This window comes from Polyodon spathula, chromosome 4, assembly GCF_017654505.1.
Source record: "Polyodon spathula isolate WHYD16114869_AA chromosome 4, ASM1765450v1, whole genome shotgun sequence".
Taxonomy (NCBI): domain Eukaryota; kingdom Metazoa; phylum Chordata; class Actinopteri; order Acipenseriformes; family Polyodontidae; genus Polyodon; species Polyodon spathula.
The window spans coordinates 91,855,110-92,064,913 of NC_054537.1; the positions used below are offsets into that span (position 1 = coordinate 91,855,110).

Below are 209,804 nucleotides of genomic sequence, written 5' to 3' on the forward strand. Positions count from 1 at the left end.
CAAAAAATTGCTAGAAAATACAAAACACAATAAACAAGTTGATATGTTGAGGTATTTTTGTTACATGTTCGACCATTGACAAATATTGATAGAGTTTTTCTAAAAGCAATTAAGCATGAGAGAGAAACAACAACAAAAAAACAATTATACTGCTCATGTCTGTAGTTTTTTTTTTTGTTAAGCAGAATGTCTATTTTCTTCTCCGGCTATTCTAAATCAGAGGTTCTACTCACCCAAGCTGTTAATCTGCAACAATGCACAGCATATCAAGACAGATATGCCTGACGACACAGCAGAGTCATTACTTTTTATACATCTGTTCTGAATATCAGAAGTAATCAATCACTACTAAAAAAAAAAACAATGCCCAAATTGCACAAAAGAAAGGTTTATTTTGGTTTATAAAGGGTTTTTATGAGTTCAATAATCCTCACAACGATATTCAAAGTATCACTTCTTTAGTGCAGTTTGTAGAATAAGATTTATGTACCATACTGTGATGGTATGGGAGCCCCAGGTTGGTAATCACTGTTTCAAAAGACCTCCCTTGTTAGCGTCAGCTGTCTTTTTTTCCTTTCAGCACTTCCAAATCTATAGACGCCCCTGCTAATTATATGGCTCCATCCAAATGATTTAGTTATATACTTATAAATAGCTGCTGCTAATGCAGAACCTTCACAAGACCTGAGTGATGATATGAGCCCTTTATTTAAATCAGAAGGTATGTGACTGGCAGAACAACTCCTATACTACACCATGTTGCACTGCAACCACTTCCCAATCAACATTGACAAGACAGAGGGAAAATAGGACTTGCTAGCAACTTGTGGTACAGATACAGTGTGAACACTAGTTATATGAATGAATGCAGTCTTCTGGTTTTACAATCGTTTTGTTTTACTGCAGTCTAAAGAGACTTGCTATGGATCGGAAATGTATCTAATGTATTATTCTCGCTTCAAATCCCTGTTTATACCTTTTTCTGCTTCGCTCCTCACATCCTGGGGACTGTTTAAATACACAATAATCTATTAATTTTGTAATAGATTATTTTGTATCTCAAAACAAATACGCAGCATTTGTACTGTACCTGCCAAATTCAGTCTGGTTCATAGGCACCAATACTTGTGACTCTATTGTGCACTGCACTCATATCTGCTTAAACTCCAAACCAATTCCAGATTGAAAGTGGATTACATGTAGAGGACTTTGGAAGTTATTCTTCTACATAGGCATCTTGATTGTGATTGTGCCTATAAGTGGGACGCATGCCTAATGAAACTCCCAATTTTCAATACGAGTTAGAGTGGAGATATTTAGATCATCACAATAAACCCCTTAAAGATGATCTAGCTCTGTTCTGTTGGATTAAGGACTCTGCAGGCCATTGAATTGAACAGAAAGAATTGGAAAAGTGAAAAGTGCTCTCCGTTTTAGCCTGAATATTGTGCAATAAATCCTTTGCTGAATGATGGACTGGTATACTGTATGACTCAACCATGACTTCAGCTCCTTCACAATTATTGTTCATCTACATTCTGTCCAATTTGGATTCCAGCTCAAGCAGCCAATATAGCCTTGAAAGATGAGGTATTGTGTAAAAGACTGCACGTGTCACTTTTACTAAAGCTTTAATATGGTCATTTGTATTGGCTGAAAATGTTTAGTTTCCCTTGTTTTCCTTCTCTATAGCATTTCTTGCAAGCATCACTAATTATTAATGGAAAGTCCTCTAGTTCAACAGAACAGTAACAGTACCAAAGGATTCAATAAATGCACATTTTAATTTGCAGTGTCAGGTTGAATGAATTTACATGCACAGTGTTTGTTATAAGCATGGACTTGCAGAACCAGAAACCCCAGAGCACTCTGGGTATCTTCAGTGAAGCCTGTCTAACGTGCCTGAGCATGCTTACATTTTTAGGTATGTATACCAGCGGTGGATTGAGTTTTTAGGTTGACACACAGGGCTTTATTGTTCCATATTTTAGATTTGCAAGCGTTGAGTGTTTTTGACTGTCAAAATCGAAGTGCCAGAGCAGCTTAGGAAAAAGCTGTTCAATTAACAGTAGCTGCAAAGAATGATATAGAGCAATGAGCATGGGTATATACTGTATGTCTGACAAATGTGTCTGAAAAACAAATTCAGTGCATACAGTATCTGATAAGCAACTTTATAAATTGCTCCTGGATCTATGCAGGGACTGTAAAATAAATCTAAACACAAATTATATGGTAGTTTACCACAGTACTTACATACCCTAAGAGCTACAGCAAATATAACAAAAGGATTACAAGAGGATTTCAAAAGGATTCATTGAAAATCTGGAAACGAAACATTATTTTTGGCACTGAAAACATATTAAGAATAATGAAGGCTGCAATTGATTACACCTAATAACTAATACCTGGTACTACACTAGGTTGAAGAAATCTCTATTTGCATTCAGGTTGTCGTCCGTTTCCATAGTCATTTCATATGGGGAGTGAAATTGACCCCAGATGACAACCAGTTGTTCTGCTGTTGACATATTGGCAAGGTGTGTGTGTGTGTGTGTGTGTGTGTGTGTGTACACACATATAAACACAGATGGCTGTTTTATAGTAAGTGTGTGTACACATATCAACATGGATGGCTGTTGTACAGTAAGTCTGTGTGTACACATATCAACACAGATGGCTGTTGTATAGTAGTGCATTGAGTGTTTCAAGAAGGGGTTAACCCCCCTGCTTTTACAGTCTATCAGTGCCAGGTAATGAGTCACACACCTTTAAGAATGTGCACCTTAGGTCTTCACACTTTCCAAAAGCAACAGATAATTTTGGCTGGGTTTCCATTGTGGTTATTAATTTAGTTATTTATTCATTTTATCACGAATGTGGGTTTAAGCTCAGTAACTTAGTGATATCTACTGTTAGGTAGGATTGAGGTGATTTGTGGGCTTTTATTATTACATTTCTTTTATAAACTATATTATATTAACCATTTCTATCCTGGAAAAGGTTGGTTTCTTATATTTTTATGAGTGGGACCTTTGTTATTTGGTACTCTTTAAAAGCTGCTCCCTATTATACACTCCATATTACACCTGGAGTGTCACGGGCCCCCCCAGACGTAAAAAGGAATATCAGTCTACAGGCAAAGAGGATTTTTGATACAGCGTACAGAACCACCACCCTCTTTGTACTATACATCACCATTGTTCTAAAGACGCACTCACACAGACTAAACAGCCAGAATGAGACAGGAAAACACCATAGAGAAGCACAGTTCTTATGAGTCAACATGCAATCACTGCACAGTCCAATTCCTTTATTATATTATATTGTACCCTGAAAATGACCCAAAGGCAGGTATCATAATAATCACTGATGTAAGATTGGTATGCCTGAATGGAATTCTGTAGACTCCACGTTTCTAAAGCTGCACCCCCATACATGAAGATCATCCATAACTTCTGAAAATAGAAGATTACGTTATAGAGACTAACCTGTATTTCAGATAGGAATAATACTGTAATAATAGTGCTTTAGGTCATTAAGTTCACACAGAAACCACCTTAATAAACTAAACCACAATGTTTGTATAACATTCCAACATACATTTATGGAATATGAAAATCAGTGGCGAATAAGTGTTGTAATGCATCAACTTGTCTTCAAAATTGTTTGGCACGTATAGTATACATTGTATTTAGTTGCTGTTGGTGGTAACTTACATTTTAAGGTCCACCAGTGAAACCTTGTGGTGGTTCTTGGAATGGCATCTTTAATTGTCCAAAAAACAGAAGTGGTCCAAAAAAGTGTATTGTGGGCTTGTGACGGTGTGATTCCTGTTGTAACTTTCATGTAATAACACCTAATGTACCCTTCATAAATCATGCCACCAGTACAACAGTTGAAATCCACAGTTTAATATAACTACAAGCAACTCAGTCTAACAGAAATGAGTGACCATATCATGAATTACAATGTTTGTTTAGCTGTACATTATAAGAATTAAAGATGACTTTATCCTGCATCTTATATTGCGTAGCAGTGGTGAAAACACACAATGGTAGTGAAAAATAGAAAGTGACAGAGCAGGTTACACCAGTGACGTAACCAGGATTTTTATTCGAGGGGCGGGGGAGAGGGTATTTTTCCAATCACAACTAGATATGTGTTAGACTGATTTTTTTTTTTTTTTTTAGTTAGTTAGTTTTTGTTTTGTTTTTAAGTTTGCATAGGTGGCCAGCGAAGCAAACAGCTTACGGGTCACAGCTTACATTACTTGGGACAGAGTTTTGCACGGTGTCGCAAGTGGCTGAAAAGTTAATTGAGGAGGGTGATAGTCAACCCGTAAACCAACCCCCTCCCCCCCCCGTATCTACGCCACTGGATTACACATTCTTATAGTTAAGCACCGGTATTTAATATGAAGAATGTCGTTTTCATTTAATTCAACTGAACCAGGCTTGTCACTTTTTTTATTTATTTTTTTTATTTCTGAAAACTTTTTGGGGATTTTGATGTTAAGATCGAGTAATACAAAGCGCTACATTTTAAGAACTGAAAGAATCTGCCAAGCCTCCTCCAGTTCAACAGGTGGCTTTGTGTTTTCTCAGTGCACAGCAAACTCTGTATTGGTTTTGCGGCGCTCAGGCTCTGTTTTGTAAGAGAAACTATTATGCTTCTAACATTAGCTCACAAAAGGCTTGCTCTGATTGGCTGACTGGGGTGACATGTTTTCTAACCCTTGGCAAGAGCCGGCACGTTGGCACGGTGCGAGAGACACGCTTCTTATTACAGGTAGTGTGCACAACCCCACCGCTCAAGCACAATGCTTTGAATCCAAAGACACAACAGGATCTTCACGTTTTCTTCAAGCAATAATGAGAAATGAAAATAGTATTATTCTCCAGCAAGTATTGGGACAGAATAAAGGAAATAATGCCCAAACACTGGAGATGTATTGCCCATAAAACTTCTAATCCAGTGCAATTCCTTAATAGATCCATTTACAACCAATACAGCAAGACTGGGTGAAGGATTTGAACTTCATTCCACCCTCACTAGCATACCCTATGTAACCATTCCCTTAAGCGCATGCTCTGTATAGTTGGGCTCTTTTATGGTGGATTCATTGTGCCCCGGCCCCCTAGTGACATTAAAATTATAAAAAAATATAAAAGTACTAAGAGCAAAAAACATTACATCCGTTGGGTTTAATCTATCCCTGCTACTATGAAGTTTATAAACTTTATATTTGTTTTGCTCTTCAATGAAGAGCAGTACAAGAAGAAGAGAGATAAGACAATGAAATGTAGAATGTCTCGGTCATCTATTCAGAAGCAAGAATAATTATGTTCCAACATTTCGAATACCCCAAGCTTGGTCTCAGGGTAGTTTGTCTCTCCACCCTTCATTTCAGCATTAGACACTTGTAGTGCTTAGTCCATTCCAGTCCAGGACTATTCAACCCAGAACCAGGCTCTGGTCTGAAGAAAAGAGGTGCTGGGCTGGAAAGAATTGAATGAGCCACACTTCAGGACTATTTATTTGTTCTTGGCTAACTTTGCTTGCCAAATGATTTTGTCATAAATATGATTAAAGTACTGTGCAAAAGTTTTAGGCAGGTGTGAAAAAATGCTGTAAAGTAAGAATGCTTTCAAAAATAGACATGTTAATAGATTATATTTATCAATTAACAAAACGCAAAGTGAGTGAACAGAAGAAAAATCTACATCAAATCAATATTTGGTGTGACCACCCTTTGCCTTCAAAACAGCATCAGTTCTTCTAGGTACACTTGCACAAAGTCAGGGATTTTGTAGGCATATAGTCAGGTGTATGATTAAACAATTATACCAAACAGGTGCTAATGATCATCAATTCAATATGTAGGTTGAAACACAATCATTAACTGAAACAGAAACAGCTGAGGAATAAAACTGGGTGAGGAACAGCCAAACTCGGCTAACAAGGTGAGGTTGCTGAAGACAGTTTACTATCAAAAGTCATACACCATGGCAAGACTGAGCACAGCAACAAGACACAAGGTAGTTATATTGCATCAGCAAGGTGTTTCCCAGGCAGAAATTTCAAGGCAGACAAGGGTTTCCAATTGTGCTGTCCAAGCTCTTTTGAAGAAGCACAAAGAAACGGGCAACGTCGAGGACCGTAGACGCAGTGGTCGGCCAAGGAAACTTACTGCAGCAGATGAAAGACACATCATGCTTACTTCCCTTCGCAATCGGAAGATGTCCAGCAATGCCATCAGCTCAGAATTGGCAGAAAACAGTGAGACCCTGGTACACCCATCTACTGTCCGGAGAAGTCTGGTCAGAAGTGGCCTTCATGGAAGATTTGCGGCCAAAAAGCCATACCTCCGACATGGAAACAAGGCCAAGCAACTCAACTGTGCACGAAAACACTGGAACTGGGGTGCAGAAAAATGGCAGCAGGCGCTCTGGACTGATGAGTCAAAATTTGAAATATTTGGCTGTAGCAGAAGGCAGTTTGTTCGCAGAAGGGCTGGAGAGCGATACACGAATGAGTGTCTGCAGGCAACAGTGAAGCATGGTGGAGGTTCCTTGCAAGTTTGGGGCTGCATTTCTGCAAATGGAGTTGGGGATTTGGTCAGAATTAATGGTCTCCTCAATGCTGAGAAGTACAGGCAGATACTTATCCATCATGCAATACCATCAGGGAAGCTTCTGATTGGACACAAATTGATTCTGCTGCATGACAACGACCCCAAACATACAGCAAAAGTCATTAAGAACTATCTTCAGTGTAAAGAAGAACAAGGAGTCCTGGAAGTGATGGTATGACACCCATAGAGCCCTGATCTCTGGGATTACATGAAGAGAGAGAAGCAACTGAGGCTGCCTAAATCCACAGAAGAACTGTAGTTAGTTCTCCAAGATGTTTGGGCCAACCTACCTGCTGAGTTCCTTCAAAAACTGTGTGCAAGTGTACCTAGAAGAATTGATGCTGTTTTGAAGCCAAAGGGTGGTCACACCAAATATTGATTTGATGTGGATGTTTCTTCTGTTCACTCACTTTGCATTTTGTTAATTAATAAATATAATCTCTTAACATGTCTCTTTTTGAAAGCATTCTTACTTTACAGCATTTGTTCACACCTGCCTAAAACTTTTGCACAGTATTGTACATGCACATCTAATAGGAAGATATTGAAATGACTGGTACTATACAACAATGTTTTAGGTACATAGAAGATGTGAGTAATGCTACAGCACATGTGATCAATGAGGAGAGTGCAAACATATCTCAAGTTATGTCCCCTTTGAACAGTCATCCATAAAACCAATCCCAATTGGGAAAGAAACCAGCTTTCCTAAGATCTATGTCATCCCAGCTTACGTCAACTGATCAACCATTCAGCATACTCTCTGGCAATACTTATCTAGTGCCAGGAGATGGCAACCAAGTCATGATCGGTGCCATAACAAGATTAGTTTAATTCCTGTTACTGATTTACTATAAGCAGGGGAAGATATGTGTAGATCGATACATTATGAATAGCTTTTTGATATGTATTGTTTCAAAACACAATTTAGGACTATTGAAGAGTAAGAGATTATCGGTAAATAATATATTAGTCCCTGTTAAAATGTTGTCCATTGAAGGCCAGATGTTTAGCATGGTGGTCTACCAGCCACATGTTAGAAATGCACAGCTTTATTGTAACAAAGCACACAACCCTTAAATGGAAGTAGTTGGTAACTTAATTTCGCTTAGATTTTTAACATCTTAAGCAGATTTCATGCAACATGGTATTTTGAAATTCTAATACTTAAAAAAAAAAAATGTTTTTGATGATGAAATGCACGTTAGTAGAAACTTCAAAATTTCAGATTTTTTATACAATATTAATAATTTATTGTTTTCACAAAATAGCATCAATAAATGAGTTAATCTGCTAGTGTACATTAAAAAATCACAAATATCAGTCAATGGATACAGCTACAGTACCACCAAGTGGTTAATTAAAATGAACTGGCCTAAAATCTCAGTTTATATTTGTATTGTATCTTAATCAAAAACCATATTGTAACTAAATACTGAAGCAATGATAAGGCAGAACAGCAAGCTAGTATTACTTTGACAGTAAAATGCCACAAGATAAAAGTGAAGGTTTGTCTTGCAATTCCTACTGGAAATGTACATGTTTTAATTATTATTATTATTGTTATTATTATTATTATTATTATTATTATTATTATTATTATTATTATTATTATTTATTTCTTATCAGATACCCTTACCCAGGACGACTTACAGTTACAAAAAATACATATCAAGAATTACAGAACAATTATATACAAGATACAAGGTACAATGATTTCAGCCCTAATGAGAGCAAATGCAAAACACAGTATGATTTAATATCGGGGCAGTTCAAAAGCAGACAACAGTGTTGATAGTTACATCAGAGTTAGATATGCGTGCAGGTGAAATAATACAAAATACTACAGATTGGGTTAAGTGCACGATTAAATACAGTAAAATAGGGAGCAGATAAATACAAGTTAAAGTGCATTAAAGGCAGAGTGCTATATTGTCCAGAAAGGAAGAGTTGAGTTTTACAGGTGTTGTCTGATGAGATGTGTCTTGAGGAGACGTAGGAAGGTGGTCAGGGACTGGGCAGCCCTGACATCTGTAGTAAGGTCGTTCCACCACTGTAGGCAAGGGTGAAGAAAGAGCGGGCTCTGGAGGCAGGAGAGTATAGAGGAGGTACGGCCAGTCCTCTAGTGCAGGCAGAGCAGAGAGGTCTGGTGGGGAGCGATAAGGGTCGGGAGGTAGCTGGGTGCAGTTGGGTCAAGGCATTGGTAGGCAAGTACAGAAGTCTTGAACTGGATGTGCGGAGCAGAGGAGTAGCATGGGAGTACACCAGGCGAGCAGCGGAGTTCTGGATGAGCTGGAGCGTACGGGTGGTGGATGCAGAGAGGCCGGCCAGAAGAAAGTTGCAGTAGTCTAGGCTAATTGCAATTTAAATCCAATAAATGTTATTTTAATATAATTTAATGTGTTTTAATGTGTTTTTCTTCAACGTGCATTTCAAATACAAGCTTAAAAATGTGTTTAAAAAATACACCGTTCTCAAGCAATGCCACAACCATGTAAGAAAAAGATATTTGAAATGCATTTAAACATGTGAAAAATGTGTTCAGGATTTGTAAACTGCACCTTTCTTTAAAAGGCCAATATGCGATTAAAGTGTAGCATTCCATGAAACATCCTGGTACTCGTGTACTTATACTTATGAGACGTTTTAAACACTGTTTCCTGAATAAAATACTTCACAATTCACCCAGATGTCATTGAGCATTAGGAGATAATACAACACTGGTGGTACATGAATAGAGTGAACTCCGCTAAACTGGTACGTTTAATATAAACTGTTTATCCATAACTGTAAACAGCAAATCATTAGTAAAAGTACAAGAAAATATTTGATATATATGGTAGTAAGACTTCTACCAAAATATCTGTTGACTAGACTACTTTTCCTAGAGTTTTACCACAGTAAAGTCAAACATTTATAGAAAAACATTCTATTCTATGTAATTGCAGTGCTGTATTTTGTTTGTGAAGAACTAAAAGACAATTACAATGCATACTTTATTGCATGAAGATACCCTGCACACACTATCTGGCGATTCAGTTATAATTGGCCAGCGTGCTTTGGAAAGCAGGACATCACAGAATGATGTTTGCTAACACATTGAAATCTATATAGACCTGTTCTTCCTATGTTTAGTGGAAACAAAATGGATATAGATGTTACCAGAACAAATGGGCATATTAAATAAAGTCCACTAAGAAAATGAGTATTTCTATACTGTCAGCTTGCAGTCAAACATTTCAAATAGTGTTATTTCTAAGGGGTTTGGGGGGGAGTAAATTTAATTTTGACATCCCATGAAACGTGTTCCACTTTATTACACGCACTGGGACAGTTCAATAATCTACAAGTACAGAACTGTATCTGTTCATAGGGTTAATACTGTACAATATAACATAATAGAAGCCCAACAACACGTCACATCTTAAATTTAAACAGTGATTGAGTTGCACAGGGAGGAGAACAGTTTTAGACCCAGATGGGCTTATTTTTGAAGGTTGGTAACTTACTTTCTGTAAACCAGTTAAATCAGCATAAAAAATATTATACACTACTCAAGAGATAAGGATTTTCAACAAAAAGGTTTCATACATTTCAGACTTCAAACATTTATTGAATGGCTGATTGAATTATGCATAATAAAAATAAAGTTAATAAAGAGTCACTGGCTGGGGGCTCCCAAGTGGCCCATCCAGTAAAAGCACTCCACATGGAGTGCAGGATGTGTTCTATAGTCTGGGGATCGCAGGTTCGAGTCCAGGCTATGTCACAGCCGACCGTGACCGGGAGCTCCTCGGGGGTGGCGCACAATTGGCAGAGCGCTGCCCAGGTAGGGAGGGCTTAGGTCAGCAGGGCAATCCACAGCTCACCACACATCAGCCACCCCTGTGGCCGATAGGCTGCCTGTGGTTCTGCAGTGGAGCAGCCTGTGTTGTCCTCCAGTGCTATAGGTCTGGTGGCCTCACTGTGGATCCACAGTGCGAAAAATACCAGATTGGCAGGAGCACATTTCGGAGGACGCATGGTTGTGAGCAGTGAGCCAAGGATACAGATAATAATTGGGCACACTAAACTTTTTGGGGCTGTACCTGAACCCACTATGGCCCCCCAGCCTCCAGTTTCATTGAATTGTAATGTAAATGCCTGTCTCCATGTAAAGCATGTTTTCCCAGTCCTTTGTTTAAAAGCAGTAAGCTCCTTAAGCCCCCTGCAGTTTCTGGCTGGTATGTGTGCACATAAACACCAAAGCAGCATGGTTTTAAATGCACATCTGGTGTGTAATGAAGACAATATAAAAATGACCCACTGACCTGCAACTATTATTTCAGTTATTTAGAGAATTAAACAAATATTTGTACAACGTGTTTGCAGGAATGTTTCATAACATATGGTCAGTTATATCCAGCTGTGGTGAAAAGTTTAGCATCACCTAGAATTTTAGGATTGAGACATAATAAAAAAAAAAAAAAAAAAAACTATATGAACATAATTTAGATATTTTATTTAACATCATGTAATCAAAGAAACTACAAAATGATATTGCGAGAAGCATAAAAGTGCAGTATGTCATATTAGATTTTGAAATGTCACATTTTTTCAAAAAAAACAGTCATTGTGTATGGAATACCTTACAAAGCGGTCGCCATGACTAAATATTTACACGTAACATTATTCAACAGGTTTCATTTGAATTTTTTAAGCAAACTTCGTTTCAATCAATATAGGGTGATGCACAACGTTTTGGCCAAACCGGTATCGACAGTGAATACCTATATATATATATATATATATATATATATATATATATATATATATATATATATATATATATAATTTAATTTCTAGAAATTTCTCGAAAACAAAGAATTTTATGAAAAATCTTTTGTAGCAAAAGTTTTGTTTTGTGGATGAGAAAACAAATTACAAGAAATAGATGTTTACAATTATTTATTTCAGCAATTTTGTTGCAAAACTCAAAAAATGCTAATTCAAAAGTATCATACCTGTGATGCTATAATAGTATTATTGCCTACAAGGTGCTAGAAAAGTCAATATAATAATGCAGAACCTAATTCTAGAAAAGTCTAGAAAATGGTGGATTGTGGGTGAACATTCTTAGAGAGTATAAAAGGGTTAGGCATAGGATGATTGCTTTCATTACCAGTACGTCAATATGGGAAAAAGTAAAGAGCTAGCTGAAGATCTTAGGCAGAAAATGATTTATTGTCATTAAGCTGGAGAAGAATACAGGGAGATTCGTAAGCATTTGAGTATCTCAATTTCAACTATTGTTTCTATTATCCAGAAGTACAAGACCTATGGTACTGTCACAATGCTCCCACAGTCTGGAAGAAAGCAGGTTCGTTCACAGAGAAAAGTAGAAGAATTATGAGGAAGGTTAATAACAATCCTAGTAGAAATATTATAGTCAAACACATGTTGTTGTAATATTTACTTACTATATTGTTACTATATTTTTTCAAAATTTCTAATGGCATTCCAATGGGCATTTGAAAGATAAAAGGCAATTAGATGTGATTTCATGGCCAAGGGCCAACGGGTCAAACAGCTGAGGGCATATGATTGGAGTTCAAGACATTTCAAATGTCCTCTTGAAAGAGAATGGACCAGTTGAAATCATTCGTTTTTACGGCTCTGTCTCTCCAGCATGCTTCTAGCGACTGCTGAACGCAATCACAGCACGCCTCTCCATTCAGATTACTAAGGTCACAATTGCGTTTTATTTTTATAGTTAATACGGTGATTTATAATACATCTGTTACTCATTTTTATAGTGCTCACCCCTCTCAAATAGCCAGCAGGCTCATATTTACTTCTACTCCAAACACCAAAACTGTTAGGAAGATTATTATTTATGGGATCTGGGATTTCATGTGGGATTGTCTAAACTACTCTGGGACTCCATGCATGGAAAGTGTAGTCGGTCTATATCAGAGGCGTGGAATATTACATGACGACAGCACACACTTGTTTGTGTTATTGCTAACGTAAACAGCTTCATTTCCATGTTGCACGGCAGTTATAGTTGGTTGGCAGATGTGGACACTGTCCAGTATAGTGTACTGTTGTTTCACATTGTCAAAAATGAAGATTATGGGCCATGTTGGAGAACAGACTTTTAGGGGTCATATTAAGAACAGATTTCCACCCCCAATTTCCTTGATGCGTTAATCACAGAGGAACTGTTATGTGGTGTCCCTCCAGAAGAGTTGAAACTCATAGAGTGCTTTTTCGTTGACCCTATGCATCATTGAAAATTACATCATAAAGGTTTCACATTTTTTGGAATACCATCTGTAAATGTGATTATATCGTTCACTATGGAAATACAAACTTTTGCACTGAGGTGTAGCGGTTTGCTTTATTGAGAATTGCAAATTCCTCTCCTCACCCTGTTCAAACCCTATTGAAAATAGCAATGTGTTATTGTAAGGAGAAGCTTCTTATGAGGGCCAGATGGAGTCACTGTTATCCTTTGGTTAGAACACAATTATGCAAATTGAGTGAGGACTAAGCTTATCTGCTGCAAAGTAGAGGGCCGCACACCCAGAGATAAGATAGCTGGAGAGAATGGCAGGGCTGTCTGCACTATTACACCAGCATAGATCCTGCTGTGTCCCACCACTAGCCTTTGAGGAAAGTTCCTGAAGAAGAGAATAGCATTAAAGAGCACAGATTAAGGTAACCTCTACTTATTGTAGTAAATCTAAGTAAAAAAAAAACATATTGCAAAATTAAAAATGTCACATAAACTTATAAGAGTGGTCAATGGTGTCAAATTCATCGCTTAAATCTTGTAACGTAAGAAATGAGAGTAAACCCATATCAGAAGATAGCAATACAACTTTCTCATTGATGTTGTATGCTACAAGAAATGTGTTAAGTTGATGAGCGATTACTTTCTCTAAAACTTTGGTTAGGCCTGAAATTATTAAGAACTGTGGGGTTTAGGCCATCTTTTTAAGTAATGGTTTAATAACAACAACCTTGAAGGAGTTAAGAACGAAACCAGATAACAGTAAAGGTAACCCTGTATGGCTGCCACTGTACAGTATGAACAGCTGTGTGGCTGCCATTGTACAGTATATAACCCTGTACGGCTGCTGGTGTACAGTATGAAAGCCAGACTCAGAAATACCAGACTCTGCTTCCCTTCAGTCTGCTCTGTTAACTCCCATTTTATCTGTCAAGTTCGGTCATTATCCCTGAAGTAAACTGCTTAGAAAAAAGGCACCCTTTGTTGGTTATTTCGGTTACAATAACACATTTCTGAGGAATGGAGACCCACAGTGAAACCCTTCTTTGTCTTGAACTGCCCAGTTGATATTAAGCCAGGGGTACAAATTTAGAGTGATGGCACAAGATTCTAGTGCCAGGATACCTCACATAGCATCAGCAATGTTATATTAGGTGCTAGTAGACATGTTTAATTTTGTTATTTATTTATTTATGTATTTATTTTTTTTATATTCCTTAGCAACCATAGGTGATGATAGTTTCCCATTGCGTCTAGACTACTCACATGACCCACCCACACTCATCCACATACACAGGAGAGAAGGTTCTTATCATGTGGGACGTTGTGAAGGGGATGGGCTTGATTAGGGCGGGTTTTGATAATTTAGCTCCAATAGGCCCTCTGTTGTCTGGCTCTAAATTTTGAAAAAAGTTTAGCTCCAATTTTGAAAACGATTTGCAGCCCTGTAAACAATAATGAACTGGTAGGCTTTGAAAGTTAGAAAGTAGTTAGAAAGGTGAGATTTAGGTGCTTATTTGCACAGAGAAATTAAAAAGGGGTGGGGGGATAACAAAATAATTTAAAATTAATAATATGGAACAGTATACTGTATAATGCTAAGTAATAACTCCCTAAAACCATAGGGGTATTTGCACATATGAATAAAACATTACTGTGAAGACATGGTGCAGACCTATTCATTAAAACAGTCCATTTCTATAGGCACCCTATGTTTTATCTGTCTAATACACTATTATGCTGCATGTGTTCTGTATAGTTATATATTGCTGTTTCTGCTTATGTGGTTATTTACGATGGTAAGTAATATATCTTATTAACAACGAGGTCAGTTTCTTAAAGAAAGACCCCTCATTTCTGAAATGGTTATAGAAATGACTACTAGGGTTTTTAACTGTAATTCCCCTCTTAAACTATATTAACTGTCAGTTAGTACATTAAAAACCGCTACACAAAATCACAGTTTTATATGGGATGGAAACATATAGCTGCATTTTTCAAACCACCTTCAGAAATTCATCCTTCGGGGCTGTTTAGGAGATGCAGAAATTGTACTTAGGATTTTAACTGGGATAAGTTAACTGTTAGAAGCATGGTAAATAACCGTGTAGACCGAAAAGACCATAGAGAATAATAGACAGCACACATATAAAAGGATGTTACAGAGGTTAAAAACAGTTAAACAGTTAAAAAAAAAAAAAAAGAAAATTCTGCCAACTAGCAGCACAGTTTATTTCCACAAAACTACAAAACAATATTAACATATTTTTTTTTTTTTTTTTTTTTTTTTTACAAGCTACAAAATTAGTCTCACATGATCAGTTTCAACAGACTCTGATTACCGTGGACTACCTTGTGTTACATTAGATAAGGTAGTGTAGTCCAGATTTGTGCCAGTCAGGTTCTGTGAAACTAGCCCACCAACAAAACTATGTAACTGAAATTCAGAAGTTCAGTGTTTGCTTTAACATAATAGAAATGTCTATTGGTACTGAAAAACTAGTAACAATTTTAATTCACTTTAACAGGGAAAATCACTGAATCAAACAAAGCAAAGAATATTTCAATACAGGTATAAACTCCTACTGTGTTTAGGCTTATAGGCGTATAGTTTGGTAAAAATGCAAATAAAAAAAAACACCATTATAGGAAGAAAAGATAAGTCTGAGGTACAAATACAAAAACAATATACAAGAATAGGTGCTAATGCAATAGTTAAAATAAAACTACACAGATTGAATATATTGTACAAGTGTATGTAAATAAAAAGCACAAGTTAAATAAACACTTCTGAAGACATATTTTCTTCCCCCCTGTGGATCTCTCAATCATGTCTTTCTAAGTACAGCTGCTAGTGGATACAAGATGAAATACTTAAAAGAAATGTGCCATTTCTCACATCCACTGAAGACAGAATTTAGCAGGGCTGTGAGTAGTGATTGCATACTACTTTACCAGCTGTACTTACATTAAAGAAATGTTTGAGAGCTCAGGGGTGATTTTAACTATGAGGCACCAGGATGTGATGACTGCATCGTTTAATGACTTTCAGAGTGATTCTCAGACCTGTACTAAGTTGTCCTTTATGGTGGATCCAAATACCAGCACTCTTTAACTGCAATAAAAATACAACCAAAGTCCACAAAAAGAGATTTATAAATGTTATGGCAACTGTATTAAGATCTGCCAATGTTTACATCATACAGGTTACACTTGGTTACTTGGTGTTGCTTGCAAGCAGGACTGAGTTACAAAGTCTTGTTATATAATCAGAAGCTATATAAATGTCAAATTTTGCTGTTGTGGGCAACAGGAAAAATATGAACATTAGCAGATCCGTTAGCAGACCACAGCAGAAGCAATGGCATAACAATGGATTTAGAACAATTATCGCAGAGGTCCAAACACAGCATGCTGAGTAATTTTGATATGGTACAGGGATAGATTGCCAGTGTGCATTACAACTGCTTCTCATAACATACAATTGTAGGTATTTGTATGCTCCCGTTGTCCCATAGCACAAAGCAATATAATGTCTGTTTTATTATCACTGAAACATTGTTATATCATTTGGTAAAGGAAGGAATCATCAATGGCATGTCTAATGGAAATATAGTTCCAACTTCTAGTGCTGTAATAAAATCATTTTAGGGTATCTGTTTCTTTGTTTTCCTAAAACATATTTAAAAAGTTGCATCCACTTTCTTGCTAGTGTACGTAAAATCCTAAAACTGTGTCATCCTCTCTCTCTCTCTCTCTCTCTCTCTCTCTCTCTCTCTCTCCCCTCCTCTCTTTCATGCTTTCGTGTTGCTTTTGAGAACAAAAAACTATAAGCAAGAAAGGCATATTAATAATCTCAGTGCAGAAGTATCTAAGCCTTACCGTTGTTTATTATAACATAATGTCATGCAAGGACCACACAGAGTCAACTACACTGCCCCAATGTAATATGTGGTGTTGAAGCTGGTCTGCTTCATTTCAGTGGGGCAACAAAAAAGATACATACGTTTTCTGTTAACGGTGGTTTATTTTACTATTTTCACTATTACTGCCCTGCAAAATTATACAATAACCAATCTACACAAAGAAAACAAAAGAGCGTAATACATTTCTAAATAAAACACTCTAGTTACACTGTCTCTAAGTGTGTTTTGAAAATGGATTGAATAAAAAGCATTCCTGTGTTGTTCACAGTTGCAATAAACAAGTAAATGACATTTAGGGGCTGATGTAAGGATGGGCACAGTGCAAACAATTGCGGCTCCAAAATCTAAATTACCTAGCGGCCAGGCAATTATTTTGCACTGTGGCTTATGTAAGCTTAAGAGCAATGCTTTACTCAACACACACAAATAATGAGCCGCAATAATGATAATGAGGGTTACAACGAGTGCCGCCTGTGCATCAGGCTATTTAGCGGCCCCACTTACATTTTAGAGGTGAGGCGAGTTGGGAGGTGGCAGGACCTGGCAGGACCTGCGGCACCTGCAACAGCAAACAAAAGTGAAACTCGCAACACAGCACAGGCTGACACCACTGGTGAGGCAAGCGGAGAGGGCAGTCCATGCCAAACAAGGTGACCCTGGGATTGAATATGTGGGGTCTTCTCTGTCTTGCCCTTCTCCTCGGAAGGTTTCCCCGCCTGTCCTTAACATGAGCCAAGTGTTGCCGTATCAGGAAGTGTATACCACAGCAGCCACCCTGAGGTCAATGAGAGGTCTCTGAAGGTGTGTGGTTTTATACATATCTTAATTCCTCACTTCTACAATGGTTTGCACCTTGTAAGAGGAAGTGCAAAGTTTTTAGAGGGTCAGCAATTACCCTAGTACAAGGCAAAATCCTTACATCATTATTATGTTTGCGACCACATAGTATTCCAGATCCCTGCTCAATTCCATGCTCTTTTCTTCATTTGAATACATTTTAATAACATTTAAATGGATTAATGATAGCAAAGTGCTAATTTGATAGCGGGTGCAGAATGCCAGGTGAAAACCATTCTTTACATAAACTTCATTTTTAGTGACCGCTAAAGTCCCACTTTACGACAACTAAACACGTTTTTTGGCAGCAATATGGGTGTTTTGCAGCCGCATATCACTTTGCACGTATCGTTACATTGGCCCGTAACCGCACTATGAAACAGGGACTGTTTGTATCTACAATGAATAGAAGGTGCGCTGTGGACTAGTCAATAGTATTTAAGAGAAGTCATTATCTTCTTTTTATTTTTGTAATTTGGTGGTAAAATCTTAAAGGGAGAAATCTGAGTTCATGTTTTTTTTATAGTATATGTTTTATGGTACAGTAAATTCTTTCTACTTTTAGGTATACAGATACTGAACTGGTAAGCAATCAAAGAAGGGAATGTAACTGAGATAGTTCTATATATATTGCTTACTGGATTAAACAGTGTATTTTTTTAACTTGTATTTCATGTCATGTCTGTTACAAAACCACAAGCAGTTTTTATTACAAAGCTTTATTAAAAATGTGGAAATGTTCACAACTAGTTCAGGACAACAATTTCAGTAATAAACTTGCTCTACTGAATTAAAACTTGCAGGATTCAACATAGTTGTGTCTCAGAATGACTGCACATCATTGTTATTATTTGGTACAAAGCTAATTGGAATCTGTAAATGCATAGGACAGATTTCCACAGGGGTGGGGGTTCTGTAGTTACTGTAAATACTCCCGCAGCACAGCAGTCTGAGCACTCGAAAGGACTTTTATCATCCACATAGTATACCCTGGAATGGTTTAAAACTGCTACAATGGGAGGTGATGATTTATTTTATTTATTTTTTATTTTGGAATTCCAGTTGGCAGCAAAAAAAATAATAATCTACACTGCAAAATTGTGATACTTGCAGTCCACATTTTGGGTCAAATAAATTACAAGCCTTACAAGATAAGTAGGATTGTTTTTAAAATATTATAATAAAGGTTTAATAATGTGCTTTGGTGCATATGTCATAAGCACAGCAGCTATGTATCAGAACATTGCAGGAAGATCCTTCCTCATAATCCATACTCTATCAATTACAGGTGGGTTTTCTTTATCATAGATTTAAGTCCATTCTTGACAAGTTTTGCTTTGTGAATAATAATCACGATTTGCCAGCAAACATTTTAATTCTATATGCTCCTTACAGTCAGGTGTAGTTCACATTCTTTAAGTTAACAAGCACTTTGTCTCATGGATCAGTCAGGTTTTAGTGAAGCTAATTTCTAAAAGGACAGTATATACCCTATACTGGAGAGCAGGACATCCCAACAGTGGAAGGTACAACATTACATATTGGACAAATATGAAAGGACTCTCATGTCACATGTTCATAAATGAGTAGGACATATATGCAACACAGAAGTGGGCTGCGTGGTATAAATTCTTTAATTTTTTTACCGTATTAAAAACAACCTACTTATTAAAAAAAACAATGGTACCATAGATTTATTAAAAAATAAGAAACAATAACTGCATACATACAATAAAGTTATATTTGAAGTAAATTCAACTTAAGCCTGCCATTGTTTTATAAAACAAAGAAACTAGCCGCAACTGACTTTCTTGTTACACCAGAGACCACATTTTTATGTCTGCTGATTAACAAACTCCCTTGAGGGGCTTAACACTACATACAGTTCTGTAGGGGCAGCAGATTGTAGAGTATCCTTTAAAATCGTCATTTATCACTATCACTCCACGATATCAAGAGATTCACTTGAAAAGGTCAATTAAAAACAATGTCCAGGACTGCTTAAGAAATATTTTAAGAACAGTTTTTTTTTAAAGCACATTTCAATTTAATAAAGTTTTTCAATTTAATAAAGTTTGCTGTTCATTAAACTTTTTTTTCAAAAGCACAGTTTAATCTAAAAAAAAAAAAAAAAAAAAAAAATAGTCCTTAAAAAACTTTAAAAAACAAAACAAAAAAAAAAAAAAAAAAAAAAAAACAGTCCTGAAGGGTTTAAGAATAGGGCCTAATAACATAGAAAAGCCAAACGTAAATATTTGACTGAAGCCTGATTTGGAGTACATCAACAATACTGTTATTCAGACATCAAACAGGACTGAGGAAAGACACAAGCAGGGCCTTTGTCCTGAAGCCTAATTAGAGAATCTTTGCATTGCCTCTTCTCTTCTGATATTGCTGTCAAGAAATCGGTCACAGGGAAACTCAATGAGGTCTGCCTCATCAATGGCACACATTGTATTTCGAGGGCGATTTGACTGGAACCCAGTGAAATCAGAAGACACCCCAGTGCCCAGGGAGCGCAGGGGCCGCCTTGTTGAGTACATTTGTCTGACATGTACCGCAGACTTCCTTCGTTTGAGCCTTTTCCTCAGTAACCTTGATATCCACACTGACAACACCAAAAACACAAGCAGAGCGTTGACGCCCAGCATGATTACAATTAACAGTTGGAAATCAACTGCCCTTTTCTCCACAGGAACAGTCACCACCCCTGTACAGTGGTCCCTGGAGGCAACCTGGCACACCTGCTCTGCAATTACACTCTCAATGCAAACCATGTAGGTGGTGTCCTCTTTCAGCTCCTGCAGAGTGACTGAGTTTGACTGGTCTCGGATGTAAATAAACCGATGAAACCTCTCAGGCTGGCCAAACCTATCAAAAAGGATTCTGAAATGTACTTGTGAATGCTTTGGGCCTTGGTGATCCAAAACCTTCCACCGAATGGTGGCTGCCGTGGACTCCACTTTCTCTGCAGTGATATTAAGGATGAAGTGTCTGTTGAATTCGCATGGGTCTGTCACCACTGGAAGTCTCCTGTGATCTCGCTGAAGTAAGTGGAACTTCTCAGCTTTAGCTTGGACAGGGTGTGATGTTGGTTTGGAAAAGGAAACCAGTGGACCCCCTTCTGTGGTCTTAATGGTCAAGTTTTTACCACCAGAGTTTCCAACTGACCTTGCCCTTTCAGGTATTCCAGCAGCTGCTGCATCCTTCACCGGAGCTGACCCTGTGGTTGTTGGATGACGTGCTCTGTGGTTGACCGCCTCCTTTTTTCTTTTAGTTTTTTCTGCAGTCCCTTTGTCTGCTTCCCCAGGACCTCCTTGGTCTGCTTGTATGTTTTGCTGCTCTGCAGATTTCTGTCTGTCTTTAACACGGGGGGTCAGGCGGTGTATTGACTCTGACTGTGAAAATAAACATGCCTCAGAGTCATTACCTGTTGACTGCAGCTGTGAACTGTTTAAATAGTCCAAATACTTCCCTTTCAGAACAGGAGGATGATGGCACTGGACAAATACTGTCAGGAGTTTGCCATGAGCATGTGCTACATTGATCCATTGTTTAAAACCACGAAGTCTACAGTCACAGGTCCAGTTATTTTTGTTTAAATCCAGGCTATAAAGAACATGGTTAAATGCAAACATCTCACCAGAAAGGGATGTCAGTTCATTATTGCTCAGCTTTACAACTTTTAAAAATTTTAACTCTTTAAATGCATTAGGGCGGACATAAGAGATTAGATTACTACTAAAGTCCAGTTCCTCTATTTTTTCCAGTGGATCAAGCAGTCCCAATGGGATGTCTGTGAGTAGATTTCCGCCTATCAGCAATTCCTTTAAACCAGACAGTCCTTTGAAAGCTTCGGTACCCAGGTGAGATATCTTATTATTGTTCAGGGAAAGTTTAGAGAGCTTTTGAAGGTTTTGAAAGACACGATTTCCAACATGGTAAATTTCATTTTCGGAAAGTATCAAATTGGTTAGCGAGTTTAGTTGACTAAAAGTGAACACATTTCGAAGCGTTGTTTGCTTGTTACCGGAGAGATTCAGAAATCGTAGTTTTCCCAAATTTGCAAAGGCGTGCTTATGAATGTATCTTATTTTATTGGATTCTAATTGGAGGTAAAGTAAATTAGCCAACCCGTTAAAAAGTGCATCCTGCAAGAATTCTATCGAGTTGCTATCTAACCTCAGTTTGATTAGGCTGTCCAGGTTCGCAAACGAGTCCTCGGTTAGTCTCTTTATCTCGTTACTGTTAACATATAAAATTCTTAACTTCTTCAGAGAAATTAAAGTGCCGGAGGAAATGTTAGGTATCAAGTTATTTCCCAAATAAAGCTCCTCCAATCTGTAAAGTTTTTCAAACGTTTTTGGGTGGATTGACTGGATTTGATTGTACTGCAAGTCCAGTCTTATCAACTGGCTGAAGAGGGTGAAATCAAAAGCAGAGATATTACTAATAAAATTACCTCCGAGGCTGTAGATGAGGATTTCTTCGGGATTCTGGATGGTAGCTTTGGGCATTGTCCGCAGCCCCCTGTTTGTGCACAGTAGGTGTTGAGAGTGCTGGCAGTCGCATCGATCGGGGCAAATAGATTTTGCAGAACAGATGAAGGAGACGAGTATACACCAGATTGTCCAAAGGCTTGCCATTCCCAAAAGTAAAAGAAACTAGCTTCAAAAGTTGTCTGCATTCCTTTGTATGCTGTGTTATCTTTCTTTTTCACGATATGGAGATAATCACATTCTCACCAATCGCATTTGAACCGCAGGAGACTGTCAGTTTAATACCTGTCATCTGTTACTGTGGAGTGGAGAGTGTTGCAGTGCTAAACGATGATATGAAAAAAAAAGTTAAATTCACTTTGCAATCTAGCTTCTTTGTGTAAGCCAAAGTCCACACTGGATTCCCCAAGTGGTCGTCTACAGAAACGCACGCATCTGCAGAGTCGTCTCAGTTTACTTGAGAAGCCCCTCCTCCACTGGAATCAATATATATAGTTTTATATATATATATATATATATATATATATATATATATATATATATATATATATATATATAATATATAGTCCGTTAGCTAATAAAATAAAAACAGTTCCACAGATAATAACTATAAATATTACATTACTATGTTGGCAAAACAAAACAAAACTCACTCACACACGCACACGCACACGCACACACACGTACACGTACATTCTAGCTGCTTCCAGCATCAAGCTCAGAGATCTTAGAAAACATCAAGAACACGGGCGGAAACTCGTACTTCCCACACTTCTCAAGAGACTGGACAGATTTTGAATATGTTTTGTTTTGGAAAATACAAACTTTTCCGCTATGCGGGAGGAAAAATCAAGTCCACAGTCAGCCCTGTTCTTTCTTGATTACTGTCAGGGCTTCAGTGAGTTAATAAAGGAGACTTTTAAAAAAATTATTATCATCATTACCGTGCACAAGTAACCACAGTACAGCTTACTTTATACAAGGTGTGTGTGTGTTATATGTACACGTGTGCGTTAGTTATATGTATTAGTACTTACAAAGTCTCACAGGGATGCCCCAGATATTTTATATTTAAGCGTTTTACGTCAGCATAATGGCAATTTCATTAACTAGTTGCAAAACCTTTCAAGGAACCTTCCAGACGTTCTCCACAATTAGCCTAATGTTTGCCCAGTGTATTTATATCCATCCCTTTCAAATACTTCATTAGTTTCATTGTAGATGACAAGCCCCATATGAACACCACTTATTATCGGGGCTCGTTTAAAATGTATTTTGTGATACTGGCCACAAACCACTGATATCCCTTTGTATTAAAGACACCATGGGATTTGATAGGCTATCCACTAATACTAGGATGTTCTTTGTTTACAAAAAAAGCAGTGTGTAATTACACAGGGGTGTAGTGGTAACGTGTAACTAAAACTGTTTTAAAAGTACAATATACAGTAACATGTTACGGAAAAGCAGGGAACTTTGCCTCCTTTCTTTGATAATCTGGCATTTTTCTATTCCTTGTAATGTTTTTTGGTTCCATCATAGTCACCACTCTCCCAACAAGCAAATGGGAATGACTGAATTCAAGATTGCACCCATGTATCCCAGAGGTATTTGTTCTTGAAATGCATGCTTTGGCTGTGATAATTCACAATTTCAAACAACATTCTTATGGGATCCGAGCTGGGTAAATTGAATTGGAGGAAACTGAAGATAAGAAAAACAACAGTGGGAATCTCAGTAGTGTTAAACCCCACATATCGTTATTCATTTTTATTGAGTGTTAATGAACTTGTGTTTTAAGGGATTATGTGATTTGAGAGAATTTTGCATATATAGTCAGTGGTTTTGTCGTTTTTTATATCCTAATCTGGAAAAGGCATAAATACAATTTTTGGCAATGCCATCTTATAAATATCCATTACAAAGAATAGCTAAGGCAGCACCGTAACTGTATCGTGTTCATTGGTTGTTGTACCTATGGAATACAACCTACAATACAAAAAGTCTGTTTTTTATGAATAAAACCTAAAACCAGGATGATATTCATAAAATGGCTAAGTGGTAAAATTGAAGAGAAAAATCTCTCACCCAAGTCTGGCACTATCACAATGGGTTTTTAAATAACAATACAGGAATGTTTGTCTTCCTGTAGCAGCGAACCTCCCTGTCCCCAGCTCGCGGGTCGTCTCTAAGGATGGCACTGGAATCCAGCCCTGCCACGTGTGGTAGTGGGCACGTGTCTATGTCACTGCTGGAGTACACAGCGCTGCTTCCAGAGTGTCCCGTGCTGAAGGCAGCAGTACCCCTGCCAGTGCCACCGCCACGGCTGGAGGAGCTAGCCATGCCACTGTCAGCCTCCACTGCTGGAGGAGCCAGCGTAGCGGCTGCTAACGTTTCCGCTGGCAGCATTCCCCTTTCCAGGATTGGTCATGCCGGAGGAGTCAGCCTGTTCACTGTCAGCACTGCAGATGCCAGTGTGGTCATTGAGGAGGACCTCTCTCCGTGGCCGCTGCCTGTAAACCCAGCGCTGCCTCTGTTCCTAGGCAGCGGCTAAGTGCCTACTTATTAGTTCTTTTGTTTCTGTATCGTTTGTGTTATTGTTTATTAAAGTGCGCGTTTGCACTTTTCACTGCAGTTTGTAAGTCTCCCAGTCTCTGTCCTGCTGCTACCCTGCTACAGGCTATTATTGCTTTTCTCAATTTGTTTATTTTACACATCATATTAAACACAATTTAAATGTATAACTACACGTATTTTATAACACCATCTGATCTTAGTGTTCATTAGTGGTCTGTTTTTGTTATTGCTGTAATCAAAACATCATAACAGGACACCTGTTTCCCTGGGAAAGCTCAGCCAACAAAAACGAATCCAGTGCCAGAGTAAGAGTCAAACTGGCAAGGCAAACTGTAGCGTGCTGTATTAACTGAGATTTCTGGAGATGTATGTAAAAATATGTATTTCACTTGCCCTCAAAGTCTCAAGCTTTATACATGGGTCTTCTATTGATGTATATACTGTATTGTGTACATGGTTTCTGAGACAGGTGCCAGTCATGTGGATAAGAACGTATTTTGACATGTTTGTCAGTTTGTTAAAATGTGTTGATGATAAATGGAATAATTTTAACATCATGAACATCAGTACATGCAACACCCAACTGAGAATTCCAAATCAGAAATAGAGATTTCAAAATTATGGGACCAGTCCACAAAACTTTAAGGACTTTGTTTTGTTAAGAACCTTTTTTTGAAAGACTGTTTTAATTAATTAGCAGTTTAAGAAAGGTTTAGAAGTTTTTCCAAAGCACAGAGTAATCCAAGTTAATCTTTATTAACAAAGTGTGTCCATATACATTCAATAAACGGACGTCTCAGGGTGCCGTGTGTCACGAGGCAAAGTCGAGTCCCTCCAATCCCCCCGAGAAGGGCCTTATTGTATTTATAATCCTGGTCAAAGCAGTGGATTTGAGGAAAAAAAAAAAAAGAAAAAATAAATAATTTTTACGGCAAAACATTTTTTGCTTTTTATTAAATATCCTTACGTCAATAAAGGGACCAGACCATAAAAGTAGTCCCATTAATAACTGAACTACACATTAAGTTAAGCTGTGTATATTCATTTAATTGAAACATGCAAAAGTAAATATGTATTTTCTATATGTGTTGAATTGTACATTGATATCAAACATCCACCAGATCTTACTAAGATTTTGTTAAGATGTGCACTTTCCAGTTAAGACAATTTGTTTCTATTTTTTTTTTTTAGGTATTTATTTCAGTTTTGCCATCTTCCAGTTCATTTAATTGGTCTTCATACAAACTGGCATGTCTTCTTAATAATGTGGGGATTTATTTTATGGTTCAGCATCTTCAGAGACATCCATGTTTTCAGGTAGTTGGTCACTCAGTTTGTTACTGTAACAGTAAACAAGACGGCTACCAGTACAGTAAATTCTGTGAGGCAGCGCAGTGATTTCTATGAGATAAGGCTCCAACTGTATCCATCCTTCCAATATACGGTGAGCTGGAACCTTGCTCGACCAATCACATTCCTTGTTTCACGTCCATTGCCAGCCCTGGATAATGCATGTTAGAAAAGTTGGTTTTTTTTTTTTTTTTTTTTTTTTTTTATAGACCTGTCACATACAGCTTGTGTGGAGATGTCAGACCCAGAAATACAGGCACACAGTATAGTGATTGAAGCGCAAGTTTAATTATGAATAAAAAAGATTTAACACCACAAAACAAAAACGGCATGTTGACCAAAATAAATACAACTGAACTAACCCCACAACTATCGTGCTGGTCCTCCAGCATGAGTAGCAATTGTTATTTATTATTTCACTCTTTCCCGTTTTGTCTCCCTGAACAATCCAACTCCCGAGTGAGAAATGTGTGCTCCTTAAATTCAGCTGTGCTGGGACTGAATTGCTAATCATTCAATCTGGCCCCAGCACAGTCTGCCTGTGAACCAACGGTGGCATCCCTATGCCCCCAATATACACTTGAACTCACCTGTGCTACATAACCCAAACTATACAAAATAAACCAAATACACCCAGGAGCGGGGGGTACCCAGTCCTATAGAAAAATAGAACACAAATCAAAACAGTATTAGTAATGCAGTGGTATTCAATAGGCAAATAAAAATACGAAAATCATCAACATTATACAGTAAGCAATTAAAAAGCTTGACATTATTTAGTGTAGGCATAAACAACAACAAAAACATAGATAAGATAATAATAAAAAGGTAGGTATCACTCAGAGTTCCTTGGAAATGGAAAACAATATTTAGTCAGAGTGCTGTCTGCAATATGTAACTGCTGTGGAACCAGATCCAAAAGAGAACCTTTCTCTGCAACAATGGCAGAAAGGAAACTGGAGCCACAGGGGTATTCTTTGTAAGCAGTAACAGAGGGAAACTATTTTGAAAGTATGAGAGCCTGAAGCTGAAGCATGATGACCTCTTGGGGAAAAATTAAAAATGGTATTTTTACAGAATGAAGAGCATCTGACCACTGTTTTGTTATAAGACAGAAAAGAAAGAAAATGATAAGCATGTTTTTTTTCTTTGAGGAACCAGGAAAGCATATGATAAAGTAAAAAGAGAACTTGAGAGAAAATGGAACCATTGGTCTTGGAAAGACATACATATAAAATACATTCTAAATTGGGGTTTGGAGCAGCAGAATTGGGGGATTCTGTGTGTGTGTGTGTGTGTGTGTGTGTGGGTGGGGGGGGGGGGGGGGGGGGGGGGGGGGGTTTAATCAATCTAAATGATGGTGGATGTTAATACTGCCACTGTTTTAAAAATTTATAAAGGGCCTATATTAGAACACCAAAAATGACATTAAAAATCAGGGAGGTTAATATTTAATTGATTTAAATAACAGCAGTATTTGACTCCACCTCTGTTTAGATCAATTTATTAATAGCCCACTGTCGACAATACTGTCACTGTGATATTTACATTACAGTATCATTGCATCCAGAGCAGTGCTTAACATGTTCTTGGCTCATGGAAATTAAAATGGCTAACACTAACCGTATACCTTTTTACAAACTTAGTCTCACATCTCATTACTAAAGCAAATTCTAACAAGCCCCTTATCATCTTAGCAAAAGTTTCCCAGTCCTTTTTGTTCACTTTACTGCAGCTCAGCTGAAGCCCACTTTTCCAGACACCACAACTGCCACCACAGGTAGCTATTACGCCCATAGCCAGCACTGTTACTCTTTTTTTCTTACCTCTCAAACTAGAGAAATGGATAATGCAATGCTACTTTGTTCGTAAAGTATCTTTCAATCTGGTAATACTTGAACAATTTAATGGACATGGGGGAAATAGTTTTTTTGGAGCTTTTAGGAGTTTGCTGAATGAAATATTCATGGCAATGAATCAACCAACAGAAAGTGTTTTTCCTGTGTGTGTTTGTGTAAAAAATAAAAGGAACACAATGGTAATTCATTTTGTCATGATTTCAGGTAAATCATGGTTAGGCCAGTAAATAATGAGGGATCGTTGTATCCATTCATTCAAATAAAAACGCCACCACAGACTGATTTGATTTGAAGCAGTTTATGCAGCACAATATTTTAAATTTGTTAACTGATACACATCCATTTTGATTTGAAAAATAATTATTAAAACATTGAAGACACTGAAGTTACAAATAAGAACCAGCAAGGAAAGACATCAATCACCCCTCATGAAAACATTCAAAAACTGCAGTGTCACAATGAAGTCTGGTAATACCACCAACTGGATTCCCTGAGAAACAGTTCGTAAGGCTGTACCATCTTTACCATGCTGTTTTTGAAAGAAATCTGTCGATCATATCGAAGGATCTCTCAGGCTGATCATAAGGCAAAATGTGTCCCCCACCTCGGACAATAACCTAAAGAATCAAATAAAAAGGAGTTTCAGCAAGAAGCTCTTTCAGTAGCATAACAAATACGAATTTAAAATCTCACAATTACAAAACACACATTTCTGCAGCACTTATCCAAACTGCAGTGATTTGTGAAAGCAAGAAAAGTATGTCAATCTCCCACCAAAGCTATAGATCTTCATGAGCTACACCCACCCTATGCACATACAAGTGTGACATACAGACAGAGGGACAGACAGAAATAGCTTCAGCAGTGCTTTCACATGCATACCATACTCACCTTACAGTAAAGGTTAACTTTTTTTTTGTAACCTGGAGATTTAAAGACATGTCAGCTAACTACAGAAGTAGCAACTTGAATTAGTCCTGCAGCCAAAAGACAATAAGGTGGTAGAATAATTTTTAGCTGGTTTTCAATTATAAATGACCCAAGCTACCCACCCAACATGCTTATTACTGTGAACCAAGTCAGTTATTGGCCTGTCTGCAGGATGTGGTTCCTGGCTGGAATTGGAAACTCTGATAAAGTACAGTCGGAGTTATTTCCTTGCCTGACAAAAAAAAGATACATATGGTATATACGCTTGGCGCTTTGATGAAGTGTTGTTAAGGGTATGGAAATACTACAAGAAACTTAAATATTATTTAAAGTTCATTTTAGTATTTATATATTGGAGAACTAGTGAGTGTTTAATAGTTATTGATCATTTAAAAGAGCTGTGCAGAAGTTTAATGGCAGACAGTGGTCAATTTTAGACATTCACTTTCCCATGTCTGGGATGATTGATTGTCCTGGAGACTGTCTCAGAGAGATCCTCAGAAGCAGCCAGCTGGCTTATACTGCAGCTTTACTTGAAAATCAATCACTATAAAAGCTATGTTCTTGCTAAGGGTTTTCATCATAACACTGCCTGAAGTCTCTTTTGCCAATCCTAAACATTTTCTTTTTAGGATTTATATAATTTTTCACCTCTATTCAAACAATAACCCTGTTTCATTACCTACAGTATTTGATGTTCTTCCATTCCTTATTGGATGTGTTGTACCAGATTATCTGTAACCCACACAGCCTTGAAAGCAATTTAATTCATGGTTCATAAAAACATTATGTGGGATTTGACTTTTATTTTTAAAACATTATGTGTATGCAGTTTCACATCTATGAAAATCTGCTGCAATGATAGTCTACATAAAATATATAAGTCAGGCAAGAAAAGGTTGTTTCAAGACAGATTTATGGAAGGTTCTGTATATATTATCATCCCTATGATGTTTAAATGTGTGTCAGGTTACTGTTGGAGATCATGCATTCCTTAAGCAAAAACGTTCTGTAGTCTAGTTATGCCCAGTCTCATAAAGGCTATTTCCTGTACATTCCTTAGATATGTTTTTTATAGATTTTTCTATAAATTGCCATGGAACCTGGTACTAACATTACGATATTGAGAACATCAGAATCCGGGGATATATTGTAGGAGGTGTCAGTCTGTCTGATCTTACGTCAGTCTACAGTACATGTCAGGTTTACATTTTTTAATATACACGATCTAAAGAATTGCTTGTCAATTTGTGATTAAACATGTCATTGCTTAATCCAATTCTATACTATTGTGAACATAATGTTGATACATGTCATTGTCATAATTTTCATCGTAGTGACAGCTAAATGTTTTCATTTAAAGCCATGGCAAGGGACACATATTAATGACATATGTTCTTCCCATGTAGTTATAAATTAACAGTAGTTTATACAGGTAGTGGACAAAAAAATGGAAACACCAATGTAAAGTCACTTAACAGGGTGTTGGGCCACCCAGTGCGGCCAGTACGGCCTGTATGCACCATGGCATAGAGTCTACCAGCCTCTGGAATTCTGCAGGAGGGATGCGGCACCATTCTTCCACGAGAAAGTCAATCAACTCACGCCTGGTTGATGGAGGTGGAAAACGCTGTCTCAGGCATTGTTCCAGAATATCCCATAAATGCTCGATTGGGTTCAGATCTAGTGACTGAGAAGGCCATAACATATGGATAACACCAGTGTCATGTTCATCAAACCATTGGGCGACCACACGTGCTCTGTGGATGGGGGCATTGTCATCCTGGAAGACACTCCACCACTGGCAGGAATGAAATGCTGCAACATGGGGTGAAGATGATCACTCAGTACCATTAAGTAGCGATTACCATTGACCTTGCCTTCTAAGGGAATGAGTGCATCCAAACCATGCCAGGAAAATGCGTCTCACAACATTACGGAACCACCAGAATCCTTCACTATTGGAACCAAATACTCAGGGCTGTAGAGTTCTTTAGGTTGGCACCACACGTTCACCATTTGTCAAGAACATAGTGAAGGAAGATTCATCTGACTATATCCACTGCTCGATAGTTGACTGCCTGTGCTCTTTGCACCACTGGACTCGCAAATGTGCATTGCCAGGTGTGATGAGCGGTTTCTGCACTGCAACCCGACTATGGTACCCCGCTCTGTGGAGTTCTCGGCGGACCGTTTTTGATGAAACTGGCTGCTCGCACCCCAGGTTGAAATTTGCAGTCAATTGATCTGTAGTTGCTCGCCTGTTTTGCCTTACGCTTCGAATTAATGCACGGATATCATGATCCTGGAGTATGCACTTCCGCCCACTGTTGCCCTTTGCTGATGATGTCTTTACCTCGGAATTCCATGCCGACAGGGGACAAATGATTTCAGATGTGTTCCAAATAACCCAACGGCTTTGTTTCCAACCACTGTTCACACCCAGACAGTGATGGAGCAATAGCAGGTGCAGCAGCAACACTCAGAGGGCCACGGAGGGGTTTGAAAGTTTTTATTTACTTATTTATTTTTGAACAATGATACTATCCTTTGCCTTTATATTTGCAGATGTTACACATTTGTACCACTGTAGCTGCCGGTGTGTGATGAAAGTGATTCAGATTGTATCTTCCCTCATTTCAACAGGTATCACTAGTATCTTAATTATCCTAACCCCTGTAGTGTAGTATCCTGTAGTGTTGGATGTAAAGATGTATGCAAAACAAAATAAAGTAGGTGAGTAGAAAACGTTCATATTACTTACTGTTTCATACATGCTAATATTCTGATGATTAAATACAGTTCAATATTGAACTCTTGATTTGGTGTGTTTGATGTTTATAAATAAAAGGTAAAATTAATGTTTGGGGAGGGGGGCCCACAATAAGGTCCTGCACCGGGGCCCATTTTCCTCTTCGTCCGCCACTGCACTCAGAGTGTAACTTTATTTTTATAGATTTTTCATGTTATCATACCATCACCGTACTATACTTCTAGATACATGTTCCAAGCATGAAACGCTTTGAGGGTGAAGGTAAGTGCCAGTTTGGTTCAATGGGTCAAAACGTGTCGAATTCCAGGGAAAAACTGAAGAATCATCTTACTGAGACAGCAATGCTCTTCCTTATCTTCTGTAATCCTGCTGCAAATATCGTGTTAAGAAATGCTTCTTGCACAACAGCAGAAAAGTAACGCAAGGGCCAATGAAACTCCATCCAAAAAATAAACAAATACAAAATGATCAACCAGGAAAGGACGCAACTACACAAGTGCTTCCCCCAGTGAAAAGTAGATTCTAAGGAATTTCACAACAGACTTCTCTGAATAACGTCAAAACAGAGTATATCTGTCTATACCATATATTTTATTTTTGACATAACATGCAAAGACTATTTTTATTGTAAACATAGCAAAATGTGCCTTTAACTACTGTGGTATATAACGTATTACCATATTTCTATCATGGGTCATTTATACCAGTCACAGCAGCGAAGAATTAAGAATGACCACTACTTAAATTTGTGGGAACCTTATTTAATGTGCTTTTCAATCCACCATAACTGAAAACCAAAGCATATTACATAGTACTGGATTTACTGCAAAGCAATTTCCATTCGATTAACCTATTAGCCTACTACTTAAAACGTCTTTTGGCTGCTTTTATACCTTACCCACTTTTCAGTGTTCATCAAAACAAAAATGCTTCACACTCGTTCTGTTTGAAGCATGGATTTTTACTGTCCCAGCTCTGAGCCCTGGTACTAAATAGGTGGTAACAAAAAAGGTCACTCTATCAATCAACCATACATACATCGTCATCATCTTTGCCACCTGGTAGATGTTTAATGCATTACACTCCAGTAATTACACTCTAATCCAAAAAGCAGATGACAGGTCCAAGTATCCAAAACATGCAGGTCATTTCTGTTTTGGAAATCTGGAAATATTTAACATCCCACAGTAGATTTACTTGAGGTTTGCGATGGAGAAACCCTACCATAAATGCATATCAAAGTGTTACATAGGGGACCGCAGCTCTTACCTGATAGAACTCGCCCACCTGGCGAACATAGCCGGCAACTTCAGAGTCATCAGGATTGACCTTCCAGAAGAATCTGTCAGCCTTCTTATATTCTTCCACTTTGGACCAAGGGACTGTTGGCAGAAACCTCTCAGTGAGCGGGGCGGCTACTATAACATCAAGCTGTCCGCTGTAAATAAGCACCTGAAAGAGGCAAACAGATCAAATGAACAGGCAGTGTCACCACAAATGAAAGCTTATGTGGCTGGCTATAGCATCTAGTCTGTAATCAACATTTTGCGGTAAGTGGTTGAAAAGCCTACGTGGCATTTTATCAGCATTTTTAGTAGCATCCAGGAATAGAATAGCACAGATCTGAAAAAAGGTATTTAAAAGCTTCGATCTAAAAAAAAAAAAAAAACACAACAACTTTGGTTCATTTTAAAGTAACAATTAAATGAATGGTGACACGTAAACTGGCACCAGCATTTCTAAAACTGCCTCTCGTCACTTCATTTAAAATTGAGCGCACTAGTATACACTAAAACCAGTATAAATAAAATCAAATACATTTTATTCATTTCAAATGCTGTGTCATGGGGACTGGTCCTAAACAAGTGAACTGATTTTAGGGGTAATAGCCAAGTGACAAGTCAGGCAAGGGTTGTAAAGTTACCACACAAGTCATCAACATTAGAGATACAGTGCTCACTCTGCTGCACTTCAGAAAGATGTAGCTCACATGATGCAAGGACAGAGAAGTGTTAATAACTATTCTGACTTCTGCGATATCGGCGACTGACAGAAAACTGATGCGTTTTAATGAACAAGTAGTTACATGGCACTCTAATTTTGAGCAACGTTGTATGTGCCAGATCTAATGAAATAATGCCATCTATCTTACCTGTCATGCACTTCAATTCATTATGCAGATTTCACATGCAAAGTTTATAAAAAAAGAAAAAGAATCCATGCTATATCAAATCTACCATCGAAATGCAAATATAACAGACTAATGTAAAAGGCTGTACCATGCATTTCTTTCAAAACTGCAATTGTGAGTTCTATACAGTTAATGGAAATGCATGACAGGTAGGACTTAAAGAATAGTTGAATTACCTATAAACTACTTTAAAAAGGACACTTTGATCTTCAAATAAATGTGACGTAATGCAGTCAAAACATGTTTAAACAGTGAAAATGAATACACTATAAAGAATTGATTTTGTTTATATGTTATAAGAAAGCACAGCAAACCTATGTCTTTGCTGAACCTCTAAAGCTGTTTTATTGTATAATATGGAAACAATTAAACCATTTGCAATGCTGGGATACAGGACTGAAACACTGAACTATAATACACAACCGTGATTGCGCCTGATTAATCATGATCATAATCTATAACACAAACAATCTCTGTAGGCTTCATTATAGACATAGCTGAGTAATCTACATGTGTAAACTGTTAACCTTTTAATAACCACTAAACTTGCAGTTTATTACTGTCTGATGCGCATATGTATTTCATGCATATGGCATCATATTTATGAAGGTTTTCATGATGTTGAAGTTAAAGCCACCAAGCACAGCATTCCATGATTAATATGCTTATTTAATCTGTATAATTAAAACAATGTGTGCCGGTATTCGAAACCAAGATTCTTGCGTTTCGGGCCACAAAGCACAGACGGCTAACTGTCTTCTACAAAGAAGTGCTGCATGAAACTAGTCTCCGCTCAGTAGGCGTTTGATGTTTCATTTACTTATTTGTCATTTAACGGAAGATGTTTTTAACCTTATCATTTAGACTGTTGGACTTTTTTCCCCGTTGCAGAGAAGTGCAGAGAGCAAGTCCACTTGTTGCTACCGATCTACTTTCCTAAAGGACCAGTGCACCTGCACTAACACAACTGTTTGGACTTGTGATAACCAATAACAACTAACACTAACAGTATTATGGAAAAAAAAAAAAAAAACTGTTTGAAAAAGATAAATCCACTTTTTAATTTGTATCTATAGTGATACGTAGAGCCCCGTGAAATTATTTTTATTTTATAATTTGTTTTTATTTATTTTTCACAAATGTTGCTTTATTATAGATAGACAGTAATAAAACAATTCAAATAGATGTACTGTAGATCAATAATAGTATCGTATACATCAGGCCCTATTTAGCAAATATGTGCGCTGCCGCTATCGCTAGTGCAAAAATGACTGCATTTGTGAAGCGCTGCAATAGCGCATGAAAACGCGATTCAGAAGAAGTAGTCGGGTCTCATGCGTCGGCCAATGAAAGCGTAGTGGGGGGATTAAGGTTACAACCAATAAGTATTCATCATTCCCTTTAAGAGGACCTGTGTGTCTGCGATAGCAAACTGAGGGTATTTTTGGAACCACAAAAAAAAAAGGAAGACAGAAGCGCCTCAAGCAGGCTACTTTTTTTTTTAGCAGTCTGGGGATTGGGCAGTGAATACTTACGAAATAAAAAATAATAAAATCTATGCAGAATTAAGTTACATAATTTTTTTTTGTTTCACTTGCTGAGCGAGCAAGGGGGAGAGAAAAAATTTAGAAAATCAGGAGTTTTCTTTATCAAAACAGCATTTGCTCCAGTGCAAAGTTTGCACTACTTGAAACAAAGCAAAGAATTAGCATACTAATGCAAAACTGTACAAGCAAACAAGCCATATATTCCCCAAAAGCAATAAACAGCTAATGATGCTGAACGACGGTATCTTTCGACTCCCATTCCAGCCGACAGTCTCTTCTCTTCCATCACCACTTTAATTCCCAAACAACTCATTCCAAATTATACATCTGCGCACGTGCTAGTCAGAGCTTCCGTTTCCCTTCAGACCACGTCCATGGCAACGGCAGAGCCTTGACAACTACGATTGGAAGTATTTATTTAAAGTAAATTTCTGTATAAGCCTTATGATTATTCGTGTTATTTCTTTTTATATGTTACATTTTGTATTTGCGAAAAACATGAGGCTCTAGTGATACGGCATTAGCCAAAATATTTAACTTATATTTTTGTATGCAATTTTACATCACTGTGGAACACTGCAGCTTTAGGGAAGAAGGTGAACAGTACATTTAAGTAAATACCCAACACATAAAGATACTGTTCAGTAGCATATAATGTTCACATAGAACTATTTTATTTGTATTTTAAGCAATGTTCGGTATTGTAGGCAGCAGTTCTCTGCCATTTTTGTCATAGGGAAAGTAAAAACTCCTGCCCCATATATATATATATATATATATATATATATATACACATACACACACACATACATAAATAATCTCACTGTACTGCTGCCTATTCTTGTTGGAATTCCTCACAGTGCTCCTTTCCCAGGGAACCAGTGACCCTAATCTTTGACATTCTGCGGTTTCCTGTTTGTGGAAATGGTTGAGCAGCAGCCCTCGCTATTCTAATCCGCCACGCAGGCCCAGCAGACAGACATGACTCGCTGACTTCCCTTTCTCTTAGGGGTGACTGATTACTATCTTTCAGAGAGCTTGACACAGATGCTAAAATAGGTTAGTAAAACATCTGGAAAGAACTACAGCTTATAAAAATATGATCTACCATTACACCTTCACAAATCAGCTTACGACATTCTCTTCATGAAAGTAGGAGTTCTGTGATTTCACCTTGAGGCAATCAGTATGTTTCTACTCCCTCGGATATTCAAACAGTTTTTATTAAAATCAGTTGTGCCAGACCTCCTCGCTTATACATTCAAATTATAGAAGTGCTTTTAAAAAAGATGGTTTATGGTCCACATAGTCCAGATAAGCATGCTTTTTTTTTCTTAAATAACCCCTGTGGCCTTACTAGAGCTTCCAGAATCCTGTCTAAAGTCTGAGTGCTGTATACCAGTGTACCCATTACCTTGGTCTCTACAACACCCTGCCCCTAGTGGATGTAAGAAATAAAACCAGAAAGGAAAACCACAAGTCATATGTCTTAGAATAGGAATATAATGATAGACAGAATTATATTTCTGGGAGAAGAAACAAATGTAAGGTCACACCCATACTAATACTAACCCTAATCCTACTTTGAAATAACTAGCTGCAGGATTATGTTATGGTTCGTGGTATTTTAAAATGTTAGCCATTTAAGAATATGTGCAATATAAATTGAAAACAAACCATTTGGACACACTCCTTTTTGATTTCTGAAGCACAAAACGGAAGAGGAAATTTTGCCGTTGAGATACAAAATTTGGGGCTTCAGCTGTAGATAGGTGCTGCAGTCATTTAAATAGTGACTAAATTAGTGATTCATTAAAACAGGCTACCATGATAATTAGTGTCCTCAAGTTTCAGCTGGTCTGTCTACTAAAAGAGCAAGCCATGGGCCTCTTCCACAATCACAACAGACTCAGCTTTAACTTAATGAGCTGCAGACTGAAAATTAACAGGGACTCCAGCGTTACACATAGCATACCCCCACTGCAAACCACATGGGAGCGATTATCCCTGCAGAGAGCAATACAACCACTTCCTGAGCTCTTGGGTAAAGTAACCTTGGATGTTCAGATTAAACTCCTTTCTACTCCATGAGTGAAACAGGGACGTTCTTGTGCGGTTTATGGAGCAGTAAACTGAAGTGTCATGAATAATTGGTCTATCCGTTGGCCCAGTAAACTGAGTAACTGAGTTAAAACAACTGCAATACACACAGAAAAATATATATATATATATATATATATATATATATATATATATATATATATATATATATATACACACACACACAAACCATTTAATTTAAAGGATTAAATGTTAAAATAAAACCATTTTGAAAAGACAATGAGTAAGGAGGTAATACGAGTCCTCCTCGATGTGCGTCTCGACGGAAATGCATTAGCTGCAAGGGCTCTGAGCATTGTAAAATAAAGAGCTTTCTATAAATTACAGCATATATGTCTATAAACAGGTATTTTACATCGGCTTTTACTCTCCTTAAATGCAACTGATACCTATTAATCCATTCATGTATCTCAAATCAACTGAGAAATGCGTTAACAGTAAAATTGGTTTAATTTACTTTTTTTCTGTGAAACCACTAAACAGCCTTTTAAAACGTAAGCCTTACTTTTTCATTTAAATGCCGTAGTGACTCATCTTTATTCATTTTAATACAGTTACTTGCCATAATGATTGTAATAGTGTGTCCAGCAAAACGCTTTATTTTGCATTATATTATATAACATGAAGGCTTGGCCTATTTAAAAGCCCAGTTTGACAGAAAAAAATAAGCAAATTAAAATAAAATAAATGACTAAATTAAGCCCTATATATAAATAAAATGTATAAAAACAGTGAAGCAATATGAAATAATAATAGCATTGGTGGTACGATAAGGGTCTGTTCTGATTAGAGGGCAAGAGCATTGATTGCATTATTACAGAAATGTTATGCAGTATAATTATTCAAACAGTGCTAGAATCCATATCACTAATTTATTCTACTTACTGTATATGAAAAGAGACAAGAATTAGTTATGTTCACACCAAACTGAATCAATATTGCGTTAGAAGATGATTCTACAAGCATCAGTAAGTTTCGCCCTATTTCCCTATTCAATGTAGAAGGCAAGATTTTCTTCAGCATTATTGCTCAGAGATTGTCAACTTACCTATTAAAGAACTGCTTCATTGACATTTGCGGGCATTCCAGGTTTCCCAGGATGCTTAGAACACATCAGTGTGATCTGGTAACAAATGCAAATCAGCTAAAAAGGAGGGGAAGGAGCTCCATGTAACATTCCTGGATTTGGCAAATTGGTTCAGTGCCACAAACTTTTTTGGGCAGCATCTGATTTTTTCAGTGTACCGATGACAATAACAGATTTAGTGAAAGCCTACTTTAGAAATTTGCAATTTTGTTTTTCAACTCCAGAATTCATCACTACATGGCACTGCCTAGAAGCTAGAATAATGGCAGGATGTACGATTTCTCCACTGGCTTTTACCATGGCAAATGTTCTACATTAATGGTGAGGCAATACCAACAGTGTCTGAGAAGCCACTGAAAAGACTTGGGATAGGGTACGAAGGGGATCTAAAGGACAGAGTTTGGGTGGGAGAAGTTAGACAACAAGCAGTGGAAGGGTTGAACAGCATAGACAGCAGCACTTTACCGGACAAACTGAAACTCTGGTGCTTTTAGTTTGGTCTACTGCCAAAGTTGCTGTGCCCATAGACTGTGTACAAGGTTTCTTTGACAACAGTTTAGAAGCTGGAAGCTTTAACCAGTTCATAAGTCAGGAAATGGTTGGGAGTTCCACATTGCCTGAGCAGAGTGGGACTTTATGGTAAATGAATACTGCAGATACAAGTCTCTGCTCTAACCGAGGAGTTTAAGTGCGCCACGGTCCAACTGGAAATGACATTAGTAGATTCACACGACAAATGCGTAAGGGAGGCAGCATCTGTGAAAACTGGAAGAAAGTAGGCGGCAAAAAAAAACAAAAACAAAAAAAAAAGCAATGGAAGATGCAAAAGCTGCCCTTCAAATCAGTGATATAATGGGGCAAGTTCAGCATGGAAGAGGGGGTCTTGGTCTTAGTTCACCTTCTCCTACATAGCACAAAGCAGCCCCTGCTCAATGGAGGAAGCTGGTAGTCAATGAGGTGCAGAAGCAGGAGGAGGGGATGAGGTGTGTAAAGGCAGTTTTCCAGGCCAAGCAGGGAGAATAGCTGAGATGGGAGTGTGGAACAACGCAAGATCAGCTGGCAAGACCTATGGATAATGGAACACAGCAAGACAAGTTGCCTCATCAGGTCAACATATGATGTTCTCCTATCACCACAGAACCTAAACCTCATGGTAGGAGAGGATCCCTCATGTCCTTTGTGTTTATCACCTGCATCATTAAGGCACATTTTGACAAGATGTAAGGAGGGTCTTAGCCAAGGACGGTTTCCTTGGCGTCATGACCAGGTGCTGTGATGTCTGGCCTTAGCATTGGAAGACAAGAGCAACATGACCAATAAAAGTTACCACCATTTCCATCAAAACATTACACAAAAAAGACAACATTCCTCCGCCCAGGACAGCAATTGCCAAGAAAAGGTGTTAAAACCAGGCCTCGCCCAGGACAACTGGAAGCTGCTAGAGATTGGAAAATGCTGGCAGATGTTGGTCAACTGCTTATTTTTCCACCCGAGATTGCAACCACTAACCTTCGACTAGATATTATATTGTGGTCTGGATCAGCACGCCTTATTCACTTAGCAGAGTTAACAGAGCTGTGGTTGAGATTCTGGTTGGGGATCTCAAGCACAATAGAAAAAATACAACACTGATGTACAGGTGAGTAAGCTGGGTTGAGCAGAGTAGGGGTGATGCTGTGACGCCAGAATCACCATCGAGCCTTCTTGAGGATGGAAGGTGCCTACTTGAAGACCACAGAGATGTCCCCTACTTAGCTCAATCCAGACGGTTGTCATGCTGATGCTCTGGGGAGACCACACTGTGGTTGATCCCTGGAGCCAGCATCGCAGTCATTATGGGTGCTGATGCTCCGAGGAGGAAAAACAAGCTGATCCCTGAAGCCAGCATTACACTTCAGCCATCAACACCAGGCAGAAGGATATCAGCATCATCAGATGGAAGGAAACACAAAATGATATAGATGCAGACAGATCACATTAGTTTACTGTAAAGCTATGTCTTAGTGGCTTATCTTGGCGAGAACAGAGTTCAAATAAGCATGAATTTTAACATTTACTCTCATGTAATGGAAATCATAGTAATAGTTTGTACTTATCTGACTGACAGCAGTAACAAAAATAAAATAATAAATAATAATATTTAATATTCTATTAAATCAGTCGAGTTAGAATAGCAAAAATAAATAAATAAATAAATATCAACACAGCCTTCTGTAATCTGGCTCAACAAAAGACATTAAGGTTGAATCCGGTATCCTCCACAATTGAAATTGGTTGCATGCCATTTGAGATCGTCTCAATAATAAACCATGTTATGTTTTCAGCTCGAATCTTATCGCATTTCCTAACATTTTGCTTGCATGCCTGGGCCCCACCTCTTCCACGCTAGATCCAGCTTCAGAGGAAACAGACTAGTCACTTGACCAAAAGCATGTTGGTCATTGGGAGGTGAATATCTAATGACAATGATGCCACGTGGCAAAGGTAGGAAGTAATACAAAAAAAAAGAAAAAAAAAACACTGAGTAGCCTTTATTTGCAGTCAGCTGAAGAATTATAAACTGGACGTATAAAACTTTTTTTAACAAATTGCTAATACGTTTTAATTTTTCCAAACTGTAAAATGAGATACTATCTGAGAGAGAATATATATATATATATATATATATATATATATATATATATATATATATATATATATATATATATATATATATTTAAAATCCAATGGCTGACAATGGAATGTGAAACAAGCAATTGGTCAAGTAAGGTTCCAGCTGTCCGTATACTGGATGGATAGGAACAGTTGGAGCCCTGTCACATATTATAAATCACTGCGCTGCCTATCATAATTTTAAGTATCGGACGGTAGCCATCTTGCTTTTACAGTTACAGATGTACAGCTGTAATTATGAAACTGAGTGACCAATTACCTGCAAAAAATCCCAAAGCAGCAGACATGCAGATTTGGATGAAGAATAATGAAATTAACTGGAAGACAGCAAACAAACAAACAAATCACAGTTTTTACACTTGGGTCACCCCGACTTTGTCACTTAAAATAATGGATTTTTAGGGGTTTGTAAATGCTACAGAAAAGCACAGAGGCATTTCTGCACATCATCCACCCCTTGCAGGCACATATCTTAATTATTGAAATCCAAGACATTGTTGAATTTATTTTTATTCTTCTCATCTGTTGTGCTCAAACAGTGTGCGTCTGCACTGTCAGTGACAGGGAAAAAAAATATACAACTCTGCACCAACTCAACTCCGCCCCCTGGTATATTTGCTCAAAGGCAATGTCTACAGTATAAAAAATAGATGTACATTCTTTTGCATGTTCCAATAAAATTAATTTACTCAGCTTAACTTAGTGTGTAGTTCAGAGTTATAAATGGAACTACTTTACTGGCTGCTGCTTCTTAGCATGTGCTGTTCTTGCGCAGCCAAGCAACTGCTGAATCAACAGCTGTGTGTAGAGCACGGAGTCCACCCGGGAAACTTGTCAGTGGGCAGTCCTCCACAACGTGAAGCATTGTCTGTTTCTGCCCACATAAGCAGAGTGGGCTGTCTACGTGGCCCCAGTCATAAAGACACACTGCACACCGACCGTGACCAGTACGATAGCGATTGAGTAAAGTCCAATCTTGGCGTGGCAGGTCATGCAATGGTAGTGCCAGGTTATCCTGGACCTCGTTGACGATTTTGACCACTGCTTCCTTGCGCCGAATGTGTGGAGGTGTGATGTTGCTCAGCACCAGTAGCCAGTGGACCGAAGTTGAACGAAAAGTGCCGGAGATGGTCCGCATTGCAGAGTTCAGCCGAGTGTCAATTTTCTTTGCATGCGAACTGCGACACCAGACTGGGGCACAGTACTCAGCTGTTGAATAGCAGAGAACAAGGGCTGTGGACCGGAGGACCGGTGTTCGTGCTCCCCATGATATGCCGGCCAACATACTCAGCAAGTTGTTTCGTGCGCAGACTTTCGCGGCTGTCTTTATCAGGTGGTCGTGGAATGTCAGTGAACGATCCAGGGTAACACCGAGGTAAACTGGCTTTATTGGCGTAAGGCTATTTAACAAACAAAAAAAAACCTAATATTTATTTTGCCCTAAATATCATTTATGCTTTTTTTTTCCACTGAATCCACAGTTTGACCTGGATTATAAATGCAATAAGGCTCTTCAAGGTGCCCGTACTCGTTGAAAATTCAGACTTCTCAGGGGCTGGAGGCACTCTGACTTCATATCGTAATTCACAACGCCCCAAGGCGTCTGTATATTCGACGTACGTGAACGGCCTGTCGGGCCTTATTGCATACATATACACACACACACACACCAATACTAACAATAATAACAGAGGTGCACACAGGACATACCCTTTAGAAAGATCTTAATGCAAGTAAAGAAAACTATTGAACAGGAAATTCGCTCTGGCTCTGCCAAGTAGGAAATGTTTAATGTCTTGGGAAGTTCTGCCCAATTCTGCTGACAATAAATACAATCTCCACATTTCCATAACATGATAGGCAACATGCTGTTTAACTATACATGCTAAATCATACCATAGCTTGCCAAGCCAAAACCCCATATTGAATATACATTATAATATAATATTAATAATAACAATAATAATTAAACTTGGATTGGAGAGCCAGGACCAACAGGTTCTTTCCTTAACACCCTGTGGTAAACCACAATAGCTTTCGATGAAATAGGCAAGTTCAAATAGACTGTTTAGTGATTTGCCAGTGATACCACGATATGTGTTCCTCAAATACGATAATTTGAACAAAGTGATGCAGATTTTACTTATACATGGTATGGCTGCTAAAAAAAGTCTGTCTTTACGGCTTTACGTGGGTTTGGCACACGCAAATCACTTTGCGCTTATCCTTACATCTAACCCTTCATGTAATCTATTTGAGACAAGGTTGAGTAGCTTAGCTTTGAAACACTAAAACAGCTCTCTTAAGGAAAAGCCTTACTTCCTTTGCAGTAATTATGTTTGATGTACCTCAGAGAGGAAATACTTTTTGGTAAACAAGTTGAATATTTTCAAGCCTGGAGAAATTCATTTTCCTGTGCTGCAAGTAGAGCCATGTCAAACTTTTGGAAGGCCACTAGCCAGAGTTAAAAGGTGTGTCTGTGTGTGTATGGAGAGTGTGCACCCAGGGCACAAAACACATGTGAAGACAAACTGGGTGTAATGGGTCAAATTGTAAAGATCAAACATCGATGGCATGCTAAGAAAGCATACATAATTGCACATGTAATACAGTATATTCCTGAGCATTAACAGTTTCCAATTTAAAATATGACCAGAGTACAGTTAAAACAAAACTACATTAAGAATTTATCTTGGTTCAGAGTAGTTCATTTATAACTTTACACAGTTAAATATATCAACTCAAACTCAGAAGCAGAAACTTAATTTCTATCTTATACTTCTAATCATGCATGCATTTATAAAATTACAAAACTGAATGTGAAATGTGTAGAAATTAGTCCAGATGTGCATTTGGTTGCATTTGTCTTGAACAAAACCTGATCTGTTTTACTTACACTTACTGAATTTGTGTTTGCAGCAGCTACTGTCATCATAAATAGAGCGTGGTTTGTTTCCGGCACGTGGAATACCATTAAAGCCAATACGAGTACAGTGGAAACATCTGTGTGTAGTGTCAGCAGCACTTACCCTGTAATTATCCATCAGTACTGCTAACCACGGTTTGATTGTCTTCATCACATCCTCAAGCAAGTGCTTTTCCACTTCAGACCCGTCATGGAAAGTCAGGTTACCCACGTGAATAGACTTCCTCACTTCTGACAGTGATAAAAACTTGCCAAAGTATGACTGATCTACAGGCTCCTGTGAAGAGAGATAAATCAATCAAAAAGTTTCTCAGAAGTTTCCAATCTTTTCTTGCAGGTAAATGTCATGTGGCCACAATTGTTTCAAATTTAAATCCGTCATGACCTGGTAGCGTTTGACCTTTGGGAGAATCAATGGGACCCATTTCTGTTCTTAAATTAGAATATTAAAAAAAAAAAAAAAGAAAGAGTCTAGTTCTAGGGAATTCAAGAAAAAACAGACCCCCCCACACCCCAAAATACCTCCCAGAAACAGAGTTTTTTCTGTTATAGAACATGTTTATAATCTTCTTGCCATTTTATTTATGCCTCTTTTTTTTCATTGCGGAACAATTAAGTATCCAATCAAAACTCACCGAGACACTTTGCTGATTGCCTGAGGTCTCCACCAAGCTTACTGTTCTGGAGGGCATTTCTAATTATCTGTCTGATCTCCTGCACTGTACGAGAGTTAGCTTGGTGTTTGTATGGGTTTTCAGTGAGGAAGCATAGTGCTCAACTCTTGCAGCGACAGAGCAAGCCGATTCCCACCAAACACACAGCTTGGCACTGGGCCTCCAGCCTGCCCTGAAAGGTCTGCTCTCTAGCAGTTGAGAAGGTTCTTCTGTCTCTATGCCATTCCAATACTTGGCCGTCCTGAGCGGCTGCCAACAAAGGGCCCATTTAGAACCAGGGTGTGTGTTGTGCGTTTCCTGATGTGAACACCTGCCCACTAGAAATGTGTTTGCAACCACCAGAGCTCAATTTACAGTAGCCTTAAAACAGCTGCAAAAATGAAATTACTCCCACCCAAGAGCCCTGCTGAAATGGGCAGGAATTGAACCGGTGGTCTAGAAAGGAAAATCAAGTCTGTATAGACTTCATGAAATATGCAATATATGTAAAAACATGACTATGCATATGGAATTTTTCTATTCTATTTAAGTGTTGCTCAATAGAATAAATGTACAAGCTTAGGGTTATGTTTAGCAACATCTACTGTTGCGTTATCATAGTAATTTTATAGTTACTGTCGAGGTAAGCATGCTGGGAAGGCTGGCACGTTGCTGCTCTCAATCATCCCGATTGAAAAGTGGTGGTCAGTATCTTTACAAGGTGCATCACAGCAAAGTCACCATTCATATTTGAACCAGAATACTAGGAGGTTTGGAAACAAACTAATGAAATAAACTTTATTTGAAATAGCATCATGATTTTAAAATGGAAAGATGATAAATCTGCATTTACCTGACACTGAAGAAAATTGAAGTAGTTTGTACAGCCTGTGACATTCTGATAGAAAGAAGGGTATGGAATTGTGTCTCCATTAAGCAAGACGTCAAAAACCTGGAAAACAACAAACAAAAATGAAAGAATTAAAAAGCTACAATTTTACAGAGTGCAATGAAGACAATCAAAACTCGCTTTTGGTTATAGTTGATGGGAAATCTAGGCAGCGGAAGTAACAAACTGGAACCATGTACTGTTTGAAAGCTTTTCCCAATACAACAACCTTCTCATCCCTAACCAGCTGGTGAAACAGCACAATAAGAATTACATAGAAAGTAAATGGAATAAAGGATGCATGTGAAACTTTATGAACCAATACACTTGAAAACTACCCACACTATCTATAACACCTTTGTAAAAGTTTACCTTACCTAAATCATAGAAGTGTAAGATGGTAAAACACACGTTAAAAAAAAAAAAAAAAAAAAACACAACTTGATAAACAGTAAAGCACAGTAAATGCATAATAAAGCATGGATAGAGATTGCAAAGCAGCCATCTATACGTCTGATGATACCTTGTGGCACTGTTGGCATGCACGTACCCGAAAACATATTGTACTGGTCCCCACTATTCTGTGACCGAAATTCAAAATACTGTACGGGGTACTGAGTGTGGGTAGATTAGATTTTGACTTGCCATAAGCATTGCAGAGTAAGCAAAAAATACATACAGCCTGATGGATCCACCTCAAATCATGTGAGGTTGGTTAAACAATTTTTGAAATGTTACTCAAACCTTTTACATGTATGCCCAGTTCATCTAATATTAAATTTTATAAAACCTCAGCTACAAAAATAAAGTACAATCTCTGCTTCAGATGTCATAAATTACAGGTTTCATATAGTTTTTCTGATACAAATTTCAATGACTTTTCAAGAACCAGTCTGACCATTTTCAATGTGGATTACTAATAACCAACTGTACAAATAAAATAAAAGCAGTACAACAATTCAGTGTATTAATCAATGTCAGGAGCATCAGTTCAATAATTATGTATCTCAATTAAAGTTGGGGACAAACTGAAGGACTAACTGCCGAGCAAACCGACAATATGTACTTACTGAGCACACAGTAATTACAAATATATGCAAGTAGCACCAAATGGCACATTCAGGACCAATGACATCTCTACACAATGCTACACCTAGAATTCCCACATGTAGTTTATTAAAGGAACGTGTTAAACAAACAAAGAAAAGCGAGTACTGTTCTTTTGAAGATAAGTATTCCCTAAGCAAGGCAGTTCAAAATACTTGCCATGATAGATAGAGATAGATAGATACAGACAGACAGACAGATAGATAGTTAGATTCTTAAGCAAATGCCAAAACTTGCAGTAAGGACCAGTCAAGAGCCGTTTCTTGTTTTATACCATTAAATTGTGTCTTTGCCTTTGTGCTTGCTTCTAAATATGGTCAAACCAAGTCATTTACTGATAATTTTAAAATATTTATATTTTTTACTTTAAATATTGGGGCAAATTTTGCATTTTTGGATTGTGTACATTATTGTGTATCTTTAACAAGGGATGACAGCGCGCAAAACTACTGGGAGAGTAATATAAATTAAAATATTAGTCGTCCCGACTAAGAGAACACCACTCAGGAAGCAAGTAAAGTGTTCTGTTCTTTTAGCCGAAGTGTGCTTTAAGATGGAGTTGACCACCAGACACAATATGAAATAAATATTTATTACTTGTCATGGACGCACGTGCACAACATAGGAAATGAAAAGAATAAGAGAAAAGCAATAGGCAAGTATCTGTTAATAAACTATAATAATAAACTGTCAAACAAAATTAACACAGCACCCCTACACATGTTAAATAAAGCAGCAGCTCTAGACTAATTATGAATACCTATACAGGAGCAATACTCAAGACATGCACAAAATTATTTAACAGAATGGTGAAGCACCTCACCAGAATGGAAAACACCAAATTGCTCTGCGACTTGTGTCCTGATTCAGGTTTTTTTTCAGGCACTCCAACAACTTTTTGTAGCAAGAGAAACAGCGGCGCATTTTGCCGTTTGCTTAGATGCCATTTTGTAGTGATGACGTGCGCTCGTGGAAATCAGAATACATAACGAGGCAATGATATGATGGCTTTCTGGAAAGATTTAATAAGCCAATCAGTGTGCCTCAAGACACTCTTGCAATGACAAGTCACATTTGAAAAGATTAAACAAAGAATAACCCATTTGAATTTAAGTTTGATGATGAGGAGGAGTTATCGGGTTACAAAACAGTACTGTATCCGTTGTGAAGTAATGGCTAGCAGTGCCAAAAGGTTGTTCTTTTAAGCGATGTTCCTGTTCCTTTAGGCAGAGCATTTACAATGGGAAAAACCTGTTTCACCACAAGGGTGTTTGCTTAGGTGAAGTGTCCTCTCAAGAGGTGTTCCTATACTCAGAGACTAATGTATTACCTTGCGATGTCAGGTACGTACCTGGTAAGTAGAGAATAAAAACAAACTAAACTAATAACTACCTAGCTGATATTTAATTGAATCATGTTTGTAGTCTCCACAAATTGGCCAGCATCTTCTGCTGCAGTCACACTGATGCTAACGGTACCTGTTGTAAATAGTGCAGAGTTGTCTTTGGGTCAAACCATGTTCATGCAGGGTGTGTTTTACTGTGTTTATTTTTATCGATGTTGGACTTCTGGTCGTCTTCTGAATGAATTTCAGTTTTGTTTTCTTTTTTTAATTCCATTTTAAACTATTTGAAAAGGCAAAACCACAACAAAACATTGAATAATTGTGTATATACACAGAGCAAAAAAAAGTAGAGGGGCAAAATACAGTTTACCTCCCCATGTGACCTATGGGTTAGGAGCCTATGGTCTCAATCAAGTTACAGTTAAACAGAAGAAAAACATATATTTAACCCCCCCCCTTCCCCATAAAAAATACCCCCCCCCCCCCCCCCCCCCCCCCCCCCCCCCCCCCCCCCCCCCCCCCCCCCCCCCCCCTGGATTTTTCTATAGACAGAAATCTCTAACCCATGTAATCATCAAAACACAAAAAAAGACATTTGATAAATACAAACAATGTGTTTCTTATCTAGCATCTCCTTTTCAAAGTACAACTGACATATATTACTATCCCCATATAGACTTAGGAAGGATTTGTTCACCAAACTGTTTCTAAAGCTTTTTTCTGTTCTATTCATTGCCTAAGAACCAGCCTTAAACCTTGTGGAAAGCCTCTAAATAAACCATTCCCCTGCCCCCCCTTGGGGGGATGGGGGGGAATTTTCCCCAGGCTGCTCTTTCCTCTACTCAGATGGTTTAGATTTTAAGGCCATGGTAGAGCCCTCTAGTGCATACTTCAAAGGCTTCGACCCATTTCTTCTGCTGGATGTACTTCACTCCCAAATCAGCTTGCTGTTGAACAAACTGTTTCTGCTTCTCATCCACTATGCCACTCTGGTACATGAACTCCGCGTAGCCGCCCAACATCTGCCCAGCATACACATTGAACAAAGAAAAATAAAGTAAAATAGGTTAACCTTCAAAATAAAAAAAAAGTCTCACAATCATGACTTCAAATCAACTTACAAATTTAAAGTTCAGTAACTTGTTGACCGTACCATGTGGTAGACATTAGTAACCAAAAGCCATTAGGAAGATATCCAAGAATGGACTTTATCATGATAGGTCTAGAACATAAAATATGTATTTGACCTATTTAGAAGAAAAAACACCTACCACTTCAGGATCACAGAGGCCGTCTCCAATTGCAACCCCTTTGAAATTGATCTTGATTTTAGAAGAGGGATTGTTCTTGTGGATGTAGTAACCAATCGCAGGAACATACTTCCCAGCATAAGACTAACAAAGAGGAAAAGAAAAGAAAAAGAATTGCTGTAGTCACTGTAACTGGGTCAGGAAAATAAGTTACTCCTTGATGACTGATCGCTAAAAAGTCTACAGCGGTTGATTTATCCACCTTATAACTCGAAATCTGGTTGTTGCAGGCTCTCTGGGGAGGCTATAATGTAACCATTTAAGTTGGCAGTTCAAATAATCAATTTGTTCGTCAAAATTGGTAGATCGATATCGGAAATCAGGTTGATGGAGCCTCTCGCTATAATTAGCTACTGTAAATAAACAGACTTCATTTTATTGCAGGAGGATTCATAAATTTTACAGGTCTACATATGGTATATGACATCAGAAAAGTGTAAACTCCGGCATATTCCTCAACCAAAATGAGAACCGTTTTCTGTTTCACAGAAGTGTTTACTCATTCCTTCTTACAAATCAGTGCATGGATAGATGAACCCTAATTGTAATCAGCTGCAGCAGAGGGTTATAAACAATGCTCAATTATAACTGTGTCTATCCTGTGGTTTCCCGAGCTACAGTTTTCTATGACCAAGTATCCCCAGGACTGCACTAATCTAGAGGAGCACAAACTGTGTGAGAAACCGCAAAACACTTTTTGATCTGCAAAGAAATACTTTAGGATAATTTGCTACAGAAAATTATATTTATTCATTCACTGCCCAATAACAACCCCTGCTTGCTGCAGTACGTTCATTTAGATAGAACAAGAGGCAGTAGATTCCATATAACATTAACATTATAACTGTCTTTTCTGTGGTTAGTTGTTACTCAAATCATATGTTTAAAAAGGAGCTCTTTTTGTTCAATTCTAAATTAGAAAGCGTGTGCGTTCTTGGAATTTGAAACTTTAATCAGTATGGCAGCTTTCTTTGCGCAACATACTCATATTGTAAATTCAGTCATTTAGGAGCAAGAAAACTGAAAAGGCAACTTATTTTAACTATATACACTATAAGTAGAGTCCCATTCCAGCCGACATTTGCAAAATCTGCACAGCATCATTTTGTGATCGTAAGCTGCATACACCCCCTCATGCTCAAATTCTTTGCAGCTTTGTTTAATTGGAATGCACGGTTTAGGCATTTTAGACACAAACATCTCTTCTCTTCTTTGAATTTCCAAACAACTCTCTCCAAACTATACATCGGCGCAAGTGCTAGTCACGAACTTCCGTTTCCCTTCAGACCGTGTCTATGGCAACGGCTGAGCCTTGACAACTATGATTGCAAGTATTTATTTAAAAAGTACTTTTTGTATAACCTCCCAATTTAAAAATGTAATTACAGGTTTGCTTTATAATGATTTTTTGTTTTACATGTTGCATTTAAATTTTATTTTGTGTTATTTCATATTTGCGAAAAACACGGGGCTCCAACGATAAGGCTACAAATATGATGTGTGTGTGCGTGTGTGTGTGTGTGTGTGTATATTATATATTAGTTAATTAAAACAGATAGTCACCTCTCCTGTAGCATAGAATTCATTGTTCTGGTACTCTGAGAATATCTGAAAGAACTGGGTAAGTGCACTGTGGGAACAGAAACACGGCATTAGGGACAGCTTTACATTTACACAGCACACATTATTGCAAGACATCTCTTCTTACAGACAGTATTAAAATGCTTGACACATGAATGCATGTCTAAAACATTGATGGAAATGCGTTTAGTTTCTAACCTGTACAAGTCTCTCCCCACATCGTCCTGATTGCGAGCAAATCCCTTGTCATCATCAGTGAAACTAAATCCAGTGCCAACCTAATGCAGAGTATAACACAAACGTTCACACAAAGTAAGGCATTTGCATCTCAATATAATACTGTACATATTATATTCAAATATTTTATATTAGTTTTATGCACCTCGTTAGTACCCAAAATGATGACTCTCAATGTAAGCCTGCACTATTTTTTTGTTGTTGTTACTGTATTTAGTTAAAAGAGAGTTGTGAGGAACATCTGAGGAAAGCAAACATTTTACACTATGGTATCTGACAGGCTGACCAGTTGAACTTATGGCAGGCAAACTCTCTGGTAGGTCAGTATTTCAGTATATTGAAGGACCCGTTGGCATATATGTTGGCATATGCTTGTGATCAGGTCTAAAGGAAGTACTCCCTAGCATGAAGTATATTATGCACCTTCCATAGGAGGTCAGAGTTCAGGTATATATATTCCCAGTGGGATGCAACACTGACATGTGATGTTAGACATAAACCCACAGAAGTGTATGAGTATGCCCCTTGAGCTAGGTAGGTAGTTAAACAAGGTTAAACTAAAACAGCTGTGACTGCTATAGAAAATATCAATTTAAACAAAATGTCAGACCTAAAAAATATACACCAGTTATTAAAAATAAAGCATCAAGGTAATGTTATTGTTACAGTGCTGTGTTCTGGCAAAATATATCAGCAATTTTTTTAAAAGACACTATATATATATATATATATATATATATATATATATATATATATATATATATATATATATATATATATATATATATATATATAATATATAACTACATTGTTTTCAAAAATGTCAAAAAACCCAAACACATTTTCAAGGTACATTAGAAATAAACACTTACTGTACAATGAACTGTATTATGTATTAATTTCTATTTTGAAAAAATGGAAGCACAGTAATTCTCATTTTGTAGCCCACACCCTCTCCCAATAGTTCTGTGAGAGGTATAAAATCCTCAATCTTATTTTTCATTATACAAGTTCCTCCACCCTACTTCACATGAAATCAGTCTAGTTCAAATGCACTGTAAATCACATTGTTTTAGATGCTCTATATCAAAATACACCAAACACAAACTCTTTAAAAGTGGTTCCTGATCTGTGATTTGTTGTGTGACCTCCTAAATAATCTGATATCTTTGTAAATAATTTGATTAAGTCTTGCAACAAATGCATAATTCAACATTTCTGTAAGCTGCAAAACTTGGGCCAGCACGTAAATAAATAAATAAATAAATAAATAAAGTAACAGACTAGATTTTGTTCAACCGGAAGTCTCGTACGGATTCTGATTTCAGCTGCCCTGACAATGAGGAGAAACGTTCTATGGCCTGCCTACAATGCACAACAGGTAAAGAGACATATCGTTAATCTGCTCCTTGGCATTTGTTTGTCTTACCTAAACAAGACTTGATGTATTAATAACCACAACCATTACAACCTTGCCCCATTCCCATTGTAGATTGTCTTTGTGCAGAAGTTCATCTTAGATAGGGTTAACAGATCAAAAGATCAAAGTGAATGAACTGAACAATATTTTTAAACAGTTCCCATGACTTTGTTTAGCATACTATGTATTTTCATAAGAAGTTAGTCAAAAATCACATACTGGATTATCAATGTACAGCACTGAATATTTTGAGGTCCATGGAAACTTCCTTGCACCCACTGCAAACAAAAATAAAAGAGTTAAACCAAGGTGACACTTTAGATTTAAAAAACGTGAACCCTAAAAAGGCTATGTGGTTACATTATGGACTGAATCATTTGGATCTAAATGTATTTTTCAAGATCCATATGCTTCATGAGCTGCAGAAGTACAGTAAATATAACTTCCAATAGTAATATAGATATGTTTTACTGCAAGTTCTGGGCTGCTGCGCTGGCAATGAGGAGCGGTTGCACATATCCTAGTTGAGAAGTGAATACAGAATTACAACTACGAAAGAGCTTCTCCGAGTTCACTGAAATCTGGGCTCATCTCACAGTATCTTAAATTCCAAGCAATTTAGCCACACACAGAAAGCGAGGTTTGGAGGAGGTTCACAATGTCTTTGTGTCGAAGTAAAATTGACAGGCAACCAGGTGAGATGGCATGGGTCACCGATGCTTTTATTGGCACTGACCACACAGACATCTGCAGAACCTTTTGTTCTGGTTGGTATACCAAAGTCATGCAACATAAGATATAAGGCCATATTCACAAAACATGTACCACTATGCCAAGTTTGCAACTTTTTTTGTAACAGGAAAAACACATTAACATGTTACAGAAACAGCAGGAAACTACAAGGACGTATGGAGGAGATACACATTTTGAAAAAAAAAGCTATGCTACTGTTTTGTTAGGGGAATATACTGCACATATTTTATATTGATGAAGATCCTAACATTTGTTATAATGGAGTTAAATGAAAGAGGACCAAAAAAATAATAAAATAAGGTGAAGAAGCCGCACACTCCTACTACAAATGTCAGTCTTTCTTTAAAGTATATGTTTGAAATGAATACTTACAAGTAAGGTTTTGATACACAACATAAGGTCCATGTTCAACAAACAGTCCAAACATTGAAGTCCCTCCTGGACCGCCCTGCAGCCACAGTAATACTGGTGCGGTCTCGGGTCTCACCTAAACATTGTAACCACATTTAACATTACGCTGTACAACTGAAACTTTACTAAATGAGAAAGCAGATCAGATATAACAAAACAGCATTTAGTTAAATAAGGGTTTTTAAAAAGGCACAAGATGATTCATCAAGAGCTTGCATTTCCCATTAAACAGACCACATACTAATGAACAGTACTGGCAAGGACAGCAATAAGTAGATATGGTAGCTACAAATTAAATCTAAAAGATGAAATACAGTAGCTAAGACATAAATCCAGAGGTAAGGAAGCACATATTGTTAATCTGGCCTGCTGCACACTTCCGCAATAAGCTTGTGATATATTTTAATTGTCATCAAGGTACACCACTAGATGGCAGTGAGTACTTGTTTCAGTGCCTGATATTCAGTCATTTTTAATGAGTTGTGCAACACACAGTACAGTACTGTCATCTCAAAGAAAGTAATTCTACTTTTTTACACAAATTGTACTGTCCTTTAAAAGCTTTTACAGGCGACTTACCACATGCACGTGAATCAAAAGTGCTCTTTATAGTGATGTGGATTAGTACTGAGTAACATACAGTATGTTCTTTACTTACATAATGCTTTACTTTTTCATAAGTGATATTTATTATTCAATATAACTGGCTATGTAGATACGTTCTCAGCCTCAGTTAAGTTTTCTTTTTTGGGGGTAATACAATGAGGGAATACTTGGTATGAAACAACTAATTTGTAGACTTCTACTAATAACTGGTGCCCTCTTGTGGCAGAGAAGAGTTTTCAGGAATTTCTTGATTAATTTGCAACATTACCTGTTTTAGGCAATCCATTAAGCATGCTTTTCAAACTGAATAAACAAGGTCATCAATATTTAGTAAAACTGGATTTAAGCCAATGACAGTGGAACTTTGCTTGTTGCCACTTAAAAATGGTAATGTTAATACATGTTTTAATAAACAAAACCCTCACTGGATTACAACAGAGTTGAAGACTCACCGTATTTAGTTCCAACACTCTTCAGATAATTAAACTAAACCTAGATGAGATTTTTAAAAACATTTTAGACTCAGTTCTTATGTTTCATCCTTTGAAAAGCAAGCGGATTGTTCTGAACTACTGTACATTACAAGTCACAGGTCATCAGCATCTAATGACTCAAGCACATTATTTATTACTGCCCACATTCTCTCTCTTCCTTGACTGACTACAGCTTAGACATGCTGCTATTCAGATCATTGCTCTTCAAATTTAGGTCACCAAAATTCATGTAGGGGTTGTCAAAGTTTCCTTGTGATATTTCCCAGTTCTCAATTTCATTCCAATAGAACCTTAGTAGGACAGAAAGCGCTTACCTGAGAAGGGAAAAACCAAAAGAACAGGTTGCTGTTGTAGGTCTTATTGACTGTGAGATATCCAGAGTAACTCTTCACATTTGCTCCAGGGAGAGGTCCCACCAGACTCAATTCTCTGGCTAAACAAACACAAGAAATATATATAGTTTAATAAAGCTAGAGCGATGTGTAGGGGTGCAGTGTGTGTGTGCGTGTGTGTGTGTCAGACGGCTCTGGAATTTATAAATAAGTAACTTTAATGAATATTTTAGGGGCATCTCCTTGCCTACGGAAAACACGAAGGTGTCTCTTTTCTCTTTTCTGGTAATGAACACAAGCTATGTAGACTTTAAAACAGATCTAACTCTAGAATCCTTAGTAGTGCAACAGAGCTTGAATTCTCAACTATGACTGGTGTAAAAACACTTTGACTAAATACTGTACATTACACACTTTACTGAAGGCTGTACACGTGTGACAGGGCGCCCCCTGTCTCTGTGTGTATCTTATGTTATGTGTTATTTTGTTGTATTGTTTAAATGTACCGTTTTGTGTTAATTTTATGAGAGGTTTTGTTATTGCTGCACGGATGGGCTTAAAATCCCCCAAACTCAAACTCATGCACAACATGGCCATCGCACAATTAATCAAGTAATTACCAATTGGGAGATGGTCAAATATATATATATATATATATATATATATATATATATATATATATATATATATATATATATATATATATATATATATATATATATATAGCGAAGCAGCCACTCTGGGAAGCTGGATGAGAGTGGAGAGAGAATTTGGGGACCCCCTGCCGAGAGTCAAACTGGGGTCATTTTTAATTACTGTACAATAAAGAAGCATATGCCATAGGGTCACTCCACACCAACTCAACCAGAAATGGAACATTTCGTTGCCCATCCATCTCAGATTTTCCTAGAAAAATCCACCAGCAGGTTTGACATGCTGAGTTCAGAAATGACAGCCATTATTTTTGTATTTTTTTTTTTTTTTTTTTTTAAATGTCCCCTTCGACCTGTGACCTTACAATGGTCAACCTAAAGTGAGAAAGGGGCCTTGACCAGAAAAATCACCCTTGTGCAATTTAGATGCTACCATCATGTGTAGCACCTCGTATTACTCGCATCGAACAGGGCTTTTCAGAACAAAACACTAGCAGCACCCAACTCACTTCTGGCATATTGCATTTACCCTGTAGGGGCTGTGGATCCTTGCTGCTAGTATTGCTATAAGACCTTTAGGTACCAGGCTTCCAAATTCTGTGAAAAACCCACCACTGGTTTCAAGTCCCACCACTGGTCATTAAACCGCCTTGAAAATTATAATTTTTGCTATATGTACCAAGGTTAGGCCATAATAACTTGCGTGGGTGGAGACTCACCCAGTAAATCACCCAAAGATATGGTTGCATAGATGATGAGATCTACAAGCACCAAGCAAAACACGTTGGTATCCGGGGATTTGGGATTTTTGAAGTTGCATTTGTCATGCATTCAAGCATTGCTTATGGCCACTTTGGTTAGGCTAAAGTGCCATATAGTTCTATCCAAAACTGGCTATTTCTTTAACTTTGCATTCTCTGAGGATTGATCTAGAGGAAAACGTAACAGTATGTGCTTCCACTGGCACTAGCTTAGAGCTGAGGGGTTATGAACTTGTATATGGGACTTGGGACTTAGTTGTTATGATAACACATTTGAAACTATCAAAACCTTACTTAATTGGGTTTAAAAAACTAAATTCATGGTTTTTCTTTAAAAAAATAAAATAAAAAAAATCTTCCCTGTTTACAGCACTGTTTAAATACACCTGTCTCTGTCATCGAAGACCTAAACCAAAGACTTTCAGTCGTGCCTGAAACTGACTGATTAGCTAGCATGAGAAATGGTTCACAAATGGTTGGTCAGTCAATCAATTATCCTCCTAGGTAGGCACCACAACTTATAAAAACAACACTACTTGTTTATTTTAAATCCAACAAAGTAAGGTTTTGGTAGTTTAAAATGTGTCATCATAACAACGAAGTCCCAAGTCCCATATACAAGTTCATAACCCCTCAGCTCTAAATTAGTGCCATTGGAAGCCCGCATTGTTACTTTTTCCTCTAGATCAATCCTCAGAGAATGTACAATTGAAGAAATAGCCAGTTTGGGTAGAACTATGTGGTACTTGAACCTCACTGAAGTGGCCATAAGCAATGCTCGAATGCATGACCAATAGAACTTCAAAAATCTGCCAAAAATCCCAAATCCCCAGTTACCATAACATTTTGCTTGATGCTTGTAGATCTCATTAACATCTATCCAAACATATCTTTGGGTGATTTTTTTGGAGTCCCCACACACCTAAATTATTACAGCCTAAACTTGGTACAAAGAGTAAAAATTTTAATTTCAATGGGGTTTAATGACCAGTGGTGGGACTTGAAACCAAAAGTGTTTCACATAATTTGGAAGACTGGTTCCTAAGGTTCTTACAGCTATACTTACATTTTAGGAGCCACATCCCCTACATTGTAAAGGGTTAGGCTGAAGTTCGAATAAAACTCGTCAGTTAGCCCTCAGCTGGCAGTTTGCCAGAAGTGAGTAGGGTGCTGCTAGTGTTTTGTTCTGAAAAGCCCTGTTCAATACGAGTAATACGAGGTCCTACATGTGATGGAAGCATCTAAATTGCACCCAGGGTGATTTTTCTGGTCAAGGTCCCTTTCTCACTTTAGGCTGACCTTTGCAAGGTCACAGGTCGAAGGGGAAATTAAAAAAATAAATAAATGTGTATCATTTCTGAACTCAGAGTGTCTGGAAACCCCCAAGTGAATTTTTCTAGGAAAATCTGAGATAGACGGGCAACGGCACTGGTTGAGTTGGCATGGCATGACCCCATATTAGTACTACTGAAAAGAAAAACCTAAAACCTGACATTAATTTATTCTGTTTTTTATCATGAGGTATAATAACAACAATATTGCACTGCCCATTTAAAATGAAAGCGCTTACCTTCGTTAATTTTTCCTGCTTCCAAGAAGGGAGTCAGAAACAGGGGCTTTCCTGGGTCAGGCCCTGATGGTGTTGTAACTTTGATACCTCTGAACATTCGGCAGAGAAAACCAGCGCATCCATAGGAAAGGCAGGGCACATAAAAGCCACCCAGGGCTATCAAACCAAAGAGGATTCTTCTTGTCCACATCCTGAAATGATTTCAGATAGATATACTGCAGTCTAGATTTGTAAAAACAATAAAGATAATCTTAAAAGCCGTCATATTTACTGATTTCTGAGCTACATCTTTTAAGGACAGAGGCCATGCTGTAAGGATTTTGAAACTCATGACTATGTAATGCCCTGACTCTGCAGTGCTGCTGCTTGGCACTTGTTCTTAAATACACTCAGAGTGCAGCTGTGACCTCGGGACAGATGATAGCATCTGCTTAATAAGCCATTTTGAACCTATATACAAACCATAATCAAACTGATTAAAACTGGTTCTAAAACCACTTACTTTTGTTAAAAGTGACACGCACGGAACACGCGATACACTATATAATTGGAACAAGTAGTTTTTTTTCTGATAACCACGCACCTCGTGTGGGGCAATGTACACACTGTTCCAGCTCTTATTGTTTCATCAGCCTTTGTTCCTTTTCATTATACAACCCCGTTATTTACGTTTCCCATTTAGAAACTGTCTGTAAACACTGTGATTTTCCTGTGTTTAATATAAGCTCTGAATCAATGCAGGGCTCATAAACTTTTAAAATGAAGCAGTATATCAGTGGTTTGCAATCACCAGTCTTGTTGTTAAACCTTGTGATGTGTGGGTATAGTGTTTTGTTGCCTGTGAGAATTGAGCAAAACACATAATTGTTCTCAAATGTAACTTTCAATGTGCTTTGTCTCACGCAAGGGAAATAAGACCAAATTTGGTTAATGAAATTACGTAAGCTAGCTGTATATCTGTGCTGTACGAAGTAATTTCTTTGGTCAGGTCAGCTCAGAACCTAACATCTATACTGACTGCGGCTCAGAAACTAACATTTCTGTGCCATGTTGGCACAGAAAAAAGCAAACATCTCTGATGCCATGAAAGCTCAGCTAAGAAACATCTACATGATCCCAGCTCAGAACACCATTGACTGAGGCCTGTGTGTGATATCACTGATGTATCGCTGATTTGCTTTGTTCCTGTTTGTATTTTGATTCCTGAATAAACTATTTTTGATTAACTTTACCTGAAAAAGATTAATTATATTTTAGAAGAAATCTAACCTCTAATAATGCCCTTTGCACAAAAAAAAAAAAAAGTAACGCGCCTTAATCTGTGAATGTTCTCAAAATAGCACAACTGGTACCAAATATGGATGTGCAGAATAATAATAATAATAATAATAATAATAATAATAATAATAATAATAATAATAATAACCAGTGTATAGGGCGGACAGTGTACCGATCCCGCCTGTCACATAACCGCCCTAAACGTTTACCCTCCATGATCAACCTCTTCAGCAGGGATAGTTTATTACTGAACAGAGAAGATTAGTTCAGAGATTGTAGATCCTACCAAAGTTTCCATGTGTTTGTTGTATGTGCTCCGTGCGCTGCCACTACTGGTAGTGTCACGTGAGATGTTCAATGTGTTGATATGTAAATAAATCCTGTTCGCCTGCAGGGGGCGTATCAACTTCGCTCTCCTGCCTGTCACTCAGCAGCGAATGTACGCACCCACAAAGCAGACGGCTACCGTGTCACAAGCATTAATACCCTGTATCTTTCTAATGAAGGGATTTCGATGAGCTTCCTAATAAAAGCTGAATCTCAAAACAATAATTGTGTGAATATATTCATTGTTACAGCTGTGAATAATGGTATTTAAAACAGGATTCATTCATCCAGCTTTACAAATCCACCTGTGGAAGGGTGTGGGTATTCACTTACACAGGAGACAGAAGTGTATTTGCAGTTTTATTTGTTTATTTTTGTTTTCTATTTGCAAGGATTTATTTCCGTCCGCAGAGGGCGCTGTTGTCCGTGGCCTGAATACCACCGATGGTAGACAGGTCCACAGGAATACCAACACAGGTAGACAGTTCAGTGCTGCTGCACTCACAGGTGCTCAAAAAGAATAATGAAAACAAAAAGGTGAAAGAAAAAGGGAAAATAAAACACAGCAATAAAACTACAAAACAAACCCCCACCTCTCTGTCATCATCAGGTGGATCTTACAGGGCTACTGCCCTCGTCCTGCAGCACCACGCATGCGCCAGACAGTCAGTACAAATCTCCCGTTACACAGCCCTTACTCTGGCCCCACCGCAGTCAGGTATGCGATGGATTACTGTAATAATCATAATATGGCCATATGTATTCTCTTCTATTAACAATCACATAAAAAGGGATTGATTACCACCAAAATAATATATATATATATATATATATATATATATATATATATATATATATATATATATATATATATATTATACATCGGAACTACGAATTACCATAACAAAAAAGAGTATGTGGATCAAACCCCAGTGATAATGACATTTGGTCCTGACGTTATTTTAATGTTCAGACAACATGTCTAAAGAAAATAATAATAATAATAATAATAATAATAATAATAATAATAATAATAATATAATTATTGCATAAAAGGTTTTGGACAGATTCCAAAGCTGCTTCATGCTTTATCCAATTAAAGATCTCAAAAGAATATACCAGGGTGTTTCCACATTGCCTTAAACTGTGTCACATTTCATAAAGCTAGTTGCTGGTTTCTCACCAGCCAAATCCTGCTGACATAGAACAAAAAGTTTGAAATCTGCCCTGGGGATTTGACTGCAACACTTCTCACAGAGGAGAAAGTTGCATCATCACTAACGGTTGGTACACATGCCTTCACGTGAAATGTGCAAGGTCAAAAACACACACAGCTGACACTTTGTCAGGATTTTGTGTGTGCAGTCTGACTGTACACCAAACTAGAAGTCTTGGTAAAAGGTATATTTTTTCAATGCTGCTTCATGCTTAATCTAATAACAGATATGAAAGAATTATTCAAAACTGGAATCCAAGAACAACCAGTTTGATACAACACTATACCCATATACACAGAGACACAGAGCTGATATGCTTTATGTTAGGATTTATAGTTTAATAATTCCATAGAAATTGGCAACTGGAATTCCCATGGGTAACCAGCCTTGACATTTCAAGAAAGCATATTGGGTGTGTGTGTGTGTGTGTGTCTGTGAGTTAAACGTTTACCTCAGTGGAATCAATCATTATTTTGTTGAGCTTTGAAGCCACTGGGATTACAAATCAACTTCCATAAGCAATCAAGTATCCTTGTTAATATTCGTTCAATTCTATGCCAAACACATTTAAATGTTGTGATTTCTCTAAGTGACAATAGCGGAAGTGTGGTTTTTATAAGAGGATCTTGCCGGTCTCGTGGGAGGAATGTAACTGGGAATGCACTCTCGTACATAGGACCCTCAGTAGGCCATGGGCATGCATGCCTGTCATCATCCTTCATCGCAGCCACTCTCCAGTGTGTGAGGAATTAATCCGTTTATTTTTCCAAATGCCTGTTTGAAGCCCAATTTGAAAAGACAAGAAGCAGTATTCAATTCTTCACAGGAGCACTACGAAGCAACACTGTTACTGCTTAAATGTGAGCCTAAAGGATTTAACCTTGGACAGAAAATCAGCTTCGATTCAATGGGGTGTGTGGTGCATGAAAATGAATTCATGACATTCCTGTAGGATGCTTGACTGATGATCATTAACATTCTCCTTTAGTCTGGGGCCTTTTGGTGTCTATGGGGAAAATAGGCTCCCTGCTACATTATTAAATGATTTGCTCATAGTTCATCAATTTAATAAAAGCTGTCTACTGTACACCATGTTTCAATTCAGAACTAAACCATCCTGAAGGCATATTTTAAGCTATTTCTGACTATTACAGATAGTATATGTTTTCACCAACATTAGTTTTTGCCTTTCAAAACAGCAATATCATAAAAGGTATAAAAACAAAAAAAGTTTGTACACCTGAATTCCTACAACTACTGATCACAAGCACTTCCAAGTACTGATTTTTTTCCCCATTTTTATAAAATGGCTCAACCATACCCTGTATTTCACCAGGTGTATTGAAGTACAGTAAACAATGACAATATGCATGATTGATATTTCTTTATCAAAATTACACGCATGTTAGAACCCAGGCAGTAAACCGTGCTTTACAAGCATAGCTCACACAGTCAACATCAGTATTCTGATGAACACGAGAGCTATGATGGTAATAACTTGTATTGTTCACATCAGCAGCTTTTGAAAATGTACAATTTACAAGATGGACATGGATGTCTCACTGAAATGCAGACAAAAGGGATATGCATTCCTGTGGAGGATAATAAGTGCTATTAAACTACAGTATGTGACAAGAGGCTTCTCTGCTTGATAACACTTTAGTGGCACATGTCTATCCTTCATGAGGCAATAAACTGGCTCTCCCTATTTCAGTACAGTCACTGATCCCCATCGTTGCCATTCATCTCACAAAAAAAACTAACTGCCCTCTGCCCCATTCATCATGCTACATTGTGCTTTTCTATATAAACGATGCTGAGTAATACTAAGTGCACAGAAATTGTGTAATAGTCTAACGTGTTAACCATCTGTCCTCTCATCCACACAGTAAACACCCTCCTTCCGACATACTCTAAAGGACAAGGCTGTCATGACAGTTTCTTCCAATTGGGAGGCAATCTCAAAATCTTTCTCTGAAGGATCAGTACTCTATTAAATTAGTTCAAGCACATACAGTGTTGTGCACATTGCACTCGCTATGAAGGTCTCATTAATTATACAATCCACTGGTATGGCCATACCTAGTGCGTCCAGTTCTGCTCCCCATATCAGAAGAAAGACATTGAGGCATTGGAGAGACTACAGAGGAGAGCAACACGATTAATTCCAGGACTGAAGGGTATGTCACATCAAGACAGACTGAAAGAGATGAATCTGTGTAGCCTAAAAAGGAGAGCCAGAGGCAACTTAACAGAGGCGTTTCAAATTGTCAAGGGGTTTAACAAAGTGACTGCAGAGAATTATTTTTTAACAGGTCACACAGAACAGAACCAGGGGAAGCTGAAGGGCATATTCAGAACCAAGGGGAGGAGTTTTCAAGAATAGACTGGACGCTGTCATGAACAATACTGCATTCCCCTCTGTGACCATAATAAAGACATGTAGCTAGCCCCTGGAGGAAAGGCGGTCCATTTAGCCAAGGACTCTCACAGTAGAGGAAGAAAACCACCAAGACCAGTTAACTTGGAGCTGCTGGAAACTGTAAAATTCAATACTTTGTGATTTCATTGATTTAGTTTTCTTATAGTACTGGGTATATCAGATGTCAGTATTCAATCCGCTCAACAAAGAGTAAAAATAAATAACAAACGCAGTATTTTTTTCAGTAAAAGGTAATAGTAACAATAGTAGAAGGGTTTATTGAGTGTGTCAGCGTCAAGGTAGCGGAACTCTCTACCCTGATGCCACCAGTCAGAACCATTTGTAGAAGAGACTGTCTGTTGTGTAAATGCCAGAGAGCATTTTATTACCCCAGATAAGCATTAAAAAGAGGTTTTTCAAAAACAACCCGAACAGCTGGTGTAAGGTTTCTGCCAATTGTTTATGTTGTTAATTCAGGGCTTGAATTTCAGCTCTTTAACTAGCTCACAGTCACGCATCCTTATTAATCTCGTGCAGACTCTGGCCGAGGGGTAATAAGATAATTAATTAATAGTTAACTCCTCGGCCAGAATACAAAAGCCTGCAGCTGTCTGCGCTCACGGAGCGTGTCAAAGGAGAGACGCAAGTCTGTGAAATGAGGAATATAACAATTACTAAGCGTGCTGGTTTATATACCAGCACGATACTTCTTTGTTATTTGTTTGGCCAATGCACCTTTTGTTTTGTGAGTTTTCTTTTGTTTAAACTGTTTTGTTTGGATTATCATTTAATAAAACACTGAGCACCGTTGCACTTCAGTTTCACCCTCCAGTCACTGTTTGAAGTCTGTGTTTCTGGTCCGACGTCACCACTGCAAGCCATCCTGTTCACAGCCTTTCACATACATTTATTTTAAAATTTAAATATTAATATCCTACAAATATATATGTGTTGGAGAACATCCTGCAAAGTTAAAAAGAAACAATTTATGTTACTTTTACTGTGTCCCTGTATCGCAGCATTAATATTTAAACATATTGCCGACTTTTAAAAAAAAAAAAAACACAATTGACACATTGTGAGTATAAATCAACTGAGCAATACATTTCTCAACTCCAACCTTCCACTATGAACCGGATACACTGCGATGTTTAGAAGAAAAAAAAAACTCTCTCCTGTCAAATTTTCATAAGTTATAAAATGTATTATTTAATTGTGTGAAGTTGGGATACAACAAAGATAATGTGTTTAGTGTAAACACTGCAGAGGGTTCTGTAACACAGCCATACTATGGTATTACAAGGGAAACAACAGAGAGAGAGAGCGAGAGAGAGAGGGAGGGAGAGAGAGAGAGAGAGGTGTAAGGAAAAAAATGGATAACCTTAATAGTAACGTTACCTTAATCTTTTAAACTTTACTAATGATGTGCTCTGCAGACTAATTAAAAAAACGAACATACAAACAGCAGGCATCTTCAGAAAAGAAAGTGGCAGGCATTGAGTTTCCACTGCATGCTGCAATATGGACAAGTGAGTGATGGGTAGTTTGGTAACTGAAGCCAATGTTGTGTAAGAAAACACAGATGTGTGCACTGAGTCATCACTTTCAACAAGAGAACTTGTGCCTTAATGAAAATACTGCATGCAACACATCTACAGTATGTGTGACTTGCAGGTTTAAAGTTCTTATGTTACTTAAACAAACTAGGTCTACTCTGTCACAATATTTATCATACTTCGTTATAATTGATATCAAGTTGTCCCTTCCATCTAGCTGCATGAATAACTCCTATTAGTAACTACAGACTTGGGTGCGATTGTTTCATGCTTAGAGCGATGGGGTCAGAGAAGATTCACCAGGGGCCTTTTTCAAACTTGCACCTGATCATTTGAATAATAGTTCTTCAGCCCAGGACTGGGTGCAGGTATATAGTTTCAAGCACTGTGCTAATGCCTGAACCCCAAAGTATACTAGTCATTCAACTCAACTCAATAGATATTGCTGACTTTAAAGCCCTGTGCTAATAATCTTTGTGACAACTGGTAAAAGTAAGACGCATTTGCGCGATCAAGAAATTGGATTTGATATACAATCAAAAGTTATGCAAAACAGATTTCATCAGAGGGGATATAGACATGGGATAATTGATAAGGCTTCTAATAAAGCAAAACAATTGAGCAGAACAGATTTGCTGCATAAAAAACAATGACAAGGAATAAATAAGCAAAGAACCTATTTTGTCACTCGATTTAGTACAGAAGCACCAAAATTACGGAGAATTATACAAACAAACTGTGAATTAATAAAGAGTGATCCCACGTTAAGAGACGTCTTCACTGATCTGAGGATTGGAAAATGGATTACCCACTAAAGCGAACCTGTCTTTGTGACTGTTTCAATTGTAAAGTGTTTAAATATAATTCTAATTCCTTTTAAAATGGAAAATAAAATAGTTTGGGAGCCATATTTCGGCAGTTGCAAATCCGTATGAAATGAACACACATCATAACTGCGGCAGTGCTTCTACAGTTTAATTAAATTAAGAAATGATAAGCACTGATACATTGCAAACAAATACTAGGCCTAGTCTGACGTAACAATGTAGTTGTTGTACAGTTTACAACACGTAAGACATCAAGACTGACACCGGTAACAAAGAAAAACACTGTGACATTCTGTGCAAACAACTGTGTGCTGAAAAATATTAGACTATACCTTTCTCTGGCAGGTTTCCAAATTCTTGTCTTTCCTTTAGCGCCCACACACACCTTTCTGCTTTAAAATCTTCCTGCACTCGTCGCAGTCTGTTTTAAATCGAATGAAAGGGTGAAATGGCAACTTCTAAAATCGTCTATTCATCACCATCTATATCAAAAAATTCAACGGTTTGATTATCATCGTCACCTGACTAAAAAATAGTGAACTGGTTAGTTTCTGTTTATTGTATCCAACATCACGAGGTTTTCTTTTTGGGTGATTCATTTACAGTAAATGGGATGATGGGCCTCTCCACTAGAGGTCAGCAATCAGCTAATTTACTAGCGAAGTTTGGTTGGCTCTGTAACACTGGATTTTCAAGACTGCATGTAGAATAATAGATGTGCTTCAGTTAGTTACGGGAAAATAATTCCATCCAGGGTTTATCAGACGTCATATTTTATAAACTCTGTAAAGAACCAATAAACTGGTGTTAAGATTCAAATTGCAAGTGGATTTAATGAATAATAATAATAATAATAATAATAATAATAATAATAATAATAATAATAATAATAATAATAATAACGTAAATTAAGTCAATATTAAAATATCTTAAATATAATTTTCTTTTTGATAATTCACGTACGGTGAATTAAACTTGGTAGATAATGAACTCCAAAAAAAAAACCCTATATTTTTAAGGAAAAGGTGCTTCAGGGGTATGCTTTTTATTTTAAGATTGTTTGTCTCGTTCGCTTGGTTGGTGGTGCCGTTGGTGGAGGATGATAGTAAATTCACAACCTTCACAACCAGATATGTTAAAAGTACATAAAAACCACACATTGTGGGTGTTGTCCAGTGATTTAAAACAAGTCATTTTGTTTGAAAGTGGTCGGGATATGTATATGAGAGGAGGCAGTGTGGTCCAGGGCTTGTCATCGTTTCAAATCCCACCACTACTACTGACTGACTCACTGTGTAACCCTGAGCAAGTCACTTAACCTATTTGTGCTCCATCCTGCGGATGAGATGTTAAATCAATGTCCTATTGGAAGTGACTCTGCATATAATGCACAGTTCACGGTACAACCCCAAACCTGTGTCCCTTTGCCTACGTAACCAGATTTTAGCAGGTGCAAGACATTAACCTAGTTTCCCTACTCAGCAACACGTTAGATTCTATCAGTACCAGGGTGGTTCAGTGCCGACCTCCCATTACACTTCAACCCTCCGAACCCCGTTCATTCAAAACATTCACCATTTCCAAGTTCATTTTAGCATTCAGCCATATCAGGGACATCATTTGTGAGTTCTATCCGGACCGCCAGCGTGAGCTAGATGATCATTTTAGATCTGTCAGTTAGAGGTTCCCATTTTTTTCGAATACCACAAAGCCTCCTCTGCTAAAGCCACTGCCTGTCTCCAACAATGGAACCAAAGCATCTACTGGGGTGCCTTGGACCAAGACATATTCTCTCGTTTTTTGACAGGTCTCCGGCTAGCATGCTCCGTATGCAGTTTCATTGCTCACCCCACCATCTCCTGTTCCCCTATCAACCCTCCACCCCGTTCCCTTATGTTCCTCCCACGCAATCCTCTTCCTTCCTGCCTCCCATGCATTTCCACCCTTCCAGATCAAAAGACAGGGCCTGTGAGTGGGTGTGGGGAATTCACTGGACACAGGAGACAGAAAGATTCTTTGAAACACCTCGGGGTGTACTGTTTTATTTATTACAGTAGAGGGCACTCTTATGCCGTGGCCCCAAATACCGACACCGGTAAATGGGGTCGCACACAATGATTACCAACTATGGTATATTTTCTCATAATCCCGATTGCACTTGCAGGTGCTGAAAATAATAGACAAAAACCAAAAGGCAAAAGCAAAAAGGAAAGTAAAACACAGTAACCAAACTACAAATAAAAGGTGCTGCTTATTTTTGGGGGTCTCTGCCTCACCCAGTTGGCCAGGCAGCCAGCCCTCAAACCATTCAGTGCCCACTTTGTGATGGTGGTAGAGGGCACAGCAAGTTTCTTGTTGTTATTTTATTTATTTTATTTTTATTTAGCACGTTCTTATCTCAAACTCAGTTGTGGGTAAACACAAAATGCAAGACAGGTTGGTTATAATTAGGCTAACTACCTGCCTTTAAAGCAGTAATTAACATCGCTAAACCATCTCAACTTCTTAATTACATCACAGATATCTGACGATGATGAAACAAGTTGAAACATGTTTCTAGTTATACATTCCTTGAACAAAACTGATCACTTCACACTCACTGTAAGGAAGATGTAGTCACTACACTACACAACGCTTATTTCATAAACATTCTACCTGGAGAAGCACATAACAAATTCAGAATTAGCAAGAAACAATAGGGGGGATTCCTTAGGTGTTTGAATTAAAAAGGGCACAGTATAAATCCGGTGATATGGAGCAATGAACCCGCTAGCAGGGGTTTCCAACCCTGCTCGTGGAGGATCGGTGTACCTATTGGTTTTTGTTCCAGCTACCCTAAATTACTTAATTGGACCAGTTAAGAGCTTATTGGAAGCTTAATTGATCCAGTTAAGTAATTTAGGGTGCAGTTAGAACAAAAACCAGGATGGACACCAGCCCTCCAGGACCAGGATTGGAGACCCCTGATCTACACAATTATTAGAGGGCACAGGTTTATGGAAAACGGTGACTAATACAATACAATATGATTTATTTGAAGTTGTTGAAGAGCACTGGTCTCTTAAACCCAGTAGGTCTGAGAAACCCCTACCGGTACGCATGACTACATATTGATAGACATTTCATAAACAAATGTGATGTCCTTTTTTTAAATATCATGTTCCTTCTCAAAAATGTGTTTTAATATTAGCTTTTAATAAAAGAAAAATACTGCTTTAATATATTTTCATGTATTCATTTCAGTGCAATGTAGTTTCTTTATTGTAATTTTTTTTTTTTTTTAACATTTATATATTATTTTTGTTTCTTCATAAAATATAATGTTTTCTGGGAACAGTAAAACAAAAAAATACATTAACTTTGACTCATGTACTAAGGGTTACTCTTGAATTCACAATCCAGTTCTTGTGTACTTTTTTATGATAAACTGAGCATGCATGAATAAAGGGGCGTTCACACCAAAAAAAAAGTGTGAACCCATTGTTTTCAACGAAGGCGGTGGCACTGACTTTCTGCGGTAGCGCAGGGCAATCTCAATTATCTCTTTTTCGTTGCTGCTCATGATTCCAAATTAATTATCTCATTGTCACAGGCGCTTATCTGAGTACCAATGATTACTCATGCTTTTACAGTTTCCCTCACCAACGTTTGACATGATCTTTGCCCATACCCTGCAAACCAGACAAATCTCAAAACTCACAATCAAAGAAAGAAACTATCTCAATTTTTAAAAGCAAAATATATAAAAATATAAAAAAATATATTTCCCATACCACTGGCATTTACTATTTGTTGGTTGGCAACCAAAAGTCACTGTACATGCAGCCTGACGTAGCAACAGACCGCCCGCTGACTTTCCCCGGCCGCGTTTAATATGAACAGTAGTCTTGCGATGCGCAAGGAAGCGGCATGCTCATCACGTTTGGTGTGAACGCGCCTTTAGAAACTTGGCTGTCAGCTGAGCAGAATATCCCAAAAACTGGGCTGAATTTGGAAAAGCAAAGAATTTGGGATGTTATTTGAAAACCAGAGCGGACCAGAATTTTGGACATTATCTGAAAACTAAATAGGCCCAGAATATGGAACATTATAAAAGCAAAGCGACCCAGAACCCTGAGAACCAGCAGTCTATATGCAAAACTATGATTAATCTAATAACAAAACTGTAATAATGAGCAGGATATTTGTAATTAAAATAAATCACGCAAACAATTATAGATATATGCTACACCTACCCCTTGTTATATCACCCCTCGTTATATCGCCCCTCGCTATACTGCGGATTCTGATATATTGTGGTCCTGGAGTTGGCTCCCCATTTTTATAGTCTAACTGCGCATGCCTTAGCTGCAATATACATAGACAATTACACTTAGAATTATTGTTCGTTTTATTTCGTACTGCACACAACAAACAAAAATGCACAAAACAATTAAAAACAAAACATTAATATCGTATTTTTATCATAAACACAAGCATTGCACAATAACACAAAGCAAATTAAACATCTACTTGCTGAAGCAGTTTTTATTTTAGCCAATGAGGTGTTCACGTGTGGCAACAATGCACTAGCAAAAGTCACAGGGCAGTGACGTTAGCTCCCTAGCAGCAAGCCTCCTATGTTGGGAATGGATTGTTTCAGTGCAGTTTGTGCATTTGAGAAGAGAGGAAGAATCGTGAAATTAATTGGTTGTACAGTGTTTATTTGTTAGTCTATTTGTTTTTCTATAAGTCTCTCGCTATATTGCGCTCCTCGACAAATAGCAGATTTATATTGGACCCCGACACCTGTGATATATCAAGTGGGTAGTGTAAATAAAAATAAAAATAAAAAAGTAGATCACCACAGAATGCCAATTATTACATTTGTGCATAACATGACAGTTTATATTAGTACAGCAAAATACCACATTTTATTTTAATTGAAAGTTTCTGGAAATCAGATCTCTCTCTCTCTCTCTCTCTCTCTCTCTCTCTCTCTCTCTCTCTCTCTCTCTCTCTCTCTCCAATCACAATGACTTCAAGCTTTCCCACTCGTGTTGACATCATATTCCTGTGACAGACAAGGACCAATCAAAAGACGAGACTGTTACGCGGTTCCATCCCAAAAACCGGGCCTGTGTCATATCTCAAGATATTTGTCAAATTTAAGTTTAGTTCAGTGGTTCTCAAACTTTTGTTAGCTGCATTAGGCACTGCGGCCCACTATTACCACTTCTTAAGAAAAATTTAAAATTAAAAAAATATGTAAACCTGTAACAATGTAAATAAATTGTTATTTTTTCATTTGAATCTTATTTTTTCTGTATTAGTATGTTAATGTTGCTTTTTGCTATTTTATATATATATATATATATATCCCTGTGACCAGTGTGGCTTGCAGTGGTGACGTCAAACCAGAAATAGAGACTCCAAACATTTAACAAAAATAAACAGTTTAACCAAAAACAAGACACAAACAAAAAGGCGCATTGTCCAAACAAATAAACAAACAAATAATAAACAAGTATTGTGCTGGTTTTCAGCCAGCCTGTCTAGCAATTGTCTACTCTCTTCTATAGACTTACGTCTCTCCTCTGACACACACAACCTCGATTGCAGACAACTGTTATGTTCTGGCCGAGGGTTTAACTAGTTATTAATTAAATTTCCTTGTTACCCCTCGACCACAGTCTGCTCGAGATTAAATAAGAATGAGTGACTGTCAGCTAGTTAAATAATCAGTAGTTGATCAGTCACGCATCCTCACAAGGCTTTCAAAAATAAAAACAATAACCTGGCGGACAGCGTCTTGCTCATCTGGCCAAACAATACATAATAATAATAATAATAATAATAATAATAATAATAATAATAATATTGGACGGCTTTCACCATCGCATTAATATATAAATCTAAACAATAATAAACAAAGGGGCGAGACACTTCACCACACATGCCCCCCCTTGTGCCGGCCCAGGAACAGGGGCAGCAACGGGCCAAAGGTGGCGGCCACGGTGGGAGGTCCTCCTCCCACCCCAACAGTTGTAGCGGCCAGGCCAACTGTACACAGGCCGGCTCCTCCGGCAAAGGCAATCCTGGCTCCTGCCGGCTGTCTGTGGGGGTGGTCTCCTGTCCTTTTACATATCCACCCTTACTCTGGTCCCACGGCAGGTGGATATGTGATGGATTACTGTATATAGAATGTCATTGTTCCTGGTTTGGGAACCTTTGATTTAGATAATCAAGGTTTTACTGGACTTATTTTACTGAACTGCATTACATTGTATTAACCTAAGGCAGGCCTAGAGGCATTTCCTTTTATTGTAGAGATACAAATCATCGCCCTGTTATGTAGGACTAGGAGTGAGGGAGAGAGGGATGGGGCCATTGTGGCAGGGTGAAAGCCCTGCCGGTGCACGGGTGTGTGTTTTTGTGCAGAATATTAGGTTGGCAGGGAGGGGGTTAAATTTCTCCCTGTCAAAACACAGGAATGTGGCTGGAGCTGACAATTAAATAAATGATTAAATGATGAAAAAGTCACAGGTGTATAAAATAGGTGTTCACGGGTGTTAGAATACAGTTAGTAGGATTGATGTTGGTGATAGAGGTGGAGGGCCGTGTTGCGTGTCCCGTGTTTTGCTCTCTGTTTGTTTACATTTCGTGAGTTTTTGTAAAACCTTCTGTCTGTGTTGGCCCTTGTGCCTTTTGTTTTGTCAAGAGGGCTTTTGTTAGTGTTTGTACCGTGTTACTTTAGCACATTTAACTTGTCACTTTCTGTCTCTCAGTCTCTCTCCCTGTCATTACCATCTGGGCTGTGATGCTTCTGTGCTACATGGAGTCAGAGCTTGTATGGCATAACTGTTATGGCCAGAAAGAAATATATTATTTAGCCTCTACTGTTGGAGGAGACACATTTCTGATGTAGACACACTTCATATTAAATTGTGGATGTGTAGATCCAAATAAATAACTGATTACACTATCATGAATAAAAAGATCCTCTGTGCCTGTACAATCAGTGTGACAGGGCTATAATAACACATTGATGTTATTCACTAACGAATCAGCAAACCCAAAAGTACTGAAGGTCTAGTAACCCAATAATAATAATAATAATAATAATAATAATAATAATAATAATAATAATAATAATAGTATGTTTTGTAAATGTTTGATCTAAAAATTGTGTTAATACACTCAATCCAAACAAGAAAAATAAAAATAAATTATTAGTAATGTGGTTGCCACTTTGAAATACAGCACTTGTACTGTGTACATTTCTGTAAATGCATACAGTAAAATATATAAACTGCATTTTTGGGAACACAGAAATTTAAATATACAGTATAATAACTGTGTATTAATACACAAACATTTATCTCAGTTGTTGTGGGAAGGTATATTGGCATCAAATACATTTTGAGAATCTACATATATAAACCAATTTGCTCTGGCATTGATAATAGGTTTATGAAATGGAAAAGTATTCATTTTTTTCAGAGCTGCAGTATAATGCAGGCATAAAGTTTTTCTGACCTTGTATGTCCAGTAGTTCTGAATAATGTTTAGACTTGGTGGGAGATAAAGCTTGATTACTGATCTGTATCTGAAGCTGAAGAAATACACTGATAAGGTAACACTTTTTCTTTGGGTTGTCCTTGCCAAGAATTTATAGTGACTATTTTAGAAATAAAGCTGCCAGGAGACACAGGGATTATACATTATCGTGAGTCATGAAAAACAGAAATATAATTTTCTTTGTTCAATTTCTCCAGTTTCATTTTGTTTATTTGAACCGCATCCTGAGCCAGCACATCATTCTACAAGATATATTTAAATCTACTTTCAACAAACCTAACCGTAGAGGCAAAATGTATCTGTTTAAAATGAAGGAGTCATGTATTAAATTCTGTTGCAGTGCTTTGAATATCAATACCTCGAACCACAGCACTGTATCAAACTCCATTCAATTCAACAGATTTGCTAGTGCTGAAATCCAGAACAATTTAGGAAGATGTAAAAGTATCAGATTATTCTGCACTACAAGATTATTCACAGTGCATTGCCTTTGTTGACGTTTAAATAATCCTATTCAATACTGTCTAATATTTTAGCAGATGCTTTTAGAATATAGTATGTTGACAGTGATTGGGAAGGGAATGTTGTCATTGGACCACTATGCTCTTACTTATAGAGCTGCAGCAGGCTTTTGTGTATTTTACTTTTGTCCTTGAATTTTACATAGATTATATTTTGTTCACAAGGTCTATTGATGAGTAAATTCAATTAAAAAAAATACACATGTGCTGTTATTTCTGTGTTCTATGGAAACATTCATGTACATTTTTCAAAGGCACAGTATTATCTGGTTTTACAGACTCTGATTTAACATTAATCTGAACACAGTACTTCAAAACCAAAATTTACAAATGAGTGGAGGCCATTCAACTCATTTATGCTTGTCCACTTCCTAGTACTTTAGCTGATTGACCTCTATTTTTTTTTTTAAGTTGAAGTATCCCATTAAATCAGCAGCAATAATATGACTAGATAACTCATGTCATGTCCACAAATCCTTCTGGTTATTGTGGTGAACAGAACTGGACACAGTATTATGCATTACACAGTCTCGTCACCCCGAACAATATAAGTAAAAGCTACCTTCATTACAGTGACCTATATGTACTGTAATGAAGAAGTGGCATTGACACTTGGCAGGAAGTGGTTGCTGCAAGTATTGTTTTCTCTCTGTTTCCTGATTGCCTTTCATGTCAGATGGAAATATACCACTTTGGGGCATGGTTACTATTTCAAGAAACACGACAAAATATGCACTAGGGTGAAATATATTAAACAAGCGCAATTTTGTTGGAGACTTTTTAGGGAATGCCTTGCAACAGCAGTTTCTCTTTGAGGTTCAGCCTTAAATGAATAAGTAATTATGGGCGGTCCTGTATATATTTACAAAACGGGGTGGAGCTAATGCAAATGAGGGTTCTGAAATATTATAATGAGATGTACTAAAGCTGCTGGCAATTGTGGCACTTACCATTGCAGAACAATTTCTTGTGCTCAATGCATTTTTGTGGTGAACACTCAAATACCTATTTTTCCCTAAAAGCAGGGTGTACTTACAAACCTTGAAAACAAATGTCTATGTAATTTCTAGTTTCCCCATCGTGTTGAGAGCAATAGGCTCCACACATGTGCTGCTAACCCCTCCAGCTCATTCTGAGCATCTGTATAGGAATAGGAAACACAGCTATTCTATTAATGTGCAGATGGTTTGTGATTCACAGTTACAAATAACACATTTATTAGCCAAGTATCCAAAACACTTGCCTAGGCTCAAAAAACACAGTGTCAGGTAAAATTGGTGTTTAGACGTTATCCTTCGGGCCAGCAAACCACAACTCAACTCCCGCTATTGATTCCAAAAAATATTGCACGGCTTTTGTAATACTAAAGATCTTGCTAAGATGACTCAACAAATATTTAAATATTCTTTCTTAGTACATACAACAAACTGTATGCTTTGCGAATTGTCGCAATGAAAGTGTAAATTGCGGTATGGCCCATCTTAGTACAGCTACCCCCTAGTGTCATGGATGCCTATTTGTTAGAGAAAATATTTTCCATTTCCTCCTCTTGCCACACATAAATTAATTGTTTTAAATTATTTTTTTTCTACCAATATTTACTGATTGAATTCCCTGAAATATTGGTAGGAAAAGTCTGAAATGAGGGTCTAACTGTGTCCAGTGACAGTGCTCCTCAAATTATTCAGTTGCTTGGAAAATTCACTGAAAGATTTCTACAGTTAATATGTGATGTATTTTTTTTTCTTCAGTGATTTTTTTATATACAGATGAAAGAGGTGAAATGCTGGATAGACATGTTTAAAGATAAGCAGTAAAAGATTCATGATACATTGTATGGGTATTAAGGTTAAAAAATTCTTGTTTCAGATTATCTGTGTCAGAAGTCAATACTACAAACTTTAACTAATCTAACTACAAACATACCACAAATCATCTGTTCATTTTCTGATCAATTTACAATAATGTGTCAGAAAATGCTATAGCCCCGTGAACGGATGTCAAAAGAAACTGTGTGTAAGTCTTGGCTCAAAAAATGATCAGAGAAAAAAATGTATGTAGGCGCTTGCTAGTGTGGTCAGTTGTTGAACCACAGGAGCAAGCAAAACACTGAAAAATAAAATGCTGCAGATACTTTGAGTGTTTTGGAGTGAGTTCCGAAATAAGAAAATGAGTGGGAGTTTATATCAGCTTGACAGGGGCTGTGCACTGTCACGCAGCGGAAACCACCCTGCACTCAACCAGTGCAGGGGCAGAGCAGGATAAAGACACAATGCCCACTTTCCAGCACCCACAAACTGAAACTTACCACTGAAGAACACAACATGTACATATATAAAGTGCATATCTATTATGCCAGACTTGGCAAAACATGGCCAAGGCCAGACTGCTCATACTATTGAGAGTTTGTTCTTAACAGGATAACAGGATTTAAAATGTCTAAGTTAGGTTTAGTTTGCAGGCAAAAGAAAAAATAATAATAAACAAAAAAGATCCACATTTACTGACAGAAAGGTACTTGTGCTTACGAATAATCTTACTGGGTAGATTGGAATGATAGTGCCCAAGATGTGGTCATTATAAAGGTCTATTTCTTTGCAATGTTTCATGACAAATGTTCTAATGAAAAATAATTATTTATCCATGGACAATATCCTGTCCCATAACCACTTATCCTAAATGGCAGAACTGGACTTTACTTGTAACATAAGGAGTGAGGGGCATGTGTTGAGGTTCATTAACCTCACTAATGAATCAACGCAATCAACCAAAAGCAAACCCTGCTTCTGTTGTTTTGCCTTGGCTGTTAATGAGAGAGTATTTTTGATATGTACAAAAATTGCAATACAATATATCAGACTTGGAGAGCAGATCTCTACTCCAATACCCTGTGCTAAATGCAATGTATCAAACTTGGACAGCAGATTTCTACTCTAATAATGTGTGTGTGTGTGTGTGTGTGTGTGTGTGTGTGTGTGTGTGTGTGTGTGTGTGTGTGTGTGTGTGTGTGTGTGTTTATTATACTATTTGAATATGTTATTTAAACGGAATGATTGTGGTAGATGTTTTACAAATGTATTGTGGTTTGATTGTTTCTAATTTGTACTCTACAGTGCTTTCAGATACTACTTTATAAAAAGTGCTATAAAAATGCAAATAAACAAATAATAAATACATAAATTAAAACATTGCTATTGTCTTTTGGTAGATCTTCAGCACTATTTTGATAAAAGCAGTAGGTTTTGGAGTAAAGAAAATCTTGTTCTGTTTCAAAATTTTAAAAGCCTTGAAAAGACATTATAAATATCCAATAGCATTCTATTACTGTATTAAATAAGTAACTGTAGATATAAATCAGGGCACTGCGGTTTCCATTGTACTTTACAGTACAATAACCCCCCCATACTGAAATGTGTGGGCGTGAACGAATTGGCAGAGAAATACGGAACATGTCATCTATAGTTTCTTAATTTAAACTGGCTTTCACACCTCTTTTGCGTCCATGTCAACATTGTATTATAATTATCATTATTAAGATGTCACACATGTATAGATACCTGACAGCTTTATTCCAGTACCCTTACATTCACTACACTCCGGTCTTTAACAGCGATATGCTGCCTCTTTAAGGAGGCGGTTCTACGGTGTAGGACTACGGTAGTACGGAGTCCTGAAATGGCACATGGAAACCACAGTAAATCGTTTCAGTTCAACATGGCGAAGTTAATGGTGCCCTTCTCTCACACTTAAACTTGGACTGCTAACTTGTAACATGTGTTGACAGTTTCCCTGAAGCGAATGTAAACTTTTCTTCAAAGACGTAACTCGTTTCTGAAGATATCGCAACTGTCATATCCATGCTGACAAGAAGTGCTGCACAGAAGTGAATGCGATAACCACCAGCGCCGCTAACAAGGGAATCAGACTTGGCAACACTGGAGCGTAGGCTTACAGTAAGCTCCGAATGGTAACAGCGTTACCATGTTAAGACTAACAAAACACTCATAAATCGGGGAGCAAAGAGACAGAGACGGAACATTAATCAATATTTAAGCAAGCCGAGCGTCACTGAGTTGAGCAGGAAGTGAAATGGGCAGGGGAGCTGAATCCAGCAGCAGCAGCAGCATCTGGAGTGATAGCATTTAAACATTTCAACAGAACAACACGGGATCACAGTAGAATGGCAGCCTCGAGCAACTCAAGTTTATCAGGCTCGTCGATAGCCTCTGGTAAGTTAAGACGTATTCATGTTTGTATTAACTGCACCGTGTGGTATGGAGTGGTGTGATGTACTTTACCATTGATGCATGTGCGGTGTGGGCTGAAAATGTATGAATATTGTGACGAGCAGGCTACTTCTACGTTTAGTACTTCAGTACTTTCTTTTTATAGTGACACTAAATACAATAGGTACCACTTAGGAATGCAAAATAAACAAATTAATTAATAATTACAAAGTTGAATTGAAACATTGTAACCGTAACGCTTTTGGTGTGTGTTGTGTGTTTTATACAGCATACCGGTAAATGATGACTACCTGTATATTAATATATTGAAGACAATACGTCTTTACTGAGGCTTCTATCCCAGCTTTACACCATTCTGTTTTATTAGTGCATGATGGAGTAAAAACCGAATTGCCTGGAGCTTTATTTATTCTCCTGATGATTGCTCTGGAATGCATATTATTACGCACGCACAAAAAGGTACCGAAAAAAAGAGATGAAGTCCGCATTTCACCAGCAGTGCAGTAGCAACACACCAGATACATAGTTGTGATAAACAAGCGCTGTCTGCTTAAACGCTGCTTCTGTCAGATTTCTCTAATTGACGTGTAATGAAACTACAGTTCGTAAGATACACAACTGTTATTAAATTATTTTGTTGTAGCCTATCTGTTTCAAAAGAATATGGCTTACCTAATTCAACAACTGCTGAACAGTTTGAAACGTTTTACTACAGTATTGCATCTCTAGCCCTTAGTATTACTATAGATTATTAAAGTTACAGTTGCGCAAACCAACCTTTGAATGATACACAGGGATGAGAACTCTCATCCCAAATGTCCAGCTGTTTTGACTTCCCAAAATGCTAAAATTCAAAACTACATTATGACTTAATAAGAATTTATATTCTCCATACAACATACCACGTGGCTTTTGGGAACTGTGCATAGGTGCCATTTACACACAGTAGTTGCCAGTTGTGGTTTTTGTGAGTTATTACAATGTTTTTAGTCTGAGTGATGGAGGGTATCATTCAGAAATGGTTCCACTGTATCTGAGCAAAGAACATTGAGAATAATGGTGCAAAACCCAGGTGGTTGTGTTGTTGTCTGTTTGTTTTTACATATTAATGGTTTGACCATATTATTGTGCTGTTGATTGTTTTTGAAGTATAGACCTGTTGTTCTTTATATATGTGTGTATCAATTAAAAGTAACAAACTTTTTGTTTTCAAAGTGGAACCAACAAGGATGCCAGTTTATTTATTTATTTATTTATTTATTTATGATATGCAATGCAGGTCAGAGAATCGAAATATACAAAGTATATGATATTACCTATATTACCTATTTATATCTACTGCAAAAAGAGTAGTACATGTTGTCTTACTGAAAACATAACATTTACCTGAATAAATCTTCTTTGAATTTAAACTCTTTTTGTTAGGCAAAACCCTTTCTTGTTTGTCCAGATTTATAAGAAATGAACGTTATAGGGCCTGACCTCTTACTCGACTTTGTGTTCCCACATAGTGTGTGTTTCTAACCCTGGTATTATACATAATTACTGTACTGTGAAATGTGATTTAATATTTGAATAAATAGTGTTAGTAAAATGTACTAATCATGACATGTACTACATTGGCGAGGGTCGCCCCTACAGCATGTGTTCCAATGAACTGGCAAGGTTTTGCATTGTGAGTTTAATTCCCTTTAAAGGAAAGGCTCTGCATGTTATAAATGTGTAGAACTGAAAACACTGCAAGCTTCACATTTTCTTGTGGTCTCTAAACAAGTTTGATGCCTCATCACAGTTCACCACCACTATGTTCTTTTCAGGATGCATCCATTTATTTTTAGTTTTTTTTTTTTTGCTGTGTCATTATCTTTGCCGCTCCATTTTTCAGTGGCACTGAGAAAAATGCAAATCAGCATAGCAAGCAAGTAATAGTACCAGAGATGATGCATTTGTATGTAAAAGTTTGAGAAATATGTATTCTGTGTTCTTAAAGTAATGTAGATTTTCTGAATGCAGTGTCTGACTAACAATAAACGATTGACCAATTACCACAGTTTGGTAAAAACAATTAGTATAGTACAATAACCTTTGCACTTAGAAAGAAAAAAATATTTTTGAAAACAGTTTTTTGATGTAACAAAAAGTGCTCTTTGTTTTTTTTTTTTTTAAAGAATATATAATTATAAACCTGGGTGAGGCCGCAAAACAAAATAGAGGCGTTTGCAAAGTGTTTTTGAAATAATCCTTTTTCTCACAGGGATTACAGAAATATACACAGTCTCAGTAAAGGAATTCTTTCACTGGGTTTGGAACATGTTGGAAAGAAGAAACTTCTTTTCATGCAGATATTACACACTACTTTAACTTCCTCTAATTGTTTTCATTTGAAATCATTGTCAGCTTTAAAGTAGCTTTGTTTGAATACCATTAAGTGCTTTGTTTTAAAGTCCTATTGCCAGTAGTATCTATCCTTGTTTTAAATCTAGTCTTATTTGTTCTTTTAAAAATAGCTTTATATTGATTAGTTATGACCAGTAAATAGCTTTATGTTTAGCACAATCTGTAAAGTCTTCAGACAAGGCCTGCAGAATGTTAGCTTATTGTTTGTTACCCAGCTGGTAAATGTGGTCTGACTCAACAAGTAATATGTCAGTAAGTATTGTGAGCAGTGATCAGTACTGGTGACTGGTGAGTGGTTTGTTTCTAACATGCTTGATTGAAATGCTTCTCTCATGTTTATTCCCAGAGGAGCATGGCAGGCATTGTACCGTCAGGCTACTGTATATATGTTCCCTTCTCCATTGCACATGCCATTATAGTCATGTTTATGATTACTCACTGCTAGTTATAAATACTATCTACTAGAAGGCTGTGTCACTTACAAAAGCACTCTTGTAAAAAAAGAGCAGAGGACCTGAGAAAATAGTTAACTTCCAAACTAAGAGCGTTCTGAAATTAAAAAAAACCACACAGAAGAGTCGTCAGTTTGCAGATCAGCATACTGTATGCAAGGACAAGGGTCTAGGAATGGGAATTTTGGCCCCCCAAAAAAGAAATGTTTACTGTCAAAGTTGTTTTGCCTTTAACGAGCTACCATAGGGTATATTTTCAGAAGTTAACTTGTATATTGCCTATTTCTACCATGTGTATAGAATCCACTTTCAATGATTGCAATGGTTCCTTCTTTGCATGCATTTTGTAATGTGAGAGCCTAAACAACATACTTTAGACTGAAGTTATAATGGTGTTCAAATACGAATGTGACATTTCTGCGAAAGGTAGTTCCGTCAACGTGAAACAACTTCCATACTAAATATTTAAGGTCTGGGTAATTTTTCACATCTTTTAGACACTTGTCTTTTTCACTGAATTCAGCTTCAAGCAACAGTTTTCACAGGGAGCGAGTTTAATAGAACACAATACACACAATGCTGTCGAATGATATACGTGGGCTTCATGTTTAGGTGGACGTTTTTAAATTGAAAGACCGGGAGTCTGGAGTAGCTCAGGTATCACATGAGTGCAGTAAGTAGCCTCCGGCCTGTTTTGGAAAGCAACTCAGTCTTTATTATCTGTAAAGACTACCAGTCAGAAATATATTGTTCTGTTTTCCTTTATGAAGAAGTTGCCACTTGGTAATGGAATCTGGAGGAGCTGGATTGACCACCATACAACATCACCTGCAAAAATCACTGGATGTCAAAGAAAGATAATGCACTGCAGCTGAGATTTAATAAAAGCTAGGAGTAGCTGTGTGTTATCAAGCTTTGTCTATACCTGCTGATGCAACTAAAGGCTTGGCCTCTTTAGCTGAGGCAAAACCTCTTAGTCATTATGAGGCGTGGAATGCTGAGATGTCAGCACATGTGTTACAATCAACTCTTCCCAATGACACCTGTAAGTGCAGCCCTTCGCTTAGGGAAACAAAATTGTAAAAAGTTTACGTGTAAGCAAGTTGCTGTATGTTTCGACAAAATATAGCATTCTGTACACACCATTGCAGTGTGTATAATCACAGCTGTTATGTTTTTAATTGTTGCAATGTGCTGTACATGTTCAGTACAGCATGTGATTTAAAATTATTTTAATTAGCATTTTATTCTAATGAATGCAATACCTGGTACTATATTTCAAGTTCCACTGCAAAACAGGCATTCTTGTGATACGAAGCTGTGTTTTAATGCCTATTTTGCCAGGTTACTGGTGAACAGTCCTTTTGAAGTAATGTTAAGAAAGGGTTTGACTGTGTTGTCACTATTGGTATCTTTGTTGCTATCATTCAGCTTTGGTCTCTTTACAGTGGAAAGGTTCTGTCAATGCTTAATCAGGCCAAAGGCCAGGCACTTGCAGTACATTACTTGCAGATATGCTAGCTTGTTTAAGATTTTTGTATATACATTGTAATGGCATATAGACTGGATAGAAGCTAATTGAATTTGTTATTTACAAAACATCTTTTGAGCGATTCAGAATTCTTTCTCTTGTCTTGTTCTCTTGTTTTTTTTTTCAGTAAATAGCAATCTCCTGTCTCATATGCCTTATCGTTTTTATGCTACAGACAATTCTATTAGTTAGGAAGGAGGAATGCCATTACAGTAACAACACAGAGTAATGCAGTAGAGTTTGAACAGGGCCATTACTAACATCAGATATCTGCCCCAGTGCAGTTGCATTTGCTAATGGACAGCAGCAAAAAGCATCACCAGGTAGTAGGGTATAATAGGGTATGGGTTTTTAATAGCAGTACAAATGCTGAGTTTCTTTTGTGTGAGTATCAACAGTTTTGTTTTATGGACATTAGAAACTTGTGCTTTCACACTGTCAGTAGAGTCTAAAGCCAGGACGACGCAGCTGTAATGTGAAGTCTGCAAACTATTGAAATTGTTCTGGAGGGATATGTGGCCTTCATTAATAAATCACAGGTTTTTATCATGTACTTTTGGTTATGTATCATAATAGACTGTACTGTATGATACTATTAAAACTTGCTCGGTTACAGTGCTAGATCTAATTTATGCATGCAATGCAAACTCTTCAATAAAAATATAAGCAAACTGTTACTGTGAAGCGAATTGAGATAGTCAGCAAATGGTACAATTTGCTTTAAAGTTTTGAATGTGTACCGTGCAATCCTTTTGAAGTATGTTTAATTACATCCAGCTTTGTTGATTCTGACTGGCTGGTTTTAAAGACTGTGTGCCTAACATTTCTGCTACATTATGCTGCATGTATGTAGTAATAGAGTAATGGCATCAGTGGATGCTTACTGGGAAGTAGTTTCATCTCGTCTGGGCTAGTGTTTACTATTCTGGTCATGTGTAAAAGTGTTCCCTGTCTAAACAGGTGTCACTACTTGATTCCTTTGACAAATACAAATATGTTGTCCCCCTTCTAATTAACAAGCACATCCCCAGTTAAATAGAATTTGAAAAAATAATCATGAACTAGCAATTACAGATGCCTTTTTTATTTGTTTAGTTTTTAAATGCATTTTTCCTTGTTAAACAGAACCCACAGTGACAAACTGGGAATGCAGCTGAAACAATTGCAGCAAGAAAATCCATGAGGACAACAGGTTTTGTTGCATGTCAGAACATTATTTTTTCAAATGTATTTATAAAAAAAGAAAACAGTTTTAGTTTTTGAGTTCTATAATTTTAGCTCTTTAGTTATTCATAAGCATGATTCTAATAAAATATTGTCTATAAAATTGTCCTGCACATCTTTTGTTTCCTAGCAGGACTACCACTGTTAGATCAACACACACACAAACTCCAGAGCTTTCACTTCTGTTATTTAAGCATTCTGTCACGTTGGATCAAGTCTGTGCAGAGGGTGTATGTCGACATCTGCTGATTGTCTAATAAGCTGGATGATGATCACCCACACTAAAGAAACATTTTAATTACCAGTATTGAATGCTCCATACAATATAATATCATGACCTCAATTTCAAACCGTCATGTTCACATCTGGTTGGCAGAAACCCATAGTCCATACAGGCTGCTTAAACTTTCCAAGACATTTGACTGAAGCAGATTATGTTGGTTTGGGCTGGTGCTGACTTTGCTGTTTTTAATGTGTTGAGAGGGAAACCAAATGCATTTAATTTCCATGTGTTTTTGTAGCGTCAGTGTAGACTCCAATGTTAAAATCTTCCTAATGGCTTGCAATTAATTGCCAGTTTTTTCTGTTCTATGGTAGCCAACTTTATCAGCAATATTTAAGGGTTAGTGCTGTAACAGGACGATGTTACATACATGGGTTGTCACTGAATAATACTGAATCAGACACAGAGCAGTGGGTGTTGACATGCTGCACAGGCGCACAGATTTAATGTCAACACAGGCCCCGACGCTAGGGCAACAGTGGTAATCCTAGTGTCAGGATTTAATAAATAAAAGTAAATAAATCAAAGCTAAAAATAAAAGTTTGCCAAACAAGGCAAGCACTAGGCCCACTAAAAGGAACATCCCGCTAAAGGAACCTACTACACTACGCAAAAACCTCTCTATACTGTTTGGGATCAACATCCCCTAAACTGACCTACTTCTGGGCTCCCGGAGTCCCGCATCCTTACGGCAACTCTGGCCTTCTCAAACGGCCTTTTCAAGTGGTAGATCTCTCCATGGAGTGGAAGCTCTCCTCCTCCATGTCAACAGAGCAAGCTTTCGCTCAGTGCCCGTCTGTATGGCTATGGTCATGCAGTAGCCTCAAGCTGTGGCACAGACGCCGCTCCCCAGGCAGGCACTCAGCCAATCATAAGCTCCCGATCAACTCAGCACTGGGTGAGGCTATCTGCTCAGTTAATTGCCTAGCAACGTGTATCCTGTTGCATGCCCCAGCTGCTTCTATAAAGGCACACATGCACTCAAGAACCAGCAACAAAATACTCTCACAGTGCCTGTCAATGAAGGCTCAACTGTGGTAGTTGACCGCTACTGTTGTTATTGGTCCCGAGCCATAGTCAGGGCCAACTAACACATGGTAGAGCCTAATTGTAATTAAAGAAGTAACCTTTTATTTGTCAAAATTACTAATCTGAACTGTACCAGATATATGAATGGAGCAATATTATTGAACTGTCCATGTCTCGCTTTGTTGTTGTTGAAAGATGTCGCGCTGACTGGTTGATTTCATCAGTGTAAAGTATTGATTGGCTGGTTTTGGTGGATAATAAAATGCATTCGGGCCAATTGGGTCTTTGTTTAATATTTGCTGTAGAGCTTTTCTTGCAGCAAGTCCAAATGAAAAACCCAGTACTTGAGCAGAGTGGTTTTAAATTTGATTTACTGTTGATGTTGTGATGTAGCTGTGGGATAGAAGCTGATTGGTTGTGATGTAGCTGTGGGATAGAAGCTGATTGGCTGTGATGTAGCTGTGGGATAGAAGCTGATTGGCTGTGATGTAGCTGTGGGATAGAAGCTGATTGGCTGTGATGTAGCTGTGGGATAGAAGCTGATTGGCTGATGGCCATAGTCTTGAAGCCAACGTATTAGATATGGAAGAAAAAACAATGCATAATGTCTAAGAGATACAAATGGCAAAAGCATAGATGAAGAGAAAAAATAGAAAATATATTAAATGATTACTTTTCACAATTTTACAAAGTAGGATACAGACAACATGCCCCACAATGTCAACCTGTTCCTATCCAGTTTTAAATAACTTTAGCATAACAGAGGCAGAAGTGCTAAAGGGACTAGGAGCTCTTAAAATAAACAAATCCCCTGGGTCAGATGAGATCCTCTCAATAGTACTCAAAGAAATGAAAGAAGTTATTTACAAACCTCTAACTAAGATCATGCAACAGTCTCTTGAGACCGGTGTTCTACTGACAAACTGGGGATTTGCAAACATAATACCGATCCACAAAAATGGAGACAATAAGCCTGACTGACAAGCATGAAGCATGACTTCTATTATATGTAAACTTATGGAGACTATAATAAGATCCAAAATGGAAAATTACTTATATGGTAACAGTATCCTGGGAGACAGTCAGCGTGGTTTTAGGGAAGGGAGATCGTGTCTAACTAACCTGCTTGATTTTTTTTTTTTTTTTGAGGATGCAACATTGATAATGGATAATTGCAAAACCTATGGTTTATTTATATATTTTTTAGTTTATTTATGGTTTATTTTGCTGTGTACAGTATATTGTAACTAGCAAAAGTTAATTTCCCAAAGATGGAATTAGAGCAGAATGCACTTTTTAACCAAAGTGTTACCCATACATGCATGACCAGTTTATCAGATAGCACAGCCTTGCCCCTATATGTGGGTGCCACTGTGTACAAATCATTGGAAAGGCTCAGCTCTTGCATTCCAGTTGACTCCTCTTGCCCTCGGTAACCCTGTTGGCAGCACAGCATGTGAGATTCCTGGCAGGGTCCCACAGAGGCGTTTTGTAACATATCTTGACAGGCTGCCTCTTTAAAATTATATATAATATATATAATATATATATATAGATATATATATATATATATATATATATATAATATAACACTGTTTGTCCCAATTATATGTGAACTTGCAGGACCTTTTCACACTTCTAAAAGGAACAGCACTTAGAACCACAGGTAGGCCTGTATATTTATTTATTTATTTACACAAAACAAAATTTAATAAAATCAAACCCTAACTCCTCCAAGCAGTGCTTAAACCGGTTCTAACAACAACGGGACAGCTAAGCCATTTAACAGTAACAAAACCAATAGTTTACAAGTATTAAACACATCCCTTGTCAGGTCTGATCGACACATTTTCCTTCTCAGGCCTTAGGCTGCATCCACACTGGACAGACTGAAGCGATCTATATCTATCTATCTATCTATCTATCTATCTATCTATCTATCTATCTATCTATCTATCTATCTATATCTTATAGATATATATGATATATTAATATATATATATATATATATATATAATATATATAAGTACCATGGTATCAGTATCATAGTCAGAAGACAGCTGGACAATAGTAGTATAGTTGAACTGATATTTTCAACAAAATTATTTTATTGTTATACATTTATATATACAACTTACTGCAGTCTCATTTGTGTTTCTTTACAAAATCCTTCTTTGATCCTTTTTGTTTATTAACTTATTAAGTATTTTTGAAGTGCAACATTATTGTTATTATGTTGTTGTAATACATACATGTACATAATAACAATCTTTATTATTATTATTATTATTATTATTATTATTATTATTATTATTATTATTATTATAATAATGTCTTTCTTCTGGATATCTTTGTAGTCGTTCAATTTGCAATCCTATAATAATGGATACTGCTGCGCCTCATAAATTATCTTTTCATCTTGCCATGAATAACTTGTTTTGAGGCGTGTGTTTGACCTGTGTCAAGGGTATTAACCTTGCATCTGATTGGTCAGTTTCATTCCAGTTGTGCGATGAAATTTTCTCATAGCGATGTGGATACTCCCATCTGACTGCAGTGACTTCTAAATTATTCACTCATGTTGCTCGCATCCAGTGTGGATATGGGTTAGCCTTAACACAGACCAAACATTTTGACCTGCGTAAATACACCTGCCTCGATTACTAGCAGGTGTCGCGAATTAAATTTATACAACAATTCAACAATTAATCAATTAAACCTGAGGCTGTGCATTTTCATATGTATTTGGCAGGGATAGGAATTAACCCCATCCCTGCCAACCCCCACCAACACACATAACCCCAACACTTTATTTACATTAATATATACATACACATATAGATAATATATTTATTTACTGTATAGTTTATTGCCAAGATAACTTCTTATAGTATATAGAAAAAGGCCAGGCCAAATTTTCATGCCCACTGAATTTGAATTAGTGCATATGTCTGAACCAGGCTGTTTGTGTACATTGTGCATATGACAGTCATTGGAAGTGACAGAATGCTCTTTCCCTAGGTACCATATGTTATGGTTGCACATTCTTGGCTGAAATATCATTCCACTAGAATAATTAAGGGGGGCTGTCCAGTTTTATGCCACATTCGGGATTATTTTAGAAAACTATCAGACGTATTATAGTAAATAATCTGCACATTTTATTTTATTTATTAGCATAAGCCTTATTGTGTACATAGTAGGTAAAAGGTGACCTGATTTTTAAGTCCTTAAACTGGGACTGTATGGAAATATTGTGAATAACTTCCAACTTCCAACTTTCAAGCTACAAGGAAGCTCAAGGGTTTTTATTTTTTGACTTTGGCATATAGGAGACAAGCGGGCCCCTCGTGGGCCAGGGCATCGACTCCTAAGGGACTGTCGAGGTCTCTCATCGAGAACCAAAGAGGGCAGTGCGTAGACTCCCTCAAGGCGAAGAGATCTATGTCTGCTCTGCCGAACCACTCCCAGATGCGTTCCACTGCACTGGGATGGAGACGCCATTCTGAGGCCACAGGACCTCCTCTGGAGAGGAGATCCACAGCCTGGTTGAGTTGGCCCAGTAAGTGGACTGCTCGAAGAGAAGCCAGCCGGGGCCGCGACCACAGTAACAGCCAAATCGTCATGTGGCGAAGGCTAGGAGATCTCAGGCCGCCCTGGCTGTTGATATATGGCATGACCGTGGTGTTGTCTGACCGCACCAGCACGTGTTTGTTCCGGACCACCGGAAGAAAGTGCTGTAGGACGAGATCTACTCCCTGAGTTCCAGGACATTGATGTGGGCTGAGGCCCAAGGCCTCGTCCACACTCCCCGAGTCCCCACACCATTCCAGACTGCACCCCAGCCGTGGTTGGAGGCGTCTGTGGTGATTACTTCCCTCCGGAAGATGGGACCCATGGTTATCCCCTGACGAAGGTTGCAGGGTTCTCCAGCAGGACTGGGATATCACCAGCCTGCAATGTCTGTCTCATTGCGGGTGAAGCACAAACGAGTTGAGTCCTAGGTGGAGGCCCAGAAAATCCGATTGCTGGCTTGGCGTGAGGTGGCACTTTTGCAGATTCATCCTGAGACCAAGCCGCTGGAGGTGGTCTGTGACCAATGCTGTATGTGCCTGGGCTTGCTCCTGTGACTGAGTGCAGACGAGCCAGTCGTCTAGATAATTCATCAGTCAAACACCCTGAACCTTTAGGGGAGTCAGAATGGCGTCCATGCACTTGGAAAAGGTGCAAAGAGCAAGGGACAGGCTGAATGGGGTACACAGTACTCGTAGAACCTGCCCTGAAACGCAAAGCGAAGGTATTTCCAGTGCTCGGGCCTGATGGGTATGTGAAAGTACGCATCCTTCAGGTCCACGGTGGTAAACCAATCGCCTGGCCGAATGGCCTGGACGACATGGTGGTGCGTGAGCATCTTGAAACGTAACACCCGAAGGTATTTGTTCAGAAGTCTCAGATCCAAGGTAGGGCGGAACCTGCCGTCCTTCCTGGGCACTAGAAAGTACTTTGACTAGAACCCCTCCCTGCAAGAGGAGGGATCTACGTCGCGAATGGCACACTTCAAGATAAGCTTAACCGAGGAGAACCAGGAGGCCTGGGGCTCCTTGTCTCTGGGTCATTCCACCTGTAGACGTTGAGCCGCTCGCTCAACCAAAGCCTTAAACGCTGGCCCTGGAGATACCTCCGGTTCCTGTTGCAGCTCATCCACTGACAGGCTGGTGGTGATGTTGTACCACCTGAAGGGTGAACAGACTCACAATGAGATCCCCTGCTAGAAGATCCCAGCCCCACTGCCCTGTTGGCTGTAGCCTTTAGGACCCATCTCTGGAACTTCCCTCAGATAGCGCAGAATGCTGTGTCAGACAGAGCCAAAGCAGCATGTTCTGGACCCAGGCATGAAACATAGAATTTATGCGGGTCCTCTGGGGGCATTTTTCAGCTACAAGAGACGCATTCATGGAAACCGGCATAGCGCACAGGTACAAATGTGCCCAGAGCACAGGAGTGGGTATGCGGACGTAGTGCACGATAAGTGCACGGGCACAGAACAGATGTGCATGGGATGCTCGGATGCGTGGGCACACGGGCTCCGACGTGCACGGAGAGCGCACAAGCCACAGGTGCATGGAAAGATGTACTGGCACGGATGTGCACGGGCACGGAGGTGCACAGGTATGCACGGGGTGCACGGATGTGTACTGTATGCATGGGATGCACGGGCACAGGTGTGCCCGGATCACAGGTGTGCATGGGGTGCACGGCACGGATGTGCCTTATATGCCTGGGGTGCACAGGCACGCATGTGCATGGGCACGGGTGTGCGCAGGAGTGCACGGGCACAAGTGTGCACGGGGCACGGGAGTGGTGAAACACACTTGGGGAATAATCCCTCAGAAAACCCGATTAAAATTTAGATCGGGAGATCTAAGCCAACACACAGGGAAAAAACTGTGCAGCTAGTGTCTGGAGCAGGCTATGGTCTAATAAAGGCCGCTGCTGAGTGTCTAGCAGGCTATGATCTAAAAAGATGGCTGATGTAGTTTTCCGTCTGGCCCAGGGCCAACACACACACACACACCTCGTATTTCTCTCTGAAAGAAAGAAAAACACATGTTAGTACAAGTAATAAAATATACAGGTAATAACAATAAGCTCTCAAAGTAATAAATAATAATAGTAAGAGGACAGACTCAAAGAGTCAGCAAGCTGAAAAGAGCGAGAATGCTCAAATAAGCGACTCAGCCGAGTACTTAAGGGGCAGTGCCAGCCGGCACGCCGAATACGAGAGCTAAAGGCGGGCGCCAAATTCAACCGAGCCTGGTGAATTGCGGCCCGCGCTCAGCGAATATAACCAGGTTTTCAGTGAGATAAACCCGGGGAAGGGACAGCCTCCAGCTTCCGGTGCACAATTAAGGCAACGGAGGGTACATACACTGAATTTTATTTTTTATTTTTTAATTTGTAGAACAATAAATAGATTATGCTCAATCCTGATCAGCAGCTGAAAGCAAAAGAGGGTGGGACGCTCTGCATAGTCATTCAGCACCCGAGGGGCGGGGCGCTGACATCAGAGCTCGAAAGTCTAAAGGCAGCTTTTATATTAAGCTCAGCATAATCCTATCACCTGACGGCGATACCCATTAGTTGATGGCTATTTTGGAATTGAAATAGAACATTACATATCTCAATATTTCTATTTATAAATGGCTACTTCATAGAATCTGTTTTTTTCAAAATATTTCTTACCATTTACTATGACATGGTATTTGTTCTGCTGTATATATATATATATATATATATATATATATATATATATATATATATATATATATATATATATATATTTTTTTTATTACAGTTTCTGCTTGGATCATTAGTGTGCTGTGATTAATAGTTACTAGGATTTTTTTTTAGCCACTTTCTACTATTAAACTATTACGATTAAAGGTAATGAATGTGTAATAATGTGTTTAATATCCTATCTTTTGACTGTGCAAATGAAGCCCACTAATCAGCTTTTCTGAGTTTATTTTAGAAGCTGCCCTGATTGCAGAAACAGGCATTTCCTTCTGAAGTAGTTATTAAGTATTGTAAATAGTAATCCATGTAGGCAAACTCTGTAAGTTTCCAAATGCCCCCTTTAACATGCTGTAAGCTGATGGGCATCACTTAAAACAGAAATTAACCTGTTAAAAACGTGTTTTTTGCAGGATGAAATGTCCTGCCTATTCCATTTTCTGTACCAATGATCATAAGAAAGTGTCTTCTGACAATCTTAATTAGATAACTATACATGTTACAAAAGGCTAATGTTTTAGCTGATCTGGGCTTATTTGAGTTAACAGTATAGACTGAGACTTGGATCAAGGTGTAATAAGATTAAATCATATTCCTTTTGTGATCAAATTAAATGTTGCTTTTTTACTTATGAAAGAAATAATGTTTAATCTTCCTTAATATAAGCACAAGCATTAGCTTATGTAAAACGTGCAGAGAAACTTTCAGATTGTCAGGAGACGCTTTCTCATTATCATTGATTGGTACTGAAAAAAGTATCATTGATTAGTAGTTAAAAACTGCACAGAAAAGGCAGGGAATGTCATCGTACAATTAATACATTTTGAACAGGTTCCTTTCTGTTTTAAGCGATACCTGTCAGCTTAAAACATGTTAAAAAGGACATTTGGAAATAAAATTATTTGTTTAGCAGGTGCGGGAGTGATGCAGTGTGTGAAAGAAGCAGACAGAGATAATTGTAATCTTGTTTGAAAATGTTTTATTTTGGAGATTTCAGGTCTGGCGACCAGACAGTAATTCCCTGGCAATACAGTCCTAAATAATAAACAATATCCGCCCCACAATAATACCAACACGGTCACCAGTCCTGGGTGTGTGCAGTAGAGCTTGTGGTGGGTGATACAAGTTTATATTTGTATCAATGGTACAGTCCTGTCCGGTTTAGTGCTGGCCCTTGGCAACAGCTCTGGAACTGTGTTAGCTGTCTAGTAATGTACAAGACAAGACAATTACAAACAAACAAAACACAACACTCACAATTTCATTTTCTAAATTACTTTCACTGTCCTTCTCATGATTCTTCGATTCTTCATCACCTTTTATGCTGTCACATATGGCCCCTTGGTAAACAACTGCAAGCTCCTCGCCAAACTGCGGCTGCCACGTCGTTTCCCTTCCGGGTCAATGCGTTATTGCAACGGAGTCTCTCCCCTTCATGGCTGGTTGACTTCCCTTGACCCCTGGGAAAGAACTCTCAGGTCAGCCCATCCATGGAACTCTGTTCTCACTGCTTAGAGCCCTAACAGGTAGGGTGGGTGATTTACAACCAAGAATCATTGTATTTCTGTGACACTAGTTCATAAATGAGGGTACCTTTGGTGAACTGAAAGTGAATATAGACTTATTCCAATAGAATAAGTAAAAATAAATAAAATATGTAAATAAATAAAATAAATAAAAAATGAATAAAATATGTTCCCAGATACATCTGTCATATTGTGCAGCCCCTCCTGTTGTTGTAATGGTCAATTTTGATGCACAAAGTGTTCAAAACCAGGACAAGCATCAGTGCATTGCATTGTAAACTCGGTAGGGTAATGTGACATGACAGCGTTGATTTCCGCAATTTGTTGACTATAGCTACACATGAAACAAAGTTGTTTGCACGCAGATATACAAATATCATGGCTGAAGAGAATAGTTCCAACACATTACAAATGGTTATTGTTATACTACAGTAATCTAACCTCTTTGGCCAGCGAGAGTGATGATTCAGACGAGGATAGCTGCCAGTGCGTTTTACCAACATGGATAAACCCACCCGCAATTCTCCGATTGGTTGTAAATATGAACATTGACGGCTCAGTAGTTCTGCATTGTACAGACATTGTACAGACCCTCCTATTGTTGTGATGGGCACGTGTTCTAAAAGTGAGACTGTCCCATCCAAAACGGGACGTCTGGTCACCTTATGTATGTAGGTCATGGTGATCTACTTGTTCATGCTGTTGTATTTACTGCTGTTTGCACTGTTAACTTTCTACCACATGCTTAACCCTTTCTCGATAAACATTTACCTCACTTTATCACAGTTAATTGTGTGTTGTTTTATTTTACTCTACTGTACTTTAACATCTTTGCCTATGTATGAATATCTATATTATATATATATATATATATATATATATATATATATATATATATATATATATATATATATATATATATATATATATATATGAACAGTATAATCTGTATGTGGGTTGGGGGCAAGCCTTGAGTAAGTAGTGGTTAAACTGAAAGCTGTAAGACTATATTTGATGGCACTTCAGTGTCGAGTTTATATTTAGGCTTTACCGTTATGGCCATGTTCTTACCCATTTCAAGCATCTTATGCTCAACACATTTATTTTTGGTTGCTGAAATAGTGCACCATTAGTACAGAATATTCAGTGTTAATTATTGCAAGGAATGCTAAAATAAGAAGCAACAACAGCTATCTATTTGTGCATTTATCTATCGGTCTATCTATACACCTTTCTACCTCTGTCTCTCTCTCTCTCTCTCTCTCTCTCTCTATATATATATATTACACACACACACACACACACACACACACACACACACACACACAGTGAAAGAGAAAGAACACTTGTGGGATAACTTGCAAAGACATTTGTTACCATCCTTGCATATCTTTAGCTAAAGCACAAAGCTGTCCTAAAGGCAGCAGCTGACTTTTTGCATGTTTCACTATAGCAACTGGTCAAACAGAGAGACATATGTAGAGGCACTGCACACAGTTATTCAAGCAAGCTGAAAGAATCAAAAAGTCACTTGTTCCCTGGGGCTTAAAATAACCAGCAAAAGAAAAAATAAAATACTGAACCATGAGAATTTCAAAGGACAGCACCTAAAGACAAAAGGATAAGGCCTTTAGTTCAGCTTTGTTTTACAGAGGTTTCACAAGATTATATTTTGCTGTATTGATATTTTTGGCAAAGCTGTGCTAATAAGGATCATGTTTGAACTTGATGAAGTGCAATGCATACGGAGTGAACAGTTGATTAGAGTAAGAATTCACTTGATATTTTATTCACACTTCTGGTTTTGGCATAGTTTCATTATTTGTATTCTCTGAATTAATGTGCTGTTCAGAATTGCATTGCTCATGCTTTACACATTGGATTCATATTGACAGCAAGCTGGAAAAAAGGGGTTCAGTTTTACATGTGACACCTGGGGTACTGAAGGACGCTGAGTGTCAAGCTCGTTCTGGTCACTGTCACGTACAGTTAGGGCTTTCTTTCATTGGGTAAATATTTCAAGAGTTCATTGAAATGAGGATGCAGGGTGCTGTTTTTTTGTAGCTCATGAAAAGAACATTTGAATAGCTGTTGCTACACTTTGAAACGCTTCTAAATATATGAGATCTAAACAAAAACAGCAGGAAATGGGATTCCTGTGAACCAGTGAGTCAACATGGTCAACTTGTGTGGTTTCAGTCATAATGTTTGTTTTTGCACAGGTTGGGCAAGTGGTTGGGTAATTATTAACAAACTAGTAATTAATGCAATTTAAAGCACATTTTCTCATACAATAGACCTTCTGTAAGTGGAATTTATACTTAAATGCATATAGTAAGCTGTTGGTTTCTAAATTGTTTGTAACATGCTGTTCATAAAGTGAGGATGTTAGCTCAGAATAATTTAACCGCATTGCCACAGTGTGGATCAGGGGGCATAGGCGTGAGAAAGCAACATTTAATTGCTCATGTCAGCTGCTTCAGGAACAACTGCAATCTTCTCACAGAGAAAGCTGGGCACTGTCCAGGCAACATGAAGAATCCTTCAGCAGCAGCATTTTCTTTTTTCTTTTCCTAACCGTCTCATTTAAAAAAAAAAAAACACAAGTCACAATTCTGTTGTGGAGGGGACATGCTTGTCACTAGGTCAGTGTAACTTCTAATACCCCACTGGGAATGCCTGTATGTTACTTTTATATTACATGTAGGCTAGATAACCATTTCTGAAATTTGCTAAAAATTGAGAATGTCAAAATCCTGGGATATCTGAAAACCACAGTTTTTTTTTTTAAAGGTTTTCTGAACTTCAACAGTTTATTTATCAAAATTGGCTTTAACATAATAATATATCTACTGTAATGTTACCTTGGGTAAGGCCGTCCAAATATAGTGCTAGTCAGAGTGAAACCAACACAATGATGATTACCATGCCTTTTTGCATAGATTTTATCAGTGACTGATAAAACACCTACATATAAAAGAAAGTCAGATTAAACCAGAACATTCCTCCCCTACTTCTATAGAACATTGTATCACCATGCATTGTGGGAGAGACAGTAGGTTGTTAAGGGTTACATTTCAGTAGTTATTTTGACAGCATTTTATTTTTTGGATGCTGAAGCAATGTTTTTCTTTTCTTGTTGTCCAATGTTATTGCTAAGTGTGTGTGAAGTCAGTATAATAACAGTGGGCAATACGTTCTTTTTGAGGTTGGCTTGTAGGGAGTTCTGGTGGTTTCATGTTTCATAAGCTGTGCAAGCATATAGTAAGCACAGAAAATGAGAATAGTTAAGTTAGGTGTTTGCAGAACATGAATGTGAGTCTGTCACTCCACAGTTTAGCTTACTTAACATGAAAAAGAAAAGCTTCATAGAAAATCTGTAAAAAAAAGTTCACCCTTAGGGCTGGACGAATATTTGTTTTTAAAATGATTTTTTTTTTTTTTTGTTAGAATTATTATTTTTTTTTTAACTTACAGATACTTTTTAATGGTGTTCTGGACTGTATCTCACTCTAAAAAGCATGCAAAAAATGAATACAATACAACCATGCTTGATGCCCCTACTTGGGTTGCTCGTTGTCTTTTCTTTTTGAAGACATTCTAGCGCTATGCTCAGCGACCGCTGCTGTGCTGAGCCAGTGTAGTTCTTCCGATTTGCTTGCAGCATTGTTCACTTTCGAAACAGTTCCTTGTGAAGCACCAGTTATACAGTACCCGTAATGTCAAGCCTGTCAGTGTTATTGTCTTGTCCTTAAAGACTGAATCTGTATTGCAACAGTGAGCCAAGTGGCCAAGAAACTTTTAAGAAGTAAATTGAAAATTTTTTTGATACTGTACAACAGTAACATATTAGCATTAAATGTTATTTCATTTTTTTAAATTATGCTTCATGTAAAACCTTTTACTTCAAAGGTAATTGTTGAGTAAGCTGAGCTTTGCTTGCATACTTGAGACTAGCTTTCTTGCTGTGAGGTTTCCTGTTGAAATGGCAGGTTTGGTGACCAACGGCTTGGGCAGTTTCCCTTAAAGCATGTAAAACACGTATATGTCTGGAAACAAAGCTGAAGTGAAACCATGAGGCTAACGTGGTGCTGAGAACATGTCAGAAATTGTTACTCAGTGAGCAGAAATGGGTGCAGCACCTGGAGGGTTCTGGCCTGCATGCAAAAGGTTGAAGGAACTGGAAAGCAGAAAAGTGAACTTTGTTTGTTAACATTGAGGTCTTACTGAATTATTGGATAACTAAAAAAAAAAAAAAATTAAAACCACGTTGTAATACTTTAAAGCTGCATATCCCTGTTGCAGGTACTGTTGAGTCATGATAGGCAAGATAGCTGATCTGAATGCATAGAACATTCTGGAGAACAGACCCACCTTCCCTGAAGGAATTAGTCCTGTATACCCCAAAGTGACCCTACAAACATTATCACCATGGAACGCCGTCATTAAAAACAACAGCTACAGTAAACGCTGTGAGACTGTCTGAGACTTTGGATACCTCCTTTGATGTCCTTTTGCTTTGTAAAATGTACCATCGTTCTTCACTCGTGCTATTCATAAATGTACTTATATGAGCCGAGTGGCACTGGAAGAACACATCCCAGTACAGCCTGTGCTCCATGTCTAATTGCTCAAAGCTATTCACTCCACATTGTAATTGGCACCATTTCTGTCTGATTAAAAAAAAAAAAAACAACATATACAATTCGAAAACAGATAGGGAACAACTTGAAACTACTCACAAGCCCTTCCATTAAGAATATTTTTTTTTAGGTTTTGTGTCTTTTATTGGGTGTGTTTTTACCTTATTTTTTTTTTTTTTTAAAATGTGCTAATGATGGTTAAGAATTAATAGCTTTGAGAATCTAGCCCATTATCTTCTTTTGACCGAGTAATCTAATAATGCAATTTAATTATCAGTGACTTTGTAATTAAGCCCTATGTTTATACAAAATAAATAAAAAAATCAGTTTCAGTCTCTAAAACTTCTTCAGTCATGCTGGTTCAAGCCAGTATTAATATTGTTTGCTCTGATGAAGTGAAATGGGCTTACTGCCAAATTCTTCAAAAGGTGAGGCTTTTGCATAAAGGCTTTCTTAAAGTTTTTCAGATAAATACTTCAGATATTAATCTCACTGGAGTAACTTCCTCGTATAAGCAATAATGGTCCTGTCTTGCAATAGAACTTCGAGTCAATTCATTATCTGTGACGCGTTTTATTTTATTTGTGTTTTTGATGTCACTGTGTTGAATTATCTCTCGACGATTGTTGCAGAACAAGCAAGCTTCCTTCTGCTGCTCTCGCCACATGTCTGTTAAGAAATGCCATTGCTTGTCCTGTGATTGCTCTCTTCATGGGACAGCATGCACTATTGTTCTTATAACCTTTAACACACATCCCCACTAGTAGCACACTAGTGTTGAGCATGAGGCTGGCTGTCTCACTGGGACATCATGAGGAATGGCAGTGCATTGCATAATAATAAACCATAAGGCACTCTCACAGCTATGCTGTATTTATCGCTCCTTGTCAAGGGAGGGATAAGAAAGAAGACATATCATTAATTTTTAATGCATTTTATTATATTACACAATACAATTAAAGCTGATAATTTGAAACCAACAGTAAAATTTGCAATATACATGAGAAAAAATGTGGGTTACCTCATACATTCTCTCAGTCCTGAGGAATTGAACAGTTGGTCACATAATTGCATTACAACAGCTTTTAAATTACTACTGCAGTAACTAAAATGTTATCAGAATTCTACTGGTAGCTGTAAAACTGGAGAGCATCAGCCAAAGACTTCTTGATTTTTTTTTTTTTTTTTTTTTTTTTTTTTCTGGGACTGATTTGAATGATCAACATGTTGGCCGGTAGCCAGGGAATGATCAACATTCTTTTAAATGAATACCGTTTTTTTGTCAAGGTTTGTATCACCTAAAGCTCCTACTTCCCCAGTTCAATGCACAACAATACTGGCACAGCGTGATAAAGCTAATACTTCCTCCTCACTGATTAATAACGCTTTCTTAAGTACAGTATTAAGCATGCATCTGAGATAGACTCACTGTTATTTGTCTTCACTCTGTGAGGTTCGGAAGGGAATTCACACAGTAATGAGACCCCTCGGGGTAGTTACTGTACTTGTCTGTTATACTCTATTAACAGTGATACTGTAAGTACTATGTATTCCATTCTCAAGAACATGAGAAAAGCCATATTAGACTTATGCACATAGTGTAGTCTTGAACTTACAATTAAGACATGAAAACATACAAAGGAAATGATGTTGTTTTGCAAATATCGCTTGGTTGCATAATTAAGTAAACCTAGAGGGCAAGGATCTTTTAGCATGACATCATTTCCTCTTGTTAGAGAAGCTTATTTGTCTTATCAGAAATCAACCAGTCACAACATCTACGGCATCCTTTAGCTCACATTATTGGAATGCGGAGATACCTCTCGGTCCGCCTGCACAATGTCCCCCTTTTTTTTTATGCACTGTAGATTTATATCATGACACCTACTTTTCCATGATACTGACATTTCTAAATTGTATTTGCAGTCGTGTATGATGTTAAGATTCTACTATTTTGATCTGTATTACTTTAATGTGTCAGAATGAATGCAATGTGGCCAGCATTACTAACTCAAGCATTCTTCAGAATCTTGGAATCACCACCTAATAATTTCCAGCAGTGCAACTAAGGTGATGACCATTTGACCAATTGATTCTAAACAGGCTATCAGGTTCTGCTGTATGTATTGACTGCTGTCAGAGTATATTGGGTTTGATGACCAATGGTTGTTTTACCATCTCTGTAGATAGAAAGAACAAACTTGAGTGCATACTGTACAATACATTCTCAAAATATACTATAAGTATTATTCTCTCATGACTGGACCTAAATAAGCACAAGGCAATTCTCCCAGGCTGTGGACATAAAAATGTTATGTGACATTATGTCTAAGCAAACAAAAAATAAATTTAAAAATAACTGAAAAGTCACACCAGTTTAAACACTTATTGCATTGATGGCACAAGGACCTCAACATTTGAATGTAAGAAAATATCCATAGAGTCAGAGATCCAGGGAGATAAAAGTAGTCTAAAAATGGATGTACCTTACTCCATCTGCTGTACTCGTCAGTCAGGTTTTTTTTAAAGTTTAGACCCTCAGGAAAAAGAATCAAGAGGCTTGCTCTACCGGAATTCTTGCAAAACACTGAAAATAAAATAAAAATAAATTATTTGCAGGCTGTGGCAAAGTGATGAGTTGATACAGGTGAGTGCAGTGCCGTGCAGGTACAAAACACACAGATAATTACTGTCAGGTGCAGGGGTGTTAATTGATAATAATAACAATGTCCAGAGCCCTAAGGCAAACACCTGTAAATAATAAATGCTGGAGTGATACAGCGGCGTGTGAAAAACAGACTGGCAGCACTAACAAGGGACGCACACAATCTGTAGTTTTTTGCATTTTAATTAATTTTATTATTATTATTTTTATTCCAGAATGGAAATATATCCCTGAATAAGATTTTAGTTTGAAACATACACAATTTACCACTAGCCCTCTCCACCCACAACGTCAAAATACAGAACCGTTTACCTTTAACAAGAAAGAAGAGCTGCATCTTTGCCGTAACCCACTATTCTCTTTAATGACTTTTCAACCTGTGTCACCTGATCTGAGAGTAGGGTTCCAACAGGCTCCAGAGTCTCGGGACACTTTAAGGAAAGTCAGGTTTTGTAACTCACCTCTCTAAACTGCAATGCATTCAGTAAAGTGAGTGTGAATTGTGCGAACTGTCGCTAAATTAATTAAACTGTTTACTGTATGAAAAAAAGTCAAGCAATACGATTAATCATTGTAACGAGGCTCTCCAGATAGAATCGCCATCACAATTAAACAATTACATACATTCACTAAACTGCTGAAGCAATTCACACTCCCTTTACACGTCGAATATATTGCAGTTTAGAGAGGTGAGTTAAACAAAAACTGACCTGCCTGTCCCGAGATTCTGGAGCCTGTTGACAAGCCTGTCTGAGAACTATCAGGACAAAAATACTGTGATGAGTGACCTAAATCTCCCTGCGAAATAAAACCCATGTTGATTTAAATGCACCATGTGTGTAACGCATATAATTTGGGTATTCCTTCTCTTTCCATAATTCTTTTAGGTACATCTTGAGCCCAACCACATAATCAGCTTTGTTGCCTTTTCACATAAAGTGTCCTTGGTCATAATCAGGATCTGGTTCAAATAATGAAGATGAATATGCTGTCCATTCATGACTTAAAGCTTGTTTGTTCTGGATCTCATTCATATCTTGAAGAAAGTAGAGGTTCCTGATGACGGCACTCTCTTTTTCGTACACTTGTTTTGCTTTTTCAGCAGATGAAAATACTTTTGATTTGCTTTTGTTGCAAATGTTGGGAGTTTTACTGTTTCCAACTTTTGGCTCCCATGTTCTTGTGCTTTAGCCAGTACAGCATGACTTTTTTCACGGGCACTTACCAGGGCCACAGAGTCTGCTATTTTACCTGTAGAGATGTTCAGCAAGTCTGTAACACTATAAATTAATAGGTTGATCGTTTTCCTACAAATCACAGTCTTTATTTGCCTGATGGTATCACATTCTTTCTCTGCTAGGTATAGTGAATCCTCATGGTGTTTTTGCTGGATTGGTCAATGTGTGCCTTTCCAGGTGTTTGGTGCACAGTGAAGTGACCCTCTTTGAATGCAGAGTAAACATATACTGCAACATCTGACAATCTTTTCATAGCTTCCAAATAGTGTGGGAGACAGGAGACATATTTGTGATGTCCTGCAGCTACCAGGTATGGAAGCATTTTTTCAGCTTCACAGAGATGTTCTTCCCACAGACCAGCAGGCTCAGCATGTATGTAACACTTAAGGATTGTGACCATTTCACTATACATCATCCAGAGACGGCAGGTTGGTGATGTGTACTGGGATGTCTTGAATTCTCTCAACAAGGTTTCCTTTGCACTTGAGCAAAGTTCAACTGCGTATTTTCCATTGTTTTCTTTCAAAGTCTCTACAATGTTTTAAACATGAAGAGCAAGTTCTGATAAAACCTCTAGTCCCTTTTTTTCTCTTAGGAGGCACTTCCCAAAATAGCTCGGAAATAGCACCATGGTCCAAACTGGGAGCTCTAAGCATATGGTAGTAAGTCGATGTCATACATACTTGTGATTCAACCAAAATATCTTCAGTGCCAGTTTATTTCATCTGATGTCCAATGGCACCCATGAAGTTTGTGGTAATGTGGAAGCCACCCACAAATAGTATGAGTTTGTTGTAGTTCTCTGCTTCTTTTTTCTCCAGAGCCAGGGCAAAGTCATATATTGCTTGGTCACACATCACAATAGTAAATTCCTGACCCATTTTACTAGACAGTTTTATGCAGTAATCAATGGACTTTTCAATCACTTTTGGAAGTGTGGAGTACATATAGACCCCTAACCTATAACAGTCTCTCTAGCATCCTCCAAGATGAGATGTTCATTGAATACACTCCATGTAGAACATATGAAACCTGACATGGTCTCATCTATTAAAATGACGGGTGCCAGCACATTCTCACAGGATGCACCAGAAGCTTAATATTCTCCAGTGTTTCATACGTGCTTCTAGAGATGTCATACAGCAGTATCACCCCAGTTAAGAACCAACCCGTTATCCAATCTTTCAGAGTCAAATTGCTGCTTTCAATCTGGAACGGACCCGAAGCTTGGATAGATGTCTCACGTGTCTTGATCAAAGGTATACCGCCCATAAGATTTGCCATTGGTAGATGTTATGGGTTGTTTCATGAAGGGTACTGCCATCTTTTGTGTGTTCTTGGAAGTCTAAGTTGCCAGTTGTAAAGTGACCAGCCCTCTGATTTTTTGATGTGAAGAACCCATTGTGTATAATCTCTGCATCTACAAAAATTGCCATGATAGTAATATACCTTGGAGCATCCTGGTAGCTGATGCTGTTCCTAAGCCTATTAATCAAAGTTACAAACTATCCAATCACAAGGGTAAAGAGAACCTTACAAATGCTTGTCATCTCTTGGATTATGCTATGGGGTATGCATTGTTTTTATTCACAAATGCTACCATTTCTAGTTAAAATGTATTTGCAAATGCTTGCTATTCAAAACAAGCACAGATTTAGTGTTTAAAAGAAGAATATATTAAGTTATAAAGCGCTCTAATGAACATTTGTGAAAAAAATTAGTAATTGTTGGAAAAGATTCACAATGTGTTCTATTTACTATACTAGTCTATGTAATTTTTATTGAAACCATGTATATCTGTCATTTAAAACACATTTGAAATCAAAGAAAACCTATTTGCCTGCAAAATAAAACTAAATTTATTTTAGATTTTCAGTATTTAAAAAAAAAAAAAAAAAAAGAATCGACATCATTAAAATAGTGACTTTTTTCATATTTTGCAAGAGTTGTGGCAGAGCAGGCCTCTTGATTCTTATTCCTGAGGCTCTAAACTAAAAAACCTGCATTGGCAAGACTAGCAGACCGAGTCAGGTACATCCCGTTCCAGGGTGTCTGCATCCCTGAATAATAGTTATTGCATATCCTTATTATTTACAAGATGGATTCATGATGTGGCATAGCTGTTGTCTGTCTATAGAAAATGCTATTTATAGAATGTTACTAGGATTAGCTGAAGTGCATTTAAATGCCAGTGCTGTCACTGACTATAAATCTGCATTTAGTTAATTGCACTGCAGACATATTAGATTCCTATGATGTGTGCCCACTCCACTAAATCCATTGGTTCTTTTCTAATTAAGTGGTTGATCTTTCAAATGTGCTGTGTTAGCGCTTCCAGTTGCAGAGGTTGAAAAAGAACACAGTTGGTGGTAGAGCTATGGAGCTATAAAGAACTTTGAAGTAAGAACAGATTCAATGGCAAAAAATAGAGCACCAAAGCCTAAACCCTTTGCGGTCCTATGTCAGACCAGGTCCGACACTACAATTTTCCCTTTCCAGTCCGATGTCGGACCCTTTCCGATATCATCAAAAAGGCGTCAAGCACAGGTCTCTAGTTGTTTTTTCTCCGGAAAGCCAAGAAAAGCTTTCAATGGCCGAGATGAGACAGAAGGTAGAAGCCGAAAAAAAAGGGGGCGGATCTGATCAATACACATAGCCCCTGCACCACAGAGATAACACAGACCTATTCAAAAGAGGTAGTTGCTTCTGCAGGAGATGATTTATCAGTTTGCATGACTATGAAGAGGTATGTGATAAATACAGCGAACAAGGGGTGGGGCGGGGCTGGAGATGCAGTACTGAGTGTCCTGTTGATATTCAGTGCCTTTAAACCTGTTTTACTGTGAAAAAAATACTTTTAAACATTGTGTGTAAAATAAGTGTTGCGTGTGAAAATAAATTGGACCTGACAGGCACTGAATAAATGGACGGCTAAGGGTTAAGTCCTGGGCAGTTTTAATATATTGTACCAATTTATAATATCTATCGGTGTCGTGTTGTTTTTATTTAAAGGACCTGCAGTAGAAGATTTTTAAAATCTTAAAAGGAGTGTAAAGTTAATAACCCTTGCCAATACTTCAAGAGAAACACATGCAATTGGAAATTAAGTAGACTTAGGACAGATGGTAGAGTGCACTTCTTTACACAGAGAATGGAATGGGTTACCTAGCATGTTGTTGACACTGAGTTATTGTGATCCTTTGAGACACCACTTGACAAACTTTATATCAAGCACCTAAGGAATCAGTTATGGAAGAGGTGCAAAGTCTAACATTTATAGAGGATATGTCATGAAAAACCATGAACTCCGGTATTGATGTCATAGGTGGATGCAGCGATAAAAAAACGAGCCTTCACACAAGTTTATTATCATTCCTCGCTTACCGCCCATGACATGAACAGCAGAGTTTACGTTTTTTCATGACCTATACCACGAGTGCTTATATCAATACGAACGTACTCTATCTACATATTTCGTTTTGTTTTAAGAACATGCTGTTGCACTAGTAAGTATGCAAAGGACTATATTAAAATAAACTGTATGTTTTATTTTAATGCGGCTTATGATGCCGCTGCACTGAGGACGGTCTTTCTGTCAGTAGAGAGCAGTGGAACCAAATGGGTATTTACAGCTACTGGTGTTTTTAATTCGTACTGATTGTATAGGCTTACTAGTCAGTAATTAATAAATACATTTCAAACTAATGCATTGCTTACTTTATCTAGTTCTTTATACTATTTTATTTTAATGCCATGTGTCAAGGTTTCTCTTGACATGTCTTGTTTATGCCACAACATAAGTAAGATATTAAGAATAATGTATCTATCGAATCTTCTCTAAAGGTACTGTACAGTAATCTATTACTTTTTACATAAAGCAATAGAGTAGGCAGTATGGAGCGCGTCCATTCTTACAGTTGGGCTGGGTGTAGAGACATGCCGCCTTTGTTTTCGGGAGGTGAATAACAATCTTAAAGAAGAATGCAGGGTGCAGACGTTGCTCTGAACGCCTTGTTAAATACATATTAAGCACGTTTCAGTTTCCACTGCTGCAATGGGTCTGGTGGTTAACCATCACTGTAGACATCACAGGAATTGTATGCAGCTAATACTTTTTCCAAACACAGTATGTACAGGATTACTCACGACTGAAATCAAATAAACACTAGACAATTAACCCAGATTGTCGTCAGAAAAGTATTACATGAGGTACAGTCTCAGCAAAAACAAACAAAAAAAAAATACAATAAAAAAAAGATGATGACTGTGGAAAATTAAGTAAGACACATTGAAACAAAGTGCTGAGCCAGCTGTATGCATTTGTAAAAAATAAGCATGTCATTTTTATAATGCCCAATTTGCAATCCAAACTGCAGCTGGTATAATGAAACCGAGGTGGCATTTCGCTCCAGTTGTGCATTGGTTATAACAATACCTGCACTTTGTATGTGTTTCCACGGTGACACTGATTGCAAGACGGCATGTAGCCTGCAACATGTAGAATGCAACACAACACCCTAACGTTTTTACACATGTTTTATTTTTGTTTGTTTTTTATACATCACTTTAACTAACAGGTTTTTTTCTTCTGTAAAATGACTATTGTTATGTTTAGAACTAACTTGACTCAAAGAAATTATATCATCACTGTTCGCTGTAGGAAAAAAGCTGTTTCTTTTATTTCTGCAGGCTTTAGTTTGGAGGCACAGGCCCTGCTCTCACAGCTAGCTGTTAAAACAAGTCAGCCTTATTTCCAGATGTATATCGGTCTTATTAATCTTACTGTATTTCCGTTCAAAGTGAAAATAAAGTATGGAAAACTAAACAAAACCTCAAAAAACATATCGTATCGTGAGGTGTTTTAAGCTGTGGGTGTTATTGCTTTAATTGTTTGAAAAATGGGACCAAACTCAGCAAACATTGGAAAAATAATAGAGCAACTAAACACTGGTAATAGAACACTGAATTACAGATACACTTTACTGCAAGAATTCCAACAGATATTGTATACAATTGCATTAATCGCATTTATGTAATAAGATTCAACAGTGTTATAGCTCCAGCCTACACGACAAAGTGCACACAATTAATATACTATTGGTATGTGTAGGAAATACAATGTTTTAAAAAGTATGTGTTTTAGAAAAATAGGTGCAGAGTCATTCAACAAACATGCAGTTCCTGCCACAGATAATTAAGATGTGATGCAGTCATGGAAAAGACATAATGCATTAATTAGAAAAGCAGAGATGATTGAAAAGACACTCATTCTGTGTTATCCACCATATGGTCTTTGTGAATCGGATTACAAAGAAGTGAGCATATGTTTGATATCTGTATGGCAAAACAGATGCTGTCAAAAAGCATTACACAAACTGAATAGCCTGCGGTTCCATATAGGTATTTGCCATTTAAACAGCAGCCTGTATTCTTTCAAGGCAAATGCATGCCTGTTTGAGAAGGAGTGTTATTCTAGTTGGCCACAGTTCAGCACATACAGTATGAGCTTCCTTGGTTATACATATGGCAGTGTTTTCTGAAATACGGTACCTAACAAATTGTGTCATGTCAAGATAAGTTCATGAAAAATACGTTTTGACTGATCATCTTTTTAAGACCTCTATATTTCACGTGTGTAGATAAAGAATGACCTTAAAGGGGCTTTAGCTAACACAATAATTTCAGACTTCCTATCTGTCAAGTACTTTTATTCACTATATTAATTTCAGATATGCAGTGTAGAATAAAAGGATAAATGTAGGCAAAGTACAATGTCAAAGGTAATGTCCAGTCAACACATACGCTAGTCAAAGCACAGCTATTATAATGTTGTAGCCCCAATAATAATAATAATAATAATAATAATAATAATAATAATAATAATAATAACATACATTGATCAAAAAAGAAAGGTGAAATGATGTTCTGTTTTATTTCTTGCTGCCACAAAACACAGAAAGATTCTAGTGACATTGATATTTGAAGTCATTTTTTTATTACAGGGACTTAACCGTAAAAACAATAACCATAAAAAAAAAGAATGAATGAATGACTAGCGCAAGCAAAATGACAGGGGAATGAGCAGGCTTCTGCTTAGGAATAGAGCACGAGATGAGAACCAAACACTACTTCTGACAACCAATGCAGACCTGATATTTCATGTACCGTATACAAGTACTGTCGCGGTAGGCATTTAACAAAAATGCAAAAGCGACATTTTAATATCTAAAATACAAAAATGAAACATTTCTAAAACCGATAGACCTTTGAGTTCATTCATCCCAGGTGACTCTGTTGCACGTGACGCCAGGCAAGTGAATGAGAATAATACGAGCATCTACTGACTATTGTGGTGCGGCTTCTAATACGTGACCAGAGAGAGACTGCAGCTAGTCAGGTACAAAATAGCACAGGTATGTCCAGTACATCTTGCAGGCATTGCTATAACTTTAATGGATGTAATACTGGCTCTTTAGCCTAGTGTAGTACCCTGTATAATGTTTTTAAATTAAGAGACGTCTGCTAAAACACGTGTTTCTTTCAGAAATGCATGTTTGAGATCTATATAATGAATTGAAGCGTATGCTGGGGTACCTTTATGGAACTGTTTGGTTAGCTACATTGGCATTAGGTTGCAGGGCCCCAAAATCATTTTAATTACTAAAATATGATTCTTATCTATGGCTGTATCATTTTGTGTACTTGGAAAGTAGACCTTTTGTTTACTTTCTAGTTTGTTTGAATTCTCCACATTTCTCTGTTCATAGACCACAGTGTAAGGAACAAACTGTGCTAAATCAGCATGGGAAAAGGAGCGTTATTTCTGATCTCCACTGATAACCGGGAATATGGATTCAAGTTGCAACGTGGCCAATTTAATTGTCATTGCTCAGCCATTAAAATGTGCTTATAAGAAATCACTTCACATTGGATATCAATGCATCTTTATCGGTTACAAAATTACCATGTTTGATTACCTGTTTTTGCATCTTGCAGCTTCCAAAAAAACATTGCAACAGTAGCCTGTGTGCCTGCCTGCAAGTTAAACCTGAGACCTAAGCATACAGATTGAGTTGAAATAAATGCTGAGCAAGGCTCTTGATGGGCTGGCTCAAACAGGGTTCAATCTTTTGACAACTAATCTTTTGTATTAACATAATACGGTAGCAAATGTGAGTAATTGTCACAATACCTTGAGAAATCTAGAAGAATGTTAAACAATATCAGTTCAATTCTCAGTTGTTTTTTTTTTTTTTAACATATTAAATTTGCTAAAAAAAAAAAAAAAAAAGAAGAATGTAGTAAAGCCCCCAGCGTTGTTTGGACCTGAGAATAGCTGTCATCATTCTGTGCTGCAAAACATTGATACAAGTATCTGATAATAAAGGGTTATTTTATTCATATAGTTCCTTTCCATTGTTTGCCATTACTAAACACCAAATATTCATACAGCAGGTGAAGAAGAAGGTGCAGATGGCAAGCACTGCAGGACCTGCTTCCTGGGCTGTCTTGCACTGGCACACTGTCAGTGTAATAACCCTGTGGATCACTAGGCATTTCATGTAAAACATGTTTTTATGGATCATTTTTTATAGTTTTTACTACGGTGTGGTTTATATGAGTATTGCTATTGCATAGGAAAAAGTATTGCAATAGAAAACAACCTTTACACATCCAAAAGTGTATCTGTGTGTGTTTGTTTTGCACTGTTAGAGCTGAGAGGCCCTGTGATGGAAAATAAGGAGGAAACAAGTGTCACATTTACACCAGCAGACTCTGCCTGTGGTGAGTAGGGGGGCGGAGGAGCGTGACATTTGAAGCAAGACAATAATTAGCATCATACCTTTTCAGAGACAATAAATAACCTGCATATTATAAATATGTATTTCTTGTCAATCACTAAAATAGATTTTTACTTCTACATCAAGCAAAAAGCTCTTTGGCTCCCATATTGTGATTATGGTCCCATTCCAAAAATAATAGTTGTTAATAACAATATTACACTCTTCGATTTATAGTATGCTGTTCAAAGTCAGCTCCTCTAAGTGGTAGAGTAGCTGGCACAGATGTCATGGATACAAATAACAGACATTAAAACCAGGGTTAAGCTTTCGAAAACAGTTGAAATCAGCAACCTGAAGAAGCAATGTGTTGAAAATGTGTTTGCTTTACAGATAAAAGCTCAGAGTCGCTCTGTTTGAACAGTGCCGTTCTGAAATGTCTGGTATTATGCCAGAACTCTAATTGGTTGGATAATGCTGACAATAAAAGTTAACAGAAGAAATAAAACATGATTGATACCACACAGTGATAGCTTGCAGGGAAATAGATGCTCCTAAAGGTTTTAATATATTGCTTTGACTTGCTGTGCAATAAATAAAGCCCTGTCTGGTTTTAAACACACATTTCCATGCATAGTGGGCGTGTCTGTTGAGACGTTCAATTTTCGCAATTCTGCATGGCGAGAAGTGAAAAGCCTGAAAAAGTACTGATACAATATACCTCAAATTTCTCTGGAAGATCTCAGAGGAAGTGACGTCTCCAAGAGCAATGCATTGACGTAACATTATACTATCCACTCAAATATCCAGTGAAAGCAGAACTAAAGAAGTGCAATCGCCAATTTATAATATATGGATGCTCCTAGGAATTTTTCCCCGAAAATATTGAGGCTAAAATCACTTTCTTTTTAAGGTGCACCCCCTGGTGACAAAATGTTAGAACTACACTTTATTTCTCTTAAAGGGAAAGTCCTATTTTACTGCTCACTCTATTCAGTATTTTGTAAAGTAGGTCAGAGGAGGGAGGGAGAGATAGGAAGACAAAGGATAGCCAGTACTGTAAATGAAAAAATGAATTCTTCTACTAATATATTTTGATACATTTACAGAGTAGATCAAATAGCTGTAACCTGAGATAATTTTCAGGCATGGAGACACTTCAGCAAATGTAGTCTTACTTGGTCTAATAGCTGTATTAAGTGAGATGGTGTGGCGGGGTGTCCCGCCCCAGTGCGTATTTTTGTTTTATATGTTGTATGTGGTGTGTTTTTGTTGGTGTGTCTATATATATATATATATATATATATATATATATATATACACACACACACACACACACACACACACACACACACACACACACACACATATACACAGTGCCTTGCAAAAGTGTTCAGACCCCTGACCAATTCTTTCATATTAACGAATTACAAATGGTACATTAAAATTTCGTTCTGTTTGATATTTTATTTTTAAACACTGAAACTCAGAATCAATTATTGTAAGGTGAGATTGGTTTTATTTTGGGAAATATTTAAGAAAAATAAAAAACTGAAATATCTTGCTTGCATAAGTATTCAACCTCTGTGCGTGGAAGCTCCCAGTTTGCACCGATGAAAGAAATTGCCCTAACGAGGACACAATTACCTTACCATTGGCCTCCACCTGTGAACCATTAAAGTTGCTGTCACATTTTCTGGATAAAAACCCCACTATTGAAGGATCATTGGTAAGGCTGTGAATCTGAAGGAAAATGAAGACCAAAGAGAATTCCACAGAAGTTAGAGATAAAGTAATACAAATGCATAGATTAGGGAAAGGGTACAAAATAATATCCAAGTGTTTGGATATCCCAGTGAGCACAGTTGGATCAATAATCAGGAAGTGGAAGCTGCATCACACCACCCAGGCACTGCCAAGAAAAGGCTGTCCCTCAAAACTCAGCGCTCAAACAAGAAGGAGACTTGTGAGAGAAGCCACAGAGAGGCCAACAATCACTCTGAAGGAGCTACAGAGTTCAGTGGCTGGGAGTGGAGTAATGGTGCACCAGTCAACCATATCAAGAGCTCTGCATAACACTGGCCTGTATGGGAGGGTGGCAAGAAAGAAGTCGTTACTCAAAAAGTACCATCTGAAAGCACGTCTGGAGTTTGCCAGAAAACATGAGCGTGACCCAACTGTGATGTGGGAAAAGGTTTTGTGATCAGATGAGACCAAGATAGAGCTTTATGGCCAAAACTCAAAACTCTATGTGTGGCGCAAACCTAACACTGCCCATGCCTCAAGACACACCATCCCTACAGTTAAGTATGGTGGTGGCAGCATCATGCTGTGGGGATGCTTCTCATCAGCAAGGACTGGGCATCTTGTTACAATTGAAGGAAGAATGGATGGAGCAAGCACAAGGCCAAAGCAACATTGGAGTGGCTCAAGAACAAAAAGGTGAATGTCCTACAGTGGCCCAGTCAATGTCCTGATCTCAATCCCATTGAGAATCTGTGACACTATTTGAAAATTGCGGTCCACAAGCGTCGTCCAACCAACCTAAACAACCTGGAGCAAATCTGCCAAGAAGAATGGGCCAAAATCACTCCTACACTGTGTGCAAAGCTGGTGCATGCTTACCCCAAAAGACTTAAAGCTGTTATTGCAGTGAAAGGTGGCGCTACCAAATATTAATGTGTGGGGGTTGAATACTTATGCAAGCAAGATATTTCCATTTTTTATTTTTCTTAAAAATATTTCCCAACATAAAACCAATGTCACCTTACAGTAATTGATTTTGAGTTTAAGTGTTTTAAAATAAAATATCAATGTACCATTTGTAATTCAGTAATATGAGAGAATTGGTCAGGGGTCTGAATACTTTTGCAAGGCACTGTATATGTGTGTGTGTGTGTGTGTGTGTGTGTGTGTGTGTGTGTGTGTGTGTGTGTGTGTGTGTGTATATATATATATATATATATATATATATATATATATATATATATATATAGGTGCACAAGGTATAAATTGGGCTGTGTAGCACGAGTGTTGTAAAAATGTAGGCACTGGGATTGCACATTCACTTCACACGCAGATAAAATGTGTATTAATATTTGGGCACGGGGAACCCACAAATGAGTTCATATGCTGGGATTCAATTGAATGATTAATTAGTAATTGAATCCTGGCACAGCTGTATATATAGAGGCACGAATCACTCACTTGGGGTTGGGTGTAAAGTGAGGAGGTACGAGAGAGAGGAGGAGATAGAAAATTAAAAGAAAACAGTTGCTACTCGTGCTGCATGATACATGTTTGGTTGAGTGTTCGTTTTGTTTGGTTTGTTCAGTGTTTGTTCTGTTTTGCTAAACCTTTTATTTTGTTCATTTATTGTTTTCAATAAACCAGTGCAACAGCGCATTTACTCACAGTACTGTTGTCATTACTTCCTGGCCTGATGTCACTATTAGCCAGCTTGTTCTCAGATGGGCAGGTCCCTCCCAATAGTACTCAAAGAAATGAAAGAAGTTATTTGCAAACCACTAACCAAGATCATGCAACAGTCTCTTGACACGGGTTGTACCGACAGACTGGAGAATTGCAAACGTAATACCAATCCACAAAAAGGGAAACAAAACCAAACCAGATAACTACAGACCAATAAGCTTGACTTCTGCTATGTGTAAATTTATGGAAACTATAATAAGATCCAAAATGGAAAATTACCTATATGGTAACAGTATCCTGGGAGACAGTCAGCATGGTTTTAGGAAAGGGAGATCGTGTCTAACTAACTTGCTTAACTTTTTTGAGGGTGCAACATCGACAATAGATAACTGCAAAGCATATGACATGGTTTATTTAGTTTTCCAGAAAGCTTTTGTTAAAGTCCCGCATAAAAGATTAATTCTCAAACTGAACGCAGTAGGGATTCAAGGAAATGCATGCACATGGATTAGGGAGTGGTTAACATGTAGAAAGCAGAAAGTACTGATTAGAGGAGAAACCTCAAAATGGCATGAGGTAACCAGTGGAGTATCACAGGGATCAGTATTAGGTCCTCTGCTATTCCTAATCTACATTAATGATTTAGATTCTGGTATAGTAGGCAAACTTGTTAAATTTGCAGACGACACAAAAATAGAAGGCGTGGCAAACACTGTTGCAGCAGCAAAGATCATTCAAAATGATCTAGACAGCATTCAGAACAGGGCAGATACATGGCAAATGACATTTAACCCTTTGCTGCCTACGCAGAATGACCATATTTGGTCATGAATATGAACACTTTGTGTTTAAGCGCTTCTAGTTTTGGAACCTTAAATCAGAAATTAAACCCTGAAACACCTACAGAAAGGCATTAAATAGATCTGTCCAGTGATGTAATTTATTTTGTTGTGTTATCTGTTATATTTTTTTTCATATGAGCTACACCTCCCAAAAAAATATCAAAAAATGTAAAATAATAAAAATGTATTTTTAAAAACTGATGATTTCCACCTCTTTTCAAGTTTTATATATATATAAAACTCTGAGTTCAAATCTGAAATCAGAGTTGAAATATATTGTACAGTTCCAGAGCTAGACAAAGTTTTACAATTTCTTTGAAAAATCAACCTCCAAAATGGCAAGTGCAGACCAGGCCTAAGACTTTCCAAAAACTGAGTTTGGAAACATTACCCTGTTTGAGATACAATTATATTTATTTAAAGTATAAAAATAAATAAAGTGTTGAATTTAAATCAAGGAAAATAATGTTAAAACTTTACAATGCATTAGTAAGACCTCATCTGGAATATTGTGCTCAGTTCTGGTCACCTTGCTACAAAAAGGATATTGCTGCTCTAGAAAAGAGTGCATAGAAGAGTGACCAGAATTATTCTGGGTTTAAAAGGCATGTCATAAGCAGACAGGCTTAAATAATTGAATCTATTCAGTCTTGAAGAAAGAAGACTACGCAGCGACCTGATTTCAAGCATTCAAAATCCTAAAAGGTATTGACAATGTCAACTAAAGGGACTTTTTCAACCTGAAAAAAGAAACAAGGACCAGGGGTCACAAATGAAGATTAGATAAAGGGGCTTTCAGAACAGTTTTTTACACAGAGAATTGTGGGAGTCTGGAACCAACTCCCCAGTAATGTTATTGACGCTGACAACCTGGAATCCTTCAAGAAGCTGCTTGATGAGATTCTGGGATCAGTAAGCTACTAACAACCAAACGAGCAAACTGAGCCAAAAGGCCTCTTTTCGTTTGTAAACTTTCTAATGTTCTTATTATTCTGTTCACAAAAATATATAGTTAATGGGTTTATATAAAATATATAGAGAGTGGCTGTTCACACTATTTTGCAACTCCAATTATGAGTGCAAGTCTAATCTCTTCTTGACATATAAATCATGCCCTTGAATATCGCTGAATTTCACTTTCCCATCCATCTGACATGTGATGTGTTTGGTACAGTACAAGCCTAAGTGCAGAAGAATTGAATGTTCTATCCTTCAGCACTGTCATCTCTCCCCTTGGCAAGTGCTTTTATTAAATGCAAAGAAACAACAGTCTTGCACTGTTTCCTGACTAACGTAGAAAAGCCTTTCCTTTGTTTCACACACTAGTAATAATGGATAGTGATGGTAATGAAGTATTGGAGAAAATGTGTGTGCTTTTAAAATTCATCTCTTGTATTTACACAACGAGTTAGTCGTTGTTTACTGTGCATATTATAAATCAAAAGAAAAACATTGTATTTTAAAGCAACACAAAATACATTAAAAAAATACAATACATATATTTTTAATTAAATACACCAGTTCTAAAATAAACAAAAAACACATCACAATATAATATTTACAAGCAGGGTTTTGCCCCGCCCCGTCTAATTATGTGCAGGGCAGTATAATTATAGGATATTATAAACGTTTACCATAGTAAAATCATTGCCAAGTGTAATAAAGCATAGACAAGCATTTTAAAGCCCAGGGAGGTTTAGTAAAGCATATTAAAAAAAAAAAAAAAAAAAACATGGCAAACCATAGTTAAAGTTATAAATACTATGAGAAAAGTATGAGAAAATTGCATTACACATGTACTGTACTAAACTTTTATACGGATATTACAAAACGTTATTGTATTTTTTTAAATCTGTTTCATTGAAGACATAGTATACAGTTGCAATGAGACACCACCACTTGAGCTTCAGGACACTTCCCCTCAGATATGTCAATATTTTCTTTTAAAATAGATCATTGTTTGGCAAAGGGCAGATTAATGCAGTTTTTGCACCCAGAAAAGGAGCAAGAATTGATATGTGAGGGTTGGTGTATTTTTCAGGAAATGAGCATAAAGCAGATACAGAACCCAGCCTTATGCCTACAGTCCAGGAAAATCTTCTTTTGTGTGCAAAAAAATACTAGCCAGTAAGACAAACACACTACCTGTATGTAACTGACCAAATGTAAGCATCAATACATTTAAGCATCAATAAATAAACATTTTAATGTTCACATGCATAATACATTGTGCTTTATAGAATCACAACCTGCATACATGAAAGTGAGTCATGTATTGTAAATAGTGAATATATACTGTCTTCAACCTACAAAGAAGCACCCACAGGCAACCTTTATGACATCTAATTAACATCTTGTTTAATTTTATCAGCAAATTGTTGATTGTTATTATGATAATCTTCATGTAACATTAATGTTGACCTGGGTCCTGCTATGCATGTGATTAAGCATGTACAGTAGCATTGGAACTTGGTTGATATACATTCCATAACACATAATGGAATAAACATTGATGATCGACATAGGAATGAGCTCCACTGTACATCACATCCAAATGAACCAAACTGAGACAACAAATCCAGTTTAAATGCACTGTAAATGTCACAGTGCAAAGATATTGTTGGTAAGAAAACAATGGATACTTGCTTACACCCAGTAATAGCCACATTGATTTTCCTGCTACAAGCTGGAGAATTGATTAGGTTGTTGTTCAGAATTATCTACAAACTGTCAAATTACTGTTCCTTAGGGAAAAAAAATGTTTTACAATAGAAAAATACAAACTGCAGCCAAGTGTGTGAGTGTCTAAAGTACAGGGCTGTGTTGTTGCTTTTTTTTGGGATATCTAGGTTGGGATTTTAAGCATTGTCATGTCTTTTCACAACCATGTACACTAGATGTGAGTGAAGGATAATTTGCTGTATACTACAGCACTGTATGGATGGACTTTCAGCCTGCTAGTACTGATAAACAACTCCTATTTATAAAAAAAAAAAGGTATGCAGCTCACATTTTGGCGTTTTATTATTAGAAAACAGGGTGATGGTATGTCTGTATCGAGCCGGTGAAAGTAATTACTGTAGAAACAACAGGAGTCTTAAAATGGAATCAGATGGGAATATTGTGTCCATTCACTCAAACAACGACAAAAGCTCTTCTAAATCACAGCCACAGCTCCGCTGTGATAAGTAGGATTTAGGTCATCCAAAATAACCAAAGAGAGATGCCACAGCTCGCCATCATAAATAAATTACAAATTTAAAATAGCCTTTCCCTTCATTTTGAAAACATCCATTCATTCATTCATTCAGTCATTCAGAACATTCATCCCTCATTTTGCCTGTGCTCAATTGTGTAATATGTGTATATGTTTTATCAGTGCATTTCTTTCACTGTAAAAAAAATAATAATAATCACATCCATTGTTACAAAGCTATTTGTGTGTCCTCTATAAGCGTTTTAAGAGCTGCTTGAGCTTCTTATCCTATGAGATTAGATGAAGATAGATATGGATCAAAAGCTAGAAGAAATCAATTCCCTTCAACAGCGTTCCATTCATTTTATCAGTCTCATTAACATCTTTGATTTTCTATGTCTTCACTTATCTCTAATAATACGCTCATTATAATCTGTTATCTGGCCTTGGGGATCATGTAATTAAAAGCAATTGATTGGCAAGCTCTCCTTTTCTTCTCTCCTGTTTTTCAGTAAATTATTGCCCCACAAACCAACGCTAACCAACATCGCCATGAAATCATGAGTGTGATCATATTATTGTATAGTATTGGGGTCTAGCTTTAAGGAAGTGTACCACACCTGTAATCTGTCAAACACACATACACGCAAACACTCATTGTCATAATGAGCAGAATGCATGGTTTTTACTAACACTGTTTCGCAGAATAAATTATTTCTTTTTGGTGTTGTTTAATAGATACCATTTTCATTTGCTGGATTCCACAGGCTGACTTATTTAAATTCAGTGGTTTGTACAGCATTTTCTTGAAACAATATTAATACAACGTTTTAAAAGCACTTTGTTATCTTTTTTTAACAACGTTTCGTTCTAGTTAAAAAACAAAGTCAAATTTTCAAAAATTTTTTCAAAGGTAAAGAATGATAAAGCATCCTTTTACAAAAAAAGAAGGAATATATATATATATCGTTATATATATATATATATATATATATATATATATATTAAGATATCTATATATATATATATATATATATATTATATACGACTCAGAACCATGATCAACGAATGCTGTATGAAAATAAAGGCTGTACCTTTACGTTCTATTGGCTCCCACAATTCACTCAAAATCGTACACATCAAATCATATTGCAGCAGTAGGGAGGAACAATACTCTTCTCCATTGTGATTGGATATGACATATGTCAATAAACTGAGATCAGGGGTTCGTTTCTATATGCACACACGAACGATGTCGAAAGGTGCAAATACGAATGGAGTTGCGTTTCTGTATCAACCGTTCGGGTTCATCAACCGTTCGGGTTTTATCTTTACCAGATTTTTCATCGTATAAATAAGAAAGGTGACTCTACCCTAATTTTCTTACTAAAGCCATCGACACAATTCCACGTTCAACAATACGACTTGATTTTTCAGTCGCATCGGGCAGTCTGTTATGTTTTATGATGATGTTTTACAGGATCGGGAGACCGACCTCAGTAGGCTCGCAAAGTTTAAAGTCCGGAACACACTGCCCGATGCGACCGTCGCATCTCAATGGAGGAGGTGGCGTAGCGAAAAAATCGTCACGAGCGGGCATAACTCACTGCACAATTAAAATTGCAGCAAGGGAGGCACAATTAGTGATTTTCTATCTGATGTTCAACCTGCGCTGGATGCATAAAGTACAGCGGCAATGGGGCAAATACAATGACAATAGGCGAAAACATAAGGCTATGAAAATACTCGACAATTTTGGCTAGAAGAAAAATGCATATATTCTCGCTCTGTCATATATATATATATATATATATATATATATATATATATATATATATATATATATATATGAACCAAATGCAAATGTGAGCAGATGAACGCAAACTGCTAAATAAGCACCGCAATTATTTAACAAAGTTTTAAGTAACATGTTTACACAGATAATCACCATCAAACTAAAATAAAAGGGGGCTTGCTTTCATCTGGCAAATTTGTCAACACCAGCCTGTAAGTTTAATGTTTTTGCTAAATACCAACATTTGCATTCAGCGAAAAAATGCAAGAAAAAGAAGTCCATTGATTTTCATGTATAACATTCCCATCATTTCGTTCCTTGTAAAACAGTGATTATAACAGTACAATTTAACAAAAAAATGTATCTAGTACTGTAGTGTACCACCTTAAATGTTATTTTCTATCGATCCACTGTGAAAAAGACAAAGATGAGTTTATAGAACAGCTATGCAAACCTGAAAGCACACAGCACAGCCCAGCACGAGCCTAAACCTGAAAACACACAGCACAGCCCTACACATGAGCCTAAACCTGAAAACACACAGCACAGCCCTACACATGAGCCTAACCTGAAAACACACAGCACAGCCCTACACATGAGCCTAAACCTGAAAACACACAGCACAGCCCTACACATGAGCATACACCTGAAAACACACAGCACAGCCCAACACATGAGCCTAAACCTGAAAACACACAGCACAGCCCAACACATGAGCATACACCTGAAAACACACAGCACAGCCCTACACATGAGCCTAAACCTGAAAACACACAGCACAGCCCTACACATGAGCATACACCTGAAAACACACAGCACAGCCCTGAAAACACACAGAGCCTAAACCTGAAAACACACAGCACAGCCCTACACATGAGCATACACCTGAAAACACACAGCACAGCCCTACACATGAGCCTAAACCTGAAAACACACAGCACAGCCCTACACATGAGCCTAAACCTGAAAACACACAGCACAGCCCTACACATGAGCCTAAACCTGAAAACACACAGCACAGCCCTACACATGAGCCTAAACCTGAAAACACACAGCACAGCCCTACACATGAGCCTAAACCTGAAAACACACAGCACAGCCCAACACATGAGCCTAAACCTGAAAACACACAGCACAGCCCTACACATGAGCCTAAACCTGAAAACACACAGCACAGCCCTACACATGAGCCTAAACCTGAAAACACACAGCACAGCCCTACACATGAGCCTAAACCTGAAAACACACAGCACAGCCCTACACATGAGCCTAAACCTGAAAACACACAGCACAGCCCTACACATGAGCCTAAACCTGAAAACACACAGCACAGCCCTACACATGAGCCTAAACCTGAAAACACACAGCACAGCCCTACACATGAGCCTAAACCTGAAAACACACAGCACAGCCCTACACATGAGCCTAAACCTGAAAACACACAGCACAGCCCTACACATGAGCCTAAACCTGAAAACACACAGCACAGCCCTACACATGAGCCTAAACCTGAAAACACACAGCACAGCCCTACACATGAGCCTAAACCTGAAAACACACAGCACAGCCCTACACATGAGCCTAAACCTGAAAACACACAGCACAGCCCTACACATGAGCCTAAACCTGAAAACACACAGCACAGCCCTACACATGAGCCTAAACCTGAAAACACACAGCACAGCCCTACACATGAGCCTAAACCTGAAAACACACAGCACAGCCCTACACATGAGCCTAAACCTGAAAACACACAGCACAGCCCTACACATGAGCCTAAACCTGAAAACACACAGCACAGCCCTACACATGAGCCTAAACCTGAAAACACACAGCACAGCCCTACACATGAGCCTAAACCTGAAAACACACAGCACAGCCCAACACATGAGCCTAAACCTGAAAACACACAGCACAGCCCTACACATGAGCCTAAACCTGAAAACACACAGCACAGCCCTACACATGAGCCTAAACCTGAAAACACACAGCACAGCCCTACACATGAGCCTAAACCTGAAAACACACAGCACAGCCCTACACATGAGCCTAAACCTGAAAACACACAGCACAGCCCTACACATGAGCCTAAACCTGAAAACACACAGCACAGCCCTACACATGAGCCTAAACCTGAAAACACACAGCACAGCCCTACACATGAGCCTAAACCTGAAAACACACAGCACAGCCCTACACATGAGCCTAAACCTGAAAACACACAGCACAGCCCTACACATGAGCCTAAACCTGAAAACACACAGCACAGCCCTACACATGAGCCTAAACCTGAAAACACACAGCACAGCCCTACACATGAGCCTAAACCTGAAAACACACAGCACAGCCCTACACATGAGCCTAAACCTGAAAACACACAGCACAGCCCTACACATGAGCCTAAACCTGAAAACACACAGCACAGCCCTACACATGAGCCTAAACCTGAAAACACACAGCACAGCCCTACACATGAGCCTAAACCTGAAAACACACAGCACAGCCCTACACATGAGCCTGAACACACAGCACAAACACATGAGCCTAAACCTGAAAACACACAGCACAGCCCTACACATGAGCCTAAACCTGAAAACACACAGCACAGCCCTACACATGAGCCTAAACCTGAAAACACACAGCACAGCCCTACACATGAGCCTAAACCTGAAAACACACAGCACAGCCCTACACATGAGCCTAAACCTGAAAACACACAGCACAGCCCTACACATGAGCCTAAACCTGAAAACACACAGCACAGCCCTACACATGAGCCTAAACCTGAAAACACACAGCACAGCCCTACACATGAGCCTAAACCTGAAAACACACAGCACAGCCCTACACATGAGCCTAAACCTGAAAACACACAGCACAGCCCAACACATGAGCCTAAACCTGAAAACACACAGCACAGCCCAACACATGAGCCTAAACCTGAAAACACACAGCACAGCCCTACACATGAGCCTAAACCTGAAAACACACAGCACAGCCCTACACATGAGCCTAAACCTGAAAACACACAGCACAGCCCTACACATGAGCCTAAACCTGAAAACACACAGCACAGCCCTACACATGAGCCTAAACCTGAAAACACACAGCACAGCCCTACACATGAGCCTAAACCTGAAAACACACAGCACAGCCCTACACATGAGCCTAAACCTGAAAACACACAGCACAGCCCTACACATGAGCCTAAACCTGAAAACACACAGCACAGCCCTACACATGAGCCTAAACCTGAAAACACACAGCACAGCCCTACACATGAGCCTAAACCTGAAAACACACAGCACAGCCCTACACATGAGCCTAAACCTGAAAAAACACACAGCACAGCCCTACACATGAGCCTAAACCTGAAAACACACAGCACAGCCCAACACATGAGCCTACACCTGAAAACACACAGCACAGCCCTACACATGAGCCTAAACCTGAAAACACACAGCACAGCCCAACACATGAGCATACACCTGAAAACACACAGCACAGCCCTACACATGAGCATACACCTGAAAACACACAGCACAGCCCAACTCATGAAAACACACAGCACAGCCCTACACATGAGCCTGAATCTCACTGGTACCTTTTCTTTTGAGCATGTGGAAAGTACATGGCTGGGCTAAAGCAATATTAATAGGTCTTCCACAAGTGAATCCTTCCTTGGTGTCTCGCTGTGTTTAATTTCTTCCATTTTCCACTTGCTGTGACAAACATACCCAATATTTCCATTTGACTCACCATGATGTCAATAGTATTATATTATTATAGAAATAATAGAATGCAATGTAATTCTGTGTTGTCAATATTAATCACTGGACAATGATTAACTAGCAATAAAAAATCAATGAATGCCGCCGACAGGCGTCTTGAGACTTTGAGCGCGAGCAATTACATCATCACATAGGAACTATTACAGTTATAGTTCTGCATCTGATTAAAGCCATAATAGCCAAAGGACAGGTCTTCTCCCATGCGTTTTAAATTCCCTCTCCTATATACATCATATCATTTCATATAATAAGTCACATTTTGTGCTTATTTTGAAAGAGAGACTTAACAGCAAATGTGTAAAGTGTTTTTTAGGCAAGCCTATTGTTAATAATATTTTATCATATATCAAGATGATGTAAAAGCCCAGTAAAATCTATGAACATCAAGCTAAAGCATTTGTAAGTACGCTACTATCGAAAGATACTTAAAAACAGTATGATGCATGTCCAGTCTCACTAAGCTTTTTATAGGCAGTACATGCCGCTAACTGCAATCTATATCATCTAACATTGGAAGAGACAGACCAAAATTCCTGCAAAACAAATTCAGAGAGCTAGGAAGGAAATTAAAAGAGAAAACCAAAACTGTGGTATTTTCTGGTATACTACCCGCACCTTGCAAAGGACCATATGGACAGCTGGAAATAATTAATCAAAACGCATGGCTGAAGACGTGGTGCACACGGGAAGGCTTCACCTATCTTGATCATTGGACCACATTCTACAACGAGGACTATCTGTATAGACAGGATGGACTGCATTTAAATAACAAGGGAACTAGTCTACTCGGAGAAAAGATCCTCGAGCAGGTTCAGAAGCATTTAAACTAGAAAGGAAGGGGGGAGAAATCAACAAAAAAACAGAAGGGAGACCGCATCAAAACAAGAACAACAACTCAGGTAAGACAACCATTAAATGTATTTATCTAAATGCTAGAAGTATCAGAAACAAAATTCTAGAACTTGAAGCTACTGCACTAACAGGTAATTATGATGTGATAGGTGTTACAGAAACGTGGTTGTCTGAGAGTGATGGGGACGAATATAATATTTGTGGGTATACACTGTATAGGAAAGACAGGCAGGACAGAAGAGGAGGAGGGGTAGCGCTATACATAAGAAACAGTCTTGAAGCCCAGGTGTTAAACCTGGACAAAGAAAATAAAACCGAATCAATATGGGTCAGAATAACGGACAAAAATTCAAAAGGCATAATAATAGGAGCATGCTATAGACCGCCAGATTCAGACGGTGAGCACAATAATCTGTTATACAATGACATTAGAAATGTGTGTAGCAAAGGAGAAGCCATACTAATGGGGGATTTCAACTTCCCCCAAATAAAATGGGAAAACCCGGTGGGTAGCGCGAAGGATGAAATAGAAATGGTGGAAATGACAAATGACTGCTTCCTAACACAATTTGTGAAGGCACCCACTAGAGGGGAGGCATGCCTTGATTTAGTCTTTTCAAATAACGAAGAACTAACGAATAACTAAAACAGAGGTCAGAGAACCACTGGCAAACTCAGACCACAACATGGTCTCATTTGAAGTGTTTTTTAAATTCCCAAAAGAAATGACTAAAGCTAAGGTTTACAATTTTAGAAAAGCAAACTATGAAGGTATGAAACAGAGACTAACAGAAGTAGATTGGAGTAAAATAGAGAAAACACCCACAGAAGAAGGATGGTTGTTCTTCAAAAATGTAGTACTAGAGGCACAAAACAATTATATCCCTAAAGTAGACAAATCTAAATGTAAAACTAAATTGCCAAAATGGTTTAATAGATCAATTAAAAAAAATATTCAGCGAAAAAAGGCACTTTACAGAGCATTAAAAAAGGACCAAAAAGAAAGTACGCAGAAAGAGTACACAGAACTGCAAACGCAAGTCAAAAAGGAAGTTAGAAAGGCCAAGAGAGAAATAGAAATGAACATTGCTAAGGGAGCTAAAACCAATTCCAAAATGTTTTTCCAATATTACAACAGCAAGAGAACATTCAAAGAGGAGATTAAATGTTTAAGAGATACAAATGGCAAAATCGTAGATGAAGAAAAAAAAATAGCAAATATGTTAAATGATTACTTTTCACAAGTTTTTACAAAGGAAGATACTGACAACATGCCCCACATGTCATCCAGTTCCTATCCAGTTTTAAATAACTTTAGCATAACTGAGGCAGAAGTGTTAAAGGGACTAGGAGCTCTTAAAATAAACAAATCCCCTGGGCCGGATGAGATCCTCCCAGTAGTACTCAAAGAAATGAAAGAAGTAATTTACAAACCGCTAACCAAGATCATGCAGCAGTCTCTTGACACAGGGGTGGTACCGACAGACTGGAAAATTGCAAACGTAATACCGATCCACAAAAAGGGAAACAAAACTGAACCAGGTAACTACAGACCAGTAAGCCTGACTTCTATTATATGCAAACTTATGGAAACTATAATAAGATCCAAAATGGAAAATTACCTATATGGTAACAGGGTCCTGGGAGACAGTCAACATGGTTTTAGGAAAGGGAGATCGTGCCTAACTAACTTGCTTGATTTTTTTGAGGATGCAACATCCATAATGGATAATTGCAAAGCATATGACATGGTTTATTTAGATTTCCAGAAAGCTTTTGACAAAGTCCCGCACAAAAGATTAATTCTCAAACTGAACGCAATACTGATTAGAGGAAAAACCTCAGAACCTCAGAATGGAGTGTGGTAACCAGCGGTGTACCACGGGGATCAGTATTAGGTCCTCTGCTATTCCTAATCTACATTAATGATTTAGATTCTGGTATAGTAAGCAAACTTGTTAAATTTGCAGATGACACAAAAGTAGGAGGAGTGGCAAACACTGTTGCAGCAGCAAAGGTCATTCAAAATGATCTAGACAAGATTCAGAACTGGGCAGACACATGGCAAATGACATTTAATAGAGAAAAGTGTAAGGTACTGCACGCAGGAAATAAAAATGTACATTATAAATATCATATGGGAGATATTGAAATTGGAGAAGGAATCTATGAAAAAGACCTAGGAGTTTTTGTTGACTCAGAAATGTCTTCATCTAGACAATGTGGGGAAGCTATAAAAAAGGCTAACAGGATGCTCGGATACATTGTGAAAAGTGTTGAATTTAAATCAAGGGAAGTAATGTTAAAACTGTACAATGCACTAGTAAGACCTCATCTTGAATATTGTGTTCAGTTCTGGTCACCTCGCTATAAAAAAGATATTGCTGCTCTAGAAAGAGTGCAAAGAAGAGCGACCAGAATTATTCCGGGCTTAAAAGGCATGTCATATGCAGACAGGCTAAAAGAATTGAATCTGTTCAGTCTTGAACAAAGAAGACTACGTGGCGACCTAATTCAAGCATTCAAAATTCTAAAAGGTATTGACAGTGTCGACGCAAGGGACTTTTTCAGCCTGAAAAAAGAAACAAGGACCAGGGGTCACAAATGGAGTTTAGAAAAAGGGGCATTCAGAACAGAAAATAGGAGACACTTTTTTACACAGAGAATTGTGAGGGTCTGGAATCAACTCCCCAGTAATGTTGTTGAAGCTGACACCCTGGGATCCTTCAAGAAGCTGCTTGATGAGATTTTGGGATCAATAAGCTACTAACAACCAAACGAGCAAGATGGGCCGAATGGCCTCCTCTCGTTTGTAAACTTTCTTATGTTCTTATGTTCTTATGTTCTTATGTTCTTATTTAAAACATAATTTCAGTATTATTAAACTTGTGAAAAGATCATTTCACGTGTGCAACGATTTGAACTTTCTTCTTATCCGTTCTTATAAAGAAGTACATGGCAGTCATTCAGCGATACGAGTGGCTGAATCCCTCTGTTTAATTGTGGTGTAAACGTACTGGCTGTTTCATACATTGTACTTGTTCTAAAAACAGATTAGTACATGAAGGTACGTTGAGTGCTGTGTTCATTTCACTCCTTCGGGGGCTTGGTAGTTATTCATCCACCCCTGTTTGTGGAATAACTGCATTTCTCCTAATTATTGTTCCTCTATTTACGCAATCTACAAAAATGTCCTTGAAAAAACACTTGGTTATCATTCTTCATCGCAGCTGTTGTTTGTTTTGATATTTGGTGTTTTGGTGATATATGATACAGAAAATAGCAGAAATGTAAATATAAAGATCATTGTACCTGACCTAAAATAATACCGGGGGTCTACTGTACACTTAATTCCCATGCATTTACATTTCATGTCCAGCTAAATATAAATGGTATTCCCATAATTTTCTTGTGATTGAGTTGACCCTGAAATACAGCCTTTTCAGGTAATAATATGTTTTATGTTTACAGCTGAATGTTTTATGGTGGTTACTAACTAGCATTAATTTGTACATCTAGACCAAATCATTAAATCCCCAAGGCACACCATCGACCACTCGGGTCTATAAAGAAAGTAAAGACGGGTGAAGAAGACATTTTGTTGATTTCAAAGCTGAAAGGTTTGTGTTTTCGAGGCAAAGGGTATATGAAAGTATTCCTTTGGTAGTAACGTTTGGTTATCATAAACTTCAAAATATAAGAATGTTAATATAAGGAAATCCATAAACTCAATGCAGAGGAGAAATGGGATCTTAGGAACAAGGAATTGAATTCTAATTAATTTAGAAATGGGAAAACTTGAGAATTTGTTTTACGGTCCTTGAACTACACCAAACCACTCTTTTAAGTGTGGTGGTAATATAGATGTGAAATATTTTGGGTACACTTTATGCTAGGTTGTTCATTTTGTATGGCAGGTTATTCCCAGAAGTAATTGATGCATTTTGAATATGCAGCATGACTAGCAATGATTCGCCTGGGGATGCAGCTAACTTTTAAGATAAACCTCTTCTGAGACCTGGATCACAGATTAAATTTGTTTTTAATTAGAATTAGAAGATAAAAATGAGAGGCAGTTTGAAATATAAATTAAACTATTAGAGACAGACTGACATTTTGTCAGAGAAGACAGTGGAAATGACAGATCGCAACAAGCAAAACAGTTCATTTGCAATTTGGTAGTGCCAGGGCTGGTATTTAAATTTACTTCACTTGACCATATTCTGAAGGTGCTAGTATGGCTTTTTATTGTGCTATTAATGCAAGCCCTTGAGTTCAGGCTGAAAACTTCTTGACTTGTGAATCACTATATGCAGTAGATTTCATTAAAGATTGTCATATAAGATCTCAAAACTGGGACAGAGCTTACACAGTGCACAGCTGTCACTACTAAGAAGCATCTGAGAAAAGAAAATACAGCTGTCATATTGTTATATTGGCAAACATCACTTACATGAAAACTAGCGCATAATAAACAAAATCCTTCTGACATAAAACTTCTAGGAATTTCACCCACTTATGCAAAAACTTCAAAAGTGAAAATGCAAAGCTCGAGTGTGCCAGCTACAGAACCTACAGCTATGGCAAAAGTTTTGCATCACCCTTAGTTTTCACAACTATATTTAGTGTGGCAAACTGGGTTTTGTTTAGCCACTTTCAGGACTTTCACACTTGTCTTCTGGTGTAAACAGAAAAACTGGACCACACATAGTTTTCAAAACAGGGCGCTGCCACTATATTTATTTGTTTACAAAACAAATTAAACAAAACAAAAAGCCTAACGCCATCAAGGAGTGCTTAGCTAAACATTATCAACTTTGAGCTATTAAACTGGATGGCTAAATTGTTTACCAACAAAACACATACTTTTACAAGCATTAAACACTGTGCTGCCTCTCCCAGGCCTTTGCCTTAACACAGACACAGACTGACCATTCTGACCTGCTTATATACCTGCCTGCTAATTACGGACAGCTGTACTTAACTGAATTAGGGCCAGGTGATTCGGATTCTGGCTCATTAAAAAAATTAAACAATTACATTGTGGTTGTACAAAGCAGCCTCAAAACACCCATTTCCCAGTGTGCAGAGACACTGCCCTGTCACAGTGTTAATAACTCTAAGCACAGCAGATGCTTTAGCATAGGCACGTTTCTGTGGGGTTATGTTTTACTGTAAGAAAACAGATTACAGTCAATTCTCAAAAAAACTAATTTCAAGGGATCATAAGAAAAAGTGTTTTTCAGGAATTCTTATTATTAGGGGTCTACTGTACGGCTATGACCAACAGTTTTGCATCACTCTATAGAATTAACACATTTTGCTTCATAAAGTCGAATGACACCTGTTGAATAATGTTATGTTAACATGCTGAATTACATAAGAGTTTGTAGTTTTCCATATACTTAACGAAAAACTGACAACAATTGAAAAATGTGACACTTCGAAATCTAACATGAAATACTATACTGCTATTACGGCTTCCGGTAGAATTTTGTGATAAATTTTAGAGTTTCTTTGATTACGGATATAAATTTTGTTGATGCAGTACTGAACAGCTAGCTGTATAATTTTCTCTTGCCTGGAGAGTCACTGAAGTAATTACATCAATGGAGTTTGATTCAGTTAGAAGTGGGGTTATATAAACATTAAATAGCAGCAGTATTGGATAGTCCAGGCCTCAGGGCACAATCAAAGTAATTACTTTTCAATTGTTTGTGGTTCATAGCACTTGGTGAGTTATTGATTATCCTACACTGAGGGAAGTGATTATGTAAAATGATACCAGTCAAGTGTGTGGTGTAAATTTATATTCTTTGATTACATTTGAGAACTTTAATTTTAAAAAATGACAGAAAATAGATTCCCCTATAAACTGTGCTGAAAGTTTTTAATACAGTACCGGAGTTACTTTAATGGACAAAAAGGCAAAGCCTTGTTTTTTGACTACCTGTTTTTAACGTTTTTTTTGTCTTTATTTCCTAGATGCTGAAGATTATCAGCCACCAATATGGAAATCATACTGTGAGTATTACTGTTTTTTTTTTTCATTAGCCCTTATTCCGAGCAAAGCACCTCCCCAATTCAACCAGAATCCAATTGGTGGCCTGTGGAGAGCAGATCTGGTGCATAAGATTATACTGTTGGATCCAACAGGATTTAATTGTTTTTAAACTGTGGCGTAGGTTTGTTTTTTAATTATGAATAAGAGCAAGTCATACCTAACTAGACCCTGCCTGAGCACAGGTAACAACTAACTGAAAACCACTGTTAATATATACAGGACTTTACTGTGGTATCTCAGATTCCTGAAGGTGTCATACCTCAACTGTTGAGCAGCAGACTTGCAGAGTCCTACAGTCCTGTTTTTCTTTTTAATATATATATATATATATATATATATATATATATATATATATATATATATATATATATATATAGAGAGAGAGAGAGAGAGAGAGAGAGCAGTAAAACAGGTCATGCTGGCTTTCACCAGTCACAATGACATGAACATGTGGTGGCATTTACAGTATAATCATACCCATGCCTCTCACTTTGCATGAGATCTTTAGTGTAAGAGCCACACCACCTATTTAATAAGGATTGAATTTATTTTACAAAATTAGCTCATTTTTCTTAATTAAAAACCTCCTAGAATGATAAATGTACAAAGAGACAAAGTATTATGAAGTAATATTTAGTCTGGTGTAGTCAGCAGTTAGTGATAAGCCGGTTTTAAGGGGAATGAAACTCATGTCCTTCACAATGGGTAGAAGGCAAATTGTATGTAGTAAGGTAAACTGAAAGGGAAGGCCGTCGTTCTAGAAGTATATAATAAATGAATTAAATGGCTGGTTAACTTGTGTGTTCATGTCAAGAAACCTAATGACATTCCTAAACTTCGTTTTTCTTTTTTGGACAGTGTACCAGTTGCAGCAAGAAGCCCCACGCCCCAAAAGAATAATTTGCCCTCAGGAGGTGAGTTTATTTCCTCTCGTTTATAAAACTGCTAGAAGCCTATATTGGAAAGCAGTTTCCACTGGAAGTTGAAACTTACTGCAGAAAGCGAGGCTTGAGCTTCTAGCCATGTTCAGTGTGTTATTCAGTGTGTTGCTCTAGGTTTACTGCACTTTAAAATTGAAAGCAAAACTGAGGAAGTAATGAGGACTATGCATGTTCAAAATGAAATGCCGACATCAGTGTGGATTACAGCAGATGTTTGTATTGTCCGAGATTATATAATGATTATTTCACTGCTAGCTAGCCATACTTTACCCACATCAATATTATTTTGTTTTAGTTAGAGAAAACTAATAAAGCAAAATAGCAAAACTGCAACATGTCAAAGTGACGACTCAGGGAAAGTAATAATGGGGAGGTTTCGAAATATTCCCCACTGACAACACCTGTTCAAGCAACACAATGCAATGCACATGTTACTCTCAATTCAGTCCCCCTTTTAGCTGTGAAAAAGCATTCTGGGAGAGCATTCATGCAATAAAAGTAATATCAGATATTTGTATCACGTTTTCGTAAAGTTTTATCCATTTTCTTTGTTTATGCATGGGGTGCCAGTAGTTAACCTGGCTAGTGTATCGCCCCAAAAACAAACTGATTACCATCAGTGACCAAAAACACAGTAACGTTACCAAACTGTCTAGGAATGTATAGCAATATTTAGTAGACATTATTGATTACACTATGTAACACAATTTTTGTTCCTGGGTAGTAAATGTTATTTCCTAATTGCTTATGCCTCAAAAGTATAGAAAATGGCTATTATTCCCCACAAACTTTTTGCTTTTGTGACCAGGACAGTGACATTTCAAAATATCACTATTTCCAATGGGAAAATGGGAAAATGTGTGTGTGAGGCGAGAGTGTATTAAATGGAATGTCCAGACAGTAATTTATGTGTACAGAAATAAAATAATTTATTTTTATTATCTATACACAACAAAATAATTAAATAACAAAAGAAAACAAAAGAGCTTGAGGGAGGGAGTGCAGGGGTGAAATCCCAAAACAGATCGTGAGAACTCATCTTTAATCGTCTTCGTGGCGAACCATACATAAACAAAAAAAGGACAAAAGAAATGTTAGTATTTTCAAAAATCTCACTGCACCAAACTAGTCTCTCCCTCCACCCGTTACTCCGCCTATTTTACTTTCGGACCAACCCCGAACACAATAGTACGTTCCCTTTAGTATGTAATGTCCCGCCTCTGTAGTCAGTGGAACACCAATCCCCAACTGACAAGTGTCCTTATCCTTCACTTGACTCCAGTGGCTGGAATTTACATACTCGTACTTCCGCCCCTCACCAAGGTGCCGCCCCTCAAAAAGATGCCTTTTGCCATGGTCACGAGATCTTGGTAAGGGAAGTCCCGAGTTGGTTTGATGCCATCTACTGTTGGGAGGCTGAATCACAGACCAAAATCCCTTTGACTCATCACATATCCCACCCCTCAGAGTGGAGCCGAAGGAACACTCGGAAACCTCTAACCCTTCCCTTTTCCCTCCCACCCGGGAAAAAAAATCAGCATTTTGATGTTACTTACCCGCACGATACCTTATTTGAAAGGCGAAGGGTTGGAGCGCCAGGTACCATCGAGTAATCCTAGCGTTTGAATCCTTCATCGTGTCTAACCACTTTAAAGAAGCGTGATCTGTGATGAGTACAAAAGATCGTCCCAGAAGATAGTATTTTAAAGATTCCACCGCCCATTTCACTGCCAGGCATTCTTTCTCCACTACCGAATACCTCTGTTCTCTGGGCAGTAACTTCCGACTGATGTATAGTATCGGGTGTTCTATACCATCTCTCTCCTGGGACAGAACCGCCCCCAGACCAGTCTGCGATGCATCTGTCTGCAGGACGAACTCTCAGCTGAAATCCGGGCTTATTAATGCTGGGGCCTGACTTTTTCTCCGTTTTCTCAAGAGAGGCTTTCGTTAATGGAATTTGCCAATATCCTTTTGTCAGATCCAGAGTTGAAATAAACCAAGCTCGCCCCAGCTTGTCTAAGAGTTCATCTACTCTAGCCATGGGATATGCATCAAACTTGGAGATAGCATTCACCCTCCTAAAATCGATACATAATCGTAGTGACCCATCTGGCTTGTCTATTAGTACTATTGGGCTACACTACTCGCTTCGGGAAGGTTCAATTACCCCAAGTTTCAACATACACTCCACCTCCCTTCGAACAGAATCTCTCCGACTCTCTGGAATGCGATAGGGTCTCTGTCTAACTCTTAGACCTGGCGGAGTGATAATAGCATGTTCAATCAATTACGTTCTTCCGGGCACGTTAGAAAACACATCACTGAACATATTAATTAGATTGCTTACCTCTTCACGCTGATCAGGAGTTAATTGTTCCCCCATCGGGACCTCAATTGCTGACTCTGGCTCAATTGAGGGTACAAAATCCTCTCCCTCCTGTACAGGAGATATAAAATGGACTTCCCGTTCTTTCCACGGTTTCAGGAGATTAACATGATAAATTTGACTTTCTTTCCGACGCCCAGGCTGTCGGATCTCATAATTGACTTTACCAATTGCTCGAATAACCTGAAAGGGACCCTGCCATTTAGCAAACAACTTAGATTCCGATGAGGGCAACAATAACAACACTTTATCTCCAGGTTGAAATTTCCTAATTCTTGCATTTTTATTGTAGCTTTGTTGCTGCTTCTGCTGTGCCGCTTTGAGATTGTCATGTGCCAATCGACCGACTAATTCTAAGCGATCGCGTAACTGCAACACATATTTTACTACATTTTTAGACTCCTTTGACTGTTCTTCCCAGCCTTCTCTTATGAGATCCAAGATACCCCGCGGCTGCCGACCGTACAAGAGCTCAAACGGGGAAAACCCCGTTGAGGAGTGTGGTACCTCGCGAACTGCAAAGAGCAAGTAGGGAAGCAGTTTAGCCCAATTGCGTTTTTCTTGATCTACAAAGCGGCTCAACATATTTGTTCAAAGTCTGATTAAATCGTTCAACAAGCCCATCCGTTTGAGGATGAAAAACTGAGGTTCTAATTGAACGGATTTTCAATAATTTATATAGTTGCTGAATACAGTCTGACATAAAATTAGTGCCCTGATCAGTGAGAATTTCTTTCGGGATTCCCACCCTAGAGAATATTTTTACCAATTCATTCGCTACAGCTACTGCATTCATAGAGCGTAAGGGAACAGCTTCTGGATATCTCGTTGCGTAGTCCACTACTACTAAAATATACCGATATCCTGACTCTGTTCCCTCCAGAGGGCCTACTAAATCTACACCAATCCTTTCAAACGGTACCCCAATAATTGGAAGTGGAACCAGAGGTGCGGGGCGAACTGACTTAGGGGCAGCTAATTGACATTCAGGACACTCCGATACATACTTCCGCACAAGACCATAAACCCCAGGCCAAAAAAACTGGGCCAGAATTCGTTCCTGAGTCTTTTCAGTTCCCAAATGACCTGAAAATGGAATGTCATGCGCCAATCTCATGACTTCTGATTGAAAAGGCCTAGGAACCAATAACTGTTTTCCCGTCCCGGGAGCCCAGGTTATTCTATATAATAAGTGCCCAGATACAGAAAAATGCGGAAATACCACCGGTTGTCCTTCCTGCATATCCTTCCCCTCAATATATCTAACCTGTTTCCAAGCATACTGTAACGTGGGATCATTTTGTTGTTCATATCCCAAGTCAATATCTCGGTCCCAATGGTTAGGTACACAGAGAGGAGTGTCTTTTATTACATGACCTTCCACCTCAGTAACCTCGCAGCCCCGGTTACACTGAATACCTACTCCCTTTCCTTGCCGTTTAAGCAATTGGTTTACCTTTGTGTCAGACCCCTCCTCTTGTCTCAGAGTTCCCTCATATTTTTCCACCCGACGCTCTCTTTTTGTTTTTCTTGGGCGGATTTTAGGGTTAAACAGATCAGATTGCAACGGAAAAATCTCGCCAATTGTTTTCTCCTGTTGCTTTAATTGTCCCCTGGTAGAAACTAAGACCATTTCCCGACCTAAAATACGATCAAAAAACGGCCAGTCTCTTCCCAGGAGAACAGGGTATGGTAAACATTGCGCTACAGCCACTTTAACGTAAGCTGAATAATCACCTACAATAAGTCTAACTTTAGTGGTGGGATAAACCCGAGTTTCTCCATGAATACAGGAGATAGCCACTTTACCCTGTGGCTCCCAGGCTACCCCATCCAAGAGAGCTTGCCGAATCAATGTTTGTGCACACCCAGAGTCCGCAAATGCGTAAGTACTCTTTCCCCCGACCTGTACTCTTAACTGATAAGGGCCCTCCCGACATTCCCCAGTGTTCCTACCTGTTACTGCTGACCAGGATCTTGTCGCCAGGTCCACCTTTATTACTGGACAATTCCTGGCAATGTGTCCAGGCTCATTACATTGGTAGCACACTTGGTTAGGAGGCATTAACGGAGTTAATCTGTCCTGCGAGTCTGCAACCGGCAGGTTAGGGGGATTCTCTCTCGCCCAGGATGGGGCTAACCTCGACCTCCATGGTCTGAAGGTCTGGTTACCCCCTCTGGGCTTCATTGGTTGGTTGGTCCGAGTTAGTTTAGGGGCAGGAGTGGGGTCTGAGCCGGCGCCTTCGTTCGCGTCTTCATAGGCCTCCGCCAGGAGGATGGCATCCTCGAGAGTGGTAGGTCGATTCCTCTTAATCCACTCTCGATTCCCTGGCGGTAGTATAGACGCGAACTGTTCTATAACTATTTTCTGCACCAGTTCTTGGGGTGTATGTTCTTCTGGCCGCAGCCACCGGGTGCACTGATCTAAAAGATATTGTCCCGCAACCCGGGGCCGCATCCCCTTGGACAGCTGGTATTCCCGAAAACGACGCCGGTATGTTTCCTCCGTGATCCCGAGGCATGAGAGAATGGCTTCTTTTACTTTATCATAGTCCCCTGCATCCGTGGCCATCAGGGCTTGATACGCTGCCTGAGCTTCCCCTGTCAGGCAGGGTGCCAATTTCATGGCCCAGTGTTCCCTAGGCCACTCTGCAGCCTCTGCCACTCTCTCAAAAGTAATCAAGAAAGCCTCGGGATCATCTTCCGAGGTCATCTTCTGAAGATTAGGCTGAGCTGCAAACATCCGGGCGACCGCTCTCTCTGATGTTGATATTGATAGTTTTTCCACCAGCTGTCCAAAGAACTGGGCGAGCTGTTCCTGGCGCCCTGTCTCTCTCTCCTCTCGCTTCTCCTCCTGCTCCCTAAACATTGCCAAAACTGTAGCTGGATCCATTTTCACTTCTGACACCACGTGTGAGGCGAGAATGTATTAAATGGAATGTCCAGACAGTAATTTATGTGTACAGAAATAAAATAATTTATTTTTATTATCTATACACAACAAAATAATTAAATAACAAAAGAAAACAAAACGGCGTGAGGGAGGGAGTGCAGGGGTGAAATCCCAAAACAGATCGTGAGAACTCGTCTTTAATCGTCTTCGTGGCGAACCATACATAAACAAAAAAAGGACAAAAGAAATGTTAGTATTTTCAAAAATCCCGCTGCACCAAACTAGTCTCTCCCTCCACCTGTTACTCCGCCTATTTTACTTTCGGACCAACCCCAAACACAGTAGTATGTTCCCTTTAGTATGTAATGTCCTGCCTCTGTAGTCAGTGGAACACCAATCCCCAACTGACAAGTGTCCTTATCCTTCACTTGACTCCAGTGGCTGGAATTTACATACTCGTACTTCCGCCCCTCTCCAAGGTGCTGCCCCTCAAAAAGATGACTTTTGCCATGGTCACGAGATCTTGGTAAGGGAAGTCCCGAGTTGGTTTGATGCCATCTACTGTCGGGAGGCTGAATCACAGACCGAAATCCCTTTGACTCATCACAGTGTGTCTTTTCGTTCACATAAAGTCAGAAAAAAACAACAAATGAATCAAAATTAACATGTATTTATAGTAAAGTAATACAAAATGACTACAAAAGATTTAGAAGTGAGTAGTTTTTCGAGATTTACGATGATACTGTATATTACAGTATATTACAGTATAATCGTAAATCTCGAAAAACTACTCACTATGTGAACGAAAAGACACACATTTGCCCGTTTTCCCATTGGAAATAGTGATATTTTGAAATATCACTGTCCTTGTCACAAAAGCAAAGTTTCTGGGAAATAATAGCCATTTTCTATACTTTTGAGGCATAAGCAATTAGGAAATAACACTTACTACCCAGGAACAAAAAAAAATAATAATAATTTGTTACACGGTGTTATGCCTTGGTTAGTACAATTTTCATTGCTACCCTTATGATTGTGCTTTTCAGATAGAACAGTGATATGGATCTGTCTTCTGCCTTCTGCTTTTAAAGTAGAGGGAGATTGTCACTTAAAGAGGCCAAAATTATTGGGGTTCTATTAATGTTAAATATTAACAGCAAGTCGTTACTTCAAGTTCAGTTTATTCATGAGTGACTTATGGGAGTTGAGCATGTTGTAACAGTGTATAGACTTACCTAAAACCAAAATAAACCATAAAATAAGACTATTTGATCTCGACTGAATGAAAGAAGAAACTTCCACTTGATGAACACATCTTATTATGTGCAAACTATTCTCCACAAGAGAAATTGAATGTATCCAGTGTGTGGACTGTGTAACACTATTTTCCAGTACCACTACCAGAACTGTGACACACACAATACAATCTAGGGTTATTAGCAAGCAAGGTTCACAGCATTGCAGTCCTTATTGTAGTTCAAACACATTCTAAGTTCTCTAGGTAAAGAAATGTTCCCTAGGAAAAGAAAATTATTTGCTTTTTAGTCAACTTCATATAACATATATGTCATTTCTGACAAAAGCTCATGTCTTACGATCACTGATTGGCTACATAACATAATAGAGCTGATAGATAAACACTTTTAGTTATTTAGAAAGAAAAAACTGCAAGTTAGCTACATTTAAGTTTTGCATTTTGGAGATGTGACCTATTTAATAAAAATTGTTATGCAGTTCTATTTTGCTTATATAAGCATATTCTGTTTTCAACAATATTCTGTTTCATCAGCTTGTTTACAGCACAATATTCCCTTAAGTGTTGTCTTTCAAGAAATGAAAAGGGTTAAATAATTAAGGGAGCCTTTGACAGAGAGCGAATGAATCCTAGTCAATAATCTCCCTCCCGATCTATGAGGGTGCTGAGTGCCTCATACTGGTTTGTCTGGGAGTTCATTCCAGGGTCAGTCGGAAGCCAGACATCCAGAAGGAGGGCAGAGTCACAATGCCCAAAGTCATTGCCATAATACGGTACGTGATGTGTCAGTCATGGATTGGAGGAGATGTGACTGAACTAGCTATCACACGGGACATAACTACAGGTATATTTGGGGATGTGACGATGCAGTCTGTTCCTTTGCCTTGGTTATGAGAATGACTGAGAAAGGAAACGGACTGTGAAAAGCGTGTTGTGAGTGTTAGGTGTTTTGTTTGTTTGTGGAAACTGTCTGTGTTTGTCACTTAGACGGCTAACACAAACCGGGAGCTGTCGCTACAGGCCAGCATCAAGGTCGGACCTCACTGCACGACTGTCACTGTAATTACCTTGCACCGCACCTGCACTCAGAGCACTCACTCTCAGGAGATGTGACCATGTTTGTGTTGTGTGTTGTTCTTTGTGTTATTATTTCAGGACATAACCCTGTGGTTTATACACTGCCAATACACATCATTGTGTAGAGCCAGCATTATTATTTAACGATCTCAAGCAGAAAAAAGAAAATAAAGAACTGATTTGAACCGTAACTTTGTGTCTGTTGGAGCGCCTGCGTCATCTGTACACCTGCGCACTGCAAACCACACAATCACAGAGCCTCAATAGGGTAGGTCCACAGACTATCTTTGGGAACTCAGTGAGCTTTGCTTCTCTTGAGTGGGAGACTGGAACACTGGAATGAGAACAAAAGAATGTACATGCAAGGAAGCCAGGGGTCTCCCCCTGCTGTCAGGAAGCAGCATTGGGGGAGTAGCATCTGGCGTGGTTGTGCTCCGAGGCTGAGAAACAGGCTTGGCTCTTGGAGGAGGAGACTGGCACAGGTGCAAAAAGAAGAGGGTGAACATGGGAAAAGAAACAAGAAAAGGTTAAGAAGGTTTTTTTTTTTTGCCACAGCCCCCCACTGGTTCGTGTAGAACATTCCCTGCGGAGCAAGAGGCCGGCACAGCCAGGCATCAGAGGTTGGGAAGTGAAATTCACTTGCCCCCAAAAAACACCAGGATCCCCACAACTGAACCACAAATGCAAAGGAAAGAGTGATAATGCTGGGGGGGGGGGTTGTCCAAGGGAGGAGAAATGAGTATGAAAGCATCAAGAATGTGTAGCAGGAAAGGGAAGCGATGATTGTTGAGCAGAATCCGGCATTGGGCTTCAGAAAGGGTACTGAAGATCTTGGGGCTGCTGCATCAGCTCAAAGCTAGCTGAGTTGCAAAATAGAATTGACCCCACCAGCACAAGCTGAAGAGATGGTGGAGGGAAGGATGAATAGGAATATCAGTTGGATGTTGTGATGGAGTGAATAGCATCAGGCATGGTGATATAGTGGAGAGAGAACTGGTCTGTGGGAATGAGGAAGCTGATGTTACTGATGGAAGAACCACCGGGGGCAGAGATGTCAATGATGAGCAGCGTCATGCCAGATATTTTTCTGGTGGTGGCGCCTATGGGGTTGATTCTGAATTGAGGAAAGGGGGTGAGGTGGGGTGGGGTGGGGAGGGGATGTTAGTGGGAGTTGAAGTGATAAGGAGGGTTGATTGTCATTTGCATGAAAGCAGACAGATGGAGGGGGAATGGACTTTGCAACAGAGGCTGCACAAGTGGAGCAAATTGAATTGGTCTGCCTTGGATGTCTTTGAGTGTTGAAGGAGGGTTTGTGGAGTGGACAGGAATGGGAATAGTGAGGCACTTCTTGAAACTTGGGGCAGAGAGATGTAGAGAGGGCTGTGGAAACACCAACACTGTGTGAGTTTGTTTAAAGGCCACAGAAAAACCTGCTGGGACCACTCTATGAGGGTGTTATGAAAGAACGTCGCGGTAAAGAGAAAAAGTAAGGACAAATTCACCAAGTGTTAGTGTTTTAAGGAACCAAGGATCACAGAATTTGAGGATGACTGACAGGTCCCTGCCGTCGACGAACATGTGATCTAGAAATTCAGATGTGGATACGAGTATAGAAATCAGGTTGATGTCTTTACCTTCAATAATGTTGCGCCGAATCTCATTTTTGACTGCTATTGTACAGCACTTGTATTCTTCAAATCATTTAGAGATTGGTTTCATCTTTCAATGTTATTTTGCTGCATGATTTAACATAAATAGGAATATTGGAAACCCTCTTCATCAACAATGGGGACCTACATGTAACATTCAAGCTATCTGTAATAAAGGGACCAAGCAGTGTATTTACAGAGGTTATACAGCAAGCGCATGGAACAAATTTAACTTTTGTCTTTTTGTTCATTTCAGGTTGAGAACAGGCCGAAGTACTATGGAAGGGAGTATGTATATTTTTTCTGTATTTTATAAATTGTAGTTATCTCTATAAACACATTTTTTAGACTATATAAATCAATCATTCAGAACCCTAGGTTTGCACGTGGTTAAATACTTGGTTTTACAATTGAAGCTGGCAGAAGATTAGTAACTATTTTATTACATAGAGTTTTGCAAGGTTAACAACCCTTCAGAACCATTTTGAAAAAGTTACATAATCATAATAAAAAAGGCCAATATTTATATAAACTTGAAATCTGGGCTGTTCTTTAGATGTAATCCCAATGTCAATCTCCTGTGTAATTTTACTTCAGTTGCAATTTTAAAGTTAACCTTGAATGACTCGATTTGCTTCTTCCGAAAGGAATTCATTGCACTTGTGTTATGCTGCTGTGTTTCTCTCCCCCATTAAGGTTTCACGGGATGATTTCTCGAGAGCAAGCTGATGAGCTCCTCGGAGGTGCTGAAGGAGCCTATCTCATTAGAGAGAGCCAGCGGCAGCCTGGATCCTACACCCTGGCTTTGAGGTTAATCATTTCATTTAACACGAGTTACATTTGTTTTAAGCACAATATTTATTTATTTATTTGCTGTTTTGTGAAACGCTACAGCTACGTGGTAGAAGAAACATAGAGTTGTCTACTATAGAGTTGCTGACTGTGGTCTCAGTTCTTCTACAAATCACAGAATTAATCAACTGAAAGGGAGATGAAGGCAGGTAGATATTTGATACAAGTCAGTTTAGTAAGATGTGTTAGTTCAGTTTATGTCTTATGTTCTCTATGCCATTTGTCACCAGTATATGTATTACGGTTGTGAAAAAAAAAAAAAAAAAAATGCCTTGAAGTAAAGTAGAAACACACATTTTAGAGATTGTATTGTACATTTTTATCAATAAGATTTGCATTCATTTATTGGCAGTGACACCACCTTGTGGTTAAGTATTGTAAAAGTCATTGTCTTATTTCCACCCTGAAAATAAATTGTTATTAGTCCACCCCCCCCACCCCCCCAAAAAAAAGTCGCATGCCAGGAAGAGAGAGAGTGTTGTTAAGTTTAGTTAGTCGTGCCTGCAGTGTATGTTAAAAGGATGTAGTTATATCATGTGATACACTAGACCTATGTAAGCTGTGTGAGAATTGTGCGCAACTGTTCAGCATCGATCATGGCTGCCTTGACCAGAAAGCACAACTCCAGCAGCAAGCAGGTCCTAATGAGTTTAAGCTCACAAACACGTGCAATGCCACAAGCAATGGAAGTGACACTGTAAAGCAATGCTGCTAAGGTAGATGTAAGGAGAAGTACATCACATTATGGAAATTCCTTTTCTAAACATACCGTGTATGTGATCTCATCCTACCAGTTGATTCATTCTGTGATTCACATGAAAACACTGCAAGCCAACTCTGCAAGTTTTCTAATTGAAAGTTACAATGTAGGTCATTTGAAATACACAATCAGTTTTCTTGTTTTAAGATTTAAGCTGCATGAACAAATCAAACTAACATCATTGGAAACTGTGGATTTATCTGGTTGAAAGCATTTTAGTTTATCCCTACAATTGAAAACATGTTTAAGAGATTGCAGTGTAATTACTGTGAATATTCTTAAAATATGAAATAATTTTAGATGACATGTTTGGGAACTAGATTGTATCATCTAAAGATGACAGGGCATTATGATTTCAAACATCATAATCAGGGATAAAAAAAAAAAAAAAAAAAAAAAATAATATATATATATATATATATATATATATATATATATATATATATATATATATATATATATATATATATATATATGAACATAATTTAGATATTTTATTTAACATCTTGTAATCAAAGAAACTACAAAATTCTGTGTGTAATATTTATAATAAAAACACATAATTTAATAGGACATGGGTTATATTTTTATAAATGTTTTGTTTTTCTATAGATTTTTCTTTACAAAAAAAATAAAGTTGAAGTTATTTTGGACATATGGCTACAAATAAACAAAACCACTTAAATACATTAGGACAAGACACTTAAATATCAACTTCAAGTGTTAGACTGCATTAAATTGTACTTATAAATTCAGCCTGCCTTGGAAAATACTCTATGTTGCCCCTAAGCCTTAAGCTGGATTTCTCTTGCAACAAGGCAATTAAGCAAAGCTTGTTTTATTATACAGTGAGGATTAACTCTTATTTACATCTACAAGAACACTTTTCTGTACAATGATTTTTTTTAACATCTTTTTTTTTTTTATAGATTTGGCTATCAGACCTTAAACTACAGACTGTTCTACGATGGAAAGCACTTTGTGGGTGAGAAGAGGTTTGAGTCGATTCATGATCTCGTAACAGACGGTTTCATCACACTGTACATAGAAACGAAAGCCTCGGAGTACATTGCGAAGATGACGACTAACCCCATTTACGAACATGTGGGGTATGCATCGCTCCTGAGAGAAAAGGTGTCGAGAAGAATTAGTAAAACGAAGCACGATTCCAAGAAGGCACTGCTTGTGAGGGTAGACAGCAACTCTGTGGAAAAGGTAAGGAGGTCCAATCTGAAAATTACAATAAATATATATCATTGATTTCAGAAATGCACTGTTTGAACCTCCATTGTGGGAGAGCGCACTAGTTCCTCACTGGGTTTATAGGCCCTGTCTTTACTTAACTGGGATGAAGTACTGGAGAGAGAATAATTTGATAATGGAGAGGAATCCTGGATTATTCACATAACAAACTCCATCACATCTGCATACCTAGCATGTTGTCAAAATACAATCCATCAATGAATAACTTTTCATTGTCATTTCTACACCACATTATGCTGTCGTTTGTTTTTTTGTTTTGTTTTTTTTGCTGCTGTTTTCTGTTCAGATAATAAAAAACATCTTTGTGTAGTTTTAAGTACTGCCCACAAGATGGCAACATAACAGTGACAGCTGTTTCCAGCTTCTCAATCCTTTTTGTGATATTCCTGCACGAGAGCCTTGCTCTTGTTTTGCTGTGCGGGTGGTTACTGGTTCACATCCAGCCTCCTGCCTTTTAAATGTGTATATATACAAACAGAACTGTGTCCTGGATATAACAACACTACAACCACTGAGAGATTCAGAATAAAAAGAGTCAGTCGTCTATCTGAGCTTTTAGTTCTGCAACACCCACAAAATAACCCTATCACTAACTGCAATCAGTATAAAGCTTAACCATTAACAGTTACTTTGAAGATAAGTATTTGTTGGAATTGCTTCACGTAGTTAAAAATGACAACCTTTGCCCTCAAGTATTAGCCAAAGCAGGAAAATGTCACTTGTGAATCAGCAGTAGTCACAGTAAAATTACTTTTGACAGAAAATGAACTCCTACTGTAGATGAGGGCTGAGAATGAGCTGTGTTCACATGTAACTATAAGCAGCCTCTTTAAATAAAAAGTTTAGGCTAGAAAGGAAATGACACCAATGCTTATATAAATTACAAGATTTGCCCAGTTACTGTAAGGTGTAAACAAACACTGATGGCGATTACAGTACTTCTGTAAATCCCTCATCCAGAAAAGATTTAGATCAGCTTTTAAAACCTAAAGTAAAACCTACAGTTGAAGCACTTCCTATCAAGGAGCTGCTGCATGAACAGAGATGGTTCTTACTTTGAGTAAACTGCTGTTAGCTGCTGTACAGTGCTGCTGAGAATTCAAATGAAATGCTTGTAAGGGAGGTACAAGCCAATTCTGAAATAATTGTGTGAGCCACGCTAAAGAAACAAGAAAAAATAGCTTAACTGTGTATTGTAACTATTCTGTAAAGGGTGAATGTCTCCTGAATGGCTGAGCAATACGGTTGACTTTCTTGCTTAATGTCACTGCCTTGTCAATCTCTGAATACTTAAAATATTGTTTTTGTATTTACATACATATTGCAAAAACGGTCATATTTTGAACATCTTATTTAAAATATTTGTTCATCTTCTGTAATTTAAATATTCACTTTTCAAAACCTTGCTTGAGAAGTGATATTTTTTAAATGATATTGAATATTTGTCCATTATATTACTTTTCTTGTTCTACACATTTTTTCATATCATAAAAAAGCACTGTATGTCATCTATCATAACATATTTCTCTGTATATTACAGTGCCACTATTTTTGGCATAAAGTGGATGTGTCCATGTGCATAGTACATTTAGAGAACCAGATAGAATGGATGGTCCTTTAACCCCACCCTTGGCAAATTTTCAAACTATTCATACTATAATAAACGTTATTTACAAAACACATACAAGACAAAACAAACCCTGCGGTGGGATACACTCCATGTCCCAGCGCCTTTCTCATATTTTATTACATCAGGATGTACTTCATGTGCAGTTCACACAAACAGACAACCACCTTAAAGGCTTCAGTAGAACAATTAGTACAGTAGTACAATTGCTTTATTATGTTATTTTACATCATAGCAGATAAATCAGCAACCATTTGACCCATGGACTTTATCCCATCATAAAACACACACGGTAGAACACTTACCCCCACACCCAACCTGGGATAAGGACTCACAACAAACTCCAATAAAAGATTTCTCTGCGCCTTGCAAAAACATCATAGCACTACATGTTTAACCTTTTACTGTATGGGTTGTCTGAGTTTTAGATACCTTTAGGGTTTTAAATACATGTAAATGTAATTAAATATGTTTAAAATATATTAATAGTTTACTTGATTTAGGTGTAAAGGTATTTTTAGTGTAATGGTTAATCCATTTAACAACCACCTATTTTAATACTTAGAAAACATAAAGTTCAAATATTAATTTGTATCAAAAGTAAATGTTTGACTTAGTTAAGGCTCAATGGTTTAACATAAACTGATTATGAAATATTATGTAATACTATTAAGTGAAGGTATTTAAGAATGCATTAATGTTTACCTGTACCCTGCAATCTGTATAAATTAATGTGATCACCCTGGCCATTCTTGAGGTCAAAAATCCACAAAGCTTCTAAATGTACTTCTGCTGTAACACAGATGGCTAAAATTTCCTTAACTAATTTAGCCATGGTGTTATCAGTGTTAAAACAGCCCAATGGAAAATGACAGCTCCACCTTATAACCTGTTGCAAATGGCCCTGCTGTCAGTGTCAGAGGTAAGCTGAAAGAGCAGACCATCTGCTTCTCATGTGGGACAGTGCAAAAAAAAGCCTTTAATGTGCTTAGTGGCAGCGTGACATACTGACACGTCTCGGTACTAAACAGAGGAATGCTGATGCTTGCACTTCTTTTAACTCTCTCCAGAATGGATGAAAGAAAGCAATAGCTGGAAGAGCCTTGATGGATAGAGAATAATTACCCAGCTGTTTTTGGTTCAACTATAATTATAAACCTGACTATAAACCATGCAAAGAAAACAAAAAGGCAATTACAGAATTTACCATTCAAAAAAATATATGAACAATTACTCATCAGTTGTCAAGGAAGGTCAGATTACAAGTGTTGATTTCATCCTTAGTTGTGGTGTACATTTTTAACTGGGACCAGTAGAGCCTGGCAAAGTATCCAAACAGTGCCATCAACAGCCACGGTGGTGTTTGTCAACTAGAAATAACAGCACAACAGGACCAGTATTTTATTTGTATTTTTTTTTTGTTCTATTTTAGTGGTTTGCAACTCCACCCTGACTGCCAGCACTATGGTCCTTGAGCAGTGGGGACAGGCTTTAATAAATAGCAGTGTCAATTCCTGTGGAGCTCACATTTTTCACAAATGATTCACCAGCTGATGCCTAAATTATGTGGTAACCAACTCTCTGGATATTCTGGTTCAAAATCCCTGCAAGAGAAGGGGGATAGAAGAAGATCTCTCAGGCTCCCAATCAGACAAACAGCGCCTTCTTGACAATACGTGTCTAGTTGCTATTTGATAAATAAGGGCAGCATCTGTATAAAAAACAAGGTCAAACTAAAATATACTAAATCAAGTAGATAAACAAATCTCAAGTACAATGAGCTATTGTACTTCACAGAACCGTATCCCGTGAAGTGCTCAGACACTGGAGATATTTTATTTGGTATATAACCTATCATGGCAATACATAATCATAGATACATTCCTAGCAAGCAGTGATGAGGCTGTTGGATTTGTACTTTCCTCTGTAATTGAATATGGGGTCAATTGATTGATTCTTCAAGATTTCCTGTTCAACAAGTTCAATGAATCTTTCACATGAAACAAAGCTGCCATTAGATATGCATATGAAAAAGACTAGGTTTATTTTATAATACAGTAGTCTCTGACCAAGGGAACACCCCTGTAACAGTAATTATGAATATGAGAATTAATTTTAACACAGTGGTTATTAACACCGCACCCCTACACACTTTGAAAAATGCACCAGCATCTCTCAATTGCTCTCTCGAAGTCAGTTTTGAAAAGATTGAATAAACCACTTGAATTTGAGTTTGGTGATGATGAGTTATGAGGTTGGAAAACAGTATGGTATCCGTTCTGAATCGGTTAGCAACGCTATCGGTGCCAAAAAAGGTGTTCTTTTAAGCAAAGTTCCTGTACATTTAGCTGGAGCATTTGCAATGGGAAAATTCAGTTTCACCACAAGGGTGTTCCCTAAGCCAAAGTATTCTCGTAGGAGGTGTCCCTATATGCAGAGACTGTATCCTAATGTCACTAGTGCCTGCATTTTGTATTGTGTTTATAAAATAAAGCAATTGGAAAATGTTTCCTGATGCTTCAGTGGATTGTTGTAGTGCTGTTTCAGTTCACATTTACAAAGTGTTGTTTCAGTTCACATTTACAAAGTCTTGGCTGAAGTCCGGTTTTGCTTGAGCTTTTGAAGTCTAAATACACTGTAAGATTTTCATGTTCCAGATGTTGACAAAAGATCACTTCATTTAAACTTTTACAGGGCAGCCTGTTTGCATTAGCGGCATAGGCCATAACAACCAAAGACTTCATCCAGAAAAGATCATCTAAATGTTATTATTGTTGTTTGGTACAGACAAAAATGACCATGAGTGTTTGTAAGGAGTTAAATGTGGTGCCCATTCGTTCTGAAACACTGCTATTGAAAGCCCCTGCTAGTACATTATAATCATAACAGCCGTTGTCATAAGTAACAGAGATTAGCAGAATGGAAGTTCAGTTCAAAGTGCATAAACATTTGCTTTATTGAACTCTACAGAGCATGCTCTGTAAAACATAAGTTAAGATTCAAGTAAAGTTCAGCTGATAAATGAACACTGTCACAAAATGACAGGCAACCTCTCCTTATGTAATATCACCAGCAAGGTTTCCTGTTTAGACGTAGTCTATTCTAATTTGCATCCGTCACAACTTTAATATAGCTTCCCTGCAGAAATCTGACAAAAACAATTCATGGCCATTTTCATAAAATAGAAACAGTAACAGCATTTAAGTTAAATGCCCTGTCGATAAACAATAGGCAGTTAACAGAATCACCATGCCACAGCATACAGTGAGAAATCTTTTGCAGGTTCAAATGATGCAACAAAGCCACTGTGATCAACTATTGCGACATGCCCCGCTTCATTGCTCTCACACACTGTATTCTCGCTGTGCACAGCTTTTATATACACCATGTATTAAAGGTTACATCATATGTTAAGTGTTATGGAATTCATGGACTAGTGTACAATATAGAAGAACAAAGGAAAATAAATGGTTAAATAGACTGTAGATAAATAGAAAATAAATAGATAAATCATTAACTATGTGGTAAGTGATATCAGAAACACAGTAATAGGGTTAAGTTGAAATAAGAGTGTAGTTACCATGGCATTAAAAGCCTACAAGTACCTCCACTGCTCAAACATACTTTCTCTTGACAATGTTAAACATACTAAAACTTTGGAAAGTTGGCTCTTTTGAGCAAGAAAGTGTGTGTTTGTCTATATATATATATATATATATATATATATATATATATATATATATATAGAGAGAGGAGAGAGAGAGAGAGAGAGAGAGAGAGAGAGAGAGAGAGAGAGTGTAAAATTCATTTTTCTCGTTAACTAATATATATATATATATATATATATATATATATATATATATATATATATATATATGATATTATATATATTTTTTATAGTTTTAAGAACACTGAACAAAAAAAAAAAAAACACCACCACCCAGTTCCCCAGTGAGCTTTTGTTCTGTAAAGTCACTGAAGGCTGCCTGCATATTTCTCCTTTGGAACACGAGAACCCGTCTGCCTGTAGAACAATTCTGGCACCAGCTGTTGCACACATTGCTCTGCCGATACAATCATCCAGAGCTTGCCTGACCCTTTCCCGTTTCCACACCATCCGCCAGGGCACAGGTCACTCGGAGGATTGAAGATGGCCAGGATCAGCTGACACCTGATGCTTAGCTGAGGGCTGGAACAAAGCTATAAAGTCGCCTCCATCCCTGTATTCAGTATTTGGGCCACCATCTCTTCTGTTAAATAAACTCCTATGAGACCAATAGCTGTAAACTACCAACCTCAGAGTAGAAGAACCTCATACCAAACCTCATTGAAAAAATAACCCCTTTTATAAATGTGTTTATTTTTTATTTATAAATCTAGAGAATAAACTATGCTGCCAGCATATCGTATGTTTTAACAAAAAGCCATGCATGTTATTGAAAAGAGGACTGGTAAAGCAACTCTATTTATTTAAAAACATGTTTTATTTTATTTATTGCATTTGTATAGCGCTTGTATTTGTTGCCACTCTTCATGTCTGCTGTAAGAACAGGTACACTGTTTTACTGCCTTTGCGTGCGTGATAATTAACTAATCCAGTAAATCATTTTGAGTGTACCAAAGTGACTTTGGCTTATGAAGATAATATGGCCTGTGGTGGTGTATGCACAAACAGCTGTGTTTTCCCAGTATACCTGGAGGTAGCTTGAAAATAGAATTAGGTCACACTGACCAAATGTAATGTAATAAACTTTTCTGTGAATTATGAATATATTGGATTGCTGGCAGATTAACATTGTTGACTAGTGATAGACAGAATAGCTATCTGTCGTCCTTCAAGGATTCCAAGTTGGTATTTATGCATGGAATGAGTGCGGGGCAGGTATCTGCACATGGAAAGTTTGGTTTATTTTTCTTTTGTGTTTTATGTTAATAGTTTGATATTAGTTAGTGGTGATTGGTCCGCTGTCGATTCCTAACCAACAGGTGGGTGTGTCCCTGCAGAGCGTCCGACTTTAATTTCAAACTATTTACATAAAACACGAAAGTAAAATAAACCAAAGCAAAAAACCTCAATCCTGTCACAGGAGGCATACAACTCAGCTGTTTCTAGCCCTGGCACAGAGGGCATGCCACTCAGCTGTTCCTAGGGATTTTAAATTGGTATCCTCATGGATTTTTGACAGTGTTTACTTTTTTTCATTGCTTTTTTTTATCACAGATAGTTCTACTTTACTACGTGAATAAGAGATGTATGTGGCATTAAAGATGTTTATTGTTTTACTTATACTCAGGGAGACGTCTGTGTAAGATAGGCATCAATTATATCTGAAGATTTGAATTTCATGACAAAGGCATTCTGTGACCATAGTCAAGCATTTACACTGTAATCAATACAGGTCATCTTAGACTTTGGTCCTCTTATCTAGTGCATTTACATGTATTGTCTGGTTTTGAATTGTATTAGTGTAGGTTGCGTAATGCTCCTTGACTCATACTTCCTGATGTTATAGTTTAAAATTATATATATTTCATATTATTCCTGCATTTTACAATGGTTGTTTGCAGTAGCTCTTTACATCTAAGAAAACATCATAAGCTTTTCCTCGTGGAAGTTTTTGAGGAGTTTAGCATAATATTAGTGCATAATATAGATGAAAAACAACAAACACAAATAATGTTTATTTATGTACTACAAATATTTTACCAGGAAAACCTTAAAGAGAAGGCCCTTATGTGAGAGAAGAGACGTCTGTCTGTCAGTATTCTCTATGGTACCTGAGTTTTGTGCACGTCCACCTGATCGCTAAGGGATCAATTTGCACATGACCACCGTGGCTTTGCTTGCCATCAGTAAAACATTACATCAGATTAAGCAACATGCATTGCCATGTTTATCAAGAGATATAGTGTATACATTTTGCAAAGTGAGGTGCTGAAAATCATTTCAGTGCTAAAATTCCATAAACTAGCCTAATGAAATTAATCAAAGTACTAGGAATATTAAACTGGGAATATTAAATAAAATGAAGCTCCATTTTGTTAAAGTTCCACACTTATATGAAAGAAGCTTTGTTGAATTTGGCAGTATAAGACATGACAAACGTTCCCCTCCCTCGTGCTGTTGAAGGGCTGCAATAGAGAACTACATCAAATATTGTTTATGCTTATTTGCTTTAGATTGTGGTGAAACAGCTTGAGCACAGTTTCATTGTTTGTCAATGTTGTTATCACATGTTTTTATAGGATTTTTTTTCTTTCTAAAATGGTAAATTAAAAGTAAATCCCGTTTGTGTTTCGTTATCCATTTAGTGAAAAAAAAGTAAAGTCTACTATTATTTTTATGTCATAAGTCAAGTACATTCTAAAACCCCCCAGCCAGACCTCATAGTTAGGTTGTATACATTTACGAGGGTGTCCCTCATATGAATCCAAATGGAATAAGATAAATCGAGCTGGTCCATATTCAAGACATACAGATTTTCCTTTTTTTTTGTGATTTTAGTAGGATCATCTGAATATGTATGTAGAAATACAATTGTATCCACCTGCTTTAGGGGTAGTCCCAGGAGGTGCCTAGACGGGTGGTTGAAATCAAGTGAGATTCTCTAGTGTTGCAGAAACAGGGGTGGCTCAGGTGGTGCGAGCTAGTGGTTGATCAAATTGAGCCCCAAGTCAAGGAGAAGAAATATTTCTGTAGGGCCCTATTCACAAAATGTTAAGGTTAATTTAAAGGAATATTTTTTGAAAGCAAATGTTGCAGTTCACAAAAAACTTTTTTTTCAGCTGTTTTAGAGAAAGTTTATTCTGAGTTGAACCTGACCTCTCTAGCCTAAGATAATGTTTATTAACACTCTTCAGAAAGAGTGAATAGAGTATGATTTTTTTTTATTTCTTTTTTTTTTTATAATTTTTGAAAATGAACAATTAGCTGTCTGAATTTTTTTCACAAATAAATGTACATTTGAAAATTGGTCCCATGAAGATTTATCAAAGTCCTTACCTGTACATTTATATCTACCAGTACCAAAAATAACTGCACACTGGGGAAATAGGTCTAAACAACTATAACTTGCTGTCTCTGTCACCAGCCTAAAACTTGAAAAAACCTCAAAATGATATGTCCTAACAATGTACTGAGCTGCTGCTCAGATGAAGGATGGCAGGAGACAGGGTTGGGTTTGCACTGAACAGTGCGCGCTAGACCTTAGATTACAGTGTAGTAATCTTCTGAATTGTTTTCAGGTACATTTTAAGAAATATATATTCTAAAAAGGACTTATTCTCTTTCTAGGAATTATTTCATGAATTGATTGATTGAATGATTGAACAGGCAAAATAACCACTCTCATAAGCACTGAATGTTAAATTGTGTCAGTGTTGTTTTTTCAATTCCACCACTTACTGTACAGTTAGCTGTGTGAAAGAGTTGTCAGTGTTTGATGTTGATGTTTTAGTAATATGTGGCACTCTGGGTGGCTTTTATTTAGATGCAGATAACTGTCTTATCAGAATGTGAGCAAAGATTTGAAAGGTACAGGTGCTTTGGCTGTGGAACAGGCCACACTGGCTCCTAACTTGCATTGCACAGCAGAATACAATCGTCTTTGCTGGCGATAGTCAATGCCTTCAAATCTATTCAATTGTGTGTATTTTAAATGAAAACACTCTCACATAGCTGGAAACAAAACAAAAAAAATATATAAACTGAAAAAAATGCTTGGCTCCTCTTAGTAATAGTCATTATTTAACTGTAGGGTTTTTTGTTTTGTTTTGTTTTTGTCAAAGACCCTTTTATTGACTTTAAGAAATGTCAGGCAAAACAAAGACGGCAGTGTATAGGTTCATAAAAGCGTGGCGCACAGGCAGGAGCCTATGTAGAGAATATCGCTCCAAATCAATCCCTTCATAGGGTCCTTCCTCAAAGGGGATTTCCACACTGTAAGATTACACTGTGAGAGGGGCTTGCAGCATTTAATCTCCCACAACCTGAGAGCAGATTGTGTTCAAACTCTCTGAGTCTGGTCCACGATGTAATTGGATGCAGCACCAGCCTTGGAACGTCTACTCTGCTTTCCTCCTTTAATGTGGTACCAAGCAGATCTGATCTTCCCTTTTGAAAGCTGCTCTCAGGGTGCGGGGCTGCTGCCCCCCCTCCCCCGCCTGGACCGCTCTGCTCTAACGGCTGGCTGGATACAGTTGCCGTGGATCTCTTCTTTCTTTGGCACATGAATGTGGTCTATTGTCTGAGGCACACTTTCCTCTGAAAACACACTTTAGCACGGGGCTGTGCCTTATTCAGATACAGAAACCCCTTGCATCACACAGGACAGCCCATTCAAATCACATGTCAGAGGCCTCAGCAGAATGGAGCACAGCTGCTGCTGGATCTTTTCTAGCTGCCTTTAGAAGACGGTTGACAAACCAAAGGGCTTCCAGCCTTAACTGCTCAGGGGAGGAAATGGAGAGACTGTGGGACCCTTGCACCACCATGACCTCTGAGGAGCTGTGGTTAGAAAGAGAACAGAACTGCACCTCAGTGCCACAAAAGTCCAAGCGGGACCGGAAGCGGCAGGAGCTCCTGGCCATGGCACTAGGGGTGAAAGCTAGTGGAAGAGGGGCAATTCTCTGGCAACCTCTAAAACTCTTTGCCTATTCACAGATCACATCGCTGGTCAGGAGGGCAGCACTGAAGGAAAACGAGAACCATTTCAACTACGAGAAGGCTCACAATTTTAAGGTAAGCGACACCTTTTAAGCTACAGCTTTTTTTGATATACTGCAATATCCTTTTTAATTGTTTTATAACCCTTTACTGTACAATTTGTTGGTAGTTCAGTAACAAGTGTCAAAATTGCTTTACTCTTTTAGACAAGGTTGCTTTCTTTAAAATATCAAACTGAAGTAGCCGAGGCAATTTCATACAATGAATGAGTTTCTACTGAGTCGTATGGGGAATCAGCACAAAGGGTTTGTGCAGTAAAGGGTTAAAGTGTTTTCTCTTTGTTTATACAGTGCTTATGTAATGCTGAATTGTACCGAAATTAGAACAGTACCCAAGGTAAATATACAGAAAAGTTGAGATTAATTATGATTGATTTAATTACAATATATACACTTCATCTTTGGCTAGAAAAGCTTGATGTTACTTTTGTGTTTGTTTTGCAGTAATGTTGCATTGTAACTTCAGTGCTACTGTACTGAATATCAGCATTTTCATGAAGCACTCGCACCTTTCATTTACATATATGTTGGTCGCAGTAACCTTGCAGGGCTAGTACTTCTATTACAGGTGTATTTCATATTTGTAGTATAACTTCCAGAGATATAGCATTATACTGCATTTGACTGCAGTAATTGACTGTATTATTTATAATACTGATATATATTATATATATATATATATATATATATATATATATATATATATATATATATATATATATATATATATATACAGCTGTGGAAAAAATTAAGAGACCACTGCAAAATTATCAGTTTCTCTGGTTTTACTATTTATAGGTATGTGTTTGGGTAAAATGAACATTTTTGTTTTATCCTATAAACTACTGACAACATTTCTCCCAAATTCCAAATAAAAATATTGTCATTTAGAGCATTTATTTGCAGAAAATGACAACTGGTCAAAATAACAAAAAAGATGCAGTGTTGTCAGACCTCGAATAATGCAAAGAAAATAAGTTCAGATTCATTTTTAAACAACACAATACTAATGTTTTAACTTAGGAAGAGTTCAGAAATCAATATTTGATGGAATAATCCTGATTTTCAAGTACAGCTTTCATGCATCTTGGCATGCTCTCCACCAGTCTTTCACATTGATGTGGACTTTATGCCACTCCTGGCGCAAAAATTCAAGCAGCTCGGCTTTGTTTGATGGCTTGTGACCATCCATCTTCCTCTTGATCGCATTCCAGAGGTTTTCAATGGGGTTCAAGTCAGGAGATTGGGCTAGCCATGACAGGGTCTTGATCTGGTGGTCTTCCATCCACACCTTGATTGACCTGGCTGTGTGGCATGGAGCATTGTCCTGCTGGAAAAACCAATCCTCAGAGTTGGGGAACATTGTCAGAGCAGAAGGAAGCAAGTTTTCTTCCAGGACAACCTTGTACTTGGGTTGATTCATGCGTCCTTCACAAAGACAAATCTGCCCAATTCCAGCCTTGCTGAAGCACCCCCAGATGAGTCAGATTTTCAGCTTTGCCCAATACCTGGTCATCTAATGGTTAGACGGAGACCTGGAGAGGCCTACAAGCCACAGTGTCTCGCATCAACTGTGAAATGTGGTGGAGGATTGGTGATGATCTGGGGGTGCTTCTGCAAGGCTGGAATCGGGCAGCTTTGGCATGAATCAAGCCAAGTACAAAGTTGTCCTGAAAGAAAACTTGCTTCCTTCTTCTCTGACAATGTTCTCCAACTCTGAGGATTGGTTTTAGCTATACATACCTATAAATAGTAAAACCAGAGAAACTGATCATTTTGCAGTGGTCTCTTCATTTTTTCAACAGCTGTGTGTGTGTATATATATATATATATATATATATATATATATATATATATATATATATATATATATATATATATACACACACACACACACACACACACACACACACACACACACACACACACACAGCTGTTAAAAATTAATACAAGGCTTGGTTTGGTCCTTCCTGGATCTAGATTCTTTTAAGACTAGATAGATTTACATCTCTCTAAGTCCATTCCCCATGTTTTCAGTGACATATGCTCCCAAATCCATATTATGTTAATGAACAGCTATGTGATAGTGAGGGAGGAGTACACCTGTTTGCTTAATGTATATAACATATATACAGAAATCGGTCGCGTATCCACCCGTCACATGTCCGTCCTAACCTTTTATCCACCATGATCAATCTCTTTTTAGATGCAGATATCAATGTTAGCTTATTATTGAACAGAGAAGATTAGTTCAGAGATTGTAGCGCCTTCCAAAGTTTTCATACACTGTGTTGTATGTGCTCCATGTGCTGCCATTGCTGGTAGTGTTATGTGAGCTGTTCAATGTGTTGATATGTAAATAAATCCTCTTCGCCTGCAGGGGTCATATCAACTTCAACCTCCGTCTCGATCTCCTGCCTGTCACTCAGTTGCAAATGTACGCACCCACATGGCAAACGGAATTAAGAATTAATACCCTGTGCCTTTCTAAACAAGGGATTTAGGGGAACTCCCTAATAAAAGCTGACTTTCAAAACAATAATTGTGTTAAGCTGTGTATAATGGCATTTAAACAGGATTCATTCATCCGCCTTTTTACATATACACCCTTACTCTGGTCTCACCACAGTCAGATATGCGACCAATTACTCTAATTGTAAAAATAAAAAATTCATTCATTAATATTTGAAGACACTTGCTTTGTAAGAGTTGCTTGTTGCAAAAATTTTCTGTGGACAGGGTTTTATCTGCTCACTTTGGCTTGGCTCCCATCCAGCAGATACTGTCCTCATTAAGAGACCAGGTGATAAGAGGTGGATCACTTTTAGAATGAAGCTAATCGCATGTGACTATACAAACCCTGCATTCGCTTTCCTCAAACATGTGGTTCACCAGACAGAACATCTATTCAGTTTTTTGCATTCCTGTCATTTTTTTTTTTTTTTTTTTTTTGTGGTTTCACTTAACTTTTAGATCGCTGTGTATTAGGACTTGACATTTGAATTAGGACTTGACATTTGTTTACATTCAGACTTTCTTTCATAGAGGAAAAAAAGAATACAGCTTGGTTTTCTGGAGATTGTCAGAACATTTGAATGTTCTTTACAAGTTGTTTTTTTTGTAAATTATGTTTTATGATTTTGACTGACATAACTATATTTGTTCAATATGTAACATCTGTAGCCTGAAACTCAATATTAAATAATTTTATCAAAGCTGATGTGCTGGTTTACGGCATCTTGCTACATTTTACTACTTCTGGTGAAACAAAGCTTTGAATTGCATTTTCAGTGTTCATTGACCAATGCAAGTAGTATCTATTCTAGAGGATCATATTCATTAGCAGGCTTTTAGAAGATGTGCCCATGATTCCTATTCACAGAATGTTCCAGTTATTGATGCTAAACCCTTTATCCATCCTTACTAGCAAGGAACAGGCACTACAGTGAAATCAAGGCTGTCCAAGCTCTCAGTAACATTATTATTCTATAGAGGTGAGGACAGCTGTATATGACGATGCATTCTTCATTATGTTCTTTTGACACTAGAATACAGAAGTTTAATTGTAACATGCCATCTCATTATTTTATACACAGACAGTTACTGCTTTAACAGTTATCAGAATGACTGTCAAGTCTGTTGCGTGACCCTAGTACTCTGTAAATACCAAACACTAGTTATGAACCTTTCTGTTTTAATATTGTTTTATTCTGTTTGTTTCTTTGAGTTACTATTGAGCTGTATGTATTATGCTTTGCTGTTTTTATCTATGCAAATACAGAACGTCTGTTCCTGCTAACCCAGTTATCTGTTAAAGTTCAATTATCAGATTATGATGTTCATGCCCCTGGGGGATGTAAAAAAGTCTCTGGCAGCTTTCAATGGATCTCATTGTGTAGATTCAAGATTTAGAAAAAAAAATAAACAAATAAAGCTCACTTGAACCATTTGGACTAGATTATGGTCAGAAACTCCTTAAAGACAGACTATCATATTAAAACATATCACTGAAAAGTTGACAGTATGCTGTGAATATGCAAAGAAATATGCAATTTACCCTTTTTTTTTATGCAGGCTTGTTCATTTTTTCCCAGGCATGCATGCAATCACATTGCTGTAAAGACTGACAACCCGTTAGTTACATTCACCTTTGACATGAATTCAAGTACACTGACAGGCAGACAAATGCCATCTCCTTGATGAGTTAGAGACTGAAAGGCACAGAGGAGTCTGGGGGGATGTCAACTGATCAGTTAACCTACCACAGAATTACATAGCTTTCCCAGTAAAAACTGCTGGGGGCAAGACAGATTCCGTAGTCCTTGCCAGTATGCTGAGATGATTAAAAGAACCCAACATGTACAAATTAAAAGCTTTGTTGAAATTCCAGGAGAACGTTATCCTTGGCTACACCATGCCAAAGTCCTGCTCAGGACCTCTTCCAGGGTTTTGCTTAACCAACTTACACACAGTCCCAGCAATCCATGGTCTACAGATCATCAAGAAATATTGAAGTATATTAACAAAACTAGCTGCACCTGGGCTCTGAATAATAAACGCTGTGTCTGTGTGACCAACGTACATTTTTAAACACAGTAATCTTTAAGGTGATTTCTTTAAACTGTGTAGTATAAAAATGCATTTACACAGTATGGGACATATAGAATGACGTTTAGTGTTCTCTTGTGTACCGGTGCTTAAGGGATGTATTTGGAGAAATATTTTAAAGTACAGGATTAGTACTGATTTGTTGTCTGATGTAACTTAAAAAGTGAGTACGAAGATTTAAGAAAAATACAGAGTCCCATTCTTCAATTGCTAATAGGGTTATTGAAATACACGCAGGAAATCAGGCCCCAGGTTACAGAACAGATTTAATGAACAAAAGGCACATTACATTTTTATAGCAAAGCCCAGATTGGGTTTCCCCCTCCCCAGTCCTGGCCATGGGCCAGTCACTCGAGACTACACCCGGCTGATTTATGCCCATTTCAGGGTCCATGTGCCATGTGAGTAGTGTTGTATGTATAAAATCTAGTGTTGTGTGCAAGCAATCCAGCCAGTTAAAACTGGACTTTTATCTTATGGCCTATTCCAACTACACCTCTCCTTAGAGATCATCCTTGTTCAATGTGCTTTGCATCCTAAAAATCTCTGTAGAGCCTGGGCACCTTCCAGCCCATAGTGCTGTTATTTATTGCCTGCTTGCAGTCAATGCTGGGCAAGTAAGCTGAAATCCCAGAGTCTGTGACTCTGGCCCTCATCAATTGTCACCTGTAAGTGCATTTTGGAACTAGCAGTCTGCTATCTCCAGTATCAGGCGCTTTACATAAAATAACACGAGTGTAGCTCTGCCAGTCCACATGCTTAGCAAACTGCTAACTGTAGTTCCATCTGAAAATGAGGTGCACAAAGTAAAAAATGTTAAAAGCAGAATACATCTTACATTTAATTGTTTCAACATCATTACTAAGGCAATTCCACATGCTGAATTTCTGATCAAGCGCTTGTCACAACTGAAGTACCCCTGTTTATACAGCACAATGTAGTGTGGAAGGTGGGAAACTACAAATTTCAGCTAATGGTGATAAAGTGAGAGTTTATCAGGTTTATTACTTTCAGCTTCTGCTGATGAGGTCACAAGAAATTGTAAGCCAATCAGATCATGTGTGAATTATCTTGTACTTCTGTTTCATAGATTATGTATTTGTTTCCTACTGGAGCTTTATCTCCCTGAGGATTCTGTGCAGTGAAAGTATGTCACATTTTAGAACCACTTTTCCAATTGTGATGGAACTTGACATCCTTTAGCACACACTTATAATTCAGGGCTATATAGATGCTACCTAACTATATGTCACACATGCCCTTTTCCATATATCTAATTTAAACAGACTTCCATTAAGTGTGCCCTGTGAATCGATTGTGAGACCACAGGGAGCCAGAGATTGAGTCTCACCACTATAAAGAGCCAGCTGTCGTGTGTCTGGCTGCTTGATTTAACACTGTAGTTTCAGCAGTAAATGAATCTGTGACAATGGAGTCAGGTATACATTGGTCAGGACACTTCAGCATGACAGCGTTTTTATCCAAACTGTTTTGCTTGCTTGGTTTTTCCATTTCTTATTTATATTGTAATGCCTGCCATTCCAGGTGGAGAGCAGGCGTGCTACATTAATCCTAATCTACTGGAAGGTCATACATGCCTCAGGAATTGCAGCTGTTACTTTGGTTGCCATCACCATAAACAACATTGTATTTTGTTTCTGTACAATTGTTATACTTATACCAGGTCCTTTTCTGATTATATTGCTTTTGATTTATAGTAAATATATAGGCACATTTTTGTCTGTATGTGTTTTGCCTTTTAACTTTATTTATGACATTTCTACCCAGATATTCACTGACAGATGACATTTGAGGAGGTGTTCACCATAGATTCTTAGCAAATCTCGCCCTACTCAATAACACTTCAGCCTAGTTTTGAGAAAGATATTTGATAAGGCTAAATACAGATAAAAAAAAAAGACTATGACATTGAACCTATATACATGCCTGTAAGAAATACTGTAGGTATTTATTTTAAGAACCCATTTGCAGTGTTAGAGAACTCCTGAGATTCCTAACATTTGTGTCTGTAGTCATTTACCTTGTTTGGGAGCTATTTGAATCATAGCTATGATTTAAAGATCAGTGTGACATGCTAATCCTGGCAGCCACACAGAAAAAAAAAACAACTACATGTCTGATTGCTGAACGTTAAGATCTTTTCGCTGTAGTTATACAGTGCCTTGAAAAAAGGAATAATTCCACCAACAATTTTATTTGCAAAAATCTTGTCATAGGCCCAATTGTAAAAAGTTTATTTTCAAAGCTGCTTAGTTCTGAGTTCAGATCAAATAAAAAGGGCCCCGGTGCCCAGTGCAGTGTGTTCAGCATTAAGATTCCCGCTGAGTGGATTGTTTCTGTTGTGCTCTCCATCTGTCACCCCATCTGCCCCTGGCCTCACTTCTTCTTTTCTTTCTCTCTTGCTCTCAGGTCCACACATTCAAAGGTCCTCACTGGTGCGAGTACTGTGCTAACTTCATGTGGGGCCTCATCGCTCAAGGAGTCAGGTGTTCAGGTAATTGTCTTCCACTCTCACAGATTCCCAGGTAGTGTTGTGTTTGAAAAAAAAAAAAAAAATGGTGAGTTCTAGATTTCACAAGGGTAGAAAGCCATTTCTGGAAACAGCACTGTGCATGAACAATAGGAGGCTCTTAGACGTCTTCCTTTAAGCTCCAACACACCAAAAAAGTTGATCCCACCCCTAGTGGGAGCGAGAAAGGACTGACAGGAATACTAAAGGAGTAGTGAGAGGCTTTACATTTTTTAAACAATCGCAATTAATCTGTTCCAGTTTCATCTTCAGACAATATGCATAAATAACAAATTAGGGTTGGGTGTAAAATCTGTGAAATAATATTGTAGCGTTCACGGGGGAAGGCAGCAGCAGGGCTGGTAGATGGCGTAATCACACTCTAGGACATAAGCCCGATATACGCTCTTTGCAAGTGAGCCGGCTCCTTTGTACAGCGGTATCAGCGCTATGCTTTAGTGCGACAGGTCCCGGGTTTGCGCCCGTTCTCCGCCTGCATGTGGATTGCCTCACCCTGTGTGATGCGCCTGCCCGCATTAACCGAGATCGCTACAATATATTCTGTGCATGGCACTGTAGATATCTCTTTTCAGATGAGTAAAAGATATGGTTAGGGTTTAAGTTAGGGCTAGTTATAAAGTCACAGTTAGGTTGAGGGCTAGGGTTGGTGTGATGAAGGTTAGAATTAGGGTGAGTGTCTGTGCTACACCAACTTTACTTTTTCACTCTGCCACCACACCAACCCATTTATCTGGCTATTAGTGGGGATGCTCCTGATTGCTTTAGGGAGTATGCATTGTCAGTTTACAGCCTCAGTATGGCAGTACAACAGTATAAAAATCAGCGCTCCGGATGAGAAGAAAAGTGGCTTCCAATCGGCCATTGATTGGTACTGAATTGTAAAGCTGAGGGAAGGACAGCTTTTCTTGTTTGGAAATCAACACATTAATAAATGTATTTATTTATTACATGGCAAGTACGAGTATCAGCACACCGCTACTTTCTCTCAATCCATCGTACTTCCTATTTTACCGAATGTTTTTATTTTTTTGGTATATATAGTATTTGACTGCCTACCAGGCAAGAACACATTCCAGGGACAATGGAAGCCATTACATACCCGTCTGCCATGGGCTGGGGTCAAATACGCCATGAACTCCTCTGATGAGCCCAGCACACTGAAGAAGGCATTAGTCTACTTGAATTAGTTTCTATAGTTCTGCCTTGGATGGGACTTTCTTATTGTCAAGATGCATTTTTATTTTCTTATCTGAAATGTGATATTTGGTATGATAATTAAATAATTTGCACTGTCATACTGATAAATCACTATGTAATATACATTACCGTAATTAATTATGCTGTGATAAAAAAAAAAAATGTGTCAGGAGCCACAGGGCTAGTATCCCTGCACTGTATTATTGCAGACATTATAATATAATTATTACGATTAATAGAAAAAAGAAAACAATAAAAAAAAAGTAAAAACATTTCAAAGTTTTTGGCAGCTGTAGCTGCCACCTATTTAACAGTAAATGAAGGACTTTCTTGGTATGGTTCCAGTTTCAGTTGCTGTAGAGGAATGTTATGTGAGTATCACTGAAACAATAATACAAAAAACAAAAAAAAAAACGAATAGAGTTTTAGGCAGAAGATGAAATGGCTTTTTCAGTGCCTTCGTTGTTTTGAAATATGATGATGATTTCAGCTTTCGGGTATGGTACTAGCCCCTCCCTGTGGGGAAGGAGGGGGGGTGGGAGTGTTGTACTGCACCTGTTCTAAGCAGGACAGGTTGTGAATGATATGATAAATGTACAGTAGAAATGAAGGGATAATCAAATCTTCACTAGCTTTAACTGAAGTGACTGAGATTCTGGAAGAGCAGTGTTTTATAACTTACCATAGACTGGCACAAGAAAAAAAGAAAGATAAATGCAAAATAAGAAAATGTTCCTAAAGAACTTCTTATTTACTGATTTGTCTTCGAAACAGACTCCTTTGTTTACATTTTTGAAAAGTAATTGTGGTGATAATTGCACTGCAAAGACATTCTACAATTCTAAAACCAGATTTTCTTGAGCAGAAGTCAAAACTACAGTGCATGCTTTAGAACTGGTATCGTACTTTTTAAACACTCTTTTGCAGACCCACCCTACAGATCACATGCTAATTTGGGTAAAAAAAAAAGAAAAAAGAAGAAGAGTTTTTAGTGGAATCTCATTATTTTAAATCCATGGAAAAATGTATATTGTAAGCGAGACACGATGCTGCTCAGAGTCCATAGAATTGGCTTGAGTTAACAAAGGGAATTATGCTTAAGCTCTGCTCACCTCACATTCCCTTCAGGGCCGCTGCCTGGTTACTGAAGGCAATCCGACACGTGATTAAAATTGTGTCAGTACACGTCGCATTGAGCCTCAGACATCTGGCATACAAATATACTGTCGGGTAACTGCAAAATTCTCCATAGCAGCAATGGCAATTTCGTTTTGGCAGAAATTTATCAGCAGCGTAAAAATACTATTCAAATCATATGCAAACAGGTGATTTTTGAACATCCTGAGTAAATCAGAGAAATTGTTAAGAAGTTGAACTAGCTTTGTTTTCATGATTAACATGTAAATGATAGACTTGATATGGTAAGGATCAGTCTTCCTTATTTTATTCCAGACTGTGGGCTGAATGTACATAAACAGTGTTCCAGATTTGTGCCCAATGACTGTCAGCCGGACCTGAAGCGGATCAAGAAAGTGTATTGCTGTGACTTGACCACGCTGGTAAAGGCACACAACACTCAGAGACCGATGGTGGTGGACATGTGCATTCGGGAAATAGAAGAAAGAGGTTTGAATAACTGTTATATATAGACCAACTTGGTACAGTAGTTAAAAACTTTAATGTTGCAATGTTGGGAACTGAACTAGCAGTAGAGTTAAATTTAGTAGAACAGACATTCCTGAAATGAATTCAAATCCCAATCGTATCTACCGACTAACCTGAAGGTCATGCACAGGGTTCACCCCAGAACCTTCTCTGAAGTTAGACACCAGACTAGTCTGTTTTCAGTTGTCATTTGGCTGTTGCAGCGCATTCTAGAAAAGGGACTAAAATGGCCAGTAAAACAAATGTGTATTTGCAGGTATATAGTAAGTGGATAATAAAATTCAACAAAATTTGGATTTGTGTATCTTATGCAAATGAATTTTAGGGGCTATTGCAATCAACCACCACATGTCCTATTCAGATTACTACCATTGGGTGAATAAATAAAAGAAACTAGAATTAAAGAAGTTAAAAAAGACCAAAAGGAAGTAGAATCAAATCATAATAACTTTTGACACATGTCCCTTCATTGTCTGGTACATTATGCAGTTTACTTGAAATATTGTTTGTAAAATTGGTAACAATGCATTCAAATGTGCCTTTGTTTCTTCTCTGAGCATGAACCCTTAATATAGCTTCCTTCTGTAGCAAGATTAATAACTTAATATCTTTATAGTGTTGCAGGGCTACTGAACCATTCCTGCGTCTCAGGCCCTATCCACCAAGAATGCACAAGACGACACTCTTAAAAATGCTGTGTGGTATAAAGATATAAAAGGTGCAGTTTTATGTAGATCATAATTTGAGGCATTCTTTGTCCTAGGTTTGAAATCCGAAGGCCTGTACAGAGTCTCTGGGTTCACTGAACACATTGAAGATGTCAAAATGAGCTTTGATCGAGGTGGGTGATTTTATTATTACCATGGCCAACGTTTTTTTCTCTGATGAACACTTTACACTGTATTTTATACAGCCAGGGATATCATCACAGAGCACAATAGAGAAATGTAGAGCATTTTCATTTCAGTTCAGTTTGCACTTAAAATATGGGGAATCAAAGACAAGTATGTTCACAATAGCATTAAAGTGATCCTACACTGATACATTCACCTCACACAAAATCATTCACTTGTCTGTTACCTGTGTGTACTGTCTGCAAAGACGATTCACATAAAAGTATTTCAAGAATTTCCAAGGTGGGGACCGCCATGAAATGTTTATTAGAATTGATCACAAGGGCCAAGTGGAGGCAAGACCACTGTAACTTGACTACTGATGCTTTTTAACATTACAATAATTGGGAGCCTGTGACATGTCTTCTGACGGGAAGATAAAAGAAAAAAATGTTTTGCAAGGCTGTTGCTCACATCATATGACTTTATGTCACAAGATCCAAAACTAACCACAGTCCATACATAATAGATTGTTCCTGCCATTTGAAATCTAAATTATTTCCCAGTTGCTTAACAATAACTTATTACATATCAGCACTTTTTACATAAGCATAATCTGTTTTGTATGTGTTATACTACATGTACAAATATGTATAATGCATATATATATATATATATAGGAATGAAATACCAAGTACAAAAACAAAATGTCCATGCAGTTTAAAATCACTTGAGCTCCACCAGTACGTGAAACATGTTTTTCAAAGCTGAATAACATTTTGGATTTCCATTTGACATTTATGAGAATGTTCTTACCCACTCAGCATGTTGCCAGACAATAGTGCTGCTTGTTTCTTTAGCATATGACATTCAAGATCCAGTTAAAGTGAAGACTGTACAGTACTCAGTTATTTGAGTGTTGGTTGTCAGAATAGACAATATTACAAATGTATTTAAAAAAGCAAAAAAACTAAACTAAACTGATTGCAATGCTTGAATGAGGTACCAGTGTTCACATCCACATATCAGTGAAAGCCCAGACAGTAGCATGCGTTTATACACCAAACTGCCTCTGTGTAGTTGCCTGGACTCTGCATCACTTCTAGGAGCACTGTGGCCTCTTTTGACAGGACTGGTAATTTAGAATACTATACACTCCTGAATGGGGCATGCTTTCTGTGTAGATGCCATCAAGCTGTAGCTGTTTTGAAGCAAGTCTTAATTATAAGGTTTGGATCTCTGTGAAATATGTGTGTTCTTTTTAGTCTAGATAAAAGTTGTTTTAATCAATATTTTGGGCATCATTTAAGATTCTGTTGAAGTACATTTGTTGCATGTTTGGAATGACTTCTGGCTTAAACATGTATTATAATAAATATCCCAGAACTTGAAACTCTTCATTTGTTGTTATGGTAACAACAGCAACAGGGTTTTTTTCTATGACTCATATTTACTTCAGTCCCTCCCTCCATTTGTCTGTTTACAGGTTATATATTTGGAAGAATATCAGAACTCCTATGGGCCACTCCTATCAGCCTTTTAAAAGAAATACTGGTTAATAAAAATAATTAAATTAAAATAAAAAAAAAACAATGTTAGTACAGTATGAACAATTCTGTAATGTCAATAATTTATTCAATTAACGTTCTTCTTTTAAATAAACTGTGCTGTCAAACAGAAATCATATCTTAGTTTCATACATGAATAGCATGCAATTGCTTTTTTTTCTGGCCAGTTTTGTGTCTTTAACACAGATTCCATTAAGAGTAAGCAAAACTTGAAAGATAGATTTCAGTGTATTCTTTAAAATGTATTTGCTGATGTGATAAATTAAGTGTATTTCTGTCTGTAATCCTTCATTCTCTTGCAGATGGTGACAAGGCTGACATCGGTGCAGACACGTATGCAGACATCAATATCATTGCAGGAGCTCTTAAACTGTATTTCCGGGACTTACCCATACCGGTTATTACCTACGATGTCTATTCTAAATTTATAGAAGGCGCAAGTAAGTTAGAGTATATATAAAAAGAGCTGGATAATATGAAGACAGCATTTTTAACATGCATTACATCAATATTGGATTCCATATATTTTTCTGAAGGGATTTAATGTAATGTTTATAACACAATAAAGTGAATAATTGCAGGATTTTCTTTATGTTGTGTGCCTGACAGTTGCATGCCAAATTATTGGCTGGATTTGTTAGAATTAAAATGGCTTACCTGTCCTCCTGTTTTAACCTATTTATAATGTAATTAAACTTTGAGATAAATCAAAATGTATTGCAATGAAATTGCTATGCTTTATAAAGGCAATGTCACCACCATTATTTTGATTTAATCTAGGCATTGGTTTGGTGTTGAGTGACCTATGGTTGATTAAGAGCAATAGCCCTGGTCCCCAATTCTTAGAAAGACCTGCATGCATTTAGCTTTAGAGAGTTAGTGGGTGGTATAGTAAAACATGCCTTTATCACTTCAATATGATAAATCTAATACATACAAGCCATATGAATATAAGTCTGGCTTCCTACCAAAACAAATTATGAAAGTTAGATGAAAAACTCAATATAAAATGTAATACATAATTGGCAATCATTGTAAAATATAATAATAATAATAATAATAATAATAATAATAATAATAATAATAATAATAATAATAATAATTTTATCATTTTAGAACTTATTAACCCAGACTCCAGATTAGAGGCGATTCATGGGGCCCTGCTGCTGCTGCCCCCTGCACACTATGAGACACTCCGGTACCTAGTCACTCATCTGAAGAAGTAAGGACATTGTTCTTTGTTGTTTGTAATAACTTTGTTTCTTTATCTTGTAGACTAGGCATCATACAGATCAAGTCAATACAGCTTTCTTACAGTGGCTGTCAGGTATTTGAGTTTCATGCAAGAAACGATCTAAGCCATCCAGGGGCCATGGCCCTTTAAGGATAAGACTAATTTATTTTTATTTTACTTTTTTTTTCAAATTAATACAGTATTTAGTTTCAGATCCTCAGATCTATTCTACAGTTGTTTCAGATCCCATTTGTGTGACTGTTTAACATGTAGACATGGACCAAAGAGCTACCAGCAGCTGCCAACACTGTACAGTAAATTAAATAAACAAAGTACTCTCTACAGTGACAGCGGTGCCTTGCAGTCTTTCACATAGCAAGAGGGCACGACAACAGGGATATTTACTGTTATTTAGTGTTCATTTACATTTTCAGCAACTAAAATGTAGTGTGGGTCTTTTTAAGTGTGGGACTGTGGAGTCAAATGTGAATGCTTACTTATGGAATTCAGCCAATTGTAGTACAGATGGATAAAACAATGCTGTAACGATAATAACTGTGTCATGCCTGATGGTTTGTTGTTTCAGTCTTTGCTTTGGAGCAGGTGCTTTCTGAATGACCTCAAATACATACGTTGAAGCATTGTATGGGTTATATAATAGACTTGATTTGATTCCTGAAACACAGTCTGTTTGAGGGTGAAGATCTGTTGAATACTAATATGCTTTATAACAGGTTTATTTATTTAATTTCTTCTTCTTCTTCTTCTTCTTCTTCTTCTTCTTCTTCTTCTTCTTCTTCTTCTTCTTCTTCTTCTTTATTGTTTTAATGTGCTGCTGCCAACTGTCATCTGGGAAAAGGGGGGCCTAGCAAGAAAATAAAAACAAATCTAGATCAAATCAATCTTTTTTTATGTAATTTTTTAATCACCAATTTCTTTTTTATTATAGGGTAACTATGTACGAAAAGGACAATTTTATGAATTCTGAAATCGTGCTGCTTGCCACTGTCATCTGGAAAGGGGCCGAGCAAGAAATATAAAAACAAATCTGGATTCAAATTCAATCTTGTTTTATGTAATTTTTTATCACCAATGTTCTTTTTATTATAGGGTAACTAGTTACTAAAAGGACTTGGGATCGTCTTTGGACCAACATTAATGCGACCTCCTGACCAAAACACACTTGCCACCTTGAATGACATGAGGTATCAGAAATCAATCGTGCAGCTCTTAATTGAAAACGAAGATGTTTTGTTCTGAACAGATGCATGAGGTGCATCAACCCCTGCTGCAGCAGCTTTGCAAATGATTGCATTGAAGTACTGCGAATGTTTCTTGTTAAGGGTGATCAGCTGGACTTAATGTTCTGCAGTTCTGCAGATGAATGCAAATTATGTTTCTCTGTCTTATAGACATGTCTCTGTTTGTAAGGGTCAGGCAAAGCCTTCTGTCTTGTATCTTTAAATATCAATCACACAATAGGTTATACGTTGTGGGCATTGCTTCCATTTTGCACTAAATCCATATTTGTATCTTTGCATCATTTGTGGTATTTTAGTAAGACACATATATGTGGTGAAAAATAAAAACCTACTTGATTGTGTTGTACACCTTCTACAATGCTAGAGTCTCATATTTCCCCAAAAACTTCACACACATGACCTTTTTCACAAAAAATTAGCTCATGAGTAAATTCAAAGACTGGTTTGAATGGAAGTAAAGTCAGCTATTCATAACACGATTCTAAATGAATGTTTTGAACGGCAGCCAAAACAAGTTTAACAAGTATCATTTACTTCAGGAAGTGAGCAGTTATTCAAATGGTTTCTTCTTAAAGTACATTTGAGAGCAACTCAAGTATCACCAGGATTAAACTGACCGTTTGAATGAGCAGATCCAACCTGTCAGTAAATGTTAAACCCTGTTTCAAGCACCTCGTTACAAAAATAATAAAGTTAGCATCATTTTATTTGTGGGAAACATGTGTACCTTGTACATTAAAGGGTTAAAACTCCAGTGGCATATAAATATGGATTATCATATTCAAATGACTCAAGTAGTTTTGAAAATACACCTGTAGTGCAAAGGCAGTAATGACACATTAGCCAACTAATTCTGGAGCAAAAGGAGGTTGTCCTCGGGAATAAAACTTCAATTTTGCTAATGACTTGGAGACTCCCTAGACATTGGGTAAGTCCTCATTCTAATTCTGTACAAACAAGAACGTCAGCCTCATGAGGTGTTGGTGTTAGTTAAAGCTGAAATTTGGAATCAGGTCAGTTTGCTAAATCCTGGTATTAAATAAGCATATTGTGTAAAGTACACAGTGAAAATGTGACATAATTATATCTTTAAAAACAAAGAAGAACAAAACCAAAAAACAAGACTGATAAGTGTTAAAAGTACAGGGAGGGCTTTGCCTTTTATGTATGTTATTTCTCTTAATTTAATTTACTTACCTAAATTAGGTAATTACATTTTTTAATATAGATGTATTATGTATTAGAAGCATACTTGGTACCTACTTCATATTTTGTATCAGGCTAAAAGTAGCCCAAGCATCTTTCCAGAAAATACAGCAGCTCAAGCTGTTTGTGCAGCATTCTACACATTCAACCATTCTTCCATTCAAGTTCAGTTTGTTTAACTGGGTCGGCTTATTTTGTAAAACTTGCAAAAGACAAATGATGAATTGTGAATAGAAACAAAAAATTAACAATGTGTCTCTCAAGTTTCAAACTATTAAAGATACAAGGACAGTGGGCAGTCCAAGCCCTGAATTCATATTTAGCACTTTCCTCCTCTTTTGCTTAACCCTATTTAATCTGCTCGTAAAACAAGGTCTATGGTTCAGATGTCATGTTTCTGTATTTATATGAGTACTTTAAAGAAAGAGTAATATTTTCAGTGATGCATATAAGTGATGTACATTCCTGAGTGGCAGAAACTAAAGAAGATACAGTTACCAAATATGTATGTTTCCAGTTGTGGACTCATTTGAAAGACAATGAAAAAACGTACAACACAGATCACTGATTAGTGACACTGTGCACTGAGTTCCAAACTGAACATTAGGCATTTTAATTTTAATATTTGAATATGTTTGTATGAAAATATTGTACAAATACAGTAATATTATATTTATTGTAGCTTGTTATATTTATGCAGATAAATGCATTTTGCATGACTCTGTTTACCAAGTGATTCATGTCAGTAGGTGCCTTTTACTTATTTTACATCTACTCTGAAATGCTATGGAGAGGAGCTGCATAGGTTAAAAACTGTTCGGTTAAACCTCTTGCTTTTTTGTTTGACATTTACATTCAACCTTTTTATTTCTATGATTAAGGTACTTTCTATAAAATGTGTGAAAACAAAATGTTTGTGAAAAGATTTGGATTTCAGTTTGTAATTTATAAAAAAACAAACAAATGTAGATACATTGATTAAATGTGTTTTAAAATGCTATTGTTATATTGTCCTTTTTAAGGGGTATTTAATAGACGATTTACATGTGTATGTGACTGGGAGATAGAGGATGTGTACAGTACATCTCTCTGCATGCACATGTATTGTGTATATCTCGTACATGTGTACCAATATAAATATCTCTTGAGATATTGCTCTTCCACTTGGAATGGGAATTCCTCAACATGGGTTCTTGGTCATTGTAGCCTACCCTCTGCCCTGGCCTCTGATCCACTGAGCTAAGGATGGCAATGTGATTTATGGAATTTTTCTAAGTAAGTGACAGCATGGCCACTGTAAATCAAAGTTGTAGGAGTCACAAGCTTTCCTTGAAATAGACACTAACACACACACACAGTGAATGTAGGTTGCTGTGTACGATTGAAGGCTATATCTTGGGTGCCACACTTCCAGTAAACTAAACTATGCATGTGCATTTGTTATGAGATCCAGTTGTACATGCTGGTGAGTTACTTGCTCATGGTTCTGAGTTCCGACACCTGTTCCGACAGATTTATTCATATTATTGACAGCGGAGATGTGCTGTGTTCAGTGTTACTGTACTAACATGCTTTAAAGGATCAGGAGATATGGAAAGTGTACAAGCAGGAAACAATGTAAATCATAAAACGTGTGCAATTCTCCATTCTACAAGCAAAAACACTAGGTACTCATTTACTCTGTAGAGCACAATGAGTAGGTCCTATGGCAGGAGTCAAGGCTTGGCTTATTACACTATGTAACACAATTTTTGTTCCTGGGTAGTAACAACAAGAGAATGAAAGGAACAACATCCAGGACCCTATTGACAGTGGTGACAAGACAGTAAAAAGAAGGGAGGTCATGATTGTTGGGGACTCCATATTGAGAAACACAGCAAGTTCAGTTCGCAGTTTGGACCCCCTTACTACAACAGTGTGCTGCCTTCCGGGAGCCTCGGTCAAGCACATCACTGAAAACGTGGACAGGCTCCTAGAACGAACAGGAGACGACCCGGTAGTAGTCGTCCACATCGGTACAAACAACATTGGAAGAGACAGACCAAAATCCCTGCAAAACAAATTCAGAGAGCTAGGAAGGAAATTAAAAGAGAAAACCAAAACTGTGGTATTTTCTGGTATACTACCCGCACCTTGCAAAGGACCATATGGACAGCTGGAAATAATTAATCAAAACGAATGGTTGAAGACGTGGTGCACACGGGAAGGCTTCACCTATCTTGATCATTGGACCACTTTCTACAACGAGGACTATCTGTATAGACGGGATGGACTGCATTTAAATAACAAGGGAACTAGTCTACTTGGAGAAAAGATCCTCGAGCAGGTTCGGAAGCATTTAAACTAGAAAGGAAGGGGGGAGAAATCAACAAAAAAACAGAAGGGAGACCACATCAAAACAAGAACAACAACTCAGGTAAGACAACCATTAAATGTATTTATCTAAATGCTAGAAGTATCAGAAACAAAATTCTAGAACTTGAAGCTACTGCACTAACAGGTAACTATGATGTGATAGGTGTTACAGAAACGTGGTTATCTGAGAGTGATGGGGACGAATATAATATTTGTGGGTATACACTGTATAGGAAAGACAGGCAGGACAGAAGAGGAGGAGGGGTAGCGCTATACATAAGAAACAGTCTTGAAGCCCAGGTGTTAAACCTGGACAAAGAAAATAAAACCGAATCAATATGGGTCAGAATAACGGACAAAAATTCAAAGGGCATAATAATAGGAGCATGCTATAGACCGCCAGATTCAGACGGTGAGCACAATAATCTGTTATACAATGACATTAGAAATGTGTGTAGCAAAGGAGAAGCCATACTAATGGGGGATTTCAACTTCCCCCAAATAAAATGGGAAAACCCGGTGGGTAGCGCGAAGGATGAAATAGAAATGGTGGAAATGACAAATGACTGCTTCCTAACACAATTTGTGAAGGCACCCACTAGAGGGGAGGCATGCCTTGATTTAGTCTTTTCAAATAACGAAGATAGAATAACTAAAACAGAGGTCAGAGAACCACTGGCAAACTCAGACCACAACATGGTCTCATTTGAAGTGTTTTTTAAATCCTCAAAAGTAAAGACTAAAGCTAAGGTTTACAATTTTAGAAAAGCAAACTATGAAGGCATGAAACAGAGACTAACAGAAGTAGATTGGAGTAAAATAGAGAAAACACCCACAGAAGAAGGATGGTTGTTCTTCAAAAATGTAGTACTAGAGGCGCAAAACAATTATATCCCTAAAGTAGACAAATCTAAATGTAAAACTAAATTGCCAAAATGGTTTAATAGATCAATTAAAAAAAATATTCAGCGAAAAAAGGCACTTTACAGAGCATTAAAAAAGGACCAAAAAGAAAGTACACAGAAAGAGTACACAGAACTGCAAATGCAAGTCAAAAAGGAAGTTAGAAAGGCCAAGAGAGAAATAGAAATGAACATTGCTAAGGGAGCTAAAACCAATTCCAAAATGTTTTTCCAATATTACAACAGCAAGAGAACATTCAAAGAGGAGATTAAATGTTTAAGAGATACAAATGGCAAAATCATAGATGAAGAAAAAAAAATAGCAAATATATTAAATGATTACTTTTCACAAGTTTTTACAAAGGAAGATACTGACAACATGCCCCACATGTCATCCAGTTCCTATCCAGTTTTAAATAACTTTAGCATAACTGAGGCAGAAGTGTTAAAGGGACTAGGAGCTCTTAAAATAAACAAATCCCCTGGGCCGGATGAGATCCTCCCAGTAGTACTCAAAGAAATGAAAGAAGTAATTTACAAACCGCTAACCAAGATCATGCAGCAGTCTCTTGACACAGGGGTGGTACCGACAGACTGGAAAATTGCAAACGTAATACCGATCCACAAAAAGGGAAACAAAACTGAACCAGGTAACTACAGACCAGTAAGCCTGACTTCTATTATATGCAAACTTATGGAAACTATAATAAGATCCAAAATGGAAAATTACCTATATGGTAACAGGGTACTGGGAGACAGTCAACATGGTTTTAGGAAAGGGAGATCGTGCCTAACTAACTTGCTTGATTTTTTTGAGGATGCAACATCGATAATGGATAATTGCAAAGCATATGACATGGTTTATTTAGATTTCCAGAAAGCTTTTGACAAAGTCCCGCACAAAAGATTAATTCTCAAACTGAACGCAGTTGGGATTCAAGGAAACACATGTACATGGATTAGGGAGTGGTTAACATGTAGAAAACAGAAAGTACTGATTAGAGGAAAAACCTCAAAATGGAGTGTGGTAACCAGCGGTGTACCACAGGGATCAGTATTAGGTCCTCTGCTATTCCTAATCTACATTAATGATTTAGATTCTGGTATAGTAAGCAAACTTGTTAAATTTGCAGACGACACAAAAGTAGGAGGAGTGGCAAACACTGTTGCAGCAGCAAAGGTCATTCAAAATGATCTAGACAAGATTCAGAACTGGGCAGACACATGGCAAATGACATTTAATAGAGAAAAGTGTAAGGTACTGCACGCAGGAAATAAAAATGTACATTATAAATATCATATGGGAGATATTGAAATTGGAGAAGGAATCTATGAAAAAGACCTAGGAGTTTTTGTTGACTCAGAAATGTCTTCATCTAGGCAATGTGGGGAAGCTATAAAAAAGGCTAACAAGATACTCGGATACATTGTGAAAAGTGTTGAATTTAAATCAAGGGAAGTAATGTTAAAACTGTACAATGCACTTGTAAGACCTCATCTTGAATATTGTGTGCAGTTCTGGTCACCTCGCTATAAAAAAGATATTGCTGCTCTAGAAAGAGTGCAAAGAAGAGCGACCAGAATTATTCCGGGCTTAAAAGGCATGTCATATGCAGACAGGCTAAAAGAATTGAATCTGTTCAGTCTTGAACAAAGAAGACTACGTGGCGACCTAATTCAAGCATTCAAAATTCTAAAAGGTATTGACAGTGTCGACGCAAGGGACTTTTTCAGCCTGAAAAAAGAAACAAGGACCAGGGGTCACAAATGGAGTTTAGAAAAAGGGGCATTCAGAACAGAAAATAGGAGACACTTTTTTACACAGAGAATTGTGAGGGTCTGGAATCAACTCCCCAGTAATGTTGTTGAAGCGGACACCCTGGGATCCTTCAAGAAGCTGCTTGATGAGATTTTGGGATCAATAAGCTACTAACAACCAAACGAGCAAGATGGGCCGAATGGCCTCCTCTCGTTTGTAAACTTTCTTATGTTCTTATGTTCTAAGTGTTATTTCCTAATTGCTTATGCCTCAGAAGTATAGAAAATGCCTATTATTCCCCACAAACTTTGCTTTTGTGACCAGGACAGTGATATTTCAAAATATCACTATTTCCAATGGGAAAACGGGCAATCATTTTATTTGTGGGAGTGTGGGATCAGATTCATTAAGGCAGAACTTATTGGAGGTGGGGTATTTGTTGCATGGTTCACCCCACTCATTACACCTTGTCTGCCCAATATTATGGTATCCCAGAACAGATCGTTAACCCATTTTGAAATCCATGCAACAGATCTTAATGTGTGCCCCAGACCGAAGTTTAGTGTTACACCAAGTATTATTAATTAGTCACTAATGTGGAATGACTGGGAAGGGAATATTTGTTCCTCATAAATTAAAGAATGATATGACATTGCTGCCATTGTTTTAAGCAGCTTTTGAGAATAAATATATATATATATATATATATATATATATATATATATATATATATATATATATATATATATGTGCGTGTGTGCGTGTGTGTGTGTGTGTGTGCGTGTGCGTGTGTGTGTGTATATGTGCAGTATATATAATGTATTAATTCATATTGAACTTATTATTGTTTATGTCAAAAATATGATAAATATGATATAAAAATAATAATACAATTACATGCAGGGACAGAGTGAAGGCACCCACATGTCTCATCAGTCTATATATTTATGTAAGTTACATTTACATTTTTAGAAATAGCTGGAGAACCACTTGTTCTATTCTGATGAAACTTGGTTATTGAAACGTTATTGATAGTATCAGAATCTTTTATTTTATATTATTTTATTTTTCTTCTATGTTGGCACTGTTTGGTATTGTAAACAAATGTATAATCTACTATATTGTATAACCCATATATAATTCTACACATCATGGTGCTAAACTTCATAATGTCACCAAAATGGCTCTATCCTTGTATTAGCAGCTGTGGTAGGGGTTGTCTATGCCACTGACATACTTGTTTTCTATGTAATACCACAGGAATATGTCATGAACTGTAAATGTCCCTGAAGGTAAACCAATTTCAAAGGTTGATAAGAAATTGAACATAGCTATGCCTTGAACCTTCCAATTGAAAGCCTATAAACCTCTTTGGTTTCAACCCTTTCTGTAGATCTCAGGCAGAATGCCCAGTTTCACTGAAGGATGTACAGATAACATTTTGGCACTGAAGCAAGTTTCTGTACTCTGCAGCTAATTATCACTGGTAACACAACAAAAAATAATACAGTCTGTATACTTCATAACATTGAAGACATAGGTATCAAAGCTTGCACTGCACCATCTACTAAATGTTTATTCTTCTGAAACATGCTGCTATATCCCAGGCGCTTTTCTCAGCATGTTACTTTCTCAGCAGATGCAAAAGCTTTGTGCATTTGAGCCTACTTCCCACATTTTATGTACTTTCCAAACTAAGTTTTTTTTACTATATATATATATATATATATATGCACTGAACAAAAATAGAAACGCAAAATGCAACAATTTCAAAGATTTTACTGAGTTAAAGTTCATATAAGGAAATCAGTCAATGACACATGACTGGGAATACAGATACCGTAAAAAAAAAATGTAGGGGCATGGATCAGAAAACCAGTCAATATCTGGTGTGACCACTATTTGCCTCATGCAGCACGACACATCTCCTTCGCATAGAGTTGATCAGGCTGTTGATTGTGGTCTGTGGAATGTTGTCCCACTCCTCTTCAATGGCTGTGCGAAGTTGCTGGATATTGGCGGGAACTGGAACACGCTGTCGTACACGTCAATCCAGAGCATCCCAAATATGCTCAATGGGTGACATGTCTGGGGAGTATGCAGGCCATGGAACCATGGAAGAACTGGGACATTTTCAGCTTCCAGGAATTGTGTACAGATCCTTGCAACATGAGGTGATGGTGGTGGATGAATGGCAAGACAATGGGCCTCGGGATCTTGTCACGGTATCTCTGTGCATTCAAATTGCCATCGATAAAATGCAATTGTGTTCATTGTCCATAGCGCCACCATAGGGCACTCTGTTCACAACGTTGACATCAGCAAACCGCTCGCCCACAAAACGCCATGCATGCTGTCTGCCATCTGAAAATGGGATTTATCCGTGAAGAGCACACTTCTCCAGCATTCCAGTGACCATTGCAAAGTACAGAGAAATCCTGGAGGAAAATCTGTTGAAGACTGCAAGAGACCTGGGACTTGGGAGAAGATTTGTCTTCCAGCAGGACAATAACCCCAAACATACAGCCAAAGCCTCACGGGAGTGACTTAAAAACAAAAAGGTCAATGTCCTGGAATGGCCCAGTCAAAGCCAGAGTCTCAATCCAATTGAGAATATATGGAAAGAGTTGAACATTGCTGTTCACCAAAAGTCAACATTCAACTTGACAGAGCTTGAACAATTTTGCAAAGAAGAATGGGCAAAAATTGTAGTGTCCAGATGTGCAAAGCTGGTAGAGACTTATCCAAATAGACTCATGGCTGTAATTGCTGCCAAAGGTGCCTCTACCAAATATTGACTCAAGGGGATGAATACGTATGCAATCAATTATTTTCTGTTTTGTATTTGTAATTAATTTAGAACAATTTGTCGATTTTATTTTTCAATTTGACATTATGGACTTTTTTGTGTTGATCAGTGGCAAAAACTCCTAATCAAATCCATTTTGATTCCTTGTTGTAACATAATAAAATGTGGAAAAGTCCAAGGGGGTGAATACTTTTGAGAGCCACTGTATGTATGTGTGTATATACAACTGTGGCAGAGCACAGCTCTGCTCATTAGAAATTGGCAGGGATGGGGTTAAATTCCCCTACCTGCCTGGGTTCATTGTGTTCAGGTGGCTGGGGTGGATTAGATGATTAGTTTAACGATCAATCAGCACCCAGCCACCTGACATAAAAGGAGGCCTCTGCTTCCCATTAAAGAGGAGGGAGTTGAGGAAGCAGGTTGGTGGTTTGTTGTGGTATTTTTGAAAGTTTTAAAGTTTTGAATCCAGTGAAGGCATTGTCCAGCCTGGAAACCTTTATTTTTGTGAATTTTGTTTTTTGTTTTATTTGTGTTTAAAGATTTTTTGTTTTGCCCTTGTGCACGTGTATTTTTGTTTATTTATAATAAAATTAGTTTTTTTTTTTAACTGCAGACTGTTTCTGGGCCTCTATCCACTCGCAGCCTGCCACAACAACATTTTATTATAGTTGTTTTAATAGTACACAGCTACACTGCAGTTTACTGTAGTATAAGATAACTAGTCAAAAACACCAGACCTTTTCTAAGAAAGATATTCATATTTTAAGTTATTTTTTCCATATAAGACAGTGGAATTATTGTGAAGTTCCTTAGTGCTGAGTTAATAATGAAAACCGTATTATGCAGGCCTTGTATTAAAAAACAACATTCCTTTCTTTGATGGTGATTAATGATCCAATGATCCCTCAGTGGTAACACAGATTCAATGTAACAGTGAATACCAAGACTTTTTCAAGCCTTACGAACAGGTGCCCAGTCTTACAAATTGTGTAATTCTTTTTTCCTTTTATAATTTCCCTTGTACAAGTTCCCTATAGTAAAAGCATTGCTGTGTGTGATAAAGCACAGTAAAATCATCATAAAGCATAGGTAAGCACAATCAAGCCTAGAAAGATAAGATAATATAATAAAAACAGGACAAACCATAGTAAACTATGGGAAATACATAGCCTAACCATGAGAAAAGCAAGGGAAAAGTGCAAATTCACTGCAAATTAACTGTTTCATTCAGATCCTCTTAATTTGTAGTTTTTAAGTTTTCATTTGTAAGTTTTTATATGGAACTTAAAAAATATGTCCCTCTGTAGAACAACCTTACATGTGATTATACAGGGAGGGAGACCACACTGTAAATAATTGCATTAACACAACTTGCGTTAGCAATACATTTTATAAGGAATTGTTTATCTGCTAATCTATATCTAGAATGCGTACTGTAGTAAAAGAAGCCAAGGTTTACACTTCCTGTTAAAAAAGTTTACTTTTACTACAATACAGAACTCTGCTGACTTTTGACAACAAAGTAAACATACATACTTTAAACATACATTGTTACTTCCTATACAATTCTATATAATAGAAATAGGGTATTGAAAAAAAATGTTAGAAACATCTGTAGCTCACTTTTGTACTCATAGGCAGCCTTTCACATGACTGCTTAACTCATAAGCAAATTCTGTCCTGCAAGTGAAAGGCTGCCTATGAGAAATGCTTTCAGGACAAATGTTTAGATCATAAATTGACACAAATAGCTAAAGAACACAAAAACAACAGAAATCATCATGTAAAAGGTGTAATATAAATAGAAAAATAACTAGAGCAAGAATATGTGGCATTCCTCTCTCAGTAAGCCATTGGAGAAAATAGAACCATAAAGACAGAACGACCTCTCTGAATGTCTATAAACTATGAGCTTGGGAGCTTATTGTTTTGTAAACAAATTACTATCCAGTACATGCATGCTATTAGCCTAGAAATAACACTCTTGGCTTGCATAAAGAAGAGAAAAGTTTTATAGTTTGCATCACATGATTTTCAAGGTGTGGTATCCGAGCAATACTTGAAGATAGTATCCTTAAGGGATAGAAAGAAGACAAGCATTGAATTGACAACAGAACTGGTAGAAGGCACAGGTGTCGTTGTCCATCCATCAACAGTCCAAAGCACCTTTGACCGTTGTTCCATAGTCCAATTTCTGTGTTCTTGTGCATATTTTAGCCTTTTAGTCTTGTTCCCCTTTCTTAACAGAGGTATTCTTACTGTAACACATCCTTTAAGTCCTGATTTCAAGAGTGACCTTCTTGCTGTTGATTTCATGGATAATGACACCTGTGCCTTCAGCCAGTTCTGTTGTCAATTCAACGCTTGTCTTCTTTCTGTTCCTTAAGGATACTATCTTCAAGTATTGATCATCATTGTTAGACCTCTTTCTGGGTCTTCCAGTCCTGGGTTTGTCAATTACAGATGACGTTTCTCTGTACTTGTTGATTATGCTATGGATACCACACCTTGAAAATCCAGTGATACAAGTTATTTCACTCAATGTTTTTCCTTTTTTATACAAAGTCAAGGTTGTTATAATAGTAGAAAACACCAGTGAAGGCTTTGAGTAAATCATTGATGATCATAATGCATCAGAGTAGAAAAATGCAACATGTCTAAGACTTTTGCACAGCAGTGTGTGTGTGTGTGTGTGTGTGTGTGTGTGTGTGTGTGTGTGTGTGTGTGTGTGTGTGTGTGTGTGTGTGTGTGTGTGTGTCTCTCTCTCTCTCTCTCTCTCTCTCTCTCTCTCTCTCTCTCTACTCTCTCTATATATATATATATATATATATATATATATATATATATGAGAGAGAGAGAGAGAGAGAGAGAGAGAGAGAGAGAGAGAGAGAGAGAGAGAGAGAGTATTAGGATTACAGTTTGATAGTGTATTGCAGGTCCGTTAAAAGGTTAGTTGCCGTGTGTATTATTTTAATGGTGCATCATTACTTGCCTCTTGCATTACAGAGCGCAAAAGGTTGTTGCGTAGAAACAGATACTTGCTCCCCCTTTATTATCACATTTACCTGGGCAACGTCGTCACCTCCCTAATGTGTGAGCTGAAGGGCAGATAAAGCCACCTGTAGCAGAAGACACAGGTGAATTGTTAACCAATCACGTGGTGAAAGGGAGTATTCCCAGACGTGTAAGTATACCATTCTCTGCCAATTTGCTTTTGATTCTGCTGTGTACAGCAAGCAGCATACCGCTGAAAACAACTGGAAAGTCGTATTTTCGGTGCGCATTAATTAAACTCTTCTTGTAATTTCTGTCAAATAATTGCCTCTCAAAAATAATTATTCTTAAACGGGTTAAACACTTTGTGTTGAATTTATAAAGGATATGGACAAGCGATTGTTTAGACTGGGATTAATTAATCTGCGTCACATTTTAACAACAAAGGACATTGGAAAGAAGTAACTATGGAGTGAAAACTGACTGGAAAAACAAACTTTCTGTTTTGTTTTAATTTGTGTCTCCCGTTTAAAGTGACCGTGTACAGAAGCTTGCGCCAGTCTGTCGCTTTAACGAGGTAAACATGCCCAGTATTTTCAAGATTAATTAGCCTCACAGGAATACACTGAGCTGTTATATTGTTTTTTTTTTTTTTTAAACAGATTACAGTAGTTCTCAATTTAGATAGGTTATTAATTATATCATAGCGTTAAATTAATGTAACTGTGTCGCTTTTCTTAAAACGAGGCTTGGGAAAACTACAAAGTTATGTTTTTGTGTTTTTGTCAACTTCCCAAGGCTAAATGTAATTGGACTTTTGTAATATGATTCAGTTATTGCTTCTCCTGTTAGACATGTAATGAATCTTCTGAGTTCTTTATTTGAAGCTTTTTGACGTCGACGCGTACAGTTACTGTAGTCTACACCTTGGTTTTTTACTTAAACTCAATTTGTGTTAAATATATGCACCATTGAAAATTAAATCAGGTGTTTAACAACATTATGCTTGGTAGTTACCATTGGTAGTTCATGAGGGCAAATGGTACGCCTGTACTATTATAATACCTCCTCCAATTGTATGCATTACCCTTGAAAATTAGTTCAGCCATAATATTGCTTTTTTTCCCTTTCTAATTCTTGAGTTGAACTGTTTAAAAACTATTATTAGAAGTAGTAGTGACAGTTTACAGCCCTATAGATATTATAACTCATGGGGTCTTATGTACAGCTGTAAGATTCTAAGGCTTGTTATAGGTCTGGTGGACATTTTAACTGACTTCACCACAGCACAAAAACTTAGTAGAAATGGTGAAAACAGGAAAATTAATATTACCAGCAACTCCGCTACATACTGGCAGATTTCTGGTGACATGGATAATGACTTGTCATCTGTTTCCACCACAAGCTTATTATGCACACTTTGGTGGTGGTGGTGTTCTTATTAATAGTAGCTTTGGAGAAGTGAACCTTACTTTTGAGATGGGCTAACATTGATTGATACATGACTTTACATTTTTTTAATTTTTTTCTTTTTTTTTTAGAAAAAAGGTAAAACTAAGTAAAGCGTCTCGGAGGAAAATGGCCGAAACTAAAAGTTGGTGGAAATCCATGACTTTACGAAAGAAAACAAAAGATACTGCAACTCAGCAGGATAGCAGTCAAGAACACCAACCATCTCATGACAAAACAGCAATTACAATGGATTCGAACGTCTGTCAGGAAAACAAACACCCCAGCTTAATAGCAGACGCTGAATACACGGAACACAAGTTTGAAAGTGGATTTAATGAGAAAACATCAAGAAGGAATTTGAAAATTTCTCGATCCGGGCGCTTCAAGGAAAAGAGGTGGGTTCGCGCAGGGTTACCCGAGAACAGCAATTTTTATGAAGACAATAATAACGCTTCTGTTAGTGAAGAACTGCACTGAAATCATCAGAACTGAGCAGAAGAGCTGCGTCATTAAGTCAGACATTGGCAAGGAATGTGTGAGATCTATCAACTGAAATTCAAGTGTCAATTTATAATGCCTTAAATATTTTACACAATTAGAAAATATTTATTTGTGGCAATGCAGGATATTTTGCACAAAGTCCTTTTTTTACAGCGGCCTATTTTCACCTGAGTGGGTGGGGGAGGGCATTGTACTTGGCAGGGCAGTGTATGAAACTATTGCCCCTGATTTGAAACATGTAAGCCCATCACTGCAAATTTGCTATTTGCATTTTTTAAGAATTTTGAAAATTGGGGAGCAGCGGAATTATTAAATTATTGTAATATTGTGTATGTACAAGTAACAGAGCTGGAGTAAAGTTTGCCTGCATATTAATTGAACTGAAGTATTTTGAAGGATTTAAAATAAAAATTTTGGAGCTTTGAATTATTCTTTGTATGAATTTGACAGCCAAGCAAAATTGCACTAGGTTATTAAAGTTTTACTGGTAAATCTGTTCATGTTCAAATGGCACACTCCCAAGAACACATGTCTGCTGAATCCAGTTGTTTCAAGATTGACTTTTTGAAAGTACAGTAAACTCCTGTGGGGACTGTTAACAAGCATTTACATTGCTTTCACTGGAACAGTTTAAGAACACACCTTTTCAATAGCAATTACACATAAAATCACATAAACAGCATTCTTTTAATGTACAACAAATTACAGTTGGCAAATAAAAAGTGCACTTGCGATACGTTGAGGTTTTTTATGTGACATCAGCCTAGCTCTGTGGTTGTATTTGCAACCACAGAGCACACTTCTAACTGCCAGTCACAGGAATTAGATCTAGTGAGATGTGCCAGATACTACTTGGAATCTGTGACCCCTGTTGTGCAACCCCGGTGAGCCAGCACCATTCTACTTTCAGATTTCCTTTTAAGAATACTTGCTTTCATGTTACCAATTAAGAAAGTATTAATTTATAATAGGTTTGTTTGAAAATACAGTACTAATATGAATTACACCGGAGTCAGAGGCAGATAGGTAAGTGATCCTGCTTCAAATCATTAACATTAGCTGTATTTAAGCAACATTATAAAGGTGGTGGTGTTTTAATTAGGTGATCTACTGTTTGTGATTAGTACCAGGTGAGGTTAAATTGAATAGAGGTTGATTTGCAATTTGATTGGTTTCCACACAGTGTTTTCGATCCCATTGAAGTGTATTGAAACTATTGTATTGCTTAAATATTGTCTTTAGCGCAGTTTAGCACCTAACCAGAGTCCGGGACAGATAGCCTATTTGTGCGCCAGCACGAAGAGCCTCTCTGTCAAAAACCTAGGAGTCTAGCTGTGGGAGTCCTGCAAGGAGAGTCTGTTGGAGAAAATCCGAACCTAGTAGCACTCTGGAAGACGCCAATTACTAGACAGGTCTGTATCCTCCTTCCACCGCTCTTGCTGTCACTACTGCTGTACCTATCTGTCTCACCTGTCCTGTTATAACTGTCTCTCACATCCCTGTTATTCTGTCATCTCACTCCCATTCTCTGTCCTCTCTCCGCTGCTGCTCCCCTAACCCCTCTAACCTCATCTCTCTGCCCCCCAATCCACCCCCTTTCCCCTCCCGCACTCTCTGGTGCCCTCTGGAACACTTCTGCTAACAAAGCTGATTTCATCTCTGCCTTTGCCTCCCACCTCTCTATTTCCGTGCTCTCACTGAAACCTGGCTCTCTCCTGATAACACTACTCTGAGTCTCGCTGGACGGGGAGGTGGGACTGGTCTTCTCCTTTCTCCCTCCTTATTCTTTTCTGTCCCCTCTGACCTCTCCTCACTCTGTTAACACCTTTTGAATGTCATGCTGTCCATCTAACCTCTTCCAGTCATCTGCTAATTGTACTGTACCATCCCCCTGGGCTTGTCACTCACTTTCTCGATGAACTCGACCATCTCCTCTCCTCCCTCCTCTTTCTGTCTACCCCAACTGTCCTGTTAGGTGATTTCAATATCAATCTCTGCAGCCACACCAAATCTGCCGGATTCCTTCCTCTCCTTCACTCCTTCAACTTCTCTCTCTCTCCATCCCCTCCTACCCACAAAGCTGGCCGTCAACTGGACCTCACCTTCTCAAGGGTCTGCTGCCCCTCCACCATCTCTGTCACCCCTCTGGACCTCTGATCACCATTTCATTTCTTTCTCTCTGCCTCTCTCCATACTCCATCTCCTGCCATAACCTCCGCTCTCTTTGCCCCTCCGCCCTTGCCTCCACCACTCTGTTACCTCCCAACCTGACCAGCCCCTACATAGATACAACTGAAAAATGACGAGCCACTATGTAGAAAAAGCATAGTTAATTTACATGTATTTAGAACATAGTATTTTTGTTGATTTTAGAGGCACAACAAATCTACAGATCCCAGTTACTGACGCTTCGTAGAACACATTTATTACTTTTTTATATTATACTCTTCTGTGACAAATGTCGTAATTGTTTTAATTGTGTTAAATATTTATATACAAACAGAAATACTGTATATAATTCATATTAGTACAGTATTTAAAAAAAATATATATTTTCTTAAATTGGTAACACAAGTAAGAAAAAAAACTAGAATGGTGTTTACACAGCAAATCACATCGCTCGCTCACTTCATTATGTCTTTCTACTTCCTGTGACTGCAGGTGAGAAGTGTGCTCTGTGATTGCAAACACATTTTGCTGTGGAAGATATTGATTTTGCATTGTTGGAACGCTACTGTATATATTTTTTATTTATAACATGCACAGCCATGTCTAGTGTGGGATACATTTTTGTTATTACTTAAGTGGAATAATATACTTACTGGGATTCGAATTTGTTTCGAATGTGCCTTTACTTCCATTCGAATCCAGTGATGTACAATTGAAAATCAAGACGAAGCTGTGCTTCATTAGTTCAAACGATACTGTCACTACTTTTAAAATGTCTGAAATAATGTCAGATTTTTGTTTTGATTTGGATCAATTTTCTTGAAAGAGTTTAGTCAAGAAGTACTGGTTATCGGTCTGCCTAGGTATTATTTCAATTCCAGCAGATTACGTCGTAGAGAGATGTACACCTAGGCTGAAAATTGACAAACTGAGCTCAAGGTTCTACTGTATCTAAAAAGACGGTTGCGAGGAGGCCATAAACAGCCTTCGAAATTAATCCGCGTTGAGCATAGTCTGTTGAAAATTAAAGTAAAGCTCTGCCGGGTAAAATAATCCCTGAATTAATATATTACATATAAAAAAATTGAGTTAAAATTGTGACTTAATTTAAAATATATACTTGGTATACGGTTAGGAGGATGTCCTGTTGGGCTTCATGGTTTACTGGGACATCCTACTGTGGTGAATAAAAGCACTCTACCACGAACGACCATTCGATATCCACCATACATTGTAAAAGCACTCTACCACGAACGACCATTCGATATCCACCATACATTGTAAAAGCACTCTACCACGAACGACCATTCGATATCCACCATACATTGTAAAAGCACTCTACCACAAACGACTGTTCGATATCCAGTATACATTGTAAAAACACTCTACCACGAACGACCATGCAATATCCACTATACATTGTAAAAGCACTCTACCACGAATGACCATTCGCTATCCACTATACATTGTAAAAGCACTCTACCACAAACGGCCGTTCGCTATTCACTAGACATTGTAAAAGCACTCTACCACGAACGACCGTTCGATATCCACTATACATTGTAAAAACACTCTACCACGAACGACCGTTCGATATCCACCATACATTGTAAGAACACTCTACCACGAACGACCGTTCAATATCCACCATACATTGTAAGAACACTCTACCACGAACGACCGTTCGATATCCACCATACATTGTAAGAACACTCTACCACGAACGACCGTTCGATATCCACCATACATTGTAAGAACACTCTACCACGAACGACCGTTCGATATCCACTATACATTGTAAGAACACTCTACCACGAACGACCGTTCGATATCCAGTATACATTGTAAAAACACTATACCACGAACGACCATTCAATATCCACTATACATTGTAAAAACACTCTACCACGAACGACTGTTCGATATCCACTATACATTGTAAAAACACTCTACCACGAACGACCATTCGATATCCACTATACATTGTAAAAGCACTATACCACGAACGACCATTCGATATCCAGTATACATTGTAAAAACACTCTACCACAAACAATGATTCAATATCCACTATACATTGTAAAAGCACTCTACCACGAACGACTGTTCGATATCTACTATACATTGTAAAAACACTCTACCACGAACGACCATTCAATATCCACTATACATTGTAAAAGCACTCTACCACGAACGACCATTCAATATCCAGTATACATTGTAAAAGCACTCTACCACAAACAACCATTCGATATCCACTATACATTGTAAAAGCACTCTACCACGAACGACCATTCGATATCCACTATACATTGTAAAAGCACTATACCACGAACGACCATTCAATATCAGTATACATTGTAAAAACACTATACCACAAACAATGATTCAATATCCACTATACATTGTAAATGTAGTTTGATATAAATATATGTACAAATACAAATAAATGGATACCTTTAAGATAAATGAATACAGTCCAGTCTACAGTCTAAATGATATATAGTGATGCACTGGGTAGGCCAGGCAGATCCTCAGAACCAGCAAGTTGCTGTAGGTTAAATTATATTCTAATGAATAGAACTGTAAAGATGCAAGTATAGATGATATTGCAGCCTATAGAACAGAACTGCGTCATTAAGAATGTAGCTTGGATTTCAATTTAAACTATAACAAATAGTTGTCATGCCATCAAAAACTAATAAATATACCTCTACTGTTCGGATTAAAACATATTGCTCAGATACAGTGGCTTGCGAAAGTATATACAGTGGCTTGCGAAAGTATTGACCCCCCCCTTGGCATTTTTCCTATTTTGTTGCCTTAAAACCTTGAATTAAAATGGATTTTGATTTCATGTAATGGACATACACAAAATAGTCCAAATTGGTGAAGTGAAATGAAAAAAATAACTTGTTTAAAAAAATTCTGAAAAATAAATAACGGAAAAGTGGTGCGTGCATATGTATTCACCCCCTTTGCTATTAAGCCTCTAAATAAGATCTGGTGCAACCAATTACCTTCAGAAGTCACATAATTAGTTAAATAAAGTCCACCTGTGTGCAATCTAAGTGTCACATGATCTGTCACATGATCTCAGTATATATACACCTGTTCTGAAAGGCCCCAGAGTCTGCAACACCACTAAGCAAGGGGCACCACCAAGCAAGCGGCACCATGAAGACCAAGGAGCTCTCCAAACAGGTCAGGGACAATGTTGTGGAGAAGTACAGATCAGGGTTGGGTTATAAAAAAATATCCGAAACTTGGAACATCCCACAGAGCACCATTAAAGCCATTATTAAAAAATGGAAAGAATATGGCACCACAACAAACCTGGCTAGAGACACCACAACAAACCTGGCAAGAGAGGGCCGCCCACCAAAACTCACGGACCAGGCAAGGAGGGCATTAATCAGAGAGGCAACAAAGAGACCAAAGATAACCCTGAAGGAGCTGCAAAGCTCCACAGTGGAGATTGGAGTATCTGTCCATAGGACCACTTTAAGCCATACACTCCACAGAGCTGGGCTTTACGGAAGAGTGGCCAGAAAAAAGCCATTGCTTAAAGAAAAAAATAAGCAAACACGTTTGGTGTTCGCCAAAACACATGTGCGAGACTCCCCAAACATATGGAAGAAGGTACTCTGGTCAGATGAGACTAAAACTGAGCTTTTTGGCCATCAAGGAAAACGCTATGTCTGGCGCAAACCCAACACCTCTCATCACCCCGAGAACACCATCCCCACAGTGAAGCATGGTGGTGGCAGCATCATGCTGTGGGGATGTTTTTCATCGGCAGGGACTGGGAAACTGGTCAGAATTGAAGGAATGATGGATGGCGCTAAATACAGGGAAATTCTTGAGGGAAACCTGTTTCAGTCTTCCAGAGATTTGAGACTGGGATGGAGGTTCACCTTCAATTGTACCAGTACTTGCATCAGCTTGTACTTGCACTGGACTGCTCCATACCTTCCTTTATTCTACTACTGCTCTTAATTATAGCTATGTCTGTATCCTGTACTTGATTTTACTCTTCTAGGTATCCGTATTTACATTTTTTGTAATTGCTGTTATTTGAAATCCTTCTCATCCACTTCTCATATTTACTACGTGCTTTTAATGGACCTTACTCATATAAGCAGATATTTTTTACTACAATTTAACTGCTCTTAGTTGAACTCACTCTTAAATGTAATTACTATATTACTTATTTTGATCGTATTTGAAATGGATCTTATTTTCTACTGATTTTACTGCATGTTACAACTGCTCATATCTGTAATGTGATATTCTATAATTTGATATTTTGTGATATGATACTTTGTACTGTGATTAATAATATAATAATAATAATAATAATAATAATAATAATAATTAGAGTTGCTAGCAACTCTAAAGGCTTCCAAGAAAACATGGTTCAATCATCACAAATAATCGCTAATACAGCTCGCTACATTTCCTATAATTAGTTAATGGGCTACTTAAGTTGTATCGTGTACAGAGCTTGATCTTACGTTGAAGTTTAAGTGCACTGATCTGTGTTAGATACAGCTGAGGAGCTATAGGCCAATTTGTGGGTTTTCAACCTTAGTAGAGGCCAAAGGTCATGGGTAATGAAATTTTTTAGAGCATCTATGACTTCCTATATGTGTTCCATGACTATCTGTGATCCCTGAGGCACAATGAGCTAGTTTTTAGCTTGACTTTTTGGAGAGATGAAAGGTCACGGTTGATGACATTTTTCATAGAGCACATATGTCTTCTTATACGTGTTCCATTATAAGTAAGACTCCGTTGGCACACCCTAGGAGATAAAATTTATACGTTAATCCAATATGGCAGCCAAACATTGTGATCAATCTGCTTTCGATTTTAGTGGTTATTACTTTATTATGGGCCGCACAACTGTGCCAACATTGAAGAGCATACATGCAACACTGTTCTTGTTATGGGTTATAAAAGTAGTTTTTCAATTATCAATATAGCCGCCAAACCATGTGACCAAGACATGCCATTTTAAATCAACAGTTTTAGTTTTACCTTTTAGAGAGGTCAAAGGTCGCGGGTGATATTTTTTCATAGAGCACATATGACTTCCTATACGTGTTCCATTATAATTTTGACCATATCAACACACCCTAGGACATAAAATTTAAATGTAAATTCCAATATGGCCACCAAACTATGTGACCAATCTGCTTTTGATTTTAGCAGTTATTACTTTATTATGGGCTGCACAACTGTACCAACATTGACGAGCATACGTGCAACGCTGTTCTTGTTATGCATCATAAAAATCATTTTTCAGTGATCAATATGGGTGCCAAACCATGTGACCAAAACATGCCATTTTGAAATCGACAGTACTTCACATTACCCTCTACTATCATACTCAGTTTCATGTCTCTAGTCTATTGCAGTATGGATTTATACTTTAATATATGTAAATATAGAACTCGTGAAATTGTTATTTTGCTTGCTGCATCCATGTTTTTTAATGAAAAGCAAGGATTTTACAAAACTTAGAAAGGACCTTGTCCTGTGCAAACGTCACAATTTTGATGGCGATCAACATTGCGGTTTCAAACCTTTGGCTGGGAAGCCTAATAACAATCCCAGTCCCTGTTTACATATAAGATTTTATGACAATTTCACTTTCTTGTTATCATTTTCAAGGGTAAAATACGTACAGCACATGTTTAAATGCCTGCTGTTCACACAGGTCCACTTATCTGACACCGAACGTGATTCAAATGTATTTTATGCCTGCCTGCACAATGTGGGGTGTAGCCCCCTCAATTTTAGCTGAAAAGTTAAGTTTTCTGATTTACTTCATGTAACATGGTTGACACTTATTAAATACCCTACATACCCCAAGACAAGTTAGCTTTAAAAACTATATGAAAAATTGCCCATGAAAACTTATATTTAAATTCCTGATTCTCTGCCCACTCTAGGTTCCCCGTGAAGGGGGGGGTGACGCTTCTTTTCCAGCCTTGGAGGCCGGTCGGTTTGGTCTCGCCTCTGCGAGGGCGGCTCTCCGCAAGCAAAGGGGAAGCCCTGTACTCTCTTTTAAGTATATTAAGAATATACTCTTTTAAGAATATGAATGAGACCCTGTGAATCCTTTACTGTAGCGCTTCTCCAAGCACTGAGGTGACAAGATGTAATTCTTTAGAGTCTATGAACATTTAGAACTAGCAAGTAAAGTAGGCACATTGTTGGGTTTAACCAATTCACCAATCCAAAATAGCAACCAATATTAAAATTATAGGGATCTGTATCTGTCTATACATCTTGCCGTGATTAATGAAGAGCAGACAACGTTGCTAACTTATTGTTTCCACCTGCCACTAGCATTGCATTCAAATCAATTCAATTCAAATCAATCAATTCAACATTCACAACTATTGCATTTTAAGGGTCAGTTATGAGAAGTTTTAAAACAGTCTAGCTAGGTGAACTGAAATACAGGTTGCTGAACTGTTTGTTGGCCAGAGAAATACAAGTTAAAGTTTAAATTAAAATGTATCCCTAAGTTCTGATAGAAAATGAGTATGTTTGGGTTTATGAATGTGAGTAATGGAAAGGGACACATTTGTACTGTGTTTAACTTTAACAGTTCTTTTTTTTAAACCACCTCTTTTTTACAATGTTTCCCTTGTGTTCTTCTTCGGCTGTTTTCAAACTTGTAAAATATTTGTACTGCAACCTTGCAACAGTAGCCAAGCTGTTTCCTTTTTCTTAGTCAGCACACTCTTCTTCTTTTGCAAACACGTTTGCATCTTTGTTGACCTGGGAAAATTAGAATTTCTGTCAGGCTTCCTTATCATTGGATTGGAATTCAGTTAAGAACAGATTAAGGTAAACTTTAAGACAGTTTAATTATTAATTAACAGTATATTTAAAGAAAAAGAAAAACAACTCCCTTAACTGTTCTCCAATCTAAATAATATATTGTGTCAATATTGTAATGGCTTTTAGATGAATACCTGATAATTACACTTATGCCTTGTGACGTTGTACAAATTTACAATGTGCATTATCACACAATTACACAAAAGCTTATTACTGTTTTACAGCAGGCAGACCCAGATTTGCACATTGGGGATTGTAAAAGCCATGTGGGAGTCTGCTCAGAGAGAGAGAGAGAGAAAGAGAAAGAGAGAGAGAGCGATTACAGCTGACACGACAGCACAGGCGCCAAGATGTTATTTGCAGTATTTTACACAACGTTTCATTTGCAGTATCAGATAGCTGGCACTGGGGTACCATCAATGGTAGTCCTGGTGTGGGGTTAAATAAACACAACACAACACATTTAAAATAAAACACTTTTCAAAATACACCTGGAAAATAAAAGTTGACCAAACAGCACTACTCCATTAGAAAGGAGGTCCCACTCCAGGTACATTGGTCTTACAGAAACATTTACTTCCAAGCTTGTGTACTAAAAGAACTGGCTTTCAAGCATGTGGGCAGGGCTAACTGATTCTCAATAAATCAAGTAACAACAGGACACATTCCACACCTGTTTTATCAGGGAAGAGATGCTAACCCCAGCCCTGCCACACAAACATATTCAAATTTCAACAAACCATTTGCAAAAGAAAAAAAAAAAACACTCCTTACATGTACCAGGCCTCAGACCTGCCATAGAAATGCATACTTATTCACCCGTGACTGAAAATCCTCATAATGAGGGCTGATATCGGAGCACTTCATTATTGCAATGACATAATCCCTTAATTAATGTGTTAGTAAACTTTTTGTTAACAGAAATATCAAGCAGCTGTCAAATTAACCCACAAGCAATATTCACAATATAGTTTACAAAAGTCAAGGACTGTTTTCATGTATCCTTGGGTACTGTAGTCAATATTTAACTGATGAACAATAAAGCCTGATTAATCTATGCTTCTATGCAAATATTTCGTAGGACATGCCATAATCTGGACTTAGAGTATGGCTTTACTATAAGTATTTGTAGTGTGTGTGAGAGTGCAAACATACTTGTATGTTTATTAGCTTTAGACAAAACAACAGATGGGCAGGGTCCTCGATTGGCTCACATGGTAAAAGCACAGCTGCAGGGTGAGCCATACAGTGCAGGTTCGGGTCCTGCCTGTGCAAAGTGGGCCCGTCTTCCCTGGGCACTCCAAAAGGCGCATCACATTGGCTACAGCTAACGTCTACAGGGCTGGCCTTTGTCCTCCAGAGGTCAGTAGCTCACTGACATCTGCTCTCGAGTTCCTGGATGAAAAAGGAATCTGGCTTGGCTGTGGGATCAGAGGACGCCCACTGAACTTTCAGGTCTCCTGAGCCATGTGAGGAATTGCATAAATAAAATAAAAAAGAAATAAAAAACAACAACAGATGGGCACACGCCACTGAAACACTTGATAAAGGCAATAAAAGCAAGTACTGTGACAGTTGTTGAGTTTTCAGCAACAGCAGACTTAAATTACAGAGTAATTTGAAAGTGTAATTTTAAAGTTAAAAACTGGGCAGGTCTTGGGTGGAGTAATGGTCTGAAAGATTTTTTTTTCTCTTTTGTCCTTGAAGACTCAATGTCAAATTTGTCACTTGCCAAAGCTCTTCATAAGTCTTTTAAAGATCCTTTAAGGTAAAATGTAACTGAGCAGTAAACGCTGCAAAGCACAGCACAATTGCAGATATTGCAAAAGATATTAATCTGCATTTGTATTCCAATTTTGAACCCCACATTGCCGCACTGCAGGTACCTGTAATTGGGATATTCATACACTGCTAGCTACTGTCATATGATAGCTTGTTTTACAAGGGAATACAGTTGCACTGTTCATTTGGCATTACTCTTCTTTAACTACTGTCATAAATATATAACTTCCAGCGTCTGGGGATTTGTTTAGCCAAAAGCAAGTTTTCCAGCAATTAACATATACACTGTAGTAGCTCTTGGTAAGTGATAAAATATTCTAAAAGTACATTTAATCACAAAGGATTTTATTGTCTATCCTTGTAAAACAATATGATCGAAAGATATTTAATTTCAATACCCACCCAGTTTTACTGGTTACGCCTCCAGTGTGTTAATACCTGAATAGAGAAACACAGGTAGAATGTTTTGACTGTGTAGGGTTGATTGAATCTAAAAGCACAATGCTTATTAAAAGATTCTGACTAATACTCAAATCCTTTAGCACATGACCTTCACATGCACTGTCATTTTGTTTGTCGAAAGTAACAAACCAGCTTGCTGTTGACATGGGTGTGGTGGAGGAAAAATGCATTGTTTACACTTGTTTGCAACCAAGAGGATCAAGTATAGAAGAAATGTACACCCATTGAACTCAGTACATTGTGCTTTCAAAGCAATTTCTCTTACATCAGTGGCGTGTGTGATCAGGGTTTATTTGCAAGAACTGTGGAAATCTGCCAGTTTGTTATTAATACAGATTATGTAAAAATGAATCTGCCTATCTGCCTTGCAGCTTTTGAACACAGGACACTCCCATATATATATATATATATATATATATATATATATATATATATATATATATATATATATATAGTTACAATATAAATTGTTATAAAAGAGGTAAAAGGGAGTGAGCCTAGCTCGGTAACCATAGCGACACCGATAAGTGAGGCCCACAGGCTCGATCAAGTTTGACTCCCTAGAATTGCCAGGTGTTGCGGCTAATATAGTTATTGTGAACAGTGAGATATATTGTAAGTTTGGAAAACTTCAAGGGCAACCAAGAGGCTGTATTTGTGCTAGAGTGAGTTTGTACAATCAGTCAGATGAAGGAAAGAGCAGGTGTAACATCTTGAACTGCAACGTTGCTTTCAACAAAGTCAGAAAAAATGAGCTTGCATATAACATCTTTAACCAACAGCTCCAAACATGAATTAATAAGTCAGAGGAAAGGGAGCTTGCTTTTAATAACTGGACTGCAACACTGCTAATACCATCCTGCAAATACCCACATAAATAATGTCAGAAGAAGGCAGCATGTAACATTTTAAACTGCAAGCTTACAAACACACACTAATTAATAAATTTTAAAACTCAAAGATTGTTTAAAGGACATTAGCATACAAATAACTTCACTACCTGGGATCGTCAATAAAGAACAACTAATGATTTAAAGATTCAATGAATGGACTGAAGGGAATGGTCAATTTTACTGGAAGAATTTATGTTTTGTGAAACAAAGACTGAAAGTGGACACCACGCTACAAGACATCCCTGATTCTCAACACTGCATCGGCTCTGCAGAACAAACAGAGTATCCCAATTAAACTAAATAATGGAAAGGGTTACAGACACTATACTTGGGAGAATTAAATACAAGTATATTTGCAGAAAAGTTGATAGTGGTGTAATGTAGAAAGGCTGTGTATTATATTTAGTTTTTCTACATAAAGAAAGGCTAGTTTTAATCTTCCATGAAAATTCTTACAGCTAACAGCTACAATAATTGCAAGGGGTGCTGAATCTTATTGAAAAAGAGGTGGTGAATTTTATTGAATAAGAGGTGCTGAATCTTATTGAATAAGGAGTGCTGAATCTTATTGAATAAGGGGTGCTGAATTTGAATAAGGGGTGCCGAATCTTAATGAATACGAAGTGTTGAATCTTATTTTCCTTAAAGAAAGGATATATATTTAACAACTGAATTAGAAGGATATATATATATATATAGATATATATATATATATATATATATATATATATATATCCTATTAATTAGAATTCACTGAATTTATATTAATTTATTTACTGACTCATATTTATTGAAACAATGATTCTGCTTGCATGTTCATATTATTATATTTACTAACCTAAGAATAATTAGTTCTACTGACCATGCACATTTTGTACAAGGCATTTATCATACCTCCACCTGCCTTAGCATGTTTTCACTCAGCTTTATTATACTTGGTTTTACCATTGCATTCCACAGTAAACCCTCATTAGGTAATACACCGGTTCCCTCAACCTGCATGTACTGTTCAGGGTTTTTTAATGAATTTGTTGTGGCGCTCGTTCTTCTCCGGTCGTGCTCGGTCCGGCAGCAGAGATTCGTCCAGCTGGCTCGTTCCGTCTTAGAGGGGCAGAGCTGAGGGAACAACAGAGCGTTATCTTATAGGGTCAGCAATCATCCAAGGCCCGCCTCTCAGCCACTCACACGCTCTTCCCCACCTCTCCATGTCACTGCCATGACTGGCAGGAGGATCTATGAGGCCACTGCCTCCCCTTGCACTATCATGCATGTGCCAAACAGTCAGAACAGAACTCCCCTCTTAGAGGAACTTGGCAATGGATTAATAACTTTAGGTCTGGCTTCAAATCTGGCCTTGATTACAGGTGAGTTTAATAGTGTCAGGACAAACCCACTAAACAATGCTGCATAACTGGCACTAGGTGTAGTCGCAAGGGTAGGGTTAGCAATGAGACTGAACCATTCCTTTCTGGTCCTTCCAATAATAAGCCACAGGCACACCTTCAAGGCAATAGAGTTGAACTACAACACGAGTGCTCCATTATTTAAACGTTACAACTAAAACTCTTGTTTTAGAAATCATTCAATACCATGATTATAATATGAAACCCCAAGACTAAATTCAAGCAAAAAATTCAAGTGGTATCCATTGATATGGTAAGCTATGAATGCACATGATCTTTTGCTTTTTTTTTTTAACATATGCAATATTTAGCAAAACTGGGACCCAAAATGTAATGTTGATGATGTGATGTTATAATAAAAATACATCACTTACCCCACCCATGGATTGTGGAGAACTATCCAAGTAAGTTTTGCATTCTTTCTCTATCCAGGCCAACCATTCTTGCAAATTGTAAGGCATTGTGATAAATCTCCACCGGGGGGGAAATCAACAGTTTATCAAACAGCTTTACTGAACTTACAGTTGGCAGTCAATTACCCATAAGCAGATTGTCTCATTTTGGATTATGCAAACAAATCCATTATAAGAATTAAATGCCAGAGTACACCAGAAGAAAATTACTTAGATTTAAGTAGAGGGTAATGTATATAATTTGGTTTGTTTTTTAAACCTACATAATTATAAAGAGAGATAACTACTAAACTTGTATTCATTATTGGGTTTAATTGAATAAAATAGCATTAACAGAACAGAAATTGAGCCCAGTCAGGTCGACTAATATGGTGCCATGATTCAACAACACATTCCCCATGAATTGGTTTATACCTTTGTGACACAAACTTACTATCTATTCCATTGGATCTAAAAATGCTGTATACAATGGCCAGAATAACCTTCTCTACCGTTTTAGAAGCACTCAGTGCCACTTTGCATTGTGAGCTGAAATCCTCGTGGAGGGACTCCACATTTGAAAAAAAAAAAAAAAAGCCTCAATCTAGTGACTGAATAATGGATTTAATGCCGCTAATGCTCTGGGAAACTATTAACTTCATGCAATAGACGTTAGGCAGAGTGAATTAAAACGCAAAGTAAAATTACACTCACATACTCATTTTGAAAAAAACTGATGCCATTCAGTTGATAAGTCATCAGTTGATTACATCATTCATTGGCTCTTGGCCCCGCCAACATCACATATCACACTATAAAGACGGGTTTGTGTTTTGTCTTGTGTGTTTTTTATTGTTACACTTATGGAATGACATGATTTGTCAAATAAGATTTTAAGCTTAAACATTTGCTTTGTTATTAAAATACAATGTAATCATATACAATGACATTAGAAATGCATGTAGCAAAGGAGAAGCATTACTAATGGGGGATTAAAACTTCCCCAATATAAAATGGGAAAAACCAATGGGGAACACGACGGACGAAGTGGAAATGACAAATGACTGCTTCCTAACGCAATTTGTCAAGGCACCAACTAGAGGGGAGGCATGGTTTGATTTAGTCTTTTCAAATAACGAAGACAGAATAACTAAAACAGAGGTCAGAGAACAACTGGCAAACTCAGACCACAACATGGTCTCATTTTTAGTGCTTTTTAAAAACCCAAAAGTAATGACTAAAGCTAAGGTTTAAATTTTAGAAAAGCAAACTATGAAGGTATGAAACAGAAACTAACAGAAGTAGACTGGAGTAAAATAGAGAAAACATCCACAGAAAAAGGTTCTTCAAAAATGTACTATTAGAGGCACAAAACAATTACATCCCTAAAGTAATCAAATCTAAATGTAAAACTAAATTGCCAAAATGGTTTAATAGATCAATTTTAAAAAATATTCAGCAAAAAAAGGCACTTTACAGATCGTTTAAAAGGGACCAAAAACAAAGTACACAGAAAGAGTACACGGAACAGCAAACGCAAGTCAAAAAGGAAGTTAGAAAGGCCAAGAAAGAAATAGAAATGAACATTGTTAAGGGGGCTAAAACCAATTTCCAAAAGTTTTTCCAATATTACAACAGCAAGAGAACCTTCAAAGAGGAGGTTAAATGTCTATGAGATACAAATGGCAAAATCATAGACAAAAAGAGAAAAAAATAGCAAATATATTAAATGATTACTTTTCACAAGTTTTTACAAAGGAGGATACGGACAACATGCCCCACATGTCATCCACTTCCTATCCAGTTTTAAATAACTTTAGCATAACAGAGGCAGAAGTGTTAAAGAGACTAGGAGCTCTTAATATAAATAAATCCCCTGGGCCGGATGAGATAGTACTCCCAATAGTACTCAAAGAAATGAAAGAAGTTATTTACAAAACACTAATCAAGATCATGCAACAGTCTCTTGACAGAGGGGGTTATACCAATAGACTGGGAAATTGAAACGTAATATCAATCCACAAAAAGGGAAACAAAACTGAACCAGGTAACTACAGACCAATAAGCTTGAGTTCTATTATATGCAAACTTATGGAAGCTATAATAAGATGCAAAATGGAAGATTACCTATATGGTAACAGTATCCTGGGAGACAGTCAACATGGTTTTAGGAAAGGGAGATTGTGTCTAAGTAACCTGCTCGATTTTTTGGAGGATGCAACATCGATAATGGATAATTGCAAAGCATATGACATGGTTTATTTAGATTTCCAGAAAGCTTTTGTCAAAGTCCTGCACAAAAGATTAATTCTCAAACTGAACGCAGTTGGGATTCAAGGAAACACATGTACATGGATTAGGGAGTGGTTAACATGTAGAAAACAGAAAGTACTGATTAGAGGAGAAACCTCAGAATGGAGTGAGGTAACCAGTGGAGTACCATAGGGATCAGTATTAGGTCCTCTGCTATTCCTAATCTACATTAATGATTTAGATTCTGGTATAGTAAGCAAACTTGTTAAATTTGCAGACAACACAAAAACAGGAGGAGTGGCAAACACTGTTGCAGCAGCAAAGGTCATTCAAAATTATCTGGACAAGATTCAGAACTGGGCAGACACATGGCAAATGACATTTAATAGAGAAAAGTGTAAGGTACTGCACGCAGGAAATAAAAATGTGCATTATAAATATCATATGGGAGATACTGAAATTGAAGAAGGAATCTATGAAAAAGACCTAGGAGTTTTTGTTGACTCAGAAATGTCTTCATCTAGACAGTGTGGGGAAGCTATAAAAAAGGCCAACAAGATGCTCAGATATATTGTGAAAAGTGTTGAATTTAAATCAAGGGAAGTAATGTTAAAACTGTACAATGCATTAGTAAGACCTCATCTTGAATACTGTGTTCAGTTCTGGTCACCTCACTACAAAAAGGATATTGTTGCTCTAGAAAGAGTGCAAAGAAGAGCGGCCAGAATTATTCTGGGTTTAAAAGGCATGTCATATGCAGACAGGCTAAAAGAATTGAATCTATTCAGTCTAGAACAAAGAAGACTACGTGGCGACCTAATTCAAGTATTCAAAATTCTAAAAGGTATTGACAATGTTGACCCAAGGGACTTTTTAGACCTGAAAAAAGAAACAAGGACCAGGGGTCACAAATGAAGATTAGACAAAGCGGCATTCAGAACAGAAAATAGGAGGCACTTTTTTTACACAGAGAATCGTGAGGGTTTGGAACCAACTCCCCAGTAATGTTGTTGAAGCTGACACCCTGGGATCCTTCAAGAAGCTGCTTGATGAGATTCTGGGATCAATAAGCTACTAACAACCAAACGAGCAAGATGGGCCGAATGGCCTCCTCTCATTTGTAAACTTTCTTATGTTCTTATTTGTTTTACTGTCTTTGCATTATTATTTTGAGTGGCTCTTTTTTGCCTTATTGGTATTCAACTTGCTGTTTAATACGTTCTGTGTTCAGCTATTTTCATTCAACGTGCTGTTTAATACATTCTGTGTTCAGGTGTTTTCATTCAACGTGCTGTTTAATACATTCTGTGTTCAGGTGTTTTCATTCAACGTGCTGTTTAATACATTCTGTGTTCAGGTGTTTTCACCTGAGTTCAGGGGCTGCTTTTCAGTTCTAGTTGCCGACTACAGACATAATGCACTGAAGGCTGGATCAGCCAACTGTCTTTATATTAGTAAGAGCCAGCATCACCTAGTGTTCAGCTGTGTTTAGCCAGCAATACAAGAGACTTGCTTCTGAAATAGCTCATCACTAGATGATGCTGGTTCTCAGCCAGTCTGGCTGATCTGATCTAGTTACATATGTGTCTATAGCAGTAAACTACACTGAACTAAAATATAAACGCAACATACAACAATTTCAAAGATTTTACTGAGTAACAGTTCATATAAGGAAATCAGTCAATTGAAATAAATTCATTAGGCCCTAATCTATGGATTTCACGTGACTGGGAATATAGATATGCATCTGTTGGTCACAGATACCTTAAAAAAAAGGTAGGAGCATGGATCAGAAAACCAGTCAGTATCTGGTGTGACCACTATTTGCCTCATGCAGTGCGACACAGCTCCTTCGCATAGAGTTGATCAGATTGTTGATTGTGGCCTGTGTAATGTTGTCCCACTCCTCTTCAATGGCTGTGCGAAGTTGCTGGATATTGGCGGGAACTGGAACACGCTGTCGTACACGTCGATCCAGAGCATCCCAAACTTGCTCAATGGGTGACATGTCTGGTGAGTATGCAGGCCATGGAAGAACTGGGACATTTTCAGCTTCCAGGAATTGTGTACAGATCCTTGCAACATGGGGCCGTGCATTATCATGCAGAAACATGAGGTGATGGCGGGGGATGAATGGCACGACAACGGGCCTCAGGATCTCGTCATGGTATCTCTGTGCATTCAGATTACCATCAATAAAGTGCAATTGTGTTCATTGTCCGTAGCTTATGCCTGCCCATACCATAACCCCACCGCCACCATGGGGCACTCTGTTCACAACTTTGACATCAGCAAACCGCTCGCCCACACGACGCCATACATACTGTCTGCCATCTGTCCGGTTCAGTTGAAACTGGAATTCATCCGTGAAGATCACACTTCTCCAGCGTGCCAGTGGCCATCAAAGGTGAGCATTTGCCCACTGAAGTCGGTTACAACGGCGAACTGCAGTCAGGTCAAGACCCTGGTGAGCACGACAAGCACACCGATGAGCTTCCCTGAGATGGTTTCTGACAGTTTGTGCAGAAATACTTTGGTTGTGCAAACCCACAGTTTCCTTAGCTGTCCGAGTGGCTGGTCTCAGATGATCCCGCAGGTGAAGACGCCTGATGTGGAGATCCTGGGCTGTCGTGATTACACGTGGTCTGCAGTTGTGAGGCCGGTTTGATGTACTGCCAAATTCTCTAAAACGACGTTGGAGGAGGCTTATGGTAGAGAAATGAACACTCAATTCTATGGCAACAGCTCTGGTGGACATTCCTGCAGTCAGCATGCCAGTTGCACTCTCCCTCAAAACTTGAGACATCTGTGGCATTGTGTTGTATGACAAAACTGCACATTTTAGAGTGGCCTTTTATTGTCCCCAGCACAAGGTGCACCTGTGTAATAATCATGCTGTTTAATCAGCTTCTTGATATGCCACACCTGTCAGGTGGATGGATTATCTTGGCAAAGGAGAAATGCTCACTAACAGGGAAATTTGAGAGAAATAAGTTTTTTGTGCATATGGAAAATTTCTTGGATCTTTTATTTCAGCTCATGAAACATGGGACCAACACTTTACATGTTGTGTTTATATTTTTGTTCAGTGTAGATCTGAAGAACCTGTCCTGAACTGATGTACAGTTCAGTATATGCTACTACATCAAAACATACCTGGTGACTGGCCACTGAGGAAACAACCATCTCAGCAAAGAATAAGGAGGTGTCATTTCTACATTCTGAGGTCTATTTTTTCTCACACTTGTCTATTTGTGTGTATTATATTTTACAACAGCAAATGATGTTAAATGCTGCTGCCAACAGAAAGGTTTTCTGAACAAAATAATGTATCTCTCTTTAGGTCGTTGAAATAAATAACTGTAAATAAAATAAAACACTTCTGAAAGCTTGCCAAAAGTCAAGACATCAAAATCTATATCTGAATGTATACTTGAATCTATATGTGAACCAAGATGTGGGCACCACATATTCAATATGGCACTGAAGATATTTTTAACATTTCCGCTTGTATCCTACCTCTGTTAAATTACTAATTCATGTGTACCCTGGAATTACATTAAAGGTTGTAAGCAATGTTATCCTCTATGATTACTAGAATAACTGGGCAGGGCTTTCCTCTTTGACTGGCCATGTTTGACCTATATAGAGCAGTGCACCCACAATACATAAATAAATGGAAGTATAGTCGTCCCCGCCCCCCCCCCAAAAAAAAAAAAAAAAAAAAACATGATTCACAGACATACACATTTAAAAATAAATAAATAAACACACACACACACACACACACACACACACACACACACACACACACACACACACACACACACACACACACACACACACACACACACACACACACACACACACACTTACTTACTTACTTACTTACTCACTAATGGTGCAGTGTTATTTTACCAGCAATATCTTTGCAATAAGCAAAGGTCAAGTAAATCTTTAGACATGGGGGTGCAGTAATAAAAATACACAGCAGGGGGCACTCATCTCCAAAAATTCTAACAGAGACCATCAGAATTCTTTACTTCTGACAAGGGGTATCAACTCATTGTTGCATTAAACTGCCATGGTTATCAAGAGAGTTTGCTGCAGAGAATTGCTTTAAATCATGTTAATGCTTCAACAAGCTAAAAGGAATACATCAAAGTAAAGGGGGACTATTACACCAACAAAAATAAGCCCTGTTTTGTTAACCTTGCACAACTGTACTATAAACACCCAGAGCACTACATACTAACAGGATAAAATGTAACCCCGTAACACATGCAAAGACTAGAACACTAGTAAGTCAGGTAATTATCTAAGATGAAACAGCAAAATGCAAAGATTGTTTACAGAATATGGTAAGTGTATGCATTTGTGATTATAAGCTTGGGTCTTCTGTCATGCTTAATGAAATTTAGAATATGAAAAAATGTTTGGATTGAGTCCTCATAAAATTTTACAGCTGTAAACTGATTAAAGCATAGCAACGTTTAACCAAACATATAAACAAAATGAAAGGGTGTCATAGTAAAAAGCGTATAGCAAACCCTAGTTAAAGCCAATGTATGCATTGTAAAGCCCAGAGACATATGGTAAAGCATACTAAACCAATGAATAACTATGGTAACTGCATAGTTTAACAGTGGAATAAAACTAATTACTGAGGTAAAGCACAATAACGGGACAGCACAATAAAAGCAGAAAAGAGAGAAAAAAACACTAATAATTACACAATTGTTTTTCTTTGCTATACAATAGTTGCTATTTAAAGTGTTGAGAGATCATCAGTCTAAAGGTTCCCACAGCAGCTGTGCTGGATTTCAAATAAGACTGGCAAGAAAGTCAGTTAGATACACTTCATGATAATTGCCTTCATGGAAAATGTTGGTTTCAGCTGGATATAGCTGTGGATGTTCAAAATTACTGTGATGTTGGTTTAAAGGTAGGCTATACTGGATTAAGAAAAGCCAGTAAACCTGAATCTGGTGTCATGCGCTGTATTGTCAATGTGTTGGTGTCTGTACTGGGTTATTATACACCTGAGTAATCAGTTAAAAAATTCCTATCTTCTGGTGGTCACCAACTCAGCAACAGTTAATATAATTTTCAGCAGAGTTAATAACAATCTATTTAAAGAAACACAGGCTTGGTTTACATGCACGTGAAAATCGACTTTACAGTCATGACTGTGTGACGTTGTCACGTGAATACATCGTGAAACAGCAAAAGGACGTCATGTTTAATCACTTTCTCACATTAAAAAAAATAGCTGTAAAAACCCATGTAAACCAGAGCAGTCAAGATCCCGTTCTTCTGATTTAATCTCACGTAATATTTTATTGTGTTACAACATGGAATCAAAATGGATTTAATTAGGAGATTTTGCCACTGATCAACACAAAAAAAAGTCCATAAGGTCAAAGTGAAAAATAAAATCTACATCTTGTTCTAAAATAATTACAGATATAAAACAGAAAATAATTGATTGCATAAGTATTCACCCCCTTGAGTCAATATTTGGTAGAAGCACCTTTGCCAGCAATTACAGCCATGAGTCTATTTGGATAAGTCTCTACCAGCTTTGCACATCTGGACACTGCAATTTTTGCCCATTCTTCTTTGCAAAACTGCTCAGGCTCCTTCAAGTTGGATGGGGACCTTTGGTGAACAGCAATTTTCATATACATTTTAAAAAATGAATATTGTAGGTTATATTCAAAATAAAAACATTTCTTATAAAAGGCGGTTCTAGTGTTAATGACATTTTACTTTTAGATGTTCCTCAAACACACACACTTAAATATCAATTCAAAGTAGTAAAACTTGTACTTAGTAGAAATTATATTTTATATAATTGTGTGTGTGTGGGCAGGTATTGCCTTTAAAAAAAACAAAAAAACAAAAAGTGTCAAAATATTGAGTTTGTTGTCAACTTTCACCCTGCGTGGAGTTTTATCTGACTGGAGTTAGAAATAGTAAATAAAAATATAGTGAGAGTCAATGAGAAGAACCCACAGGTATAGGAAAGCAAACAATTGTGTGTGTGTGTGTGTGTGTGTGTGTGTGTGTGTGTGTGTGTGTTGGAAAGGTGGTAACCAGACAGTAGCTAATGTGCAATGTAATTCATAATGTGCGTGACAACACATGAATTAACTTCTCTTGTTAAATGTTTTTATCTTCATGGCAATGCATGAAGCTCTCCTCAGTAAGCAGACACAAACATTTAAATATCCCCTCCCCTAAATGACTATGAATTCAGTAATCTGCATTGGTATGAACGATTTTTTTTCCTAAAGCAGAACTGCATATCAACACATTTCCTGAAAAGTAGGGCAAACTGTTCATGAGGGAAACTCATGATTTGTGCATGTAAACACCTACACAGTTGAAGAAGTCTTTTTGGATTCTGCATCATTAAAAAACATAGTACCGGTATCCCATAAAACAAAAATCAACAGCAGTACATTTTATGACAGCAAATCATTTTTGCATTGCACTGCATTGAAATTGATGCCCTTCAGGTACAGTATAAATTCACAGTCACATACACGTGTCTGTAAATGAATTCCTATATGTATGACCGATGCATCACACTAGCCTTTTGGAGAAATACTTGATGACCTATATATCAGAAACATATTGTGATTGTATTGAAAAAGAAAAAGTTATTTAACCTTTATATTGTTGTGTTTAGGGAATTCTATTTACAGCATGTTTGTGCTATTTATGAAACAAAAGCCTTTTATATGCTAAATAATTCTATATCAAGAGTTAATGATCTTTGACCCCTCCTTGCCTACTTCCACCTACAAAAAAGAAAGGAGACTTTTTAAACCCCAGGCAAACTATAACTCCAAAAGGTGCCGTGAAAACGGCAGGCCTTGCAGCAGCCTGGAAATTGTTATTTTTGTAAGTTTTGCTTTTTATCTTTTTTTTGTTTAAATGGTGTTTTTTTTACCCTGGAATTACATTAAAGGTTGTAAGCAATGTTATCCTCTATGATTACTAGAATAACTGGGCAGTCTCTTGGCCTCTATTGACTGGCCATGTTTGACCTATATAGAGCAGTGCACCCACAATACATAAATAAATGGAAGTATAGTCGTTATTTTTTTTTGAGAAAAAAAAAAAAAAAAAACATGAGCACATACACATTTAAAAGGCAAAATAAAAAAGCAGCACACACACACACACACACTGCACACACACACACACACACAGGACACACACAGCACACACACACACACACACACACACACACAGGAGGACCATCGTTGGCACACCTACCCAGACGTGCCACCGGCAAACTGGTGTGGCCGGTGTGAGGAGGACGGCCACAACTGGGCAGGATGCCCCTACAACCAGGCCCAGGAAGAGGTGCAGTGTTCACCCCGGGCATCAGGGGCCACCCCACTACCTCCAGCACCACCACCTTCACCATCCGTCCCAGGAGATCTGGGAAGGGTTGATGCACCCTGAGGCAGACCTCGTCCACGTTCTCCCCATAGTTTGCAACACGCTGTGGCGTCGAGATGGGGAGAGGTGGGAACAGTAAAAGGAACAACACCAGGGGGACTCCTTCCCAGAGGTTGCCCTCATGGTTGTTAATTACCTGGCGGTAGACATGGGAGATCCCCGGTCACTCCAATAAAGAGAGGTGAGCCGCGTTCCATGCAAAGCCAGAGACTAGTAAGTCAGGTAATTCCCTAAGCCAGAGAGGGGTGAGGAGCTGCCGTCGTTCCCAGAGCCAGAGAGGGGCGAGGAGCTGCCGTCGCTCCCAGAGCCAGAGGTCTTCTGAGGAGCTTAATGAAATTCCCCATATGAAAGAGAGTTTGGAGGAGCTGCCGTCGCTTTTAGAGCCAGAAAGGGAGGAGGAGCTGCCAACGCCCCAGAGCCAGAGACAAAATGAAAGGGTGCCCATCGCTCCCAGAGCCAGAGCAGGGGTGAGGAGGCTGCCGTCGCTCCCAGAGCCAGAGAGGGGAGAGGATATGGTAAAGCATACTAGAACCAATGAATAACTATGGTAACTGCCGTAGTTTCCCAGAGCCATAGAGGGGTGATTAGCTGAGTCGCTCCCAGCACAATAACGGGAGGAGCATCTGCGTCGTCGCTCCCAGAGAGAGAGAGGGAGGATAATCTGCCGTCGTTTCCCAGAGCCAGAGAATAGTTGAGGAAGTGCCGTCGCTCCCAGAGCCGGAGGGGGAGGAGGAGCTGCCGTCGCTCCCAGAGCCAGAGAGGGAGGAGGATCTGTTAGTCGCTCCCAGAGCCAGAGAGGGATGAGGATCTGCTGTCGCTTTCAGAGAGAGAGAGGGCTGTGGATGTGCTGTCGCTCCCAGAGCCAGAGAGGGAGGAGGAGGCTGCCGTCGCTCCCAGAGCCAGAGAGGGAGGAGGATCTGCTGTCGCGCCCAGAGCCAGAGGGGGAGGAGGATCTGCTGTCGTTCCCAGAGCCAGAGAGGGAGGAGGAAATGCCGTCGCTTCCAGAGCCAGAGAGGGAGGAGGAGCTGCCGTCGCTCCCAGAGCCAGAGAGGGAGGAGGATCTGCTGTCGCTCCCAGAGCCAGAGAGGGAGGAAAAACTGACCGTCGCTCCATGAGCCAGTGACGTTGTCACGGAAATGCTGTCGCTCCCACAGCAAGTGGGAGGAGGATCTGCTGTCGCTTTCCCACAGCCAGAGAAATAGGAGTAATCTGCCATCGCTCCCAGAGAGAGAGAGGGAGGAGGATCTGCAGTCGCTCCCAGAGCCAGAGAGGGAGGAGGATCTGCTGTCGCTCCCAGAGCCAGAGAGGGAGGGAGGAGCCTCCGTCACTCCCAGAGCCAGAGAGGGAGTGAGGAACTGCCGTCGCTCCAAGAGCCAGAGATCTTAGGAATTGTTCTAAATCAATTCCAAACATAAAAGAGAGGGATTGGAGGAGTCTGCCGTTGCTCCTTGAGTCAATAAGAGGGAAAGCACCTTTGCCAGCAATTACAGCATGAGCCAGAGAGAGATAGATCTCTACCAGCTTTGCACATCTGGACACTGCAATTTTTGCCCATTCTTCTTTGCAAAACCGTTCAAGCTCTGTCACCAGAGGGACCTTTGGTGAACAGCCGCCTCCGCCACCAGAGGGAAAGTCTGCCGCCGCCTCCGCCACCAGAGGGAGCCGGGGCCGCCGCCGCCGCCGCCGCCACCAGAGGGAGCCGGGCCGCCGCACGCCGCCTCCGCCACCAGAGGGAGCCGGGCCGCAGCCGCCGCCTCCGCCACCAGAGGGAGCCGGGCCGCCGCCGCCGCCTCCGCCACCAGAGGGGCGGCGGCCTGCCCTCCGCCACCAGAGGGAGCCGTGCCGCCGCCGCGTGGAGCCTCCGCCACCAGAGGGAGCCGGGTCCCGCCGCCTCCGCCACCAGAGCTCGTGAAGGCCAGGTCCTCCTTCGGCTCCCCCTCGGCCTAGAGGCGGAGGCGTGTGCCGCCTCGTCCCCGGCGGCAGAGGCAGTAGCTAATCGCCCCTGTATTCGCATGGCGGCCAGCAGGGAGGCGGTGGGTCTCCCTTGTTGCCATGTGCGCCGGCCGCATGTGCATGCCTGAAGCTCTCCCTGCATGTGAAGCAGACAGTACCTTGGAGATTCGGGGCCCCCTCAACCAAAGAAGGCTTGGGGGCTCCGACATTAACCCTGCCCACCACCACCCACCATAACAGCCCACCCAAGGGACATAATTGGACACTTGGGGGGGGGGGGGGTGGGGGGAAGGGTTCATGAGGGAAACTCATGATTTGTGCATGTAAACGTTGTACACAGTTGAAGAAGTCTTTTTGGATTCTGCATCATTAAAAAACATAGTACCGGTATCCCATAAAACAAAAATCAACAGCAGTACATTTTATGACAGCAAATCATTTTTGCATTGCACTGCATTGAAATTGATGCCCTTCAGGTACAGTATAAATTCACAGTCACATACACGTGTCTGTAAATGAATTCCTATATGTATGACCGATGCATCACACTAGCCTTTTGGAGAAATACTTGATGACCTATATATCAGAAACATATTGTGATTGTATTGAAAAAGAAAAAGTTATTTAACCTTTATATTGTTGTGTTTAGGGAATTCTATTTACAGCATGTTTGTGCTATTTATGAAACAAAAGCCTTTTATATGCTAAATAATTCTATATCAAGAGTTAATGATCTTTGACCCCTCCTTGCCTACTTCCACCTACAAAAAAGAAAGGAGACTTTTTAAACCCCAGGGGGGGACAGACTGGTAATCAACATTAATATATTGTTCTCACTGTATAAATTGTAAACTTGGTTGTTTTTCTGGAAGGAGAGTCTGCCCCTAACCAATTCGTCATCAGCAAGCTCATAAAAGCTCTGTGTGATATTCATTCTTGTCACTTCTTTTTGTTTCAGCTGCTCAGTTACGCGCTGGGAGGACGAAACGGGAGTTGACCGCTTAGAGCCTGGAGGAAGGGCTGCCCTCAACCACGGGTCTCCTGAACCCACTAAAAAAATGTGAGTAGGGGGTTTTTCCTTACCTGAGTGCTAAGCGGTTCGTATTTAGTAGTTCTGCGGGGTGCCTGGTCGGTTTGGAGATTAAGTGGCAGAGTGCCACCGTGGAGAGCGTTAAATATATATTATTCATTTATGGTTTGGCGGCCTCGTCTTTTCGGGGAGAGGTGGCTACAGCCACTTCTTATCTGCGGCACTGGGATGCAAGTAACTGTTCATGTATTTCCAGCCGACCTCACACAGGTAGCCATTGGGCACCCGCGGACGAGACCTCTGGACAATTTATATTTCACTCAGGCCCTGAGCGCCCTTCACAGTCATAAATCATCTGCAATTGCAATCGCTATCATCATCATTCATTCAGTGCCAGAGGATTCTCCATGCTGAAATCTTCAACTCACTACCTACGATCTTGTGCTCACCATTTCAGTGCATTTATTCCACTCCTTCAGCACTTAATACCTCATGCTCCACTTATTAAATCTCGTAATAGATAGTGATATATAGTCCCCACAACTAACATATGTTAACTGGTGAGCACGAGAAACAGGGGAAAAAAGCATACAGTACGAAGCGCTTAAAGACCTCTTCATTCAGTGTTCTTTTTTTTTTTTAATGTTATACCATTTATCATAACCTTTATTCATACTTTTCTGATGTATTGCCACTTTTTTTGACTATGGAAAGTGTTTTAGTTTAAGCTAAGCTTTTATAAACAAGGTTATAAAAAATACTGAAGCTACTACAAATAATAAAAAATAAAAAAAAAAACCTTTGCAATAAATACATAACTAAACAACAAAGCCCTTTTTACGCTTACTTTTATTATCTTTGTCATTGGTCATTGGACAGCTGACTGCTTAGACTATTGTTCTGGCCCTGTCACAAAGACAGCCGGAGTGGGTGGCGTCAGACCAGAGCCAGGAAATCAGCATTTAATGAATAAACAGACAGACAGAAAATAAATGGTTGTAACAAACAAAACCAGAACACGGCACATTCGCCAAAATAAATAGACAAACAAAAACGGACTAAACAAAACACGGTGAGCAGATATTTTACTACTACTACTACTATTATTATTATTATTATTCGTATTACCTCCGTCTCCAATCCCATTCTCCACTCACCGAACACACAACCCCGAGTGGGTGAAAACATGCAGCTTTTATGCAGCTGTACCGAGACTCGATTGCTAATCAATCATTCAGTTGGAGTTTCGGTACAACTGCACGTGAATTAATAAAGTGCAATTCCCCATGCTCACATATTACTACATTTTACTTGCACGTGAAGTGCTGTGCAATCCTCGTGCCTAAATACAAATATACATTTTAAACACTCATGTTACACAGACCCGTTTATATCCCGTGTACCAATGACTATACACCAACATTAACACACAACATATAACACACACAACACACACAAGGGCGGACACTTTGCCACAGT

General features: G+C 38.1%; 3 protein-coding genes across 5 annotated transcripts; 1 reads left to right on the forward strand and 2 right to left on the reverse strand.

Annotated features, from left to right (window-relative positions):
- Nucleotides 1-19,865: 19,865 nt before the first annotated feature.
- tril (TLR4 interactor with leucine-rich repeats) lies at nucleotides 19,866-22,572 on the reverse strand. The gene has a single exon (XM_041249040.1). The coding sequence runs from the start codon at nucleotides 22,321-22,323 to the stop codon at nucleotides 20,029-20,031; it is 2,295 nt and encodes a 764-aa protein (XP_041104974.1). The 5' UTR covers nucleotides 22,324-22,572; the 3' UTR covers nucleotides 19,866-20,028.
- Nucleotides 22,573-28,244: 5,672 nt separating this feature from the next.
- Nucleotides 28,245-66,552, reverse strand: cpvl (carboxypeptidase vitellogenic like). The gene is made up of 13 exons (XM_041249042.1): nucleotides 66,292-66,552; nucleotides 58,333-58,523; nucleotides 55,331-55,449; nucleotides 53,878-53,992; nucleotides 52,972-53,030; nucleotides 51,294-51,373; nucleotides 51,078-51,144; nucleotides 49,476-49,598; nucleotides 49,095-49,226; nucleotides 45,717-45,815; nucleotides 44,314-44,487; nucleotides 32,935-33,117; nucleotides 28,245-28,579 (listed from the first exon to the last, which is right to left on the reverse strand). The coding sequence occupies exons 2-13, from the start codon at nucleotides 58,520-58,522 to the stop codon at nucleotides 28,484-28,486; spliced, it is 1,437 nt and encodes a 478-aa protein (XP_041104976.1). The 5' UTR covers nucleotide 58,523; nucleotides 66,292-66,552; the 3' UTR covers nucleotides 28,245-28,483.
- An 11,006-nt stretch (nucleotides 66,553-77,558) lies between these two features.
- Nucleotides 77,559-169,822, forward strand: chn2 (chimerin 2). Of its 3 annotated transcripts, XM_041249045.1 has the most exons (15): nucleotides 77,559-78,269; nucleotides 83,793-83,859; nucleotides 129,244-129,282; nucleotides 130,181-130,236; nucleotides 139,783-139,814; nucleotides 140,223-140,336; nucleotides 142,068-142,353; nucleotides 152,691-152,768; nucleotides 159,791-159,875; nucleotides 162,561-162,734; nucleotides 163,537-163,614; nucleotides 165,477-165,614; nucleotides 166,291-166,396; nucleotides 167,358-167,400; nucleotides 167,540-169,822. In XM_041249045.1, the coding sequence occupies exons 2-15, from the start codon at nucleotides 83,847-83,849 to the stop codon at nucleotides 167,666-167,668; spliced, it is 1,371 nt and encodes a 456-aa protein (XP_041104979.1). In that variant the 5' UTR covers nucleotides 77,559-78,269; nucleotides 83,793-83,846; the 3' UTR covers nucleotides 167,669-169,822. The 3 variants fall into 3 exon arrangements, with proteins under 3 accessions (XP_041104979.1, XP_041104978.1, XP_041104977.1); XM_041249044.1 differs by lacking the exon at nucleotides 83,793-83,859 and having other exon boundaries at nucleotides 77,565-78,269; nucleotides 167,540-169,821; XM_041249043.1 differs by lacking the exons at nucleotides 77,559-78,269; nucleotides 83,793-83,859 and adding an exon at nucleotides 109,284-109,354.
- Nucleotides 169,823-209,804: the final 39,982 nt, after the last annotated feature.

Coding starts and splice junctions, on each gene's coding strand:
- chn2 (XM_041249043.1), top strand. CDS start 109,300: ATGGAAAATAAGGAGGAAACAAGTGTCACATTTACACCAGCAGACTCT. Junction 130,237..139,782: donor GAATAATTTGCCCTCAGGAG/GTGAGTTTATTT, acceptor TGTTCATTTCAG/GTTGAGAACAGGCCGAAGTA. Junction 152,769..159,790: donor AGAAGGCTCACAATTTTAAG/GTAAGCGACACC, acceptor TCTTGCTCTCAG/GTCCACACATTCAAAGGTCC.
- tril (XM_041249040.1), bottom strand. CDS start 22,323: ATGGCAAGCCTTTGGACAATCTGGTGTATACTCGTCTCCTTCATCTGT.
- cpvl (XM_041249042.1), bottom strand. CDS start 58,522: ATGTGGACAAGAAGAATCCTCTTTGGTTTGATAGCCCTGGGTGGCTTT. Junction 45,816..49,094: donor AATGGGTCGAAGCCTTTGAA/GTATGCACTAGA, acceptor GTTGTTTTCCAG/GTTTTTGACGTCTTGCTTAA. Junction 44,488..45,716: donor TCAATTTTCTTCAGTGTCAG/GTAAATGCAGAT, acceptor CTCTCTTCACAG/GAGCCTGTAGATCAGTCATA.